Source organism: Eretmochelys imbricata, chromosome 12 (genome assembly GCF_965152235.1).
Source record: "Eretmochelys imbricata isolate rEreImb1 chromosome 12, rEreImb1.hap1, whole genome shotgun sequence".
Lineage (NCBI taxonomy): Eukaryota > Metazoa > Chordata > Testudines > Cheloniidae > Eretmochelys > Eretmochelys imbricata.
In genome coordinates, this window is record NC_135583.1 from 42,557,473 (window position 1) to 42,807,450 (window position 249,978).

The window sequence follows — 249,978 nt, forward strand, 5'->3', positions numbered from 1 at the left end:
TGTGGTAATGAGGTGCTTAGCAATGACTTCTGTATGTCCGTTGCAGTTGCACCAGAGCTGTACAGAGAAGAATTACTGCCTCCTCCATCTATGTGGCGATGCCTCTGTGTACATAACCAAAACCAGCGTGTCATGATTTGTTACAAGCTCCCGCTGTTTGGCAGTCCGTTGTTAGTTGTTGGTGGCTGTTTGCATTGTGGTCGTGCCTAGAGGCTCTGATCCAGGACCAGGGCCTTGTGCTAGGCACTGTGTGTATATATATGTACCAAAAAGATGCACTGTGCCCCAAAGGGCTTATAAGACAAGAGACCACCGGTGGATGCAGCAGTTCGTGGGAACACGAGGTAATAATGAAACAGGATTAATGTTGTACGCAGCAGCCACTGGACACCAGCTGCATTGCTATCTTCAGGTGTTTGCAGATATTGTGTCATAGGTGGGTTTCAAGGAAAGTCAGAGGATAACATCTGCTACTGTGGGTTTTTACAGGGAGCGTCTCCCATGAATAAGCGGCACCATGGGAGAGAGCACCAAGATGCTTGTTGGAAAATTTTTCAAATTGGTAATTGTGGCTGGCAGCTTTGGCCCAGGGATCGGGGTTGATGGCTCAGTAGCATATAAAATGAAAAGTATCCAGCCAAGTACTTTGTTTGGTATAATGGGGAATGGGGCCGGTGCCAGGATGCAAAGGGGTGTAGTAGGGTAACAAGGCTGAAATGACAAGCCAGGAAGGTGACTTCTCTAGCAGCATTTTGAATAGATTTGATGGCATTTGTTAAGAACAGCAAAGAGATGGCTGTAACAGTAAAGACATGAGATACTGCGGGCTTGGATGAGTTTTACAGATAGAGGAAAAAGCTGACCGTTAGAGCTGTTGAGCAGGAAGAAGTGGTAGGATTTACACAGCTTGAATATGTTGGCCTAGAGAGAGAAGGAGAGATTATGAGCCTGAGTGATGAGGAGGATGGTGGCGGTGGTGACTGATAGGAGTTGGGACGGGCAGGTCATGTAGTTTTGGCCATGTAGAATTGAGTTGCTAGCTGGACATCCACAAGGGATGTCTGACAGGAAGAGATTTTAGGTCGGACAGGAGACTTGTCCGAAGTAGCAAGGTAAAGATGAGTCATCAACGTAAGGATGATCGTTAAAGCCATGTTTTTGAACAAGAGTTGGGTATAGATAGAAGGGGCTAATAACAGAGCCCTGGGGACCTCTAGTGAACCCTGGAGTAGGTGTGACAAAATTCTGGGCAGGGGCATTGTAGGCTGACCCTAGGACTCATTATGCATGTGCAGATACCCTTCCAGCACACCCAGTGCTCTGTAACGTTGAATGGCTTCAAACGGAGCCATGGTGGGGTGAAGGGATTGTAAGACTTGCTCAGAGCTAGCACAGCTAACTCTTGTGAAATGCTGCAATGCTTTGTGCGAGGCGCAGTGTTTGGCTCTTCTCCTGAGACACAATGTGTGTCCTTTCCTTTGTTTACAGCCTTACAGCCAAGTTGCCCATAGCTGGTTTTGCCATGTTGAGATTAGACTTCTGCCAGTTTCAGGAAGGACAGTTGACATGAACTTGAGGGAACAGTTGGGACCAGCCATCACTTTCGCTTCTGCTGGCTCTTTTGACCGATTTTCAGTTCATGTCACAGTTCTCAGTCAAAGCTGATAGGAATACATTTTGTAAAGAAGTATAAATCAGACATCCAAAGGTATTGCATCTGCCCTGTCCTTCATCAAGCGTGTGTGCGTGTTTTAAATCAATCCATTTGTCTGGGGAAAAGATGTTCTGTACCATCTTCCAGTCCCGTCTATTGCTCTTTGTCCCATCATTTACTGTCTGCATGGTCTAAAGGTCATTTAGTCTTTCCATTATTCCTTTTCTTATAATGCAAGAACGAGGCTGTCCAATGAAATTATAAGGTAATATGTTTAAAGCAATAAAGGGAAATAATGGTTTTAAATAATGTATGATTAACCTGTAGAACTCACTGCCACAGAATATCACTGAGATCAAGATCCTAATAGGATTCAAAAAGGATTAGACACCTACAGCTGATGAGGACATCTAGTTATATTAGACAGTAGAAAAAAATGGGAGCGGTGTAAACTCTCATGCTTCAGGGCATAAACCAACCATTTACACATGAGGGTTGGAAAGAAACTTTACCCATTAGCAGGTTGTGTACTATGGGGTTTCTTGCCTCCTTTGAAGCATCTGATACTGGCTCCTGACACAGGATACTGGTTAAAATGGACCCTTGATTTGATCTTGTTTGGCAGTTTCTACGTTCTTAAATAATTTCATATCCTCTCTGCTATGTGTTTGGCTGAATTTAACTGCCTAGATATCCAAGTAGTTAAATCCCTGTGAGTGCGGTGTCCCGTGAGTTTGAGAACCTTGGGAGTTGGTCCAGGTCTTGGTGGTCCATGGCAAAGATGGATGTGTGAAGGGTACAGCAATGTTCTCTCTATTACCAGGACTTTTAATAGAAGAATGTGTCTTGAAGTGGCAGAATTCAAGTTCAGGAGTCACTTGCTCTGTACGTGTGTACTGGGAAAGTGTGTTATTTCCCCTGATAGTGAAGGGAATGGGAGGGCCTCTGTGGCACATTCTCCATAGAGGTTTAATATTGCAGCTGTTACTTACATTACTTCATGGTAGCTTCTTAATTCTGTTTCCACCCCAAAGGCTTTTCTAGTTTAAATTGCATCATTTTTAAAAATATCCTAAGCTTCTTAGAGATACAGTGCAGTTACTAGTCTTCGGTGGGGTCACTGCACCGTGGCCACGCCTAGTGCCTCAGTCTGACTCTTACTTTTTCTAACTCCATCACTGAGTAGCAAAAGAGGGGCAAGTCCACCTTTTCCTCCTCCAGTGAGGAACTGGTTTTAGTGCTCTTTCAGCCCCCCACACGGTTGTTCTCCCTGGCTTCAATCCCTTTGCATTATCCTCATTACCTTGGGTTAGGTCTTGCATTTCAGGAGCTTATTAGTGGGGCGCCATCTCCCCTCTAGGGCTTTGGATGCTCTAGGATGAAATGGACTGTGTGCATTATAGTGACTGTGCTGTGTGGAAATGCGGTGTGTGCCTTCTCTAACTTATTCGCCTTTCTCTTTCTTTCTGTCTCCCCCCTCTCTTTTTGCCTTTAGGTCCAAGCCGTAGTGGGTGCAATGAAAGCTCCATGCAGGCCTTACCATGGAAGGCTGTGACTCGCCTGTCATCTCTGGGAAGGACAATGGGTGTGGCATCCCTCAGCACCAGCAATGGACTGAACTCAACAGCACCCACCTCCCTGACAAACCCAGTAGCATGGAGCAGTCCACAACCGAAAACCACGGGGCCCTAGACAGCCTGAGGGTCCCCTTTAATGAGCGCATTCCAGACAGCATCAACTCAGCTGGCCCCAACACTGAGTCCACTAGCAAAGAGGTCAGCTGCAACGAATGCTTGGCCTCCTTTGCCAGTTTACAGACCTATATGGAGCACCATTGCCCCAGTGCCCGCCCACCTCTTCCACTGAGGGAGGAAAGTGGGAGTGATACCAGTGAGGAGGGGGACGAGGAGAGTGATGTGGAGAACCTTGCTGGAGAAATAGTCTACCAGCCAGATGGCTCCGCGTATATTGTTGAAAGCGTCAACCAGTTGATCCAAAGTGGGGGAGCCAGTGGCAGTGGGGCTCTCCCTTCATTCGTTATGAACTCTCTACCCAATGCTGGGGGCAAACCAGGAGAACCCTCCTCTGCTGCACCCGTGTATCCACAGATCATTAATACTTTCCACATAGCCTCATCCTTCGGGAAATGGTTTGAGGGCTCAGACCAGTCCTTCCCGAATACCTCAGCCCTGACGGGCATCAGCCCCGTCTTGCACAGCTTCCGCGTTTTTGATGTGCGACACAAAAGCAACAAGGATTACCTGAACAGCGATGGTTCTGCCAAAAGCTCCTGTGTATCCAAAGATGTTCCCAACAATGTGGACCTGTCCAAATTTGATGGCTTTGTGCTCTATGGGAAGAGGAAGCCCATACTGATGTGTTTCTTGTGCAAGCTCTCCTTTGGGTATGTCCGCTCATTTGTGACCCATGCAGTGCATGACCATCGAATGACTCTGAGTGAGGAGGAGCGGAAAATTCTTAGCAATAAGAACATCTCCGCTATCATCCAAGGGATAGGCAAAGACAAGGAACCCCTTGTAAGTTTTCTGGAACCAAAAAACAAAAACTTTCAACACCCTTTAGTTTCCGCAGCTAACCTCATAGGCCCTGGACACAGCTTTTATGGTAAATTCAGTGGCATTCGAATGGAAGGGGAAGAGGCTGTCCAGGCTGGCACTGCCAGTGGAGCAGAGCAGCCACCATCAGGCATCTTGGCGCCTGGTGCCCTCTTGAACCTTGGTGGGCTGACCAGCTCAGCTCTGAAAACCCCAATTACCTCAGTTCCCCTGGGCCCGCTGGCTTCCAGTCCTACCAAATCCTCAGAGGGAAAAGACCCCGGGGCAGCAGACAGCGAGAAGCAAGAACTGGGTGACCAGGATAGCCTCTCGGAAAAAGCAGAACCAGCTGAGGATGTGGAGGAGGACGAAGAAGAGGAGGATGTGGAGGAGGAGGAGGAGGAAGAGGAGGAGGAAGAAGACGACGACGATGAGGGTTGCAAAGGACTGTTTCCAAGCGAGTTGGAGGATGAATTGGAAGATGGGCCCCATGAAGAGTCTGGGGCTGTGGCAGGTAGCAGCAGCAAAAAGGACCCTGCTCTCTCAAACCAAAGCATTTCTAACTCTCCCTTAATGCCTAACGTGCTCCAGACCCTGTCAAGGGGCACAGCTTCTTCTATTTCTAATTCTGCTTCTTCCTTTGTCTTTGATGGTGCAAACAGGAGGAGTCGTTTAAGCTTTAACAATGAGGGCGGTGGAGCCAGCGTGGCAGAGGGCAGCAGGAGGTTGGACTTCGTCGATGAAAGTGCCAATAAAGACAATGCCACAGTACCAGAACCAAATGAGAGTGCAGAGGGCGAGGATGGGAGCTACATCTCCCATCACCAGCACACTGGTCCCCTCTGTGAGCTTGGGGGTGGGGAGTGCCCCTCGGGGAGTGGTGTGGAGTGCCCAAAGTGTGACACAGTCCTGGGCTCCTCACGGTCACTAGGTGGCCACATGACCATGATGCATTCTCGCAACTCGTGTAAGACACTCAAGTGTCCCAAGTGCAATTGGCACTACAAATACCAGCAGACACTTGAGGCACACATGAAGGAGAAGCACCCCGAGCCAGGTGGCTCGTGCGTGTACTGCAAGAGTGGGCAGCCACACCCCCGGTTGGCACGGGGCGAGAGCTACACTTGTGGTTACAAGCCTTTTCGTTGCGAGGTCTGTAACTACTCCACTACTACCAAAGGCAACCTCAGTATTCATATGCAGTCCGACAAGCATCTCAACAACATGCAAACCCTGCAGAATGGAGGGGGAGAGCAGGTCTTCAGTCACACGGCTGGGGCAGCGGCGGCGGCTGCGGCCGCGGCAGCAGCTGCAGCAGCAAACATTGGTAGCACCTGTGGGGCCCCCTCGCCCACCAAACCAAAAACCAAACCCACCTGGCGGTGTGAGGTGTGTGACTACGAAACCAACGTAGCTAGGAACCTTCGCATTCACATGACCAGTGAGAAGCACATGCACAATATGATGCTGCTTCAGCAGAATATGACCCAAATCCAGCACAGCCGGCATTTGGGCCTTGGCAGCCTGCCCTCCCCGGCCGAGGCCGAGCTGTACCAGTACTATCTGGCACACAACGTGAGTCTGCCCAGCCTGAAGATGGACAGCACTTCCTCCGATGCCCCGTTCAGGATGGGTGGATACCAGCTCGATCCCACCAGCCCTATGGCAACCGTGGCTCCGTCTCTAGGTGAGGTTGAAGTGTTTCCCTGTTTTTGCTGCTGTCATTTCTGTGCGGGGGGGAGAGGGATTTTCTTTTTGCCGTAAGGCCCTGTGGGTGGATGAGGTGCTGTCCATCCCAGTCTGTTTTCCCCAATCCTATTCTGAAATACCTGTAGCGCTCCATGGAATACATACATAGTTCGGTGAATCACAAAAGGGATAGAGACCCTTCTCCCTTCTCACCCTAATTTTTTCTCATCTTCAGAAATTCTTGGCACTCTCCTGTGTTCCTATGTATTTCTTGTGAACTTCAGGAAACTCTGTGGATGAATTGAATAGTGAAGCCACTGAGAGAGGATGCAATGGGTGAACATCGCTGCTTGGATTGTTAAGGGTTCTCCAGTGCCTGCACCAAGGGTACCTTATACTCCCTCCTTAGTTTGGAGAGCGTGAAGCATACTATTGAAGGGGGGTGCTTAATGAGAAAGCGGGAGGTCAGGTGCTTGGCAGTTACATTGTATTAGTGAGGATAGATGTTAGTTATGGGGATATGGATCTGGAGAAGTGAAATGTATTGATAATTGGTAGGTCAGGATAAATGTGATTGATAGTCGTGATAGAGGCTTCTAGAGTGAGTGATATTTGCTTGGTGAAGGGGAGTAGGGACGGTTGCAGTGGGTGCTGGTTTGAGATCTCAAACTCAAAGCTTGACCACCAAGAGTTGTTAGGCTAGGAAGGGTTGGACCAAGGTTGGCTGGTGTAGGGAAGGGAGGTGATCACTTTATTTTGAAGGGGGTTTGTCATCCGCACAGCATGTTCTCCGAACAGGCATATTAACGGTACTTTATTACCTGGAAACAAGACTTTATTATGCATGCGTGCATGTTGACATGACAGTTGGTGCTGTAGAAGACGTCAGTAAAGACACAGTCCCTGCCCCAAGGAATTTACTGCCTCAGAGTGCAGTTAGAATTTGGAATGATGGGCTAAATCTATTCTTGGAAGTCTGATATGCTGCTATAGTCAGTTAAAGGAAACAACTGTATCTTCACCTACCCGAATCCTTGCTATAGTCCACACGGTGTGCATACATCTGTGTGTATTTGAGCTTCCTATTGCCAATCCAATATGAAACAGTGAAGCATAATAGAACTCTACCAGATCAGCTCTGGCAAGGGTCTGTAGCATCTACCAGCTGAAATAACCCTTTCTCTGTACCCCAGTTCACTATAACCACAATTATTTGACACTGCTTTCAGAAATTACATATACAAGGAGAGCACCCACATTCCTCTGACCTGACCTCTTTTTCCTGAACTCTGTCATTTGTAATCTTATTCATCCATTGAGACTGAACAGGCTAGCTTGGTCTAAGACCGTGACTCCTAAGGCACTATGTTTTGGGTGCCCAAGACTCCAGCATCTTTTTCCTATACTCCTGTAGCAACATAACTCATTGCCGCACAGGGGGGGCTTGATGATCTTAAATTTTCGAAAGATCTGTTTGTTTGAGAGGGGGAAAGAACACAGAACATTGAAAAGGAAAACTGAGGAATGGAAGGCTCTACAAACAAAAGTAACTACAATTTTCTTCCACATATCTGTTGTCCCAACTTGCCTCTTTGAGGAAGGTGGCAATGGTTTTGTCTTTGCTGTGACTTTTTTTTTACCATTCCGGGTTGCCAGTAGAAAGAATTTCTACTCTTTTATAATGTAGCTTGTTGACATTGTCAACTTTATGGGGAGTCAACATGTTTAGGGTTTCCTGAGACATACCCCTGTTAAAGTCCCCAGCCCTGTCTACCTTAAGCTGTCGGGAAGTGCTCCTGAGAGGAAGTGGAGTAACCTACTGGTGTCTTACTCTTGAGTGACTCCAGCTGAATACAAGCATCTTGAATGTGTCTAAGCTCGTTCGGGAAGCGATTTGTGACTTGTGTGCTTTATGGCATTAAGAATCATGAGCTAGGAGTTGTGGAGCAGAGTCCCTGCCCTTGTCAATAAGCACTGGACACAATTCTAGCTGTTAGGATAAATCTTTTACTTTGGGTCTATTAGAGTGGCTTTGTTCTGCATGGATGCCTTTTAAGCTCTTCCCCCTCACTTCCTTAGTCATCTGTCCCTTTTTTATTTGCTGCATATAAACATATTCATTGTTTTGGCAGGTAGGAGGTGCTTTGCCCTTTTTTGCCATTGAATCCCAGACCTGCCTGTGGCTTGTAGGTTTGAGTAGAACATGAGCTATTCTGTGGACTCCATTTCCATTCAGCATTCCTCATTGTGGAGGTGGTTGGGATGGACTAGCTCAGAAGAGAGGGGCTAGGTTGCATGTCAGGAAAAATGGCCTGACTGGGGATGGCGGAGGTAGGCTGTGGAAAAGTCTTCCAAGGGAAGTAGAGAAAGCCTTGTTGTTTGGGGCACTAAAAATGAGTGGATTGTGCACTAGCAAGTGTCCTTGGGTGCACAATACTGCCCTGGCAGGAGAGGGAGTAGATGATCAGACAGTACAGTGGTGGGGATGAAAAAGGCACCTAGACAGAGGAAAGGCCCCTAATCCCTGTGAGCCCTGGCACATGGAAAGGAGTGCGTGTGCAAGCAAGCTGGACTTTTCCCTGTTTAGCCTTTTCTCCTATCTCTGTGTGTGCTCATGGGCATGGGACTGCTGCTCCAGTTACCTGTGCCTTGCAACCAGACAGAAGTGAAGGCTTCATTGCTCTTCCCTGACTAGAGACGTAACCATCATCATGGCCATGCATCTCTGCAGGGAAGAGAGGCAACACACACGCTGCATTGGAGGCTAACCTCAACCATCCAGAAGCACTTGTTTGTGCAGATTTCTGGATTCTGCACAGGTCGCACACCTGCTCAGCAAATTCAGACAGCTCCTGATCCTGGCTGTTCCTCAGCAAATGACTGAAAGCATAGAAAGGAAAACCATTAAGGAATAAAATCTCCCTTTTTTGATTAGCTATAGACTTGAAGGCTTAAATAACCCCTTAAACCGAGTTGGGATGCAGTCAGGCTTAATTGTAGAAGGGGAAAAAAATCAAACCAAAACTAGCTGAAGTGTGGGGGGAGGAAAGATAAGCAGAGCTCCCCCATGGAGGCTGGTGGTTGGGCTATTTGCTTCGGCATGAGATCCCGGGTAATGGAGAGGAGTCTTCCCTCCTTCCACGTCCTCAAGCCTTTCTAACCATATAAATAAGAGGTTGCTGTATTAATTTACTATAAGTGAATGGAGGTCAGCTCTTGGTTTAGCTGGGTCAGTGATAATTTGAAGAGCGGGGATATGACAGAGCGAGAGAGAGAGCATGCTTCCTGATGACTTTTTCCCTGACACACACACGCATACTTGTACTTCCCCAGTTATTAGCTGTTGTCCTTTCCTCGGGCATAAGATCTCCCCCTGGCCAGGACTTTCCTTGAGCGTATCTACCATTCTGAATTTTTGTTTCAGACAAGTGCTGAGGCTTACCGCTGAGAGCATGGCACTTTTAGGGAGCTGCAGCTGTCTAGTTGGTGCTGCTGCAACATAACTTCCTAATCACACTGCTGTGCGTCATGGCCAAAGATTCTCTTATTCAGCAGGGGTTGGGTTTGGATGTCCTATGCGTGACCTTTCTTGTCTCTTCCTTGTGTCCTTGCCTGCCTGGAGAGAGAGGTTTAATTCCTCAGAGGTAACCACATAGGTGGTAGAGCCAGCAAGTGGGAGAGTGTCATATAGTTTTTCACAGAGCAGCAAAGTGAAGACTTTACCCCTCCTAAAATCTGTTGGGATTCACATTTATTTTCTCTCTGGCTGGCGAGGACCTGTTGTGCTCCTGGCCCTGTGGTCAGCAGGTCCTGGGCTGGGCAACAAGGGACTGTTGTCCTCCGGGCCCAATGGCTGTAGAACCAGACAGCTGACTCTTTTGTGCCTGGCATACCAGCAGTGCACAGGCATGGGCAAGGGGTGAGAAATTCTGCTGTGTTTTGCTTCTGACCCAGGACCTGGTGGGCATATTATGGGGGCATGCCAGGGGAATGAATGTTCTGCTCTGCTTCTGTCATGGGAGGTACAGGATGCAGCTTTTCTGACTTGTATTTTTCTCTCTCCTTTCTGCAGTGGGTGGAGAGATCCCCCTGGACATGCGGCTGGGGGGCGGGCAACTGGTGTCCGAGGAGTTAATGAACCTGGGTGAGAGCTTCACACAAACGAACGACCCATCACTGAAGCTCTTCCAGTGTGCTGTGTGCAACAAGTTCACTACAGACAACCTGGACATGCTGGGGCTGCACATGAATGTGGAGCGCAGCCTCCCGGAGGATGAGTGGAAGGCCGTGATGGGGGACTCGTACCAGTGCAAGCTGTGCCGCTACAACACACAGCTCAAGGCAAACTTCCAGCTCCACTGCAAAACAGACAAGCATGTGCAGAAGTACCAGCTAGTAGCGCACATCAAGGAGGGTGGCAAAGCCAACGAGTGGAGGCTGAAGTGTGTGGCCATCGGGAACCCCGTGCATCTGAAGTGCAATGCCTGTGACTACTACACCAACAGTCTGGAGAAGCTGCGTCTGCACACAGTTAACTCCAGGCATGAGGCCAGCCTGAAGCTGTACAAGGTGAGGCTTGATTGCTCTTTTGTCTTCCTTGTGGGGGACCCAGCCATCAGTTCTGAGCTACCGTGAGAGTAGGATTTTAAACCCATTCAGTCTAGCACCTCCGCAGGGCTTGGCCCCAGACTCACTGGGATCACACGTCTCCTCAGCTTGCACTTTGCTAGCAACTCTTTTGGGCTCCGAAAGCCTTAGGCCAAGCTTTTCAAAAGTGATAGTGGCTGTTGGGGCCCAACTTGAGGTGCCTTAGAGGGGCTGAGCACCTGTCCTGTGAAAATTAGGTCCCCTTTAAGATGTGTCACATTGCACGTCCAAAATCATCAGTCCTGTCTGAAAATTGCATTCCAACAAGCTGTTTCTCACTGCTAATCTCGGAAGGGATTCTGCTAGCTAGGGTTTGCCTTATGTCAGGTTGCTCATCCTTGCCAAAAACTTTCTGAAAGCTACTCCCATCCAAGCAGGAACTCCGGGTAGTGTGCTCATGCTAGCATGGAGAATGCATGTGGGCAGTGTCAAAGAAGCGGGCAGTGCCCTGTTTCTTTTGTGCTGTGTGTGGGAGTGCCGGGGATGTGTTGTTGAACTGCTGCTTGAGCCTGCTGGAAAGGAGCGAGAACAAATTCTATTGCTGTATATATGTAGTTGACTGAAGGCATGGTCAAACTGACAGCTTCCCTCGGACGATATGTCACAGCCTTTCCTTACCACTCGCCTTCCACATTACACGTTGCTCCATGACTCTATCTTGGTTTTTGTCTTTTTTTCCTCTTGCCTCCAATTTTCTGTCCCTTCTGTAACCATCTTTTCCTCTCCTGCCTCATTTCTCTGCCTCCCCACCCCCCCGAACCCTGTAGGCTATAACCCAATGGGAGCTCCGGATACAGTAAATAGTCCTTTCACTCGCGCAGCAGAATTGCTCCAGACGTTTTTATTGATTTTCACTGGACTTAAAGCTTCACCTTTTTCTCTAATCATCCCATAATGGCTTTAGTATGAACAATCAGGTACAAATCGCCATAAATCTAAGCAGCCTCACTTCGCATACCTTCTGCTCACTTACACATGCTCTGTCTCTCACTGTCTTCTCATTTTGCTCAATTTTGTATTCTGTCTGTCTTTTCTCCTTTCCTTCCCTCTCCTTGTAATCCTAGAGGGATCTACAATTCTGGATTAGACTAGGCGGTCTTGTTTTGTACCCCATTTCTCTCATTTCCTAACCCTGCCGTGCCTCTTTGCTGTCTGTGTAACTCTCCCGTATCAGGTGAGTTCAAAACTTTGCATCTCTCCCTGTGTCAGTCCCCCACACTAAGGAGGAAATGTGTGGTTTTTAACATAGGGAGTTGTTCCAGGAAATGAATTACTCCAGCAATTTCAGGAGGAGAGGGGAAAGTGGTAGGAGGGCAGAACAGTTTAGCCTAGTCTAGAGCAGCTGGAGACTCAGCTAGTATTAAGAGGGAAATACTGTTAAACCTGAGGAAGCTCCTAGTGCTGGAGGCCCAGTGGATGTGACCGGGCTTCTCTGAACATCACTGTTATCGGTGTCAGTGGAACTAGTGAGGCATGGCACAGCTTCGCTCTGAAGATGACTAAGTTCACTCTTATTTCTCTGCTTTCAAAGTATCCTATTTTAGTAAAGTCAAAGAAACTGGGATATGTACGAGAGGGAATTTGGGGTGAAAGTGGGAGCAGGAGAAATCTCACAGGGGCTAGGAGAGGACATCTGAATAGTGCAGTCTGTCTTCAGAATTAAAACTCATGTACCAAGCAAGCGTCATGATTTCAACTTATAATAGTCTTTAGATTTGACTTTTTTGTTATCTGGGGACAAGACAGTGGTGACAGGCTGCAAAAATTCTTGGTTCAAACCCTCTGTCTCTGTTGTGCTCCCTGGTGAGAAAGCAGATTGAGGGCACTGGCTTTCTCCTTCCCTCCTTGTTTCCTGCCAAAACAGGAAAAGGATACATGGTGCAGGGACTGGTTTTCTAAAGCAATATATTGGAGGCTTGTGAAATGCCTTCCCCAGACAGATGAAGGAATTCATTCATTCTCAGGGACACTCGGTAGTTTCAGCCCTGAGCACTTAGTCATGATTTTAAAATCTCGTTTGTCTTTGAGGTGAGAGTTCCAGTGAAACATCCAAGCAAGAGAGAGCAGGAATTACCTTGGTATCAAAATACTGAACACGAGCACCTACCAGTTTAGCATGGGTATAAATGTCTGCTAGTGTAGTCACACATTCCATGAAATGCTTGTATGGAATTCATTGCATTGGTACCCCAACCACTTTCATTGTAAATCCATATAAGTCATGTTGCTCTTCTTACTTAGTTACCATTGTGCTATCCAATGAAAGGAGAGATTCCCAGAGAGTCTTAGCCCAGCACATCGATGGATTCGGTGTTCGTTGTCATGGAAGAACTTGGCTGTAGATAGAGTTGCTCACTGAGGTCCTCAGCTCAGAGTTTCCATTCTTTCGTGTGGTTTTAGTGCCATGGAGCTTTGATAGCTGACGGGTGAAGTGGGAGTGGGGGCAGTTCATGGACCAGTTTCTCTTCTCTTTTCTCTCAGCCATTGGTGTGGTCTGCAGTAAATTGAGATTGATTGGATGTTATTTTTCCTCTTGCTAATGTAATCCATTAGCCTGGCACATGCATAATCAGTTTAGAGCACAGTTAACTGGATGTAATCGAGTTCTTCCCTGTCTGCTGGAGAAAATCCTCTCCAGATGCTGCCTGGGTGAGAGAGTGCACGAAGCTTCTCGCGCACAATCCTCCTTATGCTGCCTCTTTGCCGTTTTCCTTTTAAATCATGTTATTGGCCACTCGGGTTGCCCAAGAGCCACTTCAGCAGCAAGTGGCGGAGCTGGAAAATGTGATCCTGAGACCTCGTTAGTCAGCAGCATAACGAGCCTGTGAGACCTCCCCTGCCATGTATCCGGTGCTTTCTGGTGAGGGTGGAGTGAGAGACTGCTTGGAATTTTAATACTGTTTCCAGTATTTCAGGATGTCTTAAGTCCAGTCCCCTCTTATGCAGCATTGGTTTATAAGGGGGAGGGTTCTTTGGGGGGGCGGTTTGTGTTGGAGTTTCTCACACTGATGAACACGGAGAGATCTGACACACAGCTTCCGTCTCTCCTCACTGCTTGTGCTCTCATGTCCTCGGTCAGTATTACCCAGAAAGTGCCGTTAGTATCATAAATACTTGTTTCGACGCTAAGTGGAATGAGGTGGACATGCTGGTTCAGGAGATTAATAGGATATGAAATATTTCAATTCTAGTTGAGGCAGTGTGGTCTAGAGGAAAAGCATGGGGCTAGCAGCCAGGAGACTAGGGTTCCATTCTAGGGTCAGCCACTGACTTGCTCCGTTAGCTTGGGCAAATCCCTTCCTATCTCTGTAACATGGGAACGATAATACTCCTTTTTCTTCAGTGCTTTGAGATTTACAGATGAAAAGGGCAGAGTATTTCTGATCTTGAGACAGTATGCAGACAGAGAAACTTTTTAACCTGTAAATCACAAACTAAGTTCCAATTCAGACTAGGTTAGCAACAGTTATTCAGATTTGGCTTTCCTGTGAAATGTAGGGAGGAAGGTATCACATCTGGCAACGGGAGATGCATTTCCTGATTCATGAGATAATGCCATTTTATCCAGGGCAAGTGGGGCATTTGGGGACAGCTAGAAAGGGTACTGGAGATCTTGGGGAGGCCTTGGTGAATAGATGAACTAGGTTTACAGAGAGAGGGGTGTTCTAAACTGCCATCTGACAGTATTTTGTGTCACAAGGACAGAGCCCAAAGCCTGGGCACCAGTTGTCCATCTCAGCTCCTACTTGGTTTTCCATTTGTTATGCTTCTTTGCAGGAGTCATGTGGAGGAAGGGCAGGGCAGGTTTGAGGTACTCTCCAAAGGTAATTATTTGGAGAAACCTCATTTGCTTTTTTTGGATTTTCTCCTTCGTAGAGTTTCTGTGGAGGTTTTGTGGCCTCCCCCTTATGCTTGTTTGAGGAGTTTTTAATCTGATGAAAACCAAATTCCTTCAACTCTGTTAATTAGCATATCTGCTCTATGGTATCACTGGACAAGTAGCTGGGATAATAGTGGGAAGGGTATGGGATAGAAGGCTGTAAAACTCTACCATTTAAAAGGAACTCTCTGGTTTCCCCTCACTCCTTGCCTGCTTCTTCCCTCCTGAAACAAAGCAATTGTTGTTTATGCATCACCTTGTTTCTCTGTGATCCCTACAGATGTTCAAGCTCTTGCCTAAGACAGCCAAGCTAATGTACTGTCCCTGAAGTGCAGCCCCTAGAAGGGAAGCATGGAGATGGCTTAATACCAGTGCACTGCACCATGTGACAGCCGCTGGCTTGTTACAGCTTGTTTTTCGGTCAGTGTTTTTTCCATGAAAAATCTGTTACCCCAAGCAGGTAGGTGGGGACCCATCCAACTCCTTACACTGAGATTCCAGCACGGGCCCCACCACCGGCTCTGCGGATACCACGGCTCTGCTTGTTAGGTTGGTGCTGGCTCAGAGGGAAGATGCCTGCCAGCTGAATCACTGGCACCACACCTTGTTGCCCCCAGGTATTTTTTTGAGGTCTCTCAGTCAAGTGCTGATGTCTAGACAAATACTTGGTGGTTTTAAGATCAGTGTTTTTATCCCAGGGTGCAGACCAGAGAAGTGGGAATTTATCTACTTAGGGAAATGTCGTGCACGTTTCCTTAGCCCAGACTAAGCTTCTGAATCAAAATGGGTCTGGGACTGGACTAAGCTTCAAAATCTAGAACAAGCTTCTGAGCTACACTAAACTCAGAGCTGGACCAACCTGCTCATGAACTATCACAAGCTCCCATGTTAGAATGGGCTTCTTGCCAAGGGCATGGTCCTGCCTGCTCTGAGCTCCCAGTAGTCCAAGCCCAGAGGAAGAGTTGAGCTGATGGGCCCTATGGCCCACCTGAGAAGTTTGGGTGTTATACAATCGGGTCTTGCAGCACTCCCGCTATGCAGTGTCTATATCAGGGACCAAATCTCTTCCAACATGGGTACATCTATACAGGTTTCAGGGTATGGGATTGCATCTCCTACTAATGCTTCCAGATCTGGGCATAAAGTTGCTTCAGGATGCTTAAGTGCAGTCTCATAATATTTTCCCTCTTTTCAGACCTTTTTCTTGGGATGAGGATGTTTTACCCATTAGCCTTATTTATTGGGCATAAACCCCATGCAAAGTCCAGTTTTGGATCAAAGTGATTGAATAGCTTTGAATGCAGACCGTTATTTATTAGAACTTATTCCCTCTTCTGCCCAGTTCTCAAAATAAGCTTCACAGTCCACTTTTGCTCTTGCCCCAGAAATACCTTGTAAATGTTTGTTTAATATCATGGCACTATATGACCTCAGACATCTTTTGCAGAATTTGAAATGTCTCATCTGCTAGGCAAGGGCATCATTACAGTATTTTGGTTTTGGAATAGTGTCTGTAGCTTCTCGGATAACTCTGATTCTGGCTGTCCCAGATGTTTCTTTGTCATCTGGGAGAGCACTAAGTGCATCAGATTGAGTACTCTGTCACAGTCCATAACCAAAGCGCCACCAGATCCTGCCAGAACAACAGATGCAAAACCTGCAGACATATCTCCACTGCTACAATGATCAGCACTCCCCATGACGCACCTTTCAAGATCCATGGTCCTACACATGCCTAGCACAACGGGGGGGTACCTCATACAGTGCATTAAATGCCCCAATAACTATGTGGGTGAAACCAGACAATCACTGTGCTTTCAGATGAACTTACACAGGAAAATGATAAGACAAAAGCACCCTATCTCCGGTGGGTGAACGTTTCACAAAGTGACCTTTCTGTATCTGACCTGCCAGTCCTCATCCTCAGAGGGAACCTGCACAACACTTTCAGAAGATGAGCCTGGGAGCTTAAATTCAGAAATTTGCTGGACACTAAAAATCATGGTGTGAACAGAGACACTGGATTCATGGCTTATTACAACCATCTGCAACCCACTAAGCCGCCCCCCCCCCTTTTTTTTTAAATTCGATGACTACACGGGTGTTAATGGGCCCCTTCATCGTGGATGGTCACTTAGAACGTGTGCTAACTACTTATGCTAAACTATCTGTTCAACCTTGTATGTAGCTGTGACGCTCTGAGAACCATTCCCAGATGTGAAGAAGAGCTCCGTGTGTCTAGGCAGCCTGTCTCTCCCACCAACAGAAGTTGGTCCAATAACAGATATTATTTCGCCCACCTTGTCTCTCAAATATCCTGGGACTGCCACGGCTGTAATTACTGCATAACAGTATACAATGGTCAGCCAGGAAGATAAGTGACTCCCATCTCCTGTCTTGTAGAACTTGTCTTAAGGCATGTCACCTCTGGGTGACCTGCCTTTAACTGCAAGGACTTCAGAGCACATGGGCATGCACACACATACTCCTCCTTACATATTATCCCCATGTAGGTTTCGCATAGATTGTGATGACCAGGGTTTCAGTGGAAACCTTACGTGATGCTCTTTGATGAACTAGAATGTAAATATCAGAGCCGGGGGGCCCTGCAATCCTTATGCATCTTTGCATCCTCTGCCAGCTGGCATCAAGAGGTCCTTGGGTCACACATTCTCCTCCACCTGACTCAGAATGGTGTCTCTCTGTGGGTAACAAATACTGTAGCCTCTCCCCCAAGTCTAAATAAAACTCCACCAACACATTTTCCCCCAAGTAGAACATCCCTGCATCTCTATGCATTCAAGGAAGAAGGGATAAACCAACCCTGCAATGAACATGCTGCAGTTGGATTCTACTTTGCTTTCTCCCCCTGGGACTCATTAAGGAATTTTAATACAGGTAACATATATTATCCATTTAACTGTTTCAGAAATCTAACCCTGGGGCCTTCACACTTCCTGTGCCAGCCTGCTCCACCACATTACCCTTGCAGTAAAGTAGATTTTTGCATTTAATGTTGTAATACAAAAATACCTTAACATAGGACCAGCAACCATGTTCTGTATGTTTGCCCCTTAGGAGGCGTTGGGACTGAATGAATTTAGAGTGCAAAACCACTTGTAAAATACTTCATTTATTCAAAAATTCAAATCAAACCCTTTTTTTGGACACATCTTGTCCCTACTTTTACAATATTGTGATATGTCCTGACCCATATTCAGCCAACGTCCTCGGGAGGCAAATTTGGTTTGCATAGTGATGAAACTGAAAAAGCACTGAAGACCAAACAGACTCCCAAGGCAACCGGAGTGAGCAACCCAAAGTCAAAGGGTTGGGAATGTTGGGGAAGAGCAGCCTCCCAACCCTTCTGTCTACTTGTTAAAGTAAAATTCAAACTCCAAATTGTCAAAAAAAGATTTAGAATTCAGTCCAAAATGTCAAAATGCCTTCTGTCTTTGACCCTAATCATAGGAAAGGTGGAAGAAGTTCTCATTGCCTCAGTCACCAAGTGTGAGCAATCCTGTCGGCTTGGTTTCTCTGTCACTGAAGGGGGGAGGGGAGAAAGAGCAGGAGGGTTTAATTCTTTCCTAGCTGCCCCAGGCTTTGGTTGTTATCTCCACAATTAGGGATTGTAAATTGTGACCAGAGTACAACCCGAGCCCTGTACAGCACTGCACAATGCCCATGCTCATCCAAATTCACTCGTCATTATTTCTGAGAGTAAGCTGAGAACAGATCTGAGTGTTTTGTTGAAATTCTACAAAGTATTGCCTGCTCATCCTACCGTGCCACATCTGTCCCAAACCCTGGCTTGAGCAGAATGGGATAGTACTCTCAACACCAGCCGTCAGACTGCAGACCCGGGGTGGAAGTAAGGCAGTTCAGGGGGGGCAACTTCTTGACAGTTTGATAAACTGCTGATTGTCTTGAGTCCGAATAAAACAGCGTGGAATTACACTCTGAAGATTCTGATTGCTGATTGGAGTCCATCACCCATGGTGGTTGTTTGGAACACCTGCTAATGACCGCTCTGGGTTCCGGAACCGCATGAGAAGAGCCCTTAGTTCTGTGTCTGATCAGTCAGAAAGGAATGAAGCAGATATAGATGTACTCACTTGCATATATTTACTCTCTCTGATTACAGCTGCAGATTTGGCATTGTGAGAAGTTCTAATTAGGAGAGTTAAAATGAAGTTTACTAGAGCTTGGTATCAGGAAGTCTGTGATCCCAAGGCTCTCTGGAGGCATACCCTGTATAAAGTGCTAAGACGACAATCAGGCCATTGCTTAAGTCTGGGTCTGAGAGATTCTCTGTAGTGGGTGGGTCTCGGAGACGGGAGTACCACATCCGTAAGAGATCAGAATACGCAAATCCAGACACCCTGTGGCATGTTTGTGCTGCAAGCCATCTCCTAGGCAGCTTGTCCTTCCAGGAGAAGCTCATCCATTCATAGAATCCCTTATTGTCGTCTGCCTAATGAGTCTGTAGTCCCAAATGGGTAGCCTGAGGCCCTACTCTCACAACCCTCCCTTGCAGAATATGCTGGGACAGAGGCTTGAGAGATGCTGTTTGGAATGTTAAGCTGCTTTGCCTTTTTTCCTCTCTGGCTCTCATTTCCAGGTGAAATGGGTACCAGTGTCCTAGCCAGAATTTGCGGCTGCAGCCAGCGTGGATACAGCAGCGGTCTCCAGCGCAGTGCCCACGGGTCCTATGGCGCCCGCCGGGGCATTTATGTGCGCCCGCCTACTGACAAGGGAGCGCTTCCGCCGGACAGCCTGCCGCCGAGGAGCGCGGCCGCCGGACAACCAGCTGCCGAAATGCTGCCCGGAAGCAGCAACGCCAAGAAGTGTCGCCGCTGAAATGCCACCGCTTCTCTGCAGCATTTCGATGGCAGTACTGCTCGATGACGCTGCTTCTCGGCGGCATTTCGGCGGCTGGTCGTCCGGTGCCCGCCACGCTCTTCTGGGAACGTAAATATGCTACAGCAACAGAAAGGTTGGGGACCGCTGGGCTACAGGGTCTTCTGGTGCCTCCTCCCCTGCTTATGTTTATTCAATAATATCGCAAGCCCTGAAGTCTCTCTCGCAGCTGAGCCCTGTGTGCTGTGCTTTTCCTAGTAGCAAATAATAATGTCGCCCCATGAAGTCGCAGTTGGACTTTTGTAACCGATGAAAATGGGTTTGTCCCCTGTACAATAGTTAAACTGTTCAACTCTTGTTCACGGTGACCATTGAACAGGTGTTTTCAGCAGTGGGTCAGTTTCCTAGTGTAGGGACAGGTTTCAGAGTAGCAGCCCTGTTAGTCTGTATCCGCAAAAAAAAAAAAAAAAGGAGGACTTGTGGCACCTTAAAGACTAACACATTTATTTGAGCATAAGCTTTCGTGAGCTACAGCTCACTTCACAAAAGCTTGTTCAATATCTTTATAAATGATCTGGAGGATGGTGTGGATTGCACTCTCAGCAAATTTGCGTATGATACTAAACTGGGAGGAGTGGTAGACACACTGGAGGGCAGGGATAGGATACAGAGGGACCTAGACAAATTGGAGGATTGGGCCAAAAGAAATCTGATGAGGTTCAATAAGGATAAGTGCAGGGTCCTGCACTTAGGACGGAAGAACCCAATGCACAGCTACAGACTAGGGACCGAATGGCTAGGCAGCAGTTCTGCGGAAAAGGACCTAGGGGTGACAGTGGACGAGAAGCTGGATATGAGTCAGCAGTGTGCCCTTGTTGCCAAGAAGGCCAATGGCATTTTGGGATGTATAAGTAGGGGCATAGCGAGCAGATCGAGGGACGTGATCGTCCCCCCTGTATTCGACATTGGTGAGGCCTCATCTGGAGTACTGTGTCCAGTTTTGGGCCCCACACTACAAGAAGGATGTGGATAAATTGGAAAGAGTCCAGCGAAGGGCAACAAAAATGATTAGGGGTCTAGAACACATGACTTATGAGGAGAGGCTGAGGGAACTGGGATTGTTTAGTCTGCGGAAGAGAAGAATGAGGGGGGATTTGATAGTTGCTTTCAACTACCTGAAAGGTGGTTCCAGAGAGGATGGTTCTAGATTGTTCTCAGTGGTGGAAGAGGACAGGACAAGGAGTAGTGGTCTCAAGTTGCAGTGGGGGAGGTTTAGGTTGGATATTAAGAAAAACTTTTTCACTAGGAGGGTGGTGAAACACTGGAATGCGTTGCCTAGGGAGGTGGTTGAATCTCCTTCCTTAGAAGTTTTTAAGGTCAGGCTTGACAAAGCCCTGGCTGGGATGATTTAATTGGGGATGGGTCCTGCTTTTGAGCAGGGGGTTGGACTAGATGACCTCCTGAGGTCCCTTCCAACGCTGATATTCTGTGATTATGCTCAAATAAGTTTGTTAGTCTCTAAGGTGCCCCAAGTCCTCCTTTTCTTTCTAGTGTAGAGAGGGGTCTTGGTGTGCTCCCTACCAAGAGAGGGATCAGTGTGATGTGGGACTGGCTCTTGATTTGTCATAGTCTGTTAGAAATACCACTTTGCAAGTCAGGTTCATCCCATGATATCTCCTAAGACAAGCGTGCGTTTTTTGGGCAGTGCTATGCAACTAATTATGGCTATAGTCTGAAAAGTGCCTATGAAAATGGTATTTGTGGTTCTCTCTGATCCTATGTAAAAAGTGCTTAGTTTACAACCAGAAAGGTGTTTTTTCTCACTGCCAGCCCTGCAAATTCAGCCTGACCTTCAAGAGTCCTGTGGGTTCTTCCCTCTTCCACATCATTACTTGCAGTAAAAGTTCTGCAAATCTAATTATGCCAGGAGTTGCACTTGTGGAAACCAAGTGTCTTAAAATTGTGCTTTAGTTACACCAGTGCAGCCATCAGTGGTTGACACACGTGTGTCTGCTTGGAACTTAGTAAACAAGTCTGTTGCTGTTGCACAAGGAGGAATAGACTCCAGCTCATTCAGTCTGAGCACTCGTGGCTTTTTAGAGCTAACAGGAGTAAGAAGCATTAACTAGTTTTGTTAAGTTGGCTGGCCTGACTTGCATAATACCTTGGATTGTTCCCCTCCTGACAGCCAAAAAAAATGCCTTGATTTGTTCCTGTCCTCTTCTCTTCTGCTGCTTTTAAAGCAAAGAAACAGGGAGGGGCTATCATGGAGATATCTGTTCCAGACCTCTGAATTGGTCAGCCAAGTGGAGTTGGGCTTAGGACCCGGCTTTCCCACTCTCCCACACGAGTCAGACTTCTGCTGCTTTGCAGCCAGCTGTGGTTTAATCAGTGTTGTGTGTAATGGTTTGGCTAGAAATGTAGGTGCTGTCTCATTTTATGACTTTTCTCTCTGAATCTGTTTTATCAGTTCTTGTCTCTCTGCTCCCCACTCTGTCACATGGTCCTTTCCATGGGCTCCAAGTCTGCCAGCATAGGGCAGTAGGAAGAATGGAGAATTGATGCAGTGGAGGTCATGTTGCTCTGACGTTCTTTCAGGGTCTGCAGGCCTAGCATGACCTCTTCTCCCATTAGCTCTCTTGCAGTGAGGTTCACAAGTAGGGAGTTCACAAGGCCTGCTACTTTCATTTTACTCTGTTTGGATACTTTTGAAAGGAGTTAATGTTCTCTGGCCTGCTACCATTTGCTTCTGCTGTCCAATGGCATGTATCTTTCACTCAGGCACTTTCCATCTCCTGTGCATACTTTGGAAAACTGTGTCTCACTCACTCCTCCCCCGTTTCTTTCTCATGCTCTGAGAATGGTAGATTTAAAAAAAAAACACCTGGGGAAGTTTTAGGCAGCAGTAACAAAGCTTGTCTCCACAGAGGGGAGACTAATTACACAGCTAATTAATCCAACAGATGTCCTTTTTAAATGCCTGATTCTTTGTGAGTCTGTTGCACACACATGCTGGTTAAACAGACTTTGTGGGCCCTGTTCAAAATGCCTGTACAAGCTGTTGGAGACTGTCACTGTTATAGAATGTCCAGGGAGATTGAAGTGCTCTCCCACTGGCTTTTGTGTGTTACCATTCTTGATGTCCGATTTGTGTGTTTTACGTAGAGACTGTCTGGTTTGGCCAATGTACATGGCAGAGGGGCATTGCTGGCACATGATGGCATATATCACATTAGTAGACATGCAGGTGAATGAGCCTCTGATGGTGTGGCTGATGTGGTTGGGTCCTCTGATGGTGTGTCACTTGAGTAGATATGGGGACAGAGTAGGCAATGAGGTTTGCTACAGGGATTGGTTCCTAGGTTAGATTTGAAAGTAGCTATACTTGAACAAAAAAAACTTCAGAAACAGACTTCAAAGAGAAACAGCAGAACTAAAATTCATTTGCAAATTTAGCACCATTAATTTGGGCTTGAAGAGGGACTGGGAGTGGCTGGCTCATTACAGAAGCAGCTTTGCCTCTCCTGGAATTGACACCTCATCTGTTGTTGGGAGTGGACTACATCCACCCTGATCGAAAATTGGCCCTGTCAACACTGGTTCTCCACTTGTGAGGTAACTCCCTTCTCTTCAAAAAGAAAAGGAGGACTTGTGGCACCTTAGAGACTAATAAATTTATTTGAGCATAAGCTTTTGTGAGCTACAACTCACTTCATCAGATGCAGACTAACACGGCTGCTACTCTGATCCCTTCTCTTCATGTGTCAGTATATTTATGTCTGCATCTGTAACTTTCACTCCATGCATCTGAAGAAGTGAGGTTTTTACCCACGAAAGCTTATGCTCAAGTAAATCTGTTAGTCTTTAAGGTGCCACCGGCCTCCTTGTTGTTTTTGTGGATACAGACTAACACAGCTACCCCCTGATAAGTAATAGCAATGACGTTTTGGGTGCATTTCCTGCTCGTTTGGGATTTTATTCCCCTTAAACCAGCAGAGATGGAAACCAATTCTTTGTCTTTTCCTCACTGAGAAGTTACATTCCAGTGACAATAGGTACATGTATGGCGTTGGTTTCAGTGTTGGATTGAAGTTATGGGCCTATTGCAGGAGTGGGTGGGTGAGGTTCTGTGACTTGCAGTGTGCAGTAGCTCAGACCAGCTGATTGTGATGGTCCCTTCTGGTATGAGGCAGCCGCATGTTGCTTTTAAAGCACAGATGCTAGGTGGGAAGAAAGCAAGAGAGATCCAACAGATTATGGATTGGTTATAATGTGTGTGGCAGTCTGAAGGAGGCAGATAGTTGGATAATAACTACATGGAATAAGGGGAAGAGTAGTCAAATGTAGTCAAAGGCAGAGGGAGGTTTTCCTGGTGCTTAGATCCTCGAGTAAATCACTGTTACTGTAGCTGATTCAGCATAATTGATGTGTTCTCATTTCCCACAGCTGATGAGGATTATATCAGCTTGGTTTAACGGTCTCATTTGCTACTCCCAGTGCACACTTGTTTTAATGTGTTTCAGTTAATGAGGTAGAAGAGAGGGTGAGGTGTTACTGTTTATACACGGATAGTCTGTGCAGAGAGGGCTCTGCTGGAGCCTACACGATCCCTCTCAAAGGGCCAGCTTCTTGAAGACGTTAGCCAGCACTTCAGAGAGAAGTTATTGGCTGGGCTTGTGCAGGTGCTGCCCTGGCCGCTCCTGCTTGCTGGTGCATATTCCTCCTTTGCATATTAGCTTCCCTTCAGCATGGTTCCCAGTTGGAAGAGGCTGACTCTGTGACCAGCCGTCAGCATTTGGGAACTCGAGCAGCGAAGTCTGAAGCTTAGCAAGGCTCAAGTGCTACAGCAAAGATTCAGTGTTGCCTCCCAGGAGTAACAGACTGTGGTATGCCCTGACTCCAGTTCTGAGAGCTGTGTCACCTCACACCTCTGTGTTGCTGCATTACAGCGCAAAGGTCCCAGTCAGGATCAGGGCCACATCGTGTCAGGCTCTGTGTGTACATGTAGAAATAAATGCCCCTGTCCCAAATTGCTTACCATTGCAAGTCTCTTCTTATTAGGAGAGAGGCTGTGTCCTTGTCGGGGCTAGCATGTAGTAAAATACTAGTGAAGACAAAGTTGGTAGTTTTCACACAAGGTAATGCTGGGCTCTCTGCTAGAGTTTAACTTGACCTGCTAATGGGTGAATAGTACAAATTGCCTTGTGTTCACTAGACTTTTACCTCGTGTTAGTTACCAGGTGTTAGTCCAGGTAAGAACATACCCTTTCTCCTAGTGTGGATATGCCTTAAGTTAACATTGCCTTCTCCGAGCACCGGAGAGGCTTAGTCCAGCACTGGGTAGAAGAGGGTCAAGACTAGGAGCTGGTCTGTTGCTGTTTGATATGGGCTCTGCCATTGACCATAAACTTGAGAAGCCTAGTCAAGAGACGGTTGTAGGGGGATGGGAAAGGTCAGCGATACAGTTTGAATGGATTTATGTAAAGGGGGTCTCTGCATTCATGAAAAAATGTACTCTGGTGGTGAAATGTGTATTTGCTGTATTGTGAACTGTAATATGGTGGGTGGAAAGAGCACATCATCTCCCCTACACCCAGTTTAAGTTGCAGTGAAAAGTGTCTATAAATAGTTAAACCTGTTATCTAACTTGTGGCATGGAGCCAGGCCCTGGCATCAGCTGGCTGACAACCCACCTCAAAAGGCCCTGTGCATTGCTGTGTTCCTGAAGGCAAAGCTGCTGTTGGTTTAAGCAGGAATTAAACAATTACTGTGTCTTAGTTCTCCCCACCTTCAGTGGATTGACTCTATAAATTGTCAGCCTGTTGACATTTTAATGCGAATTATGTCATATGGTATCCCCTTTGATTTCAACATGCCTCAGTTTGTAAATACATGAGCCTCTCAAAGGCTTGTGGTTAGCATACACATAGGAGGCCTCAGGGGTTTTGGTGAGGAGTGAGCACAATGCCTGTCTCTTTCAGCAATGAGTGCGCCTGGCATGGAAAGACTCACTCACTTACCACATAATCTCAAGAAACAGGCAAAGAGGGGCATTTTTCAAGCACCAGCCTCTGGCAGGGCTGCTGTAGAAATGCTCTCAGCCCTTCTCTTGCACAGAGGGGATGGTGCTCCAAAGGAGATTCCAGGGCTTCCATGGTGCTGCTCACATGGAATGCTGATTTAGTGCTGTTCTGTGTAATGGTTGCTCTTTTATCTCCACACACCCCCATACTGGGGATTGCACAGGCTCTGAACTGTTAAAAGGCAAATAAATCTGGTGTTGGGCTGTTCCCAGTAGCTCCTACACCCATGTAGGACAAATATCCAAAACAGATGTGTCCACATGCACTTGAAGTGAGGAAGCAATAAACAGCTGAAGCCATTTACCCATCTCCGGTTTTATGGAGCACTCCTCCCCTGTGCCCACCCCGCTGTGTGTTCTACACACAGTACTGTTGGGCAGTGACTGTTAGCTGTAGCTGAACCCTTAATGTGAAAAGGGGTAACTTACACGCACACCCGTCTCTCTCTTTTGTGTTTCAAAATCCCCTTTCCATGCTTGCCTGCAAAGTATTTGTCTGGAGGATCTGTTGCTTTGGGGAATGGGGCATAGAATATGTACATAACCTAGACAGCAATACTGTCCCATGTGTAAATTCCCAGTCAAAAATTGTTACATTGGAATTAAAGTTGAGAGTACATATCAGAAATTTAAGGTAAAAAACTTTACATTGATGATGGAATCGCTCTGAAAATAAGCACTTTAAACCCAGGAAACTAAAGTTAAGGTTAAATTTAAGGGACTCAGTGAGTGTATGGTGAAGACACCCAACCCACTTTGTATCACTATTATTTTTATAGTTCTTGTGCCAAGTGCCCCAGTCATGGACCAGATGATAAAAAGACGGTCCCTCCCCGAAGAGTTTATAATGTAGGTAAATCTTAAACCAGTCAGACAGGACTGTCACCGCCACCGCATCTGACTTGCTGGTGCTCACAGGCTGTATAATCTCTCACGCTGTTTTCTGCTTCAAGCCCATCACTTCTGTTTTGAGCTATAGAATCATTTTCGAAAGGCATAGTCTTGATTTTAAAGACTTCAAATGATGGAGAATTCACCACGCATCTTTGTAAATTGTTGGAATGATTACCTCCGTTGTTAAAATAAAAAATACAAAAACCTTACACCTTATTTCTGGTCTGAAACCATTGGATATTATATCTTTTTCTGATACATTTGAGACTTCTCTACTGTTAGAAAACTTCTCCCCGTATAGGTGTTTGTTGATTAGGAACAAGTCACCTCTTAATTTCTCTTGGATAAAGTAAATAAAGTGAGTTCTTCTTTGAGTGCTTGCTCATGTCAATTCCATTTTAAGTGTGGGCGCGCCCACCTGCACAGTTGTCGAAGACTTCTGCATTAGCGGCATCCGTAAGATTGGCTGTGGCGCTCTCTGGAGTGCTGCGCTCATGCGTTGGTAACTCTTCTTTTCTGATGGTCCTCATTAGAGAGGGCTAGCTTAATTTTGCCCTATTTTGTTGGCAAATGATAACTGTGTAGCTGTGACTGAAATATATTTGTATTTGTTAGGCCACATTACATGAGCCTGCCTTTTTTTTTTAAAGACACGCTAAATTTTTTTCCTCATGGTGTCATACGGCAGAGCTAAGGTTGTCTAGTGGCTTCACCAAGGCATTTCCATATCTTACACATTTGAATTTCTTTTAAGTTTAAACTTAACGCTGAGTTTCCTGGGTTTTATAATGCTTGTTTTGGGGATAAGTACAGCATTCCTATAAGGTTGTTATGCTAAATTATTGATGTATACTTTCAATCTTCACTCCATGTTGCCACAGCTTTTTCTGAGAATTTCGTTGTTTTTTAAAAATATTAAAATGTTCTTAAATAAACAGGAAGCAAGAAATCGAAAGAGTGCTACGTGTGCCGTTTGTAATGAGTTGAAGATCTCTAGTATCGGCAGAGCTGGGCAAAGAGCTGATTTTTTCAGTTTGCTGGCAGATTGAAAAACTCAGTTTGGGTCAAACCAAAAATTCTGAAACATTTCATCCACTTGAAAAAGTCGACACATTTTGTTTTGTGATTGAACAAAATGTTTCATTTCATTGTTGGACATTATAAATAGAAAAACAAAGGAAAGTGAGGATTGGCGTCCCAAACAGCAGGTCAAGGGCGAGGGGTTGATGGTGGTGCCACTTGCCTCCTTTTTAACTTTTAGCCCGGTTGTTAGGGGACTCACCTAATCACCAAGGTACTGTGGGGTGGGTCGTGCACAATCTGTCCTGTGGAAACTGTTCTGCTTTTGTATAAATACTTGAACTGTCATGGGGCTAGGCGAGAGAGTGAGACTGATTCTACAGCCTGGTGTTTAGGACGCTCTTGCAATGGACCAGACCCAAGTTCAGATTCCTGTTCCACATCTAGCAAAGGGAGGGATTGAACCTGGGTCTCCCAAAATCTCATTTGAGGGCCTTAGCTACTGGGCTAAAAGTTATAAAGGAGACCGCCACCTCCACTGTCACTCTCCCCCCTGTTTTGTGAATAACACTTAAGTCCCCATGTGAATTCAGCTGGAATTTTTTTTTTCTTTTTGCATGAAATTATTCAATGAATTCACGTCAAATTCACAACTCGTTTCAATATCAAGGGTATGGAACAGCTTCCATGCAAGGAGAGACTAAAAGGATTAGGGCTGTTCAGTTTAGAAAAGCGATAACTAAGGGAGGGTATGATAGAGCGCTATCAAATCCTGACTGGTATGGAAAAGGTGAGAGAGAAGTGGCGTTTACCCTTTCACACAATTCATTTCACCAGGTGATCTCTGGTTTTTGTAGCGGTAGCAGGGTTAGTACATACAAGAAGGGAAGTACTTTTTCACACAACTAACCTGTGGAACTCATTGCCCTGGGATGTTGTGATGGCCATAAGTGCAACTGGGCTAAAAACAAAAACCTGGATAAGTTCATAGAGGATAAATCCATCAATGGCTATTAGCCAAGATGGTCAGGGACACAACCCCATGTTTGGGGTGACCTAAACCTCTGACTATAAGAAGGCATGAGTAGAAGACAGAAGTGGATCACTTGGTGATTGCCCTGTTCTCTACATTCCCCCTGAAGCTCCAGAACAGGACACTGTCGGTGACAGGATTTTGGGCAAGATGGGCCATGGTGTGTCCCAGAATGGCAGCTCTTATGTCAGTCAAAACTCTATTTTAGGTAACTAAACGATTTGTGCAAAAAACTTCTCCCAGCTCTAAGCATCAGCCCGAACTTTTCTTTATTCTGTTTTTAACTATTAGGGCCAAGCTATCTCGTATGCACTGGAGCAGCACAAGGCAGCTGGAACACAGGGGCTGGTTAAACTGGATTTACAGCTGTTTTGTATTGCCAGAGCACTACAAGGCAGCTGGCAGGTACGAGGCAGTTTTCCCTTCCTGTCCACGTTCTCCTACCTGTGGGCGCGCCTCCTCCCCCCCCCATGTCCCCTTTGCTCGTGCACACCTTATTGCCTTCATGCACATGCACGCTTCCTGGTCTCCTTCTCCTTCTTCTTCTTCCTTCCTTTCGTGTTGAATAGATCTGGTGTAGCAAGAAGTTTTTGAATAGAAATATTTAGGATTAATGGTCACTTTTTTTTTTGCTGACGTTTATTCTTCAGCAGAGTCAGGTGCTTAACATCTTCAGAGAGAATGCCCCTCTTTCAAAATGGCCTGTCAACTCTTGAGCTCAATGGCTTGGAGGCCACAAGCTGCCTTTTCTTAGCCCCGATGGCCACTGTTTCACGTGGCTCCCACTGGGAGTGAAGCAAAGCTTACCTCAGAGAAGATGATTGTCCCCTGCGCTGTCAGGGGGCAGAGGAGCCTGTGGCTTCTTGGCTGTGGGAGAGATACGGGCTTTGCGGGAATGGTAGCTGTTTTTGAAAGAGGACAATTCTTTGAATTTCTCTGAAGAGAAAAGTGTTCTTCAGCCACTGCTGTAAAAAGCACCATGAATCCTACATTTCTTTTCCAAAGGTACCGATTGCATTGAACCTAGTCAAGTTTTATTTCTCTGCCAATTTTTGTGTAGATGGACTATACCTGAGCTGACATCATGCAGGACATAAAAAGGTCTGGCAGTGTTAATTTTCTTAAATAACCTCTTTTTAAATTTATTTCAACTTAAATGAATTAACAGATTTACTTGTTAAATTCTCAAACTTCATTCAGTACTCAGCATAAGTGCTATAATTTTGGGCAGGATAACATCTCAAATAGTGATCTCCCACTTTAAAACTCAACCTTGACTCTGGAGCCACGACTGCCATTTCTATAGTAACAATAATCATCACAATAGCCAAACTATATAGTCTGAAAAAGAAACTCTTCCCACCGGGAAACGTTCTACGGGGAGGCGTAGCTGTTTAATTATTTATTTTGATGTTTGTAGCTCCTGTTGTTTGGTGGTTCTGGGAGTAATACACAAAAGATGGGACGCAGCAACTCCCGCTGAGGGTTTGCCCTAAACTCAGGTGTCAAGGCTTGTGAGGTGGTGCTCGACCTTGTGTATTGTAAAAAAAAAAAACCTCTGCTTCCATCCTCCCTTAGCTTTTGTTATCGTACTCACATTTGCATGAAGAGAGGAGGGCATCTTGATTCTTTGAGTTGCACTGTGGTCTGGCATTGTTTTGAATTCTTCTGTTGCATTTTGGCAAACTCCAGGGTAATGGTGTCTTTATTATCAATTATTATGGTAGCATGTAAGACCCTGAACAGGTCTGATCCCCATTGTGCTAGGTGCTATACTATTCATCTGTGCAACACACAGTAATTCTGTTTTTGCAGCCCAGGAGGTACTGGGCCTAGTGAGAAAGGTGAATTGCATTCTCCTGCAAAGTGACCATGGCAGTAGACAAAATCACTGTCTAGGGTGCACAGCTGGCCAACTTGAAAGGAAGTTTCTCAACTGCTGCCTTATCCATGTCAGTGGTTGCTCCACTTGCACAGTGATTGGAATATGGATATGAATATGAATTGGAATACTCAAGAAGGAGGGGCCAGTATGACTGTACCAAACGTAGACATGCTAGTACCACCATCCCATTGTGTTGAAGCCTGCTTCAACCCTGCATCTTCGTGACTTCCAGTTCAAAAAGAAAACTATTTTTACTTTAAGTCTGTTACTTCTACTTCCCCTCTGTCAGAAACTGTTTTCGTTGCATCCATCGATGTAATATCTAGGTGCTAGTCTTCACTACTGGCATGCCATCTGCCACAGATTCACAGGATCGGACCTATGCCCCAGCTTTTAAACTGTCTCTTGGAGGGGCCCCTTCAGTGTGCCAGTCCCCTAAGAGGTCTCACTCTTCCTTCAGGTTCAGTCACGTGGTCTCCCTGCTTCAGAGACTGAGCCTCTGGATTCCAACCCTCTTCCTTCACACCTGCGCGTCCGCACTGAGAGAGGCTCCTGGTCAGAGACTTGTAGCCTCTTCAAAGACTAATGCACCTCTGCAGTAGTTGCAGTGACACCAGGCAGCCTTTTCAAAACAGAGTGGGATTTATTAGTCAATTGGAGCACAGCATTGGGATATCTTTAGGTTAGTATAGAGAAATAAAGGTCAAAACATAGTCCATCTAGCCAAACCAGAGCAATCCAGCAGCCAAGCTGTAATGGATTCCATTTTAGGCCTTTTCCCTCTGGGTATGTCTGCACTGTAACCAAACACCGATAGGTAGCCCGTGTCAGCTGACTCAGGTTCATGGGGCTTTGGGTCTGGGGCTGTAAAATGACAGTGTAGATGCTTGGGCTGGAGCCCTGGCTCTGGGACCCTCCACCACTGCAGTGTGGGCATACCCTCCGTGACCCCTTAATCAGTCCAAGGTGAGAGCAGCCAGCCTCTTCCAGAAGCCAGCCCTTTTCTCTCCTGCCGGCCTCCTCCAGGCAGGCCCATGCTGAGTTCACAACCCCACCTGCTGGAGCTTTCCACTGTTGAGTGTAGATTGTTCAGTCAATGGAGCTTTTGTTGTGTTTCTGGAGCCTCTGTTGATCTGAACCAGATCCTTAATGACCCTATTCATTGCATCCCAGACTACAAGGTGACACCCACACCTCCTTTCCTTTGCTGTGCCAGGGACCCTTTTGCACCCACTGGGTAGCAAAACAAAGTACAGAGGGAAACTGAGGCACACTCACTGTTTATAAAAATATTACAGAAAATTCCAACTTCTGACTACCCTCACTCAACCAAAGCCATCTGGTTATGTGTGTGTGTGCATGCAATGCCAAATCACATGAGAGTGAAGCACTTTCCACTCCAGCACTAACTCAGGAGAATGTTGAATAGCAGCACCTTAAGTGAGATATTTTTAGTCAGCACATCTGGATACCTGGCATCTGAGCGTTTTAAAGAGCTGTGCTTGGAGCTGCGGATGGTTAATGTTGTTTTTTTCAATAATTCTTGTGTCAAGGTTCCTTCCCCACTCTGAACTCTAGGGTACAGATGTGAGGACCTGCATGAAAAACCCCCAAGCTTATTTTTACCAGCTTAGGTTAAAACTTCCCCAAGGTACAAACTATTTTACCTTTTGCCCCTGGACTTTATTGCTGCCACCACCAAGCGTCTAACAAATATATAACCGGGAAAGAGCCCGCTTGGAAACGTCTTCCCCTCCCCACCCACCCCCAATCCTCCCCAAATCCTACACCCCCTTTCCGGGGGAAGGCTTGATAAAAATCCTCACCAATTTGCATAGGTGAACACAGACCCAAACCCTTGGATCTTTAAGAACAATGAAAAAGCAATCAGGTTCTTAAAAAAAGAATTTGAATTGAAGAAAAAGTAAAAGAATCACCTCTGTAAAATCAGGATGGTAAATACCTTCCAGGGTAATCAGATTCAAAACATAGAGAATCCCTCTCGGCAAAACCTTAAGTTACAAAAAGGCACAAAAACAGGAATAGACATTCCATTCAGCCAACTTATTTTATCAGCCATTTAAACAAAACAGAATCTAACGCATATTTAACTAGATTGCTTATTAGCCTTATACAGGAGTTCTGACCTGCATTCCTGCTCTGGTCCCGGCAAAAGCAACACACAGACAGAGAGAACCCTTTGTTCCCCCCCCAGCTTTGAAAGTATCTTGTCTCCTCATTGGTCATTTTGGTCAGGTGCCAGCGAGGTTATCTTTAGCTTCTTAACGCTGTACAGGTGAAAGGGTTTTTCCTCTGGCCAAGAGGGATTTAAAGGTGGTTAGCCTTCCCTTTATATTTATGACATCTTGGAACACTGGGTAAGTTCCAGAAGTCTGGAAGAAAGCTAATACTGTGCTAGTATTTCAGAAGGGTAAATGAGACAACCTGGGTAATTATAGGCCTGTCAGCCTGATACTGATCCTGGGCAAGATAATGAAGCAGCTGATACCTGACTTGATTAATACAAAATTAAAGGAGAGGAGTATAATTAATGCCAAGCAACACGGGTTTATGGACAATAGATCCTGTCAAACTAACAATCTCTTTTTTGCAGAGATTACAAGTTTAGTTGAGAGAGGTGAGTGTGTTGATGCAGTATGCTTACAGTTCTGTAAGGCATTTGACTTGGTACCACATGACAATTGGATTAAGAAACTAGAATGATATGAAATCAACATGGTCCACATTATATGCATTAAAAACTGGCTAAATGACAGATCTCAAAATGTAATGGTAAACAAGAATCGTCTTCAAGCAGTTTTGGTTCTAGTGGGGTCCCGCAAAGAGCAGTTCCTGGGCCTGTGCTATTTAATATTTTTAATCAGTGACCTGGAAGAAGACGTAAAAACTGAATGTCTGCAGCACCATCTAAACAGCCCTGTAGCCCAAGCCAGGCCAGCCGCTGGTGTTTAATTGCAGTGTAGGCATACCCTAAGACTCCTTCATGGACTGGGACTCCCTTGTGCTATGTTCTGTACAAACACAGAACAAAAAAGTTCCCTGAGGATTTTACAATGCAAATGTAAAACCAGAGAACAGATGGATACATGCAGACGGGCATACATGGAAACAGCAAGACCGTATTGGTCAGTATGATGGGTGGGGATAAAGTTTTTGCAGATGACACAAAGATTGGGGGAGTAGTAAATAATGGAGAGAACAGTGGTAAATAATGACCGAGCACGATCTGGATTGCTTCATAAAGTGGGTGCCAGCAAAAATATGCATTTTAATGTGGCCTGATGTAAGGTCAACTTGTAGGAACAAAAGAATTCAGATCATACTTGCAGGATGGGAGACTCTACCCTGGAAGGCAGTGACTCTGAAAGGATCTGGAGGTGGGGGCCAGCTGGATAATCAGCTGAATGTGAGCGCTCAGTATGAGGCTGTGGCCAAAAGGCCTAATGCGATCCTTGGGTGTATAAACAGGGTATCTTGAGTAGGAGTAGAATCTCAACTATACCTACAAAATGATAAGTTCTAAACTCACTGCTGCCACTCAAGGAGAAGATTTTGGAGTTATCGTGGATAGCTCTCTGAAAACCTGTGCTCAATGTGCAGTGGCAGTCCAAAAAAAAAAAAAAAAAAGCTAATGCTAGGAACCATTGGGAAAGGGATTGCTAATAAAGCAGAAAATATCATAATACCACTGTGTAAATCCATGGTGCCCCCACATCTTGAATACTGCATGCAGTTCTGGTCGCCCCATCTGTAAAAAGATATATTAGAATTGGAGAAAGTACAGAGAAGGGCAACAAAAATTATTAGGGGTGTGATATTGGCAGACCAGGTGCCAGTTCATGCCAAGGCTCCTATGTCTCACTGAAGATTGATAGTTGCAAAGCTGGAAACCAGTCTGGCTTGTGTGTTACTCCTGGGGGAATTCTGCGCCACTGCACAATGCAGAATTTTGTAGAAATTAATGTTGCGCAGAATTTCCTTTCTTCCCCACAGAAATGGTCTGTAGAGATGTTGGTCGCCCCTAGGGACCTCTGGACCTGGCAGAGTCCAGTTTGCAAATACAAGACAAGGCTTGGGGGGGACGGAACTGGAGGGTTCCCAGCAACTGCAGTTCCCAGCACGCCCTGAAGGAAGGAGGCGGCGGTGTGCAGGAAACCGTGCAAGCCTGGGACCCAGCATCAGGCTCTTTCTCCCGCTGGATCCCTGGGCTCTAGGAGAGTAGGCTCTGAGTGTCTGGGCTGGGGGGAAGGCTTGCAGCTGGCCTCTGTGGGGGAGAGGGTATGGGTGTCTGGCCCCCGGCTGAGCTCGAGGGGATGGGGGTGGAAGAGTGCAGAGAAGCAGCAACTGGGTTGTCATAGGGGTTTCTTTAATGCTCTACTCCTGGGGGAATTTTAGTGTGTGTCTGTATTGTTACAGACATACTTGCTGACAGGTATTTTGAAATAAATTACCAAAATAATTGAAACTGGTGTTATTATATAGTGTTATTTTGACAAATAAAATCTGCAGAATTTTGCAGAATTTCAACATACTGTGCACAGAATTTTAAAATAGTGTGCGCAGAATTCCTCCAGGAGGAGTGTGTGTTAGTAGTGTTAAAACAGGCTTTAGATTTTTAAAGATGTTTAGTGTTTGGACTTTATGAAATGCTTGTGAGTTGCTGCATGTATTAATCTCACTTATAATATCTGTATCCCATGTTATAAAGTAATATTTAAGTGTTGGCTCTGTAACTATAAAAGTGTTTAGCTATGAAAATGAAACCCCCGTAGTCAGGAGACAAACATTAAATATCGATTTACACAAGATGTCATCTTCTGCCCTACAAAAGAAGGCCTGTACATACCTACAAACCACTGTGGAACATAAGTGGACAAAAGACTTTGTTGATTGTTTTCCCTGTCCCCAGAAAGCAGGGACGTGCACAAACACTCGTCCCATCACAGCTTGAACGCTGGTGGAAGGGAATAAAAATTCCTGTCAAGAAGAAATTGTCATCACGATGCTGCTTGGAATTTGGAGAGGCCAGTATTTCTAAATATTAGCATGGGATCCCAAGCTGCTTAGCTTGGGTTAGACCTGAGGTCCTATAGAGTTTGCACATTATAGCAGCTTCTATTACTTTTTGGAACCTAAGACTGTAACTCATTGGTGTGTGTATGTTTACCTGCTTTAACCTTGTAAATAACTCTCGTTTCCTTTTCTTAGTTAATAAGTCCTTAGTTTATTACAGGATTGGCTACAAGCATTTGTAGTTGGTGTGTGATCTGAGGTGCAGTTGACCTGGGGTAAGTGACTGGTACTTTGGGACTGGGAGTAGCCTGAACATTGTCGTACCAAAGATCTTTACAAGGGACCTCTGTTACAAAAGCAAGTTTGCCTAGGTAGCAGGATAGACTGGAGTACCCAAGGGGACTGTCTATGACCCCATGGTAAGGTTGTTACAGTGCCCGTGGAGTTCACACTCGGTGAAATCTAAGTACAGAACTCACAACCAGTTTGGGGTTTGTAACAGTCTGCCCTGAGACTGGCTGTCACGTTCACGAGCCACTCCGTGCAGCTTGACAAGGGGAATGGAACAGATTCCATGTGAGGAGAGATTAAACAAACTGAAACTGTTCGGCCTAGAAAAGAGACGGCTAAACAGGGATGATATAGAGGTCTATATAAAATCACAAACGGTGTGGAGAAAGTGAATAGAGAAGTGTTATTTACCATCTCACATAACACAAGAACCAGGGGCACCCAATGAAATTAAGAGGCAGCAGGTTTAAAACAAACAAAACAAAGTATTTCTTCACACAATGCACGGTCAACCTGTGGAGCTCATTACCAGGGAATGTTGTGAAGGTCAAAAGTATAATGGGTTAAAAAAAGAATTAGAGAAGTTCCTGGAGGACAGGTCTATCAATGGCTACTAGCCAACATGGTCAGGGATACAATTCCATGCTTTGGGTGTCCCTAAATCTCTGACTGCCAGAAGCAGGGACTGGATGACAGGAAATGCATCACTCACAATTGTCATGTTATGTTCATTCCCTCTGAAGCATCTGGCCACTGTCAGAAAATGGGATACTGAGCTAGATGGACCATTGGTCTGACCCAATATGGCCATTCTTATGTTCTTATTGTTATATTACCTCTGTATTTAGCATTGGTGCAACAGTTAACTGGAGTATTGTATCCAGTTCTGGTGTTCACAATTCAAGAAGGATGTTGATAAATTGGAGTGGGTTCAGCAAAGAGCCATGGGAATCATTAAGGGATTAGAAAACGCGCCTTATAGTGAGAGACTGAGGAACTCAATCTATTTAGCTTAGCAAATAGAATATTAAGAGGTGACTTGATTATAGTCCTTAAGTGCCTACATAGGGAAGAAAATTTGATAATAAATGGCTCTTCCAGCTAGCAAACAAAAGTCTTACAAAATCCAATGGCTGGAAGTTGAAGCTAGACAAACTTCAAACTAGAAATAAAGTGCAAATTTTTAACAATGAGGGTAATTAAGCACTGGAACAACTTTAAAAGGGTTCTGCATCACTGCAAATTTTTAAATAAAGATATTGGCTGTTTTTCTAAGGACATGGTCTAGTTCAAACAAACTATTTCAGGGAAGTCCTATAGCCTGTGTAAGACAAGATAGCAAAGTAGATTATCACAGTGGTCTCTTCTGCTCTTCTGGCTTTATAGTCTATGAATATTTGAAATTGTTCCATGGCTTTCTTGAGATGAAAATGGAGTAAAGAGTTTCAAAAGTTTCTGGGTATGTATATTACAAGCCCACAGCTGAAGTGTGTCTTTGGGTAAATAACGCCATAAGCAAGGAGAATGAACATAGCCCTGCAGGATATATTCGGACCTACAGAGAAGCAATGACTGGTAGCGGCCTCAGTCCTCCTTTGTGATGCACAGTATGGATTTTTCAATGTTGTCTCTGATCTCTGTAGGTCTATATGTCGGAATGGATGAGATAAGATAGAAACTGGTTCAAATGGAATCCAGATCTTCTAGTTTTGAGCCTTTGATTTTTAGGAGATTCCTTTGCATTTGTCCCTTTTCTAGGTCCTAGGAAGCTCTGGATCTAGCACTTCAATGGAAAATGACAAAGCATCCATTTGTAGTTCTCTCTGCAGCTGATTAGTTCTCACATGAACTTCTTGAAGTGAAGGTACTAACCAAGGCAACACCTCAACATCCTGGCCTTTCCTGGCCAATGTCCCACCTCCAGCTATGGCCACCCCGATGCTTCAGAGGAAGGAGATTAAAAAAACAAACAGAAAGCATTGGGATGGAAAAATCTCCTCCTGACCCCTGCAGGTGACTGGCTGAAACCCTGAATCCATGCGCTTTCAGGTACATAAGACATAAACTAAAAGTGAGCCCAGGGCTACCAAGCCCTGTTCCTTGCCATTACAAGCAACCCCTTCATACAATTCCACTCAAACTTGTCCCGCTTTCTCTTAAAACTAATTAAATGGTCACCATAGCGCCTATTGCGAGGCTGTTCCAGAACCTCACCCCTCTGATGGTTAGAACCCTTCTAATTTCCAGCCTGAATTTGTGCATGGATAGTTTGATATTGTACTTCATCTTAAATAGCTGTTCACCCTCCCCGGACGTGTGTGGTCTGCCCTTGGAGTTGGAGAACCCATCTGCTGGAAGGGGAGTCTGAGGCTATGTCTGCACTGTGAAAATAAAATGTGTGTTGGTCACTTGAGTTAGACCAGCAGCAAAGACATGGCAGCTCAGTTTTTGGGTTAGCCGCTCAAGGCAAAACCTGGAGGGGGGAGCCTGGGGTTGAAGTCAAGCTGCTAACCAGAGCTAAAAGAAGAGTCACTGGGTCTTCACAGCTACTTTAACCCAAGTTGGCAATTTTTGCAGCGTAGTCAGACCCTGAGTCTTTAATCTGTGACTTGGGCTTGAGGACAACAGCTTCCTCACACATCCACAACCCTAGCAGGGTGTGCTGGCATTTCCCCTCTAGTTCTTTCCCCAAAGTTGGGAAACTCACTGAAACTCCCTATGTGGTGCTACTGGCTCAGCGTGATGTTGGGTAGAAGCGTGAAGGCTGCCATGATTGAAGCTCCATGTTATTGCTCCTGTCCCAGCAGAGGGTTAGGTGGGGCTGTGTTGTTGTGTGTCAGGGTCCAGCTGAGAGTTAAAATTAACATCCTGGCCACTGAAGATCTCATGACACCCTTCATATGCATGGAAGATTTCTGAATTCGATTTATACCGAATACCAGTGTTAATTACATTCTGCCTACTTAAATCTCCCCTGTGCGCTTTCTTCACTTTTTTCCATAGCTATTGTGTTGGTGTGATGCTGTTAAACAATCACCTCAGTTTACCGTAGAAACAGTAAACATTTCAGTGGAGGGTAAAGTAATCCCTCGGCATGTAATCTTAAACCCATTTAACATTTTTTTGTCCTTCTGAAGCTAAAAGTCCATTGTTGGTTCTACACAGGTGCAACTGGGTATTGCAGCACTATGGTATTGTGAGATGAAGGTAATGATATTTATCTTTAAACCGTATTTCACGATCTCTGTTGAATCCTCACAGCCCCTCAGTAGGTATCCCCATTTCATAGAGGACAAAGCTGAGACAAAAGAGGTTAATGGTCTTGTCTAAGGGCACATAAGAAGCAGGTTTCAGAACTAAGATCAGTGCTCTGGAGTTCCTGGGTGTAGCTCTGATGTTCAAGCAACAACTTTCTCAACACCATGATTAACCAGTCCTCCGAGGCGGAGCCACATCTAGAAGCTGGGTGCTCTTCTCTGTTTGGAGGCTGCTAGCAGTGCACAGCACCCTCCCTGAGGAGCGCAGAGTACAATTAAACAGAAGCAGTGATGGGCTTTGGAAATTGATCTGCTTTCTCTGCAGTTGTCTACATAGAAAAGCTCGTGCAGGTCCTAATTGGTGCAGAGTAGTAAAGTCACCCCTGCTCCAAAGTGAGCCAGTTCTGCTGGGAATTGTGTGTGTGTCACCCTCCTACTCATCTGTGTTCTCCTCAGGGACTGGGCCAGCTGGCTGTCAGGGTGGGTTGCTAGGAAACCAACATGCTTTGGTCTCAGTTTCCTTAGGACAAGACCCCAGCCAACACTTCAGGGCCTGAAACCAGCATGGATCAAACGGAAAATACAAAAGAACAAGTGGAATGCTGTGACCCCAAACCCTCCCCCCAGTCACCCAGCTCAAATTCTTTCCATGGGCTTGTGATTCTTAGAAATGAATCTCAAACAGTTAGGAAAGGGGCAGGCAGAGGGACCTGTGCCTGCCCATTTCACTTCAGGAGCAATTTCCTGTTTGCATAGGACTGGGAAGGTAGAGTCTGTAGATCCCACACAGCAAGACTTCCTTTCGCTTTCAAATTCTGAAGGCTTCACCTGTCACTCCCTCTTATTTCTGTGACTGCAGAGTGCAAGGTTTTGATTCTCTGCCCTGGGGTAGGGTGTGTCGTCTTTGAGTATCAGGACTCATGGTGAGGGGATAAATAGCAGGTAATGTATGATCTCAGTAAACCCTGATTGACCTTTCCCACTGATAGATTTGGAAAAGTCTGCTCCTGGGACACAAGGACAGTGCTAGCCCTGAACTCTCCTCAAATTTCTCAGGTCTAGTCAGGAAAAGTTTGGCAGCATAACTATGTCAGTTAGGAGGAGTGTGAAAAATCATAATCCCAGGGGCTGTCAAAATTCCTAGTGTAAACGTAGCTGTCCTGGCAAAACCCCCGACAGTCGAGCCTGGGACGTACAGCCTATTTCAAAGCACAGGCAGCTGTGAGAACTTAGCGCTTCTCCCAGTCAGAGCAGGGTGGCCCAGTCCCAGGTCGATGCTGTAAGCAGATAGAGCACCCTCTGGAGTCTGCCTGAGGAGACAAGTTAGCTGCCAAATGCTAACGTGTCTTTACTGAGCATGTGTAAACAGTTTTTTGTTTTTTTTTAAAGGCTCATAACTTGGCCAAATTGATGTGTTTTCATAGGAGCTGCACTAGGCACATCCCTGACACCAGTGCATCCTCTGTCAGATTTCAAGTATCTCCTCCAAAGTATTGAGGTGCTAGAGCTTCTAAAAATTCTCATTTTGTATAGGAGGGCCATTTTGAAGAGGAAGGTTGTACAGTATTTCTTAAAGGCAGTCATCCCCTGGACTCACCTAATCTTTCTTGGAAGATTTTGTTCCATAGCAGGATGCCCTCAACCAATAGGTAAAATAATCCTATTCTCTGTGTGAGACTGGAAGCTATTTGGAGCAGGGACTGCCTAGTCTTGTGTCTTTGTTGGCACCTCACTCTATGACGTATCCTTTATTATCCAAACTGTTCACATTCCATTCAAGTGATTTTATTAAATATTAACAAACTTTCATATCTATGCATGATATTAACACAGTTTGACATTGTGTTTAGCTCATAGCTATTATCAAATAGCTTCCTAACTCTGTCCACTAACAGAGTTTCCTTATGGGCTACTCATATCAAATTAACTAGGTGGGGAGGTTTGTGATGGTCCTTGGTTCCTGGGAGAGTTCTTTCTACAGTCTTGGGCCAGCCCCCAAGACAGCTTGGTCTCTTGCAAAGATGAACTTTGCCCTTATGGTAGAAAGTTCCATTGTGTCAGAGGAGTCAAGATGTCAACTATGATCTTCATCCTGGAGCTTTAGGCTCTTTTAGATACCCTGGGCCCAGGCCATTGAGTGCCTTGAAGATTAGGACCAAGACCGGGGTAGTCCATTATTTTTTTTTGTCATGGTCCAAATTTCTTAGTCAAGGTCCAGACTCCAGAGAGAATAATAATAATAATTAATGATAAGTAAGTGATTTTTGGGGTTCGTTCAAAAGCATTTGGTGGTCTGGATTTGGCCCACAGTCCACCTATTGACTACCTCTGACCTAGATCTTTAACTTTATTTGATATTCTGTGGAAAGCTAGCACAGGGAGTGAAGAACTGGTCTGATGTTTGTGGTAGCCTGTGTTGCTGAGAAATAGTGCTTTGTGCCAGCTGGAGTTTCCTAAGGCATGAAGGCTTCATTGCGAGGCATATTTCATTGCTGTAGCCCAGCCACGAGGTGACATAGGTGTGTGTAACTGAGGCTGGGTAATCCATCTCCAGGATGGAGCAGAGTCTCCTAACCAGCTGGACATGGCAGAAAGTTACTCTCAGATGCTTGACATCGGTGAGGACTGATGACTGAGGGCCAACTTAGGTCTGTATATTTTCATTGCCGCCCTTGTTAACGTTTGTGTAGGACAGCTCAGAACCTGATATTGTTCATCTCTGTGGTACTGGTATTCTGGTACTGGTACTCTCACTTACGGCGAGAGTAAGACCATAATCCTCTGGGGGCACTGTTGCTACTATAGGATTATCTCTTGGGATTCACTAAGGTACATTGCTGTTCTTCAACCTTTTTCATTGGTGAACCACCCCCCCCCATCCCCCCAAATTTTTGACTGGAGGTGCAGATACCTTTGGAAATCTTAGACAGTCTGTGGCCCTCCTGGGGTCCTCAGCTCACATGCTGAGAACCACTAGTGTAGGAAGTTAGTTATAAATAAACTGTGTGAAAACAGGATATTCATCAGTCTTTGTCATTGTCACAGTTCAGGGCAGCTGCACCTGTATTCTCCCTCTGAAGTCCAGCAAGGGCACCTCTCCTAGGCTTCTCTCTCTCCAGCCATCATCTCTCTTGGGCAGCGACACACATCTCTCCCTCCAGGTTGCACAGTTCCCTGTCTATGCTGTGAATTCCCCAGCAAGTCAGATCACTCATATCATGCTAAAAAGCTTACCAAATATCACCTTCCCCCATCTCCACAAGGGCTGTGGTCAGTGTCGGTCCTTCCAGCCATTCCCTAGGGATTGGGCCCACGCCTTGGACAGAAGTCCTGTCTGTTTGCTGGATCAGAAAAAAGGCCCTGAGTCTGTTTAAATTCAGGCCTTTTATCCAAAAGTCCTTTGTCGGCCTCTGGCAAATGCAGTTTGAACTAGCTCATGCAGGCATCCCCAGGGGTGGTAGTTCTCTGGAGGTGTTACCACCTGAGTGAATTTGCCTAATTACCCCACAGTGTTCTTCGTTTCATACAATCCCTAGCCCAAATGATACATAAACTTAGTACAGGAAATCTCCCAAAGCTATTGCAGGAGATTGCCGTATTTGTAACAATCACAACACTTATAGCTCTCATTTGATTTGAGGTAGTTGAAACAAATAGTGAGCAAAGAAAGTTTAATCTATGTCCAAAGTATTTCCTTGAATAAAATGAGCACAACCTAGTTGGGTCTGGCTGGCTCCAGTTTCCTGTGTAATTTTTGAAGCATTATTACACTGGCCCCTTGTTGTCCGCATGTCGTAGCCTGCAAAAATCTCCTGCAACTGCTCAGCTAGTAACATGATCACAAAGCAGTGTCTCATCACACCGAATAGTTGAGTTTCTAGCTCATTTCTTTCATATGAGTGCATAAAACCTACTGCAGTGCTTTCAACCAGAGCCTTCAGGAAGCTTTCTGCTAGTGAATGCATTGGGCACCAGCTCCTCAGTATGAGAGACAAGTTGGGTTTTTCTTTCTGCTCTGCTTTATCCTCTTTCCCCCAATCAAGCAACAAACAAAAATTACCTTGTAGAGACAGGTTTCAGAGTAGCAGCCGTGTTAGTCTATATTCGCAAAAAGAAAAGGAGTACTTGTGAGTACGTCGTCGGATGCATCCGATGAAGTGAGCTGTAGCTCACGAAAGCTTATGCTCAAATAAATTTTTTAGTCTCTAAGGTGCCACAAGTACTTCTTTTCTTCTTGTAGAAACACTTTGTGGTCAGTGAATCCACTTCAGGTTCCAGCCGTGCTTCCTTTCAGTCACTGCCTAGATTGTTCTCATGATGCTGGGATCCCTATTATTTCTGAATGCGGCATATGGTTTCAAGAGCCCCATGCTATCTGTTTCTTTTCCTCTGATTCTGTCTTTTTTTCACCTGAGTTACCCTGGATAGGAGCCCAGCCTGTTACACTTCTCTTGTCTGGCCTGCTTGCTTTGGTGCTGCAGCTGGACTTGTCCATGTGCTGCTTTCCTTTTACCTACCCCTCTTGGCTTGGAGCTGGGAGAGCAGCTCCTTCTCATAGTTGGGGGAGTGTAGATTTGTGTGCCAGTCTTGTCACCTTTACATGTACAGCACAACTGTTAAGAGCATCTCCAGCTGAGCATTCCTTCTCACATGGGGACGCTAAGTCAAGAGGGCCTGTCTGCTCACTGGTGGGTGTTTGGTTGATTTCCAGTTCTGATTCCATGTCACCTGAGGGCGTTCAGAGACTGGGAAACAAGAATAACTAATGACCTGAAAAAAGTCTCATATGAAGAGATTGAAAAGATGTAAACTCTGAATCCAGCATACAATTTCAGGAGCCCCTCTGTTTCTTTTCCTCTGATTCGGTCTCTTTTTTTTTCTCCACCTGACCATTTTCTCCATTGACTGTGTAGAGAAGATGACTAAGAAGAGGTATGATAAAAACGTACAAAATATAAAGGGTATTGAAATGGGGCATTTCCCTTCCCGCTCTCAAAATACAGGGACAAAGGTGACGCTCAATTCAATTGAGAGGTTGCAAATTTAAAATTGATGCAGAAATACTTCTTTACAACACACACTAAGACTGTGCAACTCACTGCCACAAAATAAACTCTTGCTCTCGGTGATAACAAGATTCAAAAAAGGATCAGACATTTTTATGAATAGCTAGAGCCAGACTTGTCCTAATGAATATTTTAGGAAAATTGTGGAAGAGATAAACCCTTGATCTTCAGGGCATAAGCCAACTTCGAACTATTAGAAGTTAGGCAGAAACTTTCCTTGGGAGCAGATTATTCTGTAAGTGTCAACAGCATGGTTTCTTGCACCTTCTTCTGAAGCAACTGATGATGGCCACTTTCGGATGCAGGGTACTAGATTAGATGGCCCTGTGGTCTGTTACATTCTGACAGTTCAAACATTCTGCTTTGGAAGAATGCCACTGCTATGCCCATTATCTCCATTGCGTGTCATTTCCAAATGTTTGCTTCAGGTTTTTGGTGGGGGGTGATATTGTAAACTGAGAGGCCCTCAAAGAGTTAGGTCTCATGGACATAGCTCACATCCTCCAGCACAAAAATGAATCTCTTGAAGCATTCTAGGTGTGTTTCTAATGACTGCATTAAGTGTCACACTCTGCAGACTAGCGAGGGAAGTGTGTTCACTTGTCCCCTCCACTGGAACTGCCTCATCCACCCCTTGCTCCTCTTGTGCTCTTCCAGAACAAGCTTTATTTATACCTTTCTGCATGGGTTAATCCAACCCAAAAGCAGGTAGGACAGTACTATTACAAAAACTCGATAGCAGTCTCTTAAAGATCCTCTGAACAAAAGATACATGCTTCTCAGAGGTCAAAGGAAGCTACTGAGGGTTTGCATTGCCGGGGGAAAGATGCAGACACATTTCAGTGGTAACATGGAAAATAAATAAATAAACCAGCTCTCCTCTTCCTCCTCCCTCCCCTCACTATTGTTGCAACCACTTAGAGCTGGCCTGCTGGATTTACTCAGTAGCATCAAACTCCATTTTATTAATCTGTATTTGAACATCTGTAGTACCTTTCAGCTGAGGATCACAAAGCACTTCAGAAACGTTAACTAAGCCTCATAACGCTGTAAGGTGGCAAAGGTAAGGGATCTTTAGTGTTTGCTTTTCCTGCCACTGAAATGCAGTAGTGTCTAGGGTAGGACTAAGCAACTTTTTAATAGACTTTGACCATTGAGGAGCGGAAGACGAATAGAATGTAACCATCTGAGGTGGGATTTGGCCAGGGAGCAGGAATAATATACACTTCTATTCAGTTACTCTGGGATTTTACCATAGTAGTAACCATATAGTAACTCTGATTAAAAAATCAAAATTAGCAGAAAACACAAATCTGATCTTTGGATTTTATTAAAACATTTGATATCTCAAAATCATGACCTGAAACATTCAAATTGGCTTGGGTAGGAACAGTGTTATGGGGGCTAAAAATAAACCAAACAGTAGTGAGGAACAGCAGTGACATGAGTTTGAATGACCTCTCGGGTACAAAGCTGGGTGGTAAGGCCAGTGTTCATTAACATCTTTCTTAATGATCCGAAAGAAGTAAACAGCATCCAGATGTAGTTCACTGATGATACCAACTTGTTAAGGACAGAGAAATAATTCTGAGGAATGTAGAGATACTGGGAACGTAAGCAGGAAATTATCAAATGAGATTCAACATAGAAAAATGCGGCTAATACATCTTGGGGAAGAGACTCTGTAATGAGGGTACTCTGAGCAAGGGAGAGATTGGGAAGCAGTGTTGCAGAAACAGAACTAAGGGTGACAGTGGGCTGTGAATCAGAGATGAGTTTGCAATGTGATATGGCAATAACAAAGCCATTGCAATAGTGCAGTTGTTCTCAAATTTCATTGCACTGTCATCCCCCTTCTGACAAGAAAAATTACTGCATGACCCCAGGAAGGGGGACTGGAGCCTGAACCCACCCAGAGCCCTGCCATCCTGGGGGGCTAAAGCTGAAGCTTGAGGGCTTCTGCCCTGGGCAGGGGCATGTAACCTTGGCCCACCTGCCCAGGGCTGAAGCCCTCAGGCTTCAGCCTGGGCCCCATCAAATCTAACAGCAGCTCTGGTGACCACATTATAATGGGATCATGACCCACTTCGGGGTCCCGACCCCACAGTTTGAGAACCCCTGAAATAATGGGCTTCATGTCCAGAGGCTTTGTATTGGGTAGCCAAACCTGGCCCTGGATGTGGACAGGATATAAGTCAGCATCTCATCTCCTGCTTCTTCCATTAATTTTTCCAGCAGATGTAACCATGCCAGAGCACGTCTTTTATCTGCCCGCTATTCACACCATTGCACCAATTAACCTTTCAGAGCCAGAATGCATACCTCCATTTCCCTTCTCTGGAGTTTATAAGATGGGCTCACCTGCAAGTTCAAGGCATCTGTGAACTTGAAGTATAACAGTCTTAGTTTTCACATTCTTTCTAAAAACAAAGGAAGTTTTCTGACCCAAAATGTTAAGATATTAGTGGTTATATTATTTAAACAAACATTATTACAATGTTAATTGTTTTTTAAAAAATAGTTGAAAGCCTGGAAATTCAGAGTGAAAATTTCAGATTGCTGAGCCTGTATCCACCTAACGTGGCCTGTCTGGCTAATTTTGTGAACTGCACCTTTGAATGTGAAATCTCCTGACATGTGTGTCTGGAGGGCAGGACTGGGAATCAATTCAAGATGGCGGCAAGGTTGCCAACTTTGTAATATTTAAAAACCAGACAGTCCAGCAGGAGTGCTGGAACCTCCCCTGCCCCTTGAGGTCTCACTCCTGCCCTGCCCCTTCCCCCTGAGGCACTTCCCCCCCATTACCTCTTCTTCTCCCCCCGCCTCCATCGTTCACTGCTTTTCCCCTCTTCCCCCCTCCATGCAGGGTCTGGTGGGACTCACCTGCAGAGCCGGGGCTGGGAGCTGCAGCCACCCAATTCAGGTAAGAGGTGGCCTGGCTGAGTAGGTGCCGGCACGGGTGATGATTTGATGCCTCCCCACCTGCCCTGCCCGCAGCGACCAGACTTTGGGTGTCCGGTCAGTAGATCTGACCGGACACAGTCAGGTGCCCTTTTTGACTGGACTTTCCAGTCAACAGCTGGACACCTGGCTACCCTAGCTGGCTGTCAGAGGGAATAATACATCCTCTAAACAGAAAGTAGGTTTTGCTCTTCCTGTATGAAAAGCTAACAAACAACCCTGCTTTCCTCTGTCTGAAACCCCCTGTTTTTCCAACCCCAGACTTCATATACCTCTTCCTCCCTCATATCAGCCACCAACACTCCTCCAGTTCACCTGATAGTTGTAGCTAAAGAACCAAAATGTGCCTGTTCATACTGTATAGAACAGTATAAGGAAGTAGGATCTTTGGGCCAGGGCCTGTCTCTGGCCATCACCTCCTTCCCAACCACAGGCTGGCTTCTTCCTGCTCCTCTCCAGCCCCAGCGAGATGAAGCTTTTTGGATGCTGGTTTCTGGTTCCTCCTAAGATGGTTGAGAGAAGAAATACATGGAGGAAGGACAAGTATTAACCGCTAGGGTTGGTACTGTGGAGTTGCACAAATATGGAGTTTGCAGAGCTTCATCTTGGTGCTGTACATCCTAAAACATAGGCTTTGCTGTTGCACTTGCCAAGGAGCAGCTTTTAAAAATAATGTTCAACATTTTCGTCCGTCGACAGTGACGGTTCCTCACGGAGGGCTAGCCCCTGGAAAGCATGACGTTTGTAAAGCTGTATCTGTTAGTGGCAAGCAAAACCTCCCTAATTTAGCTTCGTCTCAAACTTCCAAAAAAATTCACCTTTTGGCTGAGACTAAACAATTGCAAACATCACAGTATTTGATAGTGAAAGCTCCTGTAAGTACTGGAGATGTCAGTGCAGGAAAGCTTTCTTGTGAGGCTTTTAGTCATGTCTATTTGCATAGTGAAACTCTGTCGACTGCTTTGAAAATTTACCTGCTGATGTCCTTTATGTAAAACATGCATCACCTGTGCCAATTTTCCAACAGTATTTTAATCTCTGGGCTCTGGTGATCCAAGCTTCCCTCTTAAGCTTTGATTTGTACACAGCCTCTTGTTGGTTCTTTCTGCAATTTACACTTATGATCAACATTTGTCCTCGTAATGTAAATTGGTCGGGATTAAGGTTGCCTGCAAGCAGCATGGCAGTCTCACCTGTCCTGCTAAACAGCAAAGAAGTCTTGATGGACAAAGGTAAATAGGTCATCAGAGACTGCTGCAGTAGCAGCAGGGTCAGGGAAGGTGGATCGTGAGGTAACCGGAGAGGTCTGTTGGCTCCAGTGAGAGCAGGGAAGTGTAATGCCAACTCTTGTGACTCTATCATGAGTCTTGTGATATTTGGTGTTCTTTTTGAAGCTCCAACTCCTGGAATCAGGTAATTACGCTAGAATCTCAGCTTTCATTTAAAAAATAAGCAAATTCCTAGCCCTCCTGGTTGCAGAGAGAAGCTTGAAAATCCAATCAGAGTGCCCCGTAAAGGCTCAGAAACCAGAAGGCAAATGAAAAGACGACAAACCACCTGTATCACTTTTCCGAAAGTTAAATGAATTTTAAGCTAATAATGATTTTTGGGGTTTGACTTGGATATTTTTGAAGGTTTGGGGTTGGTGATAGTGAACAAAGTGGAGCAGCTGCTGAGCACGGAGGGCACTTTATAGTATCAATATTGAAAGACCTGGGTGCGAAACGGGGCACTGAGTGCTCAAGTCATTCCACTTCAATTCCTGGTTATTCCTGCAGTGGTAATTCACACACACATGCGGATAAGGGATGACAGTTAACGAGGGAGAGGCCTGAGAGGAGGACGACTGCCATGGTGGAATGTCCTGAAACGTGCTTAATATCCTGTGCACATTGCGTTAGTTTGTCTTTAGATTTTTAAAAGTGAAAGATGTTGACCAAAAGAAGTAAGTCTTGAGGTTTGAGAGCAACACTTGCCAGAACAGTTTTGATCCACGTATGTGGGACACTAGGAGACGTACCATTGACTGTGACTGTTTGCTCATTATTGAGCTTGCTAATGACAGTAGCATGCCACTGTGTTCATCTGCCCCGGTATTGGAGCATGTGCTTGTGAGAAACGTTCTATGGAGGATGTTCAGACGCAAGGCGATTGGAAAGCTCTTAGAAATTGTGTTCTTAGGAGGGAATTGCTCTGATATGGCTGCCAGTCTCTTAATGGAATAGTAATGGGAAAGCAGAAGACCATGACTGCAAGCAGGATGCCAAGTGAGCTGAGCCCCTTCACTACAACTGTCTTTTTGTCATGTGTTTATAAGGTCCCTAGCCCAAGGGGTCCTGGTCTGTGAGTAGGGACCCAAGGTGCTACCACAAGACAAATAATAATTTGCCAGATGGAAACTGGCACCTTCAGCCACCTGGTTTTACTCCATTCATGTCTCCTCCTGTTGTTTGTTTGACTCTTGGCCCCAGGACAGCAGTGTTTTCTTCCTCTTGATCCATGACTTTCAGAGGAGTAAGTGGCTGGTGGGTAAAGTTGAGCAAAGAGGCTTTCCAGGGACTTGCTAAAGAAAGTGGGAGGGATCCTGGTGATACTTTTACGCATGTAATGAGCATGCAGAGTCTTTCACCTACCTGACTCTGTGATGAATGATTAATTCATGTTCTCAGGCCAACTGTGCAATTAAGCCAAAAAGAGGAAAAAGTCCAAGTTAAATCTAATTTGGCCCCATCTTGTTTTCTGTTAATCTATGCTGTTGTGTGTCCGTCTGTCCCTGGAGAGTGTGGGGGGGCTTGCTGCTCACTGAAGCCTGCATAAACAATATCCTTGTTAAGAGCTGATCGGTTTAGGAAGGCCATGTGAAGAAGCCAGCCTGCCAAAGGCAGTGAAAACTGGTGCTGTTGCCTCCCTCTGGGCTTTAGCCCCTCCTCATTAAGCTGTTCCGGGCTATTGATTGGGAGCTTGTGTTTGGAAGAGTCTTACTTACTCCATGCATTATCTTGACAGATTGATCAGACCTGATTGAGAACCTCTTAAAGAAACGAACAGCTGTAATGGGAAAGTTGGACTCTGTCATCTGTTAGGATGATTCTGGGAGTGAGAAGAACAAGGCTGACATCTTGGAGCAATTGTATTTACAATTAACATGGCTGAAAACGATTGCCTCTATTGATCCCCCCTTCCTGCAATTACAGCCCCATTGTTTACATTCCAGCACTTCGGTTATAAAAAGGAAATTCAATAATTATTGCATTATTTAAAGTTAAAGTGCCACAGAGTTTGCTGGCTACGCTTGCTGGTTGATTTAACGTTCAGTAAAATCCATGTTGAGCTCTCCATCTTTAGGCTGAACAATATTGGCTTTTAATGAGACTTAAAGGGGTGGGGGAGCAAAACCCAGTCTGCTGGGTGTTCATCTGGGTTGTTTATGGGGGACACTCAAAAGCACTTCAGAGCAGCCAAAGATATTGTTTGTTCTTCCCTCTTCACCATGAGGAACAGCCTCATGGCCACCAGAGAGAGCATGTCTGGGCCAACCACCTTTCATCTTACTCTAAACCCCAATGGGGACATCTCCCCTCCCTTGCTTCCCTCTACTGGCATATGTGGGGCACACAGGGGAGATTGAAGGTTCAAGGGGGTTATTGATAGGCCAGTAATGAGGTAGAATGAAAAGCTTTTCTCCAAAGTATGAAAAGACTGTGATGGGTCTTATCCTTTCTGGGTAAGATGGCTTGCTTTTTCCAACAGGCTGATCCAGGACTCAATAAATAACTAAAGGAGGATAAAGTAATTAATGCAAATAAACATGGGTTTATGGAAAATAGATCCTGTCAGACTAACTTGATCTCTCTTTGAGATAGCACATTTGGTTGATAAAAGTAATAGCATTGACATAATGTGCTTAGACTTCTTAAGGTGTTGGACTTGGATTCCCACAGGGATCTGTTCTTGGCCCTACGCTATTTAATATTTTTATCAATGACCTGGCAGAAAACATAAAATCATCACTGATAAAGTTTGCAGATGGCACAAATTGGGGGAGTGGTAAATAATGAAGAGGACAGATCACTGATTCAGAGCAATTTTGATTGCTTGGTAAACCAGGCACAAACAAACAGTGGCTAAATGTAAATATATGCATCTAGAAACAAAGAATGTAGGCCATACTAACGAGCAGAGGGACTCTATTCTGTAAAACAGTGACTGAAAAAGATTTGGGGGTCGTGGTGGGTAATCAGATGAACGTGAGCTCCCCGCGTGACTCTGTGGCCCAAAGAGCTAATGGGATCCTGGGTGCGGAAACAGGAATCTCAAGTAGGAGAGGTACTGGTATGACCTCGGCTGGAATCCTGTGTCCAGTTCTGGCCCCCACAGTTCAAGAAGGCTGTTGATTAAATTGGAGAGGGCTCTGAGAAGAGCCATGAAAATGATGAGAGGATTAGAAAACCTGCCTTATAGCGATCGACCCAGAGCTCGGTCTATTTATCTTAACAAAGATGACTTGATTAGAGTCTAAAAGTATCTATGTGGGGAACAAATATTTAATAATGGGCGTTTTAGTCTAGCAGAGCAACAGATAACATGATCCAAGGGCTGGAATTGGAAGCTAGACAAATTCAGACCGGAAACAAGACGTAAATTTCTAACCGTGAGAGTACTTAACCATTCGAACAATTTACGGCATGTCCTGGTGGATTCTCCATCACTGGCAATTTTAAAATCATGATCAGATGGTTTTCTAAAAGATTTGCTGTTGGCGTCATTTTGGGGGAGTTCTCTGGCCTGTGTTTTACAGGACATCAGACTAGGTGATCTTAGTGGTCCTTTCTGGCCTTGGAATCTATGCAGTATTATCTTCAAGGAGACAGGTTAGACGATGGCAGCTTCGAAGACCCCGTCCAGAGACACAGGGCTCTTCTCAGTGATGCTGTTGTCAGGTGTTTGACACGTGCATGAAGGTGTACTATAATTCCTGCCAGGTTCAGTTATTGCCAAGCAGGATTTAAGAATGAGAGGATCCTCTTTAGGGGGAAAAGAAAGCGAAGACCTGCAGAGAGAACCTTGGCAAGAGCATGTTTGCACCTCTTGTGATATTTGATGTTTTTCTTAAGGTCCCAGCTATGGGGGCTGTGATCACATCAAAATCTCAGCTTTATTTTTTGGAGAGTGGGGAGGGAGAGAATGTTTCTAGCCATTAGAGTTGTGTAGAAAAATGTAGACAACATGAACCTTAAAGGCTCAAAAGGCAAACAAAGACCTAAATTTGTTTTTAAAAACCTCATGGTTTGTTCAGTGATTGGGATTGGCAGTACTGGGAAATCTTGACTTTGGGGAGAAAATTTTAGGGTGAAGACTATGATGTTTGGTTACAAAAATGACCAAAGAACCCAATTTGCAGACAGGTGTGGGACAGAAAGTCTGGACTTTATACAGTGTGTGCAAACTGTTTAGAGCAAGGTGGGAATTCCTGCTTGGAAGCATGTATAAAGGCAAGTAAATAGAGGTCTTTCAAGGTGAGGGTGTGGAGATCACTTCTTTGTGAGCAATACACAGTTGAAGGACATGGGAGAAATTTAGAGACAGTGAAAGTTCTTCTGTTGAACCTGCTGCAGTGAAAATAAATTATTTCTTGTTCCTGCAGACATCTGGACAGGCAAGCCCAGCACGGGGTTGGTGGTGAGCAGGCCACCCCCTTTCAGCAGTCAGGAAGCATGTGTTCTCACTGTAGTTAGTTTCCCCAGCTTCTCAGATGGCTCCAGGAAATTCCAGCAGGGGTGCAGGTGTGAAAGGAGAGTAAGATGAATTGAGCCAGCTCTGATTTTTATGGAGTACTTGGAACAGGCCAGCATCAGACAGCTGCTTCCACATGACTTTCATTAAGGATCCAAATTCTTGTGTACAAGTATTGTATGATTTATCTAGTGCATCTTATGGCTCTGAGCTGTGGGGAGGGGGGAAATTTTGAGGCATCTAAGATCTTCTGAGGGCCCTGATCCCTTCCCCGAGTCACAATATTCTGCATACATGGGTCCTAGCCTCAGGTTCTAGGGATCAATATTTTGGCGTCTTATCTAGATTAATAGATTATAAAGCCAGAAGGAATCACTGTGATCATCTAGGCTGACCACCTGTATAACACAGACCAGAGAACTCCCCTGAATTAATTCCTCTTTGAACTCACGCAGATCTCTTAGAAGAATATCCAGTCTTGATTTTAAAATTGCCAGTGATGGAGAATCCACCATGATCCTTGATAAATTGTTGCACTGGTTAATTAATCTTGCCGTTAAAAACATGCAGTTTATTTCTAGTTTGAATTTGTCTAGCTTTGACTTCCAGCCATTGGGTTGTGTTCTACCTCTTTCTGTGAGACTGAAGAGCCCTCTATTATCAATTTTTGTTCCCAGTGTAGGGTATATATAAACTGTGATCAAGTCACCACTTAACCTTCTCCTTTTTAAGGTGAAACGGTTGAGGTCCTTGAGTCAGTCCATTGGAAGGCAGGTTTTCCAATCCTTAATTGTTCCTTTTGCTATTCTCTGAACCCTCTCCAACTTACTAACATCCTCTAGCTTCGCTGGAGTTCCTCATCGCATACAGAGTTACAGCCTGGTGGTAAAAATGGAATCCTTATGGGCATGTGAAGTGCTTTCCACATAACCCCAGGGTCAGGAATTTGTATCTATTGTATCCAGTGGGCCCCAAACTGTGGGGCATACTCCCCTAGGGAGCCACGGAGGAATATTCAGGGGAGCATGTGGCGGGGCCAGGGCGAGCTCCCACCGGGGGCGAGGAGGGTACGCCACGCTTCCAGTCCTGCCGGCAGACCAGCTCTGCCCTCATTCCCTCTCTGCCCCCAGTCCAGCTCCTCCTCCATCCCCAGTTCCACCTTCAGCCCACGCTCCACTGCTGAGGAAGCCTTGGCTGTGCAGTAATGGAGGGGGGGCACGGACAGAGTCTCTTACTGGTAAGGGGGATGTGACTGGAAAAGATTGTGCACCACTGCAACGGGCAGACTGAATTCAGAGGGCCACATTCTACCCTCCACGGTCCCTGTGTGACCCTGTATTATTACATTCAAATCCGGGGAGAGACTGTCCCTTTGTCATTACAGCAACAGTGCTGTCCTGTTTCCAAGGTTTGTTCCTGAACCCCCACTAGTCAGGAGTTGGAGGCAATGAGGCTGGCATGTGCTGTCCACCAAGACCTCGCTCACACAGGCTAATGGCAACAGCTGTCAGTGTGCCAGTACGTGTGTACACAAGGGCTTTTGAAGTAGTTTATATTCTTGGTTTTCTCTTTTTGTCCCCTCTTGGGGAGAGGCAAGTGCTAAATGGGACGTATCTGTCTAGATGCAAGTGTCCCTGAGGCCTGGTAGACTGAAGTGTTTTGTGCCTGTATTTGGCTCCTGCTCGCCTTCCTCTTGCAGCCGTGTTTGGTAATTCTTTTAACATCTCTCTTTAACTGACATTTACCAGTGCATCAATTACAGCAACTCCAGTGCTGGAAAGAAGGCTGCGTGAGAGGAGAGGTGCAAGCCTTTGCTCTTTAACATTACTCCTTTCTTTCACAAGACCTCTTAGAGGAAAACTTGTCTCTAATAGTTCTAAAAGAAGAGAATAAAGACCCCTCTTTGGGCACTGATCTTCAGCACACCAGGGAAAGTACTGGATAATGTTGTTCAGTCAGCTATCATTCTTGATATGAAATGAGTCCCATCGATTTGTAATACTAATGTACTGCCATGAACCCTCAGCCAGTTTAAGTAGTATAGAGTGACTGAAGAAAAATCAACCCTGGGGGGATGCAGGGGAGAGGGAGCACTCTAGTTATTTATGTTGAGCCTTTGGAGGAGTATCACAACATATCACCCTGACAGGGTAGAGCAGGCATGTTTAAAATGATCCCTTTGCAGCAGCAGGTTCCCCCAGTCCACCTGATCCCTCCGGGCTCAGGCAGAATGCCTACACCGTCACCTCTAAGAGACTGGAGGCAAGAAACAAGAACTGAAAGCAAGCAAACCAGCTCTCTTGGACTGAGGCGGCAACGGGTGGGAGTTCTCTCTCCGCAGGGTTCCCTCCATGGGATCTGAGCAACATTAGGGGAGAGAGGGAGTTTTTTCCAATTTTGCTGCTGCCCAAGCCTCCAGCTATCCATCTTCCTTTTCTCTTTTTGTGGGACTCAGAAGGGAGAGTCCCAGGTCTGTGGCCCCTGGATGGGCAACCAGAGAGGAGCCACACTACTATGTACCACCTGGTCTCTGCAGGTGAGGAGCCCTGATCCTTGGTACTTGTAATGGGTTAGAGAAGTGAGGCTGCTTTTTTGTGGAGCTTAGGAGACCGGCGGCACCAGGACTCTTCTGTAGGGTGGTGGGTGGGAACTGGTTAGCAGATCCCATGGCCAGCAGACTTACGGGGCACCATTGACCCTCTAAGGTTTGTTAGGGTTGGGGCTCCAATCTTGTGAGGTCCCTGGGGTCTGCCGTAGCAGCACTCCTCTCCAGCAGACTTTAGGATCTTCTAAAATAAAAACAGGGAGAAGTTCCCACAAGGTGAAGTGAAGGTTGCAGACATAGTCTGTTGTGTGTTTCTAAAAAATAATAAACATTACAAAGCAGGCAATTCAGAGTGAATGTTGCACTTTCACAACAGGCTAGAGTTACGCTTTACATCGCCACCAAACCTTTAACTCGGACACACTGAAGATGGCTCGTGGATTTTAGGCAGAAGAGAGCATTTCGTTCCACTGCACTGTCACTGGGAAGTGCAAGTCTAGTGTCTTAATGCTACAGTAGGAATTGGCTTCCTGCACAGTATTAGTAATAAATTTACTGTACATATTCAAAAGAACACTTCCAAATTAAAAGCAGACCTGCTATGCTCAAGTTAGCAGTTCAAATGTGGAAGAGTTGTGTGTTAATTAACAAATTAAAGATAATTATGTGGTTAAGGTGTCCTCCGTTATTAACCCTATATTTTAAAAGGTGTTTTATACATATGGGTCTGGATAGGTTTAGCTAGTTTCTGCTTAATGCATTTATTTGTATTGCAGTAGTGTCTAGAGGCCCCAGCTGAGATCAGGGCCACATTCTCTCTTACTGTGTACAGTGCCTAGGAGAGAGAGAGTCTCTGCTCTGAAGAGCTTGCAGTCTAAATACAAAATAAGGAGGGGAAGGAAGGTAACATGCAAGCAGAGTGAACAATCTGACGGTTGCAAATGTCCTGTTAGCTCCACAGTTTTAAAAAAGAATGGTGGGTGGGGTTTGTTAGGAGGGGATGGGGGCATTGAAGGGATGGAAGAAAAGGGGAAGGGAAGGAAGGAGAAATGGAGCATAGTGTCATTCCTTCTCTCATTTGTTTAAAAATTACATTGTCCACAGTGATAGGCTGTGAACGTTTATTGTGCTGTTGCTTGTCAGAATACAAGCCGACACAACCTTCCAGGACAGATGTTCATGAACAAGAATTGGAAAGTTAGTCGATCAATCCAAGGGTCAGTTTCACAATCACTCTCTTAACTGATTTCTTTCACTTAGAGCAACTGAGCAGATTGATTTCTTTAAGATGAACTGTAAAAATAACATTAAGCAACACTTTCTTAATCAGTCTGAGAAACTACAGAGTTACAATGTAGGCTGTCTAGTTATTTGAGTGTGAGTCTGCGGTTTACTGTGGAAATAGTCTTAACTCTGTCCTGGGTTTCTAAATGTCTGGTGGTTGTTTCTTTTAAACTCTAACCATATTGAAAGCTCACAGGCAGACAAAATGGTTGATGCTAATATCTTTACTATAATGTAATATTTTGATCTAACAAAAAACATTTGACATATCACTTCCTTTGTCATTCTGACTTCCAGCCTCCAAATGAAACAGGGTAGGTTCCTCCACAGTCTAACTTTCTGATACAAACTGTATATAAGGAAAACTATCTTGCTTGCATCTATTTGCTGCTACTCTTTGCTGTCTTGCTTGAGCAGGATTTTGTTGTTGTTGTTACAGAGGATGGAATCAGGGTGTATGTTTGATGTGGGAATAAAATGAAATAGAGAACCCAGTTTCTCAAAGGCAAATTTCTTGTTTTCTGATTAGCTTTTCTTCTTCATCTGCTAAAGAGCTAATAATGTGTAGGGCTTCTTCTGTGGCCAGGTACTAGAGATGGTAATGTACAGGGGTATTTCCTCCAGGCTTCAGAAATGTTCTAGTGTTGATATACAACCAGCTACACACTGAGACACACTTTTGGCATTGTAATCCTTCCCCAACTGCCCTCTTCCACAGGGACATCAGATGGCTTTGCATTGAGGTACTAGATGTTTCCTCATTGAAGGACTGGGCAGAGTTGTTTTTGATTTTTGTGTGTAAGAGTAGGTGTTGTGAGCTGCATGTGTTGTTGTGGTTCGTGTGTGTACAGTAACAGGCCTTATTCCCCTAGGAAGCATCACTTGTGACCCTTATGGTTTCTGTCAGAATGTACTTCTGTCTGTTTCTACTTTAAAGTGGAGCTTTGACTAAATCTAATCAATATTTTGCATTCCATGCGTGAAGAACCAGATGTTAGAAGTTTCCTATTGTTGGAAGGCAGGGTAGGAGGGTGGGGGTGAACAGCTCCTTCAGATTTACTGAAATCGATGTTCTCTGAGCGAAGTTGGTTAGTTTTCTTTTGGAACAATATATCCTTTTGATTTTTTTTCAAGATGAATTATCGTCTAATGAAAGTTCTTGTTTAGTCTTTTGAATTTGTGCTTTGTGTAAGGGAAAATTCTCATCTGGGGAAAGCTTTACTACACGATGGACCATTAACAGTACTTATCTATCTGTGTGTTTCAGCATTTTCAGTAACACCCCAGCTAAAAATTGCAGGTGTGTGACTTTCACCCAGTTCACTCCTCTCGTGTAACCCTGCAGTAAAATCACAGCACTGTATGTGTGACGGCTGTTGCTTCCATGGCAGACTGATGCTGTAGGTCACACAGGATTTTGACTTCACTACAGGATGCAGTAGCAAGTGAAGGGGGCCTGAGAGGGGCAGGGTCTCTGACTACAACCCACATCCTTGGAACAGGCACACAGGGAGCATCGCAAATGAGCCACATTTATTAAGTTGTTTTAAAATATATTTCCCCAGGATGTAAGGCCCCCACACCCCTGTCAATCAAAGACTGAAAATTGTGCCTCTGTCTCCCATGGAGACCATGTCCATAATACTTTTCTGGAACCTTGTATAGTGGTAGCAATGATCTTGCAACATTCCTGGTCAGGAAGTACCTTATGAAAGGCTAGGAAGAAAATCCCCCAATGTCAGGTTATTCCAGAAGGGTTCCTTGCACTGTTTCGAAGCAGCTGGTACTTGTTGCAGTCGGAGACAGGAAACTGGGTTAGATGGACCAGGTTAGCAATTGCTACATCTGTCTCTGTTCATTCAGGGTCTTAGAATTTGAAATTTGTACCACCAGGACTTAGAAGGCTTCTTCGCTCAAGGGAGCAAATAGTTTTCTTGTAGCCCCAATGAGCAGGAAATCCGGGGCTGGTGGTAGGAGTGTGATGCAGAAATCTGAGCTGGACAGGACAAGGCACTGGGCTGGTTGAGCTGGGCAGGACACTGTCAAATCACTACTCCCGTGCGTCTTTTGTTTTTTATATCTGAAGCAATTGCTCTTTTTCTGGCTATAGCATAGGCTAAGTTAATGCACACAGACAGTAGAGATTAAGCAGAGGAAAGAGGAGTAAAATGCCCACAAGAGAGAGCGCTCTGGAAAGTTTCTTTGAGGGCAGCAGAGGGATTGGTGCCTTGGTGGATTCTTCAGATACTACAGTGAATTTAATTAAATACATTATGATCCCAAATGAGACTATTCTAATTAGCTGGATCAGGAATGCATTTATTCTCTTCATGCACCCCTTCTGGTCAAAAGCAGCAGCTCTAGCTCCTATCTAGTTTTAAGCATGTCCTTAGCTTGGAAGGATTGTTTATCTCTTCGGCACCCTACTGCAGATCCCTATCATCCAGACATAAAGAGTTGGGTAATGTGTGTCTTTAGCAGGACATCTATACCTTAGCCATCGCTGGCAGGTACAACGAGGCAGCTGTCTGAAGTCTAGGATAACCTATCCTCATATAGGTAACGCTTTTTGGTGACAGAATGCAAATGAATGCAGCCCAAGATTGGTTGACGTAAATTTTCCCCAAGTAGAACAAATGGGAAAGAAGGATTTCCTGGGCTGATATGGAAGGTGAGGAGCAGCTGGTTGTGGGGCTGTGTGCTAAGAATGGATACTTCCAGGCTTGCGGTGCAGGACAATATTGGAGAGGATTCGGGTTATTGCTGAATTGCAGGTTATTGCAGGTACAGGCGGTAATCCGAAATGGCTTGGCCTGGGAATTCTTCCTTGACCTTTGACCTTGTGTCCCTGCTTCACCTTAGCAGGCAGGCAGGAACAAAATGCCATGGGAATGGGGAATGCTAGTGCAGAATATATGGGAACAGTACAAACTCAACCCAAAAATGAGAGAGCAAAGTGGGGCAGCCCTCTGCACAGCTAAGAGGGCGAATTCTTGCCCGTGTCTTTCTCTAAGAATTTTGTTCCAGCCTTTGGGATTCACAGCAATGTGGTAAATAACATTTACCCCTTTCCCCAGTGTGCTGGGGATTCTGGGTCTGAGAACTGACAGGTTTCATTTGCTGATCGGGGGGGTAAACTGTCCTCCACTGGCTGGCTTGGCTATGAGGTCTCCATGTGGGAGGGGGAAGCTTTTCTGTAGCTTGCTCTGAATTACTTGAAAAGGAGGTTGTTGCTAGTGCGCTTAGTCTCTGGCCGTCTCTCTGAGGTCATACTGCTTCTTTTGTCCATTTCCGAGGGAATGGACCCTGGGGTGGTAGGCGTTAAACCTTCTCTCTACAAACAGAAAACCAGGGGATGCACATACTCAGCAACTCTGCTCTCGTGTGCTCTTTCCAGGGTCTCTTGGAATTGGTTCATTGCAACCAAGGGCTGCTCCTCTTTTATTCCTCTGTTTTAGTTGAGCATTTATCAGATGTAATTCTGTCTGTTGGACATAAGACCAGAGCTCCCTCTCTGATTTCCTCCCTGGAACCGCTTGATTGAGAGAGACTCTTGCCAAATTCCATACGTAGGTTTTGAACAGTTTTTTAATGTTGGATTGGTCATTTTCTTTCAGTGAAAAGGCTTGATCTCTGTAGTTGCTGATATATTAGTTACAGCACATGCTTATCTCCCCTGATGACTTTCCATGGAAGCAAAGAGTGGGAAGTTCTGTTTTAACATCCCCAAGTGTAGGAAGACATGGATTTCAGCTTTCTCCATCATTTACTACATTTTGCCCCTCATTTTCTCCTCTCCCTCTCTTGGGACAGCCCCAATCCCTAATATCTGTAGCCTCCCGCAAAACTTCAGTGCCTTTCAGTGATCAGTTGTGGGAGAGGAGCACTGAAGCACAATGCACAATGGGTCCCCATCAGCGTGAAAATTTGTGTGGTCACTGTCAAATCCACTTTTCCTGCCATTCAACTTATAATCCTATAGGGCATGAGGTCCCCTTTAAGTACAGCTTTCAGCCCTCCCAGATTCCCCTGTGTAGCCGGGCCTCCAAGTGAGGGACACGGCAGAGGAGGGATGGAGGCACTCCGTATCTGCAGGGATGTGTGTGATAGTGGGCTCACTTTTCACATGTATGATGCTAAGCTCTTTGACTTAGTACTTCCACTTGCACTAGTGGACAGCCACGAGCAGTGAGTTATTGATGGTTTGTGTGGGACTTAGGATCAAAAATGAAGGTTGACCCTTATTAGTTATAATTGCAGGCTCTGCAGAGATGGTTTTCGGTGAGATTCAGTGGCTGAGGAATCAAGAGGTTGTCCTGTGCTGCCCTGACCACTGAAACATCATCTCACTGCTGTGCAAAAAGCAGCCTTTCTCTTGGTTCAGATCCACCCTTCAAATGCCCCTTTCCACCAGGCCTATGAAAGATAAACTTGGAGAGAAGTGGGTTAACAGACCCATTCACTTAAAAAAAACAAACCAACAACTCTGGAGTTCTTGATGGCCCTTTTTGCCCTCCAGTGCAATTTATAGCTGAACTGTTTTGTCTGTACGGCTAGATTACAATCTCTTGGGGGCAGTGACTGTGTGTTTTGTACAGTGCTGAGCATACTGGCAGCCCTTTAATAAAAAAAACAAAACAAACAGTCCTATGCCCACTTGTATCGCTCCTTTGCCCAAAGTCAGCCCAGCCTCTCTCTAAGTGCTGTTGCTGTCAGTCAGTACAACAGTGCCAGGAAATCCCCATTCATGGTTCCTTCATAGTACTCTCAACAGAGGAAATTCTTGCTCTTGCTCTTGTTCTTGTTCAAGGTGCGTTCCTGCTAGTGAGTTTCCAAGAAACCTTTTGGGAGCTTCAAGTGCTGTAGCCCATATAGGTCGGGGATGGGACATTTTCTAACTCTGTCACTCATGTGTCTCTGCTTTGTTCTTCACAGCACCTTCAGCATCATGAGAGCGGGGTTGAGGGCGAAAGCTGCTATTATCACTGTGTCCTCTGTAACTATTCCACCAAGGCCAAGCTGAACCTTATCCAGCATGTGCGCTCCATGAAACATCAGCGCAGTGAGAGCCTGCGCAAACTGCAGCGCCTCCAGAAGGGCCTCCCGGAGGAAGAGGAGGACTTAGGTCAGATCTTCACCATCCGCAAGTGTCCAGCTGCTGATGCCGGTGAGTGGCATTTCTTAGCTATTGCTATTGACTGGTGTATGTTCTGACATTTGACTTGGAGAGTTGGTCTGCAGAATTTCTCAGCCAGCTTCAGAATTTCCTTGTCATGGTCTCTCTTCCTCTTTCGAGGTGACAGTATGTATTACAGTGGCCTTACAGGCCTAAGCCAGGGTCAGGGGCCCATCGTGCTGGGTGCTGTACCAACACATCAGAAAACGTGATCCCTGCCTCAGAGAGCTTACAGTGTAGGGCTCCAACCCCGTGACGACTTAAACACGTTTAATTTCGTGTATGTGAGTTGTCCCATGGGCTTCAGTAGGACTAACTGCATGTGTGAAGTTAAGTACATGCATAAGTCTGGGACCTAAAATAACTAGGGACATAAGAGAATGAGGGATAAAATCAAATTCGGTCACCTTTAATAGGTGGATATTTGCATTTTTTCCAGATAATTATAAATAGGGCCTTACCAAATTCACAGTCCATTTTGGTCAATTTCAGTTATAGGATTTTAAAAATCACAAATTTCATGATTTCAGCCATTTAAATCTGAAATTTCACGGTGTTCTATTTGTCAGGATTCTGACCCACAAAGGAGCTGTGGGGTGGTCACAAGGTTATCGTGGGGGGGTTGCGGTTCTGCTACTCTTTCTTCTGACTTGCTGCTGGCGGCAGCGCTGCCTTCAGAGCTGGGCAGCCGGGGAGCGGTGGCTGCTGGTCAGGAGCTCAGCTCTGAAGGCGGAGCTGCCCCCAGCAGCAGTGCAAAGGTAAGGATGGCCTGGTCTGGAATTGCCACCCTTACTTCTGGGCTGCTGCTGGCAGGGCGCTGCCTTCAGAGCTGGGTGCCTGGCCAATAGGCACCACTCTCTGGTTGCCCAGCTCTGAAGGCAGCACAGAAGTAAGGGTGGCAATATCACAATCCCCCTAAAATAACCTTGCGACACCCCCCCCCCCCCCCCCCCCGCCTTGCAACTCCCTTTTGGGTCAGGACTCCCAATTTGAGAAATGCTAGTCTCCCTCATGAAATCTGTATAGTACAGGGTAAAAGCACGCAAAAGATCAGATTTCACTGTCCATGATGCGTTTTTCCTGGCCGATTATAAATAGGGGTCAACTATGCCATGTGCCCCTCACATCTTCATTCACTGATTGATTTCCTCTGGGTATTGCAGCGGAGGTGGCTCTTGAGGAGTTTGGAGGAGGAGAGGATAGTGTCCTACAGACTGGTTCGGAAGGAACATTCCATGTGTAAGGGGCAGTGTGGAAGAAAGGACAGTGATGTTTATGTGAGACATGGCAGGGAGCTGGAGGAGGGGTTTAACAGGGTGCGTAATTAGGGATGGCAAGAGAACAGGAATTCGGTTTCACAAAAGTTTGTTGAGGTTTGGACATTTTGTGTTCTGTATTGGAATGAAACCAAGACCTTGCAAAACTTTGTGTGTGTGTGTGGCCCTTAACATCCCAGAATAGCCAATAGTCAGGACACTTGCCTGTATTATGGGGGAGACAGATTCATGTCTGTGCTCCTCCTGATTCAGAGCAGGGTCTCGGGGGGTTTCCTACATCCCAAGTGAGTGCCTGGGCCACTGGAGGACTGGCTGTTTCTCTCCCTCTCTCCTTTTGACCATAAATTCCATCCTGGGCCTCAAAAACCTTCCCGATGAAAGTTTTGTTTTTGATTAATTAGCATTTTTTGGGTTTTTTTTAAAAAAAATCGTATTTGTGGAAAGATCCCTGACCAGCCATATCATAGGGACTGATCTCAGGGTGCAGTCATCCAGACAGGGTGAACATCTGGATGAACGCTTATATTGTGTGGATAGAAAAAAAAAAAATGCAGATCTTAGAAATGTGTTGGTGGATGAAGGGTTTGGTGGTTGCTGATATACATGTTGATCAAAGAGGAACTGAAATGCTTGAAAATACCTGAATAACCAAAACAAAAGATTTCAAATCACTAAGGGTTAAATCTGGTTTTATAACCTGAGTACCCAGTCTGCAGGCTCGGGGGTTCTGTGGAGGCGGAGAGGAGGGAATCCAGCTCCTCATAGGTCACAAAAGCAGTGAAAATATACTGTGCTGCCACATCACCCCTGGGGCTGCAATTGCGGCTGCAGCTCCTTGGCTTTCCCTGTGTGGGTGAGAGGAGATTGCTGGAGGCGACCTTGTGCTCCACCAGGGAAGATCTTTCTGTTTCCCAGTAAAACGTATTGACGTGTGATAGACGACTCTGTGTATTTTGTAGCACATGTAAGTTTGATAAAGGTGAAATGCAAAAGAGAAAAATAATGACTTGGGCCCTTTATGCTGTTTAAAGAAGGGTTGAAAGCCTTTTTTCAAAGAAACACATTTTCTTTTTCTTTTATTTTAGAAGTTCAGGACTTGTCTGTTTTTCCTGGAAGACTTTATGAATAAATGGAGAACTGTTAGGGTTATGACATCACAGGTACTGAGGTAGTGGAACCTGACTAGCTGAGAGGGAAAGGGAATTTTGGAGTGTTTTAAAACTTTTTTCAACACTTATTTAACTAAAAGTCTTACAAACATTGGGGGACAATCTCCCTTTGTTAAAGATTCAACAATCATAGAATCCTAGAACTATCAGGTTAGAGCAGTGGTCCCCAACCTTTCTGTTGGTATAGCATATTCATGTTCCCAAAAGAACGTGCCCAAAAGAAATGCCGCCGAGAAGCAGCAGCATTTTGGCAGCTGGTTGTCCAGCGGCTGCGCTGCTCGGCGGTGGGTTGTCCGGCAGAAGCGCTCCCTTCTCAGTAGGCAGGCGCACATGAATGCCCTGGCGGGTGCCATGGCACCCACAGGCACCACGTTGGGGACCACTGGCTTAGAGGGACTGCAAGGGTCATTCTGGTCTAACCCCTGCCAAGATGCAGGATTTGTTGTGTCTAAACCATCCGAGACAGATGCTATCCAGCCTCCTTTGGAAAACCTCCAGTGAAGGAGCTTCCACAACCTCTAGGCAGCCTGTTCCTTTGGTCTACTGTTCTTACAGGTAGGAAGTTTTTCCTGAGATTTAATCTAAATCTGCTCTGCTGCAGTTTGAACCCACTGCCTCTTGTCTTGCCCTCTGTGGCAAGAGAGAACAACTTTTCTCCATCTTTTTTATGGCAGCCTTTCATAGATTCATAGATACTTAGATCAGAAGGGACCATTATGATCATCTAGTCTGACCTCCTGCACAACGCAGGCTACAGAATCTCACCCACCACTCCTGCAAAAAACCTCTCACCTATGTCTGTGCTACTGAAGTCCTCAAACCGTTGTTCAAAGACTTCAAGGAGCAGAGAATCCTCTGGCGAGTGACCCATGCCCCATGCTACAGAGGAAGGCGAAAAACCTCCAGGGCCTCTTCCAATCTGCCCTGGAGGAAAATTCCTTCCCGACCCCAAATATGGCAACCAGCTAAACCCTGAGCATATGGGCAAGATTCACTAGCCAGATACTACAGAAAATTCTTTCCTGAGTAACTCAGATCCCACCCCATCTAATATCCCATCACAGGCCATTGGGCCTATTTACCATGAATATTTAATTTCCAAAACCATGTTATCCCATCATACCATCTCCTCCATAAACTCATCGAGTATAATCTTAAAGCCAGATAGATCTTTTGCCCCCACTGCTTCCCTTGGAAGGCTGTTCCAAAACTTCACTCCTCTGATGGTTAGAAACCTTTGTCTAATTTCTAGTCTAAATTTCCTGGTGGCCAGTTTATATCCATTTGTTCTTGTGTCCACATTGGTACTGAGCTTAAATAATTCCTCTCCCTCTCTGGTATTTATCCCTCTGATATATTTATAGAGAGCAATCATATCTCCCCTCAACCTTCTTTTAGTTAGGCTAAACAAGCCAAGCTCCTTGAGTCTCCTTTCATAAGACAAGTTTTCCATTCCTCGGATCATCCTAGTAGACCTTCTCTGTACCTGTTCCAATTTGAATTCATCCTTCTTAAACATGGGAGACCAGAACTGCACACAGTATTCCAGGTGAGGTCTCACCAGTGCCTTGTATAACGGTACTAAAACCTCCTTATCTCTACTGGAAATACCTCTCCTAATGGATCCCAAGACCGCATTAGCTTTTTTCACGGCCATATCACACTGGCGGCTCATAGTCATCCTATGATCAACCAATACTCCAAGGTCCTTCTCCTCCTCCATTACTTCTAATTGATGCGTCCCCAGCTTATAACTAAAATTCTTGTTATTAATCCCTAAATGCATGACCTTACACTTCTCACTATTAAATTTCATCCTATTACTATTACTCCAGTTTACAGGGTCATCCAGATCCTCCTGTAGGATATCCCTGTCCTTCTCTAAATTGGCAATACCTCCCAGCTTTGTATCATCTGCAAACTTTATTAGCACACTCCCACTTTTTGTGCCGAGGTCAGTAATAAAAAGATTAAATAAGATTGGTCCCAAAACCGATCCTTGAGGAACTCCACTGGTAACCTTCCTCCAGCCTGACAGTTCACCTTTCAGTAGGACCCGTTGTAGTCTCCCCTTTAACCAATTCCTTATCCACCTTTCAGTTTTCCTATTGATCCCCATCTTACCCAATTTAACTAATAATTAAAGACTGCTATCGTGTTCCATCCCCTTAATCTCCTCTTTTCCAAATTAAACATACCCAGTTCCCTCAGCCTTTGCTCATATGGCTTGCATTCCATCCCTTTGATCATCTTTGTCACTCGCATCTGGCTCCTTTCCAGTTTATCAATATCCTTTCTATACATTGGTGATCAAAATTGGACAGAGTCCTCCAGCTGAGACCTAACCAGCACTACCCAGAGCCGTACTATTGTCTCCCATGACTTGCATGCTGTGTCTCTGTTAATGCAACCTAAAATTTCATTTGTGTGTTGTTGGTTTTTTTTGCAGCAGCATCACACTGTTGACTCATGTTGAGGTTGTGATACGCTACCGCTCCCAGATCCTTTTCAGCAGTGCTGCTGCCAATCCAGTTATTCCCCATTCTGTATTTGTACATTTGATTTTTCTTCCCTAAGTGTAGCACGTCACATTTCTTTGTTGAATTTCATTTTGTTGTCTGTAGCCCAGTTTTCAATTTATGAAGATCCCTCTGAATTTTAGCTCCATCTTCCAAAGTGTTTGCAAACCACAGACCCCCAGCTTTGTGTCATCTGCACATTTGATCAGTCTGTTCTTTATTCCTACATCCAGGTCATTAATACAGATATTAAATAACACCAGACCCAGAACAGATCTCTGTGGAACCCCACTCGAGACCTCCCTCCCATCTGACATCATTCCATCTGTAGTTACTCTTTGTTTGTTTAACCAGTTATGTATCCATTTAATGTTAGTTCCGCCAAACCTGCATTGCTCCAGCTTACCTATCAGAATGTCATGTGGGACTGTGTCAAAAGCCGTGCTGAAGTCCGGGTATATTATGTCCACTGCATTCCCCCTATCCATCAAACCAGTTACCCTGTCAAAGAAGGAAATCAAGCTGGTTTGGCATGATTTGTTCTTAGTAAATCCATGCTGTCTGCTAGTGATTACCCCTTCATCCTCCAGGTATTCACAAATTGAATAATTTATACATTGCTCTAGTAGCATCTCAGGTATCAAGCTCAGGCTGACTGGTCTATAGTTCTCCAGCCCCTCCCTTTCCCCTTTTTTGAAGATGGGCACTACATTAGTGCTTCTCCAGTCTTCCAGGATCCACCATTTCAAATCTGGGCTGAGAGATCTCACTCCATATCACTGGGGGTCTCCCTGGAAATCACCAACAAACAGGAGGGCAAAACTTGACATTCCTAATGTTTCTAGGTTTCTAGTTGAAAAAATGCTGGGGAAAAAATATCTTTTTACCTAATAAAGATGCAAAGGAGGAGCCAGCCCCTTTTGCAGGTCACCTTAATGATTTGGAATATTTTCACTTTCTTTAGGTTTTAAGAAGCCTCTCAGCCAACCTTTGAGAGAAATGAATAAATACTGACAGCCTGAGGATTCTTGTTTGCCAGAATGTCAAGTCACCCCCCAGTAGAAGACCCTGCTCATTGGGTGTGCTCCCAAAGTAATAAAGCAACAGAGTTTGCATTTGGCTGAGACAGTACAAAACCAAAGCAGAAAATGGATAATTTCATCTTCTTTCGCTTGCTTTTATGCCCATAGAGAATTGTAGATGAAGGTGTCCAAATGGATGATAGAACATGGCCCCATTTCTCTGTATGACGGTGAAGAGAGGCCCTGGCTAGTATCTGGGCTGGCTGTTGGTTGTTTAGTTCTCCCTAATAAATGTTCTCCTTTCAGGATCCTAGGAGCTAGAGACCAACAACCCTGACTAGGTCTCCCTTAGCCTGTGGCTCTGGGGTTAGGGCAGATGGTTCCCTGCAGGGTGTGCTTCAGGGTCTTCTCCAATTGAATTTCCAGTGACACACCACCTGGAGGTGATTGCACAGGTGGTCCCTGAAAGCGTGCCGACACAGCCTGTGGTAGTGAGTCTCCAAGCCTGGGTCCGCAGACTCGGGCTCACGCTCATGCACGAACAATAGCTCCATAGCGTTGCCGCTTGGGCTCTGTAGCCCACCTACCCTCCCTGCTCCTGCTCAAGCCACAATGGGAAAGCACTGTCTTCAGAGTTGATTCGGGGCCGACAGGCTGCCCACCCGAGCTGGCAGGATTCAAAGGAAAGGAGATGTGTGTAGCTCCTCAAGCCCATTGCTGACCGCTGAAGATAACAGATAAATAATAATAGCAGAGCTAAGCAGTGACTGAGGGGGGCATTTCAGTATTTCAGGAGGAAGGAGAGGAGATATTTATAAATAAAGGGATGAAATTGAACAAAAGAAAACGTTTCCTTCTCAGGTCTCTCTAACTGTAAGGATACATCTACACAGCCAGTGGCAGCCTGCAGCTTCAAGCCTCCAAGCCCCAGTCAAGTCAACTAAGGCTGGCAGTCTAAATCCAGTATCAGATCTGGAGATGTGTTCACCATAATGTTTCTGTGCCTGGCATAAAGAGTTCCATGGTCCCTGGATCTGACCTGGTCAACCAACTCTCTTGAAATCTGGCACCCCTTGACACTGAGGAGCCACTTGTCAGAAAGGTCCCTGGATCCATCCATGTCGACAAGTCCAGAGCTGAGGATCTGGCCCCATCTACTCTTGAGAACCACTTACCAAATGTGTCCACATGAGTAGCATTGAGCTCCCCAGTTCCATCCAGGTTAATCAGGGTGGACTGAGGGCCTGGTTCCATTGACTCTCTGTGCTTAGCACGAGTAGCCTGGAAGTCGGAGTCATAGAACTGAAGGCCAGAAGGGACCACCAGATCATCTAGCTTGATCTGTATATCACAGCTCACCATCACCACCCAGATGTGTCCGGGTTGACTGAATCACACTCTTCACATGCGTTGAACTATTTCAGTGTGGGGCATATGTCAGTAGAAGACCCTATTTTAAGAAGGGCTGCCTGGGAAAGCTATCTTTTTCCCATTAAACCTCTCCTCTCTCCTCCCTCTACACTTTTTATCGCTGGGTGTGTTCATCCACTCACAGGAATGATTTCACTGTCATTCTGATGTAGATGACTCTCAAATCTACTTTGTCCAGGCCCACATCTAAGCCTGTGTCTCAAATGCTTTCTCTTAGATGGTTTGTCAGTTGCTCAGATACTCTATATCTGCAGCTAAACTCTCCCTCCATACTCTCTTCTTCCCCATTCTCCTTTACTGTTAAAACACCCCATCCTCCCTCACCCAGGCTCACAACTTGGAGATTATCTTTCATTCTTTCCCCTTATATTATGCACATCTAAGGACTATATACATTTTTCCACTTCTTTACAGCATATCAAAAGATCCAGCCTTCCCTTGCCGGCCTGACAACTAAAGCACTGAGCCACGTTCGTAATTATTTCCAGTCTTACGGCTTAGCTACACTTACATTTTATAGTGCTCTAACTTGCTGGCTCAGGGGGGTGAAAAATCACCCCCCTGAGCACAGCAAGTCTGAGCGCTTTAAAGCGCTAGTGTAGACAGGCTCCGAGCACTGGGAGCCGTGTTCCCAGCACTGGGAGCTAATCCCCTCGTGGAGATGGATTTCCAGGAACGCTGGGAGAGCTGTCTCCCAGCGCTCGTGAGCGACCACACTCGCACTTCAAAGCACTGCCATGGAAGCGTTCCCGCAGGAGCGCTTTGAAGTTTCCATTGTAGCCATGCCCTTAGCTACTCGTCTTCCTCCTATTTGGCCTCACGAACGCACATCTGGATCCCTTTCAATAGGATCCAAATACCCTGCCGCAGTTATCTGTCTTGACCATTATTCAGACCTGGTCACAATTCACTTTCAGTCCCTCTGCTGGCTCCCCTTTAAGAACTTAAAACTTCTTGTCCTCATCGTCAAAGCTTCAGTCCCAATGACATCAGTCTCCTGTCACCCTCTGCTCCGAGCAATGCCACTCCCAGTACCCTGTGTCCTTCTCCACCCCCTCTCCATACTTTCTCACCCTCTCTGCCCCTACATGAGCAGTATCATTTTGAAATCATTTCTCCAAGCCACCACCCTTTCTTCATTCAAGCCCCTTTTTAAAGCACCTTTTTTTGTAAGGCCCATAGAATGAGTGTATAACTTGATTTAAATAAATTGAACAAAAGCCCTCGACACAAAATCTTCCCCCTAGGATTTCCCAGGGTGGCCTGTGGTCTCTGCCTGCCTGTCCGACTGTAAGTGCTTAGGAGAGGGGCTGTTATCTTTGTGTATTGTGCAGCGCTGAACATATCAGCACTAACCAAATAAATAATAATGAAGAGTCTACTACAGTGCATTTCAGTGCAGGCTAAAGCTCTGTCCCTGTTGTTCCTCCAGATATCCCTGTTAATAGCATTCAGGTGTTGCAGCCATGCTTTGTGTTTGCACATGGATAGTCTATGTTCAGGTCTTATACTGAACCTGAATCTGTGCTGTGGAGTAGTCAGGGTGAAAGGAGTGGCCATGGTGGAAGAGGTTAGCAGGGCCCTTGGATGGAGGGAGGAGGGATAGCAAGGGTGCTGTGTATCTGGAGCTAATTGAAATACTTGTATCACTTTCACAGGAAATTTCTAAATCCTTTTTTGTTCTGAAATGGAACAAAATATTAAAATTTCCTGCAAAACAAAAAATCTTATTGTTTTCAATTCAGAACAAAGTTCGTGAATTTCAACCCAGAGGAGGAATTGTGCGAGTGGCCATTTTGTATTTTCTGCAGTGCCTTAGTAGGCAAGGGAAGGAATGGATGAGTTGTCCCTAGGCATCAGTTATCTTCCTAACTCTCTAGGGCAGTGGCTCTCAACCATTCCAGACGACTGTACCCCTTTCAGGAGTCTAATTTGTCTTGTGGACCCCCAAATTTCATCTCACTTTAAAAACTGCTTGCTTACAAAATCAGACATAAAAATACAAAAGTGACACAGCACACTGTTACTGAAAAACTGCTGACTTTCTCATTTTTACCATACAATGATACAATCAATGGGTTGGAATATAAATATTGTACTTACATTTCAGTGTATAGAGCAGTATAAACAAGCCATTGTCTATGAAATTTTAGTTTGTACTGACTTTGCTAGTGCATTTAATGTCGCCTGTTTTAAAACTAAGAAAATATCTGGGTGAGTTCATGTACCCCCTGGAAGGCCTCTGCGTACCTCTAGGGGTACATGTACCCCTGGTTCAGAACCACTGCTCTGAAACAGGCACCCCCTTTCTGTGTCTGTCCAATGCCCAGTATGTCTGAAAACCTCCCCTCATGTAAATAACGTATTTTCCTGTCTCTGCCTGGATGCATTTCTGTGTTTGTGTGCACACCACGATATTTGTGGGCTCTGTTCTATGGGCTGGTTTGCACACGGTTATTTCTGCATATAGGGGTTAGTGTGGGTGAGGCACTGAATTATGTGTGTGTTGCAGGAAGTGGTTCAGAGCAGGCCACCTCCCTGGAGTGGCAATTTTGTTACCATAGCCTCAGTTCCCCCAACTATCCAATTAAGTCCCACATGCCTAAGAGTTTGAATGACGATTCTCCCTTATGGGGTCTACTTTAGTAAGCCATTCCGGTTCCATAATTGGTTCAGTTGGACCTCTCAGGCCAAAAGTATTTCTCCCTAGTCTGCAGAGTTCTCCTCAGCACTTCACCGTCTGGATGCAGGGTTCTCTGCATTCATCCAGGGCTTGCTCTCTGCGGACCCCTCTCCTAGGTGAGCCTAACTCATCTCATAGGAAGTGCCACCTCCATGTTTCTGTCCACAACCCTTAGTCACCTGACTCAAGTACAGGCTAGAGCTTGAGGCCTGTTGGGCTGGCAAGGGCGTGTCGCAGGCCCAACAAAGGGGTAAGATTATTAATAAAACCTTTGTTCACAGTTACAGCATTAGCAGCTAAGTGTGGCCTTTGGCTTCGTGTCAAGTTACTCCTGTAACAACCACCTTCAAAAAAATCTTTTAATCCTTTTATTAAAGACCCAGGAAAAGAAGACAAACCAGTTATAAAGCATTTGGAATGTAGTGTCCAGGAAGGCTTTTTTTTTCAGTAATATTCCTTCCTCCCTTTCCCTTCAGCGGCAGAGTTTATTTCCTAGGCTGGGTTTCCCCATTTGCTAGGTTTTAGACGGTGTTGACCATGGTGTTCACTCTTGTGGGGAAAAGAGGAAACGTTTAGCTTTGATGATCTGGCACTGTTGTAGTTGAAGTTGATCCTGTTTAATTTCCATAAAACAAGACAAATGCACACAAAAGGGGAGAAACAACAAAAGCAAAGACGAGAACCTGTGTGGTGTTCAGATGCTGACTTCCACTTGCAGCCTTGCTCCTGGAGAAACACAGGGTTTATCAGCCACTCATGGTGTGTCTACACTGTAATTAGACGTCCACAGCTGGCCCATGCCAGCTGACTTGGGCTTGCAGGGCTCTGGCTAAGGGGCTGTTTAATTTCTGTTTCAGAGGTTCCTTCTTGAGCTGCAGCCCCAGCTCTGGGACCCTCACACCTCAGAGGGTCTTAGAGCCCGGGCTCCAGTCTGAGCCCAAATGTTACACTGCAATTAAACAGCCCCTTAATCCGAGCCAGCTGGCATGGGCCAGCCACAGGCATCTAATTGCCATGTAGACTTACTCCCAGTGATGGCAAACTTTTACCAGTGTCAGGAATCTAGCACTGGCTCACAGCCTGTCTTGCCAGAAATGAAATTATTTGTCTTGGCTGGCCACTCCAGACTCTTGTTAGACAGAAGACAAAAGGAGAGATGGGGAAGAGGAGAAATAAAATAGGGAAGGAAAATGACACATGAGGGAGGGGCTGACATTAGGAACCCAAGTCTCTCACCCCCAGGAATCATTCAGGATTGAGTAGAAGCTGGTGGAAGTGGTGATATAATCTGATTTTCTCCCTGTGGCCCGACCTGGTCAGGTTGTCTTTCAGAATCAGGACAGTGAAGGCCCAGTGAATGGTGCCATGGTGGATCCCAGGATCTCAGGTGGCAGTCGCAGCCATGATGGTAAAGCTTGCTCCTAACCAGTCTGCCCATACCACTGCTCCCCTTTAGTGACTCCAGATAAGCCGCGTCCAAGGCAGGGTGGCAACTACATCCCATTAATATTAATCCGTTCTGACACAGTTCAGTCATTTCAACTATAAACGCTTCTTCCTTCTCTAGAGTCTTTCAGCTCATTGTCATGCCAGCCCATCACTTTACCAGGAGTTTGGAAAGACCCCTGATTACACGTCTTCTAACTTAAACAATCCAATGTGTACCAGTCTACTTGTCTCCAACTTTTTATTACTTTTACAAATAGCTTTATAGACCAGGCCAACCTGGACTTTTGTTACCCTGAATAACTTTGAATACTGCACAACAAACCTTAATGCTTTGCTGGGGCACAGTATGAGTGGTGGGATTATTACCTCCAGTTTGCATGTGTGCAGTTGGTTATTTGTGTGTATCAAAAAAGGGGTGTATAACAGGTTGGGTTTGCATGTAGATATTTCTATGTGTTTGTGCCTCAATCTCCTGATGGAAGAGAGTGCCTGATCTGGCTTAATTAGTCCTCTAACAATCTACAAAGGTCAGGGCCAATTGCTTGTTCGTTTACATTTGTAATTGTGATGGTTCCTGATTGCACATTATTTGCAGCTCATTCCCTCCCATCCCTTACAGAACACACAGACACACACATACACTTCCTCCCTCCCACCAACCCTTTACAGAATGAACACACACAGGAACACACACACACACCAGTCGAAGCAGCAGCCTTGTAGACACAGGGACCTTTGTCTCCTCACTTGTGCTGATGATACAGACCTCCCAGGAACTTCTGTGCCTGCCATGGAAAAGAGCTTTGGGAGCTACAGTCCACTTCCTGTGGAGGGAAAATGAAGCCACTGGCAGAGAAATTACACAGACACTGGGCAAGAAACCCAAGCCCCATTATCTGGGAGCCTTCTTGAGCTGGATGATTAAAGACCATTATGCTTTTCTGCTTGCTCTGTGCAGAGTTTGCTAATGTAGCAGACAGGAAGATGGGCTCAGGTGGAATACTCAGTTAGTGTTGCTGACCAAGGACAGTGCATCTTAGGTGCTAGGAGATGCTTTTCTCTCTTGGATATTTTTAGGGCCTCCCTCACTGTAGTATTTTAGCACATCTCTGGGCTTCTGCTATGGCTGGTATTTGTCGCTCACTGCAGATACATCCATTCGCTATCACCCACGGGCCAATTTGCTTTTAATCCTGACCACTTAGCAAAAAAATTCCCTAAACAATGATCAATGAATAGAGGGAGGCTGATGAGTGTGGGAGACAGAACTTCCCTAGGCTAGCCCCAGCTCCTGTGACCTTAATTTCTGCAGGAGATAGTGACAACAGACCTCACCAAGTTCAGCGGTAAATTTAAACTCATTCCTTCAGCCTAGCTCTCCCCAGTAACTCCTGCATACCTCCCCCCACAGATCTCACAGGCAAAAAAATCCCTAGAAATTAACCAAGCTACCGGTTTTACAGCTGGGAAGGAAGAGTGAAGAAGGACTGTTATTTCTATGTGCAAATACTTGAAAGGCTCTTAGATATTGTGGTGGTAGCACCATGTAAGTAGACAGGGCATGACAGAGATAAACATGAAAACAAACTATTTTTGTCCAACCTGTGAAAGCATCTTCTCCCTGAAAACTGCAGGTACAAAACAAGCCTGTTTAGTGCTCAGCTCAGACAATTGTGCTTGGAGCTGCCAACCACTTGGTGTGGAACTGCCGGATTGGCGTTTTGTCGATGTAAATGTAGCTCACTGGTCAGTGTGTTGTGTTCCCTCAGTGCCTGATACACGCAGGATGTGAGTCTGTTTCAGCCCCATATATAGCCTGGCTCTAGAGACTCCGGCTTTTAGTGCGGGAGGTCCCTGAGGTCAGTCATTTTTGAATGCTAGCTAAAAATGTCCCATTCTGCCTGCTTTGATTTTGTTCTCCTCCCCTTTTCCTTTCCTTGTCCTTCTGTCCACTTGTCCTCCCTCTCTGTTGTATGTCTTGGTGTATTGTTGCTGCTCAGATTAGGGTTTATTCTCTAGGGTTTAACTTTCTAGCCTTCTTTTTCTCAGATCATTCTTCCTTCTGTAAGATGTGATTTTCTGCCTCACCTTTTAGCTTCCTTTTCCCCTCTCTGTTTTCCCTTCCGCATACTCTCTTTATCTGGTGTTATTTGTACATAATCCATTCCTTCTATATTTTCTTCTTTCCCTTCTGTGTTAACCTCTATTTCCTTCTGCCCTCCTCTCTCTTTTCTTTCCTGATTTCAGCCCAGAGGGTCACCTCTTCCCCTAAAAGCACTAAGTGTGGAAGGTTTCAGAGTAGCAGCCGTGTTAGTCTGTATTCGCAAAAAGAAAAGGAGGACTTGTGGCACCTTAGAGACTAACCAATTTATTTGAGCATCAATGCATGATGCTCAAATAAATTAGTTAGTCTCTAAGGTGCCACAAGTACTCCTTTTCTTTTTAAGTGTGGAAGATTTTCTTAAAGATAAAATTGGGCATATAATTTCTGTTCTGTGTGTGTCTGGCCTGTTGGCAGCTGTTGATCTGGTAACATGTTTTCTTGGGGGCTGGTGTAAGGCTACGGAACAAACTCCCACAGGAACTAAGGATCATCCCTAACCTCACTACCTTCTGCTCTAGCCCCAGGCTATCGTCTTCAACCTGCCTTCTCTAGCATGAACACAGAGCGTGCACGTTTAAAACCTATCACCCCACTCAGAAGTCTCCCTTGGGATGAGGATGAGGGAGAAAAAAACCACAGGAGACAGACGTTGGTTGCATCACTTTATCTTAAATACCTATTTGTAGGCTGACCAGATAGCAAGTGTGAAAAATCAGGACGGGGGTGGGAGGTAATAGGCACCTATATAAGCAAAAGCCCCAAATATCCGGGACCGTCCCTATAAAAGCGGGACATCTGGTCACCCTATGTATTTGGCTTCCATCACTGTAGCGTCTGATTACCCCACAATCTTTTTCCTCACAAACCCCTTATGATGAGATAGGGCAGTGCTGTTATTCTCATGTTACGGATGGGGAACTGATGCACGGAGAGGCCAAATGACTTGCCCAAGGTCACCCAAAAAGTCTGTGGCAGAAGGGGATGTGAACCCAAGTCTCCCGAATCCTAGGCTAGGACCTTAACCACTGGACAGTCTTTCCTCTCTTACCGCCATCTTGGAGGGCGCACAGCTACTATGGTGATAAGGGCGGTCTGAGACCCTCCATAGAATTGAATGGGGCTGGTACTAAACAGGAATGTTGTTGCTTGAAGTTCGTTTTGGACACAATAATATGAGCGTGTATCGCTTAGAGAATCCTGGACTGAAACATCACCGAGAATAATTTAAAATGCCTGTCCCCAACTGAGAGATTGTCCTAGAAAAGCACTGCCTGCGGATGATGGAATTTTGTTGCTAGGTTTCTGTATTTGACAGACTAACTCAAAAAAACAAGGAATTTTCTAGGAGAGAAATAAAGCTCCTAATGGATTTAAAAGTAGGGCTTTATTTTGAAGGGTTTAGAATGATGTTTACCTAACACCACCACATGGGCCCCCATAAGTTGATGGTGTGGCCGAATGCTTCACCATCAGGAGAGAGAGCACAGTCCCTGCCCCAGGGCACTCACAATCAAAATGGACAGAGCATGTGCTCTAGCTGAGGAAGGAGCACATAGAAGCACATAGAAGCACATAGAAGATCAGGGTTGGAAGGGACCTCAGGAGGTCAGGATAAGTCCTGGGTGAAATGGCATGGATGAAGGAGCACACCCTTTCTCTTTCATCTTCCCTTCTCAAAGCAATGCAATTGGTTTGGTTTTAAATACCTAAATCTGTGTGTGAGGGACGTGGCAGTGGGGAACATCTACAGCAGGGGTCGGCAACCTTTCAGAAGTGGTGGGCCGAGTCTTCATTTATTCACTTTAATTTAAGGTTTCGCCTGCCAGTCATACATTTTAACATTTTTAGACTGTCTCTCTCTATAAGTCTCTATATTGTATAACTAAACTATTGTCGTATGTAAACAAGGTTTTCAAAATGTTTAAGAAGCTTCATTTAAAATTAAATTAAAATGCTGATCTTACGCCGCCGGCTGTGTTCCAGGCTTTGTGGAGCCACCCCTTAGAAAAGTCCTGTAGCATTTAATAGGAAATAATAACAGTTTTCTAGACTTTGTGAATCATCCCATAGAATAGACTATATTAAAAATTAGATCCACGCTCTAGAAATCTGTAGGATGGTTTAAAACACCTATGGAAAGGAAGCCCTTTCTTATTCTAGTCAATGAGTTTTAGATCATTGTTGTGGAACGTATAATGTAGAACCTGTTGGTGGTGTTGCTATTAAATTGTATGGAATTTACCCATGGGGGCCCAGCAGCCAGGGACACGCTCGGTTATGTGCTGCTGCACTGTTTGCTGGCTCAACAGGAAGAGGGTTCCCGTAGTCTCGGCATTCCACTGAAGGGACCCAATCCCGTACGTGGACATATTGTTTCAGCCATTCTGCTAATCTCTGCCAGAACCTTATTCTTGTAAGACATAAAGTCATTGTTGTAGGCCTTTGCATGTGAAGAATGAGAGCAGGGTCTCTGGAAGGAGTCTCTGAACAAATCCAAGTATGCTCAAAAGAGCCTTTCTTTGTTCAAGAAAAGAATCAGAAAATGGTGTCAGACAGAGAATTCTTAGTCACGTGTCACTCCTTCTCTGCCCTGGTCTTGTTGGAGCATCCATTCTGATCCCAGCATCAGCCACAGCAAACACCCGGGGACCTGGCTTTCTCCTCAGACTCAGGGTAGAATGGCTGCCAGCAATTTGGGTCAGTATCTCTAGATGTAAAAGTCTTAACCGCTGGGGAGCTCTTCTGTTCTCAGAGCAATTGGGAAGGGGGATTCTGGGTATGTCTTCACGGGGAGGGGGAGGGAAGTGTTCTTCACTTGGGTTAAAATAGCAGTGAGGACATGGCAATGCTTCTTTTAACAGGTCACAGCTTGACTTTAAAGGCTGTGGGGTTGAACTTGAGCTGCCAAGCTGAGGTAAAAGCAGACTTGCTGTGTATTCACTGCTGTTTTAACCAAGTTAGCTGCCCCCACGATCCAGTCTGTCCCTCTTGTTTGGTAGCCATTTCCTGGATTACACATTGAATGGACAGGGTGAAATGCTGGTAGCTCACAAAGGCTGTGGAAAATCTGGTACCCAGCTGGTATCGGAAGAGGAAGCAGGCTCTCCCCAGAAGGTTTAGAAAAACGCTGAGCATCCCTGGCCCTCAGAGCCTGGGGGAATCGGACCATCATATAAGGCATTTCTGATTTGTAGGTGTCAGTGATGTGTAAGAGCCAGAAAGCATTATTAAAGTAGGGGTGCAACAAGTGCCTGCTTTGAGTGGAAGTTTTACGTGAGTCCAGTGTCCCCACTTGCACTGTAACCTTCTACGGCCTTGTCTGTGTTGGAGTTTGCCCTGATTCCTGCTGTCACTGTAGGTGCGCTGGTATCAAGTTTAGACAAAGAAAGCTGCAATGTTCACCAGTGGAGTTTATCCCTGCTTAAAGTATGGGCCCATCCCTGATCTTAGTAATGCCTAAAATCTCTCTCTGATTGTAATTAAAGGTAAACTGCCCCATAACCAAATGCAAGTTGTTGGCCGTACTGAACAGAGGCAATTGAGGGTTTCAGACGGATTCAGAAGAGTGGGATTGTCATTGTCACTCCCCTCGTATATGCCTTTGTCTGCTGTCTAGGTGGAACTTAGTTCTGTGCACACAGGGCGCTTAGAAACTTCCCAGTGGGCAGAGAAATTACAGTGGCCACAGTAGTACAGTGCACCCTGGGCGAGGAAATTCTTTTGCGCCTCGCACAGAGACACAGGCTTTTTGACTAAATTCTGTCTGTTAGCAATGTGTAGGCAGAGTGAGCAGCTCTTCCAAACTGATTGCTCTGTCTAAACATTACCAGTAAACAAAATTAAGTCAAATCTCCTGCGTCCACATATGAAGTGCAATAGGAACACCTCTGTGCAGGAGACGGGCCTTTCAGGGCAGAGCTGAAGTCTGCTGGTGAAGCAGGGCAGAAGCCTCCTTGTCTTCCCTGTATGCAGCTTTTCATGATCGTGTTCAGACTGCTGCCTTCTTCCATTCTCAGGCCTTGTCTTTGACCTGTGGATCTGGAACAGTCTCCCCTGTCCTGTGCACTTGCCAGCCTTATTGTCCCCCTTCAAAGCGCTCCTCCAAACCAGCTTCTTTCAGCTAGCATCCCTGTCACTAGTGACCCCCCAGGTGCTCGCTCCTTCCCCCTGCCAGACCTGCCCAGGATAGATTAAATCCGTCTAATAGGACAGTTCAAACAAGAGCCCAACCCTCTGTGCACAAATGTCAAATGCTGTCCCAGCATCACTAGCTTCTTCCCTTATTTTGTCATGCACTTATCTCCCTGTCCCAGTGTTGTCTTTCCTCAACATGTCATCGCTAAGTTCCTTGTGGCAGGAACTTGTGTTTGTATCTGTGAAGTGCTGTGCACCTGATGCCATGTAAATGCAGTCAGATTATTGGTACATAGACTCTAAAGATTTGCTCTAAACGCGTTGTGAATGCCCAGTCTGTGCAACGTACCAGAACTGGGCTAGGAAGGGCTGCTCTGTGTGTCCTGTCATGCCTCAGTTGGAATGGAATCAAAGAGCTTGCTGGGGCAATTGTATAGCTTTGGTCTCTGAAGAGGGAATCCTTTTCTGTTGTCTCCTCAGCAGAAGGTGAGGAGTGAGAAAAGCTATTGTCCTGATTTGAGGAAACATTCACTCTTCAGCACAGTAACATACGTGAAATAGCAACAAAGCACACGACTCTTGGCAGTACGTGTGAATGCTGATTAAACCTACACTTGGCCTTTAACTGCAGCGTGTCTCATCCTTGTGCCAAAGCCCCAGGACACCCCCACATACAGGATTATCATGTCTTCCAAACAAGATTTCGTTTCACTTCTGTTCCTTAAGCCATAAGAAAACTTGTTGCTTTAACCTCAGTCATTCTGTTGGGATCTCAAAGCCCCATTTCTCCAAGCTGTTCTTCCATTTCTGAAGGGTATCATGTCCCAGGTGTGACTGTCAGCTGTTTGGCAGGCCCACATAAACAGATGTGATCTTGCTCTACTCTGTGTAATCATATCCTCCGAGGGATGTGTTCAGACACCAGGCTGATTCAAAGGCCTCTTCTTGATAGAGAAGAGGAGAGGGATATTTACAACTGTTACGTTGGTTTTGCTTTAATCTTTGTACTGTTGTTCCACAGTCATCAAACTGGAGAATGTCTTTTGTTTGTGGCTGAAGGACAGGGTGGCTGCTGACAAGAACGTCTGTGAGAAACAGAGTTTGGGGACATGGGGAGACAACCATTCCAGGTCCCATAGGAAAACACACCAGGCTCAGTTTGTTTAGAAACATAGGGGGACTTGCTTGTCTCTGTACTTGTTCTCCAGCATGATCTGCCCACCTGCCTGCCTTTTCTGCCCTTAATTTGGACAAAATTATGCAGCACCTGGCTTCTTTTTTCTCTTCTTGTGAGAGGCTCTGATGTGAACACAGAGATGAGAGGCTGGCTGCTGAGAATAGAGGGACAACATTTGTTCCTCTTTAATATCTGGCAGAGGCACATTTCCTTTTATTTCTCTTTTGGTTTTTGAATTTAAAGAAAAGATCCGTTGTGTCCCAGAATCCATTTGACCAGCAGCAGTGGGGAGATAATCTCTAAAGGATATGAAAGGTTTAATCATTTTAATTTTGTTTTTAATAGTTTATCATAACTTTTTTCCATGTGCCCCTGGTAAACATGAGAAGAGGATGGAGGGAGTAATATAAATATGCACAACGCCCCCAAGCGTTCACTTAATGAAAGGCTCTAATGGGAGGCGCCTGGCGGGAAGGAAGTGGTTAGATAGCTGGGCTAGGGAAGGCAGACCAAAGACACGCTGTAATATCACTGAAACGTGGCAGGAATCTCATAAACTCCCCATGTAGCTCCAGCAGACACTTGTCACTGGGAGCTTATGGCTTTCATTAAAGAGAAAGAGAGGAAGTTCTGACTGCTGACTTGTTCCAGAATGTTTTTCTTGTTTGGCTGCATCTTAAAGCCTTTTCCACTTAAAAATGTATAAAAAAATATAAAAATAAAAACCAAAACCCACCAGACTGCCCAGCAGATGCTACAGTGAAGTGTGTTGAGAAGATATGAAGTCCCCCTACTGGGCTTTTCTCGTCAGCAGAACAAACCCTGGTGCTGGGATGAATCCAGCCTGTTTGGGAGGGGCTTTTCTGAAATTCTCCCTAGCTGTAATATCATCTGGGGCAGGCGAGCCATAGGCCAACAAACTGCCTCAGATCCCTGGCAATGAGCTTCAGCGCAAGTTCACCCTTGTCTTTCCTGGGTTTAAAGGTCGTCATCGTTGGAGTGGTGTGAGGTAAAGCCAACAACTAACTATGCTCACCCCTGTGCAGGGATTAGCAAAGCAGTGAGGAAGCCCCAGATTGAATAACTGTGGACCCTAAATTTCCCTGTCTCCTCAGGAGTCATGTGTGGAGCAGGGTTTAAGGCCAGAATGAGTTATCTCTGAAGGAATTATTCAGGCTGTGGGGCATTCTGGTAGCAAATCCAGTTGTGAGGTAAAGTCTTGTTCCCCAATTTTTGCACTTAACCTGTTGCACGTCTCTCCTTCTGGGGGGATCTGATGAGGTTCCTGACAGGTAGAAAAGGGAAGCTCCTGGAAGCTCAGCTTCTCCTCCTGTCCCAGCAAATCAATTCCAAGTTGCTTGAGCCGAATTCATGTGTCACTGTACAATACTGGGAGACTGAGTGACAACCCAAACCCTGCAGTATCCTATTCTAGGCTGCAGTGTTTGGGTCCATCACTGCAGTATTTTCTGTAAGGCTTTCAGTTAAATTGCACCCGGCATGAATTTGTCTCACTCTAGTTCTAGAAAGCTAATGAGGTTGGGTTTTGCTTTGCTCTGATGCTTTTGTTTTTATGTTAACATTGGATCCCTTGTCATCTCATGCTGATAAGTAATTAATGGACTAAATCTGGGGGGTAGGACACAAGAGAAGAGGACAGTCCCCTTCGTAAAGTTGTGTGTTCCAGCCCCTTATGGAGTGATTGTTGTGTGGAAGTGACCAGACTGCTGGGCCTATGTGCTTAGCAGAGGACAAGAACTCTAGTTCAAAGCGAGTGTTTTGTTCTCTTGAGCAGAGTCAATCTCTGTACTGTATCAGTCCCCTCTGCACACCCTTCCTAACCTGCTCTGTGGCCCTATCTGGAGCTATAGCCCAGCCTCTTTACTGCATTCTGGTGTCATAAAGGGTCCAGAAACCAGACAGCTTTCCCAACTGGGAAACTCCCCTGAAGTAAGGGAGCTTCCACTGTGGTACAGGGCCAATGGGATGGTCTTGTGCTGTGCTCCCTTGGCACGCGCCAGTGCAGCGGCATGCTAAATGTGTGCCAGGAGGAGGCCAGAGGTGCGTGGGGAGAGAAGGGGAGTGTGGTCAGAGTGCACTGATCTGCCAGCTGGTTTCTTAGGGATCATTGTAGCCAAGACAAATTGGCCACTGGGTGCTGCATCTAGATTTAACGGTGATGTCTTTGTTCTGAGAAACCTGGAGTTCTCTCCTAGTAAATGTCCATAGAGATCTAATAGGTTCTTCGAGTGCATGGTACTCTACAGTCCCACCTCACTCCGTCATGCAAACTCGCTCAAAGAGCAGTCACAGCTGAAAATACCTTTTGTTGTCTTTTAAGAGACAGCTGTTCTTTAAAATGGCTGATTGTCTGCTGAGCTGTGTTGTGGCTCCGTTCTAGCTCTCTGGGACACCCAAGTGCAGGAGGCAGCCCAACATCATATTAGCTGTGGCAAATCTTGCCCCATTGTATTGACCTTCAGCATCTCTGTCAAACATGTCTCTGCCTTTTGACCTGAAGAGAGCTGTAAAACCTCAAAGCACAGAACGCTCCCAGACTCCTAGCTCTTGGTGAGCACATGGACATAGGAACGGCCATACTGGGTCAGACCAAAGGTCCATCTAGCCTAGTATCCTGTCTTCCGACAGTGGCCAATGCAAGAGGGAATGAACAGAACAGGTAATCAGCAAGTGATCCATCCTCTGTCGCTCATTCTCAGCTTCTGACAAACAGAGGCTAGGGATACCATTCCTGCCCATCCTGGCTAATAGCCATTGATGGACCTATCCTCCATGAACTTATTTAGTTCTTTTTTGAACCCTGTTATAGTCTTGGCTTTCACAACATCCTCTTTGACAAGGAGTTCCACGGGTTGACTGTGCATTGTGTGAAGAACTACTTCCTTTTGTTTGTTTTAAACCTGCTGCCTATTAATTTCATGTGGTGACCCCTAGCTCTTGTGTTATGAGAAGAAGTAAATATCACTTCCTTATTTACTTTCTCCACACCAGTCATGATTTTATAGATCTCAATCATATGCCCCCTTAGTCATCTCTTTTCCAAGCTGAAATGTCCCAGTCTTATTAATCTCTCCTCATACAGAAGCCGTTCCATACCCGTAAACATTTTTGTTACCCTTTTCCAATTCCAATATATCTTTTTTGAGATGGGGCAAAAACATCTGCCCGCAGTATTCAAGATGTGGGCATACCATGGATTTCTATAGAGGCAGTATGATATTTTCTGTGTTTGCCAAGGAAGCCCATCGGTATGCACACACTATTTGTTTTATCACACATTTGCCTGTATGCACGAGGGCTAACTTTATTTGCTGGACCATGTAGCAATATGAGATGAAGTGAGAGGAAGTGGACATGTCCATGTCTTTCTATGGACAAAACCGAGATATTCCTTGTGTGCTGTGGGGTGTTCCTTGGCGTGGTGCATCATTCACATAGCCCAGGAGCAGTGGTGAAAAAGGAGTCCAGTGGTTTCTCCAGGACTCACTTTTACCCAGCAGTTCTCAGTTTCCAGTGGAGGGAAATGTTTGAGCTGGGTGGCAAAGGAACAGAAGGAAATAGCCCTTCAAGGGCACAGTACGCAGTGGTGTTGGCACCACTCGGTGGCATGGGGAGGAAACATCTTCTGCTGATGTGGGGAACAGCAGAGAATGTCTGTCTGAGACAGTGGCGATGGGCCCCACATAAGGACCTAGATAGGGCAAGTTTGGAGTTCCTTTCTTGTACCAAGGCTATGGCGAAAGGAATCCAGAATAATGATTCTCTCAGTACTTTGTTTCCTGAATCCCTATAAAATGAGGGTGAGATGTCTGTGATGAGGCGTAAATAATGTTAAGAATTATTGAACTATTAGACAAATACTTGTTGAGGGTAGGTGCCAAATCAGAGAGAGAGAGAGAGAGAGCGCCCATGGTGCAGAGCCAGGGCTGAGTTTTCAGACAGCGCTTGTGCTCCTGGTCAGACTCATGTCCTTTTAATGGAGTGCTTCTGGCTGGAAAATGCTCTATTTCCCACCATTATTTTGACTACTTTATAGGAGATGGGGAGAGGGTGGCCCGGAGGGAGGAGTTGACTGTGGCTTTCTTAATTAGGTTTTATGGACACAGTGGACTCCAGCCCCACTTGCTTTGGTGTGTGTGTGCCTGGCTGCCCACAGCAGGCTCCTTGAAGTTATGCTTTTCTATATATAGAGCATGTCAAGTTCTTTAAAGCATATTGCATCAGCAGGAATATTTCAACCAAACTAGCTTCATTCCTGGGTGCCTGAGCCCTTACTTGACAGCAGAAATGTGTGTCAGTGGAGAAGAGAAAGTAAACTCCTGCTTCCTTGGGATGGTAGAATCATTTGGGTCAGACACTGCCGCCTTGAACTCCTCAGGTGCTTTTATGTTGCGTTGTTTCCTCTTTGCCATCATACAGGACTGTGAACATTATATTAGCTTTCTGCTCTGCAGCATTCCTCATGGGGAAAAATTGCAGGGCAGGTTCGCTTTGTGTGTCCAGCTGGGGTCGTTCTCTGCCACTGTTTGCCTCTCTGCTGCTGCCTGAGTACTTTCCAAAATAAATAATCTGGTGTTCCCTCGCCTTTCTCTGCACGGTAAAAACCCCTGTCCAGGGTTCAATGCTTAAAGCAATAAGGAACAGTTCCTGCATAAGCCTGTGCAAGACCGTAAGGAAGTGTAATCCCACAGTGCACTTCAAAGGCTGCCATTGGGCCTTTCATTAGCAGAGAAGCTAAGGGCACTCCGGTAGCATGTTTGTCCTCAGTTTTTAACACATTTTAGGATTGGAAGTGACCACAGTGTTACTAATTCACTTCAGCAGCTCTCAGTGATTGGAGGGAAAAGTTGGTCTTATGGCCAAAACACAGGATGGACTCCAGAGATGTGAGTTCTCCTTGTGGCTCTGACACTAACTCACTGGGGCAAGTTACTTAAACTTCAGTGCTCCCCACTTGCTGGCTCTTCTCTCCCCCAACCATGCTGCGTCAGGCCCCGAGCCCTCCCCACTCCTCCCCCCACCCGCACCCCCCAACAATCCTGCACCAGGCCCCTGAGCCCTCCCCACCTGCACCCCCCACCCACATCCCCCACCCGTCCTGCGCCAGGCCCCTGAGCCCTCCCTGCCCCTTTCCCCCCTTCAGACATACTGACTGGCCTGGACAGGTGGTGGGGATAGGCTGGGGGTGACCTACGCGCAGTTTTCCTTTTCCTCTGATCGGCTAGTATTGAAGCAGAACAGAAGCTTTTGCTCCTTTTCTGGGAGCTGGTGTCTTACTCTCGTTTTTAGCCTTTTAAACTGAAGCATTCTGGTGTCTCCCTTCCTCCTCTTTGTTGTTGTGAAGGGTGAGCCATGGCTGGGGGTTTGGAATTGTTCTCTGCCCTGTACTGCTACTTTGCTGCCTCCTTTGTGGCAGGACAATGGCATTAATTTCAGCCTTTGCAGGCAGGCAGTCTGGCAGAGCACAGTGCCTGTCCGTTCCACTTCAGTAGTGCAGCCGCCTCCTTTCCACATCACCTGCTCACTTCTCTCCTCCTCCTCCTTTCTTTTCTGCTCTTTTGGTGCGTGTGGTGCGCGGGATTGTGTGGAGTTTATTTGTTCCAGTCTGGAGGAGGTCAGAGGTCACTGCTTGGATCCAGCACACAGGGAAGCAGGCATGTGGCCAAATGAAAGTAAGCAGCGTTTTCCCCCTGCTGAGCATGCTTTTTCCCGGAGCCCAGGCTCAGGCTTCCTTTGCCCACTCTGGGTGTGTCTACACTGCAATGAGACCCCCGAGGCTGGCCCATGCCAGCTGACCAGGGCTCGCAAGGCTTGGGCTGAGGCGCTGTTGGATTGCCGTGTAGACATTTTGGGCTCAGGCCTAACCAACGTGAGCCTTATGCTGTACAAGCCACAGAAGGGAAGGATAGCAATACTCAAACCACTGATCTAGAAGAGGTAGAGGAGGGAATAAAAGAACCCAAACCCCACCCCACCCCTGCACCACATGACAGTGTCTGAGAGGGGGATGTGGGCAAAACCTCTCTTTCACAAAGTGTTCCAGCTCATTGCTGCGTAACCTGGAGGTGGTTCAGAACTGGGCTAGCGCCTCTTCCTCTTTGCCCCAGCAGGGCTCTCTGGATGTCTCACGTAGATGGCTTCAGGCCGAATTCACAGTGTTGGTTAAATAAGGCAAACAAATCAAATTCATTCCCAGGCAGTATGGTGCCCATTATCCGAACCTCTGCCTATCAGGGAAGGACTCTGCAGTTACCTGCCAGAGCTGCCTCTGTCCTGGGGACTGACTTCTCCCAGTTGCACAGGAGAAGAACGGTATGCAAGGCCAGGGCACTGCACTCACTCTCACATTTGCAGCACCTGTTGGGACACGCAATGTTTGTTTTCTCCCCAGATAGTACTTTTTCTTCCTTGGGTGTGTATGATGGAGTTCCAGGGAAATGGACACAGCCATTATTTCCATCACTGACTCCCTCTATTGAGTAAAGACCAGCAAATAGCAGTTTGAACATTGCCAAGCAATAGCCTGAATCAGCTGGGGTTAATAATTTGTGATGCTGGCTTCAATTCTTTTTGGCCAGTGTTGACAAACATTCCTTTAGGACCCCGGCTAATATGGTACTGGAAGTTCTGGAACTGCTTTGTGCCAGTTCTTCTCCCACCACGGCCATGTTGTAGAGCAGTGGGAAATGCAGAGTTGTCTGTATAATGGAAGGTGGATGCTGCCCCTGTGGGGGAGGGGGGAGAAAGACACACTGCTAGTATGCTGGCAGTTGGATTTCAGTGCCTCGCACAGGGGGCAGCACTAGTGGTGGGGAAGGGAGCAGAAAAAAGTTGGGCTTTGCCTCTGATCCCACCGGCATTTCTAAACCGGCAGAAACAGAGAATACTTAAAATGTCTGTCAGACACTGACACTTCCTGTGAAAGATGCGGCGCAGCTTCATTTTGGGTACTGGTGTCCACAGAACAAGTACCCCCGGAGTGTCAGAATTAAAATATAGCACAGAGGGAAAAAGATTCAGATGCACAGGGCAAGGGAGAAAAGATGCTTCTAGCTGAGAGATGAAACGAGTGGGTACATCAGGCACCTACAAGGTGGAAGTCTGTTCCAGATGGCAGGAGCTGCAGAGGAAAAGAGTCTTGCACAAAGAACGGCAAGATTATGTGGTGGGACAAGAGAAGGCTAAAGCTTGATAAGTAGAAGGAGTAAGTAGGCACACTGATGTTTTAAAAACAAGGAGGTCAGTTTTGAACTGTGTGACTCTGATGCTTGGTTCAGGTCACCCAGAAGTGTGAGCCACTCTGTTCTCTTTGCTACTGCCAAGCTACGTGTCAGCTCCCCAATGTGCCAACCTATCTGCCTAGCCAGCAAACTCTGCGGGATTCTGCCAGTCCAGACCTATCTTGCAAGTAACAATCAGCAAACCCCAGTTCCCAAGTTCCCCAGAGACATCTTGCTGCAGTGTCCAGTCTTTTTCACTGCACACTCACAGAAGTTAAATTTGCTGTCTCCAGAGAGGCAGAGCACCCATCAGCCTGTTAAGTTAGCTGAAGACCCATACTTCGCTTCAATATAACAGCACTGAGATATCTTTGTAATAAGTTTATTAACAAAGAACATAGGTTTAAGTGATTTCAGGTACAAGTGAAAGATATGAAAAGTTACACGCAAAACACGCTTTCTAGTGACTAAAACTTAATTTCAGCAAGTTACAATCTTTGTCACCTACAGTCACTTCAGCCCCCTGGTTGAGGGATCCACCTTTCTCAGGTTTCAAGAGCTCTGGCCTTTTGTGTTTTTCAGCTGATGAATGCTAAAATGGCTTTTTTTTTTCCTGCTCATATTTTCCAAGTCCATTGTCTCTGTTTCAAGAGCCAGGAAGGCTTCCTCCATCCCCCATCATGATTGTTAAATCTCCCCACTTACTAGTTTGATGGCTTTGTTTACCTTCTATCTACATGTACTTCCGTTATTTCTGGCTTCACCTTTCTCAATTTATACTGGAAACACAGTCAAGCAGGTAAAACAACATTACTTAGTTTAGGACTGGCTGGACTTATGCTTGCCAAATACCTTTTAAGTACATATTTCCAGTGCACATCTATAATTCGTTGTATATCGCCTATACATACATCACAAAATAATATTAATGATCAGTGTGTTACCAGTTTGTATAGGATACTTTACATGACTCCTTTTAGATACAGATTATGACCAGAGTGAGTTGGGGCAGTGTGTGTGCCAGGCCTGATGGGAATTATGGTATGGCACGTGCTCTGCCAGTTAGAATTGAAGGGCTTCCTGGGTCACAGTGACTTTGGGCAAGTCACTTAGTTCCTCTGTGCCTCTGTTCTCATCTGTACAATGGGGATAACAGCACTTCCCTACTTCACATGGATGTTGTGAGGATAAATACATTAAAGATTGTGACGACTCAGCCACTGTTGTAAGAGGGGCTATATGAGTACCCGAGGGACAGGGGGAGGGATATTGAAATGACTGGGGAGCCTGTGGACTTGGCTGAAGATGGGATACTGTGTGCTCTTCTTTGTATGTGGTTGAAAGTACTAGTATCCAATGGAAAGTCCATACTCTCCATGAGAGTGCTGCAGCTCTTGCTCTGCTCCTGCTGAGTTGGGTCTTCAAGGTATAAGCACATGCTGACCTGAATGCCGAGCCAGCACTCCGCTGGGCCTCCCATCGGGGTTTGCTAGTGTTTTTCAAGCTGAAAGCAATAGATGCATTTTGAGCACTCACCCATAGCCTGTTATCACTTAGCCACTGTGAAGGTTGCTCTTCCCTGGCCAGGGACAGGCTAATGAGCCCACAGTGAGGTGGCCTGTGCTGTTGGCAACAAGCAGGAAGTTTGAGCTGAGAGAACACTACTCTGACTCCAGTGTGCACATGTGCTTTCCCACTGCTATCAGACTCACATCAGCCAACCTTCAGGAATGGGCTGCAGCTTCCTTTGCCTCCAATTCAACGCTCTGGGGCAGTTGGTTGGCCTCAGTTTATTTCCTCAGTTCATTTAGTCCGCAAATAAGGAAGGTTCTTACCTGCTTTTCTAAAGCTAGATATGGAGCCTAGCTGAGGTCTTCTCTGTCTGGAAAGAACATAATAAATCATGGGCTACCTGGTAACAGGCGTGTCCTTTGCCTTCCAGAAGACAGCCGACAAATGCATACACAAGATGCCCCCCCCGTCAACTGTTTCCTTCCTTCTGCGCAAATTGGCAAGAACTAACCTTGTCATATTTAGTGCAGCGCTAACGGGCGCCTGCCTCCAAGGGGTAATCATGCAGGCATAAATTCGGAAAGTTGCTAAGCTATGGGCAGTCTTATGAGCATTAAAAGTGTCCTCTTTGCCAGAAAGGTCATTCATAACTTGGCTGCGCCGCTGATGCACAGTCAGTGATATTGATTGATTAATGTATAAAAAGCACCAAATCCATTTGCCTGTATGAAAGAGAATAAAGTGCAGTCGACTCTCTTTATTTTCACCTCATCCTTTTGTTTGAAGGACGTTTTTTTCTCTTTTTGTTTTGCCGGCTAGGTTTAAGGGGGTTACAGAAAGCCAGTTTCTGCCAAGTAATGCGTTCACAAAGGGAACATTGATTCACATCAGTGTCGCTTGAATTATCCCTAAAGGTTTGCCAAGGAGTTGTTCTTATATTAACCTTCTGTTCATCAAAGATGAAATAAATAAGTCATAAAATCAGCTCCACTGCATTTGATTTGGAATTGGATGCAAAACAGGAATTTCTTCAGTTGATGATTGTTGCAAAAGGTGCTGTAGCCTTGTCTCTTCCTCCACCCTGGGGTCTTACCCCTCCTTCCAGCCTTGCTCCCTCTATGACACTGCATTTCCCCTAGTTCCCTGGGGGACCTCATCCCCTCTGTATGACTGGCTTTCCCCCTTTATAGGACTGCCCCCTTCTTCCCTGAACCTTACATCCCTCCTCTGGGGCTAGTTCCCCGCACTCGCCTTCTAAAGCCTCTCCCAGTGCTGTTTCACAGAACAGAATGGAGAATTTACTTCCAGCACAGAGATTAGTTCTGATTGGCTGCCTTCCCTTTCACACTGACTAGCTGCTTCCCGGATTCCTTGTACTTGGAGACAGTTCATGTGGGGTGGGAGAGCTGGAGAGAAAACCCGCCTTTGTCAAGAAGAATTGATTTCCTGGGGCTCTAAAAGGAACACTTCCAGCCCTGGGTCCATGGATTTAACTGCACAACTCAGAAACTCACCCTAGAATATTCAGATTCCCCAGGGATTCAGAAGGGGGGAGGAAGCAGAAGAGAAAAAAGGAAAACAAGGGCCCTCTCCTCACTTCCTGTGATTCGGGATGGAGGCTGGGCACATCAGATACCAGGTGGAATATTCTTTCTGTACTAACAGAATTAATTTCTTGCAGTAGCTCAAAATTATCCAATATAAATTCAAATGTGTTAATTTTTGTAAGTGAGCAAACCTTGGGGACTGCCAGGGGGTGCCTCTATGTACATATGTGTTTCCTCTCTTGGAGGGAATCTTTTGTTTATGGTGGCTATTTTGGATATTTATTCAGATATTCGATGAGCCATTTACTAACCCACCTAACCAATGTATGATTTTATTCTTGGATACATACCTTGCCTGGGAGTTGTACTGACATTAACTACTAAATCTGCACAACACTTTGACCCTGAGAAGTGCTGTCGAGAAGCCTTGTAGTTTTGTTTGCTGCATGAGTTTCATGTGTGAAATGTTCATTCTATGACCACAGCCTTAATTAGGATGATCTCCGAACATCCTCACTTCCGAACAGAAATGAGGTCTTGGGACCAGCCAATACATTCTGGACTTGCCATTTGATCCACCTCATTTAGCATCCACATAGTTCATCCGAGAGTCCCATCTCTAGATCTTGGTGGTTACGTTCTGTCTTTGGTTCCTCGTTATGGCAGGTACCTCTCTGTTTAATGCCAATGAGCACCCTGAAACAAGAGGTCCTTGAGTCCATGGAGCTGGTGCTATGACCCATGCCCCCAGCATGCAGGCTGCAGCATTCCCTTCCGCAACAAGTGAAACGGACAGGTTAAGTTGTAACCCAATTTGCTGTCAGTTGGAGGAGCAGTTAATTGTATATGTGGCCCATCGGTGACTGCCAGTAGCAAAAATCCCCAATGGCCGGAGATGGGACCCTGTAGGGGAAGCACTCTGAGTTACTAGAGAGAATTCTTTCCCGGGTATCTGCCTGATTGGTTTGGCCCACATGCTCTGGGTCTAAATGACCACCATATTTGGGGTTGGGAAGGAATTTTCCCCTGGGTCAGATTGGCAGAGACTGGGGATGGGGTGGGGGAGGGGAAGAGAGACGAAAAAGAAGGTGTTTGCCTTTCTCTACAGCATGGGACACGGGTCACTTGCAGGTTTAAACTAGTGTAAATGGTGGATTCTCTGTAACTTGAAATCTTTAACCCATGTTTTGAGGACTTCAGTAAGTCAGCCAGAGGTTAGGGTTATATTTCAGGAACAGGTGGGTGAGGTTCTGTGTCCTGCAGTGTACAGGTCAGACGATGGTCCCTTCTGACCTTAAAGTCTGTGAATCTGTGAGTCAGCAGGAGCCTTACTGTTTGTCAGTCACATGTTTCATTTGAGCCAAAGTCTTATGCTCTCACTGGTCCTTAACCAAAACCCAGGAAGGACAATTCATATTGTCCTTGGGTCAGTTCATTCCCTACACTCAGGGTAGTAGTCTGTTTTGGCTGTTGTCTGGGAGGCTGGGGAAGTGGTGGATGTCATTGTCCTCCTTGCCTCCTTCTCCCTTCCCCTCTAATGCAAAAGGCTACGCTGAGACATTTGGAAAAGGCTCTGTAGTGAGCTGTCTGCACCTGGCCAGCAATTCGATAGAGAATCGCTTCAATGTGTGAGCATCTCGAAGGCCTCAGGTTTTGTGTGTCATTTCAAATAATCTCTGCTGCTCAGCCATGAGTAGTTCAGTATTATAATGGTTTGCAGCTGGACCGCAGTGGGCACTGCACAATAGCGTCTGTGCTTTCCTCAGTCCAAGAACATGGTGACTGACCCAAAGACAGATGTAACTTCCAGTTTCTCAGCCCTTTGTATCTAATCAGATTTCTTTCCCTTCTTGCTGACTAGAGCTGCTAATGCACAGTGCTGCACTAACCCCCGGACATGGAGAGGTGGCTGCAGGACGTGAGCTAACTGGATTCAGTTGTTTTGTTAAGATGTTAGTTTTTCAATTCTACGTTCAGCACGTGAGCCCTTTTTTAACCGAGACGAGCAGCAGGCTCTGCAGCATTGTCATGCACAATGCTGTCTTGCCAACTCTTCCACTCAGAAAATGACAACTACGTTACTGTAAAAATCTCTTTGGACACCAAATACAGTATAAATAGTGGAGGAACAGCTGGGTTTTCTCCCCACATATAACTTTGCTCAGGCTACTTGTACCACTTTCTCTATGTCCTTTTCTGTGTGTCATACCACACCTGTGATGCATCTGAGGGTTGTGCCACTGATTTAACGTTCCAATAAAGCAAGCCCCTCAAATCTCTACGTGCTACCTGGAAGGGACTTTATTTTCTCCATGGCTGCTGCAGAAATTGAAAGAAAAAATCATTGTCTTTTAAATCTTTTTTTCTCAGTTTCTGGGTGAGCCTCAGAACCCTGACTTCCCCTCCCCCCAAGGTGAGGTGATGGGGATAGGGTGAGAAAATACAAAGTGAGCACCCTGAGAACGAATCCGTTTTCTCCCTTCCATCTCCGCAGAATCAATTAGAATTTGCCTGATTTAATCAAATGGCTTAATCTCTCTGCCATCTTTCCTATCTCCCAAATGTTCTCTCCCCACCCCCACTGCACAATAATAGATCTCAGCTCCATATCTCCTTGTTATAAGCTAGCCATTAACCTGGAGAGAGAGAGACTGTGTGTGCACACGTGTATGTGCGTGCATGCGCGCACGTGTACGCACAGCTTGCACGAGGGGGTTCTGGGGACCGAAGGCGCAGGAAATTTGTCACTCTGTCTCATTTTCCTTATTGTCAGACGTGATGGTTATAACTGATGTGCAGGTCAGTGTAATTTACTGTCTGTCTGCCATTAGCCCGACCTCTTGGAGTGGATGTGACTGCAATATAGAATTTTTGTTTCAGATGTGGGGGTGTTAGTGATAGGAAATCTTGAAGCACAAATTTTTCCCCAGCCACTTTTCTCTTTAACTGGCACATATTTATCTCTGTGTTCATTGGAATGTAATTCTTCTGTCCCAGACAGGAGGAAGAGGTTACTGTTAGAATTTAGAATCGTTTCACTATATCTGAACCTTTCCCCCTCTTCAATCTGGTGTTTTTAATTTCTATTTCCTAGGTTGATTTTTTTCCCTTTCCGTTCTGACACTGATTATGCTAGGCGCATTGGGAGCGCTTGCTGCTGAGAGGTACCCAGCTAAGTGTTAAGAAAGGTTTTAAAAACAGACTGAACTCTTCCTTAATGAGGCTCAGTCGTGCTCTCCTCTGGGTGGTTTTGTTTTGCTGATCTGTCAGTTTTTCGAGGCTTTAATTGCACTTCTTTCATATTAGTCTTTGAAGTGGGGCTAACCAGATTGCTGTAAAATATAATCTAAAGAGGGAGAGAAGTTATTGGCTTTTCTTTTTCTGTTTTCTTCTTCTTTTTAGCTTTCATCACTCCATGATCATCTTCTGCCACTGGCTCTTGGGACCCAACAGTCGTAAAGAATAAAATATATGAAGGCTGCAAATGAAATGGCAGGCTAGACCTTTATGGCAGCTCCCAGAATCAGACCCTTGTAGGAGATATTCTTTGCCTCTCACGCTGCCTCGTTTTGGCTCCTGTGTCACACTGTTGCTTATGTTGATCTTAATAGAACTTCCAAAATGTTTGGTTTGGAGGGGAAGCGGGAAGAGAGGGGAGGGGCGTGCTGATTTGTATAGTATGAGGAGGCGCTCATTTCCAATAGAAGTGACGAAGGACATCAACATGGTTCCAAAACAAGTGCATTTGTGAAGCTCAACAGCATCTCCTCAAGGCCCAAAATGTATGAAATGCAGAAATCCAGCCCAAAAAATGGAAAGCAGAAGTCAGGCTGGTGGGGGTGGGGGAGAGAGGTTGTATCCCTTATGCTATTATCTTCATGGCATAGAAAAACATGCTTGAAGCAATCAGCATGAAATTCTTAATTGCTTCGCTTACTTCTGCTCCCCTCGAGGGACAAATTGTGCAAATGCAAGAGCTGCCAGGACCCTCGTATTAGCGCACTGTCCCTGCTGTACACACTATGTTTAACTAGTGCTTTGTTTTGCAAAGATGCACAAAGGTTTTTCTTTTTTCATGGATGCTAATAAACAGCAGAGGCAATAAAGAGCCGTTCTAGCCAACCTGACAGTGACTATGCTTTAGTAGAGTGCAATTCATGTTTCATCCTCTTTCTGTTCATCTTCTTTAGCTTTAGCTTTCTTTTTGTTTTTCTTCACATTTATCCCGTAACTATTTTAACAGCTATTTTTAATTTCTAGTCTCAACATGACTCAAATCCCTTGTTCCTTTCTTCCTTCAGATGCGTATCTTCCTCTTCTGGTTCCCAGCACATCACTCTCATGAGGCTGTATGATCCAAGGACCAGATCTGAGATTTAAAAATAAAATAAAAGTAAACTCTGCTTAGAAACACTTTAGTAGGAAAGCCAGGATAATTGTAAATCAATGAGTCTTAAAATGCAGCATTGATCTCCAGTTAGAAGTTTGAAGGGGAGAGCAGTAATTACTGCGCCAAAGGTAGTTTTTTCTCTTAGTAAGTTCTGGGCAGAAAGAAGGCTCATTAGGGCAGCACTTCGGAATCTGAGTAATTAGTTTAAGAAGTACTTTTGTGGTGTTATTCCCTTGGCTAGAAATTATTGGAATCTTCACAGACTTATAGTTCAACCCAGATAAGGTTTGATTTATTATTGTGTTTGGTGTGGGAGATCCTTACTATATCATCACCTGGGTGAAGATCCCAAGCAGTGTGGATCAGGCAGCAAAGCCTCATAATACACTTTGAGAACTGTTTGCATTTAAACATTGTTCATTGGTAACCCCAATTTCTCTGTGTAGTGGCTTACCTGAAACAATGCAGTGTAACTCCACATACACTGTCCCCTCAAGGCAGTGCTGTTTGGAATGGTATAAGTGGGCCATGGCATCTCGGGGAGTAGACAGTGATTTGTGTAGCAAAAAACCTGTCCTGCTGGAGGGTGATTGGCACCACTTGTGTTTTGAAGTGCCCTAGATATCTCTCTAATAGCTTACATGTTTAGGTTTTATTTCATCTTAACAAATAAGTTTAGCACTAATATACCATTCTATATATAACACTTTCTGTCTGATGACCTAGGGGCTCTTTCATCCCTGAGGAAGACAAGATGCCAGCACTGGAGATGGTGCCTCTAGCAGCTAGTCTGCCTGAAAGAGATGAACTCTTCTAGCTTTGTGAGGGATTTTAGCTTCTATTTTTCTGCTTACAGTTATTCCTTAGTAAATTTCCAGGAATGACACGTGTTTCTGTTAAGGCCTGTCCAAAGGTCTCTTGGAAATCCGTTTGTGTTGCTATGTTAATGTGTATTATGGAGCTGCAGTAGCAGTTCCATAGTTAAGGAGTTTTATTTTCCCAAATCTGGTTTATAATAGAAAAACACCCTGCTTACTTCCCCCAAAAAGAAACAGTTCTCCTGGAAATTTGGCCACCATATATTGCCCAAGGGTAGAGTTTTCTGGGAAGCTCAATGGAAATCAGAAAAAGTGGTTTTGAAGTTACGGAATCTTGAAAATGTCCTTATTGTTTACTTCTGGTTTTCAACTCATGGGTTGATTTTGACCTGTGGTGTGTCCTAAGTGAGTTTTTTGTTGTTGCCATTGCTGTTTGTGGGGCCAAAGGGAGTTAGTAGAGTAGATGCAAAGGCAGGAAAGGAGTTAGCCAGGGTCTGGCTCATCAGAGCAGGGCTATAAATAGAAGGCCCTGGATGGTGGGGGAGGGCCTCTGATGGGAAGAGGAAGTGTTCAGCCAGGAAGCAAAGAGGAACTGCCGACACTGTCTTACTGTACTGCTTCAGAGACTTGGCAAGTTAACGGGCTGTTTGCTATTTTGTTATCCTAGTTTGTTCTTCTACTTCCTGGTTTTTAATTCTGAATTAGTTTGGACCAGATAGAAGAGGTCCAATCCTGACTCGTGTGCGTGAGGGCCAATGCAGAAGAATGCTCTGGGAAGAGCAGCATGCGTTTTACAGGGCCAGCTTGCAGTTCCCCTCCATCCCCATCCCCTCCTTTTTATTCATTTATTTATTTATTTTTAACTTGTGGTACAGTGTACTGAGTGCTGCTCATGCTGAGCTGTTTTTGTATGTAAACAGAGCATTAAGATTATTTAAAAATATTTATTCATATAAATTGACTGTGTCTAACTCCTGACATGGATTGGGTAGAAGGAGGACTTGGGTCTGAGGGAGGGTGGCGTGGAGTGGCAAGTGGCATGGAGCTGTGCTACCTGGCTTTGGGATAAAGGGGTCTGGAGAGGAAGGAAACAGAAGCACAGGAGACAGGATGGACATACAGTAGCAAGATGAATGGATGGTGCTGGGAATTGGGGATTGCATGAGGGGTGAGGAGAGGGAAATGCCGTGTTTTAGCCATGTTGAACTCTACCCACAAACGCACCCCCACCCTCAGGGTGCCTACAGTACCAAAATAATATAAGCACATTAGAAGGGCATGAGAGAGATACAGTCTGGAACTGTGCACATTTTTAAGAAAAGCTCCCCTAACTCTGGGCTTTTCTCCGCCCACCAGCTGAGCCTTTCACAGAATTTCCACCTCTTCTTATCTTATCAAATTAAGTCTGTGTTTTAAAGCTGTGGCATTTTACTGGTTTGGTGCCAGAGTGTGAGCCTCTCTTGCTCGTTCTTTGCACAAGTAGTCCCGTTGATGTCAATGGGACTGCTCATGGGAGTAATTGCTCACCATTGGGAGTAAGGAGTTCATAAGCTGGCCCATAGTGATTTTAGTGTTGTAGTTCTGTTGATTTTCTCCAAGTTTGGAGGTCTTTTTTAAGCCAGTTGTGGAAGTCTCCACATGGTGAAGTTAGAAGAGTTATAGTTCCAGAAAGTAAATCTCAGACTGTGATTTACCCATGCCCATTGTTATGTGTGCTTTGGTAAGGGGCATTCAACCCATGGACATTCATCTTAACGATTTCCTGACTGGAAAAAGCTTTATTCCTCCTCAGAGCATAGATCCAAGAGCTTCATGTAACTGGGGCAAATCAAGGAAGAGAAAGTGACCTTAATATTTTCACATCTGGCAGTAGCTGCATCATCTTTGTTGCTCCCTCCAAAGACGTCTAGGTGGCACTTGTAGGCCCCCAAGAAGTACAGAGGTCATCCAAGAAGAGGTCAAGGAGTCAAGGGTTGAATCGGACTGTGCCATGGCATGTCTATTTCTTTGGATTCTAGGAAGCCTGAAGAGGACAGATCTTTCTCAGATCCAAGGCAGTTGAATTCTTTGAGGCTTGTGGGCTTTGCAAACTGAGATGTAAGTACTCAAATCTATCTTCGGAACTGAGGCCTGCTCACCTGCTCATATCCCAGATTTGGAATAACTCTCCTCCTGGATATGCAAGACCATGGGAATTTTCATATTACATCAGACCTGTGGTCCATGTAGTCCAGTGCCCTATCTCTAGCAGTGGTCACTACTAAATATGTAAGAGAAAAGTGCCAGAACCCCACAGTAGGCAATTATGGAATAACTTGCTTCCAGGGTTGGTTTCTTCTAAGCCTTAATAATTAGAGTTTGGTTTATGCCCCGAAGCTTGCAGATTTGTATTCCTTCCAAAATTTTTGTTGGCTTTAAAATTAACAATAATAATTGGATATTCTTGTTATCCCTATAAATGTCCAATCCCTTGCTGAATTCTTGGCCACAGCAACATCCTGTGGCAATGAGTTCCACAATCTAATTACTAATTGTAATTACTAAATCTAGTTTTATGTGCAAAAATATTTCTCCTTTCTCTACAAGCTCTACAGCTCCATTAACTGGCGAGCTCTCAGCCTGCACAGGTAGAACCAGACTTGTCAGTCACTGCTACGGGAGGTTGTGGCCAGTTACACTGAAAACACTGCTGGTTTTTTCACTCTGCCTCCCTGGCCACAGAAAAGTTTACCAGACATTGTTACAGAGCAAACACGTCTTGTTAAAAAATGGTTGACAGGGTGCATCCATGAAGCCCTCAAGTAGAAAAATCTGTCCAGAAACCAGCATCAAAGCCCGTCCATTGAGAGAGTAGCAGCTTCCTGGGTGAAGGAGTCTTTCTGATCTACCTGCTTGTCCATTGATCATTTCTCAAAATGTAACAAGCTGGGCATTCAGGCAGCAGCAGAGTTGCTCCACACTATGATCTCCTAGTGGTAGAAAAGGAATTTAAAATTCCTTATCTAGTTCTGTTTGACTGAACCCTCCTTGACAGCTCACTACTGTAAAAATCCCACTGGTTAACAGACTTGTGGACCTTGTGACTCTACTGAAACTTTTCCCACATCAGATGTTCCAATTCCTTTTATCAGTTTTGAATTTGCCGCTTTCCAATTTGACTCTCTCCTTGCTCTCTTTTTTATGTGATGGAGAGCAGAAGTTCCTGGTTTACCTCTCTGAATCACTTATGTACCTTTATCATGTCCCCTGTTGTTTGCCTCTTTTCTAAGGGAAACAATCCCAAGCTTTCCAATCTCTCTTCATGAGAGTTTTGTTGGGCCTCTGATGATTCTCTTCCTGCTTCTCTGAATCTCTGTAATTCTGGAGTGTCCTTTTTGGATTGAGGTGATCTGTCCTTCACACAGTATGCAGATGAGTCCATATCACTGATTTGTGTAAAGACATTAGAATATTATCTTCATTATTCTTCATCCCATTCCTTGTGGATCCTAACATCTTGTTTGCTTTTTCTGAACACAGCTGCACATTGAGCCAGGGTCTCTTTCGTACATTAATTCTGTTAATTTAGAAGCTTGTGAGCTGTATGAGTTGTTAAAATTTTGCTTTCTAATGTCCATTACTTTGCATTTATCAACAGTGAACTTCATCAACCATCACATTGCCTCTTCTCTGACCTTAGTTAGGTCCTTACAAAGTTCCCATGGTTTTTCTGGCTTTGACTGCTTAAATTACTTTCCTTGTCTCTGAAACTGTCCTCTTCTTTGTTCCAAGGTTCCCTGATATCACACTCAGAATTGATATATTGGGTCCAGGAAAGTAAGGATGAATGTCTTTGCTAAATATTGACTTTGTGGTGGTCCCAGCAAATCCTTCTGCCTGTATAATCACTCCTCCTGGTTCTGAAACCCCTTTAATCTGAATGACAGCCTTGGTTGTTTTTTTTTACTCTTCTGTAGGGATAATTTAATCTCCCTACAATCTATGTGGACCTTGGAATAACTGGCCTTCTTGGATCTTGGGTTTCTTATCCACTGAAAGGTGATGACACCATCACAGGGCCTAATAACATCAGCCACACTATCAGAGGCTCGTTCACCTGCACATCCACCAATGTGATTTATGCCATCATGTGCCAGCAATGCCCCTCTGCCATGTACATTGGTCAAACTGGACAGTCTCTACGTAAAAGAATAAATGGACACAAATCAGATGTCAAGAATTATAACATTCATAAACCAGTCGGAGAACACTTCAATCTCTCTGGTCACGCAATCACAGACATGAAGGTCGCTATCTTAAAACAAAGAAACTTCAAATCCAGACTCCAGCAAGAAACTGCTGAATTGGAATTCATTTGCAAATTGGATACTATTAATTTAGGCTTAAATAGAGACTGGGAATGGCTAAGTCATTATGCAAGGTAGCCTATTTCCTCTTGTTTTTTCCTACCCCCCCCCTCCCAGATGTTCTGGTTTAACTTGGTTTTAAACTTGGAGAGTGGTCAGTTTGGATGAGCTATTACCAGCAGGAGAGTGAGTCTGTGTGTGTATGGGGGTGGGTTTTTGGAGGGGGGTGAGGGAGTGAGAGAACCTGGATTTGTGCAGGAAATGGCCTAACTTCATTATCATGCACATTGTGTAAAGAGTTGTCACTTTGGATGGGCTATCACCAGCAGGAGAGTGAATTTGTGTGGGGGGTGGAGGGTGAGAAAACCTGGATTTGTGCTGGAAATGGCCTAACCTGAAGATTATTTTAGATAAGCTATTACCAGCAGGACAGTGGGGTGGGAGGAGGTATTGTTTCATATTCTCTGTGTATATATAAAGTCTGCTGCAGTTTCCACGGTATGCATCTGATGAAGTGAGCTGTAGCTCACGAAAGCTCATGCTCAAATAAATTGGTTAGTCTCTAAGGTGCCACAAGGACTCCTTTTCTTTTTGCGAATACAGACTAACACGGCTGTTACTCTGAAACCTGACAAAGAGTTTGGAATTTGTTTCCTGTCCCTCATCTGTCAAAAGATCTAGGGTTATAAAGGAGCATATGACAGTGCTTCAGAATACCTCTTATTAATGGCTGGCTGTGGAGAGGCAGGCAGGAATTACTCTTTGTCCACTTCTCTAGACCAGCGGTTCTCAAACTGTGAATCGGGACCCCAAGGTGAGTTGGGACCCCATTTTTATGGGGTCACCAGGGCTGGCTTAGATTTTCTGGGGTCTGGGGCTGAAGCCCAAGCCCCACCACCTGGAGATGAAGCTGAAGCCCCCCTCAGGTTTCGGCCTGGGGTGGCGGGGCTCAGGTTACAGGCCCCCTGCCTGGGGCTGAAGCCCTTGGGCTTCTGCTTTGTTCCCCCGCCCATGGTCGTGGGGTTCAGGCTTTGCTCCCCCCGCCCTCTCAGGGTGGTGGAGCATGGGCGGGCTCAATCTCCAGTCCCCCGTCCTGGGGTTGTGTAGTAATTTTTGTTGTCAGAAGTGGGTCGTGGTGCAATGGAGTTTGAGAACCCGTGCTCTAGATGACTCCATGTGTCTGTCTTCCACATCTCCTCCTGAGAATCCTAGGTCATTGGGAGCTGGCAGGCTGTGTGTGTTTTCATAACTCCATAAACTCTCTAACATAGTAGTTCATATGGAGCGTGGCCTAAAGGCCCTCTCTGCTCTCAAGAGGTTCTCTGAGAATTTATCCAGCCACTGCTCCAAATGACCTTCCTGATGGCTGTCAGATACTTCAGACGATTTAGCATTTTAACCCAGAGTAGCAGTGGGTACGAGCTGGCTGACAATTACTTGCAGGAGAAGATGCAGACTTTGGGTTAGTCCCAGCCTCCATTGCACAAGTGTTTGGCAATGGTAGCAGTTCATCTTTGTCAGAAATTACGGATATATCCTTATCCTTCATAAAACCCAGGTGTGACTGGGCCTTGTAATGTAACTTGCTCTCTCTTCTTTTCTTTGGGGTTGAGGATGAGTGTAGCAAAGTAGATACTAAAGCCAGCTCAACAATTGACCTTCGTAGAAGTATATAACAAGACTTTGCGTGAAGGCACAGAGCTATCCTGCTGATTCACTTTGATAGGAAGACCAGCTCTGGGGTATTAAATGACTGAGTGGCTCTCTGAGGTAACAGAGCCATAAGGAAGGGATGCTGACACCTGCGGTTAAGTCTAGCTCAGGTACATGGGGTAAGGAAACTCCTTGGACCAGCTACTGTTTTCCCCGTCTGTCCTAGATAACACTCCCACCAGGCCCTCTAGTGTGTGTGTGTGTGTGTGTGTGTGTGTGTGTGTGTGAGAACTGTGGTACCCTGTGCACTGTTGCTGTTTTGATTTCTCACTCTGAGGCCTGGTATCCTCCCCTGTGTAATCTGATAAATATTTTTATAGACATAATTTAGTTTAGGCTTAGTTTGCAATGATTGATAAAGATCTGATTTTTTGCAACTGGAAAGGAGAAGGTATTTTGAGGCAGAAAATCCCCATGTGTCAGCAATCCTGCTTGGAAGTCAGTTCATGAAGAATTAGAAACCCTTTAAATAAATGCTTGACAAGGCTCTGTCTTCCACCTTCTAACAAGCAGGGAAGCGAATGGCAGCCGCTGGCCAGAAATTGATTGCATTAATTGATATGCCAATAAGAGAGCTTGTTACATCCGCCATTGGTTAGGAGGCCGGCTAACAAGTCCTTCTGATCAATGGAACCAATAAAGATTTCATCCATTAATGAGCAACATGGTAATTAATGTTATCTATAAACCAATTAGCCTAGGTAGCTAATGTGCTGGTTAGCACAGTGAGTAGCAGAGCAGTGGGTGTGCATAGACTGGCCATCCGGTATGAAGAGCAGGTTAGGCTGTTGGGTAGAATTTTGTGATTTGAAGGAATCAGCCACCCTCTCCAAGCCTTTTCACAGGGAAGAAAGTTGACTGACTTGGGTGACAGGAGCTTTTTTGCTGGCAGAGGAGGAATTTGTGGCCAGATTTATGGAGCAATTTGAGCTACATTTTTTAAAATCTGCTTCCAATATGAAAGTTGAGAATTTTTTCTTTTTGCAACAAATGTTTCTCCGTGTGTGCCAATCTCTTTGGCCCTGTGTACAGAGGGCAGAATGGAGTGGTTGTGTGCCCCAGCTCTGCGCCATTGGAGACCTGCTGGCCTCTCACCTGGTTACATTCTCTGTTAAGCATACCCTCTCCTCTTGTTTGCAGGCCTGCCGCCTGCACTGGCTTCCTTCTGATAATTTCCCACTGGTGAGAAGGCTGGTTCAGCGCCACTCGTGGGAGCAAAGGTGGCAGCACCCGTGCAGGCGAAGCTCCAGGTGCCACGCGTATGCTAAGGGGTGTATTGCTTAAACCTGATCAGGCAAATCTACAGACCATGGCCACTGAAAGCCTGTAGCCACCAACCCTCCGCCTGCAATCGTAGCGCATGATCCATACCCTGGGTGGAGAGAGGATGGTGTTAGCAAGGGTGGGAAATTTTTAGAGAACGACCTAGTGTAGCAGGGCTCTGAGAAGCTTGGAGAGTGGTGAACTAACTCCCCTGCCGCTGCCTGTGATGAAGAACAGCGTGCTCGTGGAAAGAGCGACGGACGGTTGTAGGCTGGGCCTTTCCCTGCCAAAATGATTCAAGCAAGTTGTTTGACAAACTGAACCCTGCAGCCCTTCTCCAGACCTGGGATTTCTGAGGGGAGCCTCCTCCCTGCCTGTGTCATTGGGGCGGCTTTCCAGGAGCATTGCTAGCTGCTGGTCTGTGGTGACGGAGAGACTGTGGGGGCTTGTGTGGGTCAATCAGAACAGAGGGAGTTTAAGGCTCTAAGAGGCTGTGGGGGTTGGAAGCTGGCTGAGGGGTCTTGTTAGGGATCTTGTGGGAATCGGAATGAAGCTGAATTAGTAAAAAAACAGGCTGGGGGATAAGACGCAAGGCAGAGGCACAGGAACAGGCCTGGAGAAATACTTCACAGTGTCAAGCCCAATATTCCACTGTGGAGTTTCCTTTGCATTGTTAGGTATTGACCCTGGGAGACCCCTTGTGGATTCCCTAATTGAAAATTAATACTAGATCGATGTCTTGGGCAATTTGCATATTGATCATAAACAACTTTGAAGGCACCAAGTGTGTGCTGGATCAATAGGGCTTTTGAGCAGGTTGCAGTGGGAGTACATCCCCTTACGCTGTGCTGTGAAAGAGGTTAATGATTTGGGAAGTTCCGTCACTGGTCAGGGCAGGCATGGCGGCAGCCTGCAGGCGAGAGAGGAGAAGCTGGCTTGGCTGGGACAGGGTCAGAGGGACTTCTGAATTAACAGGCTTTTTCTGCATTTAATTCTGGGGATGTTATTGAGGGAAAGCAAACCCAAAGGCCAGTGAAATCACACAGCACCAGTGGGGATGTCCCTGCTGCCTCCCAGTGCACAGCCCCTGCCCCTCTTTATTCACACACTGAGAGGTGGGGGCTGCCATGTCTCCTTTCCTGGAGCTGTTGTTTCTCAGCAGTGGTATTGGGAGGTATGGAAGCGACCCCCAGTTTCTATTCATTCCCGTTCTGTTCAACTTCATTTGCCCCCTAAAGACATAGTTAGAAACTGTCTGACTATGGCCTTTATTGCATGCCCCTCACCATAGTATCTCGCCTGAAATACTTTCCTCCTCAAGCCCCACCCCATTTAAAAAAAAGCAAACCAACGCCATTTTGGACTATGCACAGTGCTCCTAGGTTAGGAGATTCCTAACTACAGAACAAGCAGACGTGCTTCACCTGCATAGAGAGGAGACGTTTGGGGAAATAGGACTAAGGTGTGGAAGTGAATTTCCCCCTAGTCTGTCGAATCCCATCTGCCACTCCCACGCTGTGGGCCTTTCAGTCCCATTGGATGTCACTCCCATCCAGGATTTGAGCAACAGGAGATCTGAATTGATAGTAAAACACAAGTAGCATGCGCCATTTGTGAGCAGAGGATTGGAGTGAAGTTAGGATTCTGCTCCTGAAAGTTCTTTCTTGGTTTCAGAGCAGTGGCAGCTGCTTGTCTGTGTAGCCAGCAGGTTCCAGGAAGTCACTGCGCATCTAATTACTTCATTATAGGGCCTTTCATTGACTTGGCTGTACTATACTGATGAACTGAGACTGGGGACAAGAGCACATAATTGAGAGAAATAAATTCTTATCACAGGCCTTGCTGGAGAGAGAGAGAGAGAGTGAGTGTGTGTGTCTCTTTGTCCAGTTCTCGGGAACATTTCAAGCTTTTAGAGCGGCTGGTGCTCCCTTCAGAGTGTTCCAGGAAAGCTGCCCAGTTAAATCCCAGGGATGGTACATTTCTTAAGGGATGCCTGCAAAAACCCCCAAACGTCTCCCCAGAGTGACCTGGCTGTTGTGCCATTCTGCTCAGCTGCTTGCCTGGAGCCAGCTATGACCCTGAGGTGGTAGGTCACCACCGTTTTGTCAGTGTCATATTGGAAACCTTGCCATATTCCTCACCCATGTTTTATTTGTTAGTTATGTGTAACCCTTCTGCCCGTCAGAGTTGGCAGCAACAAGGGCCGGGTTCAGTATCTAGGGGTTCCATTCCAACAACACAATGCAAAACCGGCTTGAGCCCCCACCCAGTGACCTGGGACAAATATATACCACCCCCGCTGGGCACCTCTAAGAGGCAATACTTCGCCTCTTGCAAGCACAGAGTCTGAGCGTAGCAAAAGCCTTTTAATAACAGAGAGAAACAATGTGGCATTATGCTAGGGAAACACCACCAACAGAATTCATAACACAACCCATGAGCGGAAAACCCACCCCAAGCAAATTGGGCTGTGTCCTTTCCCTTTGGTTCTTGAGTCTAGCAACCAAAAAGTCACCCAAAAGTCCCAAAAGTCCAACACCCCCAAAAGTCTCTGTCCCTGGTAAGTGCAGCACCAGAGTTTGAAAGTTTATCTGCAGAGTTTTACCTCCCAACCTGGGTGGAGATGGGGGGTTAAGGGGCACCTGACATGGTCCAAAGTCAATTGCCCCACCTCTCCATGGGGCTCTGCTCTGCTCCGCTCCACCAGCCATCCCGCAAATCACTCCGCTCTGCCAGCTGCCCCCATGAGCCGCTCCAGCCATCCCGCGAACTGCTCCACAATATATCTTCAGGCCCCCCCACTACTTAACACAACACTCAGCTCTTAGTAATTTTAGCTCTTTTATGATTTCAGCTTGTAGTAGGGGAGCCTCAGTGCTGGTGCACCATTGGCCCAAAGTGAATTCAGCTCAGCAGCCTGTAACTAGACTCCTAATGGAATCAAAATTAGCTATGATATTCCACAGTGGAGAGAGGAGGAAGTGCAATTAGCATGTAAGACCCTCACCAGGGGGCCCATACCACCAGGTATTAATACCTGTCCCCAGCCTCTCTAAATTCACTGAGTTTTGGAACCCATGTCCCTTGCCTAGCGAGTGTTACTTACTTGATGGCAAGTCCCTCCATCATAATAAAAGGCCAAGTACAGTTCCACTGTCCTTGATTCACATAATCAGGATAATAACAATTTATTCTTCCTGCCCCAATGACAGAGAAACTGGGGATCCCACAGCAGCCAAAATAACCATTTGGGCAGCTGTGGGCTTTTGCTAGGCGGGGTGGGTGTGCCTATGCAAATGAGATCAGTCCCCAAAGTTCTTTTCCACAACTTGCCACAACTCACCACCAGATGTCAGGGTGGAGCTCATCCTGACTCTGCTTACATCTGGGAGCTCTTTTTTTTTTCATTCATTGCTTCCCAGCTTCTCTTTCGGATAAGACAGTGTACACAAGGGTATGTCTACACTATGAAATTAGGTCGAATTTGTAGAAGTCGGTTTTGTAGAAAACGTTTTTATACAGTCAATTGTGTGTCCCCCCACACAAATGCTCTAAGTGCATCTAGTCAGCAGAGTGTGTCCACAGTACCGAGGCAACCGTCAGCTTCTGGAGCGTTGCACTGTGGGTAGCTATCCCACAGTTCCCACAGTCTCTGCCGTCCATTTGAATTCTGGCTAGAAATCCTAGTGCTTGATGGGTCTAAAACATTGTCGCAAGTGGTTCTGGGTACAGATCGTCAGGCCCCCCTTCCCTCCCTCCTTCCGTGAAAGCAAGGGCAGACAATCGTTTTGTGCTTTTTTTCTTGAGTTACCTGTGCAGACGCCATACCATGGCAAGCATGGAGCCCACTCAGCTCACTGTCACCGTATGTCTCCTGGGTGCTGGCAGACGCGGTACTGCATTGCTACACAGCAGCAGTTCATTGCCTTTTGGCAGCAGACAGTGCAGTATGATTGGTAGTCGTCATTGATGTAGTCCTGGGTGGTGTTTTAACCGACCTCGCTGAGGTCAGGGGCGCCTGGACAAACATGGGAGTGACTCAGCCAGGTCATTTCCCTTTTAAGTTTCGTCTCATGGCGATTCAGTCCTACCAGCAGTCCTAGTGCACTGTCTTTTAATCAGCAGCCAGCAGAAGATGATGGCCATACTGCACTGTCTTCTGTCCAGCACCCAGGAGATGACGAGGGCTAGCAGTCGTACTGCACAGTCTGCTGCCAGCAAGATGTATAAAGGTAGATGAAGTGGATCAAAACAAGAAATAGACCAGATTTGTTTTGTATTCATTGTTTCCTCCCTCCCTCCATGAAATCAACGGCCTGCTAAACCCAGTTTTTAGTTCTATCCTTGAGGTTTTGAGTTCTATGCTTCAGGGGGCCATTCTCTTTCTCGCAAAGCCACCCCCTTTGTTGATTTAAATTTCCTGTAAGCCAACCCTGTAAGCCATGTTGTCGATCGCCCCTCCCTCCGTCAGAGCAATGGCAGACAATCATTCCGCACCTTTTTTCCATGCAGACGCCATACCACGGCAAGCATGGAGCCTGCTTAGATCACTTTGGCAATTCGGAGCACATTAAACACCATACATATTATCCAGCAATATATGCAGCACCAGAACCTGGCAAAGTGAAACCAGGTGAGTAGGCGATGTCAGCGTGGTGTCGAGAGTGATGAGGACATGGACAAAGACTTCTCTCAAAGCACGGGCCCTGGCAATGTGGGCATCATGGTGCTAATGGGGCAGGTTCGTGCAGTGGAACACCGATTCTGGGCTCGGGAAATGAGCACAGACTGATGGGACCGCAAAGTGTTGCAGGTCTGGGACAATTCCCAGTGGCTGCGAAACTTTTGCACGTGTAAGGGCACTTTCATGGAACTTCGTGACTTGCTTTCCCTTGCCCTGAGGCACAAGAATACCAAGATGAGAGCAGCCCTCGCAGTTGAGAAGCGAGTGGCAATAGCCCTGTGGAACCTTGCAACGCCAGATAGCTACCGGTCAGTTGGGAATCAATTTGGAGTGGGCAAATCTACTGTGGGAGCTGCTGTGATGCAAGTAGCCAACGCAATCAAAGATCTGCTGACATCAAGGGTAGTGACCCTGGGAAATGTGCAGGTCATAGTGGATGGCTTTGCTGCAATGGGATTCCCTAACTGTGGTGCGGCCATAGACGGAACCCATATCCCTATCTTGGCACCGGAACACCAAGCCGCCGAGTACATAAACCGCAAGGGGTACTTTTCAATAGTGCTGCAAGCACTGGTGGATCACAAGGGTCATTTCACCAACATCAACGTGGGATGGCCGGGAAAGGTACATGACGCTCGCATCTTCAGGAACTTTGGTCTGTTTCAAAAGCTGCAGGAAGGGACTTCATTCCCAGACCAGAAAATAACTGTTGGGGATGTTGAAATGCCTTTAATTATCCTTGGGGTCCCAGCCTACCCCTTAATACCCTGGCTCATGAAGCCATACACAGGCAACCTGGACAGTAGTCAGGAGCTGTTCAGTTGCAGGCTGAGCAATTGCAGAATGGTGGTAGAATGTGCATTTGGACGTTTAAAAGCGCGCTGGCGCAGTTTACTGACTTGCTTAGACCTCAGCGAAACCAATATTCCCACTGTTACTACTGTTTGCTGTGCGCTCCACAATATCTGAGAGTAAGGGGGAGACGTTTATGGTGGGATGGGACGTTGAGGCAAGTCGCTTGGAGGCTGGTTACGCGCAGCCAGACACCAGGGCGGTTAGAAGAGCACAGGAGGGCGCGGTGCGCATCGGAGAAGCTTTGAAAACCAATTTTATGAGTGGCCAGGCTAAGGTGTGAAAGTTCTGTTTGTTTCTCCTTGATGAAACCTCGCGTCCCTTGGTTCACTCTGCTTCCCTGAAAGCTAACCACCCTCCCCTCCTCCCTTCGATCACCGCTTGCAGAGGCAATAAAAGAAAAGGAGTACTTGTGGCACCTTAGAGACTAACAAATTTATTTGAGCATAAGCTTTCGTGAGCTACAGCTCACTTCATCGGATGCATTCAGTGGAAAAACAGAGGCAATAAAGTCATAGTTGCTTCACATTCATGCATTCTTTATTAATTCATAACACAAATAGGGGGATAACTTGCAAGGTAGCCCGGGAGGGGTGGTGGAGGAGAAAAGCACCAGGAGGGGTGGTGGAGGAGGGAAGGACATGGCCACGCAGCACTTTAAAAGTTTAAAACTTTAAAACTTATTGAATGCCAGCCTTCTGTTGCTTGGGCAATCCTCTGGGGTGGAGTGGCTGGGTGGCCGGAGGCCCCCCCACCGCATTCTTGGGTGTCTGGGTGAGGAGGCTATGGAACTTGGGGAGGAGGGCAGTTGGTTACACAGGGGCTGTAGAGGCGGTCTGTGCTCCTGCTGCCTTTCCTGCAGCTCAACCATACACTGGAGCATATTAGTTTGATCCTCCAGCAGCCTCAGCATTGAATCCTGTCTCCTCTCATCACGCTGCTGCCACCTTTCAGCTTCAGCCCACCACTTACTCTCTTCCGCCTGCCACCTCTCCTCCTGGTCATTTTGTGCTTTCCTGCACTCTGACATTGTCTGCCTCCACACATTCATCTGTGCTCTGTCAGTGTGGGAGGACAGCATGAGCTCAGAGAACATTTAATTGCGAGTGTGTTTTTTTCGCCTTCTAATCTTCGCTAGCCTCTGGGAAGCTGGTGGTCATGGTATATGTAGGCCCCAGTGACATAGGGAAAGATAGGAGAGAGTCTTGGAGGCCAAACATAGGCTACTAAAGTAGGAGATTAATGTCCAGGACCTCTGTGGTAGCATTCTCTGAAATGCTTCCAGATCCACGCACAGGCCAGGCAGAATTGCAGGGGCTCAATGCATGGATGAGATGACGGTGTTGGGAAGGGGGATTTAGGTTTATTAGGAACTGGGGAATTTTTTGGGAAAGGAGGAACCTACACAAGGAGGATGGGCTCCACCTAAACCAAAACAGAACAGGCTACTGGCATGTAAAACTAAAAAGGTAGGAGTTTTCAAACAAAAGGCTGGGGTTAAGCTGACAGGTGCGGAAGAGCATGTGGTTTGGGCAGAGACATCCCTTAGGGGACGATTTATTAGTGAGGATTCTCTATAGCCTAGTACAGAGCAGAGGATAGAAGCTGATAAATTCTCTGTAGGAACTGAGGAAAACAGTCAAACGAAAGAGTTCCATTCAGTTATGTCACATAAAGGCAGACAACTAAATATTGCCAAATTTTATAAGTGCTTAATACAAATGCTAGAAGTCTAAAAACTAAGATGGTGAACTTGAGTGCCTGGCATTAAATGAGGATATTGATATAATAGGCATCACAGAAACTTAGTAGAACAATGCTAATCAATGGGACCTGATAATACCAAGGTACAAAATATATAGGAATGTCAGAGTAGGTCACATTAGTGGGGGAGTGGCACTGTACGTGAAAGAAAAGCCGAGAAGCAAATATACTAAAAATCTTAAATGAATCAACCAGGACCATAGAATTTGTCTGGATAGAAATTCCAAGCTTGAATGATAAGAGTATTACAGTAGGAATATACTACCGACCTCCTGACAGGCATGGTAGCAGTGATTGTGAAATGGTCAGGAAAATCGGAGAGGCTACAAAAACAGAAAACCCAATAATAATGGAGGATTTCAATTAATCCCATATTGACTGGGAACATGTCACTGCAGGATGGGATGCAGATATAAAATTGCTAGACCCCATTAATGGCTGCTTCTTGGAGCAGCTAGCCCTGGAAGCCACACAGGGAGAGGCAATTCTTGATTTAGTCCTAAGTGAAGAACAGGGTCTGGTCCAAGAGGTGAATATAGCTTAACTGCTGTGGGATCCCCATAATGTAATTAAATTTAATGTCCTTGTAGGAGGAAAATAGCAAAGAAACCCACCACAGTAGCACTTAACTTCAAAATAGGGAACTACACAAAAACGAGGAAGCGAGTTAAATGGAAATTAAAATTAACAGTCACAAGTGAAATGCCTGTAAGCTGCATGGAAACTATTTAAAAACACCATGATAGAGATTTGAACTAAATGTATACTCCAAATTTAAAAAAAAAAAAGTAGGAGGACCAGAAATATACTACCATGGCTGAACAGTAGAGTAAAAGAGGCAGTTAAGGGCAAAAAGGCATCCTTTAAAAATTGAAAGTCAAATCCTACTTAGCAAATAAAAAGGAACATAGACTCTGGCAAGTACAGTGTAAAAGTATAATTAGGGAGGCAAAAAAAGAATTTGAAGAGCAACTGCAAAAGAGACAAAAACTGAGAGCAACAAAAAATAAAGTACCATGAGAAGAAGGAAGCCACTGGATAAGCAAAGTGCCAAAGGAGCATCAAGGAAGACAAGACCGTTGCGGAGAAGCTAAATGAATTATTTGCATCAGCCTTCACAACAGAGGATGTGAGGGAGATTCCCAAACATGAGCCATTCTTTTGAGGTGACAGATCTGAGGAACTATGCCAGATTGAGGTGTCATTAGAGGAGCTCTTGGAACAAATTGATCAATGAAACAGTAATACGTCACCAGGACCAGATGGGATTCCCCCAGGAGTTCTGAAGGAACTCAAATATGAAATTGCAGAACTAACAACTGTGGTGTGTAACCTGTCGTTTAAAACCACCTCGGTACCCAGATGATTGGTGGGTAGCTCATGCGATGCCTATTTTTATTCAAAGCTCCAGAAGCGACATTGGCAATTACAGGCAGCTAAGCCTGACTTCAGTTCCGGGCAAATTGATTGAAACTATAGCAAAGAACAGAATGATCAGACGCACAGATGATCACAATATGCTTGGGGAAGAGTCACCACAGCTCTTGTAAAGGGAAAGCATGCCCCACTAATCTATTAGAATTCTTTAAAGGTGTCAACAAGCATTTGGACAAGGGTGATCCAATTGATATAGTGTGCTTGGACTTTCAGAAAGCCTTTGACAAGGTCCCACACTAAAGGCTCTTAAGCAAAGTAATGGGATAAGAGGGAAGGGAAGGGGTCAGACATGTTCATGGCCAAGTAGGAGGGCTAAGTCACCTCAGCCTGAAGGTGTTGGAGTCTGGGTGGATTGGTGGAAGACCAGGAGGGAAGCAGAGGCCGCGCCACTGTGGCACACCATAAATTTGTGTGGTAACAGAACCAGCATACGGTTCACTTTAAAGTAGCCCCAATTCCCACTTCACAGGACCACTTTCCCCAAGTCTGGGCCAAGCCCCGCTGCCCACCCTGCCTTCCATAAATCAGTTGTTTTGGGGTTTGGCTGCTTTTTAGCAGTTCCTGGGATTTTTGTGCTGTCATCTGCTGTGGAGTGATACTGCAGGTTGGGACTCCTGGTGTGAAGGCAAATGGAGAGGACTCACTTGACATTCTGTGGACTCACTTGGTGCAGCTGAATACCGGAGAGGCAGGGCTGAAATTGCAGTCACTTCTGATTATTTGGAACTGGTAGAGGCAGAGAGAAAGGAAAGGGCCCGTTGACTGCAGGAAGTTGGAATGTTCCTCTGCTGAAAAGCTTGTTAGTAGAAGGGGAAAAGCAATTACTGATTTTCTGCTAGTGCTACTAACCCAAACTGTGGTTAGTAGGCAGCTCCTAGGGCATCTTTCCAAAGAGAGGCCCTCCCCAAAGAGAGGAACCTGTGGACGCACTTGGGCTTGCATGAGTTGAATCTTGCTAATTTTAACCTTGTTTTTCCTTTGGCCTGTTGTTCTGTCCTGTTTCTTCTGAAGCTGTCAGTACAATAGCAATGCCAGGAGTCATTAGAAATTGCTTTATGGGACTGCAGATGGCTTCGTTTGTTAGAGAGGAATAGAATAGTTATACCATAGTAGCCTCACGTTAGTAACTCTTCCTCCAAGATGTAATGATAAGGTGCTAGTTCGCTAGAGGGACATGACGCAGCAGGATAAAGAGTCTTAGCCCTTCTCTAGCACCCTCCAGCCAACAAGTTCAAAGAACACAAACACTGGTTAAGCCTCACAACCTCCCCATTATCCTCATTGTGCCAATTGTAAAACAGGCGCAGGAAAGGGAAAACCTCTAATGGGAGGTTGGATGCCAAGCCACGAGTAGAACTCGCATCTCCCAACTCCCGGTCCACTATGTTAGCCACGTAACTCGCCTTCCTGCAACAGGCTGGACTGAGCAAATGGCCCACATCGTTAGATTCACATCACGCCAGCCTGGACAGAAGCCTTGAGAATCGGCTGCAGGGAGCCCATTCTGCAATGGCTGGGAGCAGGCTATCCTAGATGATCTAAGGGGCGGGGGCAAGGAGTGGGGGGAGCAGATGGTGGGGCAGGAGCAAATAGATGATGGGGCAAGGTGTTGAAGCAAAGCTGGCAGGAGGACACACAGGAATCATAGAATCATAGAATATCAGGGTTGGAAGGGACCCCTGAAGGTCATCTAGTCCAACCCCCTGCTCGAAGCAGGACCAATTCCCAGTTAAATCATCCCAGCCAGGGCTTTGTCAAGCCTGACCTTAAAAACCTCTAAGGAAGGAGATTCTACCACCTCCCTAGGTAACGCATTCCAGTGTTTCACCACCCTCTTAGTGAAAAAGTTTTTCCTAATATCCAATCTAAACCTCCCCCACTGCAACTTGAGACCATTACTCCTCGTTCTGTCATCTGCTACCATTGAGAACAGTCTAGAGCCATCCTCTTTGGAACCCCCTTTCAGGTAGTTGAAAGCAGCTATCAAATCCTCCCTCATTCTTCTCTTCTGCAGGCTAAACAATCCCAGCTCCCTCAGCCTCTCCTCATAAGTCATGTGTTCTAGACCCCTAATCATTTTTGTTGCCCTTCGCTGGACTCTCTCCAATTTATTCACATCCTTCTTGCAGTGTGGGGCCCAAAACTGGACACAGTACTCCAGATGAGGCCTCACCAATGTCGAATAGAGGGGGACGATCACGTCCCTCGATCTGCTCGCTATGCCCCTACTTATACATCCCAAAATGCCATTGGCCTTCTTGGCAACAAGGGCACACTGCTGACTCATATCCAGCTTCTCGTCCACTGTCACCCCTAGGTCCTTTTCCACAGAACTGCTGCCTAGCCATTCGGTCCCTAGTCTGTAGCGGTGCATTGGATTCTTCCATCCTAAGTGCAGGACCCTGCACTTATCCTTATTGAACCTCATCAGATTTCTTTTGGCCCAATCCTCCAATTTGTCTAGGTCCTTCTGTATCCTATCCCTCCCCTCCAGTGTATCTACCACTCCTCCAAGTTTAGTATCATCCGCAAGTGGAAGGAGCAGTGGAAGGAATGTTCTGAGCTCTCTGTGAGCACTCCTCTGGTGCTGAGCGAGCCAGACTATGGTTTTCTGGGACAGCGGCTTCCTGGGGGCGTTTGATATTTGTGTTCTCTTGCTGTGGCTGCTCTGCCCAGCTGTTCCAGGCACCTTGCAGCAGTGCACTCTGTGCCTTGAGCTTGGCAGCAGCCACGGATTTGTAAGGAGCTGGTTGCCAGGATGAGCAGAGAAGGGAACAGGGTGGGAAATTGGGAGCCTCCAGAAAAGGCAGGATCTTCTGTTCAGATCCAACATGTCAACAAGTTGGCTCAAAGTAGCACAAGTCTGAGCTCAGTCTGCAGAGGTTGGGGGCTCGCGGAAGGGTGCAAGCTTGGGGGGAGGTCAGGTGACCTGCAGAAGGCTGCAAGCTTGGGGGGAGGTCAGGTGACCTGTGGAAGGCTGGTAGCTTGTAGGAGGTGATGTCATGTGGCCTGTGGAAGGCTGCAAGCTTTGGGTGTGGGGGGGTCAGGTGGCTGACGGAAGGTGCGAGCTCATGGGAAAGGGAGGAGTTATACGCTTGTGGAAGGCTGAGAGCCTGGGGGGAGGGCAGAGTGTCTCTCTCCATAAAGGCTGTGCCCTCTGAGAGCCATAGTTAATTTTTCTAGCTATAGGCTTCTAGTAACCAGCAGGAATCAGAATGTAGTGGAAATGCAATAGTATTGATTTGGGGGCCTTAATGTTCTAGGGTTAATTAATAGAAATCAGAACCATAGGAATTAGAGCTGAGAAAGCACTATTAGGTGCCATCTAGTCCGTCACCTGGGGCCTGTTCTGGATTGTTCCCTACAGCATTTTGTTTTTCTAGTACTTTGAAAACTGGGGTAGACAGTGTCCCAATCAGTGCAACTTTCACCCCGTCCCTCGGCAGACTGTTTCCCGCCTAACACATCTCACTGTCCAGAAAAGTTCCTTGAAAAGTTCCTCTGGCTTCAAGACTAAGCTTGGTAAGTGTACGGAGGGGATGGTATGATGGGATAGCCTAATTTTGGCAATTAATTGATCTTTGACTATTAGCAGTAAATATGCCCAGTGGCCTGTGATGGGACACTAGATAGGGTGGGATCTGAGTTACTACAAACAATTCTTTCCAGGGTGTCTGGCTGGGGTGTCTTGCCCACATGCTCAGGGTTTAGCTGATTGCCGTATTTCTACTCGGGAAGGAATTTTCCTCCAGGGCAGATTGGCAGAGGCCCTGGGGGGTTTTCGCCTTCCTCTGCGGCGTGGGGCACGGGTCACTTGCTGGAGGAGTGTCTGCACCTTGAAGTCTTTAAACCATGATTTGAGGACTTCAGTAGCTCAAACATAGGTCAGGGTTTTGTTACAGGAGTGGGTGGGTGAGATTCTGTAGCCTGCGTTGTGCAGGAGTTCATACTAGATGATCATAATGGTCCCTTCTGACCTTAAAGTCTGTAAGTCTAAGGTAAGTCTACACTACGAAATTAGGTTGAATTTATAGAAGTTGTTTTTTTAGAAATTGTTTTTATATAGTCGATTGTGTGTGTCCCCACACAAAATGTTCTAAGTGCGTTTTGCACTTCATCTTGCATCCGATGAAGTGAGCTGTAGCTCACGAAAGTTTATGCTCAAATAAATTGGTTAGTCTCTACGGTGTCACAAGTACTCCTTTTCTTTTTAAGTGCATTAAGTGCATTAACTCGGCGGAGTGCTTCCACCGTACCGAGACAAGCGTCGACTTCCGGAGCGTTGCACTGTGGGTAGCTATCCCACAGTTCCTGCAGTCTCCGCTGCCCATTGGAATTCTGGGTTGAGATCCCAGTGCCTAATGGGGCAAAAACATTGTCACAGGTGGCTCTGGGTACATGTCGTCAGGCCCTCCCTCCCTCCATGAAAGCAACGGCAGACAATAGTTTCGTGCCTTTTTTCCTGAGTTACCTGTGCAGACACCACACCACGGCAAGCATGGAGCCTGCTCCGCTCACTGTCACCATACGTATCCTGGGTGCTGGCAGACGCGGTACTGCATTGCTACACAGCAGCAGCTCATTGCCTTGTGGCAGGAGATGGTGTAATAGGCCTGATAACCATCGTCATCATGTCCTAGGTGCTCCTTGCCACCTCAGTAAGGTCGGTCAGGAGCGCCTGGGCAGACATGGACGCAGGGACTAAAATAGGAGTGACTCGACCAGGTCATTCTCTTTAGTCCTGCTGGCAGTCGTATGGCACCGTCGTCGGCCGAGCAGCCAGGAGATGAGGATGGCTAGCAGTCCTACTGCACCGTCTGCTGCCAGCCAAAGATGTAAAAGATAGATGGAGTGGATCAAAACAAGAAATAGACCAGATTTGTTTTGTATTCATTTGCTCCACCCACCCTCCCTCCCTCCCTCCGTGAAATCAACGGCCAACAATCATTTCAGTGAGGTCTCTCCAGGGCACCTTGAAAAGTTTAATGGAGATTCAGGCCTGCCTGGAATACCAGGGGGAGGGATAGCTCAGTGAGCATTGGCCTGCTAAACCCAGAGTTTTGAGATCAATCCTTGAGGGGGCCATTCTGTGTGACAGTTGTTTTTGTTTCTTCTTGATGTAGAGCCACCCCCTTTGTTGATTTTAATTCCCTGTAAGCCAACCCTGTAAGCCACGTCATCAGTCGCCCCTCCGTCCGTCAGAGCAATGGCAGACAATCATTCCGCACCTTTTTTCCGTGCAGACACCATGCATGGAGCCCGCTCAGATCACTTTGGCAATTAGGAGCACATTAAACACCACGCGCATTATCCAGCGGTATATGCAGCACCAGAACCTGGCAAAGTGAGATCAGGCGAGTAGCCAACGTAAGCGCAGTGACAAGAGTGTTGAGGACATGGACACAGACTTCTCTCAAAGCACGGGCCCTGGCAATGTGGGCATCATGGTGCTAATGGGGCAGGTTCATGCCGTGGAACGCTGATTCTGGGCTCGGGAAACAAGCACAGACTGGTGGGACCGCAAAGTGTTGCAGGTCTGGGACGATTCCCAGTGGCTGCGAAACTTTTGCACGCGTAAGGGCACTTTCATGGAACTTTGTGACTTGCTTTCCCCTGCCCTGAGGCACAAGAATACCAAGATGAGAGCAGCCCTCACAGTTGAGAAGCGAGTGGCAATAGCCCTGTGGAAGCTTGCAACGCCAGATAGCTACCGGTCAGTCGGGAATCAATTTGGAGTGGGCAAATCTACTATGGGAGCTGCTGTGATGCAAGTAGCCAACGCAATCAAAGATCTGCTGACATCAAGGGTAGTGACCCTGGGAAATGTGCAGGTCATAGTGGATGGTTTTGCTGCAATGGGATTCCCTAACTGTGGTGGGGCCATAGACGGAACCCATATCCCTATCTTGGCACCGGAGCACCAAGCCGGCGAGTACATAAACCTCAAGGGGTACTTTTCAATAGTGCTGCAAGCACTGGTGGATCACAAGGGTCATTTCACCAACATCAACGTGGGATGGCCGGGAAAGGTACATGACACTCGCATCTTCAGAAACTCTGGTCTGTTTCAAAAGCTGCAGGAAGGGACTTCATTCCCAGACCAGAAAATAACTGTTGGGGATGTTGAAATGCCTTTAGTTATCCTTGGGGACCCAGCCTACCCCTTAATGCCATGGCTCATGAAGCCATACATAGGCAACCTGGACAGTAGTCAGGAGCTGTTCAGCTGCAGGCTGAGCAATTGCAGAATGGTGGTAGAATGTGCATTTGGATGTTTAAAAGCGCGCTGGCGCAGTTTAATGACTTGGTTAGACCTCAGCGAAACCAAATTTCCCATTGTTATTGCTGCTTGCTGTGCGCTCCACAATATCTGTGATAGTAAGGGGGAGACGTTTATGGTGGGGTGGGACGTTGAGGCAAGTCGCTTGGAGGCTGGTTACGTGCAGCCAGACACCAGGGCGGTTAGAAGAGCACAGGAGGGCGCGGTGTGCACCAGAGAAGCTTTGAAAACCAATTTTATGAGTGGCCAGGCTACGGTGTGAAAGTTCTGTTTGTTTCGCCTTGATAAAACCTTGGTTCACTCCACTTCCCTGTAAGCTAACCACCCTCCCCTCCCCCCTTTGATCACCGCTTGCAGAGGCAATAAAGTCATTGTTGCTTCACATTCATGCATTCTTTATTAATTCATCACGCAAATAGGGGGATAACTGCCAAGATAGCCTGGGAGGGGTGGTGGAGGAGGGAAGGACAAGGCCACATAGCACTTTAAAACTTATTGAATGCCAGCTTTCTGTAGCTTGGGCAATCCTCTGGGGTGGAGTGGCTGAGTGGCCAGAGGCCCCCCCACCGTGTTCTTGGGCATCTGGGTAAGGCAGGTATGGAACTTGGCGAGGAAGGCGGTTGGTTACACAGGGGCTGTAGCAGTGGTCTGTGCTCCAGCTGCCTTTCCTGCAGCTCAACCATACCCTGGAGCATATTAGTTTGATCTTCCAGCAGCCTCCGCATCCTGCCTCTTGTGAATCCTGCCTCTTGTCATCATGCTGCCGCCACCTATCATCTTCAGCCCTCTCTTCAGGCCGCCACCTCTCCTCCTGGTCATTTTGTGCTTTCCTGCACTCTGACATTGTCTGCCTCCACGCATTCGTCTGTGCTCTGTCAGTGTGGGAGGACAGCATGAGCTCAGAGAACATTTCATCGTGAGTGCGGGGTTTTTTTTTTTGGTTTTTTTGGGGGGGTTTTTTTGTTGTTGTTTTTTTTTTTGCCTTCTAATCTTTGCTAGCCTCTGGGATGGAGAAGATCCTGTGATTCTTGAACACATGCAGCAGGTAGAGAAAAAAAAAAAAGGGACAGTGGTATGTAAAAAGACACATTTTATAGAACAATGGGTACACTCTTTCATGGTAAACCTTGCTGTTAACATTACATACATAGCACATGTGCTTTCGTTACAAGGTCGCATTTTGCCTCCCCCCATCGCGTGGCTAACCCCTCACCCCTCCCCGTGGCTAACAGCGGGGAACATTTCTGTTCAGCCATAGGCAAACAGCCCAGCAGGAATGGGCATCTCTGAATGTCCCCTTAAGAAAAGCACCCTATTTCAACCAGGTGACCATGAATGATATCACTCTCCTGAGGATAACACAGAGAGATAAAGAACAGATGTTGTTTGAATGCCAGCAAACATACACTGCAATGCTTTGTTCTGCAATGATTACCACGCCAGGCCAGTAGCATGTAGTCGGGAAAGTGTCCTACCATGGAGGACGGAATAAGGCTGCCCTCCCCAGAAACCTTTTGCAAAGGCTTTGGGAGTACATCCAGAAGAGCTTTATAGAGATTTCCCTGGAGGATTTCCGCTCCATCCCCAGACACGTTAACAGACTTTTCCAGTAGCTGTACTGGCCGTGAATGCCAGGGCAAATTATTCATTAAACACGCTTGCTTTTAAACCATGTATACTATTTAAAAAGGTACACTCACCAGAGGTCCCTTCTCTGTCTGGCGGGTCCAGGAGGCAGCCTTGGGTGGGTTCGGGGTGTACTGGCTTCAGGTCCAGGGTGAGAAACAGTTCCTGGTTATCGGGAAAACCGGTTTCTCCTCCTCATCATCTTCCTCGTCCCCAAAACCTGCTTCCGTGTTGCCTCCATCTCCATTGAAGGAGTCAAACAACATGGCTGGCGTAGTGGTGGCTGAACCCCCTAAAATGGCATGCAGCTCATCATAGAAGCAGCATGTTTGGGGCTCTGACCCGAAGCGGCCGTTTGCCTCTCTGGTTTTCTGGTAGGCTTGCCTCCGCTCCTTAAGTTTCACGCGGCACTGCTTCGGGTCCCTGTTGTGGCCTCTGTCCTTCTTGCCCTGGGAGATTTTGACAAATGTTTTGGCATTTCGAAAACTGAAACGGAGTTCTGATAGCACGGATTCCTCTCGCCATACAGCGATCAGATCCCGTACCTCCCGTTTGGTCCATGCTGGAGCTCTTTTGCGATTCTGGGACTCCATCATGGTCACCTCTGCTGATGAACTCTGCATTCACCTGCAGCTTGCCATGCTGGCCAAACAGGAAATGAGATTCAAAAGTTCGCGGGCCTTGTCCTGTCTACCTGGCCAGTGCATCTGAGTTGAGAGTCACAGTGGAGCACTCTGGTATAGCTCCCAGAGGCGAATACCGTCGCATTGCATCCACACTACCCTAAATTCGACCTGGCAAGGCCAATTTCAGTGCTAATCCCCTTGTCGGGGGTGGAGTAAGGAAATCTATTTTAAGAGCCCTTTAAGTCGAAAAAAAGGGCTTTGTCGTGTGGACGCGTGCAGGGTTAAATTGATTTAATGCTGCTAAATTTGACCTCAACTCCTAGTGTAGATTAGGGCTATATTAATTGAGTTTAATTTTTTAAATTTCATCCCATTACTCTGAGTTCTACCTCTTACCATAACTCCTCTCCTTCTTTGTCATTTTGTAGAAGCCTGTTTTGTTGTCTTTTGCCATCTCTTAGCCAAGCTTTGAATGTGTGTCTCTTTCAATCTTTCTTTATAATGAATTCCTACACCCTCAATCATTTATGTTGCTTCTCTGAACTCCCTATAGTTTTGTTTACAGCCTTCTGGTACTGTACTACCCAGAGCTGAGCACAGTATTGCTGGAACAGTCTCGTTGCTGCCATGTAGAGCAAGACTGTCATCTTCTTTCTTTGTTACTTGATGCCTTTGCCCAAAATCAAAATGGCCTCTTTTACGTTGCATCACAGTGCGCAATTGATCTGAGCCTCTGTGGTGGCTGCCCTTTGTGAGAGTGCAGAGGGGGAGCAGAGTGCAGGGAGGCATGGTTGTACCCAGGCAACTTTTGGCAATCTTTGGAGTACTCCAATTTTCTTGACCTGAGTCAGTTTGATTTTAGAGCTGGTTATGGTTTGGGGACTGCTCTGTTCCTCTTGGTCAAAGATCTAGCAATGGAGGAGGCTCTAACGGCAGTCTTCTATACCATTGACCCTGAGGCAGGGTTGACTTGTCTGTGGGCCTTGTCGGGATAGTCACTTTTGAGTAAAAAGAAAAGGAGGACTTGTGGCACCTTAGAGACAAATTTATTTGAGCATAAGCTTTCGTGAGCTACAGCTCACTTCATCGGATGCTGTAGCTCACGAAAGCTTATGCTCAAATACATTTGTTTGTCTCTAAGGTGCCACAAGTCCTCCTTTTCTTTTTGCGGATACAGACTAACACGACTGCTACTCTGAAACTTGTCACTTTTGAGTGGCTCTGTTCTCTCCTTTTCAGTACAGCCCAGAGGGTGCTACTGGACATTTGCTCCCTAAAGTCTTCTATTGGAGGTGATATTCGTCCAGTATGAAACATCTGGTGGGTGTGGAGTTACTGGGGCATGGAATAGGTGCACTTTTAATGCAAAATGAGAAAGGGGAGCAGCCACTGTGAGGCATACGTCTTAGGGCTTTCACCACAGACCCTGAGCCAATCAGGACTGTCCTGGGGTGTATACGCTCTGTAGTCCTTCTTCAAATGCCGTGCCTCCTTTCACACTGCTTGGATAGCGAAGTTTCTCCTTACCCCTTGTATTCCACTAATGCTCACATCCCCAGATGGCCCAGAATTTGCTGTTCATGTTATCCATAGTTCTCTTTCAGTTTCATTGTTTCCTAGCTATTTTCAGCCCATTGAATATTGCTCTGGGATTATTTTTCCCTCCATGTTTCAGCTGCTGTTCTCCAGTTGAACCTGTCTAGGCCCTAAATACTGTGGTGTCGGAGCTTCTCAGACACTAATGACTTTATCTTCTCAACACCCCTGTGAGGTAGGGCAGGAATATTATCACTGCTTTACAGCAGGCGGGTTGAGGGAGTAAAGGACTTGTCCAACTTCCAAACTTCATCTTTTAGCTACTGGATCTTGACATGTCTTTGTCTGCAGGTAAGAGCCCTCTAAGCATGAGAGAAATTGAACCCAGTCCAGGCTCTTAAACCACAAGATCATCCTTCCATATGTGCTGTTTGTTCATGAAAATGTTAGATAAGACACTCCTACAACTGATCCCTGCTACCTCAGTAGGACACCTGTTCCCACTCAATATACAGTCATTGATGATTTTGCACATTCACATCCATTGGCTCTCCTTGGAAATATCTTTAAGTACAAACATAGCTACATGTAGAAATAACTGGTGCAACTCCAGTTAAGGCTGAGATAAGTTTTGCACTTAATAATACAGAGGTTAATCTTGTTTTAAGATGAACCTCAGCAGAAGAGAAGAATGAGGTGGGATTTGATAGCAGCCTTCAACTACCTGAAGGGGGGGTTCCAAAGAGGATGGAGGTAGGCTGTTTTCAGTGGTGGCAGATAACAGAACAAAGAGCAGTGGTCTCAAGTTGCAGTGGGGGAGGTCTAGGTTGGATATTAGGAAACACTGTTTCACTAGGAGGGTGGTGAAGCACTGGAATGGGTTACCTAGGGAGGTGGTGGAATCTTCTTCCTTGGAGGTTTTTAAAGCCCGGCTTGACAAAGCCCTGGCTGGGATGATTTAGTTGGGGTTGGTCCTGCTTTGAGCAGGGGATTGGACTAGATGTCCTCCTGAGGTCTCTTCCAACCCTAATCTTCTATGATGATGTATGATAACTACAGAATATCCTCCTCAAAATTGAAGCACTGAATCTTTGAGTATCAGATGAATTTTCTGACCATTTAGAAGTAAATCTGGTTAATCAATGTAGGAGCTAAAATTAATTTAAAATTGGTCCTTTGAGAAATTTAGCACCCACTGCCAGACCATTTTTGTTCCAGATGATCTTAATAATAGCATAACACAGGCACGTCAAACTTCCCATGTAGTTTAAACTCACTGAAATCTTGTGAGTAGGCTACATTTGAAGAATTTTTATTTTAGGATTAGTGCTCTTTTCCCCCTATTCTTCATAATTGAAAAAATGTCTTCTGCAATAGGGGCTAAAGAATAATGTTCTACTATAGAGAAATCCATGAAGAACTGTCTGTCCACTTTCAAACTGGCAGATCCTATTGTTCTCAGTGGTACTGAAATCACAGACTGCCTGTGCATGCCATCCTCGTAATGGCCACCTGTCTCCTGTGGTTTCCAGTGGGACTCCAGGGGTGTCTACCCAGCAGCCGGGGGAGTGTGCTTCCGGCACAGGTAGACAGATGTGCACTAGCTCTCGTCATGCTGGTGAGCTAAAGATCGCAGTGGTGGCACAGGCAGCAGCTCGGGCTAGCTGCCTGGGGACGTACCCTGCGGGTCAGTGAGATTGTAGTCGGAGAGCTAGGCTGAGCCGCTGCCCCTGCCACCACAGAGCTAGCACCTGTGTCTGCCCATGTGCGGAAGCGTCCTCCCAGTTGCAGTGTAGACATACTCTGAGAGTTTCTCTCTGCTTCCTGAGGGCCACCATCTTCTCTTGGTTTACTCTCATTTAGAAAAATGGGAGATGAGGGCCATTTTGAAAGATGGCAAGTCTTCATCAGTTTCTGTGAAAAAGAAGATCTGCCAGAAACTTCTGGTTATGAAAAATAATGGCAAAATAATAATTAATTCTAAGTTCTTCTCAAAAGCTTCTATTGTACCATCTCTACCCAACAGGATGTTTGTGTATACATGGGGGGGTGGGGTGCATTTCCAGACCTGAAAAGAAATCCAGACATGTTATGGTTAGCCTTAACGCTACATTTTCTGGGTTTATAATGCTTGGTTTTGTCATAATTACATCATCTCTATAATGTATTTTACCCTAAATTACTGACACACATTGTCATCTTTAGCTCCGTCTTACCCCAGTTTGTCTGGAAATTGAGAAGGGCTTGCAGTGGAGCCCTAGGTTGAAGTCTGAATTGTGATAGTTCAGAATTCAGCACCTGGCCTTTGCCTCAGTCAGCTGAATAATTTTAAATAATGAAATCCACAGCCTTTACCAATAGTCTGGGATGTCACACCCAGCCTATGGGCACTCAACCTGCCTGACTTATTTATGGACCATGTGCAGTGTTAAGCTTTTGCAGAATACTGAGCTTTCATTTTTATAACAGTAACTGACGTGGTGCTGTCTGCCTGAACCTGCACGCAGCCTTGAACAATTACAAAGGTGTGCAATTGCCCCATTAGCCTCACTAGTGAGGACACTAATGTCAGCATGGACCATTTAGTTGCTGATCACTTTAGTGTACGGAAAGGGGAAGGGATGGCAGCGAAGCCCATGGGGGCAGGTAGATTTGCTTTAGGGAAGGAAATGGAGAGGGGACGAGACACACAGACAGGGAAGGAGGAGGGAACCAGAGTAAGGAGGATGGGGAAGGAAGAGAAACGGGAGAGATTGCATGGTCTCTACTGGGGAGTGAGGAATGACACTGAATGGGATAATAATGGACTGATTAAATGAGAATAACTCAACATTTAGCTACTGCATGAGAACCAGATTCTTCCCTTCAGCTCTGTGCAAACCTCCCAGTGTGATCGAGGGGAGTATGGAGCCCTAAACAGTATACTGACACACAGCAGAATTTAAAATGGAATTTTCCCCCCTCCACTGCAGGAGTTTGACTCCCGTTTTCTAAAAGGAGCATGGCCACTGACAGGTTCTCCATTGCCTCTTTTCACTCCTTCACCATCTCCTTCTGATAACCCCTCCCTGCGTCTTCTCACCTTTTTCTTCCCTTCCAATGCTTTCCTCTTTGTTTCCTAAACCCCCCCATTTGTCTCCACTCTGGGGCTGAACTTTCCTTTCTCTCCAGACCCAAAGAGCTGGATTTGGGCTTCCTCTGTTTTGTTCCTTTTGGTGCTGGTTTTGCATGATTTGCATGATTCTCCTTTCCAGCTGATTCCTATTTAGAGCTTGGTTAAACTGTGCAGAATACTATTTAAAAGAAAGGAACTTGTCAAGATGCATTTGTTAGATCACATTTAAAATGAAATAGAATTGAAGGTAGATTTTGTCCAAAGAAAGGAAAAAACCCTGAAAAGCTGTCGAGCCGCAGGAGAAAGCCCCTCCTTTGTTGTCCTCCTGACACTGAAGTGTAATTTTTCATGGTTATTTGGACTGGAAAATGGTGGGGGGAGGTAATGAGGGGAGAAGGGAGAGATGGGCTTGCGATTATTTCCCATAAATGACAACACAATTCCATCACGCTCCACTACAAATATGTTCAGGGATTTTGCCTTTTTTTGCATTTCATGTCTGAAAATAATAGCAATGATCTAGTTCTGTTGAAATTCAAGGGAACAAATCCCTGTTGGATTCTACTGACTTCAGACTTTGTGCCGTGTGCAAGAAAGGGCCATCTCAGGGACGTGAGTGTTGAACTTTCTTTTTTAAAGTGGAATTAAATTATTCAGAAGTATCCTTAGAAACAATTGGTTGTATTTATGATAATGAATCCTCAAAAGTAAACTGAAGAAAAAAAATGTCTCACGTTTTATTAGTTTCCTTTACTGTATCGATAGATCTGTCTCTGGATCACTGGCCAAGAAGATAAGTAGCCCAGCTCATTTTGTTTGAACTGCTTTTAGACAGTTTTGTATGTAATGTCTCGTCTCCTATGTTTTAAATAAAAAGAAAAGGAGGACTTGTGGCACCTTAGAGACTAACCAATTTATTTGAGCATAAGCTTTCATGAGCTACAGCTCACTTCATCTAAGGTGCCACAAGTCCTCCTTTTCTTTTTGCGAATGCAGACTAACACGGCTGCTACTCTGAAACCTATGTTTTAAATACTTTTTTGTAGGATATGATGAGTTCAAATAACTAACTAGCACTTTTCCTGTTGGGTAAACATGGTGGTCAGTGAGTGACACTGAAATGGGAGCATTTCTGACTTTGTGTAGTTTGGAAACGGTCCTTCTTTTTGCAGAACTGTTTTCTAGTGTGATATTTTCTGCAGAGCTAAATTCCTGTCCAACTTGTAGGTTTCCAAAGCAATGCAGACTCTTTCACTGTTCATTCTCAGAACGTAGCTAGCTGTCTGTGGCCCAGATCCATTGAAGTCAATGGGATGCCTCACATGCTTAAAGCTAAACACGTGTGTAAGTATTGACAGGATTGGTCCGAACTCTCTAACAACAAACTGAAATTAAAAGGCGAAGGTGCTGAAATTTCCTCCTCACGCTGTATTTCTTCTGAGGGTTAGACTGCCTCCTCCTCCTTTGCCAGCAGTAACTGCAGCGTTATGGAACAGGCAAGCTTCTCACTCTTGTCTAAACTCCTGTTTTTTCTTGTTTCTGTAAACAGTGGTAAGATCTTCACTACTGTATGCAGAGACACAAATGATCTCTTCTCCAATTATCCCCCCAAACCATGCCAGAGTCTCCACCTCTCTGTTGCTTCAGCCATTGCCAGAATCCATGGGCAGAGGACTAAATCATTTTAGGATCAGGATTTTAGCACAATGGTTTTTTGTGCAACACTCCTCTTGCTGCAGGCATTTTTTGACCACATGCATTTCTTGTCACTCTCCAGGCATGGGATCCCCAAGTGGATTTGGTAAATGAGGTGATACATTTGATTGGTAAAAATAATGATCATACTAATTAAAATGATGTTTTAATGAAAAAGGGAGAGATGCAAATGTGTGACAGAAGAAGGCCAGCCTGCTTTCCTTGAGTGAGAAGCACATGTCAGCGGAGAGTCAAAGGCCTTGTCTATTTTGTAGGATGTTAAAATAAAATGACCCCAGCAGCCCTGTCAGAAGCGTCTGCATCTGTCAAGTTTCTCCCTGCGAAAAGGCAAATAAAAACCAAAGTGTTCAACAACAAACATACCTGTTTATCTGCGCTTGCCCCCCTCTTCAGTGTTCTCTGCCTCCACACTTGCCAGGTTGCTGCAGGAAAGCCTGGTACATGGCTTCAGCTTGGAGGACAGGCCTTTAGGGGCTGTTTTTCAGTTGGGCATTGCTTGCTTTTAACTTGTAGCTGGCATTCTCCTTACTCCTCCTCAGTGTGTTCTGCACAGACGTACCCTTTGCACATGGCTGCCCCAGAAATAAAGTTATTAACCCAAGAGCAACAAAAGGGTTATTGATTACATCCTGAGGCCCAGTGCTAAATGGTTAGGAATCCCTCCAACTAGGCCCATTACTCTAAGATTTGAGCCCCATGAATCAGTCCTCACATTCTGGACCCTGGTATTTCCCTCCCGTCAGTCTGGGCCCTGCTTCTCCTTTGTGTAGCACAGGTGCAGAGTGATCCACTCAAGAAAGCACCACACAGTGTCTTTGGGCCGTCCATCGCATGCATCCTTGCGCCTGTCTGTGCCCGAGGAGGGAAACGGCTCCAACCTGACCAATGCCTCCAACAGCAGGTGCCACTCTGCAGGGCCAGCCTTAGGGGAAACGGCACCCTGGGCAAACGTGTATTTTGGCGCACCTGGCCCCCATGGGCGTGGTGCCCCCCTATTTCTCCTCACCCCTGTGGGTGCCCCTTCCCATTGCACCGCCCACACCCTCACCCCTGCACTGTGACCCTGTCGCCCCAACCCTTGCACCCCCCTCCTGCACCCACATAGGAAAACTGACCTGGATGTATGGAGCGCATGGTATTGCTCCTTGCTCCCCCGAGCTTCCTAAGGGGGCACAGAGGAACGTTGGGGAGTGCAGTATCTGTGTGTCACTGCTTGCCTCCCCCCTCCATAGTTCTCCTCCAGAAGAAGCCGGGAGAAATCTGGGCGCCCCCCACAGACCGCAGTCCTCTGCCAGCAGCTTCCGACTCTACCCTGGCTGCACGCACCTCTGTGCTGCCGCACGGCACCCCATCCCCCAACCATGCCTCCCTGATGCTCCGCTCCGCACGCTTGGGCATGGAGGTGAGATCGCTGCCAAAGGGCTGGAAATTGGATTTATGCACATTTCCAAGTAGCTGCATTGTCTCTGCTTCACGTGCAGCTAATCTGCAGCTCAGGACATGTGGAGAACGGTCTTCTGGTAGGTCCTGTCACCAGCACTTAGTCAAATTATTCTCAGGATGCTGCTCTCCGAATGCTGAATCTTGGTCGCTTATGCCTGTTCACTGTCAAATCGAAGGTTAGAAAGCTGTAAGATTGATACTCTAATTCGCAGATTAAAAAGGCCAGAGGACTCCAGCGACAGACTTGCCCCTATATCTGTGCTCCACAGTCCTCCAGCCATGGAGAGCTCCAGTAACAGACCTGTCCCTATTTCCTCCTCTTTTGCTGATCTAAAGCAGGGTGTGGAAGTGAGTCCCTTGAAACTCTTACCATTTAGAAATGCTTGGTCAGTATGTATAACAATTTTGGATTCATACATTTTCTTGCATCCTGAAAGATTCTAAGATGATTTCCATACTACAGCTAGCAATCCCATTGCCCACCATTGGGGTGAGGCCCAGCAGCTTTTGAACAGCACAAAACGATAGCACCAGTGGTTTAGAAATCCCTTCGTCATGTTAAGCTGCAGGTGGAATCTAGGTAGTTGTTTGGTTATTATCCAAGTTAAGATTTGGCTAGGTTCCCAGGATAACAGCCCACCTCTTACCTCATATGCTGTTGGCTGTTTAATAACTACAAGCAGCCAGAGGCTTGGTTCTAAGGCTTATATGAAAGACATTGCCCCATTAGCCCTCTTATGCACTCAGAGGGAAGAGGACACCCTTCTGAATTGGCAGCAATGCTTCCTGCTGCATTTAGGTTTCCCTGCAGTGCTCCTATCCAAAGTCCAAATGTTCCATTCTGGACCTGTGACCTGAGAGGACAAGGCACAGCTGGCATGTGGGAGATGGCATAGAATGCAGACCGAGGCTTTCACGGTGCTTTGCTCCTACCCCACAACAGTCGCCCCCTAGAGCTTCTTCACAGGGATTCATTCAGCTGGCCAGAGGGACAGTCCTCTCTATGGTATTGTTACCATTCCACCCACACACACACACAGTTAGTGGGGCAATTGCATGAAAGCCGATGCTCACTAGGGCAGGGCCACCCCCAGCTCAATAAAAACCCTGAGTTAGGGAGTCCTAGTCAGAGCCCCTAGTACACCACATGTCTATGGCGGAGGTGAAAAGTTGGGCACAGAGGGCTCTGGCCTCCTGTGGGCCATCCGAAATCCATGGCATGTGAGGGCCAAACGCCCCAGATGTTCCAAAAGGAGAGAAAATGACAATAATTTACATGGGGTCCTCGAGTGCTGATCTGCCCTGACTCTGCTTCATCTGTGAGAGCTAACTGGATTGCAATATCCATCGGTGAATGTGTACTTGAGTAGGGCAGGGGCTACCCTGACCTTCTAGTCTGAAATTTCCCTGCCCTTGCTACCACCATTGCATGTTCATGGCTGTGGGAAAGCTTCTCCCTTCAAGTCTAGTGATGGTAAGCACATGCACACGCATCATCACGTGGAGTGGATAGCTCTAGCCTACTGCTGTCACTGGTGCCCGAGGTAGGCTGGCTTTCAGGTCCGTGGGAGGGGTGGGGGTGACAGGCACCCTTTTTGTTTCACAGAAGATGCTTTGTGTACAATTAAAACTTGTTTCTGGTAAACCTCATTCCAGGAAAGATGAGCTTTTAACAAAGGGCTTTTGACAGCTGCAGGGTATTTCACTTTTTTAATGCCGAATGAAAAATCAATACATTTTTCTGGGTTATACATATTCAGAACAGGCTTGATATTTCCATTATAATGGAAAATGGGTGTCTGTGCACATCTCGCCTGTCAGAGCTGCACCATTGCATTTTCCAAGCCACTGCTAAATATTTCAAACCTGATTTGATTGTGGTTCATGACAGCTAGTGTTTCTCAGCTCTTGAGCCTGCCGGAGGGAGGGGAGGCAAACACGCTATTTCAGTTCCTTCCCCTCTGCCCCCCCCCCAAAGAAATACCGCTCATCCTTTTGCATCAGAGATGACAGTTTGTTAGGGAAATAAGGCTGAGAGGAAGAGAGAACTGAGGAGACTCAGATTGTTCAGCCTGGCACACTTCCAGTAAGGATTTAGTGACTTCTCTCTGCACTGATTTTAAGCTTTGTTGTCTGGGTTTTGGAAGGGGCAAAAGTGATACATTTTGTTCCTGTGATGTTTGGGGACAGAGGCACATTCTCGCTACTTACTAAACTCAGGGATTTTCTGAATTCTGCTGAGGTCAGAAGATACTTAAATTTTCCAGACTGCTTTTCCTCAGCTCCTTCTCTTTAGTGAATAGTTTAATTTCAAATTAAAAGGAAATGCCGTTGTCTAAAACGATTTATTTGCTAAGGAAGAAAAGACCCATCCTGGGAATTAGCACTGGGGTGGATTTCAAAATTCTGAATAGCAGATTTCCTAGCGTTCCTGCCACCCGGTAATTACTGCTCTTGGTATAAGCCCATTCTCAGGGATTTATAAAATTGTTCCAAGTATATTTATTTATATAGCACCCAGTGTGCACTGGGTGCCTCTTGGATAGTGTTAAGGCAGTGGGGCTCATGGCAGGATTTTATTGTTTGTGTTTCAGTGAGACTCAATCTCTCTCATGCAAATTGCTTAGCAGCAGCCCCTGAGTCTGCCCAGTTCCTCTGCCTAGGAAGGGTGAAATTCACTTAACTTTCATAAACCCTGACATGTACAGAGCTTGGGGAAATCCGCTTTGCAGGCTGGGGCCACAGCACAGCTATACCCTCCCCATGCCCTCTACTCCAGCTAATGCACAGGAATAGCAGCTATAGCCCCTCAGTGCTATTCGTTAAGGCCCCACACTGCAGATTAAAGAGCACTCACTGGGATGGCTCTGTCGTCCTGGATTCAGCACACCCTGCTCTGCTCCTGTAAATGAGAGGATCAGCACAGAGTTTCTCTCAGACACACAGAGGTTCCCGAATGCAGTGCTGCAGGTGAACTACCTCACGCGGCACAGCGTCCCCTGTGTCTCCTGCACAGGGTGCATGCTCTCTAGTCACAAAGACAGGTTTCAGAGTAGCAGCCGTGTTAGTCTGTATCCGCAAGAAGAAAAGGAGGACTTGGGGCACCGTAGAGACTAACCAATTTATTTGAGCATAAGCTTTCGTGAGCTACAGCTCACTTCATCGGATGCATACTGTGGAAACTGCAGGAGACATTATATACACAGAGACCATGAAACAATACCCCCTCCCACCCCACTCTCCTGCTGGTAATAGCTTATCTAAAGTGATCACTCTCCTTACAATGTGTATGATAATCAAGTTGGGCCATTTCCAGCACAAATCCAGGTTTTCTCACCCTCCGCTCCCCCCCCACACACACACACACACAAACTCACTCTCGTGCTGGTAATAGCCCATCCAAAGTGACCACTCTCTTTACAATGTGTATGATAATCCAGCTGGAAATGGCCCACTTTAGATAAGCTATTACCAGCAGGAGAGTGGGGTGGGAGGAGGTATTGTTTCATGGTCTCTGTGTATATAATGTCTTCTGCAGTTTCCACAGTATGCATCCGATGAAGTGAGCTGTAGCTCACGAAAGCTTATGCTCAAATAAATTGGTTAGTCTCTAAGGTGCCACAAGTACTCCTGTTCTTTCTAGTCACAAAGTGGGTGGGACTCAATTAGACTAACAAGCTGAGCAGATGTCTCCCGCTTAAAATGTTACTGACTCTTCAGATACTCAGCAAAGACCCAATTTTCTCTCAGGGATCTGCATGGCCATGACTGAAGGCTCAAAGTCGAGCTGTCTTTGAGTTATAAGCGTGAGGGGAAATGGGACAAGGGTTTGGGTTTTTTGGGTTTTTTTTTTTCCAAGTGGAAGAATGTAGGGGAGTGCTTTAAGCACACAGTGACCAGTGAGATTTTGCTCAAACTTTAGGTGCATCAGAAAGTTGTGAACATGTGAAAGTAGCGGATGGGAATGGACACCAAGTGTGGCGAGTACTTGCTATAGTATAAGGTGACACAAGTGCCTTCATTGTTTTTACAGGGACTTTTGCCCCTAACTAATCAGAGGATCGGCTGTCTTTAGTGGTTTGGCACTGGACACTCTTGCCCTAGAGGAGGGTGAGCATTCCCCTCAGCTGCAGGGCTCTCCCATTGGCCAGCTGAGCTCAGCAGAAGGGTCAGCTCTGTCTTGCCATTGAAGTGTGACTATAGCATAAGTACAATCTGACATGAGGATATTCTAGCCAATTCTAATGAAAGGAAATTACACATCAGAAACCCTTCAGTGTTACTGCACGTGAGAGTTCAAGAGAAAGGGGGTGAGGGAAGAAGCTGGGAGTGGACAACTAGGGATGGATCACTTGATGACTGCCTGTTCTGTTCATTTCCCCTGGGGCACCTGGCATTGGCCACTGTCGGAAGACAGGACACTGGGCTAGATGGACCCTTGGTCTGACCCAGTGTGGCCGTTCTTAAGAGCAGCCCCCTCCCCATTAGTCAAGTAACTGGCCTTGTTCGTTCAGTAATATGCCCCATGAAATGCAAGAGGAAAGAAGGATGCAAAAGCCCTGACTCAAAAGTTTACAGGCGGTTCTCTTCCGTCTCTGAGAATAGCTGTTGGAACAGTCACTTGGGCACTCCAGATCCAGAGACCTCATCAGAGAGAGAATTTTGAAATAGGTGCTTGGCAAGGAAGAAAGACCCTGTTTCTTTTTTACGTTGACATTTGGGGGTTTGCTCTTTTCTCTGTTGAAAGGAGACACCTTGACACTAAAAACTGGATCAAATCATTGGTCTTAACTCTGGTCTAATATCTTAACTCTGGTAGTGGCCAATTCCTGATATTTCAGACAGAGGTTGTCAATTATTTTTTTGTCAAGGTCCAAATTTCTCAGTCAAGGTATAGTCAAGATCCAGACTCCAGAGAAAATAATAAAATATAACAATAATAAGTAAATAAAAGGATTTTGGGGTCTATTCAAAAGTGTCTGGTCTGGATTTGGCCTACAGTCCGCCTGCTCCAGAGGAAGGCGAAAAACCCAACAGTAGTGCATCTAGTAGCTAGTTACGAAGTGCTGCACAGGAAACTGAGGGAATCTCCTTCCTGACTGTCCAAATGATCAGCTCATCCCCTGAAGCCTGTGGTAACTACCCAACATATAGATCTGGTATCTACACTTCTGAAAATACTAGATGGAAAGGGGCTGTGGGGAGCTGTGAACCTGTTCTTTTACCCCTGGCTATACTACTAGAGTAGGTTTCAGAGTAGCAGCCGTGTTAGTCTGTATCCGCAAAAAGAAAAGGAGTACTTGTGGCACCTTAGAGACTAACCAATTTATTGGAGCATAAGCTTTCGTGAGCTACAGCTCACTTCGTCGGATGCTCAAATAAATTAGTCTCTAAGGTGCCCCAAGTCCTACTAGAGTAGTAGATCTCAGCTCCACCGTTGCTGGAATGTCCCTGTGCAAGGAGCATTCCAGGGTGGGCTGAAGGAGGGGAGGGGCTGTGTCATGGATGGGAGGAGACAAGACAGGAGCATTCTTATGCTTCAGTGATTCTGCACCCCTGCTTTGTCCATAGGGGTCATTCCAACAGGGGAGCCACGTTAAGACAGTGGTCAGGGCTGCCTCAGTCTGTGCAGGGAACCAAATGAGCCACCAGGGGTCCTGGAGAGGCTTGTGCCAGCAAATGGAAGAATATATCCTTCAGTGTTTTATCCACCACCTCTCCTATTTAAAAGCAACCAACCTTCACAAAAATTCTGTTCTGTGAGAAGGAAAATCAGTTCTGCAACCTCATCCCGTTCCTTCTGCCTCATCCAGAGCTGTCTGATCCAGGAAGCAGACATGATTTGGGTCTCAGAAGAGCAAGCTTTCCAGTGACAGGGTCTTGGTGAATTCCTACTACACATTACTGTCTGGTGGCTTTCTTTTTAAGTAGCTGAGCAATAAAATGAACTGCCTTCATGTCAGTGGGGCTGGGCACTGAGAAGGGGAGAGGAATTTGCTGTTTGTATCCTTGCTTTTTAATCATTTTTCTACCTTTATAGTTATTCATAGCTCACATTTTCCCAGTTACTCTCAGCCTGGGCTTTCATCCATTTAAAGAGCTCTTTTTTTCCCCCTTGATGGTGGTGGTGGTGGTATAAAGACAGATGGTGTAACTGCTTATGAATGTCCTATTTTATTTCCCCAGAACCAGACGGTTCACTTGAAGACATATATTATTTCCACATGCTCGGGTTAGGCAGCCCAGACAGTGTCTGAACCCAGCGGCTGGCTACCCCTTCCTCCTCTCCATGCAGACGGTGACACCTTTAGGTCACAGGTGGAACTGCATGAAGGCTCTGCACATCAGGCTTATCTTTGTTAGCTAGGGAGGATGTTGCAGCTTCTTTGTAGCTGAGGAAAGCTTTAGGTTTTTAGAGTAGCAGCCGTGTTAGTCTGTATCCGCAAAAAGAACAGGAGTACTTGTGGCACTTTAAGCTTTCGTGGGCTACAGCCCATTTCATCGGATGCATAGAATGGAACATATAGTTAGAGAGAGAGATAAATATATATACACACACACATACAGATAAGTTGGAAGTTACCATACAAACTGTGAGAGGCTAATTAGTTAAGATGAGCTATTATCAGCAGGAGAAAAAAACTTTTGCAGTGATAATCAAGATGGCCCATGTAGACAGCTGACAAGAAGGTGTGAGGATACTTAACATGGGGAAATAGATTCAATATGTGGAATGACCCAGCCACTCCCAGTCTCTATTCAAACCCAAGTTAATGGGATCTAGTTTGCATATTAATTCAAGCTCAGCAGTTTCTCCTTGGAGTCTGTTTTTGAAGCTTTTCTGTTGCAAAATTGCTACCCTTAAATCTTTTACTGAGTAGCCAGAGAGGTTGAAGTGTTCTCCTACTGGTTTTTGAATGTTATGACTTCTGATGTCAGATTTGTGTCCATTTATTCTTTTGCATAGAGACTGTCTGGTTTGGCCAGTGTGCATGGCAGAGGGGCATTGCTGGCACATGATGGCATAAATCACCTTGGTAGATGTGCAGGTGAACGAGAACCTGATGGCATGGCTAATGTGATTAGGTCCTATGATGGTGTCACTTGAATAAATATGTGCACAGAGTTGGCATCGGGCTTTGTTGCAAGGATAGGTTCCTGGGTGGTGTGTGGTTGCAGGTTGGGAGCTGTCTGTCAGCGAGATCTGGTCTGTCTCCCAAGATCTGTGAGAGTGAGGGATCATTTTTCAGGATAGGTTGTAAATCTTTGATGATGCGCTGGAGAGGTTTTAGTTTGGGGTTGAAGGTGATGGCTAGTGGCTTTCTGTTATTTTCTTTGTTGGGCCTGTCCTGTAGTAGATGACTTCTGGGTACTCTTCTGGCTCTGTCAATCTTTTTTTTTTTTTTTTTTCACTTCAGAGGTGGGTATTGTAGTTTTAAGAATGCTTGATAGAGATCTTGTAGGTGTTTGTCTCTGTCTGAGGGATTGGAGCAAATGCGGTTGTATCTTAGAGCTTGGCTGTAGACAATGGATCGTGTGGTATGGTCTGGATGGAAGCTGGAGGCATGTAGGTAGGCATAGCTGTCAGTAGGTTTCCGTATAGGGTGGTGTGTATGTGGCCATCACTTATTAGCACTGTAGTGTCCAGGAAATGGATCTCTTGTGTGGACTGGTCCAGGCTGCGGTTGATGGTGGGATGGAAATTGTTGAAATCATGGTGGAATTCCTCAAGGGCTTCTTTGCCATGAGTCCAGATGATGAAGATGTCATCAGTGTAGCGCAAGTAGAGTAGGGGCATTAGGGGACGAGAGCTGAGAAAGCGTTGTTCTAAGTCAGCCATAAAAATGTTGGCATACTGTGGGGCCATGCGGGTACCCGTAACAGTGCTGCTGACTTGAAGGTATATATTGTCCCCAAATGTGAAATAAGTGTGTGTGAGGACAAAGTCACAAAGGTCATGACAAAGGTTTGTCACTGGTCCCCCTGTTTAACCTTGAGCAAGTCACCAACCTTATCTGTGCCTCAGTTTTCTGTTCTGTGAAATGGGGCTGGGGATGCTTTGCCCACCTTCTTAAAGTGCTTTGAGGAGCTGAGCGGAAGTGCACATTGTATTTTACCAGGAGGATTCTAGGCTATTTCCTTGTCTGTCTAGTTAAGCAATTCTAGTTTATGTATCACTGGAGTGTCTTGGAACCAGTCACTATGGAGAATGTTAATTTGGGATAGAAAAAAGCAAAGACTTGATATTCAAATATTTTTTAACGAAGACCATAAAATCAGTTAACTTTTTAACTCCTGCTTTTTAGCCCTGCTTCCCCAGTTAAACAGAAACCTTCTCCACACCTTGGCTTACAGCTTCTCTTAGGCAGTAACAAAGAGATGACCTTTTCTCAATTTTTCCCTGAAGTGAGGGGAATTATGGAATTTCAGTTCCCAACTATGAATCCAAATGCTGATTCCACAGTTCTTCCCTCCAGCAAACTCACTGCTGCTCAGCCCACAAGGGGACAGTTTCTGCATCAGTAATTTGTAGTATTGTAATTTTCTGCATATCACTGAAAAATGTCTTTGTCGAAGGATACCATCCACCAGGCATTTGACACTGGGAATCTGAGCTTCCCAGCACAAGACCCCTGCAACTCTCACAGCTCTAAAGAATTTTGACCTGCAGAGCGGTGGTAGTGAGGTAGATTATGAGCCACGCTCCCTGTTAGACATCATGGGCTACCCCTTCTATCCATCGGCCTCAGGGGAGCATTTTCCAAAGCACCTCAGTCCCATTTTCAGAAGAACCATAGCCACTTACAAGCCTGGGTCCCCATTGGAAGTCGATGGAACTTGGGCTAAGTCATGTAGAAGTCTGTGAAAATTGCATCCTGTACCTTCAAGCAAATGGCTTGTGTTTGGCCAGCAGCGCCTAGAGTGCCAAGTAGAGAAAGTTCCCAGTGTGGAGCAGTCAGGCCCAAGTCAACCCCAGTACTTGCAGCCCCTTGTCAGAGTCAATTTTGAAAGCCCTTGTTAAAAAGCCCCCTTTGCCAGTGGCTACTGATGTACTTCTGACAGAGCTGGTGAAAGCTGCATGTGAACCATTCCATTCCTGTAAGCTTATGTTGCTTGTATGGTGGCTCGTTTCCCTAATGGTAACCTTCCGTTTACAGGGTGAGTGATCCTCAGGCTCTAGTGATTGACCCAGCTTTTACTGGAGGAGGTACTGTGAACTCATCCATGAGACTCCTTACCAAAGCGGTGGTAGAATTCCTCCTTAATGAGCCTAATTGTCCTGCCAACATTCACTTTCTTTTTTGATTGACTGGAAAAAATTGTTAGAAATGCAAAAAGAGCATGTTCGCTTGTCATCCCCTCAATCTAATGTCACAGTTTATTCCCTTTTCTGTTGGTGGTAAAGCTTGTCTACATGAGCATTTAGTTCACTGCAAACAAGGATGTGAATCTGCCTTGTGTAGCCTGCCACCGGCCAAGTATTCTTGTGAACCCTGCTGTGTCAAATAGGACTAGATCAAAGCACGTTAATGAACTGCTAGTGTGCATCAGTAGGGTCCAGACAGACAGCTAGTCTGCGGCAAGCTTCACACTCCAACTTGCTGCAAACTAATTGTTTGTGTAGACAAGCCCTCAGACTGTTCTCTCTTACGCTATGTCTACACTGGCAGTTGAGCGACAAAAGGTGCTCCCCCCCCCCACCCCGCCAAATACAAAAGTTTTGCCATGGCAAGAGTCAGTATAAACAGTGCGTTGTCAGCAGGAGCGCTCTCCTGTCAACGATGAATGCTGCTCGTTAAGGGTGGAAGGATTTTGTTGGCAAAAGTGCTGACAAACAGCAACTACACTGCCTGACTTTTAGCGACATGGCTGTGTTGACATGGTCGCTAAAAGCTGTGTAGTGTAGACAAAGCCTTAGTGAGTCTGTTCCTCTTCGCTAAAGCCATTGGAAAGGTTGCCATTTCTCACTAGCTTGTTTGGGTTCTGTGGGATGGGGACAGTTTCTGACAAAGTTGTGCATGTCTGAAGTCCCAGTTTTTTCGTATTCGACGTGGGCCTGTCAGTGCTTAGCGTTCTCTTGATGAAGTCCTGCTCTGTTGTGGATTAATACCTGCTTTTATGGCTCCCATTCCCCTAGTGTCTGATGGACTGTGTGTGTGTATTTAAAGGGCAGGTAAGGATGTGTGTAGAGAACAGGGGAGCTTGGCTAGACACTAATTGAACTGTTGCTTTAAGAAATATCTCAAAACTAACTTTATGATCCAGTTGTTGGACAATCTTGTTGAAAGTCTGTATAAATAAAAGCAAGATGGCCAAGCACGGCTGGACCTAGAAAAGATGGTGCACGTGTCTCCATATCCTCCAGTTTGTTTCAGCAATTGCCTCTTCTCAGATTATCTGTGCATGGAGAAGCAAGGATTGTACAATTTCCTTAAAAGGAATTCTCTTTGGACTTGGGGATCATTTTTGGTTCGTAAATGACCTTGCTGGAATTTTGTCAGTGGGTATGAACAGCATAGGAGGGGCAGGGTCCTCATTTCACTTCCCCACATGGTATGTTTCCCTAGGGACTCTTGCTTTTCTTAAGTTTCTCCTTCACTCAGGCAGCAGGTTTCTTTTCACCATGTGAAGTGCTGCAGCCTGTTGCCTAGAGAAGTGACTGTTCCTGGAAATAGTCCTTGTATGTTTTCTCTGCGGTGATTAGTGTTGGGTAACTGTGAGTAGTTCCCACCTGACGGGATCTTGTGGGATATACAAAGGTCAGGTTGTTGGCAGAAAAGTTCCAGCCACATCCAGGACTGGAAATGTTGAAACTGCAAAGTGCATTCTGCCAGGTGTGTCATAGGTAGACAGCCCTGTCTGTCAGACACAGAATCTTCCCAGTTACAGAGAACAGGACATCCCTGGAAAGCGAATTAGTGACGACAGCACTCCTTTTCCTGTTGCTAGAATTTCACTGGTCTTTGAGCTCTATTGACATTACATCCAGCCTTGAGAATGCGTGTGTTTGTTTCTTGGAATGTCCCAAACAGTTCTGTGCTTGCAGTATGAAATATGGGTAGGTGGAGATCTATTTGAGATTGGTCCTCAGCAGAGTAGCTTGAACTGACCAGGCAAGAAACTACTAGCACTGTAGGTTCTGAGGACCCCCAGACACCATAGAAAATAACCAAGTAATCCTAGTTGATGAATGTGAGGGAACTCAACCCAGCATCTGTCAGTTTAGCCAGGTCCTTCGGTAAGTTCTTGTCACAAAGCAGTCCTGGGAGAGGGGAATCGGAACCACTGGAAGCCCAGTTCTATATATACATCACAAAATTAGCTGCTGCCGAGCTCTTTGAGTGAGAGACTCACTCCTGTTTCTCTACTTCTGCTTTTATTTTTTTCCCCTTTGCTTCTTACATTTCAGAAGAGTCAGTCGAAGATGTGGAAGGGCTGAATGAGACACCAGCTGATCCAGAAGAGCCTGCTAAAGAGCAAGAGAGTGGAGGTGACAAGGACCAAAACAAATGGACAGGTGGGTTTTGCTTTCATTCCTATCCCAAGTCCAGCTAGCCTTGAGGATAGATAGATGGTTAGCATGGCTTATAAGGGCACCTCAGCTGATGCCTTGTTCAGCTCTGTAAATCTGGGCCTTCATATTTCTTCCATTTGATTTTATTTGAAGAAGGACTTACAAACTCCATAAAATTTTCAAACAGATATTTCAACTTCCATCCATTAACCTTCCTCGTTCATTTTTTTGTTGAAAATATGTCCCCTTCCAGCCGCCTCCTCCTGCCTGAAGTTACTAATTCAGTGCCCAAAAGCGTGCTAGGCTTTACAAACAGTTATGAGAGAGTCCCTATCCCAAAGTGTTTTCTAGAGACATAGCATGATGGGAAAGGAGGTCACGAAAATGGTGAGTTACGCAGTCATTCTGCAAATTAGCAGGAAAGACAGGGGAAAGCAGAAAGTTACAGGTAAAGCAAACTGTTGCTTTGCTTGAAAGGTCTATTCAGGTGACACCATCAACATGGCATAAGAAGTCATGCTCACAGCACTCCTGTCACTAACACTTTGTTCGTGAGACCAACAGTACATTCGTTTGTTTTCTCACCATTTACTATTTGTATTGCAGTGTCCCCCGGGTACATCTGTATTGCAGTAAAAGATCCGCGACTGGCCCAAGTCAGCTGACTTGGGCACACAAGGCTCAGGCTGCGGGGCTGTAAAATTGTTCAGGCTGGAGTCCGGGCTCTGAGACTCTCCCCCCCCCGCACGGGGTCCCAGAGCTTGGACTGCAGCCTGAGCCCAACATCTACACGGCAGTTTTATAGCCCCCAGCCTGAGCCCTGTGAGCCTGTCATCTGACTCGGGCCAGCCGCAGCTGTGTTGTGGATCTTTATCGCAATGTAGACATGCACTGTGCAGACATAACAGTGAGACTCCCCCTGCCCCGAAGAGCCTGCAATCTGGCCATTTCATAGAATTATAGGACTGGAAGGGACCTCAGGAGGTCGTCTGGTCCAGTCCCCAGCACTCATGGCAGGACAAGGCATTATGTAGACTTCCTGCTTGTTTACTTTTTGCTAGAGTTGTACAAAATTTTGACACCACAATTGAAAATAGATGAATTTTTGCTTGTGAGAAGTCAAAAATGTCTCTCTTTGGAAAATCCCTGCTCATTAGAAATGGAGAAATAAGCAGTTCGAGGGTCACTGCCACTCCCGGGAATAGGGTCACTGACCCACTAAAGAAACATTTTTTTAAAATCCTTTTTGCCTTTGGGCAGAAAACAATTTCAGGTTTGTCCTCTTAGCAGGCAGGTAGCAGTTCCCCTTGGCAGCATGGTTGTGCTGACCATTCTGTTCACTTGCAGGTAGGGGAATTAAGAGGGATTCTCATTTCCCAGCATCCAAGTCTGAGCAGTTCTGGCTCTCTTTCCTGGCAAACAGAGAGGAACCCAGCGATTCCCCCTTAGGGTTATTTATGCTGCTGATCTAAAATGTTCCCCTTCCTCAAGGTAGCCAAACAGAAATACAGATGTTTGGCCCCATTTACTCTGTCTTTCGTGGCCAGCACAGAGAGAGAGCACATAGCTCTTCTGCAGGCTGCCATCTCCAGTATAGTTCCCATCCTGTTTACAGCTGCTTCTCAATGAACCACAGCTGAAGGCCACAGGTCTCTGTAGTGCATACAGTCTTACTGTGGTGGGGTATTACGATCTCTGCTTTCACCTCCAGGAACAGTTTTGATTCTTTCACTTTCGAAGGACACGTCAAGACTGGGAAAATAGGTTTTGTTTTAACAGATTACGACTCATTTTCCAAGTCTAGACAAGCCTCAACGAGCATGCAGAAATGTTTGTGAATCTGTTGTACGCAGTCCTCCTTCGTCTCCCTCAGCTTGAACAAAATGGTGCATGAAGGAGACCCAACTGATGACAGTCCTTTTCCAAAGCCCCTCCTGCGAGGCTGCGTATCTCCAGGGAGAGAGATAAGTCTGGCATGGATTAGAAACTGACTAAAATACAACAAAAAGAAGAAATAAACGATTAGTTTTCACCATGGCAAAAGGTTAACAGTGGAGTTCCATACTAAGACAGTGTTGTCTGATTTATTGAGAACAGGAAAATGGGGTCAAGGGTCAGGTGGCAAATGTGCAGGTGACAGAAAGTTAGGTAGGCTAGAGAAGACTGTGAGGAACTTCAGAAGGGACCTACTTAAACTGTAAGCTCTGAGGGGCAGGGACAATCCTGTTGCTAAGTATTTGTACAGTGAGTAGTACAATGGGACCCTGCCCGCTGGTTAGAGCCCCCAAAACACAACCACAATACAAATAATTAATCATCATCAACCTGGGCAGCAAGATGGAAGGTGAATGAAATTCAGTGTCAACAAATGCAAGGGAAGCACATTGAAAAGACTACTTGAACTATTTGTAAATGTTAATATATTCGAAATTATCTCACGGTGCTGGCGCATTGGTATTCGTAGCACTGCCAGAGAAAGTTTAAATTTTTAGATTGTTTTCAGTTATATGTTTAAGAAATCATGTGAAAAAATTGAAGTTATGTAAAACTTTTTTTTCCACGCACAAAATCTAAATGTTGGACTTAAACTTTTAAGGCTCCTTGTATTATCATTTTCCTGTGAAATTTGTAGCCCATCTTCGGTGTAAGTGCCATGTAAACAATAAATACTAAAACCAATGTATAGCACCTTTAAGCTTTGCTTAGTGTAAAAGTTCTCTAAAAGGAAATAAGCTCTACTGTGTTAGGCCTCACCGCTATAACTGGCTCTACATAGGCCAGTCCCTGTGCTTCCACAGAGCCCCAGGAACTCAGTGGGGCTCTGGACTTGCCCTGGCCAGAGACTGTAGCAAGGTCAGGGACACTGAGTTTAGTGAGATTTAAGAACATGCTTAAATGCTTTGTTGAACTAGGGCCCTAATTTTGTACATGTAATAAAAATACCCCACATTATTCAAACCAGAGAAACACTGAAACCTTTTCTTACTTACTGGAGCAGCGTAGCAGTGTGGTTGTAGCCATGTTGTCCCAGGATATTAGCCGGACAAGGTGGGTGAGCTCTGTGTGGCTCCAAAGCTTGTCCCTTGCACCAACAGAAGTTGGTCCAGTAAAAGATATCGCCTCACCCACCTTGTCTCTGTAGGTGAACAGAGCAATTGCAATTTTACATCTTAGTCCATTCTGCTTCCAGAATCCCCTTGAAGGCAATGGAAGATCAGGGCAAGGAGGAAATGCAGGTTCAGGCACTTGTGAGCCAGTGAACATGGGTTTGGCCTGAAAATCAAGAGACTCTGCTTCTGTTCCTGATTGATTATTTATTTACTTATTTGTATTATGGTAGCACCCCGAAGCTGTAGTCGTGCACAGGACCCCACTGAGCTAGGCACTGTACAAACACAGTCCCTGCTCCAGTGAGCTTACGGTCTAAGTGTAAGACAGGAGACAACAGATAGATGCAGATGGATGTGGGAATACAAGGAAACAATGAGACAAGATTGTTCAGCATGATTGTTCAGCTGTGATTTCAGCACACTGGCAGCGTAACCACTGTCAAGCTCTTTTCAAGGCATCATGGCAAAGGAGGGTTTAGAGGAGGGATTTGAAGGACGATTAAGACATCGCTTTCCGGACGTTTACAGGGAACTTCTTCTAAGCATGAATGGCAGCAAAAGAGTGACGGTGCTTGTTTAAAAATTTAACAAGTGGACAAGGCAGGCTGACAGCATGATCTAATCCAAGGCAGGCATCCACCTTAGGATAATGAGAGATGATAGGTTGGGTGAGGACAGGTAATGAAGGGACTTGAAACTGAAGATAAGTAGCTAATGTTTGATGCCATAGAGAAGAAGGAGGAGGAGGGATGCAAGTAGAGGAGTGACATGGTCAAAGCAACAGGCTAGGAAAATGACCTCTGTAGCTGTGTTCTGGATCTGAGCAGAGCAAGACTGCATTCTCAAGGCCAGAAAGAAGGATGTTGCATCGAGATGTGAGATAATGACAGCTTGGGTGAGATTCTGTAGCCATATGAATAGATGGGAAGGGGCGGTATCTTAGAATCGGCAAGATTTAGATACAGCCTAAATGTGAAGACCTAGAGGAGATGATGCCTTTCTTACAGGCCTGAGTGACAGACAGTATGGTGGTGTTATCCACGGTGATTGAGAAAGGAGGGAATAGGAAGAGCTTTTGAGGGGGAGAGTAGGAACTCCATCGACTCATTATGTGACTCTTCAGAATTTACTTAACCTTTTTGTGCCTGAGTTTCCCACCTCTAGACTGAATAATTACCCACCTTAGTAAAGCACTGTGAGATCCTCTGATGAACAGCTGCTGTGTAACTTATAACCATTATTCGTTTTATTGCTGGAGCAGAGTGAAAAGTGTCCGTGGTCAGTCAACACTGCGGCTGGCCGCCTTTGACCACTCAGCATGTTGTGCCAGCATGAAACCTTTGTAAGTTATTTGCAATGAAATGGAAAAGACTCAGCACTTTAGGTTTCTCTGTTTCATGGCAAATTTATAAAAAAATTTCCAGTTTCAAAACAAGTCTGGAAAATTTTCTTTTTTTAAAATTTGTAAATAGAACAAATTATTCTTGTCCCATGTTCAAGTAACATTCTCCCCCACCCAAAAAAAAAAATCAAAATCTTTTGTGCATAATGATGAGTTTTCAAATCAAAATACAAAATTTAGAATTTTTGCATATTTTGATGTGGATGAGGGGAAAACCGTGGACGTGTTGTTCCTTGACTTTAGCAAAGCTTTTGAGTCGGTCTCCCACAGTATTCTTGCCAGCAAGTTAAAGTAGTATGGGCTGGATGAATGGTGGATAGAAGGTGGATAGAAAGTTGGCTAGATTGTCGGGCTCAGCGGGTAGTGATCAATGGCTCCATGTCTAGTTGGCAGCCGGTATCAAGTGGAGTGCCCCAAGGGTCGGTCCTGGGGCCGGTTTTGTTCAGTATCTTCATAAATGATCTGGAGGATGGTGTGCATGGCACCCTCAGCAAGTTTGCAGATGACGCTAAACTGGGAGGAGAGGTAGATACGCTGGAGGGTAGGGTTATGATACAGAGGGCCCTAGACAAATTAGAGGATTGGGCCAAAAGAAATCTGATGAGGTTCAACAAGGACAAGTGCAGAGTTCTGCACTTAGGATGGAAGAATCCCATGCACCGCTACAGACTAGGGACCGAGTGGCTCGGCAGCAGTTCTGCAGAAAAGGACCTAGGAGTTACAGTGGATGAGAAGCTGGATATGAGTCAGCAGTGTGCCCTTGTTGCCAAGAAGGCCAATGGCATTTTGGGATGTATATGTAGTGGCATTGCCAGCAGATCGAGGGACGTGATCGTTCCCCTCTATTCGACACTGGTGAGGCCTCATCTGGAGTACTGTGTCCAGTTTTGGGCCCCACACTACAAGAAGGATGTGGAAAAATTGGAGAGAGTCCAGCAGAGGGCAACAAAAATGATTAGGGGACTGGAACACATGACTTATGAGGAGAGGCTGAGGGAACTGGGGATGTTTAGTCTACGGAAGAGAAGAATGAGGGGGGATTTGATAGCTGCTTTCAACTACCTGAAAGGGGGTTCCAAAGAGGATGGCTCTAGATTGTTCTCAGTGGTAGCTGATGACAGAACAAGGAGTAATGGTCTCAAGTTGCAGTGGGAGTGGTTTAGGTTGGATATTAGGAAAAACGTTTTCACTAGGAGGGTGGTGAAACACTGGAATGCGTTACCTAGGGAGGTGATAGAATCTCCTTTCTTAGATATTTTTAAGGTCAGGTTTGACAAAGCCCTGGCTGGGATGGTTTAGTTGGGGATTGGTCCTGCTTTGAGCAGGGGGTTGGACTAGATGACCTCCTGAGGTCCCTTCCAACCCTGATATTCTATAATATGAATCCAGTCATTTCTAGAAGTTTTGGCAAAAAGCAAAATTTTGGGGTCATAAAATGGGCCACAATGAAATTACAAATGAGTTTTCATTACATTGCACAAAAAAAGCTCTATCATTTTTGCACTCACTAGTCCAAATGTTTTGTGTGTATGGCAGACCCCAGAGCATGGCCAATGGCTCTGAACGATCACTAGCTTTTCATAGGAGTTCAGAATGTTTGTGCTTTTTTTAAATCAATTATTTATTGGTTTAGAAGCACATTACTAATGTTTCCTGTTCCTGGACTGGGCTTGTTTGCTTTTCATTTTCATTACAGTAGTAGGATTAAATAGCTTCTGCACATTCAAGAGATGCAACATGAGTGGTGCTGGAGGTTCTTCCTACCTGTCAGTCTTATGTTCGAGTTCTTCCAATTTTAGTGCCAAACAAGAATGACAATTCCCAAATCTCAGCCTCTGAGCAAAGAATAAATCATGTTTTCATGATTAACTTCAGATTCATCACAAATGAGCAAAAAGCCGCAATTGTTGCCTGACTGCATTTTCAAATCATGAAGATATGAATGAATTCTAGATGTAAATGTTTAATATCAGACACATTGGTTTCCACCTAGAGCCCTGAGTCATATCCAGGGAAACCAATTCTGGACTTAAAGAATTTTGTTTTGTTTTATTATTTTTAAACATGAAATATATGGACGTTGATAAAATGTCAGAGAACGTCTCAATCTCAAGTGACCCTGCTATATGAAGGACTTTATTAGTATTATCAGTTGTATGGACTTCAGTACACCCGTGTTTTTTTGGTTTGTTTGCTTTTTAATTTCTACTTAAAACATAGATTGAAATGAAATATTTCTGGAGGACTAGCCTGAAGGGTTTAAAAAAAACAAGCATTTTTTTTAATTCATGATGCTCACCTAACCCTGAGCAATTAGTGCAATGGAGCATCCCTTATTCGAATCTCTGGTAGATTGCTATTAAAGGAGGTATTAATGGGCTGCTGAGAGCTGGGAAATTGTTGCAGAAAAGTGTGTTTATGGAGGATGGTGCTGGCAGGCATGATTTCAATCAGATTTGACATGTTTAACATAAATGTACACTGCACAACTCCTGCAGTTTATGAATAATTCCTACAGGTCCACTGCCTTTCTAATTACTGAAACTGAAAAACCAGGTCAGGCACATCCTGGCGGAAATCTATTACCATCCTTCCCCCCTGCCTTTTTTAATATCTGTAGTTTTGGTGAGCACTTACTGTCCGGGATATTCGGTGACATGAGAGTAAAGGAAGGGGAGAAATCAGCTGGGGAGAGGAAACGAGAGGCAAAGGCAGGAGGACACATTAGAGTGGTTCTGGATCCAGACGCCATCTCCAAGGTCTGATTTTACTTGTCTTCCTATTATTCACATAAAGGAAATATGGTCCACCTGCTGTTGGGGATGCTGTTCTCTGGCCCAGAGCAATGCTCTAGAAGGTCTTGCTGATGAATCCTACAGTCATAGAAGTCAGAGACGGGGAGGAGCAGTAGGGCCCCAGCACTGGGCTCCATTGTTGCTACAGGATGGCGTTGTCTAGTGCGTTGTTTGCCGTACTTGGAAGTGTCTCTTCTGCTGAGACTCCTTCCCCGGCCCTTGGGAGAGACTCAGCCTCTGATGGCTCAGTGCCAGGGAATTTTTTGCATGAATTTGCCCTTCTCATTACATCTCGTTACACCTCCTGTCCCAGCTTCAGTAACTCCTCTCCCCCCACTGTGTAGAACCCTCCTCCTTCTTGGAAATAGTTCATAGAATATCAGGGTTGGAAGGGTCATCTAGTCCAACCCCCTGCTCAAAGCTTTCTCCCATTTCCTGGGGAGTTCTTTAGCCAAGCCACATGTATTTAGCATTGTTAGTCTTTCCCTCCAATCAACCCCTCCAGCCCCCTGATCAGTTTTGTTGCTCTTCTCTGAACTTCCTCAGTTTATCAGTATCTTTCAGCCGATACAGTACTCAGAACTGACTGCAGGATTCCCAGTGCCATCACAAGAGGGCTCTGTAGAGAGGAGCTGTCCCCTCCCCTCCCTGAGTTAGGGAGCATTTCTGCATGCAGCCCACAATGCCGTGGCCTTCTGGTGTCATATTACATTGTAAACACCTATCTACTTTGCCATCCATTATAACCTCAAAGTCCTATTCTGCAATTGCTATCATGATAGCACACACAGGTAAAACTGAAAGTCCATCCCCCAATGTCCTTTAAACGCAGATTAGTCTTGTAGTTTGGCTAAAACTGACTTATGTTGCAGATTGTATTTTGTAGGCTTATAGCATACAACGAGAACATGATTAAAACAGTTTAAGCCTGTCTACACTGCAAGATTGAACTGTTTTATCTGTTTCAGAGGACATCTTTATTATAACTGGATCCCTCAACAGGGGAACAATTATAATGTTGGTGTGACGTAGTCTTTGACACTCCTAATTCTTCTTCCCATTCAGTCTCCTTGTTTATTTCCTCCTGGATGCGTTAGCAGCAATTTACAGATAGAATCTGCCTGTTCTGTCCATGTCTCTACCCCCTCTAGATCTCTTTGTATTCATGCTATGTCCCCACCGCTATTGACCGCTCTAGCCACTTCTGTGACGTGCTGCATAGCCATGCTGTTTGCTGCCTCATCCAGACTAGAAATGACTGAACCCAAAAAAGATCCTGTACTCCTCATTGGACACTTCTGCACTTCTCAAAACTCTGTCTTTTAGCCCTAAACTTTTTCTATGGTCTTTGGTCCAGTTTTCAGTCCAAATGTTTTTGTATCCAAGCCATTTGAATTCATTTTTCAACTAAGATAGCATGAGTCTCTGTATCAGCTAATTATTGAAATCCAAATGCTGTGTTCCTTTCAACCATTCATTTGGTAAACCTCTCCCAAAAAAGCAACCAAGATTGTCCCCTAGCAGTGCCCATGGTCTTTAATACTAATGATTATGCTAGGAAGAAAAGGTACAACATTAGGGGATGTCCCCATATGCATGACTTGTGCATTGCAAAACAATGACCTGATGATTTAGTTGGGGATTGGTCCTGCTTTGAGCAGGGGGTTGGACTAGATGACCTCCTGAGGTCCCTTCCAACCCTGATATTCTATGATTCTATGATTTCATGTACATGCCAGTAATAATATGCTCTAAAGATATGGGACAGCCCTGCCCAAATTAGGAAGGTAGCAAATATTGGGCTTACTCCACGGCACAGTCCAAAGGTAATTGAATGCTCTTCTTCTGAGGTCCAGTTTATTTAGTTCTGACACACATTGGCCTTTCAGGCCACACTCCAAGTTCAGTCTTTCTCTCCTCTTGGGGGAGGAGTCCCCAGCTTTCCTTCTCAGAGCTGGCTTTCAGTTCAGTGACTCTCTCTTCAGGCCCCTAAACTCAGGGTATCTCAGGGGCTTCCCTGCATTAGCAGGCTACTCCCAGCCCTTCCTGGCGGGTGCCACTCTGCTAATCTCAGGGTACTCCCTGCAAGAGCCCTTCTAACTCTCCTCAATAACCAGGCATGGCTGAGCCCTGGCCTCTAGCCCTTAAAGAAGCAAGCCGCCACCCTGCTGCACCAACTTAAATGTCTTTTTAACTTCATGTTGTTGTCCTGGCCCATTGCTCTGACAATGCAACTCCTGTAGTTGAATCCTTCTGCTGGATCCCCCTGTATCAATTTCAAGCTTCTTATCTTGACCATCAAGGCCCTTCATATCTCTGCTAGTCCTGATTTCTCTGCTCTGGTCTCTTGTGACATTGCACCCTGACCCAGTCTGGTCTGCCAGCTATGTTCTTCACACATTCCTCCCTACTGTGTCACCTTCATAGAGCATAGTCTGCAGGGCTTTTCCTGCTATGAAGCCCACAGGAAATTAGCCAACCTTTAACTGCTAGTCTGACGGGGAGCTGGGGAAAGTCGATAGTATTTATTGATGTCACTACAAAATGTATATATAATTGATTGTCTTCTTGTCCCCCACCATTTGTGTCTTGCTTGTCATCTTATATTGTAAGCTCATTGGTGCAGGGACCACATCTGTGTGTTTGTACAGGAGAAAAGGCCCTTATCCTGTTCAGGGCTTTTGCGTGCTGCGGTAAGATAAATATTTAATAACAATTCAGCTATTCAGACTCACTGCAGACTGAAATGTATAACTCAAAGATAGAAAAACAAATCCATTTGACCATTTTCAGGGTCACGCTTTTAAAAGATAGACAAAGGTCTGTGTGTGAAAGTGCATTTGCAAATATCTGTGTATTTAATTCTATCTACTGTATGATCCTATTATTTATCAAATGTGGGTTTGAAAAAATCCAGTAGAGCAACAGGCGATATTCAGTCCTATTAGTATGGCTACAACGTCCCATTAGGATGAATGGGACCTTTGGGGAATAGGGAATGTAAACAGACAGCATTTCAGAAAGAAACACTCTAACCATATGCTATTAACACAAAAAGGAACAAACGTGCAGCACTGCAACAATATTAGACAAGGAAATTCCATTTCAGAGCGGCTTAAGGTCTAGTCTCATGGTTTATTATGTCACTAGAATCCCTCAATGGAATTATTGACTTGTATTTATTCCTATTATATTAATATAAATGGTGTGTTCCTGCTGGAATAGCAAATCTTTGATAGAGAGATCTGCCTGAAACTTGATACCAAAGTATGCAGGATTCCAAAGCTGTTTCTCTGTGTGCTCCAATGAGGAACACTCCCCAGTGTAAGTATGCTGCCTCACCATTCATCCACTCTGCTAAAGATAGGAGGGTGAAGGCCTTATGGCGTAGGGAAATGAAAAGGGATGAAATAATCCCGTCACCTCTCCAAGCATGGGCTCTCCCAGACAGAACCAATAGGGGCTGTAAGGATACCTTTCTACTGAATGAGTAAAACGGTCGTGAGGAGCTCTCGCTACAAAATCCTCCACAAGAGGCAGTCAGATTTAACTCTGAGGGTTAGAGTTTGGTACAAAATTTCAGAGTGCAGGGTCCAGGAAAAATTTGAGGAAAAGGTCTGAAGAACCTGTCTCTGTGGAGAAAGTCCTGTGGGGACCAGCAACCCCAGTGGGTAATTGTAGTTTCTATCAGGCAGCGAAAATAGTGTTCTAGTGGGGTTGAAAGTGTAGCAGAGACTGGTTGCTGAGCTAGTATGAAGAGTATTTTCATAATCAATCAAGGTAGCAAAAACCCTGCTGTAAATTTGTAGGGCAGGTGGCAAGCTGGTTTACGGAATGCAGGGAGTTGAGAACCTCTGGCTTACGGAAAGCAGCATGAATTAATAATCATTTAATTGGCTCCTCCATTATGTTGCTGGTCAGGAGATGGAAGTTTAGATGAAGGGGCTGTCAGTGGTACTTTAGCTAAGAGAGTCTGATGGTTGAAAGGTGGGGGGTGGCGGCTGCCTTTGGCCTTTCCACAGGGCTCAAGCATAGTCAGCTCTTTGGGACCCTCGCAAGGTTAGCCTGGGGTTAGCAAAGAAAAGGATGAGTGTCCCCTCTGGGTGACCTCTTCCCCTTTAAAACAGAGAGAGAGTCTCCCCTGTGCTGAAAAGCAGGGACTGCCCAGCATACGCACTGGCGGAATAGCCTCTCAGAAATGCTTCCGGAGGGCAGAGTGCCTTGCGGCCATACTGCTTTCGGGTGTGGGTGTGAGGTACGTGTTTTCTCTGTCTGTGGAAAGGTGTATTCTTCTAACCTCTTTATTTCTTTAAACCTTGAAATGAGCAAATCAATGCACAAATTACCTCCTGCTCAGGACATTTATCACATTTTCATTTGTTTTCTTGAGGGGAGCTCTGGTCTTTGAGCAGAATCTCTCCTTGGCCCCTAATTGTGGCACAGGGGTATTTGTGCTGGATGAGCAGTGGTTTGGAGGAAAGTGAGAGAGAAGGTTTTCGACACTTCTTTTTTTCTGGACATTTTTCCTCGTCTACTCTATAACAGATGAATAGGTCAGACTGACTGTGTGTGACATGGTAATTAATACACATTCTTTTCCAAGTCTGTTTTGAAGCTTTATAGTCAATCACTGGGTGTGCTCAAGAGTGATGCGGTCTGCATGTCCCCTTTCTCCAGAATGTAAAGGAATTCTTAATTCCCCTGCTCTGTGACACTGTTCCATGATGGCTGATCCTAAGATCATTCATGTACTTAGATCTAACATACAGTAGGTTCGGGTGGATGTCTACTAGCAATAACTTGGTCTCAGTGTTGATAGCCCAAATGGGAATTTTCTCTTTAAAAATACTCCTTAGCATGTATCTTGAGACATCCATTTTGAGAATACTGAAAACATTGGCCAAACCAGACAGTCTCCACGTAAAAGAATAAATGGACACAAATCAGACGTCAAGAATTATAACATTCAAAAACCAGTCGGAGAACACTTCAGTCTCTCTGGTCACTCGATTACAGACCTAAAAGTCGCAATTCTTCAACAAAAAAACTTCAGAAACAGACTCCAACGAGAGACTGATGAATTGGAATTAATTTGCAAACTGGACACCATTAAATTAGGCTTGAATAAAGACTGGGAGTGGATGGGTCATTACACAAAGTAAAACTATCCCCCCCTCCCCCTTCCCACTGTTCCTCACACGTTCTTGTCAACTGCTGGAAATGGCCCACCTTGATTATCACTACAAAAGGTTTTTTTCTCTCCTGCTGGTAATAGCTCACCTTACCTGATCACTCTCCTTACAGTATGTATGGTAACACCCATTGTTTTCATGTTCTCTGTGTATATAAATCTCCCCACTGTATTTTCCACTGAACGCATCCGATGAAGTGAGCTGTAGTTCACGAAAGCTTATGCTCAAATAAATATGTTAATCTCTAAGGTGCCACAAGTCCTCCTTTTCTTTTTGCGAAAACAGCCAGTTCATCTTCACACCCCTCCTATGGAGTAGACCAGTGTCCCTATATTAGAGAGATTAAGGCTGGTGAGCCAGATCAGCAGCACTGAGGAGTGCTTAGAGTTTCAGGGGTAGGGAGCAAAGCTGAATTTAAACTATCTTTTACCAGGATGGTTCCCCAGCTGAAGATAGTGGTCTGAAATGTTGCTATATCTTGTGCTGACTGCCTGTGGCTCCAGCGACCCATTATGGAAGACAGAGGTCACCAAAACCCAGAGATGCCCCAGCCACACCTGGCCATGCACTCAGCATCAGCAATAGTGGGAATGTTAGTGGGGGCAGCTCCTATGTCACCTGAGGATCCCCCTATGTATGAAGGGTTCTTCAGAAGCTGGCTACGCTTGTTAGGGCAGTTTTGTAGCTGCAGACAGTGCAGAGCTGCCTTAACAGCCCAGGTTCTGTTTTCAAAAGTGTGCACTAATTTAGGGTGCTTCAAACACCCATGGTCTGATGTTCAGAGCAGCCGAGCATCCACAGTGCCGACTGGCATCTGAGACATGCCAGCACTCAGCACCTCTGAAAACAAGCCCCCATTGTCTGAAGCTGGGCTCCCAAAATTAGAGTCCGCCTCTGAAAATGCAGGTGAGCTTCCCAAGGTGTGAGTGTCGGTGGCATAGCCAAGGTATAAGAACCCAGGATTTCTGGAGTTAATTGGTCTAATCTGCCATGGATTACACCAAATCTTATGACTGTGGAAGAGAAGATGATATTTTTGGAAGTTTCCAAAGATTATTTTCCCCACACATTAGCTATAAGGTTTGATTTTTTTATTTATTTATTTTTATTTTATTTTATTTTATTTTACTGACAAAATTAGGTAGGTCCTTAGTGCTTTGTTTCCAAAACCATAAAGCATTTGAGTTCTTTACCTTGGAAAAGTGACTGTGGCACATTCCCAGTAATGGCTTGAATCATTTACTGTATGATAGCATATTTATTTTCCCTTGTCACTATGCAGGTGACTTCCATAAACAACTCACAATAACAGTCACCGGAAGTTACACAGATATGTTCTCCTGCATGTTTCTCAAAGAAGAGACCCCAGTAGATTCTAAGCACAGAAGATTATTTCAAAAAATAATTCTGATAATTCAGTGGGAGTTTTGTGACATGAGATAAGATGTCACATTAGTCACCCTCTCAAAGCCAGTCCCTGCTCACTGAATGTCTTCTGCAATGTGTTGATCACAGTTCATTCCATTGAGTGAAAACTAGAAACTTATGTTTTCGGTAAAGGACTTATTCTGGTTTTTATGCTCCTCTTTACCTACAAGAGGTGTCATGAAGATTGTGGTGATAAGTCTGATTTTGACCAACAAATTCTGGGAATGTTCATCCTGACCTCACCTTGGGAGCCTCAGGCTAGTGTAATGTGACATACCGCAGGTACCAGCTGTGTGGCAATAGCAGGGCACAATAGGGGGTGCCATGGAAAGCTTTGGAGACTTGGGTAAATAAAGCATTGGTTTTGGTTTGGGTTTTTATGGGTTAAAGATAGACTTTAAAACAGGCTTTCGTGTTTAATTACGGTTACGTGTCCACATTGTGTCCATGAGAACGTCCATCTCCTGCATGTATATTTTTACATTTGATATATATGAAACAGGTGGTTAAACTGATAGATAATAAATCTTGGAAGGGGAGTTTCTATCCTGTAGGGACTCTTTCTGCCACAAACACCGCAGGAGAAGAATCACTGGATGCCTGTTGCACTCAACTAATAGTAGTTCAAGGGTTGAAGTGAAAGTTGATAGAGCCCAGAGAGTCCCTCCCCAAACCACACTGGAGACCTAATTACAGTCAGTGCAAGGGGACAGGGCCGGATTTACACCTTACATGCCCCTAGGCGCAGCATCTTCAGCACATACCCCCACCCAGAGACCCCTCCACAGACTTCTTCCGCCACAACGGCACAGCACTTTGCACACCACTACTCAGCGCCCCCTGCCCACTGACCTCCCCCCGCCCCATGCCCAGCGTCCCCTGCACAGCCCCACCACCACAACTACCCAGGGCCCCACACAGATACCCCACTGCCCCAACACACACAAGCACCCTCCACTGCCCAGCGCACCGCCCCAAGCCCCAAGCCCCTGCTCCCTGGCCTCCGTCCGCACTCACCAGCCCCGCTTGGAGGTGACTGTGTCTGCCGGGCTGATCGCTCTGGCCCCTCAGGCGTGGCCCGATCAGCCAGGCTGGAGCAGGAGCAAGACCTGCCCAGGCCAGGCTCCCTCAGGTCGCACTTGCCCGGCAGGGCCCCTCTGTTGGGCTGCTGAGCTCTTCCCCTGCAACAGGGGCCTGCTTCCCCTTCCCTGCTGGTAGAAGCGCCCCAGCAGGGTTGCGTGGGGCCATCTCCCCTTCAGCTGGCCCCACCCCCTGCCGGGACCTGGGAGCAGCAAACTTTGCATTTTTAGGCACCCCTAGAACGCTGGCACCCCTAGGCATGTGCCTAACTGGAAATCTGGCCCTGGCAGGGGACCCTAAATCCTGTAGGGCTCTGTGATTCAGGTCCCCATGAGTAGGGACAGGAGTGCTGCTTGTACTGCTGGCCACACACAGACAGAGCTCGGGGCCTGGGCCTGACTTCCCGGTCGTGGCTGGCATTTCAGTGTCTGCGGTCACACTGAGGGGTGGACAACAGCAGCAGTAGGTAACCTCCTTATTGGGGCCACTCTCCTCATGTCACACAGGGACCCACCAAGGCAGTTTAGCACCGGATCATCCTCCACCAGCCTCAGCGAAGGAGTTCTTGCTAGGAATTCTTCTTACTCTTACTGGTAGAGTGGGGGCTCGTGAAGCACAGCCGGGGTCACTGCTATTCTCTTATCGCACCATGAATCCGCTCTAGAGGGCTGTTTCCCATGGGGGGGGGCAGGTAGTAATCTTCACCCACAGCCCTGATGCTCTATTTGTACTGTGAGATGATTTTTGCAGGGGGGGGAGTAAACTTCAATTCTGTAGAAATCTTTTTAAAGAAGCTCCATCTTGGATCCACAGGGAGGTTTTAGATTCAAACATAAAAGTTCATCTCGCTACATGGACAAGACAATGGTGGATGCATTCCGATGTCTATAGATTTACCAAAGAATTGACTTCTTTTACACTAATAAGCTGTAGGATTGGCCTTTTTCTAGTAGACTGAGTAGCACAAAGGTCTTAGTGGTACAGTGGGATCCTACACATGTTTTTGGGGTATGTGCTTAAATTTGACACTGGGGCATTAGACCGCTGTAGGAGCACAGGACTGAAATATCAGGGGTTCTGCAGGACAGGAATTAAGAGCATTAGCAGAGCCATGTGACGAAGAACTTGCCAATCATCTATTCTGGCTCTCGCCACTATATCCCTTGGACACATTCAGGAGCATCAACATTAATCAAATCGTCTTTCCACAGGAATGGCCCAGGTCCTTTTATGTCCATTCATAGTGTCTCTGACTCCCTTTTCTTGGACGTGGTTTTGCACTCTGTTTATTTTACGAATGCTTAGTGTTGAGAGATTGTTAAATGTGGGAATTGGATTTCCGATTTTAAGGCACATTGTTGAATAAATCCCATCTCGGTAGCTTTGAAAGGGTCTCTGGCGTGTGAGTGACCTATCTGAGCCATGCACTGGCTGCAGCTTCTGAAGTAAAGTGTGGCTGGTTCCACAGCATCCGGTTCACAGTGTGACTAAGAGATGGAGACAAGCTGTGGGGGAGCCAGTCTCAGAACGTTACAGCACCTGGTTAATCAGCAGCCAGTCTATCCTGTTAAATAGCCAGCTGTCATGTGTTGTCTTTCAAGTGAAAATGAATAACTCCCATTAAGGGTGACATGGGTTTGAAGTCGATTCAAGACAGATTACAGTACTGTTATGAATGTGTGTTCGGGGGGGCTGTGTGTAATATGCCTGGCTTTCTAGTTTTTAAATAATAGATGTCCTACAAACTTATGTACTCCAGGTTACCAAGATACAGGGTTTATAGGTCATAGGATGTGCATTCTGGGAACAGTATCAATTTCCTGGAATATTTTCTGCATTGAGCTCTGATTTTGTTGCTTTTATGTATACATTTGAATTTGAATACCATTGCTTGGTATTAACGTGTTTAAGGTTTATGCCTAAACAGCCATTCTTGGTGTCCATATCGGAGCCAGTCCCACTGCTGGTCATAAGCCAGGCTCTGTTCCCCAGACTTCCTGGGGATTTCAGTGGGACTGCTTGCTGGAAATAAGACCAGCCATGCCCTCTGCACAAATGCTGAGTGCATTCCACACTCTGAACTCCCAGCTGCTGCCAGTCTAGGAAAGTGAGACTGAGCCAAGGACCCAGATGTGAATCTTCTGCGTTGCACCTACCACTGCCCTTGGCTGGCTTTAATGAACGAATGCCTCACAATGCTTAGCACACTGTGTATGAACCTTTCTGCACTCAGGGTAGGAATGTCATCCTGCATTGTCCTCTGTATGGCCAACTCTTCCTGGAAGGAGGGGGAATCCTGACACTCAAATGCTGACATATGGCCAAGTGGTCAGGTTTCACATGTAAACACAGGAGAAGACTCTCTTGCATCTACTAGATTTTTAAGCTGACCTGGGGAGTCCGAGTGAGTGGGTGTGCTTTTCTGCTTGTAACTGTATGGATTTGTAACGGTTCCTTATTGCCAGTAATGCCAGATATGGAGAGAGAAACTCTTACTTTCTCCCTAGCATGTTTAGTAAGATGTCACTTGGCCCAGATGTTTCTCCTCTTCAAATCCTTAGCCTGTGTTTGTTTCAAGAAAATACAATAGCACAAATGGAATTACTGATTTTTTCATCCAGCATGAACCCCTTTAGAGCTGGCCTGATGGGGATGTCCTAATGCAAATCTCATTTGTCTTTGCAGCACCAGCCAGCCAGGCAGACAAGGAGCTGACAGAGTCTCCAGCATCCTCCAAATGCATGTCATTTCCCAGCAGCTCTGAGTCACCTCTCTCCTCTAAATGGTCAAAAACTTCAGAGGAGACCAAATCAGAGCAGGTGAGGCACAGGAGCCCAGCATTACTTCCTGGACAGCCATAAAAATCTAGAGGCTGTTAATTCACTTCCCAGGTGTTGAGAGAAAAAGCAGAGTTGATGAAAAGATGGTGATTGAGTGGTAGGACAAAGGCACAAGATTATACAGTCAAGCTGTAAAGAAGGAGGGGATACAAGCAGTGATTGTATCAGTCACATGATTCAGTCAGCATGTTCTGTTTCATCTCTCTCTACAGATGTATCAGTGTCCATACTGCAAATACAGTAACACCGATGTGAACCGGCTGCGCGTGCATGCCATGACCCAGCACTCCGTGCAGCCCATGCTCCGCTGCCCACTCTGCCAGGACATGCTCAACAACAAGATCCATCTGCAGCTGCACCTCACACACCTGCACAGTGTGTCGCCTGACTGTGTGGAAAAACTCCTCATGACGGTAAGTCTCTGGGAGCTGAAGTGCACCTTTTGCCTTCCGAGCAAGAGTGAAGTTGTCTTCGCATAAATGAAAGGACCTTGCCTGTGCCCATGGGCACCGGCTAGTTTTGATGTAACCTGCTGATCCAAGATCCCACTCCCTGATCGTGCAAGAACTTCTCTTGCTTTGATTCTTCTCATCCCCATGTTATCCTAGCTGCAGAATACCAAGGTTTGGGTATCATGGTGGTCGGCACAATCAGGAGAAAGAGTTATCCTGTGGAGATACTGAGAAGAATATTCAGTAAACATGTTCTCCCTTAACCCTTTAAAGTCACTACAAAAGATCAAGTCGACACTCATCATAATGGGAGTAGAAGTAGGATCTGTTCCTTCAGTGAGAAATCAGCCAGTCGGAGATAACATAACTTTTTATAAGTAACAGATCACTTTATTCAAGGCAACTATAACAACCATGTGGATATTGTGTAGTTGGCCTGAGTGAGATGGATAATGTGTGGCTGTAGAATCCTGTAAATCCCTTGTTTAAAATGCCACTGTCACAATGTTTTGAAATGCCTCATTTTAAATTGAACTTTAAGGATGGTCAGTTAAACTTTTCTGAAGTGGGAAGGTCTTTAGGCCATTGAAATGGAGGAGATTTGCTAAATAATACCAAATATTTCCATGGAAACATGTAGTTAGAAACAGATCCATTTTTGTAATTGTTTCTCCAAGGTGGGTTGCACCTTAGTCACAGCTGCGCAATCTTCACCAGTGCAGTTTCTCCGTAAGTGTAGCAAAACTTGAGATCAGTTAAATCTGGTTCATTACCAAGATGTTTGTGTCAAACTTTTTTTCCCCTTCTACAGCATTGCTCTAGGTGTCAAACATGGGAGTCCTGTTCTAACACTGTCTCTAATGGAAGCCTTTATCCAGCATTCTCTTTGTCTCCAGTTCATTTGAGAAGGAAATTGTCGTTACAGTGCATGATGGGGAAATGTCCTTTTTATTATGTTTCTAACATTGCGGTGCTCAAGCTATCATTCTGAAGAGGCTTTTTGTATGAGTGACAATCTCTTGGTCATGGACTGGCTGGTCGGGGACTTGCTTTTATGATGTCTGTGCGGAGCACCTAGCACAATTTGACTTCTAAGCACTGCGACGATACAAATAAATACAAATAATCTTGTGGGATCACCTGTCTTTCCAGCGTCTCAATCCATGTGTATCAGGGCACAAGAAAAAATGTCCAGTGGTCCATGTTTCTCCTTAGGTGGCATTGTTTGTGAAAGTACATAATCTTGCACCAGCACCAGTCTTCTTCTTTCCCCCTTTTTTTCTGTCTTTTTCTCTCCTTCCTCTTTGCTTGTCAGATTTCTCCTTCCCTCTGCTGCTTTCCCCCCCAGTTTCTTGTCCTTCCAAGTCTGCTGCCATATCCCCCTTCCTCTGCCATGCCTGGCTCCAGATGGGCTGAAGAAATGCTCTGCTCCGCACTGGAGGATGGTTGATTAAATGCCAGAAGGGATGCTGTACCTGGCAATCAGCGCTGTCCAGGAACATCTGGGAGAGATCCGTGCACCACAGTGTGGGAGCCATGATCCTGGAACACATCAACATCTAACAGTGTTGACAGGTCCCATTACTGCTTCCCAGTAAATGCCAAATTCGGATACTTCTGTCCTCAGTGAAAACAATAAACAATACAAAAATACCAGGGGGCTTTGGGAAGAGAACATGTTAGTTAGCTAACATTTATAGCACTCAAGATATGTCTACACTGCAATTAAAAGCTGTAGCTGGCTCGTGCCAGCTGACTCAGACTCATGGGGCTCGGGCTAAGGAGCTGTTTAATTGCAGTGTAGACGTTCAGGTTCAATCTCTAGGACCCTCCCCCTTCATGCCGTCCCAATGCTCAGGCTTCAGCCTGAGCCCAAACTCCTGCACCACAATTAAACAGCCCTGTAGCCTGAGCCCCGCAAGCCTACGGGTGTCTAATTGCAGCGTAGACACACCCTCAGAGGCCCCAAACAGGGACAAAGATCTGTCGTACTGGGCCATTGTACACATTTATAGTCAAGGACTGTCCCAAAGAACTGAGATTCTAAGGCAGCTTAGAGTCAAACACAAGATGAAAATATTTGGTCCCTATGATGAAGAGAAATGTGAGAGCAGTGAGTAGCAATAGAGCTTCTGCCATACAAGTGGGAGTCCCCGGTCTGCACAGAGTGCTCTCCATTGTTACAGCCTAGAGAAATGGGGTCAGTGTATGAGGCCTTGTCTAAACATACAAGTTGTACCAGTTTACCTAAACTGGTTTAGAAACTGATGTGGTTAAATTGGTATAGCCTCTTGGGTGGGCACTCTGTCATGGTTAAGAATGCCTTATTTAAATCGATATACGGAATTCTTCAGGCCATTTAAGTGCAAGTAATTTAGTTAGATTGGTGCACCTTCTGTGTGTGATCAAGAGCTCACTCACCCAGTAGTTTAACAACCCCTGCCCAGGGCACCTGGAGTGCTCCAGCCTTCTGCTGAGATCAGAAATCCCATCAGAAAGGATGGGAGTCTCCTATGAGCCCTGTCCCATTACTTGTTTCTTTGTTCACATCCATGAAGCCTGGGCTGCTTTTCTCTTTGGTGTTGGGGAAATAACACCTGGGGAAGAGGGATGGTCTCAGTGCTTTGAATAAAGCAGAAGGGGGCCAAGCAGATATTTTCCTTTTGCTTTAAATGGCAAACATGTTTTTTAGAAAAATGAAAGAAACAACCATTTGTGGTGGACACAGAAACACCCTAAGTTCCTAATTTTGCTCATTCCAGCCAAGATTCCTGTCTAAGTCTGAAGGCACCGAGACCCAGTTCATGCACTATAAGTGAATTGCAGCCCAATAAATGGGAGCCAGGTTGCTTTTGACACGATGTCTTTGCGTTCAGTATTTGAAGGAGGCTCAAGTTAATAATACCTTATCAGACGCCTTTCAGGAACCTGCAGTGTCTAATATGTCTGTTGCCATAGTAACAGCTGCTTGCTTATGCTCCATCTCATATCTGTGTGTTTCTTGCCCCTCTCCCGTTCATATCAACAAGCAGTCTGGGTGGCTGTCCTACTGGGAATAGCCAGAGCACTAGCCCTCCTTTCTGAGACCTGACCCTCTCAAGACTCTGCTAGTCCATCAATGGTGGGGTGAGAGAGAAACGTGTGTGATTGGTATGTCGAGGTCCCAGAGCCCAAAGGCACATGTGCAGCAACTCCAGCATCTAATGGACTGGGAAGACATGACATAGAGGGTTTATATACAGTAAGTGAAGCTCCCAAGATACCCTGACAGCTGAAGGCAACATTCCATGAAGCCCCAGTCCGTTCGCACCAGTCTTCTGCTGCTGCCACTTGATTACACTGGTGAATAAATGTGTTAAAATTTGTTTTATATGGTATTTCATCTGCTGTAAACTAGTCTAGTTGTCTTTCCACACAACAGCCACTTCACTAGTCCTGGACCTGCACCACTTTGGCCGAGAGCTCCTTAATGAGGGTGAAGTGCAGTTCACTTCCATAGTCAATTGACAAGACTGATGGGCTCGAAATAGGAGAAGGGACTGCTTCCCAGGCAGCCTCCAGTAATGGGGAATTCTCCTGCCTCCCTCTCAGCATCCTTTATCTTTCCATAAATTCCTCTGCCCCTCCATTTAATTCTGTTGTCAGTTTTCTTGTCCCGTGTTCAAGGTGTCCTTCCAGGGTTTCCTGTTGCCAGCTGTCTTTTCATCTTTTTCGTTTCTCTCTTGCTCCCAGAGTAATTCTTTCCTGTCTCTGCCATCCTCTCTCCTCTCTCACTATCTTTACATTCTTTTCTACTTTTCTATTGTCTCTTCTTACTGCTCTCTGCCTTCTGCTGTCAGTCAGTTTTTCTCTCTCCCTCCCTCTCACCCCCTTTCCCTCCCCCTTCTCTTTCTCACTCTGTGTCTCGTTCTCCATCTCGGATGAAGGTAATGAAAATAATCGGGCTTCATTAATTCTGAGCCCTGTGAGATGATAGCCATTTGGAGCCATGTTTGCCAATTAGATGGTCTAAATTAGAAGTGACCTTGGTATACTGCCATCGCTTTGCCTGTCTGAGTCTAATGAAGCTTTTCACTCCAGCCCCCTCTCTGTCTTTGTAATGGAAATTCCCTCCTTTGTCTGGTTCGGGGACCTTGCATTGTATGTGCATTCCCCCCTGCATGGACAGAGGGGGTATTAATGTAGCTCCTCAGACCATTGCTAGAGAGGTTATTTTTAAATCTAAATTATTTTGGCCATGTTGGGGGAGCTCATGAAGAGCTACCTAGAACTTACATGGGATTGACCCCGCATCCCAGACAGGCAGAGGCAGCCAGTGGGAGAAGGCTGAGCTAATGTATAGAATATTGATCTCTTGTCATTGTCCAAAGGTCAGTACGTGGCTTTGATGTGTCCAAAACCCATGTTATGCTCCTAGGGTCAGAATAGAGGAGACTGGCCAAGATGGGAACCTCCATACAGATGGTTACCCCAACTATAAGCTTTGCTAAGGCTTAGAAAAGGGTGTGGTGTGTGGAAATGGGGCAAGGGAAATGAGAAAACAGGGATGAACAGCCATTTACAGAGCCCAGCATTGCTGGCAGAGTGGAGATTGTACCGAGCCCCTTTTCCAGCTCCTGAACTGTTACATTCAGCTCTTCTAACAGGCTCTCTGGTGCTGTCACTTGAAGAGTGTGGGTGTGGCCCAGTTTCAGCAGGATTCCCACACCGAAGGATCATGCTTCTCTCAGCCATTTTGGACTGTCTCCTCTGAGGAAGCAGCTTACAGAGTCCTTTTCAAAAATAGCAGCAAACTCATTTTCGCTTGAGGATGAGCGCTTGAGCTTAGTCTCTGTGAGAGAGGGCAGTCTTAAGGGAGACAAACAGGACAAGGAGAGAGGAGATCTGTGTTCAATTTCTGCTCACTTTGTAACACTGAGCAGTTGGGTCAAATTTTCCAAAAATGGCCACTGATTTGGGGTACCAGGTACACGTACTGGAGCCTGCTTTCTAGAGAGGTTGAGCACCCGTAGCTTCCATTGGCTTCAACTGGAGTTGTGGGCGCTCAGCATCTACGAAGACCAGGGACCACTTCACCCCTAGCATAAATCTTGGGGCAGCAGGATACTGCATAAGAGACATTGCTCGGACAGGAAGGAAACATACTAAGGTCTGATAGTACTGGGTATACATTTCCTATGTAGGTGATACCATTCATAGCCTACACAATAACATTGTGTAGAAGGATGACTTACAAGAGAGCCAGGAAGTGCTAGCGTATGGTCCCTTTGGACACATGCCTACATACTATGGGGATGGGCCGGTTAGAAACTCTGAGAGTGAAATAAATAATTATTTTCTAGAGCTGAAACATGCTAGGTGACTTTCAGCCCAGATAGAACAATGTGACTCTAGCCCCTAGGGGATGACAATCTGATTTGAACATGGTGCAGTGAGTATGGCTAAGAAACAAAAGGGAAGTGATAGAGGGAGACTGTGAGCTCTTTGAGGCACGGACCATCTCTTTGTTCTGTGTTCGTACAGGCCCTAGCTCCATGGGGGTCACGGCTAGGGCTCCTCGGCGCTGCCCCAGTACACAGAATAACTAAGGTCTAGGGTTACAGGAGCAAGCTGACACAGTGACGCATTGCAATTGTATACATACCTTAGGGTTGTTTTCATACCTTCATACTGGTGCATATGATGTTGGTGTTGTGGACACACTAGAGAAACTTGAATGAGGAAATACAAGCATTTAGGAGTTTGGGGCTTGCATTCGTTCCCAGCTATTGCTGGACAAGCTGAATGAGAAGTGACCACATATGATCACATGAAACTTGCACATAAGTTAACTTCCCCTACAAGACTCAACCCTCCACCGCCCGTCCACCCATGACAGTTACACCATTTAAATACAGACATAAGCATAAACAGTATCAAATAATATCATTTACCTGGTGATCTGTGATTGGCCACCAGCATTCAGTGCCTTCCTTTTCACCTTATACTCTGATTATTTATTTGTATTGCAAAATCACCAGAGTGGGCCAGGCCCTCTGTGCATGCACAGGAAGCCATAGTCCCTGCCCCAAAGAGTTTACTGTGTGAAAAGATAAAATAGATGAAGATGGGGGCTTGGGACACAGCATATATGCCAAGTGATCAGGTTGATGAGTGGTCAGGCAACTCCCCCTGGGAGAGACACTGGGTGTGGGAGGGGGAAGGCCCCCACCAGGAAGATGGCTACAGCAAAGAGGACTGCATATCAAGAAGGCTGAGCTGGCAAATGACTGAGAGGTGGAAAGATCAGGCAATGAGCCAAGCATAGAGCTTTGCATTCAGGGTTTCACTTGCCAGTGGCTGCCATGCATAGCTTTTTGGGAGAGCCTGCAGTTGTCCTGAATACACAGATGCACACAATTTCTCACTTCCTGCCCTTCTGGCTTTGTCCCAGTTCCCTCTGGGAATTTTCTGCCTTATAACAATTTCCTGTACCAAAGCCCTTTCTGGGTGTGGGGGGAGGAAAGAGGGAGAAGGGGGGAGAACTGAGGCTGTGGAGATGCAGGTAGGTAAAGGTAATTACTTAAGCACATATAGGGGCAGGACTTCTTGGTTTGGAGGCCCCGCTTAAGATGCAGAGGCGCATGTGAGGTTGATGATTATATTTCGGGGTGAGTTAATTGACAGAAGGTGAAGGCAGACAAAGAAACTCTGCTTACTGCCTTCTTGAATCCCAATCAGGAATTATGATTAAAGACGCGGCGAGACAACAGAGCCCTGATGAATTGGTGTCTTTATTTTTTTCCTTTTTGCCGTCATTCACACTTGATTGACTTCAACCTTTCAAGTGCAAAAGTCTCTCTTTTTCATTATTATTCATAGCCATCTGAGTTTTTCTAATTAAAGTGTATGAAAACAATTACTGATCCATCGTACTGAGTCTGTTAGTGGGGATGACTGCCTTACTGTAACATGTATAAAAAGCCCACAGTTTTCTATAATGATGTGCTACTGAGGTGTTAGATAATTTTATTCTTTTTCTACTCTGTGGGGTTTTTTTAATTTCTCGTTATTTATTTTTCATAATTCCTAAAGATCCTGGGAAAGCACTTTCCCTGCTGATAAAACGAAGAGGGACATTGCTTTCTTTCCTCCTCTGCTTCCCACCTCATTCCCCCTCCTCTGAGTCTGGTTACTATGAATTAATCGGTGACCTTTCACTTCTTGCATTCCCTCTGGACTCACCAACCATATCCTTCAGAAACGTTCTGCTTTGGAATAAAAGGTGGAATGAGTTTGGCATTCTCCGCCCCTTTCCTAGTGCTTTGTCAGTTGCAGCTGCCTTTACAGGGTATAGATGTCTGTAAAACACAAATGCTGTGTCTGTCTCACACTCACCTTCAGTGCTTAATTTGTGCCAGGGCTGAGTCCTGTAACTGCTAGGCTTGGCAGTTCAGAGCCCCGGCACCTCTGGGCTTGCTGTGTCAGTTACCAAAGTAAAAAAATCACTTGAGCTCTAGCACCTCTTTCATTACAAATGAAGCACCGCCCATCTTGCACAGCTCTGTGAGTGACCAGAGCAGTCACAGCATCCCTTCCCTCTGCTGTCAGACATCCGAGATCTCTCACAATCAAATCTTCATTTGAGGCTGTCCGTGTATGTGCTCCTGCTCCCCATGAACCTGAGCATGGCTGGACCAGACCCTGTTTCCCTACTCATGCTGTGTAGGCTTTACATTAGTGCCAGTGAGGAAGACATCATGTCCTATTTAGGGTTCACAGTATTTCAGCTAGACCTTGGTCACAGATGTTGCTAGCATTTCATTAGTCATCCCGCATGCACCTTGTGGCCTTTGACTTAAGTTCACTTAGAAGAAGGTAGGTAGCAGAACTGTATGAACGTAATCACGTCATTTTTTCTGCCATGAAATGCAAGGATCAATCCATTCCTCTGCCTGGCCTGAAGGGGAGCCTTTTGTAACTTCACTAGAGAACGTGACAGGTTAGCGCAGTGTCCAGCATGCCATGCTCTCCCAGCAGTCAGTGACTGGAAAAGGGCACTGTCGGAGCACCACACTGTGAGTCAGTTTGGGTTTGCTGCTCCCTCAATCACTAAGAACTCAGGGCATGGTAAGGATGTTCCTTTTAGCATCTAGGTGAGAGGTGCTCACAGACAATCAAAGCAGCAGAACGAACATCAAGCACTTGTTTATGGGGTGAGCTCCTGCATGTGGCTGTGTTATGAGATAACACTAGTGGGAACAATGGTCTTGAGTGGTTTCCTGAGCTGCTGTGTTGGGGAGCATCTGTTGAAGAGCAGCCGTTAAGATGCTATGCGTGTGGTGCTCAGAGTTACGTAGGGTTTTGTTGCTGCACGCCTGATGTTAAACACTGGTCAAAGCCCTAGTCATTTTGGTCAAAACTGTCAAAAGTAACTAGTGATTTTGGATGCCCAACTTTCAGTTACTTTATGGGGGCCTGATCTTATGAAAGTGCAGAGCCCAAAACCCAAGCTTCTTTTGAAGTGTCTCAAATCGGGCTCCCAAAAATTGAGCTATCCAGAATCACTAGTTGCTTGTAAAAATCATGGCTTTCGAGTCTTGGGCTGGTGATAGCACAACTGATTGCAAACGGAATTTTGAAGCGAGCCAGAGTGAACACTTGTTTTCTTTCCAACAGTCAGAACAGCTTTGTGTTTCAGACAGTTTGCCATCTCTTTTCCCTCTTTCTTTATTCATCCCTTCTCGTCACCTCTCTTTAATTGTACTCTTCTTTCTTGTGCCCCTCCTTTTTTTTGCATCAATACACTTTGAAAATAGTGCTGTAGTGCTCCCTAGTTCAAGATTACAGTGTACTTTATAGGTGTGATTTAATTAGGGCCTTATTATGTTTTCAGTAGCTTAAGGTGGGCCTTTCAACTTCTCTACCTAATTGGTTGCACAAGAAGTTTCACAGCCCATGACAAAACATTGTCAGTGATCAAAGTCTGAATTCTACATAAAGGAAAAATATTAATACGATGATTCTTCGAGTGTGCAGTGCTAATTATGTCCAGAATGTAACTGTAGAAACACTTTTGACTGATGTGAGCTTTGTCTAATAAACACGAATCTTCAGTGAGCTAAGAAAAGTGACACCTCTGCTGATGTCTGATTTTGCTTATTGAAAGATTTTAAAAATATTTTTCTGTTTTTATTTCTCCTCTCTCCCATTTTCCCCACCGTCCTGCCGCCCTCAGGTGACAACACCGGAAGGGATGATGCCCAGCAGTATGTTTCTCCCAGCAGCCGCTCCAGACAGAGATGGAAACTCCAATGCCGACGAGTCGGGGAAGCGGGCCGGTCAGTTACTTAACGCTTATCTGGAAAAATCATCCTGCTTTGAATTGTAGCAGCTTCTTGTTTCCCATGCACTGAGAGAAAAAGGCCTCATTGCAATCCCTTGCCCATGCAGTTTCTGCTACAGATCATTCATTACAAAGACCAGTGCAGACAGCAGGAGATCTAACAGGAAGCAGCTAATTTCACTGAAGTAACACCACAGTTGAGGCATGTTAGCAAGGCAGCTCAAAATTACATTGGCCTTTTTTATTTCGTTATTGTTGTAAAGTCATGCCTACCAGTAACAGTGGTCAGTTATTTAATCCTGACTATAGTGTGATATGGCAGCAAAAAAAGGACACTACAGTTTTGGGTACATAGGTGAGGCCCCTAGTCTCCAAATGGGGAGGTGATAGTCTCTAGGTCGGATTCTGTCAGTGTCAAGCCTGGTGCAGGGACCACAGTGGGAGAGCCCTATAAGGAAGTTTGGGATTAAGACAACCACCACCTCCTTTCTGCACAGGGCTTGCATGTGAACGGCACCGTTCCAGAGAGGACACCAATGGCATGGCTTGGGCTGCTGGAGATGTGCTGATTCCTCAAATCCCCTCCTCAGCTTCCACCAATAGGAGTATCTCTCCCCTGCTAGAACTCTTCTTCTCTCTTGGGTAGAACCTGGAGGAAAGATGGCAGTGGAACGGTTGCTTGCCCTTCCCCAAAAGGCTGAGTTCTCCTGGGGCATAGCAGCCTTCAGTGGAGTCGGGAACAGCAGGGGCTGAATTTCACTCTTTCTTTGCAGCGTTAGTGGACCTGAGCCTCAACGTATGTTTAGTTCTTGGCACATCATTATCAGCAAGACTTTGACAAGCTGACGGGACAGCAAGGAAAAGTAACAAAGATAGTTATGGGACCACAGGGTTTAATTTGGGGAGGAATTAAAGGGTGGTAAATATGCCCGGTTTGTTTGAACAACCATCATGTGGGAGATGTGTGCAGTCCACAGATAGTCAAAAGGTGTAAAAGTCAAGGAGGAAGAAAAATTTATTTAGGGTTGTGCAGTGGGGCATAACATGTATAATGAGGTGAAGTTAAGAAAGTGAAAATTTAGGCTGAATATTAGGGGGAACGTCTGTCCTTCTGCACTAAAGATAATGTGCTGGCATGTAGCGAGGAGGCATGGCCTCCCTCTGAGACTGATGGGAAGGAATGGCCACACACTCTTATGGGGCAGTAGCCTGCTTACAGAAGGGGAAGGTATGTTTTATGAGAGGGCCGTTGAGCTACATCATAGGCTGTGGTAATCTTGGGCAGCGGGGAGGCTAACTAAATACTTGGTGAGAAGTAACAGCCTCAGCAGAAGTAGTGGTGAAGGAAAATGACACTGTTTGTGGCCGGGGGAGGAAGTACTGGATCAGATGTAAATTAAGAAATGAATAATGATTTATATTTTTATTTAAATTGTAAATGAGTGACAGAGACAAGTCCTGTCTAAACTGTATCTTCCTTTCATCACTTCACCCTTTTTATTCCGGTTCTGTTTTCAGAGACCTCTGAGGACCCAGGAAAAGGCCTCCTGTCATCTGAGAGCATAGAGCACAGTGGAGAGTCCAAACCTGTTCCTGCCGATCAGAGCTCCACCAGAGAGGACTCTGGCTTTCTTTGCTGGAAGAAGGGGTGCAGCCAGGTGTTCAAAAGCTCAGCGGCCCTTCAGACACATTTCAATGAAGTTCATGCTAAACGGCCCCAACTGCCAGTATCCGATCGCCACGTCTACAAGTACCGTTGCAACCAGTGCAGCCTGGCCTTCAAAACCATCGAGAAGCTGCAGCTTCATTCTCAGTACCATGTAATCAGAGCAGCTACTATGTGTTGTCTTTGCCAACGCAGTTTCCGAACCTTCCAAGCTCTGAAGAAGCACCTGGAGACAAGTCATCTGGAGTTGAGTGAAGCAGACATTCAGCAGCTTTACAGTGGGCTTTTGGTCAATGGAGACCTCCTAGCTATGGGTGATCCTTCGCTGGCTGATGACCATACTATCATTGTTGAAGATGATAAAGAGGAAGAGAGTGACCTAGAAGATAAACAGAGTCCTACTGGCAGTGATTCTGGGTCAGTACAAGAAGACTCTGGCTTGGAACCTAAGAGGGCCCTACCTTTCAGAAAAGGTCCTAATTTCACCATGGAGAAATTTCTCGACCCATCTCGCCCATACAAGTGCACAGTCTGCAAAGAATCTTTCACACAAAAGAACATTCTTTTGGTCCATTACAATTCAGTCTCTCATCTGCATAAACTGAAAAGAGCCCTTCAGGAATCTGCTACTGGGCAACCTGAACCTACCAGCAGTCCAGACAACAAACCTTTTAAGTGCAATACTTGCAATGTGGCCTACAGCCAGAGTTCTACGCTGGAGATCCACATGAGGTCTGTCTTGCACCAGACAAAGGCTCGAGCTGCCAAGCTGGAGGCAGCTAGTGGCGGTGGCAGTAGTAACGGAACTGGCAGCAGCAACAGCATCTCTCTGGGTTCGTCCACACCAAGTCCAGTGGGTGCTAGCAGCTCTAATACCTTCACAGCCGCCAACACCAGCAGCGCTGGCCCAGCTCCCGTCCCTGGTTCACTCAAGCAGGGATCCGGTGAGAGTGTGGGAATCGCACCGTCGAGTAACCCCGTTAGCGCGAACATCGCCTCCCCTTCCGAGCCTAAGGACGTCAACCGGAAGAAACTGGCTGACATGATTGCATCCAGGCAGCAGCAGCAGCAGCAGCAAGCTCAGACCTTAGCACAGGCGCAAGCCCAAGTCCAGGCCCACCTCCAGCAAGAGCTGCAGCAGCAAGCTGCTCTCCTGCAGTCTCAGCTGTTCAACCCTGCTCTCTTACCACATTTCCCCATGACCACAGAAACCCTACTCCAGCTTCAGCAACAGCAGCATCTTCTGTTTCCATTTTACATCCCCAGTGCTGAGTTCCAGCTCAATCCAGAAGTTAGCTTACCTGTGACCAGTGGTGCTCTGACACTATCTGGTACTGGTCCAAATTTGCTGGAAGATTTAAAGGCTCAAGTTCAGCTCCCACAGCAGAGCCATACACAGATATTACAACAGCAGCAAGGCCAACTATCTTTGTCACAGTCTCACTCTGTCCATATACAACAGAGCCAGCATCACGAGAAAAAAAACAAATCTGTTATTAAGGAGAAGGAAAAAGAAACCCAGAGGGAAAGGGAAAATGCAGAGAGGGGAGACAGCAGTTCATTGTCTAAAGAGTCTCTGCCTGACAACCTAAAGCCCAAAGACAAGAAAGACTTTGCCCCAGGCAATAGTTCAGAACCCTCCCTACTTCCTCCACGTATCGCATCTGATGCAAGAGGCAATGCCACAAAAGCCTTGCTAGAAAACTTTGGCTTTGAGCTGGTTATTCAGTACAACGAGAACAAGCAGAAGGTGCAAAAGAAAAATGGGAAGACAGAGCAGGGTGAGAACTTGGAAAAGCTTGAATGTGACACATGTGGCAAGTTTTTCTCAAACATCCTCATTCTAAAGAGTCACCAAGAGCACGTTCACCAACACTACTTCCCTTTTAAGCAGCTGGAGAGGTTTGCCAAGCAGTACAGAGAGCACTATGATAAACTGTATCCACTGAGACCTCAGACTCCAGAGCCACCTCCACCTCCTCCTCCACCTCCACCTCCACTCCCTACAGCACCTCCGCAGCCAGCTTCCACTCCTGCCATTCCTACTTCTGCTCCACCTATTACTTCTCCTACAATTGCACCAGCCCAGCCATCTGTGCCACTCACCCAGCTCTCTATGCCAATGGAGCTGCCCATCTTTTCACCACTTATGATGCAAACTATGCCACTACAAACATTACCTGCCCAGTTACCACCTCAGCTTGGTCCTGTAGACTCTCTACCTGCGGACCTGGCTCAGCTGTATCAACATCAGCTCAACCCTAGCCTTCTACAGCAACAGCAGAACAAGAGGCCACGTACTCGGATCACAGATGACCAGCTCAGAGTTCTTCGGCAGTATTTTGATATCAACAACTCTCCCAGTGAGGAACAGATCAAAGAGATGGCAGACAAGTCTGGACTGCCACAGAAAGTGATAAAACACTGGTTTAGAAACACTCTGTTCAAAGAACGCCAGCGCAACAAGGATTCCCCATACAACTTCAGCAATCCTCCAATTACCAGCCTGGAAGAACTGAAGATAGACTCACGGCCTCCCTCTCCAGAACCTCAAAAGCACGAATACTGGGGAAGCAAGAGGTCCTCCAGGACACGGTTTACCGATTACCAGCTCAGAGTCCTGCAGGACTTTTTTGATGCTAATGCTTATCCAAAGGATGATGAATTTGAACAACTTTCTAATTTGCTGAACCTCCCTACACGGGTTATAGTGGTGTGGTTCCAGAACGCCCGTCAGAAAGCTAGGAAAAACTATGAGAACCAAGGAGAAGGCAAAGATGGAGAACGGCGGGAGCTTACAAATGACAGGTACATTCGAACGAGCAACTTAAACTACCAGTGCAAAAAATGTAGTCTTGTCTTTCAGCGCATTTTTGATCTTATCAAACACCAGAAAAAGCTTTGTTATAAGGATGAGGATGAGGATGGACAGGATGATAGCCAGAATGAAGACTCTATGGATGCAATGGAGCTATTGACGCCAACCAGTTCCTCCTGCAGCACACCAATGCCCTCTCAAGCTTACAGCACCCCCACATCCTCAGCTAATGCAACCTCTTCAGCCTTCTTGCAGCTCACAGCTGAGGCAGATGACTCCTCCGTGTATAGTTCTAAAATAGAAGCTACAGATGAGAAACCAAAGCAATCTGAACCTCCAAGTACACAGCAAAACCAAACTCCAGACAAGCAAGTGCAACCAAAGCAAGAGCCTCAGCAGCAGCAAGACCAAGGAGAACAGAAGACAAGTTCAACACACCAAAAGATCTCACCATTATCCCCCCCATCCTCATTACAACAACAGCCTCCGCCACAGGCACAACCACCCCAGTGTCCTTTGCCACAATCAAGCCCAAGTCCATCTCAACTCTCACATCTTTCCCTCAAGCCCCTTCATACGTCCACCCCGCAACAACTAGCAAACCTACCTCCTCAATTAATCCCGTACCAGTGTGACCAATGTAAACTGGCATTTCCCTCCTTTGAGCATTGGCAGGAGCATCAGCAGCTTCATTTTTTGAGTGCACAAAATCAGTTTATCCATCCGCAGTTTCTGGACAGGACGCTAGATATGCCTTTCATGCTTTTTGACCCCAGTAATCCACTACTTGCAAGCCAGCTGCTATCTGGAACTCTACCTCAGATTCCAGCAAGCTCAGCCACTTCACCCTCAACCCCAACATCTACAATGAACACTCTGAAGAGAAAGCTGGAGGAAAAGGCCAGTGCAAGCCCTGGGGAAAATGACAGTGGGACTGGCGGAGAAGAACCTCAGAGAGATAAGCGTCTAAGGACAACTATTACCCCAGAACAGCTGGAAATTCTGTACCAAAAGTACCTGCTCGACTCTAACCCAACACGGAAGATGTTGGATCACATTGCGCATGAGGTGGGCTTGAAGAAACGTGTTGTGCAGGTTTGGTTTCAGAACACTCGAGCACGGGAAAGGAAAGGGCAGTTTAGAGCTGTGGGTCCTGCCCAAGCCCATAGACGGTGTCCTTTCTGCAGAGCTCTCTTTAAAGCAAAGACGGCTCTGGAAGCTCATATCCGATCCCGTCATTGGCACGAGGCTAAGAGAGCTGGGTACAACTTGACTTTGTCTGCTATGCTCTTGGATTGTGATGGAGGACTCCAAATGAAGGGGGACATTTTTGATGGAGCAAGCTTTTCCCACTTGCCACCAACCAGTAATGATGGTCAGGGTATTCCTCTTTCACCAGCAAGCAAAACTATGGAGCTCTCACCTCGAACTCTGCTTAGTCCGTCCTCCATTAAAGTGGAAGGAATAGAAGACTTTGAAAGCCCCTCCATATCCTCAGTTAATCTGAGTTTTGACCAAGCAAAGTTGGACAATGATGACTGCTCTTCAGTCAACACTGCAATCACAGACACTACAACAGGAGATGAAGGCAATGCAGACAATGATAGTGCAACGGGGATTGCAACTGAAATCAAATCAACATCAGGACCTAGTGAGGGCCTGACAAAGGCTGCCATGATAGCAATGTCTGAGTATGAAGATCGATTGTCTTCTGGCCTTGTCAGCCCAGCTCCCAGCTTTTATAGTAAAGAGTATGACAATGAAGGTACTGTGGACTATAGCGAAACCTCCAGCCTTGCAGACCCCTGCTCACCCAGCCCTGGTGCCAGTGGTTCAGCAGGCAAGTCTGGAGACAGTGGGGATCGGCCAGGGCAGAAACGCTTTCGCACTCAGATGACTAATCTCCAGCTAAAAGTCCTAAAGTCATGCTTTAACGACTACAGGACGCCTACCATGCTGGAGTGTGAGGTCCTAGGTAATGACATTGGACTGCCAAAGAGAGTTGTTCAGGTCTGGTTCCAGAATGCTAGGGCAAAGGAGAAGAAGTCCAAGCTAAGCATGGCCAAGCATTTTGGTATAAACCAAACAAGTTATGAGGGACCCAAAACAGAGTGCACTTTGTGTGGCATCAAGTACAGCGCTCGGCTGTCTGTACGTGACCATATCTTCTCTCAACAGCATATCTCCAAAGTTAAAGACACCATTGGAAGCCAGTTGGATAAGGAGAAGGAGTACTTTGACCCCGCTACTGTACGTCAGTTGATGGCTCAGCAGGAGTTGGACCGGATCAAAAAAGCCAATGAGGTTCTTGGTCTGGCAGCTCAACAGCAGGGCATGTTTGATAATACCCCTCTACAAGCTCTTAACCTTCCTACTGCGTACCCAGCACTACAGGGCATCCCTCCAGTCTTGCTCCCAGGCCTCAACAGCCCATCCTTGCCAGGCTTCACTCCATCCAACACAGGTGGGTTCTGGAACTATCATCTCTCTGCTCAAATGTGACATTTTCCCTGGTATTGCGTCTTCAGTACAAATGGCTGTTTCCTTGGCAATGCCTGAAATCAGGTTCATGAGCCCTCTGTTCTCTTATGTTAATTGGCAGGCTATAAAGAGTAGTTATTTTGCCTCTAGTTCCTTAATCCATGTTCTCTAGCAAGGCAAGAGATTTACTAACTCGCTGTGTCTCTCCATATCCGGTAGGCAAGTCCCTGTGTACTCTGGGGCAAGGACCCCTGCTTGCTTTGACACATCCTGTAAATTCTCCAGCACCTTCAAGTAACATGAAAATTGAAGCTTTTATTGAATTGAATATGAAAAGGAATAATACAGTCAAAACAATATCCGTTGTGTTGTTTCTTTTTACATTAAGTTCAATTTAGTGCTGCTCCCAAATTTTCAGTATATTGCAGATGTTTGTATTGACAACACAAACTGCATTGTAGAAATGGTGATAGAAAATCTGGTGGTTTTTAGCCTTCAGAGTGCCTTACAATAGTACCTACATGCCTATCGAGGCAGCCACGGATTCTTTTTGAGCAATAGTTGGCAGTAAAAGGGAAATACAATTCCCTTATGGCCTACTTTCCATAAACAGAGAGTATGAATACTCCATCTTCCCCAGTGGTCCCTCCGTTCCTCTTCCTTCACCAGCTGGAGCAGTCATGGAAAGAAGGTCCTTAATCAGTTTAAACTTAGGCCATTTTTCCAAAAGTCTTTTCTTTGTCTGTTGGCATCTGGTGAATGCAATTCGAACTAGTGTACGTGAGCCTCCCCAGAAGATGGTAGCTCTCTGGAGGTGTTACAGCAGGGAATTTGCCAAATAACCCCCTGGCCCCACCCCACTTTTCTTTGTTCCTGGAGGGCTGTGGTCCCCCTCCTCCATGGAACTACATACAGTCCCTGGCCCACAATGAGACATTGACTTAATACTGTAAGATCTCCCAAAGATATTGAAGGAAATTGCCATAGCTGTTACAGGACCCAAAAGGACTATAAGATTCAGCTCCAGAAGCTGCTCTCTGGTATAGTGCATGAGTCAGGGATACCTTCTCCTAACAAGGAGATCCTGAAACTGTCCAGCATTAAACAGTTTTAAACAAGCTCCAGGGTTTGGAATACAGAGAGCTCGGGGCGCTTATTGGCGTGGCAAACACACCATTAAAAATCTTTAACCTTTTATTAAAGATATAGAAAAGAAGGGGGGAGTTGAAAGCATATGAAATGTAAAATAAGTAAGGCTTTCATTTTAACAACATCTCTTGTTCCCATTCCCTCTAGCTGAAGAGAGTTTTTTAAAAGGAAGCTCCTCCTGTTTGACAGTCTTTTAGATGGTTTTAGAGATGGTAATAACAGTGCTTTTTGGAGGGGAAAAGAGAACTTAGTTGATATGGTCTTAAGCTGTGGTTATTTGTTGCTGTTACAGTCCAATCCCATTTCCTAGAAGACAAAACAAAACAAACTCCCACAAGATAGGAGAGACAAGAACACCAAAGATTTGAAAATGCAACTTGTCTTTGGTGTTGATTCACATTTGCAGTCTCACTGAGCAACACAGCCATAGCACGCAGTCTTGGCCACTCCCGAGACCTGGCAAACTTGTATCAGTGTCAGGCTAACTAGGGCATTGCTTTTGCTGCCTCTCTGGTCACAGACTTACAGCAGTGTTGCAAAACATACAGTCTTGGCCAGCTAAATCACACTGTCCTTAGACAGAAGGCAAGAGGAGAGAGGTAGGAAAGAGAAGAAATTAGATGGGGAAGGAAACAGACAAATGGAGCGGGAGGCACAAAGACTTACATCTCAGGTGGTGGTTGGGATTTAGCCAGAGCCACTGGAGGTGGTGATATCATCTGGGTTCCTCTCTTGGCCCAGTGTGGTCAACACATCTTTTGGGATTAGGATCACCAAGGTGCAAGGATGTGGTGGTAAATCCCAGAGCCCCAGGAGATTGTGGAGGTAGCAGCCGTGATGATGAAGCTCACTCCGTCTTTTCATTCAGCAATTGTTGCACTCGCATTTCCCGGTTTTCTCTGAAAAGTTTTTTCTTTTAAGGACTTCAGAAGGGAGTGATGGGCATAATAGCCCATGCTCTCATTACGTTCACCAATTAGGCCTAATTTCCAACACACCAATTTTGGATCACGGATTTCCAATCCCTTCCTCTTCTTGTTTACCAGGCATGATCTCAACAAGTCCTTGAGTGGTATCGTTAATCCTATTTGTTTAGACTGTCTCCTCCTCCCCCCCCCCCCTTACTGATTTTTATAAACAATCTTCTGTAACAGGCTGAGTTGCACTTTTGTTACCTTTTCCCATCCACGTTTCTTGTTACGGGTGACTAGAACCATTTCATACATTTCCATCCGCTTTCCCACAGTTAGGCTCACAACTGAGATAGGCCTACTAGGCCCCAGTTATTACAGCAGTTCTTTGAATGGAGCTAGGGAAAGCACCTTCTACAGTGCCAGTGGTTTGAGGAAGCCACGTAGTAAGAAAAAGTGTTCTAGCAAAGACCCTACTATCGAGTCTAGCTGGAGCACAGCGTGTTTTCCCTGGACTATCGGGGTTTCAGAAAAGGACCTCTTCAGAATGGCCATATCATCTCCCTGAGAACACTCATCAGATTGGCATGGCCAAAGGAATAAGAGAGACCATTCTTTGAAGACTGTATAGGAGGACATGTCCGAGGACTTGGACCTGCCCTAAGTGCTGCACCTGACTGTTCTTCTTAGGATGTGTCAAATGGTTTCTGATTTGTCAAGCTCTTTCCAGAGCTGTCTTCTCCCTGGCACCATATGGACAAATCCTCCACAGGAGCCCCAATTCTAGACTAAGCCAATGCCATCAGACTGCAGAGTCCACAATTCCTGCCAGATCGCAACTCAGTCCCATAGAAGTCTTGAACTCAAGAAAAGCAAGTTCTTTAACATTCTGCTGCAGGTACACCTCAGAGGAGCACCAGAAGGCATCTTGGATAGCTACAGTGTTTTACCTAGGATTTCCTCAATATGGGCACAGTTAGAGCTTTTGGGACCTATGATCCTCCATCTCCTGTATTGGAAAGCGATGATAAGAGATCAGAGTCTCCTTTCCCCAGGAAGTCTCTTCCTCCAGGCTGCTGTCTGGATCCTGTAGCCTGCTGTTTCTGCATCCCTTGCAGTATTTATGCCTCAGTCACTCTAGCTCAGAGGAGGAAGGAGAACTGGTGGGAGACCCTTTAGAGGCACCCTTTTTCCCTCATCCTTGGATGAGACTGTCTTAACTACTTCTTCCTCTCCTCTGCGTGATGCCTAGGCCTTTCAGGGGCAAGATAGGCAGAATGGCGGTAGCTCTGGAGATTCCTGCAGTTGCCAAGTTCAAGAATTCACAGAATTCCAAGGAAGAGAGAGAGAACTTTCTAGCCTATTAATGAAGATCTGTTGAAACCAGCCAAAGAAGTCTGAAACACCCTGCCTCTGTTGACTCAGTTTCTAGGAAGTTAGATTGTATATACCTATGTGCTATATTCTATAGTTCCCCAGGGAAATATTTGAATTATTCTGCAAACATCCTTAGTTGTCGTTTCAGCCTCACCTAATGAATGGCATCTACTTCTGGGGACCCAATGGCAGGTCCTGCTATAGCTAAGCAAGCATAAAGGTGTGCTGGAGGACTCCACACCAGTTCTAAGAGATTTAGACCATTGCACACCTTCCTGTTCTACTCCTCTCTTTGGGAACTGTTTATCCCAAACACAGAAAGCCATTTCTTTAACTCTTGAACCCTAGAGGTCATTGAATGGGGTGTTCTCCCTTAGGTTCAAAGCCATGCCAAAATATAACCACCTTCCCTTTTCAGGGTACTTTCTCAGAAGAAACTATTGTGAGAAGAGGTCTTGATCCTCATGATGACGGGAACCATACAAGTGTGGTGCTACAGGACAGTGCAGGAAAAGTTTATTATACTGAAACGAAGTGCTGGCCTATATCCTATCCTGGACCTCCATGAATTAAACCAATATTTAAGGAAAATCAAATAATACATAGCTTCTTTAGGAAGCATAACCCCTGCTCTGCACCCTCAACCTTCAAGGTGCTACTTCCACATCTCAAGAAGGTAAAGGCACAGGACGTGCTTCAGGTTTATGATGGGCAGAAAACACTACCAGTGCAGGGCGTACCCTTTCAGGCTGGCAGCAGTCCTGAGGGCATTCCTCAAATGCTTGGTTTTACAGGTACGTCTGGTGTCTGATCTCGCAGGTACATCGATACCTGGAATACTGGCGTACAAGCTCCCAGTTTTACAGAGGGTAATTCATGTCCTGGAGGAGACTTGCTCCTTCTTTATTTCGTCTCAGTAGAGCATAGGCTGTCTTCTGTGATGAGTGCTACCAGAGAATGTCTTAACCTGGATACCTTTCTCTGCTCTCATTCGTTAGATAATAATTACAATCTGAGTTGACGGGTACACCAGGAGCTTTGAGTCTTCATAGTCACAGAGACCTGAAGAGTCCAGGCCTGTACAAATTTGCTAAAGATTTAAGTCGTCAGATTGGCTCTCAGGTCCCATTTCCCAAGGATCAAAGAAAATTCTGTGCAGATTCTCTCAGATACTATGGTTGTGGTATATTACCTGAACAGACAGGGAGTTTGTGTCAGGAAGCAAACCATGAGAATGATGCATTCACAATGAAGGACCCTTAAACACTATTTTAGCCAACAACCCCAACTCTGAAGGCTGCAAATCAGCATGAGTAGTTTTTCTGGATCTCACTGGCTCTTCTGATATTTGCAGGATGAGCTCATCATGAACTAGTTTGCTCCAAGTCAGAATAACCATGTCTAAAATTCTGCTTGAGAGCTGACAGGGATCCCCAGTGCACAAGAGGCAGGAAGATTTGACAGGACAAAGCTAGTATGACCTTAGTTGTGCCAGACTACGTACAGCACAGCTTGTTCTGGCTCTCTCCAAAGATCATCCACTCCACCTCCCTCAAATCAAGATCCTTTATCCCATCCAAACAGCAGGGTGTTCACCTGACAGCATGACTTCTGAATTTTTAGGGCAGGCTGTCTTCAGCTGAAGAGATTAGGGCAGCACTGCTGGAGTCCAGAAAACCCTCACTAGAAGTTATACTAGAGACCGTGGCTTTGCTAACGGGCAAAGCAATTCTCAGCCATGGCGAAGGTCTGCTCCATCACTGTTTGTGCTTATCGTGTCCCTGTGAAAGGACCCCTGATGGAACCATTTTACTGGCTCTTACAAGCATATGCTGTCCCATTCAGGGGTTTTACTGGTTCTTGTACCATGTATTTCATCTTCTACATACTCAGAGAGGGGCTCTTCGTTCATGGGATCTTTCTTCCTCTATCACTTCCTGCTGAAGGTCTCAGTGTTCTCAGAATGGCAGACCTTGTTGGCCAACCCACCTTATACTGCATTGGTCTGTCTTAAGCCTCAGCTCAAATTTCTAACCAGTATTGTATCAGATTTTCACTTTGGACTATATCACTATCTTTATTTGTTCCAAAGCCCCATCAGTATCCTGGGGAGATGAGGCTACATACTCTGGCCATTTAAAGCAATCAGCTGCTACTTAGAAAGGACTACCCTGTTTAGAAGTCAAGCAGATAATTGGTGGTCTTTAGAGAAAACTCCAGAGGTCAAGCCGTCTCAACTCAAAGGCTGTCTAAGCATATAAAACTGTACATCCAGGAATGCTATGAATTAGCTGCTGCTCCTGTGTTTGAACATCTCAGGGCTCACTGAACTAGAGAACAGCATCTTCAGTGGCACTATCCATATTATGCCCTCATCTGAAATACATAGGGCTGCTACACAAAGCTCAATTCACACCTTCACAAATCATTGTTGTCTCAAGACAGCATCCAGAGCAGATGCTGGCTTCAGAAGGGCATTGCTTCAATCACTGTTGAACTCTCCAGGGCTCCTTAGCCCACATCCTCAAGCAGCCCACTGCTACTCTCCGGCAGTCCACCTTTGTGAAGGCAAGGAAAGGATCACTTACCCAAGGTAACTGGTCCTCTGAGTGAATTGCCTCCAGAGAGCCACACTGACCCTCTCTCTTCTCCTTCTCTTTGGAAGTCAACTGTGAGTGAGTCTTGTGGAGGTATAGTGGAATGGGGGTGGGGTGTTTACACCTTTGGTATATGGATTGCAGCGTCAAGGGAATTGCACACACTTACAGACTGCCAGCTGCTACTCAAACGGTTCCATTGCAGGCAAGCACCTCCTTTGGTAGGTCTGGAGAACCCAGAGTCCCCACTGCTAAATAATCCCTTCTTTAGACAGGTGGAAGGCCTTTCAACCTTTGAAGTTGGGGGCGGTTTGGGACTGGCACTGAGAGGGGATACAGTTCCTCTTTCCTTCCTTGCTGTGGGCAAGAGCAAAATTCACCTGAAAATATTTGCAGTTCTTGAATCCATTGCGTCCCACTCCAGCCACTTTTGACAGCAGCAGTCCACCCAGCTGCACCAGCCCCAGTATCGATCTCTGCATCCAGCAGTGGGTAAGTATGTGACTGGATGAGCCTGCTAAAATCAGGAGTTAGGATGTACCTACACGGCAGTTCAATGCCCGCGTTGGCTTGTGGGGCTCAGGCTGTGGGCCTGTAAGATGCGGTGTAGAGGTTCGGGCTTGTGCTGGAGCCCAGGCTCCAGCACGCTTCCATCTTGCAGCTCCCAGAACTCAGGCTCCAGCCCCAGTCTAAACAGCTACCCGCAGTCTTACAGCCCCATAGCTCCAGTCCCGCAAGCCCAAGTCAGCTGACCCAGGCCATCTGTGAGTGTGTTACTGCAGTGTAGGCGTGCCCCTAGATGATTAACGATACTAGCATTTAAATTATTATAATTAGTTTTCAGAATCCACAGCACACAAAGATAAATGGGGCATTTTGCACCTCACTGAGAGCTACTTGCCCCAGTTCTTGACTGTATTCTGGCCCTTATGCTGCTGCTGTGGTGTAAAGGAGCTAGAAGCAGCTGGCTCTCTCCTGCCAGGAATGGCCTTATGCTGCCCCTCTTGCCCTGACCCAGCTCAGGCTTTGGGAGGTACAAAGGTGACCTTTCACCTCCTGAGCTGTCTCTCCTAAGAGGCACAGCTTAAAGTCAGGCCTATTTCTGGCTGTCTGCAGTATTTCCTGATTCTGCATCAGTTTGCGCTCAGTTCACCTTTGAACAGTTTGTAACTGTAAGGCTGGAATTTCCCTAAACGAAGGGTTAGATTCTGCAGCACACATCTGCGGGAAGGGCTGGATGCTGCAGCAAATCTCACAGCTGTGGGATCCCTGAAAACATGGGCCCTGCCTATGAGAAAATGAAAGCGTTTGTTTTATTTCCCCTTAAAGGCATCAGGAGACTTTTCCTTTTCAGGTGCTTGTGTGCCAACGGCAGTGGACAGGACTGATGCTATAAGCCCTTTCAGCAGAACTCCCTTTGCCCGAGCTATTAACAACCGTAGAGTGAAGATTCACAGCCCTGGAGACTATATTGTTACTGGCTATCCCTTCTGCTGGGAAAACTAGCAGCTTCATGTTCCACTATTAATCCATCTCCTTTGTGAGGATATATTAGGGTGCATTTACTTCCACACACAATACTAGGTTCTTGCCTTAAGGGAATATCTAAATACCACATAAACTTTGGAACTACATCAAGGCTGTATGCCCAAAGCCTCCCACCCTGGTAAGGCAGAGACAGCATTAGAGGTTTATGGATCCATGAATTTTTACCCAATAAGGACAGAAGAATTTAGAAACTCAGTCTGTTCGGTTCTTTGCGATAGCCATGCCTCGCTCTCCCTAGTCTGGAGAGAGTTTAAGAAGGTTGATCCTTTCTGATATTCAAAATGACTTTGCTTGGCACAGGTACTTTCCCTTCTACTCTTGAGCCCTTTGGATGAAGGAACAACTGCAGCTTGTGCAGCTGTAGAAGAAGTCTCTGTCAGAGACATCAACGATGAGTCTCGTGTGCATTACGACAGACATTCAGAAAGAGTCAAATTGCTACTGTGAATTTTCAGTTATTTGGAAGAAATTGAAACAGCTTCCTCTGCCGCCTAGTAAATTACCTGTTTCTAGTTACCCCACTTCATATGTTGTTTTTTGACTCACCAGCCTGCCCAATCAAGGGAAGCTTCTAAGAGAAAGGGAATGTGGGGTTACTGGTTTCCTTTGAGGCCTTCTTTGCACTCGGCCTTTTTCCCCTAACATTTCCCACCAGTTTTAGTAACAAGGGTTAAAAAGTCAGCACGTCTACACTTTTTCTACCACCAGTGGAGCTGCACCCATGGGAAATTTCAGGGGGGAAGACTAGTGTAGACAAGTTCCGTGGTGCAGCTCCCTCAGGCTTTTCTTCTTTCTGCTTCCCCAAGCTGGGACTTTCCTTGGTTTCTTTTCCAGTCAGGGAAAAAAAACAGGCCTAGAATGCCAAGGTACCACAACTTTGTGTCGGCCTGGGGAAGCGATGGTAGCAGACTCTGCTATTCCACACCCCAGGAACCACCCATAAGTACCGCGCACCTGGGAAGGGAGCTGGGGTCCCTTCTGCAGGAATAACTCCAGTTTGAGAAAGACTTTGATAAGAGTATGCAGCAGAGATAAGTGAATCATGTGTAGGGAATAATTTATTCTGTGCAGTTTTGCCTTTCATTTGTTTGCAGTTTGTCCACAAACAGATGCTGTTTTTTTTTTCTCAAAAACCATCGGGTGAAAATCTCTGGCAAATGCCGTGTGCTCTGTGGCTTGTTGTTAATGTCATGTACTCTGTGGCTTGCTGTTAAAGCTGTGTTATTTAGTTGTGATACATCACAAAAGGCACGTGGTATTGTTTCTCTTCCCTCAATGCAGGAGGGTAACCTTTATAATCAGATAAACGTTCACAGGCAGTAAATCTTAAATATACTTCCGGCAGGTATCCATGCTGGTAAAAATTACCCTTGCAAAAGCTGACCAAATGTGGCAAAAGAGAGCTGTGACACAAGCAAATTTATTTAGATTTCAAATTAATATTTATCCAGCTCTAGTATTTACTGCAGGAAACCAAGTGTAAGAATGTAGGAATTGCCAGTCTGGGTCAAACCAGAGGTCCTTCTTGTCCAGCACCCTGTCTCCAACAGTGGCCAATATCACCTGCTTCAAAGGAAGGTGCAAGAAACCCTGCGATTGGCAGTGACAGGAGAACATGCTCTTAGAGGAGGATCTCCTAACCCTCATTAGTCAGAGATCAGTTTATGCAACTGTCTCTCAGTGGGGAGCCCTCCTTGTGTTTGGAAGACTGGTATTCCATAATTGATATGGGACATGAATTGGAGGGAAGTTAGTTAGCTCTGGTATGAGAGGGGATAACTTTCAGATCAGGTGACGTGGGATGATCTGGTTGGCCGGCACCAAAACAGGAAATGGAAAATGACTTCATGCTTTGATGTGACTGGGCACAGCTTTTGGTTGGGACAGAGACAGAGGGTAAGAGTCGCCAGTACTGACCAGAGCAGATCCATCCATGAGAATGCTCCAGTTATATCCCTGCCGAAGGAGTTACCTTACAGTTCTTGTATTCCATTGGTGATGTCTGACTAACCACAAGCTCTTCTGGCTGTTGTGACACTGGGAACATATGTAGTACCATCACCAGAAGTAGGGTTGCCAGTTTTGGTTCGACTTATTCCTGGAGGTTTCATCACATGACATAATCTTTAATGGACGATTAATCTTTAATTCCTGGAGACTCAAGGACAATCGTGGAGGGTTGGCAACACTACCATAAAGGAGTCACTTGTGCTTAGTCCATAGCAGCACACGCATAGCTATTTATATTTAAAAATCCCTTCTGTGGGGTTAATTACTTCTATTCTTACAAACTAGCATTTCTAAATTGAGGCCTGTGCCTAGTCAGATCAGGCTGTGTGACTGATTGTTGTATCTCAGAAAGGCCAGCAACGAGAGGACCAAGGATCTGAGTTGCGGCTCCAATCCTATTATTAGCATATGTCTAATATTCGCATACTCAGCAGCTAGACATCCATGGCTGGCCCGGACCAGCTGACTGTCTCGTGGGGCTTGAGCTGCAGGGCTATTCCATTGCTGTTAAGATGTTAAGGCTCCCACCCAAGTCTGGGACTCTAGGACCCTGCGAGGTGGGAAGGTCACAGAGCTTGGGCTCCCGCCAAGCCTGGAACATCTACATAGCAATGGAACAGCCCCATAGCCCAAGCCCCAGAGGCTTAAGTGAGCTGGCATGGGCCAGCCGCAGGATTTTCTTTGCTGTGCAGACAGACCCCCTAGTGTTTGTTTGCAGTGGAGCCCACGGTGCACTAGGCGATGTACGGATACACAAGAGGGCATAGTCCCGCCCCAAAGAGGTTAGGCTGAGATTTTGCAAGCTGCTTACTGGTAATTGGCCATCGAAATGCCAGGTGCCTTTGAAGATATCTGCCTTACACTCTAAAAAGAGCTGACAGGGAAGGGAAAGGTCATTGTGGTGACTGGCTGCAGCCTGGCATTCAACATGTGATAAAGCGTGGCTTTTAGAAACAAACTCTCCCAGTTTGCCACTGAACACTGGTTCCTTCTCAGGACAGGAGAGGAGAACAGGGGTACACATTTGCTGCTTTTGCCTCTCTGAAGTTTAGAGTTTTCCCAGCCCTTACAATTTGCAGTGCACAATATTCCTCGCTTAGCTAGCTGATCTGGGATTGGATGGTCTGACTGCCTAAGGAAGATGTTGGCTAGTGAAAGAGTTGTGGATTGTTGTCTCTTTACCTGCCCCTCTTGTTATCTACGATGGTTTCCCAGCTGTTCTCCCCCCATCACCAGCTTTTTCACTTGCTTTTCCAGTCCTGTGGCTGGACACAACATATATCATATCACTTTATACATGAAAGAAGTTACAATGCAAGTGCTTATTCCTTTCTGCTGGTTTCCCTGGCCTCGCCAATATTCCTCTGGCTGCTCTCTCTCCGACCCCTTGGACACCCTCCAGCAGTTCCTAAATAATGGATTGTGGCAGACATTCATCTGTCCTGGCCAAATAAGGGACATTCCAAGCATCTCTAGTATCAAGGGGATTCTGTACTTCATATCCATGTAACATTTCCTAGGAAAGCAGACACTTGTCTGCATTCTGCAACCATTGAGAGGGATTTTAGCAAACTAGGAAAAGACCGTGGGGGCAGGGAGAGGTCTTCCAGTGGTTGGACACTGGCGTTAGGGGAAGATCTGCTTTCCTCAAGGAGAACAGTGGGAGTCAGTGAACTCGCAAAAAAAACAAGAAAAGGAGGGCTCCTCGTTTGTACCTGTTCTAGCCGGTTCTTTTGCTTTTCCCCTCCCCTCTCTTGCTCTGCACCACTCCTTTCCTTCCCTGTCTGCCCCTCCTCCATTCTCTTCTTTCCTGCTGTTTGTCATTTTGAAATATTTTTAGGCTAAAACTTATTTTCATTAGCAGAAAAATAATTGCAGCACCTTCGCACCCAACCCCCCCGCATCACTGCTGCTGTCCAGCCGTGGCGTTCTGCCAAGTCAGCACTGCCCTCTCCCTCCGTGGCTGGCAGGGCTCTGCCTGTAGCCAGAACAGGTCAGGACAGTCGGGCCTATTGCTGTGGGAGTGGTATGGGAAGCTGATCTCTGGTGCCAGGTATTAGGCAGCTAAATACGGTGAGTCAAACAGCCCTGTCGCCAAAACTAGGTAGGGAAAGCAGACAGGTGAACTCATTACTCTTCGGTGTTTAACTGGCCTGTACAGTTTGGGCTCCTGAAAGTCTTTACTGTATGTGTGAACACCCCCTCTAGGAGGCAGTGCAATGCTATTGTCCGCATTGTGCAGAGGGGGAACTGAGGCACAGAGAGGCCATGTGACTTTGCCCAAGGTCCCAAAGGAAGTCTGGCTGAGCAGGGAATTGAAGACAGGTCTCTGGAGTCCCAGGCTAGCACCCTGACCTCGCGTTTCTAAAGTACGTTGTAGGTTAAAAGTGTCACTTACAGAGCTGCTCCCCTGCAGCCAGGCCCATGGCTGAGCAGCCGGCGTCAGGCCTGTCCTGCTTGCGGTGACGCTGCCGGGATCCAGCCTGGCTCGTGGACTGACCTCCCTGCTCAGCCATAGCCCCCGGTAGGGCTCTTAGACCTGCACGGTGCTGAGTGATTTTATTGTTGCTTCCCCCCTTTAGCTTTAACTTCTCCAAAACCCAGCCTGATGGGTCTGCCCAGCACAAGCGTCCCTTCACCTGGCCTTCCCACGTCTGGATTACCAAATAAACAGCCCCCCGCCGCGCTGAGCTCCCCAACTCCAGCACAAGCACCCGTGGCCCTGGCCCCGCAGCAGCAGCCGCGCAAGGATAAGGAAAGTGAGAAGATGAAAGAGAAGGAGAAGGCGCCTAAAGGGAAAGGGGATTCCCTGCCGGGGCCCAAGAAGGAGAAAGGAGAGGCCCCTGCAGCGACCCTTTCTGCCCCCCTGCCCACCATGGAGTATGCGGTGGAGCCTGCCCAGCTTCAGGCTCTGCAGGCTGCCTTGAATTCAGACCCCACAGCCTTGCTTACAAGCCAGTTCCTTCCCTACTTTGTCCCAGGCTTTTCACCCTATTACGCCCCTCAGATTCCTGGGGCCCTGCAGAGCGGGTACCTGCAGCCCATGTACGGCATGGAGGGCCTGTTCCCTTACAGCCCCGCTCTGTCGCAGGCTCTGCTCGGCCTGTCCCCCAGCTCCTTGCTGCAGCAGTACCAGCAGTACCAGCAGAGCCTGCAGGAGGCGCTGCAGCAGCAGCAGAGGCCCGTGCAGCCACAGCAGCCGCCGAAAGTGCAGCCGCAGCCCAAAGGAAGCCAAACCCCAGCCCCCCCGGGGGCTGCCCCCCCCGACAAAGACCCTGCCAAAGAATCCCCCAAACAGGAAGAGCAGAAAAACGCCCCCCGTGAGGTGTCCCCCCTCCTGCCCAAACCCCAAGAAGAGCCCGAAGCAGAAAGCAACAGCGCGGACTCCCTGTGTGACCCCTTCATCGTTCCAAAGGTGCAGTACAAGCTGGTCTGCCGCAAGTGCCAGGCGGGCTTCAGCGACCGGGAGGCGGCCAGCCACCACCTGACGTCCCTCTGCTGCTTCGGCCAGCCTGCGGCGAGCCTGCAGGAGATGGTGCTCCACGTGCCCACGGGCGGGGGCCAGGGCAGCAGCTCGTACCAGTGCGTGGCGTGCGAGAGCACAGTGTGCGGGGACGAAGCCCTGAGTCAGCATCTCGAGTCAGCCCCTCACAAACACCGAACAATCACCAGAGCAGCAAGAAACGCCAAAGAGCACCCCAGTCGATTACCTCACTCTGCCTGCCTCCCCGATCCTAGCACCGCATCTACCTCGCAGTCTGCCGCTCACTCAAACGACAGCCCCCTAGCCCCTCTGTCCTCCTCCTCCTCTTCAGCTTCCCCCCACGCCTCCAGAAAGTCTTGGCCTCAAGCGCTCTCCCGGGCTCCACTTGGGAAGCCGCCGCCTCCTTCTTTCCCTCCTCTCTCCTCATCTCCAACGGTTACCTCAAGTTCATGCAGCACCTCAGGGGTTCAGCCCTCGATGCCAACAGACGACTATTCGGAGGAGTCTGACACGGATCTTAGCCAAAAGTCAGATGGACCGGCTAGCCCGGGGGAGGGGCCTAAAGACCCCAGCTGCCCGAAGGACAGTGGTCTAACTAGTGTAGGAATGGACACCTTCAGATTGTAAGCTTTGAAGATGAACAATACAAAAATGAATTTAAATAAAATTAATAACAAACCAATTTCAAAAATAGACTAACTGCAATTCCAAAGCTTCTAACCAAAAAAAGAAAAAGAAAAAAGAAAAAGCGTGGGTTGTTTTCCCATATAACAATGCCGGTGGGTTTTACATTTTTTTTTCTTTTAATAAAAAAACAAAACAAAAAAACCTCTCTTACATTTGTCCTTTTGAAGGTCCTGTTGGTCTGGGAGACAAAAGTCCAAACTGCCTCCTTAATGTCTTTGGAGCTTAAACCCCTTGTATATTGCCCTTTTCCAATAATGCCCCCACATTGATAGCACAGCAAAGGCCGGCATGCACTGTATGGGAAAGCAGCCCACCGGGCTACAGTTTAAATTTCTTGCTATCTTAGCATTCAGATACCAATGGCTTGCTAAAAGAAAAAAGAAATGTAATGTCTTTTTATTCTCAGGTCAATCGCTCACACTTTGTTCTGTTTTCAGAATCATTGTTTTTATATATATATATATATATGTGTGTGTGTGTGTGTGTATGTATATATATATATATATATATAATTTTTTTTGTTTGTTTTGGGTGTTTTGTTTTGTTTTTTGTTCCAGAAAAGAATTTTGTTTTGTTGGGTTTGGGGAGGGTTGTTTTGGGCTGGGGGGGAGGTTGTTTTTTAATTTAAAATGGGCAGAAAGTATTCAAGAGAAAAACAATGTGAACTGCTTTCGCTTTCTGGGGATTTTAAGGGTAGCTTTTCTGATGAAGCCAATTTCAAGGGGAAAAGTTAAGCACTCCCACTTTTCAGAAAAAAAACACAAAGAGTGTTGAGGACTTGGAGCTTAAAAATAAGTTTTAAAACAACTGACTTTCTGTATTTATGATAGATATGACCATTTTTGGTGTTGAGTAGATTGTTGCATTGGAAATGAACTGAAGCAGTATGGTAGATTTAAAAGAAAAAACCCTTTTGTGTACATTTAGCTTTTGTATGGTCCAGCTGACGGCTTCTCATTTGATGTTGTCTTGTTCATTCCTAGCCAGATAGATTGCAATCCATTGACTCGCCTAAGCTTTTCTCCCCTTTGTACCTTTATTCCCCTTTCACCCATCCTGTAATCTTCCACTTATGGTTACTGCCTTCATTTCTTAGAGGGTGGTTGCATAATTATTTTATAAAAACTAAAGAAAGAAGTTCAAAGGGTTTTGGGGGTCAGTAGGATCCCTTGCAGAATATTTTTTGTTGGGGGTTTGAAACTTTTTAAGACATATACATACGATTTACCTATGTCTGTTACCCTTGTGCACTTATCTCTTATTTTTCGTTTTCCTTTTTTCTCTTCCTTTCCTCATTTTGTAAATGCTTCAAAGATTCTGTTCCTAAACTATAAGCATTTGTTTGTGTAATTAGGCTGCACTCTGTTCCTTCTTTTAAAATAACTTTTTGTTACATTTTTTCTCAAAAAAAAATTCATGCTTTAAATAAAATCCAAAGACATACCCTTTCACCACCGGTGCAGAATGAGCAAAAAGGTTTCTTTTTACATGAGAATTTGTTTCTGATTTAAACAAACAAAACTAAGTTTAAATAAAGAAAAGAATAAAAAAGTACCCAGGTTGTTATCTGTGCTTCTTCTGCAAGCAGAGAGGCAACTCTTTATGAAAATTCAACATACCAAAACACAAGTTTTTACTTCAAAGTTTTGTCCTTGTGTTAGGCAGTCTGAGTGGTGAGAGACCCAGAGGTGCAGCCCGCAAAGAATCAGATAGCAATGTACAGAAAGCAAAACAAAAAACAAAACAAAAAAATCCCATATGTGAGGCACTTGTGTTTATGTTAATCTCTGTGTTCCTGTTAGTGGAAAACACACACACACACACACACACACACACCCCCACACCCACCCCTCTTATGGTCTGGACTTTAAAAGAAAAACTTTGTGCTGCTAAAATGTAGATTTTGGAGACAGATGCTTGCTATTTCACTTCCCTAGCCAAATGTCAACAGAAACAATCTCCCTTCCTCCCCACCCTTGAAAGTGTGAAATCATTCACCCTGTCATCCTCCTTATATTTCAAAAGGGAACTTCGAAGACTGTGAATGCAGGTTCCATTGTTCACCCTCTGGCTTCTTTTCCCAATGTTGAAGCCACTCATCAACTTTTCAAGAGACTGGAGCATTCCGAGATATGAAACGCGGATTTCATTTTTTTAGCCGGGACTCTTATTTTTATGAATTTTTGTTTTTAGTTTAATGAAAGACTAGATCTTGAAATGTTGTACATATTTCTAACTAGGCTGATGCACAGTGCAAATTCCTTTTTTAATTGTTTTTTAAGTAGACAATACTAAAGAGAGTACCATCTAATATTCATACGAGTATCCAGTTGTAGCATAAGGTGTCAAAAATGAAAACAAGTACACAAAGCGTTTGCTCTTTTAACAAACTGTTTTCTTTTAACAAAAGTTCTTGTATTTCTCCCTGTGTTTGAGATGAACATTTTTTAAATTTCAAAGTTGTACAGTTTTTTGTTTTCCATTATTTTATCTTGTTTGTAATTCTATGATATATATATATTCAAATATATATATATATATTTTTGCCATTTAACTGTTGTATGTTACTCTGTCTGTATCATATAGAAATATTTTGTTTGTTTTGTTTTTGGTTCTCTGTGTGATACAAGTTAACAATTTAACACTACCTTTATCTGTCAAATTCTGCTAGGTATCTTTTGAAATCTTTTCTTTTGGTTTTTATTATGTCGTTTGGTCATAGTGCAATTTCTCTCTCCTTCTTCTCCCTCTTCCTTCCCACCCACTAAAAAGTGTTTTAAACTTATTTTCTTATATTTTTTTCCTAAATATTTCTAGATACTCTTTCAGTCTGAGATTGTCTCATCCTTTTGAAGTGCCATGCAGCAGTGGCTGCAGGGCCTGCTCGCTTTCTCCAGCACAGGCTGAGCTACTGTGCTCTCACTCGAAGTGAAATTGATGAACATCAGAAGGGTTAGGGTTGCCAAAGTCTGATTCCTGCTGCAGAATTCCCACAGGGGTTGAAGGTGTTATGTGGACTCCTCGGTTGTAATACTGCTTTAATCGCAGATGAAATGAGTGATGGTTTCAACCAAGTCCTTGGAGGATAATTTTCCCCATCAGATCACTATTCTCCCCCCACCTCCATGTCTTTTAACACACTGTGGTACAGTTAGCGGTCGCTGCTCAGGAGAGGCCCAGAACTAGAATACCAGGTGTGGTGCCAGTCAGGGTTGAGATGCATACAGGCTGTGTTGGGAAACTTGCATGGTGCCTGTCTGCTCATACCAAGCCAATCTGTAGCCGGCGCTGTTAGTCTCTCACTCTCATGAGCACTAAAATTCATGCCAGTAATTCAATGTCTGTCTACACTTCTGCCCTTCAGACTGGCCTTCACTTGAGAATTTGCACCTCTCTTCTCCTTGAGAGGCTATGGGAAGGGGGTCATTTTCAAAGCCTTTTTAAAAATTTCCCCATAATATAAATTTTTCTATTTCAAATAGAAAAACCCACAAAGTGGCCTGGTGCTGGACACCAATCCCAAAGGGAGCTCTGAGACCCGAGTAGCTGGTACTACTCAGTCTGCTTAGAACAGCACCAGATAGAACCCTAGAGCTGAGGTCTCCTCCCTTCTGCTTTTCCTAGAAAAGGGGGAGGTGGAAAACCCCCACAAGGAAAAGATTTTAAACACAGCACAGAGCCGATTACTGTTTATTTTTAAATTAAAAGCTTTTTAAAGAGGCGAAGATGGCCAAATTTCTCACACAACAGTATGAAATACACTGTAAGGCATGTGTTTAGAGGGCCAACCTGCGCCCGTGCAGCAGGCAAGGCAGGAAGATGCAGACAACAGAGAGGCATTAACACAAGCCAGCACAGTTGATGTTTGTGAAAATATATTTTGCTTTTTTTAAAATAAATTAACTAAATTAAAACATTTTAAATAGAAGCAGAAATTTGGTTGGTTTGTTGGCTGAGATACTGCCCACTGTGAAACACAAAGCTTTGACTATTTTTTTGTTTGTTTTTGGGGGGCAAGTTTGGGTAGAACAGAAAGCGTAAATGAGGTGAAGAGGTATATGAACAGCCTTTGCAATGTACAAATAATAGAGCAAGTGAAACCAAAAATGATGTTCTTGGTGTTTTTCTATAATGTAGTCTTGTTAGCTTTTTTGTTACTGTAACAATGCTGATCTCGAACTGTACCAAAATACATGGAGACGAACAGAAACAGAAACCACATGGAACTTTCAAAACTTTAAAAAAAAAATTGTCACAAAAACTTTGTTGTCATAGTTAAGTTGATTGTAGATGGTAATTGAATATACTCCTTTGAAAATATTTCATCAAGTATGTTTCCTGCTCATTGTGATACATTAAAAAAAAATGAGCAAAAGCTCTTGTCTCCGATGTCCCCGGATGTGTGAAGGTTTTGTGTGTGTGCATGCCCGTGTGCTCGCCGGTAGGACTGTGTGCGTGCATGTTTGTGAATTCATCTGTGTGCATGAAATCAGATGTTCATGGAGCTACTTGTAGGCACATGCCCCTGGTGCACTCACAAGTGTGTGTGTGTGTGTGTGTGTGTGTGTGTGTGTACGTGCATAGTCATTTGCCCTCACAAGCATGTGGGTGTTTGTGTGCCCATGGGCACTGTTTGCATTAGTGTGAGAGTGCATGGTTCTCAGCATGGAGTCCAAGTGTTTAATGAGCCAAGTAGCACCGTTCGTATTACAGCTTTGGGATGTGTTGTGTATGAAAAGGGCATTGTACAAGTTGAATTTTACCAAATGATTGTGTAAGAAATCTGGGCACATTACTGTAATTAATGGATAGAAAGACAAAGCTTGATGCCTTGGTCAACTTCACATCTGTAAACTAGAGATGAGCCAGTTAGCATGTTTTCTTCTGCTGATTAAACCAGAAGCAAAGGAAGGTAAGAACAGTAAGTAGTTGATTCACTGCGCTTTCCTTTGATAACCGAGCCACTCGCGCTCTCTAGAGCAGAGGCTGAAATGGGAGCAAAACTTGGTAAACTGATGAGTGTAAACGTATACATTTCTCTTATCAAAAACTGCCCCTTGCAGTGGGAAAGCCTTGAAATTCATTCATAAGGACCACATGCAAATGAGAGCCCAAGGGTCTCCCGTTCATCTCTAATTTATAGCTACAGGAATAAATATTTTTTTAAAAACCATTGTAGGTAAGGTCTGAAGGCCATTTAGCATGATAGTGTCCTTGGACGGTCTGCAGACTTCCCTGTAATAAGGGGCATCCTACCATTCCCTGGGAGGTGGGAGCTTCTCGTTCCTGAGTATTACAGTCAGTGAGGGGAGGCAGGAAATTACAAGAGTCTCAGCTTGGGAGGAGACACTTTTTCTTTAATTAATTAGGTTGGAACATTGACTAGCCAGAAAGTTCAGGGAAGGGGGGTACTTTTGGTTTGGAGTTTTTTATTTTGTTTAATTCCTGATTTAGGCTCCTTAAATATGTGGGATGATTTTTTTCAAAAGTGCTGAGCACCCGGCAGGTTCCAGTGACCCAAAGTGTGGGGAATTCTTTCTCTTAAAAAGGGGCTCACTTATTTTTGAAAATCTTGACCTTTTTGCTGAATGTATGTACAAAGTCATCCAGGAAGTGGCACCTGTATACAATCTTGCAAGATGCAGATTGTACTGCTTTGCATCTACAAAAATAGGAATGACTGGGCTTGAATGCATACTACATCCAATCACTCCTGTCTAGTTTACAACACTTGAGGGCGGGGAGAAAAAAACAAAAAAGGCATGGCTGCTTTTATAATGATTTGAGTTCTCTGACTCTTGAAGGTTTGTGTTGCAACTCAACATTATTTATATGTTTTTTCTAACTTAATTTCCCCTTTAAGGAACATTTGAAAAAAGCAGGATATTTTGTGGGATACAAAGAAGTGCTCATACGTCTGCCAAGACAGCACACCTTTCCAGTAACTATGGAGGTAGGAATGCTTCAGGGGGAAAAAAGCTTACCACGCCATGCACCTGCTCGACAGAAGTCAATTCAGTTCACTGAGAGCATGCATACCTGTTAGTTGTAAATTTGTAAAAACCATAATTAAAGCTATTTTTTTCATGGAAAAAGTGATATTTTCATGTTCCAAAGTGGCAAATGTTCCAGGACAACAGTAAATTTCAGAAATGCATTTTGATGGTTAACACCAGACAAAGGTTTAGACACCTTTCAGTACAAGTCTGAAGACGGAAACTAAATCCCTATTTATGTTTTAGCATGCTGTAGTTTTGTTCTGAAAAAGGGAAAGAAGCAAAGAGTATCTTTACGTATAGCCAGTGGTGAGCTGGAGCCAGTTTGCTAGAACCGGTTGTTAAATTTAGAACTGGTTGTTGCAGGAGGGAGAACCAGTTCTAAAAGGGCTTCTAAATTTAACCGGCCAAAAGTGGCGCCTTAGGCGCCAACTCCATTGGTGCTCCGGGGCTGGAGTACCCCAGGGGAAAATTTGATGGGTGCAGAGCACCAACCAGCAGCTCCCCACCTCACCCTCGGCCCCAGCTCGCCTCCACCTCCTCCCCTGAACGCGCCACCCCGCCCTGCTTCTCTGCCCCACCGGCTTCCCGCGAATCAGCTGTTCGTGCGGGAAGCTGGGGCAGGCTAAGAAGCAGGACGCGGCTTCGCGCTCAGGCCCAGGGAGGCGGAGGGGAGCTGGTGCGGGGGGGGGCGAGGAGGGCCGCCCGCCCCGCAGCAGGTAACCCGGGGGAGGGGGGGGCGCAGGGGAACCACTCCCCGCCCCAGCTCACCTCCGCCACCCTGGGCCTGAGCAGGAAGCCACCGCCTGCTTCTCAGCCCTCCCCAGCTTCCTGCCTAACAGCTGATTCGCGGGAAGCCGGGTCGGGGGGTGCGGAGAAGCCAAGCGGGGCGGCGTGTTCAGGGGTGGAAGCGGAGCAGAGGTGAGCTGGGGCCGGGTGCAGGGCAGGGAGCTGCCATTGGGGGCTCTGCACCCACCAATTTTCCTCTTGGGTGCTCCAGCCCCAGAGCACCCAGGGAGTCGGTGCCTAAGGCACCACTTTTGATGTGATCAGTGGGGGAGCAGGCCGCTCCCACTGTTCCCCCCCTAGCGACGCTCCCCTGCTCTTAGGAGCCAGAGGGACCTGCCGGATGCTTCCTGGGAGCTGCCCCAGGTAAGCACTGCCGGCACTCCCCACCTCGCCCCCCCGGCAGGTTCCTCTGGCTCTTAGGGGTGGGGTGGGCACCCACTACGGTGGCCCATGAGACCCTCCTGCCTGGTTCTGGGGGCAGTCAGGGGAGGAGGTTGGATGGGGCGGGGTCCAGGGCGTGGCGCGTCAAGGAACGCAGGGGGGTTGGATGGGGCAGGAGTCCCGGGGGTGGGGGTGGGCAACGACCCCCTCGTGGGGTGAGGAGGGAACCCGTTAAGATTTTGGCAGCTCATCACTGGGTATAGCTGCTTCAAAAGCACAAGAAATAGCAGTAAAACAACTAACAAACATTCGGAATTGCCGGAGAAACTCTCGCAGTTGGATTTGCTTCCAGGTCGGAATGCAGAATTGAGTTAGCCGGTGCACTGAGAGGCGCATCAGCAGATGGGAATGCTGCCACCAAGATGAAAATTGCTGTGTTTTAGTTTGCGTTGTTTATGTGCACAATACCTGTTCTCCAGACATCAGGCTCCAGCAAAACCCAGCTTTGTCCTCTTCTGAATACGGAACAAGGCTGCTAGGGGACAGTCACGTGTCTTTTTCCTTTTTATGTTGACCTGAAATAGTAGGTGGCATGCACACCAGCATGAGGCCCACGCAGCTATTGCTTTTATAGTGCAGTGAGCAACACATGGCAGAACTTTCCCAGTTTCGGTGGAGTCTACTGTGCTGATTCACTCTCCATCTAGAGTAAACTCGCCTAACCTTTGCCAGGCTTCTTTCCAGAAGTATCCTCTCGGGCAAGTGGGGGAGTGAGAGCCACCTCTGCCCTGAGGGGTGACTGAACCATTCAAAAATGGGGGAATGGACAAAACCAAAGGGCTCATGAGAACCGTGGGACACATCCCTCCTGAAATCAGGGCTCCTCACTGATGTTCAGGGCAGGGAGTGGGGTAAAGAAGGCTGTAGTGTAGACAGGGCTCAGGTGCTTTAACCACTGCAGTGTCACCAGCTCTCACCATTTCCTCGCCAGTCAGGATTTCAGCCATGGCTGAAGCCTATCTGTCATGATCCTTGTGAATGTCGGCTCTGCTTTGGTGGGAGCCCCTCTGGCTGCCAGCCCCGCTGCCTGAGCTAGAGCAGCCGATCAGGGCTGCTGCAAGGGGCAGGCAGGGGCCCCCCACCACACCCCCCCGGAGCAGACTTCATTCTCGCAGGGGGAACAGGGCGAGCCCAGCATCTCAAGGTAGCTCCTCTTCCCCTGCCTGTGAGCAATGGGATCGCTCCTCTGCCCCCACCCCCTGCTCCCCGTAGCACCCAGCCTGGGAAGGGGGCAGGGGAGGGGGGAGAGCCCATGGAGCTGCAGAGCAGGTGCTGGTGGGGGGCAGAATGAATTGCCGGGCACGGGACAGACAGATGCGGGGTGAGAGCGTCTGTAGCGAGGGCCAGAATCACTGCCGGTGCGAACAGGGATCAGCAGCCTTTAAGCGCCTCTTGAGTGTGAGCACAGAGGCAGCTTCACGAGCCTCAAAGGGTCAGAAGTCACGAGCCAGGCCCCCAAACCCATGAAACGGGCACAATCTGATAATCTTACAAACCATTGAATTTTTCTGCCAGCCTTACGGCTTGTGGGGCCTGGCTCATGGTTTGGGCACCGAGGGAAGCTGCGGCTGTGCTCGCACGCGGGGCGGGTAAGACCGCGTGGCAGCCACGGCTCCCGGGCCCTGCGGGCACCAGCAGTAGGGCAGCCTCCCTGGTGGAGGATGGCGCCAAAGTTTCTCAGCAGCGCAGCCAGAGACGCAACCCTGGAAACAAGCAATGAGTGCGGCGGGGAGGGGAGGGAGGAGGACCACGGGAGACCCATCCCGCTGCGCCAGGCGGCCCGCTCTGACCGTGACCAGCTGGACACTCCAGCAGGAGAGCTGGAACCTGCCCTGCCCCGCTCTTCCCCGAGCCTCTGCCCTGCCCTGCCCCGGACCCCTGCCCCATCCTGCCCCGCTCTTCCCCGAGCCTCTGCCCTGCCCCCCGACCCCTGCCCCGCCCTGCCCTGCCTCTTCCCCGAGCCTCTGCCCTGCCCCCCGACCCCTGCCCCATCCTGCCCTGCCCCCATATTCCCCAAGCCTCTGCCCTGCCCTGCCCCCCGACCCCTGCCCCATCCTGCCCTGCCTCTTCCCCGAGCCTCTGCCCTGCCCCCCGACCCCTGCCCCATCCTGCCCTGCCTCTTCCCCGAGCCTCTGCCCTGCCCTCCCACCTTCCCCTCAGACCCTGCCCCCAACTTCCCCAAGCCTCTGCCCTGCCCTGCCCCCCGACCCCTGCCCCATCCTGCCCTGCCTCTTCCCCGAGCCTCTGCCCTGCCCCCCGACCCCTGCCCCATCCTGCCCTGCCTCTTCCCCGAGCCTCTGCCCTGCCCTCCCACCTTCCCCTCAGACCCTGCCCCCATCTTCCCCAAGCCTCTGCCCTGCCCCCGACCCCTGCCCCATCCTGCCCTGCCTCTTCCCCGAGCCTCTGCCCTGCCCCCCGACCCCTGCCCCATCCTCCCCTGCCTCTTCCCCGAGCCTCTGCCCTGCCCTCCCACCTTCCCCTCAGACCCTGCCCCCATCTTCCCCAAGCCTCTGCCCTGCCCTGCCCCCCGACCCCTGCCCCATCCTGCCCTGCCTCTTCCCCGAGCCTCTGCCCTGCCCCCCGAGCCCTGCCCCATCCTGCCCTGCCCCCATATTCCCCAAGCCTCTGCCCTGCCCTGCCCCCCGACCCCTGCCCCATCCTGCCCTGCCTCTTCCCCGAGCCTCTGCCCTGCCCCCCGACCCCTGCCCCATCCTGCCCTGCCTCTTCCCCGAGCCTCTGCCCTGCCCTCCCACCTTCCCCTCAGACCCTGCCCCCAACTTCCCCAAGCCTCTGCCCTGCCCTGCCCCCCGACCCCTGCCCCATCCTGCCCTGCCTCTTCCCCGAGCCTCTGCCCTGCCCCCCGACCCCTGCCCCATCCTGCCCTGCCTCTTCCCCGAGCCTCTGCCCTGCCCTCCCACCTTCCCCTCAGACCCTGCCCCCATCTTCCCCAAGCCTCTGCCCTGCCCCCGACCCCTGCCCCATCCTGCCCTGCCTCTTCCCCGAGCCTCTGCCCTGCCCCCCGACCCCTGCCCCATCCTCCCCTGCCTCTTCCCCGAGCCTCTGCCCTGCCCTCCCACCTTCCCCTCAGACCCTGCCCCCATCTTCCCCAAGCCTCTGCCCTGCCCTGCCCCCCGACCCCTGCCCCATCCTGCCCTGCCTCTTCCCCGAGCCTCTGCCCTGCCCCCCGAGCCCTGCCCCATCCTGCCCTGCCCCCATATTCCCCAAGCCTCTGCCCTGCCCTGCCCCCCGACCCCTGCCCCATCCTGCCCTGCCTCTTCCCCGAGCCTCTGCCCTGCCCCCCGACCCCTGCCCCATCCTGCCCTGCCTCTTCCCCGAGCCTCTGCCCTGCCCTCCCACCTTCCCCTCAGACCCTGCCCCCAACTTCCCCAAGCCTCTGCCCTGCCCTGCCCCCCGACCCCTGCCCCATCCTGCCCTGCCTCTTCCCCGAGCCTCTGCCCTGCCCCCCGACCCCTGCCCCATCCTGCCCTGCCTCTTCCCCGAGCCTCTGCCCTGCCCTCCCACCTTCCCCTCAGACCCTGCCCCCATCTTCCCCAAGCCTCTGCCCTGCCCCCGACCCCTGCCCCATCCTGCCCTGCCTCTTCCCCGAGCCTCTGCCCTGCCCCCCGACCCCTGCCCCATCCTCCCCTGCCTCTTCCCCGAGCCTCTGCCCTGCCCTCCCACCTTCCCCTCAGACCCTGCCCCCATCTTCCCCAAGCCTCTGCCCTGCCCTGCCCCCCGACCCCTGCCCCATCCTGCCCTGCCTCTTCCCCGAGCCTCTGCCCTGCCCCCCGAGCCCTGCCCCATCCTGCCCTGCCTCTTCCCCGAGCCTCTGCCCTGCCCCCCGACCCCTGCCCCATCCTGCCCTGCCTCTTCCCCGAGCCTCTGCCCTGCCCCCCGACCCCTGCCCCATCCTGCCCTGCCTCTTCCCCGAGCCTCTGCCCTGCCCCCCGACCCCTGCCCCATCCTGCCCCGCTCTTCCCCGAGCCTCTGCCCTGCCCCCCGACCCCTGCCCCATCCTGCCCTGCCTCTTCCCCGAGCCTCTGCCCTGCCCTCCCACCTTCCCCTCAGACCCTGCCCCCAACTTCCCCAAGCCTCTGCCCTGCCCTGCCCCCCGACCCCTGCCCCATCCTGCCCTGCCTCTTCCCCGAGCCTCTGCCCTGCCCCCCGACCCCTGCCCCATCCTGCCCTGCCTCTTCCCCGAGCCTCTGCCCTGCCCCCCGACCCCTGCCCCATCCTGCCCTGCCTCTTCCCCGAGCCTCTGCCCTGCCCTGACCCCGACCCCTGCCCCATCCTGCCCCGCTCTTCCCCGAGCCTCTGCCCTGCCCTCCCACCTTCCCCTCAGACCCTGCCCCACTCTTCCCCGAGCCTCTGCCCTGCCCCCCCACCCATGCCCCATCCTGCCCCGCTCTTCCCCGAGCCTCTGCCCTGCCCCCCGACCCCTGCCCCATCCTGCCCTGCCTCTTCCCCGAGCCTCTGCCCTGCCTCCCGACCCCTGCCCCATCCTGCCCTGCCTCTTCCCCGAGCCTCTGCCCTGCCCCCCGACCCCTGCCCCATCCTGCCCTGCCTCTTCCCCGAGCCTCTGCCCTGCCCCCCGACCCCTGCCCCATCCTGCCCTGCCTCTTCCCCGAGCCTCTGCCCTGCCCCCCGACCCCTGCCCCATCCTGCCCTGCCTCTTCCCCGAGCCTCTGCCCTGCCCTCCCACCTTCCCCTCAGACCCTGCCCCACTCTTCCCCAAGCCTCTGCCCTGCCCTGCCCCCCGACCCCTGCCCCATCCTGCCCTGCCTCTTCCCCGAGCCTCTGCCCTGCCCTGCCCTGCCCGCCTCAGCCCCTGCCCCCCTCTTCCCTGAACCTCTACCCTGCCCTGCCCCCCTCTTCCCCTAGGCCCCACCCCCTGTTCCTCTTCCCGCCCCTCCCCCATCGCTCACTGCTTTTCCCCTCTCTCCACCCCTTGCCTGGATCAAAGGAGGAGCTCGCCTGGGGAGTGGGGCTGGGAGCTGCAGCCGTCGGACACAGGGGGGAGGTGGCCCCGGCTCGGGTGGGGCTGGTGCGGTTGACGACCCAGCACCTCCCTGCCTCCCCCCCCCCGCAGTAACTGGACTTTGGGTGTCCGGTCCCCTTTTTGACTGGACTGTCCAGTCAAATACCAGCCCCCTGGCCACCTACCCTGAGGAAGCCCTGGTCTCTGTGGGAAAGTGGGTTCCCCTGTCTCCTAGATGCCTCCATTTTCTTTTCCCGCCTCTCCCCACTGCTCTCCTGTCTGGCGTGCAGGCTCAGGGTGAAAAAGCCTGAGACCTAGTCAGCTGGGTCCAGCCCGGGCCCCAACCCAGCCGCCTCTTGTTGCCAGCTTGCATCCCTCTGTCAGGCTTTCCTCTCCCACTCTGCAGTGAGCAAAAAATAGAGGGAAGGTGTGAATTTCATGGGGGGGATTATGGCACACCTTAACTTTACATGTGTTGTGAAATCACGCTGATTTGACAATAGGTGCAGCCTTAACCAAAATCACCATTTTCGATGAGTGCTAAGTTGCCTGTCAGCGGCTTTAGGATTAATCAGAGCTCCATGTTTTTTAAAGTTTATGAAACAGTACTGCTCTCTGTTTTCAGACGGTGTCCGGCTGTTCTAGGGTTTTGAATCAAGTCACTCCCTACAGGACGAAACCCACGAGTGATTAGCCTGCACAATTCCAGTTTAAAACACAGCCATTCTTGACTGCTCAAATCAGACTCAAATAGGTCAGAAAACTTCTCAGAGCTGCACCAGTTCCCAGCTAGAAGCTTTACAACGTTTTTACTGTTTAAAGAACTGCAGCAACTAAAGTAGTGCAGGCCTCTGACGTAACAAAAAAGACCTTTCTGCTCTCTGTGATGCTGGTAAAAGGAGATCAGGCGCAAATCCAGCAAACTTTCTTTGGCATCACTTAAAGGAAAAAATAAATTTAACTGTCACTAGTCCAGGGTTAAAGTGAAGGGTATAATAAAAGTACATATAAAACTGAAAGTAAAGCCAGAGCGAGGCTTGGAATTCTGCTACAGAGCAGAAACTCTTTATGTTTGTTTGCAGCTGTGTCTTTGGACTGGGTGCTGCCTTGCTCCCTTGGGACATCATCTCTTCTTTGGTACCACGTGCACAGAGGCAAAGGAAGCTTTCGCCTCAAGTTGTATAGTAACCAACTTATAAAATGGATGCAGCCGAAGGCTTTGATCGGCTTTCCTGCTCCACACATCGTCTTGCTTTCTGTCGCTAGTTGGGCAGTGGCTTGCTGACATCAAAGGGACATGGCCTCATCTCCTTGTTCTCTATAATTGGCTTTTCCATCCCTAGGAATTAGCCACAGAAGGAAAGGTTCAGTCACACACTGCCTTGTAGGGAAAGGACGCAGCAGTGGTTTTGGTGTACTGCAGCTGGCTGCCCTAACACAGGAAGTAGGCCACCAGCATTAGGGTTGTCCTGGCAAATTGAGACCAGTAGCAATCGACTCTCATCCGCGGGCACCAGCAGAATAGCAAGTTGGTGTCCTGTGCAGGGAAGGGTGGAGGAGTGGAAGTTATGGGGCCTTGAACGAAGCTCTTTTTACGAGGCCCCTCTCTCTCCCCCATCCCGTCCTCTCTCAGCACCTGTCTGTTATAAGTCTCTAGCACTGTAACATCTCAGGGCTCTTCCTGCCTCTCATGTAACATCTGCTGTCTGTTGTAGGCCCCCTCCCATATTTTCTGGGCCACCCATCCACTGCTTCTGTGGTAGCCTCCCTGTATCATAGATTAGATTCGATTCTCAACCACAGTTATTCATCAGTTTTGCTGTCAGTTTCTGTTCGAAGCAGAGGCTTGTGCTTGTGTTATTTTATGAATTCTACAGTATGGTGCCACCTTGCAATTGACTGCCAGCCTAAAACAAGGAGGAGGGAAGTCTGAGCCAGGTGCTAGAGGAATTCAGCACAACCCTCAGGACTCAGATTAGTTATCAGCAGGCGGATTAGTTATGGCAGCTGCAGAAGTAATGAGAGTTGGAACGGATGCTGTTAAGTCAGATGGAGGGGAAAATACTGAGTAATCCAACAGCTCAAGCAAGATGGGGGGGCAAGAGCTAGCTGGACCGCTTGGCCCTTGCACGTTTCTACCGTTAGTGCCGTTATGGTTCTCTCCTATGTATTCACTGACGTGGACAGCCTGAAATCTGCTGCCTTGGAGCTGCTGTAGCCAACATGCCAGAAATACTTCAGCTTGTAAAATGTGTCCACGTATCTGAAGGAGGAGCGGGCTCTGTAATTCACACCGCAGACCCTACATTAGCATAGCTGGCAGGCTGCAGCAGCCTAGAATTGCAATAGCAGGTGAAACCACATGTCCATTTAGCCCAACATCCAGGGCTCTACCTGATGCTTAAACAAAGGTGAAAACCTCAGTGTATCCTCAGTGAAAACCTGCATGCATCCAATGAAGTGAGCTGTAGCTCACGAAAGCTTACGCTCAAATAAATTTCAGAGTAGCAGCCATGTTAGTCTGTATTCGCAAAAAGAAAAGGAGGACTTGTGGAGTACTTCATCAGATGCATTCGAGGAAGTGAGCTGTAGCTTACGAAAGCTTATGCTCAAATAAATTGGTTAGTCTCTAAGGTGCCACAAGTCCTCCTTTTCAATGTATCTAGCTAATTGGGTGTATGGGGGGAAACGCATTTTTAGCTTTGTATATAGAGAGAAACTTTGCAGGTGATTATCTGAGCACATGAACCAAGTTGGTTCCCCAAAGCACTGTAAGGCTGCCTTAGCCTGCACTCTGAAGTGTGTAAGTAGCAGTTATCAAAGCCCTTTTCACTCCAGCCACACTGTATCCAGCTTAAATGAACTCCAGCTTCACTCCCCTCGGAAGAGCAGATTGTTGGGCTTTTACAAAATTTACCGTTTTCCAATGTCCTTGCATCTGCTTCTCAAAGTATGGACAAAAGAAGCAGCTAGTCAGTCATCATTAAACCTTTACTAATTGTGTGTAACTCGGACAAATCTGCTCTTCCATCTTTTTCAGACTAAATATTCTTAGGACAAGATTTTCAAAAACATGAACCTAAAGTTAGGCTCCAAAATCCACATTTAGGCACTTAAATAAGAGGTCTCGTTTTCAAAAGTACTGCTCATCCAAAAGCTCCCAGAGAGCTCATTGGGAGTTAAATCAAGCTACCTCTTTAGGCTTAAATCTGGATTTAGGAACATAACTCTAGGCTTATGCCTTTGAAAACCCGTGTCCCTGGTCATTAAAATAATAAAATACAGGAGCCTGACTCTTCATTCAAGTGAAAGCACCATAACGCACAGTGTTGTTTTTTTAAAAATCAATAGTGAGGATTGTTCACATCTTCATTTACAGCTATGCTAGCTTCTATTTTCAGATGAGAAAAATATTCCAGCTAAGAGAGAATTACAAATACCTGACAATCTGTGTCCCCTCCCTCATATTCCACAGGGTCAGCTAGTGATGGAGAATAACTTCCTAGCACAAGTGCAAACAAACTCTGTAGGGCCACCCTGGGGAGAGCTCTAGGGTAAAGTTTCCAAAAGCATCTCAGTAACACAGGGGCCAGGCTTTCGAAGGGGCTGAGATGTCTACATTTTGCAAAGCCAGTAGGCAGCTGTGTGCATGTTGGGAAATCTGGTCCCAGGCAGGAACGTCAGTCAGACCGAGCGGTTTTTGGAGCCTCTTTGGAAGAGAGCTGTGGCTCCAGCCCGCTGTTCAGAGCTGTTGCTTCACATCTGAGCCTGGTTTTCAACCAACTCCAGCTGGAGAGTGGGCAGGGTCTTCCTCTCAGAACAGACATGGCAGCACTGTTGCAATTTTCGAAGCCAGGTTGCAATGCCTGCCTGAAAATGGTCCAGTGTTAACCAGTTTCAGTTATTGAAGCATTCCTTCGCTAAATGGGATATGGACCTGGCCAGCCAAGAAAGCAGCTGGTCTAGCACAGCCTGATGTTCTAGGAAACCGCCACCAGACTTTCCGTACAGGCGTGTGGCTGCAGGAGTGAAGGATTAACTCCATCAGTGCTTACACCAGGAACAGGGAATCTGTTCTGTCCTCTGCACTTGTTAACAGAGTGCACCTCATGGCCAAAGGCACTAGAGAGTCCTTTTAATTCATGCTCTTCTACAGGGGTTGCGGTGTAGCTTCTGATTTCACTCCAGTGACGGGCTGTTTTGGTATTGTGCAGAGCATTTGTTCCCATAAGCAGGTGTGATGACCTAATTAACTACACTGCGTGGGCTCTGGCTTCACTCAAGGAGAGGGAATTGGTGTCAGCTGCCACGGCACCAAATATTCTGGTTCCTTGGCATCAGTGACTCACTCCTGTTCATTCAGTCCCTCTTGTGTGCAGCCTCCATGCTGCAGGTCAGGGACAAGCTGAGCAGCTGCACATTGTCTGCTTTTTTTCATTTAGCCAACTAGTCATTCCAGATGTGGGGAGCCAGCCCAAGGCTCAGATAGGCCAGGGGGGCTAGGTCTGCTTTAGAGACATGATGAATGTTTCTGCCCTCTTCTCGCTCGCTGCTTGTAGCATAGATGGTGGCATCAGGAAACAATAAACCAAACCCATCAGGAACTGCCACCCACAGAAGTCTGGCATACCATTGGCGTTGCTCAGTGAGGGGAGTGAGCCTCCATCCTCATTCCCCAGACAAAGGATGGAAGCACCATACTGATAGTCATTAATTAATTGCCCACCCATAGTCAGCCCATTTGAATAGCCTGGATGCTGCCTGGGCAGTAAAATTCACTCAGACGCAGCTGTGAACACAATCAGTTTAAAAGCTTTCAACTGTGGAGCAACTATTCAAATGTTGAACTGTGCCAGCAGAAAGGGCCAGTCCCCTAGCCCATTGTGCTAGGGCCTGGCATCACAACATCTCTCCAGCCACACTCACACACTGGGCCTACATAGGGTAGCCAACTTTCTACTTGCACCAAACTGAACACCCTTGCCCCACCCCTTCTCTGAGGCCCTGCCCCCTGCTCACTCCATCCCCCTCCCTCTGTCGCTCGCTCTCCCTACTCTCGCTCACTCGCTCATTTTCACCAGGTTGGCTCAGGGGGCTGGGGTGTGGGAGGGAGGTGAGGGCTCTGGCTGTGGGGTGCAGGCTCAGGGGCAGGGCCAGGGATGAGGGGTTTGGGGTGGAGGAGGGGGCTCTGGGCCGGAGGGGTTGAGCCGAAGGGTTCAGAGTATGGGAGGGGGCTCTGGGCTGAGGCAGGGGGTTGGGGTGTGGGAGGAGGTATGGGCTCTGGCTGGGGGTGCGGGTTCTGGGGTGGGGCCAGAAATGAGGGGTTAAGGGTGCGGGAGGGGGCTCCGGGCTGGAGCAGGAAGTTGGGGTGCGGGGTGTGTGAGGGCTCCTGCTGGGGTTGCAGACACTGGGGTGGAGCTGGGGATGAGGGGTTTTGGGTATAGGCGGGTGCTCCAGGCTGGGATTGAAGGGTTCGGACGGTGGGAGAGGAAGAGGGATTTGGGCAAGGGGTTGGGGTGCAGGGAGGGAGTGGGGGCTCAGGCTGGGGTGGGGGCTGGGGCTGAGGGGTTTGGGGTGCAGAACTGGGCTGGGATCAAAGGGTTCGGATGGCAGGAGGGAGTTGGGGCATGGGGGGGCGCTCAGGGGTACAGGCTCTGGGCAACATTTACCTCAAGCAGTTCCCAACAGCAGCTGGCATGCCTCCACATAGGCACCAGAGGGGGGACAAGGCCACCGGCTCTGCAAACTGCCCCGTCCACAGGCGCTGCCCCCCACAGCTCCCACTGGCTGCAGTTCCCAGCTAATGGGAGCTGCGGGGGTGGCCCTTGGTGGGGGGGTTGCGTGCGGAGTCCCCTGGCTGCCCCTATGCATAGGAGATGGAATGGGGACATGCTGGCTGCTTCCTGGGAGCTTTCCATGACCCTGTACACCAAATTAGCAATTTTTCTACACACCTATATGCAAATGCCTTTTAAAGGGTAACTAAAGTCACATAGGTATCAAAAAAACAACTCTCCCAGCAGTGAGGGGGCCCTCCTGCAATCAGTTAACAAAGGTGGGTGGAGTGGCAGGTGTGCCATGAAAGAATCCTAATGAGCCTTGGTGACAGCATGAACCTGGTTTCTTGAGGGTCTATAAACCAGCCAGGAAGGAGGTGAACGAGAGCTGGCTGTAGACTGGTGTCCAGAGGAGGATGTTGGCTTTGAACACTAGCTGTGCTGGCTGAAGGAAGCCTTACGTGTTTATGCTGCATTATGCCTGAGGACAGCCTTCTGGTTTTTAATCTTTGGGCAAGGGCTAGGATACTTAGCCTCATGCTTTCTTTGTGTACATACACTGCCCCAGATAATTAGCTCTGATGCAGGTGTGGTGTTGTGTGCCAAGTTTAATGCTGTTCACATAGGCTTGTCACACAGATCCGAAGCCTAAATTCAGTTAGCTCATAGTCCTTTGCTTATTTTTAGTAATGCTACCACATGTGAAGCACTGGAATGGGTTCCCCAGGGAGGGGGTGGAATCTCCATCCTTAGAGGTTTTTAAGGCCTGGCTTGACAAAGCCCTGGCTGGGATTATTTAGTTGGGGTTGGGCCTGCTTTGAGCAGGGGGTTGGACTAGATGACCTCCTGACATCTCTTCCAACCCTAATCTTCTATGATTGATTAGCTTACTGGCTCATTTCCTAGGTGCTGTTTCTCTGAAAGCAGCTTGCCGTTGTCTGACTTCGCATTCATTTGCCTAGTTTTAGTGACATGGCCCAGAGGACAGGCTTCAGGGGACACGGCCTTTATTAGAGCACACATTTGGAACGGTCGCTAAAAGGAAGTGCAACATCCAGTGTCTTGCTGTGACACCCCCGCAGAGCTGCATTGGTGCACCTCAGTCGATTCAATGTGTAGGAGTTAAATGGCAGTGACAACGTGTCTCTTGGCCCCAGGTTTGGGCATGGCTGTGACTACAGCCCTCTGAGCTTGGGGGTAAATGTGTTTTGGTTTGGACAGTAAAGAATTGACTAGTTATCCAACCCTCTGAGCTGGCAGGGATTTGCGCAGCACATAGACCATCAGAGGAGTGCAGAATAATACCAGTGTGATGAAATTCCACTGCCTTTTGCCTGCCTCACTGGAATGTGGCTTATGACTGCACATTATAACCCTCATTATAAACCAAGGCGTCTTACTTCTACTTTGGCATGCATGTGTGTGTGTGTGTGTGCGTGCGTGTGAACGGGGGAGGGAAGCTTGCATGGTGTAACTAAAATTTACAGGTAAAATAACTGAGAACTTGCACATGGTCACATCAGATACAGCCCGCCATAGAACCTGTCTCTCCAAAATAATAGAACCACGTCTCAGCCACCTTGCCACACAGAAAGAACGGCCCAAATTAGGTGCTATTATGAGCTGCAGGGATCAACACAGTTGATGTCTGTGTCGGCCACTAGTGGTTAGATTACATACAAAGTTGTGTACGCTAAACTTTTTTTAGTGGGTGAGGCAGGCAGGTGCGTGAGGTGGCAGGAAACCTGCATTCTGGTGGCCTTCCAAAGACTTGTCCCATTCACCACATTCCCACTGAATATCTCGCTTTTAATTAATTAACCTTTTTCTGATGGCCAAATGTGCCACTGGGAAAATTCCATCCAGCTCCATCCATCCTCAGCGTAACTGGGGAGTCGAGCACAGATGCGCCCCCTAGAGCTTTACGACAGCTATTAGTGCTACGCGGAGAGATCGGGTTCTTCAGCTCAAGGGGTAGGGCCTACGTGTGCTTCTACATCTGGCAAGCCCGGGTTCAGTCCCCAAAGGGGCAGTGCACATTTGTTTCTGCTGTCTATAACCCCAGCCTGAGTGTGCTCACGGCTTGTATGGGCTAGTCTACTCAGAGGCTCACAGCAGCCTTCCCCACAGCACTTACTCCTGGAGCTCTGTGCTGTGGCTCAGCAGATGGAAGGGGGACACATAGATAATCGCTCTGTGGGGTGTGTGAAAAAAATGATACGTTATGGCAGTTTTGCTTGTGGTTCTATAGTTAGGGCTGGGCTGAATTTTGCCCTGAACACAGGGACTCAGGCACTTCATTACATATGCAGAATACAGTCTAATCCTCCCCAAATGTACAGCACTTACTTTGAGTACAGAATTATTTTTCTGAGAATTTATGAGTAAATCGGCCAATTAGTTTGAGTTAAAATTAATTTTAAAATGGGACCACCTGGAAATTCAGCACCTGGTGTGAGGCCATTTCACCGTACCAGGTAATGACTCTTTTTGGGGGAGGAGGGGTAGTGTTAAGCTGGCCCAATTGCTCTTAATTGAAAGTTTCTTCTGATGGCTAATGTTCTTCTGCAGAGTATTCTGTATACAACTACTCTCTCTTTAAAACGATCTGCCGTCTCCCATTGGTTTCAGTGGAACTGAGCCCATAGCTTGCCCACAACTAGCTGGCCATTTTGAGAAGTGACACAACTGGCAGAGGGGTGCAAGAAGGAAAAAAAGGTGTTTTTTAACAATCAGTGTAATTTAATCTGTGATCTAATGCACTGACCAGAATTCTCTGTTTATTGTAGGGTGTTAATACAGGGCAGAGTTAGAGTTGTGTCAGTACCTTACCTTTGTATTTCCAAACCTTAATGTGTTTGGATTCCTTTTAATTTCAGCCCTAACTCCAAATTCAGTGGGTTTAAAGTGCATAAAGTTTGTGTAAGGCTCTTGGAATAATTGTTTGAATGAGTTTATTTTTATTTTTTAAAATACAGTATTTGGCTGTTGTATTAATAGCTGTTACACTCTTGCATTTTAGAGTGTGTATATTTCGGTTCGTAAGCGCTGCCCTTTTAAAAGCCAGGGTGGAGCATTCAGAGCAGTTGTTTGACAGAGCCTACGAGCAGTAAGAGGGAGATTTTGCTCTGTGGCCAGAGAGTGGATGATTCTGCCTGTGTAAACGCCACAAAGGTCAGAACTCAATTTAATAAATGTATCGCTCCAGAAAGCAGCCTCATGCCACCAGCCCTAGCAAGGCCTGGACCCCTCAGGACATTATGGAGCGACACGGCCTTTCCACAGAGGCAATCCAGTGCCACACAGCAGGAGCTGACAGTTGTTCCCTGGTAGTGGATGTTTTCTGGTCCTGATATGAGTTGTGTTTGGGCACAAATTCACCACCAGGCGTTTCACTTGACTGTAAACTCTTCAGGCCTGGTGCTGTCTCGTGCTTGGTGTTTGGACAGTCCCTGGTCCGATGGAGGCCCCACGCTTGGTTGGGCTTGCTAATGAGACCAAAACCATGTTACTGACAGTAAACTGTGGGCGTCAGCAGGGATATAACTGTCTCATGGCTATTGGGAGGGGCCAGGAGAGTTATAAAATCAGAAGGCAGACCAGAAAACACAATCTAATCTGGCTAAAGAAAGTTCATGATTTTTGGGGCCTGACGGGTGACTTCTGAGTTCCTGGCGTTGGCAGTCCTGTGCTGTTTTCTTCTTTAACCCACTATTCCTTCTGGGTCCAGCGGTGAGGTTCCAGATGTCATGTGTTGCTGGCCGTGTTGATAAGGGAATTTCCCAACTATTTCCCCTCTGTTCCTGCTACAGAATGTTAACAAAAAAAATCTGGGGCCAGCCTTTGCCCGAAGGGGACTGAAATAGCAGCATATTGCTAGTGAACAAAATTCTGAAGCACCTGCAAACTGGGGCCAGTGTTCCACCGCTGAGTTTTCACAGTACCTTCTGTTTTCACTTTGTTGGTGCACAGGGACATCAGAAGGGCTAGAGGGAGGTTAAAGCAAAATCAGAATTGACAGAAAATTATTAGCAGGGAAGAGACAGGGAAAAGCTCCTCTTCCTCTCTGTAATCAGATTAATGTGTGCATAGACCGTTGAGTGTTTGGGAAATCTGTTTTTTAATGTAGAATTTCAGTGTCCATTTTGTGATGCTGTACCCATTCCTGCTCAGCAGGGCCTTTGATCACTGAACTCAGTGTGGGAGATGGGCATAGGCATATTAATAACTTCAACATGTGGCTCTTTGGCCTAGCCGTACCCTGCTCTTGGAAAACAGCCAGGTGAAAAGGGGTTTTCTTATCCCACCTGTTGTGTGGGGAAGGGGTTCCAGGTGGGAAGCAATCCCTTGGCATGTCAGCCAGGCACTCTCGCAGGCAGGGTCTCCGGGTGGTTACCCTCTCACTGTGACGGGCTCTGGCTGTATCGCCACCATTTGCTCCTCCTCCTGCGTGGCTGGAATCTGCAAAGATTAAATCTGTGTTTGAATTTACAAGGCTGGAGGGAGGGTGGAGATGCTGGTGCAATCAGGGATCTAGTGTGGGGAAATTAATGGGAACCAGGTGCCTGGAACAGGAGCGCAAGTTCCAGATTAATAGATTTTGCCCTTTTCCTCTGTGCTGGGTTTGCCTCAGTCTTATTGTATCTTGCTGCACTTTTGGACTCACTCTATTTCACACTCCAACTGCAGCTCTGTCCCAGGCATCTCTTGGGTTGGCAGGTTTGGGGATGGGGCACAGAGACTTCCCCATACACTGAGGGCTGGGAGCCAGTGGGGAATCACTCCTCATTGCAAACTGCTGCCTTCCAGGCATGGCGTGTGGTGCTCAGAACCGCCTTATCCCAAGGGTTTTGTTCACTGGCCCAAGGTCCTGCTGGTTAGAATGCAGTCTCACTTCTTTCCCAGCCCCACACCTGTGATCCAGCCTCTAGTTAGTGGGGGAGAGGGTGATGAGCCACCACTGAGCTGTCCTGCCAGTGGAGAGACGTGGCAGGGTCCTAGGATAACATAGCATTGTGTAAAGTGATTGTAAGGGGAAATATTCCAGAGAAGCGAGGGCTGGTCACACTGTGGGGAGTTCTGTGCTGTTTTGGATGAGTTGATTAACAAACCTCAAAGCTGATCTGCTTTTTCAGGTTTTCATTGAAGAGTCTGTCTCCTATCACAGCCAAAACGACTCAGTCCTAGAGTCTGTGCACTCCCCTCTCTCCACAGCCTGCCTCTCAGGCCTGGTCTCCCATCATATTCTTCCTCAACCTGTATGCTGCCTGAATGGTGCTAGGCCTGATGAATCCTGGGCTTGCTACCTCTGGGCTTGTCACCAGGAAATCATAGAATCATAGAATATCAGGGTTGGAAGGGACCTCAGGAGGTCATCTAGTCCAACCCCCTGCTCAAAGCAGGACCAATCCCCAACTAAATCATCCCAGCCAGGACTTTGTCAAGCCTGACCTTAAAAACCTCTAAGGAAGGAGATTCCACCATCTCCCTAGGTAACGAACGCACTCCAGTGTTTCACCACCCCCCTAGTGAAAAAGTTTTTCCTAATATCCAACCTAATCCTCCCCCACTGCAACTTGAGACCATTACTCCTTGTTCTGTCATCTGCTACCACTGAGAACAGTCTAGATGCATCCTCTTTGGAACCCCCTTTCAAGTAGTTGAAAGCAGCTATCAAATCCCCCCTCATTCTTCTCTTCTGCAAACTAAACAATCCAAGCCCTGGTCTACACTAGGACTTTAGGTCGAATTTAGCAGCATTAAATCGATGTAAACCTGCACCCGTCCACACGATGAAGCCCTTTATTTCGACTTAAAGGGCTCTTAAAATCGATTTCCTTACTCCACCCCGACAAGTGGATTAGCGCTTAAATCGGCCTTGCCGGCTCGAATTTGGAGTACTGTGGATACAATTCGATGGTATTGGCCTCCGGGAGCTATCCCAGAGTGCTCCATTGTGACCGCTCTGGACAGCACTCTCAACTCAGATGCACTGGCCAGGTAATCAGGAAAAGACTTTTGAATCTCATTTCCTGTTTGGCCAGCATGGCAAGCTGCAGGTGACCATGCAGAGCTCATCAGCAGAGGTGACCATGCAGAGCTCATCAGCACAGGTGACCATGATGGAGTCCCAGAATTGCAAAAGAGCTCCAGCATGGACCGAACGGGAGGTACGGGATCTGATCGCTGTTTGGGGAGAGGAATCCGTGCTATCAGAACTCCGTTTCAGTTTTCGAAATGCCAAAACCTTTGTCAAAATCTGCCAGGGCATGAAGGACAGAGGCCATAACAGGGACCCGAAGCAGTGCCGCGTGAAACTGAAGGAGCTGAGGCAAGCCTACCAGAAAACCAGAGAGGCGAACAGCCGCTCCGGGTCAGAGCCCCAAACATGATGCTTCTATGATGAGCTGCATGCCATTTTAGGGGGTTCAGCCACCACTACCCCAGCCGTGTTGTTTGACTCCTTCAATGGAGATGGAGGCAATACGGAAGCAGGTTTTGGGGACGAAGAAGATGATGATGAGGAGGAGGTTGTAGATAGCTCACAGCAAGCAAGCGGAGAAACCGGTTTTCCCGACAGCCAGGAACTGTTTCTCACCCTGGACCTGGAGCCAGTACCCCCCCGAACCCACCCAAGGCTGCCTCCTGGACCCAGCAGGCAGAGAAGGGACCTCTGGTGAGTGTACCTTTTAAAATACTATACATGGTTTAAAAGCAAGCATGTGAAAGGATTACTTTGCCCTGGCATTCGCGGTTCTCCTAGATGTACTCCTAAAGCCTTTGCAAAAGGTTTCTGGGGAGGGCAGCCTTATTGCGTCCTTCATGGTAGGACACTTTACCACTCCAGGCCAGTAACACGTACTCGGGAATCATTGTAGAACAAAGCATTGCAGTGTATGTTTGCTGGCATTCAAACAACATCCGTTCTTTATCTCTCTGTGTTATCCTCAGGAGAGTGAGATATAATTCATGGTCACCTGGTTGAAATAGCGTGCTTTTCTTCAGGGGACACTCAGAGGAGCCCATTCCTGCTGGGCTGTTTGCCTGTGGCTAAACAGAAATGTTCCCCGCTGTTAGCCACAGGGAGGGGGGAAGGTTGAGGGGGTAGCCACACGGTGGGGGGAGGCAAAATGCGACCTTGTAACGAAAGCACGTGTGCTATGTATGTAATGTTAACAGCAAGGATTACCCTGAAAGAGTGTAGCCACTGTTTTATAAAATGTGTCTTTTTAAATACCACTGTCCCTTTTTTTTTCTCCACCAGCTGCATGTGTTTCAATGATCACAGGATCTTCTCCTTCCCAGAGGCTAGTGAAGCTTAGAAAGAAAAAAAAACGCACTCGCGATGAAATGTTCTCCGAGCTCATGCTGTCCTCCCACACTGACAGAGCACAGACGAATGCGTGGAGGCAAATAATGTCAGAGTGCAGAAAAGCACAAAGTGACCGGGAGGAGAGGTGGCGGGCTGAAGAGAGTAAGTGGCGGGCTGAAGACAGGGCTGAAGCTCAAATGTGGCGGCAGCGTGATGAGAGGAGGCAGGATTCAATGCTGAGGCTGCTGGAGGACCAAACCAGTATGCTCCAGTGCATGGTTGAGCTGCAGCAAAGGCAGCTGGAGCACAGACCACCGCTACAGCCCCTGTGTAACCAACCGCCCTCCTCCCCAAGTTCCATAGCCTCCACACCCAGACGCCCAAGAACGCGGTGGGGGGGCTTCCGGCCAACCAGCCACTCCACCACAGAGGATTGCCCAAAAAAAAGCAGGCTGTCATTCAATAAATTTTAAAGTTGTAAACTTTTAAAGTGCTGTGCTTAAAGTGCTGTGTGGCATTTTCCTTCCCTCCTCCACCACCACCCCTCCTGGGCTACCTTGGTAGTCATCCCCCTATTTGTGTGATGAATGAATAAAGAATGCATGAATGTGAAGCAACAATGACTTTATTGCCTCTGCAAGCGGTGATTGACGGGAGGAGGGGCGGGTGGTTAGCTTACAGGGAAGTAGAGTGAACCAAGGGGCGGGGGGTTTCATCAAGGAGAAACAAACAGAACTTTCACACCGTAGCCTGGCCAGTCATGAAACTGGTTTTCAAAGCTTCTCTGATGCGTACCGTGCCCTCCTGTGCTCTTCTAACCGCCCTGGTGTCTGGCTGCGCTTAACCAGCAGCCAGGCGATTTGCCTCAACCTCCCACCCCGCCATAAACATCTCCCCCTTACTCTCACAGATATTGTGGAGCACACAGCAAGCAGTAATAACAGTGGGAATATTGGTTTCGCTGAGGTCTAAGCGAGTCAGTAAACTGCGCCAGCGCGCCTTTAAACGTCCAAATGCACATTCTACCACCATTCTGCACTTGCTCAGCCTGTAGTTGAACAGCTCCTGACTACTGTCCAGGCTGCCTGTGTACGGCTTCATGAGCCATGGCATTAAGGGGTAGGCTGGGTCCCCAAGGATACATATAGGCATTTCAACATCCCCAACAGTTATTTTCTGGTCTGGGAATGAAGTCCCTTCCTGCAGCTTTTGAAACAGACTGAGCGTCATGCGAGCATCATGTACCTTTCCCGGCCATCCCACGTTGATGTTGATGAAACGTCCCAGGTGATCCACCAGAGCTTGCAGCACTATCGAAAAGTACCCCTTGTGGTTTATGTACTCGGCGGCTTGGTGCTCCGGTGCCAAGATAGGGATATGGGTTCCGTCTATGGCCCCACCACAGTTAGGGAATCCCATTGCAGCAAAGCCATCCACTATGACCTGCACATTTCCCAGGGTCACTACCCTTGGTATCAGCAGATCTTTGATTGCGTGGGCTACTTGCATCACAGCAGCCCCCATAGTAGATTTGCCCACTCCAAATTGATTCCCAACTGACCGGTAGCTGTCTGGCGTTGCAAGCTTCCACAGGGCTATCGCCACTCGCTTCTCAACTGTGAGGGCTGCTCTCATCTTGGTATTCATGCGCCTCAGAGCAGGGGAAAGCAAGTCAAAAAGTTCCATGAAAGTGCCCTTACGCATGCGAAAGTTTCGCAGCCACTGGGAATCGTCCCAGACCCGCAACACTATGCGGTCCCACCAGTCTGTGCTTGTTTCCCGAGCCCAGAATCGGCGTTCCACAGCATGAACCTGCCCCATTAGCACCATGATGCATGCATTGGCAGGGCCCATGCTTTCAGAGAAATCTGTGTCCATGTCCTGATCACTCACGTGACCGCGCTGACATCGCCTCCTCGCCCGGTATCGCTTTGCCAGGTTCTGGTGCTGCATATACTGCTGGATAATGCGTGTGGTGTTTAATGTGCTCCTAATTGCCAAAGTGAGCTGAGCGGCCTCCATGCTTGCCTTGGTATGGCGTCCACACAGAAAAAAGGCGCGGAATGATTGTCTGCCATTGCTCTGACGGAGGGAGGGGCTTCTGACGACACGGCTTACAGGGTTGGCTTCAGGGAGCTAAAATCAACAAAGGGGGTGTCTTTACATCAAGGAGTATTTCAGGCAGGACTTCACGGAGGGTTCCAATAAGAAATGGTGCACCTAAGTTATTGTTCTTATTGGAACAAGGAGGTTAGCCTGGCCTCTGATTGATACATGGCTAGATTTACCTCGCTGCACCTTCTCTGTGAGTGACTGCAGTGTGACCTAGAGGAATGATTCCCCTAGACAGGGGAGGAAGCAAATGAGTACAAAACAAATCTGGTCTATTTCTTGTTTTGATCCACTCCATCTATCTTTTACATCTTTGGCTGGCAGCAGACGGTGCAGAAGGACTGCTAGCCATCCTCATCTCTTGCCTGCCCGGCAGAAGATGGTACAATACGACTGCTAGCAATCCTCATCTCTTGCCTGCCCGGCAGAAGATGGTACAGTATGACTGCTAGCAATCCGTATCGCCTGCCTGCTCACCATAAGACGGTTCAATAGGACTGACTGCAGGACTAAAGAGAATGACCTGGTCAAGTCACTCCAAATTTAGTCCCTGCGCCCATGTCTGCCCAGGCGCTCCCAGCCGACGTGGCCAGGAGCACCTCGGACACGACGAGGACAACTACCAGTCATACTACACCGTCTGCTGCCAGAAGGCAGTGGGTTGCTGCTACTGTGTAGCAAAGCCGTACCGCGTCTGCCAGCACCCAGGAGACATACGGTGACGGTTACCTGAGCGGGCTCCATGCTTGCCGTGGTATGGCGTCTGCACAGGTAATTCAGGAAAAAGGCGCGAAACGATTGTCTGCCCTTGCTTTCACGGAGGGAGGGAGGGAACGGGGGCCTGACGATATGTACCCAGCACCACCCGCGACAATGTTTTAGCCCCATCAGGCATTGGGATCTCAACCCAGAATTCCAATGGGCAGCGGAGACTGCGGGAACTGTGGGATAGTTATCCACAGTGCAACGCTCCGGAAGTCGACTCTAGCCTCGGTACGGTGGAAGCGCTCCGCCGAGTTAATGCACTTAATGCACTTAGAGCATTTTCTGTGAGGACACACACACTCGAATATATAAAACCGATTTCTAAAAAACCGACTTCTATAAATTCGACCTTATTCCGTAGTGTAGACATACCCCAAGTTCCCTCAGCCTCTCCTCATAAGTCATGTGTTCCAGTCCCCTAATCATTTTTGTTGCCCTCCGCTGGACTCTCTCCAATTTTTCCACATCCTTCTTGTAGTGTGGGGCCTAAAACTAGACACAGTACTCCAGATAAGGCCAACGTCGAATAGAGGGGAATGATCATGTCCCTCTATCTGCTGGCAATGCCCCTACTTATACATCCCAAAAAGCCATTGGCCTTCTCAGCAACAAGGGCACACTGCTGACTCATATCCAGCTTCTCGTCCACTGTAACCCCGAGGTCCTTTTCTGCAGAACTGCTGCTGAGCCACTCGGTCCCTAGTCTGTAATGATGCATGGGATTCTTCTGTCCTAAGTGCAGGACTCTGCACTTGTCCTTGTTGAATATCATCAGATTTCTTTTGGCCCAATCCTCTAATTTGTCTAGGTCCGTCTGTATCCTATCCCTGCCCTCCAGCGTATCTACCTGGAAATGGGACCTTATTGCTGCTGACTGGTGCCAGACACAACAGGCGATGGGACGGGTTCCTTCGAAGCCTGGTCATCACTAACAAATGCAAATAGTTCTGGGGGCTGAGGAGAAACTTTCAGTGACTCTGCAGAATGGAGCTGGGGGCGCTGGCTGCCCTGAGTGACAGCAGGGATTATGGAATGGAAGCCCCTGAAAACACCGCGCCAGAGGGAAAAGCTCTGTCCAGCTGTGGGGGTAAGTGTGCAGAAAGGAGAGGAGGTTTCTGAAAGCAGGAAGAGGGCCCCACACCCATAGTGTGGCAGTTCAAGCTTGACTCTAAGCCACTTATTGGGTATTTACACAGTATCTTTCAGCTGGGACATCAAGTCGTATTTCTTAGAGAAACAGTCCAGGGTTCCTGGCAGGGGCCTCGTGTGCTCGGCGGCGACTCACAGTTCTGAAAGGCTAGCGCTGCCCTGCAAGCCAAAGAGGGTAATAAACTCCTCCTCCTGGCCAGCTGTCAGGGCCTCTTCTCAGGGCAAAGGGCCATCAGGAGAGGGTGGATCCTGCCCTTCTCCAGCCAGCCAGCCCAGCTGTATCTGGTTGAACAGGAAATGGGAGGCCAGTCAGAGGTACTTGGGCCTGAAGCCTTAGCAATGGAAGGAGACCGTGGTGTTGTCTCCAAGCCAGGCCATTTTTGTGACATGAGGGTACGTCTTCCCTCTGTTCATCTGCTCTTAGGTGAATGTGATGTTTTTGCAGCCGCCTTCTTTCCAGGTAACTAACATTCCCCACTCCCTGCCCTGGTGAGAAACCGTCCTTGTCCCATGTTACTGGTGAGCAAACGAGGGATGAGAGGGAAAGGCCACAAGGTGCACCTGTGTCCGAATGGCCATGTGCAAGGCTCCACTCCCTGCGCTCTAGCCACTGAGTGCTCCTGCCTTTGCTCAGCTCGGACTGGGTGGGCAGTGGGGTTTCCAGGTCTCTTGATGCTTTATTTTGCATTTCCCTTTCCACCTGTGCATATTGTCTGGGAAGGGACTCGACCTTGGCCAGAGCTATGTTGCCCCTGCAGTGTTGTAAAGGGGGGTGTCTCAGGCCCAACAAGGGATAAGATCTTAACAAATCCCTTGTTTGCTGTGATGTGAAACAGTTACATGTGGTCTGGGGCTTCGTGTCAGGTTATCGCTGGCAACTGCCATTGTAACAACCACTAGCAGACAGCTTTGTATCCTTTTAATTAAAGATACAGAAAAGGAAGGAAACACAGTTAAAATGTGTAACTATAGAGAATTAAGTAAAGCTTTCATTCTAACAGCGTCCCTTGTTCCCTTTCCATATTTCTGTAGAGAGTTTTATAGGGAAAACCCCCGCTTGGCAGTCTGTTAATGGTGTTAAAGATGGTGCAATGGGGTCTGCCAGGTCTCCCTGGCTGCTTACTGGAGGCCCCACAGTCCTACTGCACCCTGCCCCAGGAAAGGAGCAGTGAAGGTGAGTTCTCCAGGCCTTCCTAGGTCAATGAGAGCCCAGGAGGCTCAGATAAAAGAAGCTGTAGGACCTTAGCAATTCAGTCCCTGTCTGGAGGTTGTCCCTTCTGTAGCTCACTTTCAAAAGATAATGAGATGCAGAAAACCAGTGTTCTTAGCATATTAGTCTCTTCCCTCCTGTCCCAGGGACTGGGCTGTGGAACATCCCCCAACTCCCCTGGGCCTAGGGTTTCTTGTTCCGACAAGGCAGAGTGAGGAAATCAGGCTTTTGATTAATCCATAGGCCACGTTTCCCTTCTGTCCCTCGCTGTATCCACTCTTGCATCTCTCAGTGCCCGTCATTCATCTCTCAGGATACAGCGGGGTGGGGATGCTGTAAAATAAAATTAAAAAAAGTCAGGGGACTGACGAGTGAAATATGCATCTGTCCTGCTGGAAGTCACCCCATGCCGCCCCCACTCCGTGAGTTACTTGTTTTAGTTCATCTACTCTCCACATAGAAGGCAGGCTTCTTTTTTTATTTGTCCACTTTAATATATTATTTTTGACTATCTATCCTCATTTGTAATGAGGTGTGATATCTGGAGCTCAGTCAGTTGCCATGGAGACGCTGGTCGTCCATGTCTTATCAGAGAAGCACACCATCGTCTAGTGTCAGCAGAGAAGGGATGACAAAGGCTCCCCAAGAGCCCAGCTCGGCTATTACTGAGCAGGCAGAAGCTGGTTTTAATAGGGCCCATCCAGGTATCTGGCCCCTCCCTCCCTCGTGCTAAGCACAGACAAGTCTGGCATAGCGAGACCTGCCTATGGATAGTAGAAATAGTGCACAGGGAACATATTTGTTCATACTGAGGCTTTTTCCTCCAAAAGATTTTTAGATATCATCACCTGGTTTCCTGTGCTGGCAGAAAAAGGACGGGAATGTGGTAAATGCCATATTGTCTTTACTCTTGAGCCCTTTGCGTTTTCTGGTTTGGAGTCTGCATGTTCTCTGCTTGGTCTCTGAGATTTAGGCTTTTCTGGTTCTCGTAAATTCCTGAATTTCATATTCTTCTCCAGGGCTCTAATGGGCAGTGCAGATCTAGCCCCTATTGTCCCAGTCCAGTGAATGTGACTCCTAAAGCAGCATGTGTTAGCTTGTTGTAGGGTGGGGGTTCCGTTTCTGCTTAGAATTCCTCCACTGGGGGACTCCTCAGGGCCTGGCACAGGCAGGAGGGACTACTGAGAATCCTGTTCTAATCAGTAGCTCAGATATCTCACTCCCTCCGTGGGAGAGGTGTGCTATACCTGATGTAGCAGGACCCACAGGCCCCTGGGCTGATGGCCATGCCTGTCTAATGGATTCACCTTTTCTTTGCCTGCTAGAATGATTGTCCCTTTTTGACTGTTTGGTCAGAGATGTTAGATGTTTGGTCAGAGGAGACAAGCGTGAAATGAATTTCTCGTCCTTATTTCCATATGGCAGGGAAGTGCCATGGCTCTGGTAGATGCTGCAGAGAGCCCAGCAGCTTGTTTTTCATTAACCAAGTGAGCTCCTCCAGCATCAGTTCTGCGCCCTGAATAAGCTACATGCTGCCGTTCCGCTCAGCTTTAGGGCTGCTTTACGTATGTCTCATCTTGTGCCCTCATGCGGCTTCCAAGCTGTGGGAATGTCTGTCTAGGATGCTGCCTAGAGTATCGCGAGAAGCAGGTGGAGTGTGGGAACACAACCCTTCCTCTGCTAATGAGGGGAGCTCCCCTCATCTCCCCGTCTTGGGGAGCAGCATGCATGAGCATGCGTGTTTCAGGGCACAATGAGAGGGCACAGTGTGTGTCCCTGTGTATTTAGTGCCAAGTGTTTTCAATAGTGCACTTTACAACTGTGACCTCTTCCCCTTGCCATGCTGGGTAAGTGTGATGAGCGAGGGGTCAGGTGAGAGGGGAAAGCCTTACGTTGCTTCCATCAGGCTCTATGAATGAGCAGGAGTCCTAGTGCTTACAGACCCCAGTCAGACCCCAGTCAGGTTGCGCTGTGTGACGCAAGGGATGATGTTAGGGCACAGGGGCTATTTCTCAGCTTAGGAGAAATTTTAGCCCCAAAGCCCTATTCGCTGCCTATGGCACACAACAGTCCAGGCGCCTGAGGGCTGGGATGCTTTGATCTGATTTCGGGTGTTGGGTTTAGGATGCAAGTACTGGTGGCCTGTGCCATACAGGTCAGACTGGGTGCTCTGGTGGTCCCTTCCGGCCACAGATTCTGTGACAAGCAATGGCCCATGGAGAGCCATAGTTAATGTACATAATGTGGACCAGGCTCTGAATGAGTTCTCCCCTGCCAGACTATTTGCATAGACTCACCTACTTCACCTAGGTGATCAGCAGGCAGTGCTGCTTTGCCAAAGTGATCAATTTTGGGTTAAAATTCACTGTAGTCTTGGGTGCAGGGGCAATGAAATGCTGTCCTTATTGTATGAGTGAAGGGCAGCAGGACTGTACTTAATATGGCCTAATTGAGGAGGGTCACCCTATGCAGAGCCTCGCTCGTTAAGCAGTGGGTAGCGATGCCAAATCCACATGAAAGTTGGAGGGAGTGAGGCCAGGTGTTTCTTGGGAGGTTCCCTACTACCCAGTGAAATCACTAAGATCGGGACTGAATGATAGGACCTCAGGATGTAGCTGTGAGCAGCAGCAGAGGCATCACTTGATACCCACCCCCACTTTCCAGGGGAATGCACGTGAACGCACCCCTGAATTCTCAGACTTTGCTGGTGTTGGACAGCCAACGGAGAGTGGGATGTAGCACTGGAAAAGGAGAGTGGGGTGTTAAAGGGACAGGGTCATTAGGATATTCACACCACAAGGTGGGAAACTGAGGCAAAGGACTCTGCCTAGGATATTGTGGAGCAGATGTTTACTTATTGTTTGCATGCTTTTGGATCGTTGTGGTGGTGTTTTACCAAACGAATGTGGAGTTCCCTCTCTCAATACAAGTTTTCTTTTCTTACATACAGACTCTGTGCTTGTGAGTGGGGAAGTATTGCCTCTTAGAGGTGTCGTGGATTTAGTTTTCTCAGATTTCTGGGAGGAGGTGCAAGCCGGTTCTGTTTCATAATGTCAAGAGGAACCCCTAGATATTGAACCTGGCCCTTGTTGCTGCCCATACAACCTGGCAGAAGGGACACATTAGCATGGGTCAGATCCTCAGCCGGAGTAAGTCAATGTAGCTTCGCTGAAGTCAGTGAATAGGGTCTGTGTCTGTAAATGTAAGGAGGAAACGGTGCACAAGGAATCGTGCAAGACTGTGCATGAGTAACCTGTGCTGGGAGGACATGGGACTCCATGGCATCTCCTCTCTCCCATGGGAGTAGCTTCACCGTGTGTATAGAGCAGAGCAAAGTCAGACGCACAGGTTGAGGGGGGGAGAGTTTGACACCATGACTGTCTCAGACTTGCTGTCTGTGACCAGGAGCTGGCTAAGCCAGGTTCTTTCAATCCTTGAGCTTTGGGCCCAAGAACGGGAGACATCTGGGAAAAGAACATGGAGTCTCTTTGGCAGTTGTGCTGTGAGGAAGAGGCTGGGGGCATGAGGCTAGCAGTGGGAGGCAGAGTCCATCTGGCACATAGGGGGTATGGGGTCGAGGCTTGGAGGCTGAGCTGAGAGGACTCACTCTGCAGAAGTAGGCTATGGGGCGCTGGGGCTAGTTTAGGCCCCCACCTTCTCCCCACTTGTCTGCAGCAAGGGAGAGCACTGGAAGCAAGGGAGAGCCGATGATGCTCTGTTCTGGGAGCTGCAGAAGCTGCAGTTCTTGTGGGAGAAGGGGGACACCTGGAAAAGGAGGGGTCTGTATCTGGGACAGGCCAGGAGTAACGCTGCCTGTATTTTCCAACTGAACAGAAACTAACTTTTGCATTGGCCTAATGAGAAAGCAGAAGACACTGGTGCATCCTGATACTAACAAGGGGGCCTCTGGCCTGGTCTCCACTGAGCTGAGCAGGGTTTGATGTTGCACAGATTTGGTTAAACTGGTCCAGTGTTGTGTGAGGAGGCTCTTGTTTTAACTAACCAGCTTAGGCTAAACCGAGATTCAAGCCGCTGTACTTCCCGCACACATGGTTCAGAGGTGGGCAAGCTGTGGCCTGCGGGCCACATCCGGCCCACGGGACTGTCCTGCCCGGCCGCTCCCTTACTGTGCCCCCGCCCCCGCAGCCTCAGCTTGCCATGCCACCAGCGCTCTGGGCGGCGGGACTGTGAGCTCTTGCCGGGCAGCGCAGCTGGTGGAGTGTATTAAATGGCTCCCCATAGGAATGTGTTACATACGGTGTACTACTTACACCTGCCAGTCCTGGTGCTCTGAGCGGCATGGCAAGGGGGCGGGGAGCAGGGAGGTTGGATAGGCGTGAGAGTCCCAGGGGCCTGTCAGGGGGCGGGGGTGTGGATGGGGGTAGGGGCATTCAGGGAGCAGGGGGGGTTGGATAGGGGGTGGGGTCCTGGGGGGGCAGTTAGGGGCAGGGGGTTCCAGGAGGGGGTGGTCAGGGGACAAGGAGCTGGGGGGTTGGATGGGTTGGGGGTTCTGAGGGGGGCAGTCAGGGGGTGGGAAGTGGGAGGGGGCGGATAGGGGGCGGGGGCTAGGCTGTTTGGGGAGGCACAGCCTTCCCTACCTGGCCCTCCATAGAGTTTCGGACCCACGATGTGGCCCTTGGGCCAAAAAGTTTGCCCACCCCTGATCTAGTTTAACTGAATCAGTGCCACATCATAGCCTAGATTGGTGCAACTTTTGTCTGTCGACAAGCTGTGGCCCTGCAGCTTGCCAGGCAGGGCTGGTGCTGGCCAGCCCCTCTCTGCGCGAGAGAAGTCAGCAGTAATAGAACCACTGGCTTACAGCTCTGAATCCTTGTACTGTGACTACAGGCCGGGCTGGCTGAGCACAACCACCATGCCCTGCCTCAAACTCATGTGGGTTCCCCAATATGCTCAGCTCCTCCTTAACACAAGCTAGACTGCAGAAGCGGAGAATCTGGTGCTAGACTTATACAGTGAAATTTCCACCAAAGCAAGAACTTCACATAAAAAGTTCCCATTTATCAGACTTTTCATCTATGCTGGCACTGCAGAAGCCAGCAAGATTTCCTCTGGCTACAGCCAAAAATCTTTTTCTGTATTCTTGGTCCCTTGCAAAGTTCAAGCCACATTTTAATGACCATTGTTTGATGTGGGAAAGAGAGAACTTCCCCCTCTCAGGAGAAGGTACCCATAGATCCTATATCCACCCCACCCCTCTTCAGTTGCATTATAAAACATGGCCTGAAATCAGTGGAGGGGTGTGATAATCACCTGTGTGTATCTGAAGGACCAGTCCTGGTGCACTGTGACATAGTGCTCCCCTCCTGCCCCCAAGGCTTAATGCTTGGGGCATTTCAGATCAGACTGACTAAGGCCCTGGAGTCTTTGGTATCTGAAGCAATCGTGTCCTGTAGGGAGAATGGACTAGGTAGGCCTTTCTATGCCTTACATCTGTGGTTGTAATGGGTAAATTAATTCCACTGAACCACAAAACACTGGACTTCTCGCTGCCCCTTGCCTCTGACCCCGTGGCCTCCATTCCACTGGGATGTTCCCCTTACACAGTGTCTGTAGGCAGAGATGAGATTTTCATCACATTATTTCTGTTCTCAGGGTCCTCTCTGAGGATGGGGTAAGGGTGAGGCTTGTCAGAAGGGCCTCTGATGTATCTAACCTACCTGGATGTGCAGGGCCAAACCACAGAGCCCCGTGGGCTGCAAGCGGAGGTGCCAGGAGCAAACCTTCCCGTCTCCTCATTGTCTTCCCAGAAGCGTCTGGGTCCTACTTTGCTTTGACCCCCTGCCGGTTCTGTACACACTGCCTGGGCACTTCAGGAGGAGCTCAGAGCCAGCCAATCAACGCGTTCTGGGCCCTGACTGCTGCTCCAAGGCTCCTTTCCCATTCGTGTCCATTCTGCGCAATGGCCAGTGTCTGTCTCGCGCCGTCCGCCGAAACCTGCCTGGATTTATCCCCTTCACTTCCATTGACAGGCAGCACAAAGGGCTTCCCACTGGCTGGCTCCAGCTTCGGTGGGAACTGCACAATCCGCATTAGTAAGTGAAACCCGCCATAGAGAAGCAGAGCTCCTCAGCTCTGTGTCTGTTACACCACACCACTAGCGACCCATGGTTCTGGGTACATTAGGGCATGAGCCCCTTAGGGACAGTGGTTCTGTTGCTAACAGAGCTGCATTTCCCCGGCTGATCAGTGTCAAAGCCACTGATCTGAACTGGAACAGGCTGGAACCCTGAGCAAGGGGCCATTTGAGTTACTGGGAAATTAAAAAGTCCTGTAAGTGGAGGAAACACGCTTCGTTTTTACTCTGGGAGAAAATGTCTCTCTAAACACAGAGCTTTGTCTTGCCCTCCCCAACCTGCCCCAGCCTACAAGGGGTCTCCCGATAGCCAGGCTGAGTTCACCTGGGCCCCGCATGCACAACACTCACACTCCTGTCAGCTGGAGGAGAGGGGCAGCACCCAGCCCCTGGTGCAGGCTGACTCCTGAAACCCTGGGGATATTCTTTCCTTTCTTGCCTCTTTGTTCGCCAGAGGATGGATGTGTGGGTGCAACTGCAGCTCCCTGACCCCTCTCCTGCGCAGAGCATCCCTGCGCGAGAGGGGGTGGGTTAGAGATTTGTGGCCTTTTCTTAATAATCAGACACAGATAAAAATGGTGTATTTTCATTAGGCCCTATTTTCACAGTCCACTGAACAAAAAACACGATGCGGTTTTCCTGCTGGCCCTTGCTGCCCAGCCCTGCCTCTTACCCCTGTGGAGCTCAAATTAAAGAAAGGTGAAAATTGAAGCTGCTGTACACAAGGCGACTGCAACATGCATATTTGATTTTTATGATGGATCTAAATTGCTGAATAAGGCCCTGAAACAAAGGGAGACTGCGGCTTCCTGCCCATCACAGGCAGCCAGCGACTGCAGAACAAAAGCTTCAGCCATTAGGGGCTCAGCAGGGAGACCTGTTATATAAATGACTTTGTCTTCTCTGCCCCCTGCCACCCCACTGGGTGCACTGGACAGGGCTGGGGAGGCGGAGGAGGATCCTAGGGAGCGGTGGAGGGAGGAGGGAATGGTGTGTGCTCAGCCCCAATAGCCTGTGATTTCTCCCAACTCCTTGTGCTAGCCCTGGGGAGAGCTGGTGCGCAGCGCCATGGAAGAACAGAGGCTCACCGCCCTTCGGTTATTCCTTGCTGCTGTTTTCCTGTCCTGCAGCACATGGTGCATAAGGATGGTACCTCTCCTCTTCTGCAAACAAGAGGGTGTAGGGTTACTGCCCTCACCCTTTTGCCTGGCTCTTGCCGGCTGAGCCTGGCCCTGGTGTCTGTGGCAGGGCAGGAGCGGGTGCTGGCTTCAAGGTAGGGCAGAGTGGGAGCAGCAGTCATAGCTGTCAAAGGATTGTCTGACAGAGGCACCAGCAGGCAAGGAGCAGTTCCCCTTGCCAAGCTTGGCAGGGCTCCCCTGCTCTCCCTCAGAGTCAGGCAGCCCCTGTGTGTTTTGTGCAAGCGGAGTGGGTGGCTGGGGCTACCTGGCAGCTGTGCGACAGCTGGAGGCCAGGCCAGACACCACAGATACAGGGGTCTCTGCCTGGGACAGGACCCCCACACAAGAAGGATACGCATTCCTAACAGGGACATACCCTCAGCTGAGTCATATGGTACTGGCCACGGGGAGAGTCCAGCAAAGAGAGCACAGGGCTGTTTCCTGTGTATGGCCCTATGCTCGCGGTCTGCTGTGAAGCACTGAAATGAGCAAGTCACTTACAGTGAGGTTGTCCCCCACATTCTGAGGCCGGCAAGATGCAGGGAAAGTATCTCGAACAGTAGTTCAGCGTTCAGCTGCAGAAAAAGGACTTAAACTCTTCCTTGTGGTGACTGCATTTCTTATTTTCAATTACAATTAGCCTGTTTCAGTCTCCCATCGGCTGGCTTTCAGGGGAGCAGGTACCAGGGATTAACACCAGCAGAAATGAATGAATTGACAGAGTCCGCTGGAGAGGCCTTTGTCTTCCATCAGCTGAGCGAAGTCAGTCCAGGGGGGCGGATGATGGCAACTCTGAGCAAACCTGGGAAGGAGCTGGGCTGAGAGGCCTTTGCCCTAGCCCGGGGCTGAGAGCAGCTGGTGTCACATGGATGGCGGGTGGGGAGAAGCAGGGCCAGTCGGGTGGCTGGCCCCAAGCTGTGATGCTGTGTGGTTGTGACATACCCTGATGCTGATTTGAAGCCGTATCCGCCGTGGTGGTGTCCTGCCGCATGATGGTGACGTTGTCTCAGAATAGCCTCGTGTGGCCCATTCCTGACGGGGTTTGGGGAGAAAGCGAACTGGCGAGGGGCAGCTCGGATGGCAACCTGCATAGACAATGGCCAATGGATAAATATGGATCTCATGTCTGTGGAGAAACAGGCAGGGACAGTGCTCACGAATCTGCTGGCCAGAGTCTGCCATCACCTTCGTTTTACTATTTGTGCGGATTGGGACGTGTGTTACAAATAGATGGGTCCTGTCTCTCCATGAGTCTTGGCACATCCCTTCGGCCAATACCTGAGTAAAGTCCCCTCTCCTCTCCCGATTTGAAGAAATGATCCAACTGATGTACTCGTAATCTTAAAATCAAACGGGGAAGAGCTGGGCCTCCGGTCATAGCTCCTGGATGAACAATGCTCTGAAGGACTCAGCATGATCACTGTTAATGGGCAGGAAGTGCTCAGGCTCACCCAAAAGGTGGCTCTGTCAGAGTATGGACCATGTTCCTGTGCTAGGCACAGGGCAGCATCTTCTTCAATATGCCTGCCCAGAAGAAGAGAGCTGGAGAGGGATGGAATGCACAGAGCGGACGCCGGGCGTGTTGAGGCTGTGGCAAAAGCAGAGTGGAGCAAAGGGAGAACAGAACAGCTGCAAAGCAGTAGAGAGACTAGAAGACAAGATAAGGAGCTTGACTTTGATGTGGGAGGTGAGAGGGAGCCAGTGAAAGGAAACAAATGGGAAAGACGTGGTCTGGGAAGCAGGCCGGGGAGGAGGATTTAGCAGAACCACGTCTTGGATGGATCAGAGAGGAAGGGCCGGTAAACTGGGATGTGACCGGTAACTAACAGTTCCCTGTTCTCTCACCCGAGTTCCACCCCAGGTGCTCCCTTGTTTTCAAAAGAGGAAATATATAATTGCTTATCATTGGATTGTCCTAGGGCAGCTCTGCCTGAAAAGGGGAACACACGTTTCCTTTCCCAGTGGTACGTTAATTGTGGTGCAGATCTCCTGGCAATGGCATGTCTGTGAACACGTGCAGCGCTACCCAGCAGTATTTGCATGACTAGTGAGGCTGGAATGATGGTGCGTGGACATTGTTAAAAATATTCAGAACATACCTGACCAGTTACAGTTCAATGCAGCTGGATACTCCGAGCATCAGAGTTAGACCTCAAGCCAGCAGGAGAGAGAATGAGAGAACAGTGAATGGAAATGCGCTGGCATTTGTATACGTGTTTTGCATAATGGCCCCTGTGAATGGTTGGTTAGGTGTGTCTGTGGTGAACACGCTGATGTTCTGGACTCCGCAATTTGCCCCAAGAGTGGGGTAGTCTGTGCTTCAGTGCGGAAGGGGAATAGTGGTAGTGGAGGTGTGAAGCTGAGCTCAGGAGTAGGCTATTTTGCTCTTTAGCTCATTGGAAACTTCGTTCAGTGTTTCATACAAGTAAAGCATTTGTTAAGGAAACTCCAAGCAGGAGTTCTGCGATTCCTCAGTCTGTCACAAGCATAGAATCTGGTTAGGATGACTTTGGACTGGGTAAAGGATTTCCCACTGGTTCCTAGAAGATGCCCTAACTCCAAATGCTGAGTTTCCAAAGGAAATGCTGGAATGGCTGTGCTTACAGCAGCAGAGGGAGGAGTGAGGTTTCATCACCCAGCAGAATGTGGAGGAACGACAATATAAGGAGTTGGTGGGGAGATAAACTAGAGGTGCACTTGGCAAATCAGCGTGAAGGAGAAGTGTTCCCTGTGTAAAGAGGATGGTGCCATTGTCACTCAGAGCACTCCACGATGCAGCTTAGGTGGTGTGGTCTGGCATGGTGATAGGTGTTATCAAAAGCCCTACGACAGAGAGAGATGATTGATCTGATTGTGGCAAAGAAGCTGTTTGTAGCTACAGCTGAGGTGTGTAGCTACAGCAACAGTTAAGTCTGCCATTGTGTTTCTATTCTAAAGGGTTTCTTCCAGGCTGAATTTATCCAGTTCTGGTCCCTGCCTGATGACAAGTTCTTTTGGAAAATTTAAGCAAAACCAGTTCAGTCATTTCTGAGCATGAGGAGGAGGAAAAGGAAGCTCTTTGTTATGAAGAGGGCATTTGCGTTTGTTAGAGCACTTTAGCACCTTGGTGGGAGAAAAGGTCCCTCAGCCAGATGCCTGCCTTTGGCTGTTCTGATGCAAACCTATTTTGAATTGCCTGAGTGATATGCATTTAAAACCCATATTGCCCCTGCTTTGCCTCTGGCCCTGCGCAGACTGGGGTAAGGTAAATGTGTATGTTAAACTCTGCTAGCTAGCTCCTTCTAACTGACACCGTTAAAACACTCGGGCAGACAAGGACACTTCAGCATGTGCTATGCAGGTGAGGTAAAGACGATTGATAGCTTGAGAGAGGCGGCTTCAGCACAACCACTACACACTAGCTAAGACGTTTAAAAATACAAACTCTGATGGGTTTTCTACCCACACTTCCCTATGCTCAGTGGGTTCTGTTCAGGCCGGCTGTCTCACTTGAGTGGGATATTCTCTCTCTCTCGAGATGTGACAGGATCCCAGAGTGCAGCCTGGACTGTGGGACCACTGAGCCCTCTGTCACGCCAGCCTGGGGTCCCTCTCACCCTGTGATGCTGAGTAAAGCCACGAACCTCTGGCAGGTCCCGCACTGACACAGACCTCTACAGCAGGGACACGCTTAATGCTCCCCCAGCCACCAGTAAACCAACAATAGAGAGGCTCCATCCAATTCCGCCCAGCTCCCCAGCCTAGGAGCCCACACCTGTACCGTCTTGCCCTGGTCAGAAGTCTGGCCAGTGTAAGCTCGTTACCAAGTCCGCCCCTCCCTCGATGTGGCGAGGACACACACCAGCCTTTGTAACCTGAGCTGAGATTCCCCAAGCACTTCAACCCAAACACACTGTTTTAGGTGCAATATAAAACTGATTTATTAACTACAGACAGAGATTTTAAGTGATTATAAGTAGTGAGCTGGTGACATGGGGGTCTGCCCCCACTGGTCAAGCAGTCTCAATTGTCTGTGTGCTCTCTCTGAGAAGTCTTCTGTTGGGAGAGTGGATTCCCTTTAGTGGGCCATCAGCATGGCTGGCTACTCCACTGTTGTACCTGAAAGGCTGGTTCTGGGTGTTCAACAGATTAAGACTTTTAGAATGACATCTCCCAAGGCATACTTTGTACCAAACATATAATAACTGTATGACAGTAGGGCATCTGGGGAGCCAGGGCGCTGCTTTGGGGCACGGAGTGCCGCAGCAGTTACGCAGAAAGAGGCAGACAGTCCTCCCATCGGGGAGGCTGGGTTTGGCTGGAGCCCTTGCCTCGTTGCGTAAGCTATTCTGGTGCAGCCTGTGCCCCTCTGAGGTCACCTCCAGTGCAGACATTCTAGTGCGCTCTAGCAAATAGCTCCACTTTATGGATCTCAGGGTTTTTTTTTTTTTTTTTAAAGAAAAATGACACAAACACAGAAAATCTCAGACTGAAATCTCTGCCCAGAGAACGCTCTAGCTGCAAAGTGAAGCACAAAGTGAGTTCAGGAAATGCTCCTTTGGCAAGTGTTACGCTGGTCTGAAAGCGCAACACAATCTTACCTCTGCCTCTTGTGCACATGCGATATAGCTTGATCTCTCCCTGTTCTTTGCAAAGGATCCCTGCCTCATTCAGAGTGCAGTGAATGAGGTGGATTCTGTAAACCCGTGCCTTCAGCGGCCAAATTCGGGGTGCAGTTACCACATTATAAATCCACTGAACCCAATGGATTGTGAATTCACAGCAATGGATGCGCAAGTGGGTTGGGCCCTCAGTGCAATTGGTGCAGTGGATGTGGCAATGGTGGGCAGTCGCCAACTTGAGCCTGGGGACCTTGGAACTTGTCCCTTTCATAGAACAAAAATTTTAGTTTTGACATCCCTGTGTGATGGCAGCTTGGTGCTTGGGTGTATCACCACGGGCTACAGAGGTGAACCTCTGCTGGAGCAGAGCAAATAGCCAGAGAGGTGAGATGGCTTCTCTGCTTGTCAGCGACATTCCCTCTTGGCTCATCTGTTTGGAGGGCAGAGGGGGCTGCTCAGCAATTCACAGGACACTGCTCCAGGGAGTCGCACTGGGGGCCACTCATCATTAATGACACCTGAAGGCCTTGTTCCTCCTCTGTTGTTTTTTAGCGGATGGGATCAAGGGATAACTCCTCCTCCCCAGCCATCACCGTTCAAACCATTGGGCAGGAGGAGGGTGAAGGTCAGAGGTGACACGCTGTGTTCCATTTACCAGCTGGTCGTCAGTTCCATGGACAGAGGCATAAGAAATGTGATCATTCCTCCAGGATGCACATTCACAGCATGGAGGAGATTCCCCTCAGGCACCCCATAATACCCATTTCCTTTCCATTCAGGCTGCTGCAGGACGGAAGGGGTTTTGTTTCCACGCTTTACTTGTGGAGGGGTGAAGTTCTGATGCAATGATCCCACTCATTGAGGCTGGTGCATGAAGTCTGAATAAGTTTCCACTGTGTAAAGTGTAGTTTGATACGAGACACAGGATGGAACAACACTGGCCAAAAGAGAAACCTAAACCAGCAGCGGGAGATTGAGCAGCATAGCTGGGCATGGCATTAAAACAAAAACTGGTGGGCGTGGGGGATGCACTGGAAATAGTGTTCTGAAGGTTGGTGGCTGTGTTTGCTAGTTTTAATTTCCCTGAATTTTGTGCCTGCCTGCCTGCCTGCCTGTTCCCCACAGTGCCACACCCCAGCACCAAGTTTTGTTGTTTTCCCCCCTGCTAAGTAGCTAAACTGAGATGCTGTGTGTAAGAAATGGAAAGTGACAAGATATGACCGAAGCATTGGAAATCAATCCTAACTAAATGTGCTTCTTAACTATAAGTGAACAGTTGAAAACAATCCTCTTTTATAGCCATGGAGATAAATACTCTGTTTTTATTAGGAAAAAATTGCTTTGGACTGAATAAAGTCGTTTGATTAACAAGTCAAAGTAGATGGTTTATTGATGTTTCAGAAAGGAGTTTACAAGGTCTAGTGAAAAAAAGACACCCAGCTCTGAATTAACAAATTACCCCGGTATATGGGACATTGACAGTTCACTGCGAATAGATTTATGGGCTACTGCTGGGCGTTTCATCCCCATTTGGTTTATTGTGATAAAATATCGGGGCCTGGGTAACCTATAGCTGTACCGCAATATACCATATCGACCCCTGACCCTTAAGACCCAACAGCAAACCTACGTATTAGATTCTTAATTTGTCTTAATCTAACAGGATCAGTTGTAGTCATTTCCAAGATGGGGGGATTGGGGAGGGGGAGAGAGTGTGTGTTTGTTTTGCAGGTGAAGGTGGATCACTTAGTCTAATGCACTGGACATACAGTTAGACTACTGGGGCCCTAAGAGATCACAGCAAGAGGAGTGCAGGAGCATCGGTGGGCTATGAAGCACAGTCCTACACTGAGAAATGAGATAATTCCCAGATCCCGTAGATTACACGTGTAGAAAATTTACCATGAAAGCTGAGGACATTCTAGAGGTGTCCTTGGAATCCAAGGCAGACTGGAAATGCTGTGACTAAAACAATGTGTGCAGTAGCCCCTGTTACTTATTTTGATATTAAATTCAATTATTTTGCACATTCCCCATACCTTTAGTTTTTCAAAATGCCACAGCTTTCTGTATTGACAGTCCAGAATCGCTTCTTGGAGGCAGCTGGTTTGGGGCATTCATGCATTTTGGTGCGGAATAAATGTATTAGTTGGATGTTTCTTTAAAACTGTAGCAGTGAAATAGCTAACAATCTAGACATTTACATTGGCATCTTTAGGTTTCAGAATTAACAACCCAGTTGAGATGAATATGGACTTCTCAGAGTTATTGTTTTGTACTGGCTGCAGCTTGAGGCAGCCATCACTGTATAGACTTACACTCAACTCACTGTTTCAAATTAGTCTTTGCAATTGTGAGGGCTTGTTACATAATTTTTCTAAAATGAAAACTCAGGTTTTGAAGCCTAGTTCTTGTAGCCAGGAAATGCCTGCAGCCCTGTCTGCAGTCACTCTGTGTGGGTTGTTATTCTGAGAACCAAGCATAGGTGAAGAGCTGATTCCTGACAATGTACTATTGTTTTTAAAATTGGTTTTTGAAATAAAATCAGGGCAACTTGCATCAAAAGACTGGAGCTGTGAGCCTCCCAGAACCCATGAGCCCGAACACTGCCTGGGCAGACATATCCCTCCCTTTACTCATTCCTTCGGGAGTGCTTGATAATGTTTATTGTACATGGTCGCTGAATGACCATACAGAAGGCCCGGATGACTGGAAAAAGGCTAATGTAGTGCCAATCTTTAAAAAAGGGAAGAAGGAGGATCCTGGGAACTACAGGCCAGTCAGCCTCACCTCAGTCCCTGGAAAAATCATGGAGCAGGTCCTCAAAGAATCAATCTTGAAGTACTTGCATGAAAGGAAAGTGATCAGGAACAGCCAGCATGGATTCACCAAGGGAAGGTCATGCCTGACTAATCTAATCGCCTTTTATCATGAGATTACTGGTTCTGTGGATGAAGGGAAAGCAGTGGATGTATTGTTTCTTGACTTTAGCAAAGCTTTTGACACGGTCTCCCACAGTATTCTTGTCAGCAAGTTAAGGAAGTATGGGCTGGATGAATGCACTATAGGGTGGGTAGAAAGCTGGCTAGATTGTCGGGCTCAACGGGTAGTGATCAATGGCTCCATGTCTAGTTGGCAGCCGGTGTCAAGTGGAGTGCCCCAGGGGTCGGTCCTGGGGCCGGTTTTGTTCAATATCTTCATAAATGATCTGGAGGATGGTGTGGATTGCACTCTCAGCAAAATTGCGGACGATACTAAACTGGGAGGAGTGGTAGATACGCTGGAGGGGAGGGATAGGATACAGAAGGACCTAGACAAATTGGAGGATTGGGCCAAAAGAAATCTGATGAGGTTCAATAAGGATAAGTGCAGGGTCCTGCACTTAGGACGGAAGAATCCAATGCACCGCTACAGACTAGGGACCGAATGGCTAGGCAGCAGTTCTGCGGAAAAGGACCTAGGGGTGACAGTGGACGAGAAGCTGGATATGAGTCAGCAGTGTGCCCTTGTTGCCAAGAAGGCCAATGGCATTTTGGGATGTATACGTAGGGGCATAGCGAGCAGATCGAGGGACGTGATCGTCCCCCTCTATTCGACATTGGTGAGGCCTCATCTGGAGTACTGTGTCCAGTTTTGGGCCCCACACTACAAGAAGGATGTGGATAAATTGGAGAGAGTCCAGCGAAGGGCAACAAAAATGATTAGGGGTCTAGAACACATGACTTATGAGGAGAGGCTGAGGGAGCTGGGATTGTTTAGCCTGCAGAAGAGAAGAATGAGGGGGGATTTGATAGCTGCTTTCAACTACCTGAAAGGGGGTTCCAAAGAGGATGGCTCTAGACTGTTCTCAATGGTAGCAGATGACAGAACGAGGAGTAATGGCCTCAAGTTGCAGTGGGGGAGGTTTAGATTGGATATTAGGAAAAACTTTTTCACTAAGAGGGTGGTGAAACACTGGAATGCGTTGCCTAGGGAGGTGGTGGAATCTCCTTCCTTGGAAGTTTTTAAGGTCAGGCTTGACAAAGCCCTGGCTGGGATGATTTAACTGGGAATTGGTCCTGCTTCGAGCAGGGGGTTGGACTAGATGACCTTCAGGGGTCCCTTCCAACCCTGATATTCTATGATTCTATGATTCTAAGGCATCTCTTATACTAATTTTCATTATTATACTTAGCATGACAGAACATGTTGGATTAATGAGTTGGACTTATGTGATATATAGTTTATAAACCCCTATGGCCAATAGGCAGAAATAATTCCCTTTTCCCCAGGGAGTTTTTGGAAGAACCCCCCTGTCTATAAGAAGGGGGAACTCAAAGCTAATCTAGCTTGCTGTCCCTGGAAGAATTGCACCTGCCTGAACTATGGCATTCCTGCTGGATGGGACATCCCTGTGCATGTAACTTTGAACTGTTGCTGAAGCGGTCTATCTCAGGTACTTACGTGGACCCCAGTACCGCAGAATCTGAATGCCTCCCCACTTTCAGTGTATTTATCCTCCCAACACCCCTGTGAGGTCAGGCCATGCTATTTTCCCGTCGTACAGCTGAGGAACTCAGACACAGAAAGAACACGTGACTTGAGCAGGGTCACACACAATTTTTGCGGCAGAGCAGGACCTGAGCCTGAGGCTTCCACAGCCCAGGCGAGCGCTCTAACCCCTGGACTCTCCTGCTTTTCTCTCTGTTATGCTCTCCATGACCCTCTGGAAGCTGCAGGGACTCCTAAGGAGCTCTGTAATCACAGTCTGTGCGTTCTGTGGGTTTTATTTTCACTAGAATTCAGTTTCTGTGAAGACAAGAGCAATGGCACAGGCTGCAGCAAGGTATAGTGAGCAGCAGGTTTCTCTGCTGATGCCTCTCAGTCCTGACTTGCATCACACCAGTTAATCCAGTACAGTGCCACGCCCCAGCTTTGTAAAACCCTCGGTTCTGACTGTGCCCCCTGTTCAGCTCAGCCTGTGCACCCTACAGTCACTTGTAACCCCCTGTGCTATTCTTTCACCGAGCTGTTCCCCTGCCTGGATCACTGCACCTTGGCCCTGAGCTGCCACACATTGCTATTCCAGTCCTGTATCTTTCACTGGCAGCAACGGCTGCTTTTGCCAGCTTGGAGTATTTTGCACAGAGATTTGACCTTTGTTCAATAACTTTATTGAGGGGGCAGGATGTCATGGTTTTCCATCTTATTTCATTCATGTTGCTCCCTGACACACACAAGCCAATAAGAAACCATCATGTCTGGCTGGAAAAGGGTCTGAAAAGAAAGGGATGAGGTTTCCTAGTAAAGGGGGTGGGGAACAGGCTGGAGAATGAACCGGGTACGGAAATGCTGTGGAGTATGTGTTAATTTGCACCCATTCACAGAGCTGCTAAACAATATCTGCATGCATCTGAAGATGACATAGTGATGAATGGGACACAAATGCATCTTTTATTGCCTCTACAGCGCACGAGTGCACTCTCTCTCTTTTTTAAGGGATTGGCGGACAGCTGGCTGAAGGAATTCATATGATTTGTTCAGCAGCCATTTTTCCTTTCTCTCCTGTAATAGGATCTGCAGAAATAATTTAAAGACATGAAAGGTAATTTAGTATCTTCTTTTCCTCTCCCCCCACACTTCCTACGAGTTCACCAGGTACCCTCCAGATGAACTAATCCTACTGTAAAATATTATTTCTGGGGTTTATTCATCTCATTTATTAACTGTCTGCAGTTTTATTTACAGGGTTTAGATTAACTCAGAGAGAAGTTACCATATGGAGTTTCTGCTCACTCACTGGCTTTAATTTTCTGTTTATCTTCTTTTTTTTAGAAGGGTTTATTCATAAACTAAATTTCATGAGACTTAGGTAATATTTTGCAGAATCACAAAGCTATATCCTGTCATTTCTAGTACTTAGTAACTGTCTGATACCTAACAGGAATTAATGGCAAATTTTCCTGTAAACACTATCCCTCACCATAAAGTGAAAGGGAAACGAAAGGATTTCACATCTGCCATTGAAGCTACAAGCTTTAATCTGAACCAAACGACAGGCCAGTTCCTTGGCTAGTGTAAGCGGGCAGTGAACACTGGAGCAATGCTGGTTGACATCAGTGGCAGAGCTGGCCTAAGCACCCCACACACCCCAATGGAGGACTCTGGGGAAAACTTTGGGTTTCCTCTGCTGCTCCCTGCTGTTCCTTTCCCCACAGCAGGAGACAATCTGGTCCCATCTCTAGCTCTCTCCAGGTCCCTCTGGAGCACTTTTCTACCTAGGCTGATGTTAGTGACATCACCTACTTTAGTGTCCTCTTCTTATTTAAATAACAGGCTTTTTACCCTCCTTCCAGATCATTAGCGCAGATATTAAATAAACTGAAGCCTCTCACTGATGCTTGCATTCACCCCCCAAGCAGACACATGGGTCTGTATTGTGATTCCTTGTGAACTCATGTTCAAGCAAATCTGAATTTGCTTTTCAGGTAAGGCAACTTGTGAGACAAGTGGACTCAGCTGTGTTATGGGGTTGAGATGCATTTTGTCACACTAGCACAGAACGTCCTTCCTGAATGGAGCCAGGAGGACACTGCCTTCCCCCTTAATACCTACGTCCATTGTTGAACACTCTTGCGATTTCATCGTGAGTTTCACAATATTCAATGTTTTACTTAAAGTCCTAGGCCACGACATCAAGTGATTACACAGAATCTCAGCCATCTTTTAAAAATAAAACATTCCTTCCTGGTTGTGCAGAAAAGCTTAAAAATGCGATCCATAAAGGTTCCAAAGCCAGAAAGCAAATAAACACAACTCCAAATGTGTTGTTTTTAAAACAGCATGAGTTTAAAGCCAATCTCTCAATTTTTTTAGGCCTAACTCGTGATTTTATTTTTTTAAAAGATTGGTGTTGGCAATGCTGTCCTTTTGCTGTGATGTTTAATAAAATCAACCGAGTGGTGATGGCCAGGCTGAGCAATGACTGGAGGAGCAGATATTCATTTTTCATAATTAAAACAAAACTCTTTCACATTATTCAGAACCATCCAGTTGTCCCCATTGTCACCTGTGTAGACACATTATCTTATTTCTGTTCACTGGTCCTTCCTCCTCCTACTCCATTTCATAGATTCATAGTGTTCATAGTCAGAAGAGACCATTAGATCAACTAGTCTGACTTCCTGCACATCACAGGACCTTACATTTCACTCTGTTACTGTGGTGTATTTGAAAAGTATGCTGGAATTGGAGCAGCAGCAGCAGCATTCAGATGACTATGAGTAGCCATGGTGGCATGTAGAATGGACTTTGATTTTGAATGGTCCCTTGCAAGTCTTCTTCCTTCTGCAAGAGTCAGTAAGGGAGGATTTAGGCCAAATCCTCAAATTGCACCTTTCAGCCTCATTCATGGTCACCCTCATGCTCTACCTTCTTCAACCTCAGCTCTATAAATCTCTGTAAACATGTATCATCTTCTTCATGTTGGACATGATACCACCATTACAGTCATCTTGTTCTCAACTGGTGCCAGACTGCAACGTGGCAAACCATCCCTGTAAAACATCTCTAGCTTCAACACGCAGAAGAAAAACAGGTTGGAATTGTAGACTGTCACTTTTATTTGTAAAGGGGTTTCTGGTCCTGCTTGCAGGCTAGGGGGTTGTGTAGGAAAGACAGTGATCAAAGTCATTCAGCAGACAGACTAGAGCACGAGTGGGCAAACTTTTTGGCCCAAGGCCCACATATGGGTATGGAATTTGTATGGCGGGCCATGAATGCTCCTGAAATTGGGGGTTGGGTTTTGGGGGGGAGGGTGAGGGCTCTGGAGTGGGGCTGAGGAGTTGGGGGTGCAAGAGGGTTCTGGGCTGGGACCGAGGGATTCGGAGGGCGGGAGACGGATCCGGGCTGGGACACGGGGTTGGAGCATGGGAGGGGGTCGGGGGCAGGCTCCGGATGGCACTTACTTCAAGCAGCTCCCAGAAACAGCGGCATGTCCCCACTCTGGCTCCTATGCGGAGGCGCGGCCAGGTGGCTTTGCATGCTGTGCTGCGTGCAGGCTCCGCCCCTGTAGCTCCCATTGGCTGCAGTTCCTGGCCAATGGGAGCTCCGGGGGTGGCACTTGGGATGGGGGCAGCGTGCAGAGCCCCCTGGCTGCCCCTACATGTAGGAGCCAGAGTGGGGACGGTCCACTGCTTCCAGGAGCCATGTGGAGTGGGGCAATACCCCGACCCCACTCCCCAGCTGGAGCAGGGCAAGTCCCAGACCCCGCTTAGTGGGAGCCTGAGGGCCAGATTAAAATGTCTGGAGGGCCGGATGTGGCCCCCAGGCCATAGTTTGCCCACCTCTGGCCTAGAGTAAGGTGGCGAGAGCTGTGCCTCTCTGTTTTAGGGAGCAGCCTGCTTTATATGTGTCTGTGTTTGGGTTCTTGTGTGTTATCATTGTGAATGCTAAGAAATAAAGTAGCATTATGCTGCAACCTTCCAGCAAGAGTATTTGTTTTATCGAACTTCTCTGTGCATATGCAGTGAACGTTACCTTTGCACTGAGCCCAATAACTTCCATCCTAGACTGCTTACACTACTTCCAGCCAGAAGTACTGAGAGACTGTTGCCTCCCATGCTACTGATGTGGCGAAGCTGCTGGATATGGATTAGTATTTGTGGGCATCCTGGAAGAAGGAAGTCTCAGGAAAGACTGGAATGAGGAGAGGGTGAGGGCCCATTTTTCTGGGATGTGGAGGTCACTCCAAGGGAGCAGCAATATGCAGTGTGCTCTAACCTGGAGACTTGGCAAAAAAGAGTGGTGTTGTGAGGATGTGCTAGAAGCTGTAGCTGGGTCAAAAAACAATTTCCAGGGAGAGATGGCATGGTGAGCTTACACTGCGTATGTGAACAGTACCTGGAAACAGGTGAGCGAAGATCGTATATTTATTCTCCAAGCAGTTGCTAGGAAACTCATTCAATATTTCAGCTTCATCACTTAGCTGTGCTTATTCCAACAGCAGAAATGCCTCAAGTATCTCCCAAGGTCTGTGGTGAGAATGACACAAGCATTGCATCGGAGACTGGCTGGGAATGTTGCCATGGCTGGCACTACGCTGCAGTGTGTCAGGAGAAGCTGGCATCTACTGGCCTTGTTCTCCTAGAGAGTTTTTTCATTCAGGACTTATTGTGGAGGGATGTAAAATTCTCCAGGAACCTGTCCAACTCAGAAGCTCCCTGGAGTCTGTGTATTCCCATAAAGGAGGTAGCAAATTACAGCTGAACTGTATCCTCAGATAGCAGAAGTCAGCAGCATTCCAGAATAACTTTGCCCTGCTTTCTCAGAACAGTGGTCTTTAGGACATGCTAAGGGTGAAGAGACCAGGGAAGTGTCTGGGGGTGGCTGGGATGAGCCTGTAGTGCTTCATGAGGGGCAGAACTCCACTGGGCAGAGCACCTTCCCCTGGGTGGCTGTTGCTGACATCAGAGATGAAAGCTGCATTGTGCAGAGCATGAATGTGTTCTGTCATGGGAGGCTGATAACAAATTTGTAGATCGCCTAGCCTCCCTGAAACACTCTGACAAAATTTCAAAGGCCAGCGACCTGGCTGCCTTAGAGTCTGTCTTCCCCAGGGAACTGTCACAATGGTGGCTGTGACTTGCAAGGGGCTCTTCTGTTGATCCTGGGCTGCACTGCTGGGAGCTTGGGAGCAGAGTACTGAGAGGGGAGGCCCCGTCTCTGGATTGCCAATCTGGAGCTCTCCAGGTGTTGCCAGTCTCACTTATTTAGTCAGCAGTTTGTCTGGGTATTGGCTGTGCTGGACAGTTGGATTTGTCTGTGAACCAGGAACTAGGCTGGTTTGTTTGATGTGTAGCGCGGGTAACCTCAAGGGTGGGTTATTAAAGTTTGGGGCGCAGAACGTAATGTGAGGGATGGCAAGTAAATAATTGATAAGTGAAGCCCCAGTGTCTTGTGACTTGTGAAGAAGATTGTGTGGAAGATTTTGGGAAACTTTTTCACATCTGAGAGTGTCAAACTGCCAAAGTGCAGGCAGCCTGAACCAAGGAGTCACTCAGGGGAGCCAAGTCTAGGCCTGGGCTTGGCTTCAGCTGGGAGCAGGGCAGAGCAAACTATTACTCACAGCCTTGTGTGAAACACCATCTTGTTTCAGATTAGATTGTAAGCATCCCAGTGGAGAGGAGTACAAAATATATTGGAAGGACAGAACAGTTTGTGCTGGTGTGGGAGTGGCACTGTATGTGAAAGAAAGCATAGAATCAAATGAAGTAAAAATCTTAAATTAACCAAATTGTACCACAGAATCTCTATGGATAGTAATTCCAAGCTCCAATAATAAGAGTATAGCAGTAGGGATATATTACCGACCACCTGACCAGGATGGAGATAGTGACTGTGAAATACTCAGAGAGGTTAAAGAGACTATTAAAATAAACTCAATAATAATGGGGGATTTCAACTGTCCCCATATTGACTGGGTACATGTCACCTCAGGATGGGATGCAGAGATAAAGTTTCTTGACACCTTAAATGACCGCTTCTTGGAGCGGCTAATCCTGGAAGTCACAAGAGGAGAGGCAATTCTTGATTTATTTCAGAGTAACAGCCGTGTTAGTCTGTATTCGCAAAAAGAAAAGGAGTCCTTGTGGCACCTTAGAGACTAACCAATTTATGCTCAAATAAATTGGTTAGTCTCTAAGGTGCCACAAGGACTCCTTTTCTTTTTGCGAATTCTTGATTTAGTCCTTACTGGAGCACAGGATCAGGTCCAAGAGGTGAATATATCTGGACCGCTTGGTAATAGTGACTATAATATAATTAAATTTAACATCCCTGTGGCGGGGAAAAACACTACAGCAGCCCAACACTGTAGCATTTAATTGCAGAAAGGGGAACTACACAAAAATGAGGTGGTCAGTTAAACAGAAATTAAAAGGTACAGTGCCAAAAGTGAAATCCCTGCAGGTTGCATGGAAACGTTTTAAAGACACCATAATAGAGGCTCAACTTAAATGTACACTGCAAATTAAAAAACACAGTAAGAGAACCCAAAAAGTGTCACTATGGCTAAACAACAAAGTAAAAGAAGCAGTGAGAGGCAAAAAGGCATCTTTTAAAAAATGGCAGTCAAATCCTTGTGAGGAAAATAGAAAGGAGCATAAACTCTGGCAAGTGAAGTGTAAAAATATAATTAGGAAGGCCAAAAAAAGAATTTAAAGAACAGCTGGCCAAAGACTCAAAAAGTAATAGCAAAAGAATGTTTAGGTATATCAGAAGCACGAAGCCTGCTAAACAACCAGTGGGGCCACTGGACAATCGAGGTGCTAAAGGAGCACTTAAGGATGATAAAGCCATTGCGAGAAACTAAATGGATTCTTTGCATCAGTCTTCACAACTGAAGATGTGAGGGAGATTCCCAAACCTGAGCCATTCTTTTTAGGTGACAAATCTGAGGAACTGTCCCAGGTTTAGGTGTCATTAGAGGAGGTTATTGATAAACTGAACAGTAATAAATCACCAGGACCAGATGGTATTCACCCAAGAGTTCTTGAAGGAACTCAAATGTGAAATTGCAGAACTACTAACTCTAGTCTGTAATCTATCATTTAAATCAGCTCGGTACCAGATGACTGAAGGACAACTAATGTGAAGCCAGTTTTTTAAAAAGGCTCCAGAGGTGATCTCGGCAGTTACAGGCCGGTAAGCCTGACTTCAGTACTGGGCAAACTGGTTGAAACTATAGTAAAGAACAAAATTGTCAGACACCTAGATGAACATAATTTGTTGGAGAAGAATTAAGATGGTTTTTGTAAAGGGAAATCATGCCTCACCAAACTACTAGAATTCTTTGAGGTCAACAAGCATGTGGACAATGGGGATGCAGTGGATATAGTGTATTTAGATTTTTCAGAAAACCTTTGACAAGGTCCCCCACCAAATGCTCTTAAGCAACGTAAGCAGTCATGGGCAACCTGCGGCCCGTCAGGGTAATCCACGGCCGGCCATGAGATAGTTTGTTTACATTGTCATGGCTGCCTGCAGCTTCCAGTGGCCACAGTTTGCCGTTCCCGGCCAATGGGAGCTGCGGGAAGTGGTGGCCAGCATGTCATAAGAAGCACATAAGAACATATCAATGGCCATGCTGGGTCAGACCAAAGGTCCATCCAGCCCAGTATCCTGTCTACCAACAGTGGCCAATGCCAGGTGCCCCAGAGGGAGTGAACCTAACAGGTAATGATCAGTGATCTCTCTCCTGCCATTCGTCTCCAGCCTCTGGCAAACATAGGCGAGGGACACCATTCCTTACCCACCCTGGCTAATATCCATTAATGGACTTAACTGAATAAATTCATGGAGGTTCTCTTTTAAACCCTTTTATAGTCCTAGCTGTCACAACTTCCTCAGGCAAGGAGTTCCACAGGTTGACTGTGCGCTGAGTGAAGAAGAACTTCCTTTTATTTGTTTTAAACCTGTTACCCATTAATTTCATTTGGTGGCCCCTAGTTCTTATATAATGGGAACAAGTAAATAACTTTTCCTTATTCACTTTCTCCACACCACTCATGATTTTATATACTTCTATCATATCCCCCCTTAGTCTCCTCTTTTCCAAGCTGAAAAGTCTTAGCCTCTTTAATCTCTCCTCATATGGGACCCGTTCCAAACCCCTAAACATCCCTGTGGCCCTTGCTGCAGCTTGCCCACCACTGGATAAGATGGAAGGCCCTCGCATAGATTGGTAACTGGTTTAAAGATAGCAAACAAAGGGTAGGAATAAATGGCCAGTTTTCAGAATGGAGAGAGGTAAATAGTGGTGTCCCGCAGGGGTCTCTGCTGGGACCAGTCCTATTCAACATATTGATAAATGACCTGGAAAAAGGGGTAAACAGTGAGGTGGCAAAATTTGCAGAGGATACAAAACTACTCAAGAGGTTAAGTCCCAGGCAGACTGCGAAGAGCTACAAAAGGATCTCACAGAACTGGGTGACTGGGCAACAAAATGGCAGATGAAATTCAAATGTTGATAAATGCAAAGTAATGCACATTGGAAAACAATCTCAACTATACATATGAAATGATGGGGTCTAAATTAGCTGTTACCACTCAAGAAAGAGATCTTGGAGTTATTGTGGAGAGTTCTCTGAAAACATCCACTCAATGTGCAGCAACAGTCAAAAAAGCAAACAGAATGTTGGGAACCATTAAGAAAGGGATAGATAATAAGACAGAAAATATCATATTGCCTCTATATAAATCCATGGTACGCCCACATCTTGAATACTGTGTGCAGATGTGGTAAGACATCTCAAAAAAAGATATATTGGACTTGGAAAAGGTTCAGAAAAGGCAACAAAAATGATTAGGGGTAGGGAACGGCTTCCGCATGAGGAGAGATTAATAAGACTGGGACTTTTCAGCTTGGAAAAGAGACAACTAAAGGGGAAGATCTATAAAATCATGACTGGTGTGGAGAAAGTAAATAGGGAAGTGTTATTTACTCCTTCTTATAACACAAGAACTAGGGGTCACTAAATGAAATTAATAGGCAGCAGGTTTAAAACAAACACAAGGAAGTGTTTCTTCACACAACACACAGCCAACCTGTGGGACTCTTTGCCAGAGGATGTTGTGAAGGCCAAGACTATAACAGGATTCAAAAAAGAACTAGATAAGTTCATGGAGGATAAGTCCATCAATTGCTATGAGGCAGGATGGTCAGGAATGGTGTCCCCAGCCTCTGTTTGCCAGAAGCTGGCAATAGGCGACAGGAGATGGATCACTTGATGATTACCTGTTCTGTTCATTCCCTCTGGGGCACCTGGCATTGGCCACTGTCGGAAGACAGGATACTGGGCTAGATGGGCCTTTGGTCTGACCCAGTAGAGTCATTCTTATGAGCAGCGGTGGCTGTTCTCTAACTGATGATGAAGCTCCTGGGACACCATATGAAAAACCAGGACGCACGGTTGCTTAAGGACAATGGAATTGTCCCAGTTCTTCATTTAATTCCTCAAAATATGGTACGGAGCAGAGTATGGAATATGGAACAGAGCCTCTTCCTTCCAGGATCAAATGGCCTTGTGGGATGAGTGTTCAGTGTGGTGAGCCATGTTTGAGTGAAGAGGAAAGTTGAATGAGTGCAGACATTTGCTGCACCATTCATTGGCTCAAAGTGAATGCTTATGTCACTTGTTAATTGTTTCATGATCAATTCAGTTAGACACTAAGTTACTGGACAAATTCCTCAGCTCTGAGGAAGGTGCTGGATGACAAATCACTAGCAGTGAGCCCAGCATTTTTAAGGTACTTTTGTTGGAGTATTTCACAACCCTAAAAATATTTATATGGAAGTTTTTTATTTTGAAAATATGGTCTCCTATTTGGTCAGAGTCACTATGATGCTTGTTGTCATGCTAGTGGTCTCCAGCAGGAGATGTGTCCAGCCCTTCTTTGCTGGGAGCTAACTTCTCTCTGCTCTATCAGAGAAGGCAATCCTCAGGGTGTTGAGCTCTGTAGTTATAGCTGGTTGCTCTCCTTTCTCCTCGTTCCATTTTTATCATGTGTTCAAATGAAGATCATACACAAAATGGCATTAACAGAAGGTTATGGTTGTATGGATAAGAACTCAAAAGTTAGGAAACGCCAGAGTTAAGGAAGCTTGCACAACCTGATCTCCTCCCCCTGCCTTTTTGTATCATCAGTTGAAGTAAATGGAACTGTGCTGATTTACACCAGCTGAGGATTTGGCCAAAAGTGTTTTAATTATATGGTCGTGCTACTTCTCTAACATACAGTTTGGTATCACACCATATATCTGTATCGACTTCGACACATTCTGAAGGCTGCTGAGCTCCTGCAGCTCCCATTGACTTCAGTGCATCAGGATTTGTCCCTTAGAGAGAAAAGAACTTTCCCATATAAAATGTCCAAGGTATGTCTTTTAATAATTTTTCTGCATCCTTGGACTACACAAAGAGGATTTTTTTCTTTTATGGACATACATTTCTAACGAGAAACCTATTCTGTCATGATTTCAGCAGTTTCTTAGAGACATACAGTGTTGTCCTAACACAGGGGTTCCAAAATTTTGCTTGTGTGACCCCATTTTGAGACTTACTGTTTCCTGTGCCCCAGACAGCAACATAGTGACCAAGGAATCCAAGGAATTTACATAGAAAGTACGTTATTTAATGCCCTCTAATGTGACCCAGGGGCTTGCATGTTGCAACACATCTTCCTGAAGTCCAGTAGCAGGGGAGAAATTGTACATCTAATCTCCAATGTGACATCAGTGACAGATCGATACCAAGACTTGATGGACCCAAGTGAGCTGAATCCAGCTTCACACAAATACATGCTCATGAATGGCACCATCATTTTCAAGGCATGTGTTGAGCATGCAGGACATTCATTCTTGACAGTGAACCAGAACTCCAGGAGAGAAAGTTAGGTATATGTTCCTCTCAAGAATAGATTGCAGGAAATTTCGTTGAGATGTTCAATTTCAGCTGCTGGCAAATCCATGGCATCAGGCTTGCACTGAAAGGGGTTTCACACCTAATCATACTTTGTTATGTCTGAGTCAGGGAAAAAGGATGCAAACTGTTCCTCCAGCCAGCTAAAATACTCAGCCATCCCCTGCGTGGGAGGCTGAATAATTCCATTGTCAGCCAGGAATTTGCAGAGCTGCAGGAACGATTCATAGTTTGTCTTCAATGATTATTCTTCCAAAAAACAATTTTCTTCATGAATGCTGTGATTTGATCACTCAGTTGAAGGATGTGGGTGTTCTTTCCTTGCAGGCCTGTATTCAATTCATTCAGTCTCTGATATGTCTGTGACATAAATAAGAAGGCACATCTTCCTTTGGTGACAAAGAAAATCAATGAATTTACTCTTTTTGCAGTCCATTGCAGAGACATGCAGGTCATCTCTTAGTTCAAAAAATCTGCCTGTACTTTTTCCTCTCGAGAGCCAGCGAGTTGCAGTGTGGAACAACACCACGTCATGATAGGACCCAGTTTGTTCACACAGGTTTGCAAACGGACGTGTGAAAAGGCTGAGTCCTGATGCAGTTAACGGTAGACAAGACCTGCTGCAAAACTTCATCAACTCTGAATTCAGAGCTTTAGATGCTAGTTGTTTGTGAATCGTGTAGTGAGTCCACATAGTAGATGGAGCAACTTCTTTACCAAGGCATGCAGATCTACTTTGTGGCCCACCAGAACAGAAGGCCAACATGCAATCACATGGTATATTTTTGTCTTGCATGTAGCTTATCGAACATTCCTTGTGCCATCTCGTGTCTGGGAAGAGGGAGAGAGAAGAGAATGTCCTTGAGCATTGCACCTTCCTATGTGTATTTCACAAAAGCCAAGAAATGTGCATCACAATCCTCAGTGCTCACATCAATTTGAAGAGCTTGGGAGTTGCCTAATTGGAATAGATATGAGCAAGCACTCGAAGAAGAAAAAATGGTTACTCACCTTCTTGTAACGGTTGTTCTTCAAACTGTGTTGCTTGTGTCCATTCCATTCTCCTCCTGCCTACCCCTCTGTCAGAGTAGCCAGCAAGAACAAACTGAGGAGGGGCCGGATCACCAGGGTCATATATTCACCGCCATGGAGGCGCCACTCCAGGAGGCTCCACAGCCAACCCGATGGGTGCTGCAAGGGCAAAAGCTTCCAACGACTGTGCACATGGTGCACGCACACCTAATGGGACTGGACACGAGCAACGCATCTCGAAGAACAACAGCTACAAGAAGGTGAGTAATGGTTTTTTTCCTGTGTGAGAGCTTTACATCAGTGAGGAATTCAGGAGCACTCCTAAGATATAGACTGAATTGACCAGTTGTGGCGGTTCACCTTCAACCAGAGAAGACTACACCATCACTGCAAACTCTTCAAAGAGCTTCCCTCTGACATCACCTCTGTCTTGCTCTGCTTCACCTTCAGCTAGCTGTTTTTCATCCACAAGCTGATCTCGACCAAGCATTGAGCCATCTTGGTGGTAAGGGTGTGGTCATATGTGATGAAGTATAGGTAGAGCTGTGTATCCTCTGCAAATTGCTGGCACTTGCATCCATGTTGTCTGATCCGTTCACTTAGTTTCTGTATATAGATGTTGAATAGGACAGGAGAGAATTGATCCTTATTGGATTCAATAAGTGAGGGGTCTAGAAGAGGAAATGCAGTTTCCCCACTCTGCTTGTTGGGTACATCCCTCCTGGAAGGACTCAAACAATTTTAGTGCATTACCCTGGACCTCTGCCACTGCTCTGCAGCATTTGATGGTCAGCCATTAAATAACATGTCTTGCCTGAGAGAGGTCCAGGAAGCTGAGAATAAAAGTTTGTCTTTGGCTAGCTTTTCTTCTATGAGCTTTCTCAGGAATGAAAGTTTGTTGTTTCATTTTCCCGCTGGAACACATAAAATAAAGTGCCAGTCCTGAAATCTCACTGGCAAAAAGGACTAGGACCTGGCCTCCATGGACCCTGACCTATTCCAAGATCCATGCCAGAACAAAAACCAAGGTGTTTCAGCAAAACCATTTATTGACCTGTTTGTATTTGGTGCATGATATAGTCCTGCAGCTGGAATAGGTATATTTTGCCGCAGAGCTCCTTTTGATATGGTTTTGATGGTTTGGTGGTTAGGTGAACTTGACTCTGCTGCTTGGCCTGGGGATGAACTGCATGAAAGATTTTACGTGTTGTCCTTAGTGGGAACTGCACTGCCTGTTATTTCATAAGCTTCTTGTGTGCCTGAGGCTAACTGGATTAGTGAAGGATTGCATGCATGCATGGTTTATGAAGCTTCTTTGATTACAAAGTCCAAAAATATATTACTTTTTATTATAAAAAGTTTTTCTTAATTTTTATTTAAAGAGAAGACAAAATTCCAGGCATTCTCTTGTTCTGCTGTCACACATACTTTCCAAAGAAGGGAAAGAAGGTGAGTTTCCTCTGCTTTTTCCATGATTAATTTTTTATCCTTTCATTTTCTTTCTAGTTTGTGCCCCACTTCCCTTGCTCACTAACTGCATGGGCCCACAAACAGCCCCTCACACACATGTAGGCCAGCTGGTGCTACCCTTTCTGCAAGATGAGTTCACAGCCTCGTGAGCTCCTGGAGGTTTTGCTTTGCTGGTTTCCTGACTCCTTCTTTGCAAGAGGCTCTTTCAGTAGCACTGTTTACTTATCCAGGCCAAGCACAACTTCATACTGATCATGCCAGTTAAAAACAACATGGGAGATGGCTGTCAAATACTTCCCATTTTATCTCCATTTATTTATACCACTTTAAAAAAAAAGTTTTTAAATCATCTAGTTTTCCATATAGCTGGGCTATGCTAACACATGTGCTATTGCTGTTTCCCAGTGCTTAGCTAGGCATTTTAGCACGTGGGGTGAGCAAGCATATTTGCACCCCCTACGAGAGTGCACGGGACTATTTTTTTAGTCCCGCTCACGTCCCGCCCTGTAATACCCACTCCCACTCTAACCCGCTCCTCCATTGTTTGCTGAATTTTTATCCCACACCTGCTATTACGGCAGCAGGTCCTGCGGGACCTGTGGATCCCAGTCCCGCTACAGGACTCCTAGAAGCAGGGAAGTATTTGTACAGTGCACAGCACAAATCCCAACCTTATTGCTACAACAATATAAGGAATCAAACTCAGCAAAGCTGTGAGACTAATGTAAGGCAGCTTTCTGATAAAGGGACAGAAAACCTGGGATAACCAAATATTTCTCTGACTCAGAATATAGTGGATCGCATCTGTGTGGGTATAGTGTCTGAACAGGAAAGGGTAAGTGCTCATCCATCTCAAGGGGTCTTGCAGTATTCCACTTGATCTCTGTCATTCAATGTATGTGTGAAGGCACTAGGGGAGCATGCAAGATGCATTGGTCTCCAGATTGTTAGCGTACAGATGATATTCAGCTCCTTAGCTCTGATGAATCTCACCTAGATCCTCTAGAGTCTGATTTTTTTCAATATCTGGCCAAGACAAGATCCTTGATGAAAGCAAGCCTGCTTAATCTTATTCTGGACAAGTCACTTGATTCTGGTGGATAGGAAGAAACATTTTGACAAACTGGCTGGGACTATGAATTCTTTAACTGAAGGAGTATTATGCCTGTTCTTTAGTTTTACTGATTCAGAATCCAGGCAAGTCATGCCTCACCAACCTGATTGCCTTCTGTGACGCGATCACTGGCTCTGTGGATATGGGGAAAGTGGTGGATGTGATATATCTTGACTTTAGCAAAGCTTTTGACACCGTCTCCCACAGTATTCTTG

At 46.8% G+C, this 249,978-nt stretch overlaps 1 protein-coding gene across 1 annotated transcript; it reads left to right on the forward strand.

Moving 5' to 3' along the window:
* The first annotated feature begins 3,195 nt into the window (after positions 1-3,195).
* Positions 3,196-188,849, forward strand: ZFHX3 (zinc finger homeobox 3). Its single transcript, XM_077831316.1, has 9 exons — positions 3,196-5,896; positions 9,971-10,467; positions 61,306-61,537; positions 139,831-139,911; positions 157,628-157,761; positions 157,995-158,195; positions 167,452-167,554; positions 169,078-174,507; positions 186,699-188,849. Exons 1-9 carry the CDS (start codon positions 3,196-3,198, stop codon positions 188,225-188,227), a joined length of 10,908 nt encoding a protein of 3,635 aa, XP_077687442.1. The 3' UTR covers positions 188,228-188,849.
* Positions 188,850-249,978: the final 61,129 nt, after the last annotated feature.

Bases quoted from the DNA above. Each gene is read 5' to 3' on its own strand.
- ZFHX3 (XM_077831316.1), top strand. From the start codon at position 3,196: ATGGAAGGCTGTGACTCGCCTGTCATCTCTGGGAAGGACAATGGGTGT. The intron at 139,912-157,627 runs GTGACAAGGACC...TTGTCTTTGCAG, and splicing joins TAAAGAGCAAGAGAGTGGAG to CACCAGCCAGCCAGGCAGAC. The intron at 158,196-167,451 runs GTAAGTCTCTGG...TGCCGCCCTCAG, and splicing joins TGGAAAAACTCCTCATGACG to GTGACAACACCGGAAGGGAT.